The 249254-nt window shown below is 43.3% G+C and overlaps 2 protein-coding genes across 7 annotated transcripts; both read left to right on the top strand.

The window, feature by feature from the left end:
• The first annotated feature begins 5780 nt into the window (after positions 1 to 5780).
• MEGF9 (multiple EGF like domains 9) lies at positions 5781 to 61841 on the top strand. The gene is made up of 6 exons (XM_049832895.1): positions 5781 to 6295; positions 35129 to 35330; positions 47881 to 48020; positions 51530 to 51673; positions 52564 to 52836; positions 56774 to 61841. Exons 1-6 carry the CDS (start codon positions 5962 to 5964, stop codon positions 57226 to 57228), a joined length of 1548 nt encoding a protein of 515 aa, XP_049688852.1. The 5' UTR covers positions 5781 to 5961; the 3' UTR covers positions 57229 to 61841.
• Positions 61842 to 65594: 3753 nt separating this feature from the next.
• On the top strand, positions 65595 to 149802 carry CDK5RAP2 (CDK5 regulatory subunit associated protein 2). Of its 6 annotated transcripts, XM_049832105.1 has the most exons (39): positions 65595 to 65899; positions 66075 to 66136; positions 67541 to 67608; positions 72914 to 73024; positions 74449 to 74525; positions 75886 to 76009; positions 78486 to 78637; positions 80722 to 80884; positions 82325 to 82378; positions 82802 to 82921; positions 83523 to 83615; positions 85336 to 85554; positions 91148 to 91318; positions 92081 to 92254; positions 98689 to 98786; positions 101853 to 101983; positions 103592 to 103707; positions 105195 to 105323; positions 109968 to 110063; positions 110777 to 110824; positions 111462 to 111649; positions 113850 to 114315; positions 117545 to 117812; positions 119326 to 119442; positions 121603 to 122203; positions 124204 to 124436; positions 127923 to 127971; positions 128757 to 128941; positions 130087 to 130212; positions 135511 to 135627; positions 136760 to 136949; positions 137165 to 137286; positions 138695 to 138943; positions 140624 to 140707; positions 140833 to 141092; positions 143392 to 143538; positions 145514 to 145652; positions 148225 to 148271; positions 149168 to 149802. In XM_049832105.1, the coding sequence occupies exons 1-39, from the start codon at positions 65847 to 65849 to the stop codon at positions 149225 to 149227; spliced, it is 5907 nt and encodes a 1968-aa protein (XP_049688062.1). In that variant the 5' UTR covers positions 65595 to 65846; the 3' UTR covers positions 149228 to 149802. The 6 variants fall into 6 exon arrangements, 5 of the variants coding, with proteins under 5 accessions (XP_049688062.1, XP_049688065.1, XP_049688063.1 ...); XM_049832108.1 differs by lacking the exon at positions 82802 to 82921; XM_049832106.1 differs by lacking the exon at positions 119326 to 119442.
• The last annotated feature ends 99452 nt before the right edge of the window (positions 149803 to 249254 follow it).

Here is a 249254-nt window from a genome sequence, read left to right as displayed (position 1 = left end):
GCCCCACATTCAAAGAAATTGCCAGAAATAAAAAGGGGAGCAGAAAGGAACTCCGTGGAGCGATGTCCCTCAAAGTCACGAGTGCAGCATCCCCAGAACCGGGGGCTGGGGAGAGGGGTCCGGGGCGATGCTGGGGGCTGCGGGGGCTGCATTGGAGTGGAAATATCCAGAGGCTTGTTTCAGGCTGTGTTGGAGGCAGGGAAAAACATCTGGGTGTGAGAAAAGGTGTGCGTGGTGAAGAGAGAATTGTTCGGGGTGTGCGACAAGGACAGCGTGTGTGTGTGTGTGTCTGGTGTGGGAGAACGTGGCGAGGGGGGCTGCCTGTCCCGCTCTGGGATGGAGACTGGGTGTGTGAAAGTGGGGAGGTGGGATGGGGTGTCCACACGTGTGGGCACACGAGATGTGTGTGTAAGGGGACCGGGAAAGAAAATCTGCGTGTGGGAGCCTGGAGCAGCTGCACGCAGGTGTGATCGCAGCCACCCCCTGCTTCCCCGGGTCAGCCGAGAGGCACCGTGTCCGAGGGGTGCACAGACCAGCCCTGGGGGTCTTGCCCCCATTTGCAGCTCCGTGGGGAGCTCGGCTGCAGGCAAAGCTCTTTTGGAGCGGGAAGGCTAGAAAGGGTTTCAGTGGAAGCGATTTTTGTTGGTGAGTGCAGTTTTGCTGAAATCAAACCATTTTGTGGGAACGCATAGGAAATTATTGACAGGGAAAAAAACCTGAACCGTTCGTTTTGGCCTTCAGAGGATAATTTTTTCCCAAAGCATTTCATTTCAACAAATTGCTCGGTTTAGTTTTGACATTACCACTCAGATTGATTTCATTTCAATCTTCCACGTGTGTGAGCTGCTGGTTCCCGGGTTGCACCCCGGCAGGCTGCACGCAGCGCGGTGCTCCAGCTGCACCCGAAGCACCCTCCTCTGCTGCCGTGTTTCAATTAACACGGCAAACCCAATTCTTCCCCATCAATGCTTCTGAAAACCTTCCTCAGGAAATTTGGGATGCACAATAGGATTTGGAGATGAGAACACGTTGGAAAGTGCCACAATTGCCTGTGGAAGAGAAATTGTAGTTTCTGAGCGATCCGAGTCAGCAGCGCAGAGCCTGTCCCTCCCTGCTCAGCCCTTTTGATCCAACCTCTCAGGGAGCAGCGATAAACATATGCACTAGCCAATTTTTTTGGTCTCTTGCATTTGTAGGACATTTTTGATGTGAAAAGAAGCTTAGCTTTACATTTTTATGACCTTGACGTGCTTCAACTTAAGCCGCTCTTTAAGTGTGTGCAGAATTGGGACCTATTAGTGGTGCCCATACCACCACCGTGTCCCGCTCCCTGCTGCCGACATTCACCCCCTACAAGAGAAGGAGGTCTGGCTGCTAATTGCATTTATTTGAAACGACGACAGACCTGTGCTAACGCTGGGTTTCCTTATGCTCCCAGTAGGAGAGGCAGCTGCTGCAGCACACGGCGTTTTGCAGCCCCGTCGGCCGGGGACGTGACTTTTGCTGCTGTCTGGGAAGTTGCAAGAAGGACACCAGACATTTGCTATTTCATCATTGCAGATGCTTTATGCAAATAAAAAAGGTTCGTGAGGCCTGTGGAGGCTGCGGGGCGGCTCGTGGCCAGGGCAAATAGATGCCCCTTCCCCGCTGCACCCGGGAGGGGGTTTGCAAAGGGATGCTCAGCACCGCGGTGACGGGACTATCCGAGAGCAGTCAGCCAAAGGCACTTTTAAAGCAACATCATTATTTTGGAGACACGTACAAGGGTAAATGCCCCGTGAGCACATTGTATGAGGCAACTGGACCCCAAAGAAGGAGGAACTTGTTGCCTCGCAGAGGCTCGGTGATGCTGCACCGAGGTGGGGCTCCTGGTCTCTGCCCACCAAACCCCGCCACCAGCAGCCATGCGCCTGCAAAGACGACTCTCCAGGCTCCGTTTTTAATTCACTCGCTTTCATTTATATTCAAATCAGAGGATAAATGTAGGCAATGCGTGCACTTCAGCTAAGGAAGGCTGCCTTTTCACAACAACCGCATAGGAGGTGTTTTATTTTTAAAATACATGGAGAAAGAGATGAAGATGCAGAGCTCTGCACTCCATCGTCTTCTTGTTGCTGACGTTGGGCTGGTCATGAAAACAGAAAGATTTTTAAAAATTATTTGCTTCCCAACACACATGCTGTTTATTTGTCTCCAGCAGTGAACATAAAGCCATGACTTCTACTTGTGTTTTAAGTCAGTTCCTGGATCTTGCGCACGGGTTCGCAGAGATGCTCCTGGGGATTTTGACTCTCAATCGCTCTTTATTTGATGATTTAAACAAATGATAAATATGCATGTGGAATAATGAAAATATTCACGAGGAAGTGCAGCCTATAGAAAATACTGATCTCCCTTAAATCAGGGCAATGCTTGAGAGGGCTCTGCAAAGGGAGTGGAGGGCACCCTCCTCAGGGGCAAGTCCTGCAAAGACCCACTGGGTCGGGCTCTTAAATGAAGATGGAAAAGTTTCCAGCATCGTGTGCAGCTCAGAGTCACAGGCTGTGTGCCCTGATAAAGCACGTGGGGGTCTCGCTATTAATCCTTTGCATTTAGAGCATAATTTTTCCCTAAAAGTTGATCCTGATGTGCTTAAAACTGACAGCGCCCTTTTGCAGCGTGCTTTTTAAGCAGCTGTATGCTAACACCTACACATGCTCGCCAGGCTGTGACTTAGCCTTTGCTCCTCCGTCCCCACAGCAGATTTGTGCAGCCCCATCGTTTTTGGGCTCTGCCTACCCCCGAGCACACGGGACTGTCAGAAACCACTTAATACACGTTGACTTAATGGGAGTTGTGCAGCAAAATGCTGCTGGGTGCTTTGGAAACTAACTCTGCGGAGAGGATTCATTACTCCTGCATTGCAATTAATGATAATTAAAAAAAAAAAAAAAAGTTTTTGTATCCTGAGTTATGCTGGGTGTCAGAATTAACATCTCATTGAATTATCAAAGCTTTCAAGCAGTGGGTGGTGGAGAGAGTGGCTTGGGGCTTGCAAATAGGTCAGAGAAAGAGCTGGTTGCTAAATATCTGATGGAAACTTTCCACTGGGGAAGAAAATCTTGCTGATTTGATGGAATAGGAACAATTGTGGGGAGGATGTCGATACCCTTAAAACTTATGAAAAAAGCAGGCTGCTCGCAACCTCGGCTCTGTGTCAGCCCTCCTCATTCCCCGAGGATCCATCCTGCTCAGACGTGCATTTCTCACCTTCTCACTGCAAAATGAAAACCTAAAAAGAAGGGAAGCATGAAAATTTCGGTGGCACGGTGCCAGCGCAGGTCTGCTCTCTGCCCTTGGCATCCCCGGCTGAATGCCCTTGAAAGCAACCAGCGGCTTTTCGGGTGCTTGTTTTTTGGGGTCCAGCCCGGGGCTGGTTTGGGTCCGGTGCTCAGGGCTGTGGAGCACTTGCAGCTGTATTTGACATCAACACAGAGAGCGGCGAGTCCTGCTGAGGCTGGCCCTGGCCAGGGCCTGGGACATGTCACCCGCACCCTCCATCCCCTTCGCCCAGAATCTTCCATAGCCTTTCTCCAGCCTTTGCCCAGCCCCTGTCGTGCAGACTGGCAGCTTTGGGGGCTGGCGGTGATTTCTACCAACGTGGGAATTTACCCCTTGGGGTTTCTACTCCTGCTGCCACCGGGACGTGGCGTTACCACGAAGGCTCTGGGTTGTGTGTACCACCAAGGCGGCAGAGAGACTCCGTTTTATTTTTGCAGCTCTTTAGAATGATTCTCGTGATAAGGCAGCACTGAAATAAGCCAACTGGGCAGAAGGAGTCTCTGGTTTTGCGTGTGATCCCACCTCCGAGGGGTGGCCAGTCGTCTTACATGGGTCCTGCTGGGATAAGGGTGCCCCAAGGACGTCTGACCCAGGCAGCATCTTCCCATCTCCCCCCTGCGTCGGGGTGACAGCACGGGGCCGCCTGAGGATAAAGAGATGAAAGACTGTGACATGCTTAACTGCTCCTCCCAAGCAGAAAGGGAGAATATAATATTTTGGAAACCAGATGAGCAGAGCTGGCAGCCTGCACTGTGCGGGCTCTCGTGCCTCTGCGGGGAGCAGCCCCGAGCTGGCAGATGGGCGCAGGGTCTGTCCTTTGGCTGCTGCGACTGCGTAGCTTTTATTTAAAACTAAGGATTTTCTTTGTTCCAGACAACTCTTTTCCTTAACAATCGTTCCTCCGCTCGGCTTCTTCCGTCCCGCTCCCATAGACAATAACCGTGTGCGAATCGCTAGAGGAGAGACTTGATCAGCAAACCATCCTCCCTCTCTGCCAGCTGTATTCCCCCTGATCGGAGGGACTTTTTGGTCCCCATGCGGAATGACAGGCTGACGATGATTATAAAAAGCGAATCTCAGAAGGGTTTGTCTCTGTGGGGGAAATGGCGCAGCGTAGCTGCTGGGGAATAATAATTATACTATTATGCAGGAATAAAGCCCCATTTATTTCTAAGAAGGAGGTGGATATGGGGGAAGAGTAGCGAGTTATTGCAGAATAACTAGCCCACAGCAGCTACGCCAGGCACAGACCACCCCAAATACTGTGCCGGAGAAGGACTCGCAGCCTGGACCGCACGGTGGGCGCAGGTGGGGCTGCCTGATCCCGAAGAGACCCTTGTCAGCATCCTCTGGCTCCTGCAGGAAGGCGAGACGAGGCGAACGCTCGCCCGGCAGTGCTGCGTGCCTACGGCCAGGGACGGGCAGGCGAGGGCCACCGTGCCCCCAGTGCCCTGCACCGTCCCGCGGCGGGATGGATGGGGACGGCTGCCGCCCATACGGCTCCGTACGGCCCACCCGGCTGCTCCGGCGTGCAGCCACGTGCCTTTGTGTTGATCCGAGCGGCGTTTTTCCCCACCGCACAAGGCCGGCCGTGCGCGCCCGCGTCTCGCTTCAACGTGCGTCAACCAGCGATCACCCAGTTGGGTCCCGTAAATAATTGATATATGTCACCGTGCTTCCTCCGGGATGGAGGGATGTTGGCCAAGGTCGCTCCCGGTGTCCGGCCCCAGCAGGACCAGGGGTGGGGGGCAGCCTGGATCTCCGCCCCCCCCCCCCCCCCCCAGGTTTCATTGTCCTTACGGCTGGGTGGGAAACGGATGAGCAGCACAAAGGGGAACGGCACTAACGGCGGGCGTGGGGACGGGACGTGGCCGTGGGGGAGGTGGGCAGGGGGACACGGTGGCTGCCGGGGGGGGGGTGGTGGTGGTGTCGTGATACGGTGACCCCCCCCCCTCCCCCGACCCGCTGGGCCCCTCCAGACCCCCCGCGCACGGAGGGAGCGTCTCCCCGGGGGAGGCCGGACCCCGCTGACCGCCCGCTTTGTGTCCCGCTGCGCATCCCGGCGCTTTCCTCATTGTTTTGCAAAACCGGGGGGGGGGGGGGGCGGATTGAATTGAATAAAAAAAAATAATTAAACCCAATAAAAACGTAAAAAAGGAAAGAAACGTATATTGAAGGAGTACCGAATACGTATCGACACACAAGAAAAGGAAGGCGTCGCTCCCCGCTCCCCCCGAGCTGCCGGGGGGGTGTGCGCCCCCCCCCCGCCCTCACAATGCCGCACCGCCAAACCCCCGGCGGCGCGAGTCCGCCCCGCCCCTCCGCCCTCCCCCTCCGGCCGCCGATTGGCTCGCGCGGCGCCGACAGGAGTTACAAAGTTGCCGTCAGGTGGGGCGGGAGCGCTTCTGATTGGCGGCGGGTTGGCGAAGCTGCGGGGCGGGGCGGGGCGCGGTCGCTGTCACAGCCGGGCCGGGGCGCGGCGGGAGCCGCCTGAGGGGCGCTGGGAGCGGCAGCGGCGCGGCATGGCCGGCTGAGGCGGGCGGGAGCCGCCGCCGCCGCCGCCCGGCGCCGCTCCCCGGCCCCTCTCGGCGGGTGAAGGAACGCCTGGGTACATGACCGACCGACCGACTGACTGAATGAATGAATGGCGGAGCGCCGCGCCGCAGCATGAGGCGCCGGCCGAGGACCGCGCCCGGGCTCGCCCTGCTCTGCCTCGCCGCCCTCCTGGCCGCCGCCGCCGGGCTGCCCTCCAGCGCCGCGTCGCCTTCCGAGCCCGGGAGCGGTAGCGGCGGCCCCGCTGAGGGTAGTCCCGGTACCGTACCGCCGGACCGGCCCCGCGGTACCGCCGCGCCCGCCCGGAGCAGCGCTCCGCCGCCGCCGCCGCCCCCGGAGGAGGACGAGGAGGCGGCGGTGGCGGAGGAAGAAGAGGAGGAGGAGGAGGAGGAAGCGGCGGCCGCGGGCAGCGGCCCCGCAGGTGAGTGGCCCACGCGTGTCCGTGACGGGGGCGGGCGGGCGGGGGGGGGGGGGGCGGCGGCAGCGGGGCCGGCGGCTCTGGCGGGGAGCGGGACGGGGCTGCCCCATCCCTCCACCGACCGGGCGGACAAAGGCGCGGCCGGGGGTGGGCGACGGGGCGGCGGCTCCCCGGGCCCCCTCCGGCCGCAGCGACCCCCGTGCGGGGCAGGAGGAGGGACCCTCGCGGTGTGGGACCCCCGGGAGCATCTCGGCCCCCAGCCCCGTGTGCCCAGCGCAGGGCTGGGGCTTGGGGGGGTGGGGAGGGAGGGGAGGAGTGGGGCAGCGACCCCCACGCAAGGGCTCAGGTGTGGGCTGGGTGGGCAGTGCCGGGGTGGCGAGGCTGTGCTGACCCTGGGCTGGGGTCTGGCGGGGCAGGTGTGCTAAAGGTGTGCGGTGCCGGTGGTATTACAGGTGTTAGTGGTGTTTTTGGGGAGCGGCGGGGTGGGTGCTGGCTCTGGCTCCCCAAAGCATCCTTCAAGGCAGCCGTCCCCGGCATGCACCGTGCTCCCCACGGCGGAGCTGAAGACACATCCATCCTGTCACCGTTGCATCGGGGCAGCGTCCAACAGGGTGGACATTTAAGCATCAAGGCTTCCCCAGCGTCCCACCTCCATGTGCTGGCAGTGGAACGGGGTTAATGATAACTTGGTGTCATTGGAGCCCATGTTCCGACCTGTACCTGAAGGTGCGTTTGCAGCTCGGCGGGAGCTGGGAAGAGCCCACGCTAGCGTGGTACCCGATGGGCGTGTGAGGGGAGAAGAAAGCCGCGGGCTTTTTCTATTCTGGGAAACGTGCATCTCGGTGCAGCCTGCTTGAGGTTTGATCCTGCTCCTCTCGCAGTCGAGGGGCTCGTACAGAGCTGAGGCGAGTGTTATGGCAATGGGAATAAATGGAATTATCAATGAGGAGCGTGAGGAGAGAAGAGGTGATGCGTGGACTGGAGGGCTGTGCTTTCAGGTGAAGCTCTGGCTGGGTGTAGTGCTGAGGGATGGCGCTGGTTGCTAGCTGGGAGACGAAAACACTGATGGTCTTTGAAGCTGAGAATCCAGTTTACTTACAGATTAAGTAGACAAAACTCTTCTGGAGTCTGTGGATGGAGCTTTGTCCGCTTATTTTACTGGAGAACTTGGTTTCACTCTACTTTTCCAAAGCTTTATGTTCAGACATGTGCAAATGCTATAGCACTGATTCTCTCCTTTTTTTATTTTTTTTTATTTTTTTTATTTGTTCTCCTTGCCTGGAACATGCTGGGTTTAAGTATGTTGAGCTTCCTCTAATGTGAAAGGGCTAAATTCTGCTGTTCTGGTAGCTTTAGGAGTCTGAACAAGTGGATTAATCAACCTGTTTTATTTGGCTAGAAATATAATCAGCTGAAGATCTGGAGTCTCTTGTTTTCTGACTTCAATTCCTTTTTTTTTCCATTGAGGTTTCTATCTTTACTTTCTCAGGAAGAGTCAGAATGGCTTAAGATTAGGAATTGCTGATAAAGATAGGAGGGGTTGAGTTTTCTTAAAGCAAAAGCAATTTTCTCTATCGTACCGCGATCAGACCTCACGGCTCAGCGACTCACCTGGTATGTGCAGTGCGGTGTGACCCTCTGCATGCCAAGCGGGGATGCACGTACCTCCCTGAGTTGTGCGGAGCACATATTTCCCTATCTGACCTTGTGTGTTGTGTTTGTTTCTGTCGGTGTCAAAAGGCATCACCTCTCCCATCCTGGGCTCCGGTGATTTTTATCAGGAGCATCCCTCTCATATGGGCCAAGTGATAGGTGTCTTGAGGGTATTGCAAGGCAATGCAATACCTGGGTCTCTTGGATGTCCGTGTGTGATGCTCACGCAACATCCTTCCATGTCGGCTGCCACAGGAGGTGTCAGGGATGCAGGTCGTGAGGTTTTGTGTCTAATCCCCGTGCTGCCATGGATCCCCCTGTGGGCTGCCCTCACCTCTGTGTTTCAGATCTCTCTTGGGATATGGGAGCACCGATGATGACAACCCTTCCCCACCATCCCTGGGTGTGCTGAGTTTTTATTGTGGAGGCCAGCATCATCCTTTGAAGTTTTAAAGTGCTAATTATTAATGGCTAAAGCCACTTGATCTCCAAATTGCTCTCTGGTGCCTTTACTCTGCAGTGATGGCCAGGGTAGGAAACATGGGCAGATTATGTTTTCTCAAGCAGGCTAATTTGTTACTTGTTAGCGTGGCAGGTTGAGATTAACCCTGGCTGATGGGGGATTGCTGGTGTGCTCCTGAGTTGGGTGGGTTTTAGGGCACCTGAGGGGGGAGGAGGTGGCAGCAGGAGGAGATGCTGGACTCGGCAGCATCCCCCTGCATGATGTGGGAACTTGTGGAGGTGGCACGGGTGGGTGGTACAGCCATGGTCTGCGTGGGAGCTGGTCTCTGTGGGTTTTGTGGGGGGCTTTTCTGTGCTGCCCTGTCTGTGGAGTGTTGCTGGAGTCCTGCACAGAGGTTTGGTCTTAAAGGGCATTGAGCACTGAAGGCACAGTAAAGCTGGTGGGCACCATGGGTTTAGCTGAAACCTTCCTTTTGCTTTAATTCAAGCATGTTTTCAATATTGCTTTTTTGATTCAATAGGTAATTAATGCATTATATGCTTTATTGCATGAAACAAATGGGCCTTTTCTGATGCACATTATTAGAAAGGCTTCCTTTAATGCTGGTGGCGTTATTACCGATAAGAAATTGGTGTGAGAGTGCTCACATTCAGTGTTTGTTTAGTGCTACCAAGGTTTAAATTCTGACTTCAATGGATTTTTCTCATTCTGATTTAAGAAGCACTTCAGCTACCACCAAGCTGCCTGCTTGCTCCATTCTCATTTTCTTCCCTTTCTCAGTTTCATGATGTTTATTTTTCTTTCCAAGCCTGTGATCATGTTAAAATCCCGGATTTTGTTTTTAAGAGAAGTAAATTGCTAATCCTCATGTTTGTGGAGACAAGCTTAGAAGTATCCTCTGCCTTATCGCCAAAGCCTCTAACACCCGCCGTGGAGACTCTGCCTCTTCCTTTTATGCGCAATAGCCTCGTTTTAAAGCAAAAGCTGGAGCTTTGCTGGGGAAGCTGACTGGGGGATGGCTGCTATTCGGGTGGCTGCTTGGTGTTGGAGCAGAGATGCAACCGCTGTGGCCAGTGTAGTCCTGGTTGGGCTTTCCCTCCCTACAGAACAAAACTCCTCTATTCCACCCATTTCTGTAGGGCGGTGTTGAACAATATGGGTCTCTTTGAAGGACACTTTGTTCTGACTCTTTTCCAGCCCCACGCACAGCAGATGGGTGGGCTGAAAAGCCCAAACCTCCTTGCACAGACTCGCTGTCCCCATGCCGTGGCTGGCTCAGCAGAAGAGCTGCACCCAAACCCTGGCTATAGCCATCTTTAGACCATATGAAGCGTTTTGGATCTTGAAAGCTGTTGCCTTCTCTCCTCCCTGCGGTGTCTGTCATTGCCCGGACCCAGATGTGACCCCGAGTCTGGCTCCTCACCTCCGCACCTCACGGGAGGGGACAACGAGCAGTTTCTGCTGCAGCTGCAGGGCAGGAAGCGGAGGTGGCCCCGCAGCTCGGAGCAGTTAACCGCGGGAAGGTGTCCCGTGCTACCGCAGAAACGGGTGAAAGCTGCGTCAGGGTGCGCAGTGATGTTCGAGGGGTCTCCAGCCTCTGGCACGGGGCTGTCTCTTGCTGGGATGCTTGCAGTGCCCAGATGGAGGAGGTGCAGTCAGAGCTCTCCCAACGGGTGGTGGGTGGTGGCTGCGGCTCTGGGGGGGATTAGCTGATGGGTTTAGCTTGTAAAGAGGAGCCTGGCAAATCCCCGGGGGCAATGGGAGGGTGGTCTGGCTAATTGGGCTGAGTGCAGGGGAGATGGCAGGGTAAGGAGTCGACCCAGTCATGAGCACTGGCTTCATTTCTTCATCAGGCAGCTGGAGAGGTGGAGGGTTTTGCTTTTGAGCATGGTGCACAGAGAAAGGTCTGTGCACCCCATGCATGCAAGAGGCACCACATGGGGGCAGGTCTTGTGGGGGGTCCCTACAGCACGGGCAGTATTGTTGTAGGGGAAAGACTTTGGTCCAAGCCATGGAGCCGTCAACAGCCAGACCCTGCCACACTGGGGCTGTGCTCCTGGAGGGGTTGGGAGCTCTCAAATCCTGGTGGGACAGGAACAGTCAAGTTCCTGAAGGCAGGTTTGGGATGCCTTGACACTGCTGGTCCCTTTTGCAGCTCTGTGTGGCTGCTCTTCTCCCCTCTTCCCATCCAGCTGTTACACACTTTGGTAGCAGTAGGTCTTCCCACCCAGGTTTGCCCTGTGATCAGCTTTTCCCCTGTGCTCAGCGTGACACAGGACTCTCTCAGGGATCCACATAAATGTTTAATGCCCGTGCAGGTGGTTGGGTTTCCAAGGCTGGGGCTGAGCAGTAGGTGAGACTAAATGTTTGCAATGGATATATTGCAGCCTGAAAAATCTCCATCTCTTTAGGTGCAAGCGCAGGTCCTGCCCTTCGGCACTGAGCTCATACAAAGGCACCTGCTTGAATGCCCCTGCTCTGCCTCTGACCTGACGAGGGGCAAGCGGGGGGAGCTGGGGAGGGTGAGCTGGGGCTGTCCTCCTGTGCATCGCTTGGGAAGGCAGCTTAAGCTTTCCTCGTTTGAGGGCTTGGGATTGTGTTCAATGTGGTTACCGAGATAGCTTGCTTTCAAGATGTCAGCAGGATTTAAATTTTCTTCAAGAAATGGAAATTAAGTTACAGATGTGAAGGCTGAGAATAAGCAAGATGGTCTTGTTACTTGGGATCAGTACGGGAGCAGCCAGGGCAGAGAGCGTCTTTTTTCAATCAAGTAATAAATTGTGGTGTTTGTGTCTTTGAGCTTAAAATAAAGGGATGTTGCCCACAGCAGAAAATGCCTTCCTCCCTGCCTCCACGCTCCCATCTGAGTCATTCTTGAATCAGATGTATCCAACTGTCCTGACTTAAGATTTTGAGATTCTTGGACTTAGTGATGCTCATGAAAATCAGGATATTTCTGGGAGGACCTAAGTACAGAGCATCCAAGGTCTTGTTTGTTAGCTTCCCTCTGCAGGGAACAGTGCTGGGATTTTGCCTTTTTTCTCTTGACTGATAGCCGAGATTCAGACATCATCACATCACGAGCTGCCACTTGGAAAATACCGTATGTAAAATAGGACCCTTACTGTGTGGTGTGTTGAAGTTATTTATCTGGCTGCTCTTGGTAATACCCAAACACCAGCCTGCAGGGAGGCAAAGGCAAAGTTGCTGAAACACTGAATAACGTGGTTTGCCTGAAGCTGTGCGGTGGGCAGGAGGTATCCCCGCCCCGTTTGCTGATGCCAGTGGTCTGCCGGGCTCTACAAGGGTGGTTGTGGTCCCCGGGGGCTGGGACAGTTGGGGCAGCACCCGGTGATCAGGGGGCTGGAGTGTGACTGGGGGTGACTCTTGCAACACAGACTGGGTTTGCATGGGCTGCAAAGGTTGAGCCTGTCCAAACAGCTGGGAAATGCATGGGCGAGCGTGGGATGGGCTTCCCGGCCAGTGGCTGGTTTTGCCCCTGGAGCATCCTCCCGGGGCTGCCTCTTCCCAGAGAGGTACCTTGGGCTTGATCGCTGCCCGCTGCTCGGTGGGGACCGGAGGAGAAAGTACCACCGCAGTTAAGGAGCGATGGCATTGGGCTGGCAGCAGAGCTCACCTTGTGGGCTATGTGGAACCTCAGGGGGAGAATAATCCCATCCCAGAGGGGACCGTGGTCCTGGTGCTGCTCCGCCGCAGCCTTGGAGGTGGCTGCAGCATCTTGGGCTCTGCCCAGATGGGTGGTGGTGATGGTGGGCATCGAGCCTGTATCCAAGTCTGTCCCCATCAACTGTGAGCAGTACGAGGACAGGGACATCCAGGACTTCCCACACCCTGTGGCTGTGGGCAGAGAAGCACAGAACAAACTGTCCCTGTGAAACAGAGGCCCCGGATGCGAGTCTGCTGAAGTCAGGGGAAAGATTTCAGAGGGTTTTTTTTTTTGACAAGAGCCCATGGCCTGTAAATACGCAGGGGTAAGTCATTGTGCTGCTGCGAACAATTGCAGAGCTAACGCCAGCTGACTGTCAGGAAGCGCTGCTGCAGATCTGAGGTGCTTGCTGGTGCTTCCAAGAAGCAGCTGAGGTCTTAGCAGTGGCGTAAGGCATCTGCTATGGTTAGAAATAAACTCGTGCCTATGCTGGGTGCTGAAGGCAGGGATTTCTCTTGCAGCCGTCTGGCTGGAAGGGAAGGCTCCTTCTGCTTTAGCTCTGATGAGCACTTAAAAAATTTTAAGGAGCTGGATTGCTGTGCGGCACTTAGACTGCCCCTGAGACTTCACCAGGTTCTTAAATGAGGTTGCAGCAAGGGCTCGGACTTGCTTCAGAGGTCCTGGAAACCCACAGGCTTCGCTGCCCGAGCCGTGCTGGGTGTCTGAGCTCACCAGGGCTGCCTTGTGCAGTGAGGCATTGCTTGGTGGGAGTAGGAGGCCGGGGGGGCCAGAATCTGGCACTTCATAATTGGTTGGGGATATTATTATATTTTATGAGCTAAAGGCTAGATTGCAGTCTAAACATCTGCCCTGCCTAGGGGGGTCGTGTGTCTCCTCTACCCCAGGAGAACAGAACCGGTTGCAATTCAGTCTCATTAAACTGGCCGAAAACCAGGATTTCTGGTTCACAGGAAATTATTTGCTTTTTTAAATTTGACTTTTGGGTTGGGTCAGACTGAAATGAACTGGTTGTTCTTGCTTTGCTTCTGCTTCCAGTATGCTTGAGGGTCCTGTGCCTTGAGGCTGCCCCATAAAATCATGTCCTTATTGCACTCATGGCTAAATCCATCCCCAGTGTGGAGTTGGGGGCTGCTAGGTCCCTGCTGGGGGGAAACGCTCCAAAAACCTTGGCAGGGCTTGTCTGGAAGGGTATTTTATTAGATTAAGCTTGTCAGTCTACAAGTATTTTGAACAAGGCATTCTGGACTTGGAATAATTGAACCTCGTTTGTTTGGACAGAACTCTTTTTTTTCCCCTAATGCAACAGAAAACTTCCTGACAGAGCTGGTCCTGGCTCTTCTGCAGCCGCCTCTCCTGGAGGAGTGATGGAGGATGTCATGTCTTCTGATGGGGTCACTTGCTCCCCCATGGCTCCTCTCCCTGCTTCTTCACAGCCAGGGATGCTGGAAAAGTGGTCCAGCTTCTCCATCCCAACCGGTTGGGGTCCTGTAGCTGAGTGGGTCTGGGGCAGCCTGGCTGTCTCCCCTTGTCACCAGCTATTTAATAAAGGCACTGAATACAGAGGGGGGATGCTGGTTCACGTGGCTTTTCTGGATTGCGCCTAGCTGCCTGCGAAGAATAGACCATCTAAACACGCTGCTGGAGCACTAATCGGCCGGGGACGGTTTGAGCTGCCCGAAGCGGCTCTTTTGTTGGAGGTTGAATTCCTCCTCTGGCTGATGCTCATCCGGATCTTCCCATGCAAAATTCCTATCGCCCTTCGTCACACAAAATGCAGTGGGGTTGTGATGCAGGACAGGCTGCCAGCCCTTGTATTTGGCAATAGCTCTGCTCAAACCCCTTCAGGACTTATATTCCCCCTCCTCTGGAAAAGAATTTGGGGTCTCTGCCCCTGCTTTATACACACACAGGTCCTATTTCAATAAATGAGGAGCTTCCTTGGAGCTGTGTGAACTAATACGAAGCCTTAGTTTGGTCTTGTGCTGTTTAATGTAGGTTTTTTGGTTTTGTTGTTTTTTTCTGTTTTTTTTTCTGAACACCTGCTGTATGAATTAAAATTTGCCTTGTAAATGTAACCAATTCAGAGTCTGAGCATGAGAGATGGGCGTTTGCTTTTTGCCTGGAAAAAGAAAAAAGCAAAACCTTGAAGGTTTTTTTCTCTTCAGGCAGCTCGGCCTTGAAACCAGAGAGAAGCCCAAGTCCCTCTTTTTACCAATTTTAATTCAGTTGCCCCCCTGTCCTTATAAATAAGCCACCAGAAACATGACGAGGCAAGCATCTCTGCTATTTATAGCTTGCGCTGCTCCACATGCCTGTTTTTAAAAATCAGCCAGCTAAATGGCTCTGCAGCCTTTCAGCAAAAGGCGTAATGACACAGGCGTTTTCTATGCATGGATAGATGTATGTATATATAAAGGCCATTGGTGGTGAGCCTTCACCCTGAGCAGGCACGATGGTTTCTGCAGCAGGGATATTTTTCCTGGGCAAAAGGGAGCCCCATCAGTGCTGCCCTGACTCTGGGAAGGGGCTCTGGTTTAGTCTGCACCCCCATGGCTCACCCCTGCTCCAGCCATCACCAGCCAGCCCTGACATGGGACTGGGGCCACTGGGGCTGCTCCTGGTGGGGTCAGTCCTCCCACCTCTCCCCTGCACCTTGGCTCTTCAGGGGGGTTATCACTAGACAAGATATACATTGATATTTCCCAAGTTTAAAAAAAAAAAAAAAAAAAAAAAAAAAAGGAAGCTGCATTAACCCTTTATTTTTTATTTTTTTTGCTTTGTGGTATCACCTCTGTATAATTAAGAGGCTGTGGTAACCTTTACCTGTATAACTGGTCATGCTACTTCTCAGATGAATCTGCTTTATTCCTGGCAAATTATACTCCTGCAGTTTTCAGGCAGCTTTACTCTATTTTGACTGACTGGCTGACTATATTAACTGATAGTGCTGCTTGGGCTGCTTTGATCCTGTATTATTTATGGAAATGATGGCATATAACTCTGTGTCGCTGATTAATGCTGCATGTATTTTTAATGTGCTAGTTCTACTGTTTGATCTGTGCTAAATGATTATTCCCTGATGTGTTCCTGGGTTCATTTTGGTTCCTTATGAAAAGGATATTGAAATGGACTGTTTGTTTTGTTGCTTTTTTTTTCCCAGTGGTCTCATCTTGTGCTGGTTTTTAAGCTTTCACAGATCATTTTCCCAAGCATGGCTCTGCCGCTATCACGTGGAGCATTTACACTTTATTGCTATTAATTTGAGTGTTTCATTGGTGGCATTACTCTAAATTCATTGCTGTGTGCGCAGTTGTTTGAAGTTTCAGGGAGATACAAGGTGGCAAACCAACCATTTAGGTGGTGCTCGATCCCTCCTCATGTGGAAGTGCTGAATCCCAGCTTGACTGTGATTCAGATCCAGCAGCACCTGAATGAGAAAGAAATCAGTCTAAATTGGAGGGGGTATAATTAATATTCTCTGTGGCCTGTCACAGGATGGATGGGACTGGTCGATATTAAGAAAATGACTTTAATTGCTGGGGAAGCGTGTGCTTGACCCGCAGCTTCCTCCTCCATGGCGTGAGATGTGGTCGTGGTTGGGGAGGGACTGGTGGGCGAAGGCGATGTTTCATCCCAGGAAATGCCCACTGCATCCCGTGACGTGTCCCATGGCGTGCACGGCATGTGCGGTGCTCCTGGTGCTGCCGTTGGGGAGGGCGTCTGGTGTCCTTCATCCCTCCTCCAAAATCCTTCCCCATCACTACATGTGGGCAACGGGGTGGAAACCAGGAGGTCGTTCCAGGAGGAGCATCTGTGATCTGGAGGATCAGTATTTCCACTCCCCAGGGGCAAAACAGAGCTGGGGGGGAAGTTTGTTTTTTTTAAATCTGTTTTTTTTTCTCCTGCCTTTTTTAATACCTGCTCATTTTTGTGGTACAGACAAGGGTTGTCTCCTAACCCCTGCCCGCACCCAGCACGTGGTCAGACACACCTTCTCCCTGGGCGCACGGTGCTCCAGCAACAACAGGTTTGTGAGGATGCTTTCATGAACAGCGCTGTAAAGATGCAAAGCAATGCTAGTTGAAAAACTTTAAAGGAAGGCTTTTTTCCCTCCTCTGAACAAGGCTTTTTGTCGAGATCAGCAAAATATGTATCTTTCTGCAAAAGATCCCTTTTCCTTTAAACTGTTTTCAATGGAAAAGTCCATTAAACTTGACATTTTGTTCCCTCCCTCCAAATTTTTCAAAGCTCCTGGGTCCGTGAAAAAGTCAATAATTCAGTTTTCCTCCTGCCTTCTATTTCAAAGAATATATATATAAAACTATACATACATATTATAATATATATTATATTTTTTATATTTTTTTCCTTCAGCTATAACTCTTGCCTTTTGTCACTGGGAACAAAGCAAATATTATAGACTGTTTTCTGATGTTCTTCCCCTGCCCCAAAATGGAGACGCGCTAACCTGGGCACGGCACCAAGCCAGTTATTTGGGGGGAAAATCAGGAGGGATGCACTGCATCGGGCTCTGAGGGAACAGGCAGGATTTTTGGATATGGCTCCTACAAACTGAATTGCTTCCCCGAAACACGTCTCGATTGCAGACGTGTGAGTAATGGGGCAGAGGCACCCACACCTTTGCTGTGCTGTCTGATGGGGAAAGAGGGCACGGTGCTTCGCACAACATCTGTAGCGGGGGGGTTGTTTCTGTGTACCCCTTCCTACCCCAAACTGCAGCCCGAGGGCTGTGGGGAGCTGGGCTGGGATGCAGTTAGGACCCCAGGATATCCAGAGAAGGTGGTGAATCTGCTCCAGGTTGTTTATCAAAGCAAAAAGGTTATTTGAATTAAAGTGGAGCGTGCGAAGCACGCCGACCTGTCAGCTCTTGCCTGGGCTGGGTGTCTGCTCGCTTTGTGCCAATAAAGGAGGTGTCTTTGCTGGAGCCTCCCCAGCTCATGCTCTGCCCTTCCCCTGCCATGGTCAGTTGGGTTTTTTCCCAGTCCCAGTGCTTGAGGAAGGATTTGGGGGGGATTTGCCTTGTTTTTAAGCTCCCCGGGTGACTTGGATGTGAGTGCAGCCATCTTATCTCCTGGCGCTCCCTTCCCCGCGACAGGCCGTGTTGCGTTAAGATCTGTCTTGTGGGGTTTTCCAGCAATGCCCCCCAATTCCAGGGCAGGGCTGGGCGTCCCCCTGGTTGGGGTTGGGGGCAGCTGGCAGGCTGCGTGGCATCCCTGCGTCTTGCCCAGCATCCCCTCCGCCACTGGGCCAGCTGGCACGGGGAGCAGATGGGGAGGTGGAGCCGGGCTGCTCGGCCGGGTTTCAGGCTACGATAAAGCAAAGTGACGTAGAAAACTAAATACCTGTTATCGGAGAAAAGCAAACAGAGCCTCCACCTGCCTCCAGCTTTTCTCCCTTCAAGGGCAGGCTGCACAACTGGCATGTAGCTCCCTGTAAAAGATGTTTTATTATTAACGTGCTTGCTTTGGTTTGGCTGTGTTAGGAAATCCAAGCTCGACTCCAGATAACGAATGACAAACATTAGTCTGGACTTGACTATTTTATTCTGAGCATATTTTTTTTTCCTCCTGGAAGTTTACAGTAAGTTGTCGACAGCCTGCCCTTCGACGTGGATTAGCACTGACGCCTCGCCGTTGGGTCTTCCCATCCTTTTCACATCTTGCTTGTTTCTTTTCAAGGGAGGTTTTTGTGCATGTCTAATCCGTTTAAAATGAAAAATAAACAAGAAATGGACTGATCTCTGAAAGGGTAGTCGCGTATGAGGGCGGTACTGGCTTCCCTGCAGAAGGCGGCGAGCTTTGGGGTGGGATGGCGGGAATGACGATCCTGCTCCAGGAAGAAAAATGAAAGTGAAGGCCCCAGGAGAGGACCTTTCCCCACCAGCACCCCAGTTTGGTGTCGAGGGGAGCCTGGAGCAATGGCTGTCACCAATTTTTGGTTTACAGACCCCTCAAAAGCTTTCGAGTAGGCGGGTAGATGGTGAGTTCAAGCTCGTGGGCTGGGGATCGAGGCTTTCCTCTCTCTGCTCCACCATCCATCACTTTGGGGTCACTCCTAGGGACCTCCCTTGGGTCCACTGTCACATACATACGTGAGCTAGGTGGCCCTTGCCTTAGAGCTGATACCTCTCCCACCTATATATATATATCTGTATGTATGTAATAGCAGGTAATATATTTAACAGCGTGTGCAATATTGGCCATATCGAAGCAGAGCCTCTCTGCATTGCCAGGGTTGCGTTGGGTACCTGCAGCTCCCCTGGATTTGGTAGGATTTTGGATGCCTCTTTGCAGATGAGACTCGGATGCTTGTTTTGTAGGGTTTCTCTTCAGCAGCAGAGCTGATGGAAGAGGAGGCACCGCTCCTCCTTCTGCAATGCTAAAACGGTCATTATAAAGCCCTCAAAAATTGGGAAATGGTTAGGATAGAAATGTCAACAAACCTCTTCGGGCTGACCCACTGACTACAGAGGAAGCTCCGTGGGTTTGAGTGTCTCTTTGACTTGGGATCAGGCTTGTTTTTGCCAACCCAACACTGAGTGCGCTGCCTTTGCTGAGGGTAATTCCCCCTTGGTGATGCCGTCCTGGCTGCAAGTTGCGAGTGGTGCGGTGCTGCTGTGGTTCTCGGCTCTGACCCTGTAAATCAGTAGTTTGGGTTTAGCATCTTGGCTCAGACTTGGTCTTCACTTAGTCCTTAAGCTGTAGGCAAGACACAAAGTGCTGCACAGGGTGCCTGAAACCCTTGTGCCTGTCTGCCTCTGTCCTTCCCAATACACTTTTAAGGGACAGGGCTGTTACCTTTTGTACTCCACTGGATGGCCTGGTATTTATTGTGGAGGTTTCAGAGAATTGGCTTAGACTTTAAGTCATTGTTTATTTGTGGTTGCTGAACTTGTGCTGTTTAATGGAAACATTTTCCTTTTGAAGGTGAGCTATTGCTAGAAATAAATATAGATAATACCTCGTGGCTGAGGTAGGAGCCAGGACTGGATGGAGCTTCAGTGTCAGCAGCTGCACGATGACCAAGGAGAGAGAAATTAAAAGCCGATGTGCAGCCCTGATTAAAGTCATTAACGTGCTGCAGGGCTCAGGGGTTTAAAGCAAAGGTGAGTGGGAGGCTGGGGCTGGCAGCTGCCCTTGGAAACTTGGACTCTGCCCCTGTTCTGTGTGCATGGGTAGAATTTATGCGCTCTAAATTTATGCCATTGCTGCAGTTGATGGAGAAAGGTTTGGAGTACACTTTAGATGCACTGAGATGTCCCCTGCCGCTGTCTGCTCCTGCTCAGCAGGTCCTCAGCAGATGATAGCTGATCTGCTGCAGTTCCCCATTTCCAGTGATAAGTGACAGCTTTCTCCGTCCAGGTGTCTTTTTCCATGACGTGCCCTGGCCCGTATCAGTTCCCTCTTTGAAAGCTCAACTTCTCTTCCATGGATTTGCCAGCGACTTTTGTCTCGTTGCAGTATCTACAACCCAGTTCGGCTGGTGCTGGATGAAAGCAAAGGTGAAACAAGTTCTCAGAGGGGGAATTAAAGTCACCCAATGTGAGCTGGAGGTAAATGCATCACCGTGCCCCATGCAAAGTGTAGCAGGACAAGCACAAGACTGCATTATAAAATAAGGGAATAAAACCTATGGAGCAGGAAACCTCTCTTCCCAGCTTGGAAGGCATTTTCCTTGCTCTATCCCAGCAGCTCTCCCTGCTTGCAGCACATTATAACTTACAACTCCTTGTCTGGCAAGAGTTATGGTAACTCCAAATTAGCCTGTAGCGCTATGTCATCATAACCTTGAAACAGGACCCAAATGGCAAAACCTGCCCGAAACCAGTTCTGATTACTCATGCTTCGTGCTATCCCTCTCCCCCGCTGGAGTTTCTGCTATGGTAATTCCACTTATTAAGCAAGGAGACAAAACAGCTTTATTAAACTTGGAACCAAGCTTGGGAGCAATGAGAGAACTGGGACTTGCTGGCTGCAGACTGTCAAAAGTTTTTCGTCTCTTCCAGTCCCCTTTCCCTTCCTCTGCACAGCCTTTAAAGTGAATGAGAGAGGAAGAAAGATACTTTGTTGTTTGTGATGAATAAAAGTCTGCATTTAAATATGTTTGTTTAGAGTAGGAAAAAACTTAGGAAAGTGTACTGGGAATGAATCCTGTGATGTTGGGGCTTCACTTGATCTCCAAGCCTGAAAATGCAATGAGCTGAGATGGACGGGGGTCTGAGCTCAGGCTCTGTAAAGCTTCTTTTGATTAATACTTTCAGTAAGTGTTTAGTAACACCGTGGATAAAAGAAGCCTTTGTTAACGGGTCTGTCCCTTTGCTCCTCCGGTGGAGGAGCTGAATCTTAAAAGGAACTGTCCTGGGCACCTGCTGGAGTTACTGATGAAAGTTTTCATTCTGGATTTTTTCCACAGGCTTAAACATAAAATAGCCTAAAACCCTCCAAAGCAGGTCTACCCTCTCCTTCCTTAAAAAGCAAAAAAAGTCGTAAAAACACCTCTTGCTGCCTGCATGCAGAGCTGTGCACGGTGGTTCCCTGCCCTGTGTCTGCGGAGAGCATTGCTTCATGCTAAAACAGCGGAGAAGACGTGCATGAGCCCCTTCAGCAATTTTGTCTGGAAGGGATTTAAAGAGAGTTGCTCCCATCGTTGTGGCCTTTTGTTCATCGTAACTGCCACGGGAGGGAGGTCTGCTCTGGAGAAGCTGGGTGCCAGGCGGAGAGGGGGTGTTCTGGTCCAGCATGGAAGCGCCGGTGCAGAAGGGGGATTATCGGGTAACATGGGGGGACACACATCTGCCTCGTCCTGCAGTCCATGTGGTGTGTTGGAGGAGCGGGTGCTGCCCCAAGGTGGGGCTCGGGGTCTGACCTTGCTTCTTGTCTTGCAGCAGTGTGAACCCCCTTGGTCCATCTTCCATTTCTTGTGGATGTCTGAAGTCTCCCTTTGAATGCCACCTCTCATCTTGGGGAATTAATAGACCAGTTTAAAAAGCACTCCTGCTTGCTCATAGAGAAACCTGGGCATGATACTTGTGGTGCTCCAAAAGGTGAAGACCTTCTCCAGAGGTTGTGCATGTCCCAAAGCCGGCCGGGTGGCCATGGCAGCCGTCCGAGGGAGCATCTGCTGCTTCCAGAAGATGCAGAGCGCTCCTCTGCCTCTTGCCAACACCTTGCTGGGGGAGGACGCTATTCCCAGCATTTTCATATTGAATTATGGATTGATAGCACACCTGTGCTGTTGCTGTTAGCATCTCCACGCTTTTGTTCTGCCTCCCTTCCCAGTGTATGAGTGACTGCTTTAAGTGAGAGAAAGAAAGGATGGCTTCTTAGCACATCCATTCTACGTTGGACCAAGCTTTGGTAACTCTGCCCAGTGTCAGTGGTGAGGGAAAGCTGCAGCTCCCTCTGCACCTCTACGGAGACCCTGTTACACCATGGCTACACCTGGTGTAAAGAAATTGGGTTGTCTTTGCTACCAAAAAAGATGTATTTTGCAGTGAGATCAGCCATGTGTGTTTGCCACCTCACCAGGAAGCTTCCAAGTTCTGCAGCTTGTACTGTGATGTACCTACGTGGAGGAATGTAGGCTGTCACGGTCCCCAGCAGCTCACCTCCCTTGGGCACAGGTTTCAGCTGCAGCAGCTGATGGTGCTGAAGCAGATGTGTTATCACCTGTTCTATGATTTCTGTACTAAGCAAAAAATGGCTTTACAGCAGCCTGAACTTGCCTGTTCCCTTTTCTTCTTAAAGGCAGCATGAGCACACCCACATACCCGGGGCAGCGATGGCTCGGGACAGCAAACCCCGCTCATCTGCCCCCATGTAGCTCTCGGGTGGGTAGTTCAGCGGATGCTTGGCACTGAGCTGGGTCCAGGGTGGTCTGGAAGGAGAAGCTTGGAGGTTGCATCTGTTCCTGCTGAAGCTGAATTTGACACTGAGAGCATGAGGAGTTAATTGCGGTGACTCAGGACAAGAGGAGTTATTGCATCTGCAGGGACTGTCAGCAGGCAGGTCCAGAGGGGAAAAGGCTCTGGAAGGCTGCATGCCTTGCAGCAATGTATTTTGGTTTTAAGTAACTTAATTGTGTCAAATGTGCAGGCAGGAGGCAGCTCCTGAGGCTGGACAGGTTAGTTCCTTGCAAGCTGGACAAAGTCCCTGCTTTGCAGCCTGTGCAGTGTCCCGGGAGTGGAGCCCTGGCAGCGCAGGCAGCCCAGGGTGGGATGAACAAGCAACAACTACTTCGTTTGTGCAAAAAACCTCTTGGATAAAGAGGGGGAGGCAAGCCCCAGCTTTGTTAGTGGAGCAAAGGAGTCATGCTCTATGCTTCACCTGGGGTTTTGGGGTTGAAGAAGGTTTGCCCTTCTTTACTTGCAGTTTGTAACCGTCTTAGTAATGGAGGCACAGAGAGTGCAGGTCTCTGCTGATTCCTTCCTTAATTGCTATGTATTTAAGTTATCTAGTGGCTGTAATCTGCATCTTAGTGGAATTCCTTGCAAGGAAGTTTTTATTTGTCAATTCAAGCAAGGAGAAATCACTTATATTGTTTAACTTCCCAGCACGCAGCTCTCCTGCCAGTGGGATGCTGCCTTCATGTGTCTTTATATGCACCGGGTGAAGGTCAGAGCTGGTAACATGAAGGGAAAGAAGGTGCTAAAGTCAGGCCAGGAGTTGTGTGCCAGCCTCACAGGAGTGGGGTGCTTGTGTTGGTGTGGTGGGTGTGCAGGGAAAAGGACTGACTGTGAGCGTGGCTCAACTAGCTGCAATGCTGCTGTTGCATGGAGCTACCTTTTTTGCAGTGGTAGCTGCTTTAAAAAAAATAAATAAATCAAAATAACCAAATGCTGCATCTTCTATGAATTTGTCAGGTGCGCACCCCAGGTCCAACTGGGCAAGGGCAGCCTTGTTTTGCAGTCATCAGTGAGGTTTCGGTGGGTGGTGGCAGCCATGGCGTGGTGAGCTGCTGCTGTGCTGGGAGAGCTGGGAGAAGCCACTGGTGATGAGCTGGTCTGTTGAGATGTTGGTCATTATCTCGGAGCAGTTGGGGCGGAGGAGCGAGCTGGCAGCCTGTGGTGTGAGCCTGTGGACAGGGCTCTTCACCCCTGCGCTGGCATCATCTCTGGACCATGGCTGTCCGGGGAGCCTTGATGTGACATAAAGGAGCTATGACAGAGAACGCAGCCTTCAAATTTTCTATGTTGTTGCTCAGATGGTCAAAACTCAGGTATTCTGGGTCCTGTGTGGCTCTTGCATGAAGGTTTACATTCATTGCTGCCTGTTGGTGGTAAGAAAGTTCTCTCCTCTACTGGAGTCATCTAGAGCAAGACCAGCTGTGATGGTTTAAGAAGTTCCCGCTGCCCCTTCTCCATCTCTGCTGGAGGTCCCTGCTTCTTGGCAGGAGACTCATTAGGTGCTGTGGGTTGAGACCAGTGGCTGCACACACCATGCTGGGTGGGCAGCTGATGGATGGGAACTTAAGATGCTTTTAATAAAGCAGAGCCCTCAGGAGCCTCAGCCGAAGCCACCTGAGTGTTTTGTACCAGTTTGTACCAGCATCAACAGCGTCTGAATTGGTCACAACAAATTGTCAGAAGAAGGTGGCTGGAGGACGAAGCTCTCCCATACAGACCCGACAGCATCATGGGTCTTTCAGCAGGGTCGGAGGGTTCCTGCTGTTTCAGCAGTTAGTGTCGCTGGGTGCGAGGGCTAACGTGGCGTGCCAAACGCTGAGCTGAGCTTTCTGGCATATTTGGCTGGGCAGCGATCAGATGGTTTCATGCAGAGTTGTCTTTGTACTGGTGGAAGATGGGTGTTGCAGAACTGGTTTCCCTCCCCCCCCCCCCCCCCCCCCCCCCCCCCCCCCCCCCCCAGCCTGCTGGCTTTTGCATTTTATATCCCGCTCTCTGCTTTTGTATTTCTTTTCAGTTAGCTTTGCCTTGTTCAGCTGCTTTATCCTACACTGCTCGCCTTCCAGCAGCACCAGCTGCAATGCTGGAGGAGCCACCCAGTTGCCCCAGTGTAGCACCTTGTTGTTGTTATCCCTTTTTAGGGGTGTGTGAGCCTGACCAGCACCCATGGGTTGGGTCAGCAAATCCCTAGGAAAGGGGGCAGAGGGGAGGTCTTCATCTCCACCACCTGGCTGTTACTGCTGCCTGACCTTGGGAGCCTGCAGAAGGTGTCAGGGGGAGAGCTGATGCTCTTGGGGTGTGAATTGCTCAGGAGAGACATCTGCAACAGCTTATCTGGGGAGGAGGAGGAGGGTGACCATGCAAGCAAGGCTGTCCTGGAGCATCTGCTCTCGGCCAGGCAATTGCGAAGGAAGATCTGCGTCTGTTTGACAGGCGCTGCCTCCGACCGCAGCTGCGCAAGTGGATGATGTCAAGTGCATCAGGAACAGAAAGTTTTGCTTATCTCTACTGCAACAAGTCTGAGCAGCAAACCTGACTGTTATTTAAACAAAAGGCTTTACCATGCCCTCCCTGAGATGTCACCCAGCTTGTTGTTGAGCGAGAAGGATGCACTAATCCTTTTCTTTGCTTAACTTACGGTGATGCGGCATTTCTCCCCTGGGACGACATGACACATCAGCACATCTCGGGGCTGTATGGAGGCAGCTCTTGAAAGGTTTAGACATTCACTGCAGAGAAGCATCTAAAAATTTCTGGCTTTTGAAAACTGAGGAAGGAATCGGGTACTTCCCCGGGACTGGGGTGAACCTCCTTCTGCATGGCCCTATGCCTGGACTGGTGTCACCTGCCCGTTTTATCTCAGCATGAGCAATATGTGGGGCTTTAAACAATTTATACCAGTGTTGAGGGAAAGAAAAGAGATTAATTCTTTTAATATGGAAAGTTACAGGCTTAAAAAAGCCTTACTGGCCTTCTGTTTTAAGATCTAATGTCACGGTAGTGTCTGCTCTGCTTGAAATGCAGACATGCCTGGGGGAAACCCCTTCTCTTGCTCCAGCTATGCCTGGGCCAAAAATTAAGGAGCAAGGGACTTCTTGACAGGGTGATTGATCCTGGGGGTCCCCTGCAGAGCAGGGTCAGTGATCAGGAGGACCTGGCTCCCCCATTTCTCTCGGCTGTACAAGAGGGAGCAAATCCCCTGAAATGAGGGGTGATCATTGCTGTCGTCTCCAGATGGGTGGGTTTGGTGGCTTGGGCGATGCTCACCTGGATGATGCTGCAGACCTGTGGCTTCCCCGACTGCTGAGTGTCAAGGGTAGAGTTTCCCCATCATATCTTATTAATGCAGGGTCCATTCTTGGGGGGGGGGGGGGTGGTGGTGGTGGTGTGCCTGCATTGCAGTCATGTTCCTTAAATAGGAAAGCAGCCGCAGTGAAGGCAAAGTAACTTGAGTCTTCACGTATGTGCAAGCCCGTGCAGGAGCCTGGAGCTGGACCGGAGAAGCCAGCCCGGGCTAAAACCTGACCCCTTCCCTCGCCCAGGCAAGTACCAGCCCTGGCTGCGTGCTGGGAGCCTCGCTGGGAAGGGTGGGGGAATGATAAAAGGGGGGGGGTCATCTGAGCTCATCCTCCAACGCATCTCCTAACCCCTGTTTTCTTGCTGGTTATTCATGCAATACAACTTTATAGCCCAAATGCAAACGGTTGAAAGGACGATTCTTGCTCAGGGTTTTTTCTCCATAGCGCCTTTAAAGCTCCTGTATAAATTAACGCGTTCGTTCATTAGCTGCAATTCCCCAAAGCACTGAGCAAAGTTTGTGATTTTAATTACTTTTTGCAGGGATTTGAGCACATGGAGACTTCAACAGATGATTATAGTTCATATTATTCATGCAGCCTTTTTTAAATCCCTTTCTCTGCTAGGACATGGTCGATAGATACTAAAATTGAAGTCTGCTAATAAATTCCCAGTCCCGTCCCGTGTGAGGTGCCTTGATCTTCAAACTAAAGCATTTTGCTGACAAAACAATTAAACTTCCTGAGAGGTGCTGCAGAAAGTTTGTATGTAAGGAGGGTATGAGCTGCCAGGGCTGTTGCGTGCTGTCGCAGAGGTATTTGCCAAAGTTACATTTCATCCTGTTTATCTCTAAGACTCAAGTTGGGCTGGCTGTGTTACGCGCTGGGTGGTAAAAAATACAGAGATTTTCAAACAGAAACACGGACTATTTATATGGTTGCAGACATCTGTGGAAATAATAGTGGGAAAATCTAACCAACTAAAGTAAAATGCCAACAAAACTATTTTCAAATTAATTAAAAGGCTTGGATCCTTTTTTTAACTGTTGAGATTTTAATCCTCAAGCATTTATTTGGTCTATTTGGAGCTACTGTAGCTTCTCGTATCCTAAACATTTTAGGGCCACATTCTTCTTTATATGCAGTCTGCTTAGTAAGAGACCCAGAGGGTTTGTCTGCATATGGGAATAAATCTTTAGCTACAGCAGTGTAATCCCTCCTGCGCAGCCTTCTGCATTATAACCATGTTCTTAATAACTACTGGACCACTCTTGCTTCTTCTGACATCTTGTCTTGTTGGTGGGAGCTCCTCGGGCATTTTACCCTGCTGTCAGCCCCGGTGGTACCACGTGCTGGGGATCTCCCAGTGCAGGAGGAGTATGAGGTTAATGAGAATCCATATTTTACTTTTTTTTTTTTTAGCTTATGTTTACAGGGTTTGATCCTTTAGTCTCCCAAGACAGCTTCACACCTGTGAGTCTGACTTCTTTGATGCACGTTTACTGGAGAATGAGCTGGTTCAAAGCTTGCTGCGCAGGTTGCTAACTTGTTTAGCATCAAAAAGGAAGGGAAAGCAACAAAATTGCTTGGTGCTTGCATTGCACAAAGGAGCTTTCAAGAACTCAGAAACAAAATGCCTGTATGCTCGATTGCAGGTGCAGGGAAGGAATAAAAATAACTAATCCCAGGAGTAATCAGCCTTTACATTTGTTTAAGGTCTAGGAGTCCTGGCTATGGGTTAGCTGAAGGAGAGGAGCGATGGCTTTGCTCACGGCTGGTGGGGCAGGAGGGCTGTGAACCGAAGTGGGGAGCGATGCTGCGTCCCTTTGAAAATGCAAAGAAAAGGCAGAGGGGTGACATGGTCTGGGCTGAGCTAGAGTTTGGCTGAAACCCTAAGTCTGCCTGCTTCATGCTGATGAAAAATGTGTGGCTGCTGGTGACCCCCAGAGTTGGGACCTTGGCTTTGTGCTTCTTTCCAAGTGATAAGAGAGATTTACTCTGATTGAATTTTCCTCAACAAGTAAGTTTAATCTTTTAACGATATTACAAGTGATGTATAAGCATTGAGAAATCCTTGTCTTTTCCCCCCTGTTGACCCATACAATCCTTTTATGGAACAACACAAGTGACTCGTGTAAATCTCTTTAACAGCATTAATGTGAACGATGCTGTTCTTTTCACCAGCAGCACGCCCAACTCTGCAGCGCTGAGAGCTCGATGGAGTCCGTAAGTGCCCTGAATCTGATGCACTCAGTAACAAAATGAGTGCAAAATAATAGAAGACACTTCTATGTGTATATACAATTTTTTTGGGGTAGGCAGAGATCCTCTTCCTACCACTTTGGCTTTGCATTGTAGCCTGAAGTGAGAGTGAATTACAGGTCTGAGTACTTTAATGCACCTTCATAATGCTAGAGTTGACTATTATTTTGTGCTGAGTGCTGTCTAGATGAGAATGAACCCTAGGACTTGGCAGCACATCTCTCTTTAAGAAGTTACAGTGCATCAGCTCATCTCTGATCCTGTTCTTGCAGGAGCTCTTAGCCCATGGCAGATGTTCCTCAGCTCCCTGCAGGAGAGCTTAACCAGCCTGTACCCCTTCAGATCTGCTGCAAGCCATGGGGTGAAGGCACGCTGCCTGCAATGGTTGGAAGCAAAAGCATCCTTACACTGTGGTAACAGCTTTTGTGTTCACGGCATCAGCTTCATTGCACCCAGGTACCCAAGTGAGGAGCAATGGAGTTGAATGCAAACGCCAGTCCAGGGCAAGGCTTGACCACACTGAGATGGTGGCATCAGAGATGTGGAAGGGATAGGCTGGAACTCAGTAAATTGTTTTACAAGGGCTGGGTAAAATAGGACCTTCTCTTTTAACAGACGGCAGCTTGTGGTGAGGCTCACAGATGCTCTCATTATCCTGTATCCCGTGCTGGGACGGCACCATCCTGACCTTCGTCCAGCTGCTGGGAGAGGTTTAGCACACTTGTGGATCGTACCTAAGGGATGAAATACCTTCTCGGGGGTAAGGGAAAGAGCAGTGGTGCAGCACAGCTGTGCCTTTGGCTGTGATAAGAAAAAAAGTTCCCAGTAGAAATAGCTGTGTCTAAGTGTTTAAGGGGGATTTGTGTGTTTGGGGGGAGGACTGGAGCTGCAACTGTCCCCAAGCAGTGGAAACGGGGAGAAAATCAGAACGGCAAAGCTGGGTCAGAGCAAAGCTTCACCCATCCAAGAAGGGCCAGGAGAAGATGCCAAGAGGACAGGACATAATCCTGACTTTTTGCAGCCAGCGTTTCAGAGACTTTCCCATCAGGATGCTTCCTCCAGATCCCTGTGTTTAACAGCTACCAGCGGACCTGTCCTCTGTGAGCTTATCCAGTCCTCCTTTGAAGCCGTAGGTATTTCTGGCTCTCAGAACATCCCCTGACAATAAGTTCCACAATTTAATTACAAGGGGAAAGGAAATGGCCTTGGATAGATTTTTAAACCTGCTGCCTGATCCCTTTATTCCTGTGTTGTCAGAAATGGTGCCTGGAGAGGGATTGAGAAGGGGAAATGAGGGAGAAGGGAGAGAAGGTAGGGCTTGAATTTGGGAATAAAGTATGGAGAGAGGGAGGAAACTGCTAAATTAATACCAAAACGGAGCCTTTCTAGGGACGGGATGCTGTCGTGTACACTAAATACACTAGCTTCATCCTCTCTGTGCAAATGAGTGGGATACTGGGTCAGTGCTGGTTTAATATTTGGGAGGTCGGACTGGTGTGAAGTGAGATTACATTGGTGTAAACCCAGTGTGACTACAAGCATTTGGTAATCAAGAAATGAGTGCCTCCAGCCTTGGACTGGCTGGGCTTTTGGGCTGCTCACCTTGAGCCTTGTGTGCAGGGCAAGGAATTGGGGTGCAGATGATGGAGGGAGGAGGTGAGGATGTCTGGCTTTGCCTCTACTTGGGGCAGGAGATGCCCCAAGTCTGGCATTGTTACTGCTATTTTAAGTTCAGCAGGATACCTGATGGGGCATTTGGGAGGTGAGGCTCTCACTGAGCTGTGTGTTTGCACGGCTCACGCGAGGCTGTTGGCTTCAGCTCTGCAGCACCGCACCACAGAAACCACGCTGGGGCTGCACCTCTGGCTCCTGGCAGTACTAGCACCCAAAAACCTGACAGCACATCCAGGTTATATATATATATATATATATATTTATTTATTTTTATTTTTTTTTCCCCCTTCATTTAGTCCAGAAAATAGAAAATGGCTGTCTTCCTGGGGATATTTTTGAAGCAGGACGATAAATAGCATCCCTGGGACTTCACAGCTTGCTCTTTCAGCTGTGTGTTCTTCTAACAAAAAATGTGCATCTTGGATTTTCCATACTGGCTCCCAGGAAGTAGGTGACTTCATTCAGGATTTGTACCGTTTCAGGATGTCCCCAGCAAATACGGTTTCACATACACATCTTCGTGTGTTTCATAGTGTTTTCTTCCTTTGCCGTTTGTAAACATTTCACTTGTTTTTAAATTATTCATTCATTAAGTGGCTTGGATGGGAGAAAGAATCGTGCTTAAAATACCTGCGCAGACTTAAAATCTGCACGTTCAAGAAATTATTTTTACACCAGAATGAGCCCTACTTCAGTACTAGGAGGGGATGGGAGATGAAAGGATGCAGTGTCACGCCAGAGCTGGCTCAGGCTGGGACGTCGCTGGGGTTTGCAGGGTAGGGCTTTTCACTGGGGTGGGATTTGGAGGATGAGATCCCTGCCGGGAGATGTGGGCTGGAGGGGCTGGAGCTGAGCACCAGGGAGCTGGCGGCTGTACCGAGGGGTCACAGGGCACCACGCTCCCCAGGTCCTGCAAACCTGGCACGTTCTTGGTGCTGCTTACTGCCATGGCGTGTATCCAATACAATAAAAATCAGAAATAACTATTCTCCAGTTTATTAGTGACATATGACTTTTGCATAAGCATCAATCAGTTCAGGGTGGCAGCTAACTGAAATAAAATCTTGTATATTAAATCTGTGTGCAGTGACATAGCAGCATGTCCCTTGCTGTAGCAAACTGTAAACCTTTTATTCTGCCTGCTTGTAAGCAATGCAAAGTAAAGGTTAAAATGCTGCTCATGAAGGGAGTGGTGTTTGGGTTTTTTTGCTTGAAGGAGTAACATGTGGCAGTGATACACAATTTTATAGTGCCTCTATTCTGGGATCTCAAAAAGTCATCGGGCTGTTAATTAATTAAAGCCTGTCAACAACACCTTCATGAGCAAAGGCGGTGGGTTTTATTGCTGATAGGCAAGTGCTTTGAGCTGTTGCATGGTGCTTTATGGGGAAGGAAAGGAAACCTTGATGTTTTAGAAATGGCAAACAGAGGCAGAGATGAGCAGGGCTCGGAGAACCTCGGCGTCGGGTGAACACCCTGTGGATGGGGAAACTGAGGCAGAGCAAGGGTGAGTGTCTATAGCAAGTTGGGGAGAGCCGGGAGTCAGAGCTTGGATCAGTGCCCCATCCCTGAGAGCTCTTTGCCCTTGGCTCTTGTTGCCAATGGTGTTATCCCAACCTCAATGCAATACCTCCAACTGTGGGGCAGTTCTGGGATTCATCCACCCGTGTTCACTCCTTTGTGTTTGCAAAAGCTCTTGGTAAGGTGTTTTTGAAGGTTACCTTCAAAAAGCAAAACATTTGCTTGAGAAAACTGAATAAAGGCTCAAAAAACCCAGGCTCTGGCCGGGAGCCAGGATTATGTTCTGTAATCATCTTCTGCAGTGTTCATCATCTTTGCTGTGTTCCTAGAGTCGAAGGTAGATGTTTGCCATTGCTTTCCTATTCTAGCTGTGGACCTTCTTGCATTCTTGAACCCGGCTGCCATCGGGACAACAAAGTGTCTTTTAAATTAAGCCTCGGGTTTTCATAGTCTGGTACATCATCATGTCAAACCTTGACGCCACGCTAGGCAATGGATTTTAATGCTGCTGTCTGGTTCTCCTCCGCTGCCCAACCAAAGGGGCTTTAGGGCATTTTTGGGTTTTGTATCAGCCAGGCGGATGAGCGAGCCGAGCTGGGTGCAATAAGGGTGGGTAGGAGGGGACCACATGTGATGCTGCTCCCCTGAAGTGGGCCACCGTCTGCCCCCCCAAAAAAAATCCCTGGGGTGGTTTGGGGGAGGCAGAGCCCATAAGGAAATGACCCTTTTGGGAGATGTCTTCTGTGTCTGCCCTGTTGTGCCTTATCATGCACTCGGGGGTGATTTTGCAGGATCCGCAGCAGACGGGCTCAGCTCCGCACCCCCACCGGCAGCAGAACCAGCCTCCCCCGTCGCTGCCGAGGCAGCTGGAGCCGGCGCTCCACCAGCCTGTGAACAAAAAGCTGCTTTTTGCCTGTGTTATTTTGGATTATTGCAGCATTTTTCACTCTCCCGGGGAACTGGCGTTTGCAGAGCCAGTGTGTCTGCGTTGCCATTGAGTTCGGCTGCTGAGGCTGAGCTGCCTCCAGGTTTTGACCCGACTTTGTGCAATTTTGATGGGCAAAGACCTGTGTGTGTGTGGGGAAAACGGCATCAGCAAGTGTCTGTGTGTGTTTTTGGAAAGCATACGTCTTTCCAAAAGCATCTCAGCACACAAACAGCCCTGCCGTTGGAAAGAAAACCCAGTTTGGTAGCTGGTGCCATTGCCAAGATCAACCCAAAGTCAGCTGCTTTTTCCAGCAAGGCTGTTTGTGTTTGCATCCTTCAGATAAGGCAGCGGGCCCTGGCTGGATCCTGCCTTTGCCTCCCGCTGCCTCCCGGCATGTGTGGGGCTCCTGTAAGTAGCAATGACATTCCCAGTGAGTTGTAACATGGTTTGGCGGTGGCTGGACCCTTTTGATGGATGATTGAGGTCTTTTGATAAAGGGCAAAAGAAAGGCGAGGCTCTTGCCAATATATGCAGCCTCTCTTCTCTGACTTCTGATTTTTCCTTTTTTGCTGTGGCTGATTTTTTTGGAAGGTGATATGCTGTCATTGTCAGTTCTCCCCGCTCCTGTCAGTATAATATATTTGGGGACAGCCATCCTTTTTCCCCTAGCGCAAGCATGGCCACAAAACCAAATTCATAAAGCTGCTACAGCACAGCCCTGTCTCACCAAGGGCTTTTCAGCCTCTCACAGTGGATGAGGCTATTTAATTTTCACAGCAACGTGCCCAGGTATTGGCACTGTGCCTGTGTGTCCTTTTAGGCTCTGATGGCTCCTGGCGAGCCATGTCCATCAGGGGTGGTTTGCTGGATGGAGAGGGCAGGATCGGGGCAGTGCTTATGCATGGTCTGCAGCAGCATGGAGGAACTCTTTCCCATCACACACGTGCCAGCAGGATGGCAGCATTTCAAATGGGAATTTGACTTGTAGCACCCATCGCTTTCCAGCTGAGAAGTTCAGCTCTCAGCTGGTGCTGCTGGAGCATCGGGATGGACTTGGCGTGCAGCCGGTGGTGGCTTTGGCTGCGATGCTCCTGCAGCACGAGGGTGGTCTCCACGTGGAGCAGCTCATTGCTGCTGTGCTGGACCTGCCCTCTCCGCGCCTCACGTAGCCATTAGAACTGATATACTGCTTGTTTTCTTTTCTTAATCAAGTCTAGCAGATCTAAAGGCACTGCGTGTAATGAACTTTAAAAAGTAAATTTGTTTTGATGCATGTTTGACAAACTCCAAAGTGCTTTTGCTCAACAAGTTTTTGTGGCTCCCATTAGCTGGGAGAAGCCCAAGTGCCCAAATCGATAAGATTCTGCTTGGATAATTGAGATGGGAATTTGGTTCATTATGTGAAGTGGCTGCTGAAGTGGATAATTGCAGATCTTGAGGTGTTTGTCCTATTTGCTAATTTAGACTGAAGAAAATTTAGGTGCAATTTCACAAGTGTGTAGGTACAAAATTACTTCGATGGGGATACTGTGCATGTATTGATAAAGTAACAAAGCTAAATAACTCATATTTCTTCGTGTGTTGGAAGAAAACAGATGAAAAGTAAAAGCACCGGGGGCCATTTAACAGCCAGGTGCTGCAGCCTGGCTGTCTGTTGGTTAGAGATGTCCTGTGGCTTCTGCATGGTCCCTTTTTGGGGAGAGGGGGATCTTTCATCCCACTTGGGTTCTAGTGTTCCTAGAAAAGTCAACCTGTAGTTGTGTTTTTATGTTCCTTTAACGTGTTCAGCACACTGCTCTATAGCCTGCCTTCCCGTTCTGCTGCAGCCCACTGGCGAACGTGCGCAGGGCGAGGGCTACTCCCCAGGAAAGACGGACATTGGGGAGCTTCTACAGTGCTGCTGTGATGCGGGAGAACTTATGGCTTGTGTTTCCAAAGATACTCTGAGGTCTTCAGTGTGGTCCGATTTCAGCGCATTGCTTATGTATTCATAAATGAATCTTTATACAGTCACTGGGTTGTAAGTGTCGTTTGATCCAGGCACCTGCTGACATCCTTTCCATTGGGTTGGGACACAAGTGTGCAATATAAATGTTAAATAATCTGAAATACTTGTGCTGACAGAGCATTAGTGTTGGGTCTTGTTGACATGATTTGAGCTTTGTTTAAGTCGAGTTTTCTTGGGATGGAGACCTGGCCTCTCCTCTCTCTGTGAAGTGCCTTCAATACTGGCTTTTCTCAGGGAATAACAAATACCAGCAGTTGCGTAAAGCCCCTGATGCTTTGTGCACTATTTCTGCAGATAATCCTTGTTTATAATTCACTCTTGGCAGAAAAAGACTTTAAATTATTAAGGCACTAAATATTTTGCAATGAAGGAATGGAGATAAAGCTCTTGGCAGAAACAAATTGCCGGGGAGAGGTTGTTCTCTTCAGTGCGTTTGGTGCTTTAAAGTATTATGAGAAATAATGTGCGGGGCGACTGGGAATTCATCACTTGATCAAAAGATTTGCTTCCCTCTAAAAAAAGCATCTGCTCGGTGTATGCTTTCCATTACCCCTGTAAATAAGGAGTGTCCCCAAAGAACACGTGTGGGCCCCCAGAGCCATCCCTGCTAACTACAGGGCTGAAGGTGGCCTGTCATGGGTTAGATGGTGAAGGGCAGCAGCCAGAAGGTCTCTGTCCTGCCCCAGCTCCACCACCCCAATTTTTAAAGCTGTTTTCATGGGCCCAGTGCTTTCTTGAGGGCAGATTTTCAGGGGAGCTTGGGCTGCTGCAGTGGGGACCTGTGCCATCGGCTCAAATACCTGGAGCTCCTCTGTTCCCCCAGCTCCCGGTCGGGGGATTCTGTATCCCTTCTCCAGGAGTGGGAGATGCTGGTTCCAGTTCATTGTGTAGGTGTGGTGTGTATGTCCTGTGTCGTAAGGACCAGCCCGTTGGTAAATCAGGGGTGTTCCAGTGGTGTGAAATGGAGGATCTTATAATTAGTGATTTTGCCACCTGTTGCTGACTTTATCCTACTATTACAACAGCTAGCACTTGTCGGCTCTTGGAGTAACGTAACCAGACAACCATGAGTCTGCATGTGTGTGTGTGTGTATATATGCGTGCAGACATTATATACAGCTACATATATATGTATTTAAGTAGTTATACCCATAGTCTTCTAGCTCTCTTTTGGAGAGATTTAAAACATGAACTATGTGGGTTCAAACCCCAAGGTGCTCCCAACATTATTTTTTTTTAATTTTTTTTTTTAACCTTCTCAACATTTTAAAGCAAATACCATCCTTACAGCGACGATGTTTCCAACTTGGGGTAAGCACAGGGAGGGCAGCTGTGCTGACAGCAATTCCGACCCTGTTGGGGGTCTTGCTGGGCACCGTTGCCCCCAGCACACGGGTTTCATCTTCTCTTTCTCCTTGCAGGAGACCTGTGCAACTGCAGCGCCGTGGGGAGTGCCAGTGCAACCGAATGCAACAGGACGACGGGGCAGTGCCCCTGCCTCGACGGCTACGCGGGGCTGCGGTGCGAGACCTGTGCCCAGGGCTTCTACCCGGAGCAGAGGAGTCAGCGGTGCCGTCCCTGCGGCTGCAGCCCCGCCGGCTCCAGCAGTGCCCAGTGTGACGAGTGAGTAAGGCGGTGTTTCGTTGAGCCTCCCAGGGTGGGGGGGTTGTGTGTGCGGCATTGGGATTTGGGGATATTTGGGGATTTGGGATGCAGATCAGGCAAGAATGGATCTTGTCATCTGGTGCTAGTATTTAAAAAAAAAAAAAAAGGAAAGAAGCAAAGAAAAAGCAGGAAGGAAGCTGGCCTTATAAAAATTCATGAAGCATATTTTTCCTCTCTTTCAAGATCTGGATTATAAAAATATCCGTAGCTGTGGCAAAAGCCCTGTCAGCCCACAAGGGAGTGAACTTGTATTTCTGAGTTGTACGGAAGCAGAACCTCTCCTAATGCCTTGTGCATCCATTAGTCCCTATCGGTCAGGACCGCCTTCACGCTTGAGCTCAGGAGAGGAGCGGAGGAGCTTTGGAGAGGTTTGTTTTCCAAAGGGATATTCGTTACACCAGAGGCAAGCAAAGCTTTGTGCTCTGCCCTTGCAGAGCACTGACAGCAGTGTCGGGTCCTGCCTCGCCTGGCGTTTAACCCTGCCACCTCCTCTCCTTTGCTGTGTTAAGAAAGTTGCCGTAGCTGATGCTTTGAGCTCTTGTATAATGAATGTGTTCCTTTTCATTTCACCTTATCCAACCTCACTTGCCTTTTAAAAGCTAGCACGCAATGATTTTTTTTTCTCCAACCAGTGATCCGTCAGTCATTAGAGATTTGCTGCTGAGTTGCAGGCGTCTCTGTATTCCTGCAAAGAACGGTGTGAACGGCAGCCTGACCCTTTGCGTCCCTTCCTTGTCCTCACAGGGTAGCGAGTTGCACGGTATCTTCTTGGAGGAGAACCCCCCAACAAACCACCCTGTAGCCACTTCCAGCCTTCCCAGTCTCCCTTCTCCTGCTGCCACCAGAAAGTCGGCAGCAAAGGCGTTCCCGGAGCCCCCAGCCCTTCTCCAGGGCCCTGCAAGGGAAGCGATACCTGCATGTGGATGCAGTGGGCTTCTGCTGCACTGGTTGCCTTGTGCTGGCATCAGCCTTGTTGTCTTTTAGGGTTTGGTCTAGGCTCAGCGTGTGTTGTACACCTGCACTTTCCTGCCAAGGCTGGGGCTGAGTCAGAATCGACATGTTCTGCAGGGACATGCTGTTTGTAATTATTTTATACTTTTTTTTTTTTTCCAAACACCCAAACCCTCTGTTGATGTCCTTCCTTGTTGTTTCAATGCTGCATTTTTCTGCTTGCATAAGCTCTGAAAAATCAGAACTTTAGTCAAGTGGAGCATTCCTTTTGAGTGACCTTCTTAGTAAAAAAGCTGATTTTTGGGGGTGGAGAGTGTAGAGTTTTTCACTTGTTTTTTTTTTAGTGGTTGTTTTGTGTATGGGAAGATGTGCTGGAAGCATCAGGGTTTGCCACAGACTAGAAAATCTGAGTTTGGTCGTATCTACTGGAAAGGCAAATTGGGCAGAAAGGCAGATGGGACAAATCTTATCTCTGAGGGCTGGGAGAGGAGGGAGGTGCTGCTGGAGCAACTGGGTTAACTGGGAGGGAACGTTCTCGCCCTGACTCTTGAGTCACCAGGCAGCAGGCAAAGCATGGATGTGGGTGACGTCTCCCCACGTCTTGCTGCGTGGAGCAAGCCAAGAAACACCCTTGGGAACTTCAGGTGAGATGCTCCGAGTCGTGAAGGAGAATGGGGTGGAGTTCGTGCATATAGTGAGCCATCACACCCAACCCCAACGTGTATGGACCCAGAAACAGCAGAAGACCTCCCTAGCTTCTCCTTTTCAGCGCAATTTTACAGCCTTGAGGGACGTGTGAGATGCAGATCCTCAGGCGTTTAGAAGAGGGGCGTAGGGCAAAATTTGGAGGAAAACTCAGGGAGGAGGACTTATGTTAACAGAGACTGCTCTGTGTTTCTTTTCCCTGCTCAGTGGGGTTTGCTGCAGACGGAGATGACCTCTGGGTGTTTAAAAAGAGGAAAATTAGGTCAGTTGTCTGTGTTGTAGGGCTGGGGGCATCAGTATGTCTGCGAAACGGGCAGCCTCGTGCATAGCGATGTGGGAAAACGAAGTGGGATGCAAAATCTGGCAGGGCAGGAGCACGGGGTATGTCCCTGCGTTGGGGTCTGTCCCAGCAGGTGTGAGAGCCTCTTCTGCATTGCAAGGAGATGTGTGTGTGAATTCAAGAATGAGATTTTTGGCTCTGGTTCTGGAAAAGGGTCTGGAGCTTTGGGTTTGATGTCTACCTGCCGCCAAGTCCCTGGATGAGCGGTGCGTGTCCCTCCGGGCAATCCCTGCTTGGGATGAGGCACACAAACGTTGCCTAACACCAGCAACCAGCTTCTGTTCTGTTGACATTAAAAATACTGTAAGCTGTATTTTTTATTTATTTTTTTTTAAAGCATCAGCCCAACTCTAACTTGCACAAGTTAATTCCTGCATGCTGGCTTAAGAAAAAAGTGATCACTGTTCAGATGAGTCTCTGAGGAAAACAGCAGCGTAATTTTGGACTCTGACCCTTTTTGACAGTGGCTGATTTGAGTCAGACTGCCTGAAGGCTGAGCTCTTGGGGGCACACAAAACATGCCTGATAGTTTTCAATCAGTTTGCACAGGCTTTTGTAAAACGGCCTTTTAAAGCACCGCCATATGATGATTATTAGTATTATTTCTAGGCGTGCTCTATGGCTGGCCAGATGGCACACCCAAGTACACTGTTTATTAACTAGACCTCAAATGCAGACCATCAAATAAAAATAAAAAAAATCCCTTTCCCGAGGCAGACAGTTGATTTTGGGAGTGAACATTGACCTGACATGTTGTCGCTATGAATGGACTCCACAGCCGCTAATCAAAGGTCTGTTTTGGTGGTGTTTTAAATTTGATTATCTGGGGAGATCCACACAGATCCCCCTCTGGGATGGCAGAGGACTTCTGTGCTCTGGTTTTGGTGATATTTTTTTGTTGTTGTTGTTTTTTGTTTTTTTGTTAGATGAAAAGCTGTGTGTAGTTGGAGCTGGAGCTTGCTGTGGGGCTGGATGCAATCCTGGCTGTGAGGAGAGGGCTGACACATCTCGGAGAGGGAGAGCATGTTGTCCCTGTTGCGGCAACACCTAGAAACCTCAGATAAACCCCCATTTCACTGGGTTGGATGCTGTGTAGATGCTTGCTGAAGATAGCTGTGGCCTGGAAGTGTTCATAGTCCATAGAGGAAGGGTGGAGAAAGAAGCTGAAGTTTCGAGGGCCATGGTCAAGGTCACGGAGTAGTGGAGAACGAGGACGGTGACTCACGTGGATGCGCGGGCTGAGCTGGAAGGGCCGTGTTCCTGCTGCAAAGCCCCAGACGGGAGCTGCCCCCCACCAGCTGCATCTCTCACCATCTTTTGGGCACCTCGAGTAGAAAGCTGTATTTTTCCATCCGTCTGTCCTCCTCCAAGGGAGCAAGAACATCCCTGCCTGGTGTAGGAGGTGAAGGAGATGCTGCTGGAGAAGGTCACCATACCCAGGCTGGCCAGCCCACACCTCCCAGGCTTGCACCCCTGTCCGTTTATTTGTCTTTTTTTTTTAATGTGAGCAAAGTCCTCTGCCTGAACTCTCATCTCCGACTCCCTACGGCCAGGCAAGGAGCCAACCCAGAGGCAGCAAAGGCAGTCTGGGGGGGGACGGTGGTCTCCAGCCCCACCAGCCAGGGCAGGGGTGGGAGCACTGGGTCTCCTCGCAGTGTTTCTGCAGTGCCTGGGACACCCCTGTCCTCCGTGTCCTGCGGTGCGGCTTCTCCCAAAATGCCACTCGTGTCCTCGACTGACTCGTGGCATGACAAGCCGGCACAGCGGCTGGTCCCCACGGCAGCCCCGGGACGTGGTGGGGCTCTGCCTGGGACACGCAGGGTGAGAAGAAGGGGGTTTGGATCAGGGAAAGCCTTTCCCTGCTGCAAAGCAGCAATCGTGCACCGACACGAGGAGCTGTACAGGCGCAGCTATTTAAATGCATGCGGAAATAATTTTCCTGTGTAAACCTGTCCTCTGGCTGATTTATTTAAAGGAGCAGGACTGCACACAGGCAGAGCCCAGCCTGAAAGAGGCAGTGTGCAGTATACTGCTGGTGAGCAGGAGATTTCAAATGACGCTGCATTTTATTTATTTATTTATTTATACCTTGCTAGCAGCACTGGCCAACCCACACTGGGCTGCAGACATGGGTAAAAACTGGGCAAGGGTAGCCCAGTGCAACCCAGCAGTCTGGGGCCCCGACGGCTTGTCCGCTGCATGCTGGTGCAAGGCTTTCCTGCAGGCAGGGAAAGGTGGTATTACCCTGATGTACCTCTTGCAAGGCAATCATTCCAGGTTTTTCCTAGCCCAGGGTGTAGGGCTTTGAGGCTTTTTTCCAAAGCGTGGCCCTGCAGCCACAGGGACAGCGTGTTTAGCCCACCGGCAACTGTCTTCGCATGGGTGCTCTTGCACCTCACAGTTTGGGATGTGAATGGAGGAGGTGGGCTGTGAAGTGGAGAAGGTGCTGTGAGATGCTGCTGCCCGGCAGACGGGTCCAGCCCTTGATTCCCTATTTCCCTGGGAGGTTTTGTGTTTTAAACTAACTTACCCTGGTTCTAGGGAAGACAAGGTGATGCACCCTTCAACTTCTTTTGCACCATTACCTGTGCTAGCGAGCAAGAGGAGAGCTGTGGGTGTTTAAGAATTCCCATGTGGTTTAGCTAAACTTGGGTTAACTATCTAATCTGGGTTAGGTTTTTCCAGTTCCCTTAAAAAGCTGTAAACTAAACACATATAATATGCTGTCATTGTCCCTAATGACAACAGATGCGTGTTAAATTGGGGTCTGCCTGTGCCTCAGTTTCCCCACAAGCAGAAGGGCAGCAGGAAGCAGAGGCTCCGACACGCTGCTTGGAGGTGACGTTAGCTTTGGTTCATGTCTGGCGCTGAAACATGCTGCCCAAGTGTGCAGCAATCTGCTCCTTCGCTAACTGAGCAGCCTTACCTTACTGCTGGCTGGGGAGACAGCTCTGCAGCGTGTGATCCTGGTTTATGCACAGTTTGTGCCACGGGCTCAGCATAAGTCATGTTAGAGAGAGGTCCCGTCACTCATTTCCGTTTAAAAAAAAAAAAAGAAAAAAAGACAAAGCATGCATATAAATGCCGAAGTGTTAATTCAGAGATGTTTTGTCCCCTCGAGGGGATCTCATGCTTTGTGTTCATATTAGAAAGAATTAAGGCAGAGCGTCCCTTAGAGCATGTATAGCTGTCTGTCCCCTGGAGCGGGGATGCTGCGAGGCTGAAAGGGGAGTGCTGTTAGCTGGGCAGTCGCCATCCCTGTATGCCTTCTTTGTAGTGGGCTTCTCTTTGGAGAGACTGATCTTGTGACCCTTACTCATATGGATTTGGAAGAGCACTGCTGGTGAGAGTAAGGTCAGCAGCACTGGACAATGTTCTTTGTTAAGGTCTTTGAATAAGGGCTGGGGTTTCTGAAGGAGCTTGGGGAGCTGGGCAGGGAGAGCCACACGCTGGGTTTGCAGGGGTGGTGGGATGTGAAAAGGTGCAAAGAGATGATGGAGGGGGGGAAGCGATAAGGAACATCGGTCCTGATAGTGTTGGGAAGCACCCAGGTGGGTCACAGACTAGATGCGCCTTGAGCATCATGTGGTATGAAGCCACGAGGGGCAGAACTTGGGGCGTTTTTTTTGTTAGTCAGAACATGCAGATCCATTGAAACTCAAGGTTTTTGTGGAGCTTCACCAGCCTGGGCAGGCAGGGTGCTCGTGGCAATGGTTTGAGATGAGAGAGACCTCATGTTCCCAGGGCTTCTGCCCATCCCTACCACAGGAGGTTATTTGGGGGAAGGTGGTGGAGTTCTCATTTTGCACAGAGAAAATCTTCATTTTCTGTCTTTAGAGTGTCATCACACTTCTGAAATGTCTCTTCTTTGCGTGGGAACTCTTATTTCCATTCTACCGTATTTTAGCAGTCCAGTAAACCACATTGGGCACTGCTGTCCTTTGGAGATAACACCTTGGGAGCCTAACTCCTCAAGGACTTCTTTAAAACAAACAAACAAACAAAAGCCCCCTTTTTCCCTGCTTTAAAAAGACTGCTCTCCCTTTTATAGATTGGCTGAACACAAGTGGTGGCTCATTATCTCCCAGTAATGCCTTGTCAGCATCACTCTGCAGAGAACAGATTTTTTTTTTTTTTGTGGCGGAAATTGTTACATGTGGACGTCATAAAAGCAGAAGAATACCCTGTTAGAGCATATTTTTCTGCATGCTTTAATTATCTAAATCTCTCTCCTATTACCGACTCTTATATCGTTTACATCTGATTAGCTCTTCTTCTCTCTTCCCCCGCAAGGAGGTAAATGTTGTACCTGCACCCATTTTTATTTGGTTGCGGGCAGGGATGGGAAATGAGTGAGTGACTGGACACAGCAGCAGGGAAAGGTAGATTGTTATCATCTCCCCGATAGTAATTGTGGCTTCTCAGAAATCCTGTTATTTTGTTGATTTTTCCAGCAGGTTTTGCCATTGCTGTGTTGTCTGTTGCAGACTTTCTGCTCTGGTAAACATCGACTGTCCTCAAAAAAAAAATATTGGCTCAACTTTTTCAGCTCTTTTGGCCGAGTTCTGGTTTGGGGGAGGTGGTGCCCAGCCTGACTTCAGGCAGTGCTTGTTGCTCGTGCCTTTTTCTGCTGCCTCAGAGGAGGCACCAGTAGAGATCTGGGGGATGGAGGGACTACGCTGGGCAAAACTGGTGTGTCCAGCAGGAACCAGCCCCATCCCCCCGCCTTCCTCACTGATGTGTCCTCCTCTGTGTTGAGGTTGCCTGTCCTATCCCCATATTGTCATGATCTCCAGGGGATGCTCTGGGAAGCCAGGACACACCGTTTGGGGTTGAGACTTTGCTGTTAGTTAGCTTTTGCTGCTGTTCCTCATGCCAAACCACAGAGGACCCCATCCAACTTCCCTCTCCAGGGCCATCATGGTCTTCCCATCGATTCCTCTCTCTCCAGCCACTCAGGTCCCAGCGGGGGGTGCCGGGAGGGCACCCACAGGAGACACCACAGCCCCGGGCTGGAGTTCCCTGGCTTTCCCAGCAGCGCGGGGCATCCTCGGCGGGGGAGATGGGGCCGTGGAGGCGGCGGTGGCCAGACAAGGTGGCCCTTTGACATTTACAGAATGGCCTTTCAGAGCTGTGAAGTGTCCCCAGTCCGTCGAGGGCTGCCATATAAACAGATGCCGTCCCCCGGCACAAAGCGAGGAATGCGGCGCACAATGGCCCAATGTTCGCCGCAATAAAGCCCTGCTTCTTCTGCCCTCCACAAAGGCAGCTCTGAGTGGGGTGGCGGGCGCAGGGCTCAGCTGTGGTTGCACTAACCCACTAAAGCGTTTCAGCTACCAGTGGCTTTGGTTTGAGCCAAGGGAGCAGGGAGGTGCAACCCAGCGTGGGGCTTTTTCGGGCTCTCCGCTTCCCTGTGTGCTGATATTCAAATTAATTGACCTAAAGGAAAATCAACATGTGGGTTACGAGGGTTCTCGGTTTGCTCGGGTTGAGTGTTAGCAGCGTTGGTTTTCCACGGAAGTGTCTTGGAACATTTAGCTTTCAAATGTTAACTTTTCTATGTTGCCCAGAAAATGTGAGAGAGATTTATCCCCTGGCTGCTGTCAGACATCACAGAAAATCAGCACAAAAGGAGCTGGGCTCACTAGAGAAACGCACCATTTTTAGCAACATCTCTTCCGAATCCTCATAATCTTGTGCAGCATCCTTTTGTCTTATTTCATCAAAGTGTGACAAAGCCTTTTCATGAGGGTTGTTTTACAGATGCTCGTAGTTGTGTTTTTCCTCATTCATACAGAGCGCTGTCGTTGCCGTTAATTGTATATGTTACAGGAACACCTCCGGGCCCTGCTGGGATGAATGATGGGCATATCTGTAATCAGAGGATTACAAGGCAGTGGCTGGGAGGCGATGGGGCGGCAGGCGAAGCTAGAGATGCCGCCAGGTCAGGGAAGGGCTGGCTGTAGCCCTCGCTTTCCTTTTTCTCAGGGCAACGTGGCCCCTCACTGGCTCTTCTGGGGCTGGTCCTGGCAAGTGATGTGGTCCTGGGAGACGATGTGAGGGGTGTGTGCGTATGCTTCGTGCTTCCAGATGAAGATGGTAAATGTATTTGGCAAAGCTCTCCTTCAAAGCCGTGGGGGGTTTCATGTGGCTCATCTGCATGGTATGCCCTGGTTTGAGACCCATAAGGAGCTCCCTCCTTCTCTGACTCTGCCCTAGCATCTTACCAGTCTCAAACGTTTTAAAAATAAAGGCACAAGAGCTTGGTGCTGTACCGTTTTGGCTGGCTCCGACTTGGTCAGGCAGCCCCTGGGCTCTTGGTGGCAGCTGGGCATCCAAGTTTTTCTGGCAGCTGGGAAAACATTCAAAACGAATTTCTCCTTTCCTTCCTCCTTGAAAAAAGAAAATAAATGATTAGAGCTTGCTAAGGGTTTTCTGTTACACCATTAAACCATGCACAGCATGCCTCCAAACAGCCCTTAAGGCTGTGGTCCTCCGTCTTCCCATCCATCTTGTGTCTGTCATGTCCCTGCTAACTTAACTGTGTTCCTGTGGAGGAGGAGTGGAGACCCATTGCAGATGCAACTGCACATTGCAATCAGTCTCAGATCACAGATATTTTAATGCTTTTGGTTTCTTTTTTGAGTTCCCGTGCTCTCCTGTGCTGAGCAGTGCAGGGTTAGGGCATTGCCTGAGCTCCCAGGCAGAGCCTGTCCTGTCAGTGTGTCCCTCCCCGGCCATCAGGCCTGGCAGAAATTGATCTGCAGGATGCTCTGCGGCTTCAGGCAGGCACGAGAGGGGATTTTGGAGGTGTTATTTGTTCTTTGTGCTCTGCTCCTAGGACACTTCCAAGTGGGGTCAAAACTCTCTGCAGTCCCCCTCTTTAACGGTAGCTGGAGTAATGCACAGAGCGGGGGGTCTCTGTTGTACCCCCTTAACTTCTGTAGCTGTAAACCTGCAGTCTTGTGTAAAATCCGACCACGGGGAACATTTTGTTTCCACTAGTGGCATGAACCACTTGGTGGGCGATGGGAGTTCCCGCATCCTGTGGCTGTTTCCCCTTGGGTGGAGTAGAAGGGGGCTGTGGGGGGTGGAAGTGAAATCAGACCGGCTTTTGCAGACTTTTTTTGGGGTGCAGGCTGTTCCCCCTTGCCCAATATTTTGCTTTTATTTACAACCCTTTTCCCCAGTGTCCGCCAGTGGGCTGCTGCCCTGGGTGGCCACATCCTGCCGGCGGGTGCTGTCCAGCCCCCGGCTATCGCCCTGCAGGCATCGAGACAGCAGCTCTGAAGGCATAACGTGAAGCCCAAGGGCTGAGGGCGATCAGAGGTACAAGCTCCTGCCTTGGGGGGTCCCAAACGTGGCGTGTAGCCCTCCGTCCCGGAGGGTCAGATCACTCAGTGTTGGATCTGAGCCTTGCACATGGCCTGCCCCTATCCCCGCCGGCCCGCTAATCACTGCCTGCTCCTTCTGCCAGGATCTTTTGTGCTGGTGATGTTTTTAATCATTAGGAAACATATATAAAGTTGATGGATGATGCGATGGTGATATACACTACCTACACGGTCTTTAAAGTAAGTACATTTGTAAAAATCTAGTAGAAACCAAGGCTGGCAGGAGACTTTTACTGGAATTCTGTTTTTGTCCCAACACATCCTTCCATCAGTTCTTTTGTGAGAGTTAAAAATTGGCTGGCTTCAGTGGAGTTAATAATCATCTGAAATGGAGTTGAGCAATTGATGTTGCTGCATCAAAATGTTTCCCTCTTCCCTTCCCCCTCCTTCCCCCTCACTTCCCCCAAAAAAGAAATTCCTGGCTGATAGTCAAAATCCAGTTCAGTTCTCACTGTGCAAGTATTAAACTGTGGGTCTTTTTTCTTTCAAGTTTCTGGATTTTTATGGGCACAATCAGTCTGTTAACAGGACTTTTTTTTTTTTTTTTTTTGGTGTGTGTGGTTTCAATGCATTTATATCATTGACCTTTGCTTTAAAAAGTGTCTGACAGTCTTTACTGGACTGGAGCTATGAAAAGGAGTGTTGTAAGGGGGCTTTATTCTATGGAAGCAATGACCACAGGCAAAGCTTTATATTTGCTGAGTGATTTAATTCTTGCACATGCAGAACTTGGCTCTGTGCCATGTGTAACATGTTGAGAAAAGGTCTGCTTTAGAGGCATTAAAACCAAACTTTCCAAAACTGTCTTTTTTTTAAAAATAGCTTGCTTTCCTGTTATTTTTAAGCTAACAAGTAAAATCAAGGGACACGGCCCCAAAATGCTGCATTGAGCTCTAGCAGAGTCATTGGGGAAATAAACCTCTTTTAAAGAAATGAAGTGGGAGTCTGGATGGAAGGGTGCCAGCTGGGAGGAAGAGGAGGGTGTCATTAAATTAAAGGCTTGATCGAGGGACAGGAGAGAGTAAAACACAGCACCCTGAATTCCAGGAGGAAGCCTGGGAGGGTGAAGATAATAAAGCTCTAGTGCTTGGTCCTGTAAAGTCCTACTCATAGGGCACATCCCCAGAAGATGTGGTTTTAGGATAAATATCAGATCCCCTACAAATTAGTTGCTTTTCCCTGCTTGACTCTGCCTGTGCCCTGCCCGCTTACAGGAATATCTGTCCGGTAGCTGTCAGAAGCAAATAAAAATAAACTGCTTTTTGTTTGCTCTTATTTTAAACACTGTGACAACATTTGGATTAATGTTAGGTCTTGTGAAAAGCTCTTTAAAAGTCAAACATACTGAGCTGCTTAACAGCATCCCTTTGAATTCTGCATCTGCCTGCTGCAATTCCAGATAATGGTCTGGAGAGCAAGGAAACATATTTCTTTTTCCTTCTTGTAATCAGTCCATTAAATATGCCCGAAGTTTCAGATTCTGGAACTGTTTAATTGTGTAGCCACTTGGGCTGAGTTCTGTGTTTTGATGTGCCTTTGTGTGTTTCCTCTTCCTTTGGCAAGTAAACGAACAACAGAAATACTAAATTATGTTAATTTCTAACAGAAGCAATGTCTTCCCAAAAGCATTGCAATCTACTGCATTTTAAATAAAAACAAATCAACAGTGCATCAAGCCTCTGTTAGTTTTAATCGGCAGATTTTTCTAGGGGCTTTTAGAAGAAAATTGTGCATTGCTCGCTTTTCCCCAGGAGGAGCAAGGGAGAGCAATAGATAATCTTTGTGCAGGCACACTGAACCCTGAAATACTGAATTAATAGGAGGAGGGTGCATCCAGCAGTGTGCTTTGTGGATGATACCTGCCTTGTCTGCTGCAGCTGCAAATAAATCCATCTCCTGGAGGAGATGAAATCATGTTTATTTGAGTTGCTCTCCTGCCTTCCCTGTGCAGCACACAGGGGTTGAGGTTTCCTGCAGGTCACCCCAGGGCTATCAGAGATGGGAAAGGCACTTCTGCGCTCTCTTGTCACCGGTTCCCACGTGTGTGGGTGGGATGAGCCGCAGCCGGTAGTTGCCATGCCGGGGGCTTGATGGGAAAGAGCATTTTATCTATTCCTGTGACTTCTCTGAGAGTTGAGCCTAGATGCTGCTAGTATATAAAGTCGCTTATGAAGGCAATAAGTTTGAAGCCTCTACATGGAAAGACTGGCGTGGAAAGCCAAAGGAATGAGGGTAACCTTTGCTTTTTATAGCCTTCTGGTATTTGCTGATGCCAACTAACCCCAATATCCTCTATTTTAACTGTGCAGAGCTCTACCCTCAGTGCAGTCAGACTCGGTGCCCAAGTAAACAGGCTCTTGTCTGGCGTTAGCTGTAGTGGAAACCGCTGGGGAAGGGAAAACCCTCACTTGTCCTTCCCTGGCTCCTCCTGGGTGGGAGAAGTTGACTGGAGAGAGGAGCTTTGCCTGGGTGGCCGTGGGGTTGTTGCGTGGAAGGGATAAATAGGATCGTGGAGGAGAAGCGGAGGGAGTGCAGGTGGCTGATGCCTGCCTGGGCTGAAACCCGAGCGAGACACCTGAGCTGCGGAGCCGGCTCTCGGGGGAGCCGGGAAAGCAGGTGGTGAGCAGGGAATTGTCCGCTTGCCCAAAAATCTGGGAGGTACCGATCGGCACCGATGTGGAGGGGAGGTGATTATCCACATGGGTGCTCTTTTATCGTTCAGGCGTAGTGATCTGGGGTGTCCCAGTGTCCTGCAGGACCCAGGGCCCATGCAGGTGCTTGATGGAGAGGAGAGGGAGGACTGGAGAGGGGCTGTTGGAGCATCTGCTGGGGGCTGAGGCATGGGGATGGCTTTGGGCCAAGGCTTTCCAGAACAAGTGATGATTTCTGGTGCCCAGCTGGAAATTGCTGTCAGGGCAACTGGTTTTGCAGACACTGAGCCTTTCTTGAACCCCCCCTCACTTTTTGGAAATTGTTGCCCATGGGTTTCATGCCCTGCTTCTGGCAGGCGTTTCTGCAGAGTTCCCTGCTCTGGAAAGAGAGTCCAAAACACTGACCGCAGCTTTGTACTTCGGATGCCTCCCAGCACATCCAGATTTCACTGTTCTTCTCTGTGCAGCTCTGGGAAATGCCAGTGTAAAGTTGGTGTCACGGGCCTGAAGTGTGACCGGTGCAGTGATGGATACTACAGGTTTAATGAAACCACCTGCGAGCCGTGCCAGTGCAACAACCACTCCAAAACCTGTGACATCTTAACAGGTAACAGCCTTTTCTCGTGTGTCCATGGTAGGTGCAGACTTTACCTGTCTCTTCTGTCTCTGGTTTTTGCCCGCTTTCATTCAGCAGACCTCCACTCTCATCCTCTTCATCTGCATCTTTATGCCTTGAGTACCCAGAATCTTCACCTTAAAACTGAAATTAAAATGTGGGGCAAGGTTGGAGCTAGTCCTCTTCTCAAGGAAGTCAATACAGGCTGTGTTATTCACCCCAGGCTGCAGTGCAGAGCCTTTATTCTGCAGTCGCTACTGGAAATCAGTGCTCTATTGTTCTCTGCGCTTACACAAATACACAACGTGGGCTCTTAAGGAGCTTTTGTTTAACTTCTGTTTACCTGGAAACATATACTGTACTGGCACTGACGTAAGGTGACTGTTATTACCACAGATAACATGATTAGTGCTGGAAAAAACTGGCACCACCTAATTAATATTGCCCACTTTTTATAAATTTGCCTTGTTCATTTTCCTTGATTATTTCTTTGTCTGTCTCTCACTCACACAGATGTTGATGGAGTGCAAATGTTGAGGCACCTGTGCTTGAATAGCTTATGGGAGGGCAGGGGGGAACCTAATTGCTTTCCTGTCTCCACTGAAAGGAGAGGTCCCGGAGGAGCAATATTATGTGACTGCCTGCGCGACCCCTACTTTAGCAGCAAAACTCACACTTCAAAATCCAAATTCTCATCAAAACTTCCAGGCTGAAATGCAGTTCTGTAATATTTATCCAGGAGCCTAGAAAGGAGTAATAACTTAAATAACATTGCAGGGTTTTTGCATAGCAGGCAGAGAGGCAGAGCTCATCAAATATGGTATTTCTGGGCCATTTTTGCACTGGTGTCTGTTCCCTCGTGGCCTGTGTGTTTGCAGCACAGAAATGGGCAGCTGCAGTGCTGATTGTGCCCAGCCAATGCCCTGATCCTGCTCAGCATCAGGGGTAGAGGCAGGCACCAGATCTGCACTCCTTGAGGATGAATTACTGCATTCATTCCTATTCTGAACTTTTTGTGCTTATGTCCTACTAATATTGAAGGATATAAGATTGTACCTAAAGCCATGCGCACATCAGCTGTGTTACTGATTTGGAGCTGGGTGTGTGGGTTTTGTGAAGGAGTAAGATAATCTGCTCTTCCTTTTTCTCCTTCAATATTTCCCCCATCTCTTCGTTTTGGGAAAAAACCCAGCACAGACCTTGCCTCTGGGATTGAGCTGTTCAGGCAGTGCTTCTGCTGGGGCTGTCCAGCGCTGACCGCAACATTGCAAAGAAAAACCCTCTTTTTGGTTAATGACCTATTGTTGATCTGACAAAAATCCCTTTTTAAAATTTTCCTCCATCTGCTTTATTTGCTGCCGGGGTTGGGGGAACCCAACAAAACCAGCACAGAGAACAGTTGATTAAAAATTAGATCCGACGTCTAATAAGTAACGTCGTGCACTCAGCCTGCTCTAGAAACTGCACTTTGTGTGACCTCCTCAGCTTTACATCAACTGTGTAGTCTTTGTCAAATTTTCAAGGTTTCTTTCGCATTAATGCTGTACTTTGGGCTCCCTCTGCCGGTTCTGCAACCATCTCCACATGGTATCGCTCTTCCCAGGAGGAATATTTAAAATTATTGGGCTGGAAATTGGGCAGCTAGAGCTCCCCAGGCGACAGCGCTTCCTTCGACACGACCCTTGTGCCCCATGTTGTGTCTGTGCAATGAGTTTGGTTGCTTCTTCCCAGTTGGGGTACTGTGAGGTCTGATCCTTCCTGAGGGCATTATCAGGGTGGGAAGTGCTATTAATTATTAAGGCTTTCCACAGTGATACCTGATTGCAAGCCTATGCGTGCTTTGCATGGCTGAGCAACTTGCTGACTCATTGGAAACGCAGCCATTTTGCAGCGTTGGTATAGATAAATGTGAGTAATTTCTGCCGACGGGAAAGACATTGGTCCTGAAATGACCAAGACTGCATGGAAAACACAGGTGTGATTCCAGATTTATGCCACCATTAATGCCTGCAGAGCACGGTTCAAGGCACCCTTGCTGCCGATCGGGCAAATTAACCTTCCACGAGCCGGTCTGTCCCAGACATCCCGCTGAAGCAGCTGATCGAGGTTTGCAACTGGAGAAATTGAGCCCAGCCGATAATTTTCCCCTCTAACCCTGACACCTCTCCCCACAAAAACTGCCGGCTCATGTCTGACAAGCTGTTGGGTGAAGAGCAAACAGTGTGTGGGAGCTGACGCCGAGCAAGTGTCCTTAGTCATTCACCGCGCGGGTGAATCAGCCGCTTTCCAAAAGCGGCAGCTGCCAGGGTTTGCTTCCTGCCCTTGGCACGAGGGTTGGCCACAAGGACGCGCTGGGCTTGCTTGGGGATGCTCAGCTGCGGAGTCATTGCTGTGGAAAGAGAAGAGTAGGGCTTGCAAGGGAACCAAAGTGGTTCAATATTAATAAGAAAATTTGCTGTGGTTTTTTTAACAGTCAGCATTAACCTAATTCAGGATTTTTTCTGTGGTTAATGTTGATATGAGACTTTTCCATACCCCCGCAGCACTGCTAGATTATCTCAGTGAATCTCCTGCCTGTGCTTATATATGCAGTGAATAAACTGCTCTATGCCGCCCTGATTTGTTAGAAGGTGGCTCTTGCCTTTTCAGAGTCTTGTATGCAGGATTTAATCATATAAGCTTCCCTCAGGTCACTGCCACCTCATCGACGAGACTGCTGAATTATAGGATGTTCTTGTTGATGGATGGGCTTTTGATAGAGGCTACGTTTTTATAACTAGGGAGATTTTTCTTTCTCTGGTCACAATAGTATCAAAATGCAATTTAGAGGCCCGTTAGGACATAGCCTCTGCTAAGACAAAGCATGTGAATTTTCTGATTCAGGGGTTTCCCCGGGCAGGGGAGGTGGCTCACGTGAACCCCGAGTTCTCCTCTGTTTCTTTGGGAAGGTCAGTCATTGCTGCTGCTGCGTGCCTGTGATGGGGATGGAGGAGCTGGAGCCCCGCTGGTGGGATGGAGCCATCTGCCCCCAGGGCAGGACGGTGGCACTTCTTTACCCCTGACCACCAGCTTTGTGGTGTAGGAAGAGGCTGCACACAAAAAGGGGCAAAGGCATAAACTGGAGGGGCACCTCGTGTGAGAGGGGGATTTGAAGCAGCAAGATCCTGGCTCACCGGTGCAGATACAAACTGAAACCCCTTTCCTTGAGGACTGTTTAATATTGATAGCGTGTGTTTACCTGCACTGACCTTTTAAAGTGATGAGCTGTGGGCCTCTCTGTTGGGGCTACCTACTTTTTCACATTGTGTGTGTGTGCGTGTGGAAGGGGGGGATGACCATCAGAAGGTCATAAGAGGCCAGGATCATGTTTTGGCCGGAGGGTATCCAAAATCACCTGTGAGCTCTGATAATTGAGAGCACTCCACGTGGATTCTTGCTCCAAATGTTCTGCTCCAGTTCCTGCTGCTGAACGGTTGCTTGTGCTCTCGTCCCTTCCCCAGGCGCCTGCCTGCACTGCCAGGAAAACACTGAGGGAAACCACTGCGAGCTCTGCAAGGTGGGCTTCTACAGAAGCGCCCATCCTGCCCACGCCTGCCATCGCTGCCCGTGCTCCACTGTGGCATCGACCGGCACCTGCCGAATACGTAAGGCTTTCGTTTTGGTCTCGTTCCTCAGATAACGAATGTAGCTCTTTTCAATTAAATTGCCACTCAGAGTACATCAGCCTAGCAAGGTGGTTTATAGTCCGTGAATGTCCTGTTTGTGAGAACCAGGGCGCCTTGCTGGAACCAGTGCCTGCCACAATGCATCTCTGGTGCTTGTGTTGCCTCTTGTGAGAGCAGTTGCACAGTGGAGGGCATCAGAAATGCTTCGCTACAGGCTGCAGCCTGCTCTGAAGAACCTGCAGAGTTTTGCAGAGAGAAACTGCTGAGCCTGCGGCAGCCAGGAGAGGTACAGGAGATGCCCAGCAGTGCCGTGTAGCTGTTCATACCTCTGTGAGCGCTCTTCTGAATATCTCCATGGGACTCCAAGCAGAGATTCCCCAATCTTCCTGCTCTATTTTCATGTAACTGAGAGAAGTCATAGCTGTAATAAACATATGCAAGACTTCTTTTGATAGTTCCTTAATCGGTTTATTGCAATCAAGCCACTTCTGGCTTTGCATAGGCCAAAAAGTTCCTGCAGTATGCTAGCATCCCTGATATAGACCCAGCTGTTTTCTGAAATTGGCTGTTTGGGATGGAAATGTTCAGGAGTAATAATCTGTTTGCTTAGCAATGTTTCGAGAGTGTTCTGTGATGCTGGTACGAGGCATCAGAAACCCCCAGAGTTTTTTTTTCCTCTAGGAGCTGAGAAACTGCTGCAGTTCAAAAGTTGTATTTTCAGCTTAAAATTTGAGATTGGTTAATACTCAGTGGGTGCTGATTTTTGTCATAGTGACTTGTGGTCGGTTCCCACAGAACAAATCCCCCAGTGGGTGTTTCTCTGCAAGGGGCTGTGGCACATATCTGGTTTGCTTTCTTGTATTCCTTAGAGCCTGGTGAAACTGCCCCAAGGTGCGACGAATGCAAAACTGGGTACACTGGCCCAAACTGCAACCAGTGTGACAATGGCTACTACAACTCCGACAGCATCTGCGTAAGATGTAAATGCAACGGGAACGTGGACCCAGCGCGGTCACCCAGCGTGTGCAAGCCGGATAGCGGGGAGTGCATCGGCTGCCTGTACCACACTGCTGGGTTTCATTGCGAGCAGTGTGAGGATGGCTACGTCCGAGATGCCGAGGGGACCAACTGCACCAGGAGAGGTAAAATGTGCTCCTCAAATCAGTGTTGAAGCTTGCTGTGCAGCTCAGGTGGGCACCAGCTGCCTGAAGGCTGGGGATGGAATACTGTTAATTGTTCAGATTGGTTTAGATTCATCTGGCCTGTGGTACAGGGAAGAAAACTAGACCTTTATAACATCTTGGTGCCTACTGGCCTTGAAATCTGTGGTTTAGAGTTAGCTCTGTAACCACCCTGGTTCCCACACTGTGGCAGGCACCGCAGTGTATTTAAATGTAGGTTTTCAGATTTCCATTGCTTGATATACTTGATCTCTTAGTGCCCAGTGAATTGTCCTCATTTACTAGACCATTCAATAGCACTGTCTAGCTCCCTAGAAAGGGTGTTTATAATAAATTTTGTCACTCCTCATACTCTGCAAATAGTAACTATTTGGACCAAGTTTAGACATTCTTTTTTTATGCTTTCTAAATGGGGAAGCCAAAGCTCAGAGGTGAGGTCCAAACTTGCACAGCGAGTCAATGCCAGAATTTACCAGTACCCGCTCTGGAGGGCTCTCTCATCAGTCGTCAGTACACATCTGAGACACTGCATGTAGCACCTCGGACACAAACTAGCTCTGGTACTTGGAGAGGCTACTGCGCAGCAGGAGGACTCGTAGTAAAATGAGAGAAAATGATTCTTAATTTGCTTCTTCAGTGGTTATCAGGAGGTTGGTCCACAAGGTGGATCTCCAGCTCCATGCACGGAAACATTACTGGCGTCATGTATTAGATAAGACAACCCAGAGTTGAGGAAAGTATCTGGGCCCAAATTTGTCCTTGTCACCAAGAGAGATTTAATTCAGAACTTCCATTAGAAGCAAATGTGGTTTTCACTCCCATGTTGCTCTCTGGAGGTGTAATCACAGAGTCCTTCTCTGCGTGGGGAGATGATCAATACAAAAAAGTTGGATGCTCATTAGCCGTAACTGTACCATTACAGGGCTGAAAACGGCACTTCTGCATCAGGTCATCCATTATGCCCTGCACAGCTCTGTCTTTGTGCTAAGAGCTACATGACCTTGCTCCATAAAATCCATATGTATGGCTTTGCTTGTATACTGGCAGTTTTCACCATTCAGTTTTATTTTAATGGCATTGTTATAGCCGATTCCTGATGTGTGGAAAGACTGTCCCCTTTCAAAGGGACCGGAACATGGTCTTCTAGCTTTCCTGTTTCCTTGACACCTCTTTTCTCCTGTTCTTATTAAGCAATTAAAAAGGCTTACAGTTTCTTTCCAGTTTCTTACATGCAATTTGTCTAAAAGTTGACATGCTGAGGTACTGTGCATTAACTAGTTTTAGGTTAAGATTTTCGTAAACCACTAGTGCATTTCAGTGGCCTAATTTTGAGTGGCTTCTGGAGTGAAACCATCACCCAGACTCTGTTTAAGTGGTCGCAGTTGAAGTAAGACAGCATGTTTTGTACAGCCTGGGCAAAGCTAAACCCAGCCTTGAGTATCCACAGGGGCTGTTCAGAGTCTTAAACCTGACCAAGATTTTGATGCTTTCAAGGCAGATGGAGAGAATATTCAAAGGACGTGTGGGATGACCAAAGTCAGTGTTTTCGACCCCTGGGTGGATGATGTTCCTGCTGCGATGGTGAGGCATAGCAGCAGGGACTCAGTGATGCAGTGTGGCACTGTGCCACCCAGCCGAGCATCGCAGCCTTCCCTGAGAGCCAGCGTGTGGGCTGCTGGCATGGCCCCCGCTCCTGCCGGTGCTCATTCGTTGCAGGAGGTAGCAGAAGCTTCGCAGAGACTGCATTTCAATCAAGCAGCTGGATATGACGCTTACGTCAAAGCTGCCAAAGCGTCCCATTGACTGAACAGCTGCCGCTCTCAAGGAGCTGCTTTAGGACATCTGGAGGGCTGGCACGGCCCTGGTGAGCGGAAACAGGCATCGCTGTATCACAGCCCAAAAGTGACAGTCCGCGGTCAGAGCATGGCACTGTTTCACCATGATGTTACCGTCACTTCCAGGAAATGTTTTCACCCCTGTCCCCCTTGCCAGCACTTAGCTGATGCTGACTCACAAGTAAAGCCCAGAGAAGTCCTGTTTCCTTGCTGGTGAATCAGCCATTGTCTCTGTTCTGTTTTTTTCTAATTATAGCTACTGGCAGGGTTTGCCAAGACTTGGGTGTTGATGAAGGAATTTGGAAAGGATGACTGAATTCCTCATGCCCTTCTCCCAAAGCTGTATCCAGGAACCTCTTGCTCCTGTCATGTTGCTTCCTACTGTGAAATTCTGGCTGTTATCCCACAGAGAATGCCTTCTGGCATGAGTATCCTTATCAACCTAAGGCAGGACCTGCAGAGAATAGAGAAGCTGCTGCAGGGAGGGACGCTGAGCAAGTGCCTAAATTAGGTGTGTGATGCTGTCTCCAGAGGAGTTTCTTTCTCCATTGCATGAACTGGGAACGTGACAGCCCAAAGTTAACTTGTGGGAGCTCCCCCGAGGGTGCGTCCTGAATATTTCCAGCTCCTGTTGCCATTGGAGATGCAACTTAGTGCAAAATTAGTCCTTCAGAAACGACTCTCCTCCTCAGTCATAATTAGTAGACATTTTCTTCAGGAGAGCTGGATCAATACAGCACGGCACCATCAGCTGTAATTGCTGCAGCTGTGAGTGGGTTTAAAATGAAGTTGCATTTCTGATAGCAGAAAGAGAAATGGAAGAGGGTGGGAAAGAGGATGCAGGGAGTCCTGTGGAGCAATGGGTGTGGAGAACATTTTGATTGATTGAGGCTTCAGCTTCTGGAGGGTTCCTTCTGCCTGGACTTGAGAATCTAAAATAGATAAGGTTATTCCTGTGAAGAAAATGATTTATTAGTTACATTTGGGATCTTAATACTCAGGCTCTTAAGGTACTTTCTGAGGCCTATAGCTCAACTGGTTTGAAGAAGGCGTAATGAATTTGCATCCCACTTATGAGATCTCCAGTGTTCACTTGCCACTGACTCCTAGATCTGAGAAGGGAGTTATGTCACGTTTGCTGGAAGCAAGGCAGCTTCTTGGCTATTTTGTGCCTGGGAACAGGCTGCAGAGGAAGATGAAGCTTGTGGCACAGTCTGTTAGTTCCCATGTTCTCATCCTTCATGTGCGGACATATGACAGCAGCCAAAACCAAAACAGGATCCTAACTGGCTTCTGCTGTGTTCGAAAGCTTCATAAGAACATCCACAGTCTTTTTTTGTTGTGATTTGGTTACCTTCTGCTTCTGGTTATGCAGACTGGGGGTTTCCCTGAGATTTGTGTATGACTTCTTCATTCAAAAGCAGAACTGAGATTGTTTTGCCCTTTTACATAAAGCAGTGTAAATATTGAAACCTGTTGCTAAACTCTGTGACAGCAGAATACTCATGGTTCATTTTTTTCATTTTTGATCTTCTTGTACAGGTAAGACAGAAATAATAACATTGTGAAAATAATCCTACCTCTAGTGTACTAACTGTGAGAGGTTTAAGCTCCTGGAGTCGCTGTGTCCTCCCAGCCTGATTGTGCAGCCCATGCAGACAAGAAGTGAAACTCTGCCTTCATTAGGTTCAAAGTCCAAACTCCTGCTGAGCTTGGTAGAACCCCGTTTTCATGGACTGAATATGAGCTGGACTGGGTGGCTTGCTTTCATCGTGAGCTCACGTATCTAATGCAGAATCTTGGCTACTGCACCTATCCATCCATCACCAGATTTTTTTATAGGAATGCTGCAGTCAATGAGCACTTAGCACACAGAATTATTGAAAAAAAAACCCAACCCAACCCTGGCTAACCATTTTTGTAAACTATTTGGAAAAAATACCAGCTTTAACAGTGTAACCTTAATTGCCATAATAACTCTGATATAAATGTCAAATCTCTTATGTTTGTGTTTGATTCCATCGTAGCATATTTTTATTGATCATTTTTTATTTGTTTTGTAGAAGCTACTCTTGGCCCAGAAACAAGGGAGTTTACAACTTCTGCTCCAAATGCCAGCAAGGCAGCATCATTTTCAACGGCAGTGATAAACAGTACGTTGTCGCCAACAACTATACAGACTATATTTCCTATGAGTTCCTCTGACAATAGTACCTCTGCTTTTGCAGATGTTTCATGGACTCAGTTTAACATAATTATTTTGACAGTTATCATCATTGTTGTGGTCCTACTAATGGGCTTTGTGGGTGCTGTCTACATGTACCGTGAGTATCAAAACAGAAAACTTAATGCTCCTTTTTGGACCATTGAACTCAAAGAGGACAACATCAGTTTTAGCAGCTACCATGATAGCATACCCAACGCTGATGTTTCAGGGCTGTTGGAAGATGATGGGAATGAAGTCGCACCGAATGGACAACTAACGCTGACGACTCCCATGCATAATTATAAAGCTTAGAAGAAGTGCTCCAGCTATTCCAAAGTTGGCTTAAAAATGTTATAGGGCTTGTTGAAGGGGTATCAGGATCCGTGCCAGGGCTCCATGCAGAGGAATTTGCTCTTCAGATACTCTTATGCTGGGCATGCTGTAGCTTGCAGGTGAACAGAAAAAAGTGTAGTACATCCGAACTTCAGGTAATATGGTGAAATGCATTCAGTATCCTGTTCTCCATAAAGATCCATAGAATTCACTGATCTGAAAATACATTTTTTTTTATGAAGAGGTGGTGGGGTGGAGAAAGCAGTACCCCATGATTAATCAGAAGCTACTTGATTTCCAGCCAACCTAATACTTAGGTCTGCATCCTTTAGTTTGAAAAGTAGCTCATGAATTAACAGTGGATTTTCAAGAAATAGACCTTTGTAAAGGCTTTATATTAGTTCCTGATATGAATTTGTTTGAAAAGGAGGACAAAAAAAGGGAAATAATTGTTCATTGTACTACCAAAAGGCAAGTAGAGGAGTGAGTTGCACACTTGAAAAAAGTCACCATTATCAGTTTCCACTAAGCAGGGAAACAGAAAATAAAAAAAAAAAAAAAAAAAGAAAATACTGGAGTTGGGGAAGAGACTAAGCTTTTCCCTTTCTGAGTATATATACAGGGTGATGATGCTATTAAAACGTAGCAATCCTTTTTTTTTTCTAGAAGGAGTTAATGAACTTGTATAGTTTCTGTGCAAGGGAAGACGACAAGAGATCTCAGGGTTGCCGTGTAAAAATAAAAGCTAGGCTTAATACCCTACCCTGATAGAAATGGTGTGTTCTGTATATAAAATGTAATATATCTTCTTGGAATTGTATCTGTAATTATTTGTAAAAAAGACAACCAACCAACCAAAAAAACCCAACAACAAAACCATGAACCCCTCCCCAACCTCCCTTATTCCCCAAGTCATATTTTATCATCTAGATTTTAATTGTACAGCGGTTAGTGGCGTTGTTTAAAAAGAAAAAAAAATGAGGATTGTTTAAAATACTGTAAATTAGATGGCAATATTGTTGGAGCTGGGACTCTGGCAAACACCGACTGCTTAAAGCTTTTCTTCTAGTGTCATTGAATAACTTTGTTTTTTAGAGAAAACGTGAGTGCTCCCTACTTGCATCTGTCAGATTTTCCCATTCTTTTAAATATAGAGTGAATACCAGTGTTGCCATGACTAGGGCCTAGTAGGTGTCCAAAAATCGGATGTACCATTCTGTTACTTGCTTTTAAATCTTTATACAAAATGCAGATACACTGTCACGAATGCATTGAGAGCCTGATCTTGATGGCCAAGCTTTTCTGAAGTGGCTGCTCATCATGTGAGTGGATCTCATTGCCATCTCTCCCGTGCTGACCTGGTGACGGGGGAGACTTGCTGGAGGCTGAGCGCAGCCTCTGGGCCTCTTGAAGGGCAAAAGCAAAAATCTCCTGGATTTGGGTGAAAACGGCTTTCAGCCGAAGAGCTCGCAGGAGCTGATCTGCGCTCCTAGGCTTAAAAGCTGAAAGTGCATGGATGCTTTCAGGAAACTTATGTAGCACAAGGTGGTGGTGGGGAATCAGCTGTCAAAAAAAACCTACAGGGTCTTTAGGTTTTACGGATTCCCCTGATTTTTGTGGGAGGCTGGCGGACTGTTAGCAGAGGGAGAACAACTAATGGGGAGCACAGAGAGGTTGCACCACGGAGCTCCTCACTTGGTACCCGCAGCGTGCATGCACCCCTCAAGGCAGGCACCGTGCCCTCCCTGTGCTGGGAAGCCGCCGGGTCCGACCTGTGAAAATCAATACCGTTACATTTAAGCAGGGCGTGAAACAAATATTTCGCCTAACTCATGACCAACCTCAGAACTAAAGCTGTGTTGCTGTGCGCGTTGGTGCTTTGCAAACGATTGATGCTGAGGATAAATGAAGTACCTGCTAAAGGTCAGCAGGAGCTGACTGATGCATCCTCAGAGCCAGGCAAAAGTAAATATTTCTCAAGATGAGAAATGGTAGGAAGAATGTGGTGATTATTTATTTGCTTTCTGGTGCTGCATGGAGACTTTTCTTATCATTGGAGACTTTGGGGGGGGGCAGGGCAGGGAATAGGTGCTTTAAACACATGCACAAAGATGCCATTTCTGCCTCAAAAACTTGCTGCTTGATTTAAAGATGATGCACGGCAAGTAAAAAGGAAAGTAGTTGAGGATGACTAAGGGAAATGGTGAGGGCAGAATGTGATATTGCATATAGGCCTGAGCCAATGGAAAAGCTCCCGTTGCCTGCTGTGGGTCTGGGTGAGGTCCCATAGTTTAGGTAATAAATTTGGCTGATGTCATTCAGAGCAACGTTACTTATAAAATGGGGGAGGACTGGAGGAGAAAATCTGGGTATTGCTAATCCTCAAGTTACTCATCAGACTTTTAAAAAGCAGAGTGGTGACAAAACAGAAAATTTCTTAAAAAAATGTAATTATTTAGCAGTGCTGATTTAGCGATACACTTGCACTTGGTCACTTCATAGGGTGGGGAAAGGTAATGTAGGAAGTGTTAGCTTCTGGGACTAATGCTAGCAGGCAAAGTGAAGGAGAGATTGTTCGCTTCAATGTTTCCAAAATACTTTAGTAGATCTTTTCACCTTTGCCACAAAACACCTCTTCCTCAAATTTTGGTATGACTGTAGGCTACTCTTTAACAGGAATAGGCTTTGATTTTTCTCTCACTGTAGAAATAATGACCATCTCCAAAATCAGAGCGTGAGTTCAGATGCTGAGCCGTCCTAGTCCATGCCTACCACAGCACAGGAGGTGTTTGCATCTGGGCTGCTTCTGACCTCTAAAGGCTTTGTGTTTGAGCCTCAGGTTTGGAAAGAGGAGGAGCTCAGGATGCCTTAGAGTCAGTCTGCCAGGGAGGGCGGTACGGCCATGCTGTTGTCTGTGGGTCGCATATCTGGATGGGGGGATCTAGATGGCCCTGACAGATGTGATGGGAAGCTTGGTTGGGCAGGGCGGACCTGGCTGCCCGGGTCTGGACAGCAGAGGAAAGCACAGGATGTTCTTTAGCAGGAACTGGAGCACAGCAAGCATGTGGCACTGGAACAATGCTTGTCAGATGGCAAAATGACTCGGCAGGAAAATACCAGCCATCTCCAGCCAACCAGGCCTTTGGCATAGAGGAGCAACATTTAAAAAAAGATGGATGCCTCAGCAAAGAAAGGATAAACAGCTTCGTGCTTGACTTTGGTGATGTGAGATTGGATCCTCCTTGCTCTCTCCATCAACCATGCAGCTGTCCCCTGGGCACTACAGGAGGTGAGGAAGAAGCTGAGCTAGTTCTGTCTCCAATCAGCTTAGGTTGGTGTTATATGTTGAGGGAGTGCAGAGCTAAAACACCTGTGCCAGGGTACTAAAAGCCACCAGGACTGCCAACCTGCTATGTGTTATAACTTGTCATGAAACTTCCCAGGTGTCAAGGTTTGCCTGACGCCACACTGGGCTATGGGCAAGTAAACCAGAAATGGACTTATGGGCTGCATCGAGGCCCGACTCGGAAGCTAGCAAGACAAGGGGAAGGCATCTAGGTGACTTCCAGGGCTGATGCGGCAATACAGATACATGCAGCGTTCCTGAAGGGCCACCGTGCATCACCTTCTAACTGGGCATGCTGCTGTCTGGCTGCAGTGGTGTGGCTGTCGTGGAGAAAGGCAGGCGATGGCACGGCACGGTAGCTGTAGAGCATAGAGAAGGTACGACAAGGCAGGTGAGGGCTGGGTGAAGGTGGGAAACCAGCTCTCAAGGCACGATCCTCGGGGTCGTGAAGGCCCTCTGGACCCAGCTGGTTTGGATGGGGTGAGCTCAGCTCCACAGTCAAGTAACTGAAGGCAAGAGGATATAATGGAGCAGATAAAGGGCAAAAAGCAATGATGTGTCAAAGGTGTGGGGCAGCCTGGATGGCTCACAACTTAGGAGAGCATTTGGTAAGCACAGAGTGCAACAGACGTGCAAAAAAGTGATTGCATGAATGTGAATAGATGATCTTGAATCTTATGAACCACTGTAGCTAGAAATAACTGCATGGAGTGCTAGCCCTGGGGAGCTGTCAGGAGATGTCATCCATTGGAATGATAATTCCCTTGGACCAGGCTGAGCAAACTTAGCACACTGGAAGCCATTTAGGAAAGAGGAGGGGATGTATTCAGCATCCTTCGGGTATCCTGGCCCAGTTAACCACTGCTACACAGCATCTTTATCTCAAATGTTACATGCAATATAAATGTGGCAGTAAGTTTGCACAGTCTCCTTCAAATAAAGGATATAAGATTGAATCCTAAAAATATGTTTCTCTTTAAAGTGAAGCTTTAAAATGAGCTCCCACAGGACTCTGCTCTTCATGTGTCAGAGAGATGGATTAAAATAAGAAAAATGTGGGCCTTAAAAGTTGTACTTGCTCCCAACTGAAACCCATCAGTCTTATTACACATCCAAATAAGGCGTCTCTTAAGCATATGCTATGCTTACAAATGCATTTCTAAAAAAAAAAAAAGTGTATGATTTGAATATATGTCAGAATTTATACAGAAGAATGTTATTTAAAATGAATAAAAATAAATGTATATAATTTGTATCTATGCCACTTGGATTTTTGCATTTGTTTTTTGTTCATTGAAGTTCAGCAGGACTCTTTCCAATGGTAGCAACCAGAGCTGGATTGAAACCTAAAGGATTGAATCTGATCTCATCCCAGTAATGACATTTGTTCCAAGACAATTATTCCTTCATCAATACCCCTGTATGTGAGATGAGAACCACAGCACAAAAATGTTTTTTAACATCAGATATTCATAAGTACAGTTGACATTCTGTGTCAGATAATCCATTTAAAAAATGAGCCCTATGATCTCCTGTGTCTGCTTATTAACCATTCCAGCTTTCAGATACTTTCATTAACATGTTTGATAGCTAGACAGTCAATGCATATTTCCCCATTATTGTCTGTAATATTCACATAGACATATTTTGTCAGAGATGTATGCAGTCATTAAAAAATGAAACCCACAGAGCAAGCTAGAAATTGGAAGAGGATATTGTATCAGATTTTTCTTCATGACCACAATGGGTCTTTCAAAGGAAATTCATGTTATCAGATACTCTGAAATCCACATCTGTGGTGTCAATAGTTTTAGACAGTTCTGGTAGTGTCTGCAAAAGAACCTATGGAAAACTTGCATTTCTTTCTCACTAGTCAGTGTTGGGAAATTGATTTTCTTGGCGCAGAAGCAAATACAAATGCTAAAGGCTAGTTTTTTCTGCTGAATGTTATGTCTAACTCATTGGCCCTTATTAAGCAAAGAACTTGAAGACAGGTAAGTCAGCATCAATTAAGTGAGCACTTAAAACTAAGTGTTCATTCAAATGTTTTACTGAGCCAGAGCTATATGAGTAAGGGCCACACTGGCGAAATTCCAGGGAGTTTATTGAGACCTGATTTGCATTTGATTGTGTATGACTTAGCTTTGGAGGAATTTTGCTCTAAACTGTAACAGGAGGAGGCGTAACTGGATGCTGAACCAGGTCCCCAGAATAGGGACTTGAGAACAGGACGGCAAGGAGGACCCATGCTCAGCTGATGATGACATCCGTCCTCCTTGTGCCACCATCGTTCTTCAGCCAGAGCACGCTGAGCAGCTGGCTTTCATCTTGCTGCTTGGGAGTTTGTGGTCAACTCATCCATACCATTACACTCAGCGTAAGTGTTTCTTTCCTAGACTCCCTTTAGCACTTTTTTTCTGAGGTGGTAAGGATCTTGAGCTGCCTTGTAAAGTAGGAAAGCGTTGTTCCAATACAGCTTCCTGGTATGAGGATTTAGCATAATCTCCCCCAATGTACTGCTAATTAAGATAAGGTTAAACAACATTAAGCAGATTATCAGAAGGCAAGTTGTTAACTGCTTCTAAGTAATACATTTCCCATCCCTTTCTGCCCCTCGCAGCTTCTTGGTGCTGCTGCAGATTTTAAAATGTTGGGAAGTGCAGTAACCCAGGGAAATTTTCCATCACGTCTGTGTGTATATACATGTATATATCTATAAGCCTTTACCCATCAGACAACCATTTCATGAAGTGATAAACTTAACAGGGAGGGCCCTGCTCATGTCCTTTTAAAAGATAGTATGCTGGGGCATGAACTGTGGCTCTGCAGACACGCAGGTGCAGTGCCAGCCCACAGCACGCAAGCAGGGAATGATTTGCACTGTACTTGTGGCTGATGGACGCTGATTTAATGGCATGCATCAAATATGTAACACCTCACTGTAACCTTAAACAAGAGCAAATTGGTATCATCCTTTCAGTAAGTAGACTCATTCATTTTGTGAAGATCTGCTCTGTAAACAAGCCACATTTCGGATTGGCTGATCAGATCCGGCTGCCATATGGCAGACCTGATTTTGCAAACTTAACTTCAGCTTGGCAGAAGGTGAGGCTACTGTAAAGGGGACCCAGTCACCTAAGGTGACAAATGTCTCTCAAGGGCCATAGGGGAATTGAAGGGACCGAACATCTCTTGGGGTGATCAGACCCCAAATGCAAAGCATGAGGCATGTCCAGGTGGATTAGGAGATGAGATTAAGAGCTTAGTTGTCCTAAGTAGTACCTGGCATTTCCTGGCAGTTTGGGGGACTAACAGCTGCTCCATCATGCACTTATAAAATTGAAAGGCAGAAGTAGGGATGGGAAGCTCACCGTGACCATACACATCCAGTGGTTGCAATGGCCGCTACCACCAGTCTAGCGCATTTTACAGGCTTACAACTTTAATCTATTCTGAATAGCATGTAGAGCTGGTGCAGATACATGGAGAAAATGGAACTAACAGGGCACTATCACAATTTGGAATAATAAACCCACAAAATTACCATGGCCCATGGTCAGCCCTTATATCCATGGCCTATTTCCTGGCCAGGTAAGAATCCCCTTGAGATAGCCCAGACAATAGCGAGGAAGTGAAACCTGACACACTCGGTATCAAAGAGGAAACCAAATCTAATGCTTAAGCACATGGTTACTCCTGTGAGTGAGAGCCAGCAGAGTGTCTCACTGGAACCGAGCTCCCTCATGTTACAGGTGATACTGTGAAAAGCTGAAATCAGGACTTAATAGTCAAAAGACTATTAAGCAGGTATCCTTTATTGCAGTGCTGGGCACACAGGGGATTTCTCCTCCTGTTGTGTGTGCCTGATCAGGTTAATTGCATAGTTTATATACAGGTTCTATATACATATTCATTAGATTTCTGGGAAAAGTTTTACATATTCATTATCATATGCAAACGTCCCTTGTGCAGGCATATTTGAGGTCTTTGGTGGTCTTCAGGAGTCCTCTGGTGGTCTTCTGTAGTCTTCCTCACTTGTGCACTGTTTGACCCTTCTCGGATGATTCTCCACAGTGTGATCTTCTACATGTTTTGATACATCTTATCCTAAAGAATGCTCATTAGTGCCTCTATTAACTATTTCTATATTAATGGCGCAGTCCTCCAGACACTGCAGTTTTTCTCTTTGGTATCTTATACATTGTACAGCGTACAGAACTCTTTTATCTACTACAAATAATTGTAGATAAAGCAAATAATTGGGTAAAGAAACAGCAAGGTAATGCTGAGAGTAAGTCCTAGCACAATTCCCCAGTTGAGGGTGTAAATGTTGCAGGAAAGTATTTCAATCCTACACACAGGTTTCCAATAATTAATTAAAAAAGATGCTGAAGAGCATGAGAAGTAAGGCCAGGTTTGGAGCTCCACCAGCTCCCAGCGCAGTCACCCCAGGCCAGGCTCTCCTCTGTGCTCAGGGAGAGCAAGCACCTAGGAGGAGAAACGATGGCGGTATTTAAGTCAGTTTAGCATTCCAACTGTCCATGTTCTGAAATGTTCAACGCGGTTGTGTTTTCTCCTGGAAAGAGCGGGAGAGCTGCAGCGCTTAGATCTTTGCTTTACAAAAAAACCCCGATTGTTTCAAAATCAGCCTGCTTCAATGCAGGACGGATTACGATAGCAGCTGGCTTCCCAGATTTCCACCCCTGCCAGTTACGAAGAATAGTGACTCGAATTTGAAACTAAAGCGTCATTACTTCTTCTGGCGCCTCTCCACAGACTCGAAAGGCGCGCCCCGCTTGCCCTTAGCAAAGATGGCAGCTGTGCCCGGGAACGCCCCGCTCTGCTCTCGGTAAAGATGACAGCTCACCATCGTCGCCTGTCCTACTTCGAAAAAGATGGCGGCCGGCGGACGTCCCTGTTGCTTCCCGCACTCAAGATGGCGCCCGCCGGCTTTCTCTCCCTTTGCCCAGCTGGCAGTCGCCGCCATCCCCCGCCCCGCTCTGCCCTCAGCCAACATGGCGCCTGCCCGCACAACTTCAGCCGTCGCCCGCAGCAAACATGGCGGCTCCCCTTCAGTTTCCATTCTGCCCGCCTTTAACGCTCCTCCGCGGCGGCTTCGGCGGCTTCACCTCCGTCGACGCAAAGATGGCGGAAGCGATTGCGGCCGTTTGAATTCCAGCGAAGCCGCCAAAGCCGCGCACAAAGGAGCCGGGCCCGTGGCCGCCGGCGGGACCCGCGGGCCGGCGCCGCTATGGACTCGCTGCCGGGGGAAGACCTGACGCTGCCGGTGGCGTTCGAGGGCAGGTAGGCGGGGGCTGGCCCCACCGCGGGTGCTGGGCTGAGGCGCCGGGCCCGCCGCGCCCCCGTCCCCGCTGCTGCGTGTGGCGGGGCTGGGCCCGCCGGCCCCGCGGGGCTGTCGGGGGGACGGCACCCCCCGGGCCGTCGGCTCCTCAGCGGTGTTCTCCTCCTTCTTCCTCAGCGTCTGCCAGCTGCCAGACGTCTCCCGCGGGGTCCTCCAGCCCGGCCCGCCCGGCGGCGAAGGTAAGGCCGGAGCGGGAGGTGCAGGGGGACGGCGGCCAGGCCCCCGCGGCAGCGGCAGCCCGGCTCGGCGCCTCCCCGGCTGGCTCGGGGCGGGGGGCCGAGCCCCTCACCGCGCCGTCCCTGCGGGCGGAGGAGTCCCGCCCGCCTCCGCCGGGGGCTCGGCGCTTCGGGCGGGTGTCGAAAGCTGAGGAAAAAACCTCATGCCTGAGGGGAAAAAAAAGGCAGGAAACGTCTTTAAGGGACGCGGCTTTTTTGTAAGCGATGGCTTTTTAAGACTAGACGCTGCCAGCAGCTGCCACGGTTACTGCTGGCTGCTGCGTTGCCTGCGGTCATGGCTTTGAGTCTTAGGTAAGATGATCAGCGGTTTTGTGGAGCCTGTACTTAGAATTCTTTCAGCAAGGCAATGCTGCTGTTTCTTGTTCTGCTGAGTTTTGGGGAAGTTGCATGCTGCGTGTCATCAGGTTTTCCAGTTCAGCTCTTCAGAGTTACTTCCTGCCTGAACATCAGATCTAGACTCAGTATCTTAGCTTTTATCTATTCATGCCTTAAGAAGCCTTCCTTTCTAGTTCCTGTTGAACAGAAGCTGTAATTCAGTACGTTTTTTTCCATATGATGACCGTGTAACTATGTTCATCTTCAGGGTGGGAGACTTGCTTGAAACACTTACTTTAAATGGCTGAATAGTACTGTTTTTAAACCTTCTGTGTTGTTAAACTGTTCCGTGCTCTGTTATGTAAATTTGAGGTGTATGTTTTTGATTTCTCTTTATGCGTGCATGTATCCAGCAACATAACTTGGCTGACTTCATGGTATAGATGGTGTAGGTAATTGAAACTAAGGAAGATCTCTTTGCTCATGCAAGGAAGCAAATATAAGAAACATACCTATGCTGCAAAATAATGTTACTGTATTCTCTGCATGTGCTCTAGGAAAGCTGCCTTGTGAAATTAATTAGAATGTCAAGATCTGAAAACCACTGGCTGCTATTCTTCAGGTTATTTTCAGGACTCCTCTCCATAGTTGCATAACATTTTTGGAAGTACTTTAAATTAAATACTTTCTTTTAGTTAGTATGAGAGTCAGTTTGAGTCCTCAGCTACCTCTTCTTTATATTTAAGATGATGCGAGTGCTACGTGTTTTATACATCTTGGTTTAAATGGGTGATGTTGGAATTTGGGAGCTTAAGTGAGAGACAATTTACTGTGATTAGAAAGAAATCTAGATACCAGCTACTTAGTAGCACTAACACGTAATGTAAACAAGGCCCAAAAAATGCCTCCCTTGCTTCCCCAAAGGTGTTGTACTTTTATTGTGTTTAGATTAAGGTAGGCCTGTGCTGTTTCTAAATTGTAGCCTAGTTTAGAGATTCTGCTGTCTGAACTACTGTCTTCTTAAATGTCTAGCGTTACCAGATGTGGCAGAAGATACAGTCTCACCAACTAGAGCTCGGACCATGAAGGACTATGAAAATGTAAGCAGATTTTTAATATAAGACTTGGTGACAGCTTTATGGCCAAGATATTTCTAACATGCTGGCTAAAGGTTTTGCTCTCTGGGTCAGGTTCTTAGTTTGTGTCAGTCAGTGCAGTTGATTGAATCTGTTGGAGGTGTGACCAGCTGGCTACCTGTGCTTTGAACCTCCATTTCTTAAGTATTGCTTTCAAAAACAGGCAAAACTTTGTTGTTGAGACTAGCCAACTGCTGGTCTTGAGTTGCAAAACAAAAATTGGCATGCTCTGCTCCAAAGTTCATGCAATCACCGGAAGCATAAGACACTGATTTGCAAGTCTGCAATTGATTTATTTCAGGAAAGCATCAAGTTTATTTTCATTTAGACTATTACAGGATTTGGCTTTTTAATTCACTGACTGCTGTATAATACTCTTACTTTTATAATTATGTACAAGTGTGCTTGGAATACTTTTGTTGTAAAGGTCTAGTATCATTGTGACAGTCCTGTAGATAAAACTGGTTTTGGCACTTGCTAGAATATAAAGGAAAACTTTAGATTTTTTTTTTAAAAAAGACATTAATTGTTGTTTAAATTGAAGAAGCCAATTGTTTATAACTTCTGAATGATGATTTGGTTGGGGTATAGCTGTGTTGCATGACAACTCCCCTGTAAAGTTTTAAATTGTTTAACTCAAGTTCTTATGATTGTGTGCTCTGAGATGACTGCTGCAGATAAAGGCTGTGACTTGCTATCTTTAGGATCTGTTCAAGTGTCTGCAGTTTTTAGTGTGCTTCTCTAACGTTGTTATGTTTGAAATGAGTGTTTCTTCTAAAGTCTTTCCGTTTCTTGTGGGCTTATATCCCTCTGAGGAGAAAGCTGTGCTCTTTGCTCAGAATTTAAAGCTTGTTTTGGAAAGCCTTGGTGAAGGATGTTTTTTACAGTCTGTATCTACTTCACTTTTTTGTTTTTGTATAGTGGCTGGGGTAGAAAGACACTACCTTGGCATTAGTGTATGCTTAAAATCTTTTACTGTGATATGTGCCAAAGACCTCAGCCTAGAATATAGATTCGGCAAGTGGTTTATTATCTGCAGTGTTCATTTGCACAGGGGAAAAAGTTGTAGAAGGGAGGAAAAAATCTGTTGTTTGTTCCATGTGATGTAGAGGAGAAAGGGTCTCCCCACACATCTTTGGCTTCCCGATACGTACAGGCCCTTTGTGTTAAACTGGGCTGTAAAACTTCTCATAGGCTTTTATGTGTGCCAACAGTAGAATGAAGCTCAAAAATCCATACAAGTAAAGGAAGAAGAATCCATTAAACACAATTAAGCACAGAGGTATTTCTGTAACTTTTGTTTTTGAGTCTTTAAGATTGCTGGTAGCTGGAAGGCTAAACTTGAGAAAGGGAGCATTTACTTTCTTTGTCCTTTTACTATTTACCAAGCATCCAGTAGTAGCTGCGTTTAGATGTGCTTTTGGACTGACATTGTAAGGCTGTTCTTACCCCACTTTAAAACAAATCTGAATTATCAGGTAAAGTTTCTGATAGATAAAGTTTGCTGACAACACCAAGCTGTGTGGTATGGGCAACATGCTGGAGGGAAGGGATGCCATCCAGAGGGACTTTGACAAGCTTGAGAGTTGGGCCCGTGTGAACCTCATGAAGTTCAACAAGGCCAAGTGCAAGGTCCTGCACATGGGTCAGGGCAATCCCAAGCACAAATACAGGCTGTGTGATGAGCGGATTGAGAGCAGCCCTGAGGAGAAGGACCTGGGAGGGTATTAGTTGACAAGAAGCTCAACATGACCCAGCAACGTGTGCTTGCAGCTCCCGTATCCTCGGCCACATCAAAAGAAGCATGACCAGCAGGTTGAGGGAGGCGATTCTCCCCCTCTACTGTGCTCTCGTGAGACCCCACCTGCAGTACTGCATCCAGATTTGGGGTCCCCAACATAAGAAGGACATGGACCACCTGTTGGTGCGGGTCCAGAGGAGGGCCACGAAGATGATGAAAGGGCTGGAGCACCTCTCCTATGAAGACAGGCTGAGAGAGTTGGGGTTGTTCCGCCTGGAGAAGAGAAGGCTCCAGGGAGACCTTCTAGCAGCCTTCCAGTACCTAAAGGGGGCCTGCAGGAAAGCTGGGGAGAGACTTACAAGGGCAGGTGCTGATAGGACAGGGGGTAACGGCTTTAAATGGAAAGAGGGTAGATTTAGATTCGGTATAAGGAAGAAGTTCTTTAAGGTGAGGGTGGTGAGGCCCTGGGAGAGGTTGCCCAGAGAGGTTGTGGCTGCCCCATCCCTGGCAGTGTTCAAGGCCAGTTTGGATGGGGCTTTGAGCAACCTGGTCTGGTGGAAGGTGTCCCTGCCATGGCAGGGGGGTTGGAACTAGATGGTTTTTAAGGTCCCTTCCAACCCAAACCGTTCTGATTCTATGAGGTCTCTTGCTCAGAGGTGGTTTGTGTGCTTATATATATATATTGCTGCATGAATTTGCCGATATTTGAGGCTATGTTATTTATACAGGATATGAGAAGGAAGATAGGAAAAGAGTAGGCTCCTTGCCTTGCAGATCAGAGAGAACAGGGTGGGTGTAACGACCCTTGAATGGGCTAAAGGGTGAATCCATGCAGAAGAGGTCCTTTAAAGTTTAGACCTGGAGAAAATGCTGAGCTAGATAATATTAGAGGTGTAGACTTTTTTTAGTATTTATGGTGTGTCCCACTTTCTTGCAATATGGGGGGGGACCACCTTGTGATAGAAAATGTGATTACATCAGCAAAGTGAAAGGCATCTCTAATTGAGGACCTTGTTATGGTGTATTAGACGTTCATGAATAGAAAGGGTGATTGGTATCAAGTTAGGAAACTAAGCAATAATATTAGTGTTTTTTTTCTTGTCTCCCCAAACCCACTTAGAGTCTTGCTGTCTTGTCAAATGGCCTCTGTGGGCAAAAACCGTGTTGCACCGTGAAATGCATTTTGCATAAAAGTGGCTCTATGCAGACTTGGAAAGGAGCTAAACCGAGCTGGCCAAGTGGTGTTTGCTACCATGCTGTCTGTGGTGTGGGATATTCTGTGTAGAGTGTATTGCATTGTCCTGGTTTTTCAAGAAGTGTCTGCTATTTCTCTTCTTTCATTCCTTTTTTAAATACAGAAATCAAAATGCATAAAGGAATTAAGACCAAGTCTTTAAATGCGTAAGTCGACAGGATTGCCATTAAAATCCCTTTGCAGTGTGAACTTGTTCATATTTTACAAGTTGTCTTTTATTAAAGCTATAACTTTTTAATTTTAGTCTGCCTGAATTAACTTTTCCTTTGAGAAACTGAATGTCAGAGACAACCTTTGTTTCACTTCTTGGTTTATGATTGTGTAGTCTGTTTTGTTTGCCTTTTGAAAATAGTACCCTTAAGCTCTTTGGTTTAATTCTGTTGCCACTGAAACACAGGTGAGTAGAATTAAGGTATGCTGAGTTCTTTTGAAATTGTTTGTTCCTTTTGACTCAAATGTATTGAATGTGCGAAGACTGACAGCTTAAAAAAACCAAACCACTAACCAAATGCTGTAAGGTCTGCTCTGACTAGTTGAACATAGTACTGAACTTGCCAGCAAAACATGCAGGATCTAGCACAGTTCTGCAGTCTTGTTTTCTTTAAGAAATCTTTAATTTCTTTGCTTACTCGGAATAAGGATTTCAGCTTTGAGCAATATTCTGCACTGGGCTCTGACTTGAATTGAAATACAAAGTTGCATTGTTTTCATGCTTACATCTATTTGAATATTCCAAAATAGTCATTCCAGTTACTCAACATACCCCATGGTACTCATTGAGGTATCATACTTTAAGCAGTTACAACTTGCATAGCTCAAGTTTTTATCCACTACTGTTTGTGATCATCCAGTTGGAATTGCAGGGAAACAAAGATAAATATATGTATTGCTACTGTTTATAAAGACAGGCTTCTTTAGGATGTGTGAATGGGCCACAAAGTTTATGTAGTCAAGCATATTTTTAGTTGCTTGGGTGATACTTGTGTGAATAACGACAAGGCATCTTGCTGGGCAAAGATTATTAAACTGAAGAATTGTTTGCAGATGCAGGTTCTGAGTACAGTTACAGAAAATAATCTTAGGTTTCACAAGCCAAATATTTTTAAGAATTGTATTGCTAATAATTTTTACAAGTGGTACTATACTGTTCTGGAAATGCCTACATAAATATTTTATTACTAGCTCTGTAACATATTAGATTTCCTTTTGCTGAAAGCATCTGGCAGGGATCAGAAGTCTTATTTGAATGAATGTTTTATGCTTAGTATCTTTAAAAAAAATGTAGAGGGAGACTCCTTTCTTTAATGAAACCATCAATTGTGTTATTGCTTCTACTAGGAGGGTGAAAAATCATAAGCAATTTTTTCCCAAAGAATTGCACTATGAAATATGGGATGGGATAAAGGTTTTATTGGTGTTTGATTCGGCTCACGTGCCTTGTGTGCTTGTGGCTTTTCTTCCCATGAATAAGGCTACCATCCCAAGCTTTTGCTAAGCAAGTACTTCTGTTTCAACATGACATCTTATATTTTGTTCCAAGCTGTATTTTATAGACGAAAGAACTACTTATTATTTCTAGATTTTAAAAAACTCTCTTGGATTCTTTTTGTGTTAAGTCAGACAATGTTTTAGTACTTAAGGAATAGTCTAGAGCACTGTTTGCACAAAAGCATGTATTATATTTTTAACAATACTATTTTATAATTGTTATTTGCTTAAGTGCTAGCATCTCAGAGTTTTGCAGGGCTAAAAATAAACACAAGCGAAATGATAACATCTTACACAAATGCACAAAGTTTCTGTGTGTGCCAATGTGCCTATATATCTTAAAACCAAAACAAAACTGAAAAACAAACCCCAAAACATTCAGAAGGGGTAGGCTGGAGTGCAATTTCTTGTTCAGGTTAGGAATGGAGATGGGGAAAAGAAATGTTATGGCTGGGATGGGATGTTCTGTGATAGGTGCTGAAGCTATAGAAGACAGAAACCTGTTGAAGGACTTGGAGTATTTGCAGCTCCCTGTGTGACACTTATCTTGGAGGGAAGGATGTTCATTTTGACTTGGATGTCATATGCTGTTATTAACACCTTCACAATTTGAACGTGTGTGTGTATATCACCAACACATATGTACACATTTAACTATGTCCAGTGGGTTGAATTCTAATCTCGCACTGTGGAGAGCAAAACCAAATGATAGTAGTTTTCACTCTTTATTTTACTTGGTTTGAAACACATGATGTAATTTGCTCATTTTCTTTCTTATTTCACAGCAAATCACTGATCTGAAAAAAGAGAACTTCAACCTGAAGCTTCGTATATACTTTCTGGAGGAGCGAATGCAGCAGAAGTTTGATGGTCCCACTGAAGAAATATACAAAATCGTATGCATTTAGAATAATTTAATAGAACTATATCTCTTTTTGAAGAGTTTGTTTTGTGGGGAGGTTACCTGTTTTACTGACCTTTTGAGTCTTTTTCTGTTGTTGGAAATTTTGGCATGATAACTTTATTTTATTCTGGCCTAATCCTTTTCAGTAATAACTGAGTTAAAATTACCATTGTAAGGTGTGGAAAAATTAGTTTCAAATGCATGAGTGTCCTTACTTACGGGACAGACTAAGAGATGTTTTGTTTCCAATAAGTGGTTATGAATCTTCAGTAGTTGTGCTACTGAAATCATATACTGAATGGGTAATAGAAGAAGCAGCATGCTTCTCCTGAATTTGGCATGTAGTTATTCTGCTTTCTACTATCAGGCAGTTCAGTTCACCCTTCTATTCTTTCCTGGGTTTATCATGTCAGTACAGCTACTTGGAGGTTGTTTGGGCACTCCAGCTCGAAGTTGCTTGCTTTGAAGCATGTAGATAAAGTTATATTAGGATTGCGTATGGTTTCTAGTTTTATTGCTCTAAATTGAAAGAATGCATATTTGTACAGGATTCAGGAAATCTGTTTGATTCCTATGTCATTTTGTAGAAGAAACTGATATTTTGTTAAGTTGGAAGAAGGATTTAAGTCAAGTGGTATGTCTTGCATCCTCGTTATTTTAGGTTTACAGATGATAGGAAGCATTTCTTATGCCCTTTGGTGGTGCCTGTGTTCTAGAAGGGCATTTTGGTAATGCAGTAGCATGTTATTTATAACAGATGTTTGCATCAGGTCCCTTTCCTGTAATAGGATGGAAACTTAAGTCTGTCTTGATGCTTGTCACAGTATTTAAGTGCATAAATTGATGTTTAGCTAGGTCATGGTTTCAACTGAATATTGCTGATTGGGCTTCTGTCCTGGTCTTCTACGCTGGTGTCTGTCTTGTAGTTGCTAATGTATTGAAATAGTATGTCAACTTGCAGGCAAAGTAGTTCTTTGTACAATGTGTGCTTATGTCATGTAGTTTTCTCAGGCTGCAATGAAATAATTCAAAGATTATTAAAAACATCAATAGTTGATACAATCAGGTTTTTAAAAGAAAACAAAAAGAAAATACTTCATAGCTCAAAGAAAAACCATGCATGGAAGCCCTAGAAACTCCCAAGTTGATCTGCAGTACTCCCTGTTATAGTAGTTAAGTGTGTGTAGGGGATTTGTATTGCTTGAATACAATGGTCCTAAATGCTTTTTGAGATTTTGGAAAGTCTTGAACCTTGCAAAATATGTCCTGTAAAAGCTAAATGTCTCTAGGCTATTCTTAGCCCAATGACACTTTATATTTGCTGGTCCAAGCAAAAAGTAATCTATGCATTGCCAATAACTTTTGGGTAGTGTGACCTCTGAATTCTTTCCAGACACTTTCATTCTTTTGTCCTAGAACATTGAGCTGAAAGTTGAGATAGAAAGTCTGAAGCGTGATCTGCAGCAGAGGGAGAAACTACTCATCAAAGCCTCGTAAGTACTAGTATATTTCTTGATGTCTGCTACTTAGGATTTCCAAGATCTTGCTTCTATTTGGGTTTCCTAATGTTTCAGGAATATGAGGATCCCAAAGTAGAATTTTAAGGGCACTTACATAGAAATTGCTTCATTCGTTACAGAAATTACATGTGTGAATTCTTAAATGCATAATGGTGTTAATGTAGTTACACTGGATGGTGCTACTTTGATATTATCCTTCATTCTACTGTATTTTTCAGATAAATAAATGACTCCCTGTTTGGGAATGGCTTAGCATTCCTATTGTAGAAGTTAAGCTAAGAGCTTAATTATCTCAACAGGTGAAGAGGTGGACTTTTTTTTTAACAGCACTGGATTGAGAAGATATTACACAAAACACTTCTCAGTAAGGCTGAGAAAACAAAACTAATCTAGAATGAGTCTTCTGGTTTTTAATGATACAAAAATGAATACACTTAAAATTCTTGCTTTTCTGTTAGAACCTGTTTTATGAATAAATATTACTTATTTAAAAATTACATAGTGCTACATTGTCTTATGGCGTGGGCAAGGGGGAATATGCTTTGGGGAAGGAATGGCTGACTGTAGGGCTGACAATAGTCTGTTAAACTTCTTCCTTCTAGATGTCTGGTTCAAAATTAATCCAGGCTGGCAATGACTGACAGCTACTGACTGCTACATGAGCCTCAGTTTCAATGGAATTTTCTTTGTGTGGCCTACCTCACATGGCATTGAATTGTTACCAATTAGCCTTTTTTCAGTAGTTCAAAGAGGCCCAGTTTCAAGTAGATCCTGAGGACCAGATTAATTTTTTGTTTGTTCTCTCCAGGTAGCTGTCAAGGGGTATTGCTGGGCTTTGAATGGAACCTTACACAAACTCATAGTAGGAAGGAGAATTTAGGCAGAAATCATAAACAAGTGGTCATCCTTTGTTTAGTAAGGAAACACTGGCTGTTCTTTTCTTACAAGGTATTAACAATTAGTGAAAAAGCAATTGGAGAGATCTCAGCAGCTGTGTATCTTCAGTTTATTCCAATGCTGCTTTCTGTAGAAAATACGACTCTATCAAAGGCTTGATACTGTATTTGGAAGCTTTAAAAATGTGAAGGAAATATTACACATTTTCATCACACATATAAAGTCCTTGCTTATCCACTGTGACAAGGCTTGTGTGTGGAACTCTCATACCACCAAAATTGCTATATAGTGTGTAGAAGTTTGTATTTAAAAGTGACAAGCAGGTACAGATAAAGTGGAAAATACTTGCTTGTGCGTAGTCTATCAGCCACTCGCACTTTAAATGTTTTCCACTTTGATATGCAATGGGATTTCTATCTATGTTATGGTGTTTCAGTAAAGCAGTTGAAAGCTTGGCCCAGGGCGGTGATGCTGAAATACAGCGTGTGAAAGAAGAGGCACAAAAGAAGATGCAAGAAATGGAAGAAAACCTGACTAGCAGAATAAAGTTTCTGGAAGAGGTGAGTGGCTGAAACTGAAGGAATAGTTAGAAATCAGTACTGTTTTTGTACTATTATCTGAGATTTGATACTGTGCTCTACCTATATTTTCAAAATAATTTCAGCTTTCCTGGAAAAATAGCCTGTTCAAAACCAGAAAAAAAAAAGCGCGAAATATTCACCCTCCCCCCCCAACCCAACAAACCCCAAACAAAAAAAACCAAGCAAACCCAAATCCCAAAACCCCAACCAATGAAAGGGAAGGTGATTTTAGCTGCTCTTGAAATGTCAAATATGAGGATAGCAGTTCTTCAGGAAATTCATACCTATTGGTGGTATTAGGTACTTTCAGCACAAAGCTTTGATTCCTGAATTCCAGTGTGAGGAGGCTATGTTTTCAGAACCTGCAGTCTCTGTTCAGAGGAAGAGGGGCTGGATTTTGAAAACTTATACTAATAAGGTCTAGGCTTCATAAATAGCTGAAACCACTCTGCAAGCACTCCTGTTATTTCCCATCTTTATGTGGGCCCTCAGTATTGCAGAGATTCTGTGGCTTTCTGTGTCTCCACTCTTGTGTGTTCATCATAGGCTGAGAGAGGCCACCTACTTATGGCAGCTTCTGGGTAGGTGAAGCAGTGGTTGCTTCCCCATGTTCTGCCTGCGTGCCTTACGCTCTGTTGTTAGATTGACCTTTATCTGCCAAATATTGTTGGCTTCTGCTGTCACTGTATCACCTTTCTGCATAACATTCTCCTGTTCCACAGCGCTATTCTTAACAGTGTCTTTTTTAATTCCTTGCTGTCTGTGGTTGAGACAGTTTATTCCTGTATTTATTGCTGAGCCATTGTTTATATCTTTACAGGGGAATTGCTTCATGTTTTCATCATTTTGTAGTGTAAAGGCAAAAAAAAAAAATTTTCTTTGTATGAATAACATGCTTCCTCAGAAGAAAGGAGAAGTTCAGCTTCTTGTAAAGAACAAATTTGATATTGAATGGTCTGTGCTGGAAATGTTTGTGTCAAGTTCTAGAAATATATAAGCTCATGATTGTTTTGCATCATTGACTGTATACACTTATCTGGAGGTTTGGGATTTTGCAGCTGTGTTTGTGAGGGGGATAGATGTCTGATGCTTTTTCTGTAAGTAAATAGAAGTAGCACAAGTGGATATATTCCAGTATTTGCTTTCCCATCCCTAAAGACTGAATTGGTCATGAAAGGTATTGGTATCAGTCTCCTGGTGGTATTTTCTATCAGGATGATTTAGCAGCATTCATAAAGCAGTGAGCTCCTTCGAAGAGGAGGAGGGGGGAATCTCCATGACCTTTTTTTCAGTTTAGTTGAATTGGGATTTCTCAAAGCATTCTTTTTACTATTGGATAGGTAGAGAAGTTCCCAAATTATTTATTCTGTACCAAAAGAGCCAGTCAGACTGGTGTTTCCCAGATCTGACAGGTAGAAGGGCAAATATTTTAATCGCATGGTGATATAGTATTTTCTGTAGCTTGAAGATAGCGTTGGCCTCTGACATTAATTTTATTATGCTTACGAATGTAAACACTGCTGAGTAGTATTAGTCACTTGTTTACATAGCACCATATAATTATGTAGATCCAGGTAATGCTAACAAAGATTAATTTCCTTCAGAGTTTTTGATTGAAAGATGAATGTTGGCAGAATAGCTTTTAAGGTGAGGGGTTGAGTGGTGAAGTCTAGTGGTGAAGGACCTTTTCCTCACCCTCCCCCAAAGAGATACGCTTTTTAGTATAGACTTTAAAGAGAGAGGGGAATTACTTGTTAGGCTACAAGGAGGCTTTTATTTCATAGAAAGCAAAATTCAGTGAGCACCGGAGGGCAGCTTACAATATAAAAATGAAGATCTGAAACAAATTTCGTGTCGTGTATGACAGCGTGTTGTTTTGGTATTCCCCGTCTCCATGAGTTGGGTCAACTAGAGGAAGTTGACTGGAATCTCTGGGTGTTATCTCTGTTTCCATTACTGCTCAAGAGAAAAATGTCTGGTTCGTACTTTATCAATTCTTGCAAAATATTATAAATGATGTTGGGAAGAGTTCCAATTAGCTACAGCGAGCCTGTGAATATTAATTTAATCTCTGATTGAATAAAAACCCCCTTCTTTAACCTCTTTAATTTAAGTGTAGCTATTCATTATGATAGTGGGAGGACAGAGGGACAAAGCCAAATTATAATAGCTAAATCTAAAGCCATAGCAGAGGGGCACTTTTTTTTCAAGTTCTGCTATCAGTTTTAGGGTATTTGTTTTATTTCTTTGAGACAAACTTCCCTGCTTTATGTACCACAGAAAGTGGAAATGCAGACACAGAGTTCAGAAGTGTTTGCGAAGTGCTTGAAGTACTTGGTAAAAGTTGCTAAATTAAACATACCAACATATGTTTGGTAGAAGGAACTTCAATATGTAAGAAGTTTTGTGAGCATTTTGTTCTTACAGGCATCGGGATTGTGTGTCTTAATTACAGAATCTTAAAGCTGCCCAAGAAGATGTGGAAAAAGCCATTGCGATCACGGAGAAGGAGAAAGCTCTGAGAATAGCTGCTGAGCAGAAACTTTCTTCAATTATGAATGCCCCTGCAAAGGATGTGGATATGATTACAGGAGCTGAGAAGGACAGGTCAGAACTCTTGCTGTTGATGTTTTTAACTACTGGAATTCTTTATTGTTAAAGTGTGAAGAGTTGACATGGATGTAGGTTTTAATAGTTTGATCCTACCCTCAGATACATGCGTGAGTGTTACTGGCCATCTTATCTATTCAGCTATTAAATGAATAGCAACACAGCAACTAGTTTACATGCTGCGTGATAGCAAAATCATATTTAAAAATTGTCTGAAAGTGTAAGAGAACCAGTATGCATGTGACATGAGCGTGTCCTACTTTAAAGCGTCTTTGTAACTGCTGATTTACCTTCTGCTTGCTGCTTTCTTGAACCATTGCTGAATAGAACTTGACTCTACCATTTGTGTTCTCTTGCTGCTTTCATGGTGTTTAAGTACTCTTCAGTCTCAGTGATGTATCTGTTGAGGTTGGTAAATATAATGGAAAGAGAAACATAGTGTGTTTCAGCTTTGTGGTTTTGATTGATTGTGCTTTGCAAAGCACTGGCTTTGCTTTGTTTGGCAGGTAGTTGGAAGAGTGTGTGAGTTGTTCAATAACTTCAGGTGGGGAAAATGTATAAACTCAAATCTCAATAGTTTGCAGGATTTTTTTTTTTTTTAGGTATGTAGGGTAAAACACATGCCTGGCAAGCCTTCCAGTAAAGCTTAGTTAGTTTGAGGATGTGAGCCCAGAGTGAAGATCAAAAGACTGTTATGATTCCTTATACTTTGGAGTATCCTTTCCTGTCAGTTTGTGACTGAACCCTGCAGGTAACTGCTCTGTGAGTAACTGTGTAATTGGTCTACCCTGGTAACAGAAAGTTATGTTGGCCTGAGGCTTTCATTTCATAGGTTTTATATTACAGTAGGACCAAAGCAAGGTTTGCAGTGTTTTCCAGACAGTTTTTGTGAAAGCATACAGATTGAAAACTGCAAATCTGAAATCTACAGTGGCATAAAAATTATACAATGGTAATTATAAGTTATTTATAATTACCTGGCTCTCAAGTTATCTCCTTCCTTTACCCTTTCTCTTTCCTGTCTTCCTCTTTCTGGTAGTCATCTGTGTGAACACAGATGCTCTCCTGAGTGACTTGAGCTGGGAAGGAGTTATAAAACCAGTCCCTTTCAGAGGTGCTTTAGTTGCCAGCTCTATAACTTGTGTGAAAACTGTGCTGAAAGCGTGGAAACAAATTGTCAGGATTGGATCACTACAGTGGAGTGAAGGCTGTGTGGAGTATGACAAAGAATGTCTGGTGTGTGTCCCCCTCCCCCAGCCCTGTGTTCTAGTGTTAGCAGGATCTTCTACAATTACATGCTGGCAGATCGGTGTAAGTAGTCGCAGAACCACAAAAACATAGCGCTAATGGAAGAAGAGAATATTTGACTTCTTGAAGTGAATCAAATATTAATGTGCAATGCTTTAAACTTGTGTGGGAGTAGCAAGCACATCTGGAATTCATATTTTGTTAAAAAGATACTTTCACCATCTAGGCTACAAAATACTAACAGCATCACAACTGGCATCTTAAAAAAAAACCCAAACTTTCTGGCATATAACCCTTATGTCTGTCAGAAAACTCAAACTTTGTTGTTTTTATCAGTTGGAATACTGAAGTGTCAGGATGTGTATTGACCAAAGAAGGTAGCGCTGACCTAACTTTTTGTTGTGCTTATGTGAAATGAGAACCAGCTTAGGTACAAGTATAAATGAAACCAGATGTGTGAGGGACACTTAGTGATGGTATGTATGGATACGGTGTTCTATGTGCTAAGAAGTGAAATAGATTGATAAGCTTTTTGTGTGTGCTATAAAGGACAATGTGACTAAAATATCGAAGCTTAAGTGTTGACACTTGAAATGGTACTGGAGCAAAGTAAGAATGAGCGCTTTGCAGATAGCTCAACTGTTGCTTGCTTGAAAGGTATGGCATTTTTCTGGTTTCTCTGGTGGGAGAAGGGGTTGCGAAACTACTGCCCTAAGTTTTGCACGTATTGTCTGGAATCTTCACCTAGGAAAGTTGTCTACAAGATTTATTGCAATGGCTGGAGAATTGGTGGTAGATGATGCAAGATTAATATTAAAATCTTATAATTTTAGACTTATAGAGCAACTGAATCTGTCATTGAAAAGTAAAGAAGCTATAATTCAACACCTTGAAGAGGAAAAGTCTCAAAGTGGATCTTATGATGGGGACTTATCAGCAGAAAAAATCAGAGAACTTACCATTGCTTTGAGGCATGAAAAAGATAGTGAGATAGAGGTGAGGAAACTGACTGAACAGTTATATATTATAAATCTCATGTGGTATAGGATTTTAAAGGATTTGTGCATGATGTTATGTGAGTGACTTCAGCCAATTTTTTAAAATATTATTCTTCACAGTTATTCCCTCCCTTCCTTCTCCATTTCCTTAACGTTCATTGGTTATTGTGGTTTGGTGGTCAATATTCATCCTTGTTATCCATGCTTACCATTCACTCAATGAGTGGTCATGTTTCCCATTGATTTTATGCCTGTGTTATAGGTACTGTGCAATTGCTTTACAGAAGTTTATATAAAAAAATGTTAGATGTTAATAGATCCCTCAAAAGCTGACATAACTTCTATAGAAGTTAAGAATGTGACTTGAGAGTTTATTTTTGGGAGCTATCTCTACTGTTATAGTCTGGAGAAAAAGCTGTGTTAAGGGAGGCAGGCATAAAAAAAATCTCTTGAAATAAAGTGGAAGTCTAGCCTTTAGCTTACAAAAGGTGCTAGGAGTCAGTCTTTTATTTCACCTGGCTCTTAAACAGAAAGATAGATACACTGAAACCTGCAATGTGGAAACAGGTCTTAAGGCATGTTGTCTTCCCACCCCACCCCTTAAATTAAAGCTGGCAGAATTAAGAAAAGTAATCATGGAGGCTGTCATGCTTCATTGAAATTTTCTTCCCTTTTGTTTTGGAACTTAATATTGATCAGTACCTATACACTTTTTTTGTTTATGTCAAGAACAGACAAGAGAACCTTCTACAATTGGACTGATTAGTGAAATTAGAAGTTTTCAATTCTGGGTCTTCTTGCAATTAAATCAATATGTGTCAGGAAGAACTACCCTGGTTTCACAAGGGTATTTGTGTGTCAAGGTGAAAACAGGGTCATCTTTAATCATTTCATAGGAGGTGGATAGACTGTATGATCATTTTGGGATGCAGATATGGAGAAAAAAATCTGATGAATACCTTTGCACAACTCTGTTTTTATATCTGGTTACTTTTTTAAAAAAATAAAATTCTTTATCCTCCCTAAGGAAAAGTGCTAATTAAAATCTCCCTTGATAAAAGCATCTTTCTGACATAGATAAATGTCACATAAAAATGCATTTTTATTAACTCAGCAAGTACAGTTGTCCTGTCTCATGGAAGAATACGTTGTGTGTGGGTTTTTTTGGTATGTTTTTTTGTTTTGTTTTTTTTCTTAATTGGGACAGGCTCATACTGTGCCCAGGTAGATTTGTAGACTTCAAGGAAGCAACTGATTCAATGTATTCTTACCAAAAGGTGTATACTAAGTTGTTTTTCATTTTGGGTTACCCCCCCCCCCCCCCTTCCCACACCCAAGGTTTTTAAGCTCATTTTGCTTCATTTTAATGCTTAATGAGTTACATTTGTATTTAGAATGAATTATTTAGTTGACTGTAACAACTATTCTGTTCTTATAGGCTATTAGAATGGAGCTTAAAAATGAAAGAAATTCCTTTGAAAAAAAAATTCAGGTAAGTTCTGGTTTTGTTTCTGTTTCTTCAACCACTTACAGTGCATGTTGGCATCTCTTCTGTTATGCAGTCATAGATGCAGAGGCCTTGACTCGAAAGGAAGCAAAGCAAGTCCTCTGGTAAATTCTCTTTTATGTTAGATGACAGGAAGGCTCACCTTGTTTTTGAAGCAATTTTCAGTAAAGCTGATAGGCACACTCATCAAATATTGAAGCTGATACTCATGGCCAGCCCATGAGATTAGGCTTCTTATACTATATTCCAGGCACATCTTTAAGATGATGACTTGCATTTTGGAACTATATTTTATGTTAGTAATCTGAGTAATAAGATATAAGAACTCTGAGAGAATGTACTTATTAATGTGCAGTTATAGTATCTCTTAGTGGGAAGTTAATGCAACTTTCACATAATCTAATTTAGTCACTTCAAGAAGAGCTACAAGAGAGAGAAAATGAGCTTGCTGTAGAAAAGAAGAATGGTTTGAAAAGGGATAAAACCATTCAAGGGCTAACTGTTGCATTAAAAGCAAAGGAAAAAGAGGTATGATGATTATGATCTTACTGGTTTGTTGAACTATCATTGGGAGGAAAATGTGTGCATTGTGTATGTGGCAAGGGTTGACTGATCTCACAGTAACCATTAGGAGGCTTCTAGTGGGTCCTTAATCACTGCTGTCATATCTGTAAGCAGTTCTGTTTATCTAGAGTTTTGGGTCTTGGACTGGAGGAGAGAGGAAAAAGGGACTTAACTGATATGTTCTCCCTTAAGAACTGTTTTCAGTTACGCAGTGATTTTTATCAGCTCTGAGCACCACTTAAAAGGTATGAGAAGCATTTTATGTTGTTAAGTGGAGCTGTCATAAAGACAGCTAAAATAGGAGAGGTCAACGTCAGCTGAAATTCAGATTTTGTGGATGAATGGGAAATATTGAACTTGAGTGATAGGCAATCTAGTGAGTGTTGTATAAGAACAAGAATTTCTTTATGCAAGATTTATTATTATGTATTTGGTATTTTTATTCTTTAAAGTATTTGTTTTGTGTAGTTGGATGAATGGATAATGAGATGGGATAGCTATTACTGAATCACCATCCCTTGGAAATAACTCTTTCTACATAGTATTCATTTTACTTTACTTAAAGAATGAGGAGCTTGGTTCTGAAATTGAAGACCTAAATGCTTCATTGGCTAAGGCAAGAGAGGCAACTCACAAAGCACACATCCAAAAATTCAAGGTAAGAAGCAAGCAGTTAATGTGGCTTCCCCATCCCTGCTCCTTCCTTCTCCATAATTCCACACAGTGAGTAGTGCTTTGTGTCTTTGAAAGCAGAGGAATGCAAATTAATTTAAAATGTTGTTTAAAGTGTTTAATTTTTCTTACTTTGAGAAAAGTTTCCCAAATGAAATTATTTAAATGATAGTGTTAAAATGTCAGATTACTTACCTTGTTTCTTGAGGTTTTTTTCTTCTATAACAACTGAGAATTATTAAGGGAGACGTGTAAAAGCAAAATGAGTTAAAAATAAAGACACAACTAGTTGTGGAGCTGAGATGACATTGAGCTTTCTTTGTTGACCCAAGAATGTTTTGGTTTTTCTTCCAAAAGTATGGTAACAGCACATTCTTCATGTTAGCAGAGTTGAACTGGGTATGAGACACTAGTTTGGATTTATTTACAATAAATGTGAAACCACTGTTTATAACATAATGGAGTGTTGTTTGTGAAAATGTGATTTAGTAATGCTTTCATGTGTGTGGAGGAGAAGAGACTTTATGATGATAATTTATGCATTATATAGGTCTTAAAATATAAATGGGAGAAAGTAAGAATTTGATATTAAAATAGACAACATAATGTCTCTTGTAATGTTTTCAAAATAATCTAAAAATAGGTCTGATAAAACTAACTAATACTGATCAGAAGCAGTGATGAATCTTCCATTCATCCGCTTGGTCTCTTAGCTCAGCAGGAATGAAAGAGGTTGATGCGCTTGCCTCCGAAGTACACACGCTTAAAGCTTTTGTGACTGACTGTACTGTTTTTTGATTTCAGAGTCTAATGGAGTAGTAATGTTTAGTTCTTGCAGAGTACCTCCATTTCTTGAAAAGCCATTTATTTTACTGAAGCCCAAATTTTAAGTGTGCTCTGTTGAGAAAAGTATATCCTCTTTATTCTTCAGGTCATTTTGGCCTGGGTGTGAATCTATAGCTTATGGTTGCTTTTACATACCATGGGAGTCCTGCTCTGAAATATTACTCTGATTTTAACCCTTCATTTTTATGAGAGCTTGATTATTTTTGAAAAGTTCTAGGTTTAAAAAGTGTACAACTAATCCCTCCTGTCCACAGAGTCCATATTGCATGGTGGGTGACAGAGCAAGCCTTTCTCCTCATTATTCTGCTACTTAGCTACAAACTTGAGTTGAAGGCAGTTCTCTGTGAGTAGATCATGATGCATAGCCCACTACTCGGGTCATCTGTGTTGTGAACTTTGAGGCCAGTTGTAACGGTATGTGATAGGGAAGAACACAAATCAGACTTGCTATTTCATATAAAAAAATATGCTTGTGACTTGGTAACTACTTGACCTAGTCTGGATTCAAACTGACCCAAAAGTAGAAAGCTTTATGTAATAAGAGCTTTGGGAACCAATAATAATATGATTTAATTTGCACTATGGAGTCCTTTGCAGGTCAACCATTATCTAGTTCTTAGATAACTAAGACTTTGTTATCCTGCGCTGGATGCAATTGAAAGCTGTTAAATTAGTTGAACATTTTCCGGCTAACGGTTTCCCTGTTGCGTGAGTAACTGTCACTTCACTGTATATTTTGCATCACAATTTTGAAGTACTGGAAAGAGGTGCAGGGGAGTGGGTTTGGACGGAACAGGGGTAAAGACTTCAAGTCCCTACGAAATACCCTTATAGACCTTGAATATTGCTTTATGTTTCAGGGTGCTGAGGATTATCAAGCTCTCTTGATGGAAAAAGAGACCCTCTTAGCAGAGCTGCGTTCGGAAAACCTTACAAAGGATGCTGAGAATCGTAAACTACAAAGGAGGATTAAAAGGACCGATCAAGAGCTAAATGATTTGAATTTAGAAAGAGAGAAAATGGAGAAGGAGCTGGATGAAGCACAGCTACAGAAGAGCAGAAGTGACAAAACCATTAATGTTATTATCACTTTTTTCCTTTATTTCATACAGTTTAAAAATAATTTAGCACTTCTAGCATGTCCTTTTCTAACAAATTTAGTTCTTTAATTTGAATAATTTTTGGAAAGGTAAATGCATTTGCCTAAAGCCAGTGTTCAAAAGAATGTGGCCAAGAAGATTGAGGAAAATTCTGGCACATAGTCTGCACAGAAAAATGTTTTAAAATAAATATAATTTTGATAGTCTTGGGTCCTAGAAAAAATCATTAGCCTTCGTAAGTGGTAAATGGTTACTCTTGGTTTCAGTTTTTCTCATGGGAGGACCTGAACGTGCATGACTGTACTTTTTATATTTCTGCTGTATTTGTCTTGTTACATGTCTGTACATTATCTTAAATTACACTACTTTAAAATTTAACTTTCTTTTAAATTCTAATGCAGAACAGGACTAAGTAGCCAGTTGTTGCAACTTCAAGCCAAACTTCAGCTTGCTTTTTGCTATCATAGCAGGGTCACTGTAAAGGCTGTATACTTAATAATTTCTGCTTGTAAAATTCCCAAAGCACAGGATTAGTTGATCACAATTTAACATAAAAATGATGTGCTGTATCTGTTCATTAATTTTGTTGCTTCATATTCTGTTTAGGGTTTTTTACCTTGCTGTAGGCGTTTAGATAAGCACTTCTGCTTCCAGCATGCACAGCTCATGCAACAAAGTGAATGATCCGGTTTCTTCTTTTCTTGCTTTGAAAAAAGGATGCACCTTCTGCTGAATGTTTGACATAAAATGTACTTTTCACCTGTATGACTCGTCAGAGGAAGTTTTCTAAAGTCTTCTCACCATTGCTTCCATTAGGGGAGCATTTACATAAAGAGTAGAGTTCTGCCTGCATGCAAAGTCTGTTCCTCTTCAGTTAGGGATTAATCTCCTGCTATATTAAATTACATAAAAGATTAAATGAGCTTGTCTGTATTCAGTGGATGTTTTGGTTCAATTATTAAATAAGGATCTTAATAAAGCAGGTATATGTGGAAATTGCTGTTCCTGCAATATCACTTAAAACCAGTAGAGGGTTCTCTTTACCTACAAACAAATAAGTTGTTCTCCCCCATCTCCTGCCCCCAATTTAACTTGCATTTTTGGTTGATTGTCAACTGTGGTTAGGCTGCTGTCACAAAGTCTCTATCTTTGGTGTGCTTTGAAATTTCTTCAGGGTGCTGAGGTTAAGGAGAGAAAGAACAGATTGCTTCTGTCAGTAAAACAGCCACAAAGAACATATTTTATTGATTTAAAGTATTTTATATTTAACTGTCTTCTCTATTCAGAACTTTTTTCATCTTTCAGGGGAGCTACAATATAACTCTGTATAGGAAAGACAGGAAAAACAGGACTGAGTAGGGAGTTGCCAGGCGATTCAAAGTTACTTGTATTACAGAAGCCTATTTGACACCATTATGCTCGAGTTTTTCATGTAAATGACTAGCTCCTTGGGGAAAGCATTCCTGCCAAAAGATGAGCAGTCTTATAAAAATTATATCCCTAACCTATTTCCTGCTCCTTGCAGAACAGCTGCTTCAATTTCAAAGTTGCTAGTACATTTGGATATAGCAACATTGCCTGTGAAATGTTGCCCATTAAGTAGTAGATATGTGGGAGTAAAAAAATATGCTGTGATATTTTGCTCTTTGACAAATAGAAAACCACTTCAGTGATCTGATGCAAACTTTTTATGAGACAGCCTTAAAAATTCTGTTCTATTTATGCCCCAAGATACCTATTTATCAGTGTTTCTATTTTGTTAGAATAAAACTAGCAACAATGTGCGTAAACTGTAGAAAACGCCCTCAACATCTGTAATGAACTGCTGTCTTAGCTCTTACTCACAGGGAAATTTTCAATGACTTTTCATATACTGTAATTGGGATTATCCAAATTTTTGCATATATCTGTTTTTTTAAAAAAAACAACAAAAAGCTTAGAGATCCAGAAAAAGTACTTCTGCCCTGTTGTAAACCCAGTTTGTCTGGAGATGAGTTGGGCACTACTGTCCTGGGATGGAAGAAGGTTAAACTAAATTAAGACTGCTACAGGTGAGCTGATCATCCAAATCACAGTGCCCCATATGAGGAGTCTTCTGGAGCAATGGGTGTAGATGTTCTTGAATGATGTCCCTGCCTCAGGGTGGGCAGGTGCCCTGGCTTTTTCCTAGGTCAACTTTAAAAGCAAAACCTCTCAGTTCTGTACTTTCCAGAAGCTGCTGTTAAGCAGTAGTTCAGCATCACTTTTTAAGCTCTTTGAAACAAGAAACTTTGGGTGTATATTCTTACGTACAATTGATGAGGAAACGACATCAACTCATCCTTAATGTTTCTTGTGTCCACCATGTTACTATGTCTATAAGAGATTCAGTGCTTTTTCATCGAAGAGTTTGTTCAAATTTACATGATTAAACACTTTGGGCCTGGAGAGAGAATGGATACTTAAATGTAGACAATTAGAGTGTATTTACTAGGTATTCATATTTGATCAGTTGGTTGGGGAAATGCAGAATAACTCATTAGGCAGAATTTATTATTTAGTCTTCCTACCTCTAGTTTAGCCTGACAGGGAGGTTTTGGAGATTCACAACTTAATTATTCACCAACCTGTTTTCCATCTGACGAGGAGGGGGAGGCATCTGCTTCAGTCTTCTACATTATAGTGTTTCACATTCATTTTTCTTAGTTCAACTGTCATTAATCATAGGACAGTCCCTTGGGAAAAAGGTTGGCAGAGGGAATTGCAAAGTTTATGCTTCGAGAGCTGTAGGTACTATATTATCCTTGCAACTCAATGTATAGAAACCAATAGATTTTCTCCCAGACAATTTGAGTGGTCAATGAGTTCAAGCAACCTGCTATAGTGATGGATAGTTTTGTGCGTTACAGAATTTTAGCTCGTGCAAAGAAGATAATTTTCAGTCTCAACTCTAGCTTGTTTTGGAAAGGGTTTAGGGAACTCTGGGGGCAGAAATAGTAGAGGCAAAGTATCTGCAAATTGCAATCTCTCGCAGGCTTTTTTACTTGTTCCACAATTGTTTGCCTTGGCAGTCCACCTCTTTCCATAAACCTAGCAGTAATATTTAAGCTGCTTTAGAGGCGGAAGAATAGTTTCAGTACCTGACAAGTTTTGTACACAAAGATGGCTGAGATTAGATAATAGGGGATGTGGTAGTGTTATTGCAGCAGCATCTTTTCTATCTGTGCGTGCCTATCATCTTTTCTTCTTAAAGCTGTTTATGGTGTTCATACAAAGAAGTTGCAGAGTATTGGTCACTTGAAGTTATAGGACAGGTCAAAAGTGTTCCTTTGATGCTTAGTTACCTAATGGGTAATGTATTCACTTAAAGCCTCTCAGTGATGTAATAGTTTAAAAACAATGTAAAAATAGAAAGCCAAGGGTGAACTTTGCAATGCAGTGAAAATCATAACACTGCACTTGATCCTTTGCTTCCAGTTCATGTGTTATATCTGAACAAGCTTAATGTGACCCACTTGAAGCCAAAAGACTTTGCAGTTATCAGACCGTTACACTACTTCCAAAAGACCTGCACTACACTGCAGTTTCTAGTTAGTAGTTAGGAAGAAATAGAAATACATTTGAGAGACAAAACTTGGACCTGATTCTGCAGTTCTTCAGTTTTCTTAGTCAAGGAAGTAGTTCTTTTGATCCTGAAAAAATTACCTTTATTAGTTTGCAGAACTGAAGCCCAAGCTTAATCATTCTTTGAAACTGAGTAACATTTGAGGTGTTTTTTGGGAGCTATTAGGGATTTCTTAGCTGCATCCTGGTAATGAAGCTAAAATTAAGCAAGTAAACCAAAAGGCATTGTAAATGACAATTTGTATTTAATGTGCAAAATAAACAGAAGTAAAACTGAAGTAGTAAAATGATGTTAAGGGTTTGATGTGAACCTGCATGAAGCAAGGTAATTAAGTCAAGAAAAGGACATAAAACAGTTTGTAAAGAGATTGCAATTAAAGTGTCACTAGTACTGTTTCTTTGTACTTAGAATAAGAAACAACTATTGAATTTTAAATCCCAGTGGAGGTAAATGTAAAGTTTATAGGTGACTACCATATGTACAAACTATTTAAAGGGCTTATGATACTTCAGAAATGGGCCCTTTTTGGGAATAAATGGAAAACATTTATTTTAAGATGTAGGCTGTGTTACCTGGTTCTTTGGGTCTGAAGAGAAGTTTAGATAGTATAAAGTCTATTGTAAGCTTTAATTGTTTAATTTTAGACAACAGCTCCTTTGTTACAAGTTTCTACTTCTCTTTTTCCACGTGTTCAATGCAGTCAGTGCTCTAGATCTTCTTGCAGAGTAAAAGCTTATAAAATGAGGCTAGTGTATATGCAAGCTATGGCTCCTTCAACTGATGGTGTTGAAACTTCCAGCAAATTGGCAAAAAGTTTGAAGTAACACAAACAATGGTGGTAGGAGAGAAGTTGGAAGGATAGAGAAGACATGTTACAGATTTTTCTATTTCCTCTACTCTTGCATATTTTCCACTCTGTAACTGGGAACTGACTGTTAATTACATGTTAATAATTTCATATATCTTTCCATCAATTTAGCGACTGTCCCAGTTCATAGCAAAATGTAAGGAATAGGAATTGTTTGATGTTAATTGCTTGGAACCCGAGGCTTTATTGACTTTGAAACCCCAAAGACAGCTACATTTTCAGATGGTGGATTTTCAAGTGAAATGGAATGAGATCTGTAGGAATGCAGAGGAGAAAGCTGTAATTGTGCTGTGTGTCAAGTGTGTGACCTGCGAACTAGGAGATACTACTTTTTACATTGCAATGGTCCGTGTTGATCCTAACAGATCTCAAAGTCCCTTGGCCTTCCTATTGCATAAGGCTATTGCAAGAGATTGTTCCTGTGTTTTAAAAGCAAAATGGACAAGAAGTATATGTTTTTCTGATGGGGAGCTAAGATGCGGAGATGATGCAACTAATCGTGGAGCTGCAGAAAGTAATTAACAGAGCCAGAGTCAAGATCAAGTTCTGTTCACAACTTCTAATCACGAGACTGACCTGATCGGTTGTTTGAAGTTTGTGCTCTTGACAAAAGAATATGTTTTAACATTTCTGACCTTTTGTTTGATGCAAAAGTAACTTGCAATGTTAGTGCAAGAATTTCCATGGTGTGATGAGAAAATGAGCAAGTGACAAACTGAATCACCCGTGACCGATTTCCGCTTATTTCTAGCAAGGGAGTAAATTGACTCAGAAGTGAGTGTTCATTCTGACAGTGACAACATCTAGGTGCATGATATTCCCCACCCCCTTGTAGTCTAGTCATTCTGTATGAGAAGGGTTTAAACAACAACCACCTAGATTTTTAGAAGACAATACTGACACCTCATCTAAAAGTTTTCTTTCTTTAATTGTATTCACTGATGCCAAGAGAAAGACACTGGCTTTAATGCATTCTCCAGACAATTTGGTGATATGAGTAATTTAAAGCAATGGAAAGTCAAGCTAATGATGTGGGTTGTTAGTCTTAAACTTTTTTTAAAGTTGATTTGCTAAATACTCAGTTTCATTTTTTTTTGTAGGACCTTAGAAATCAACTAGAAAAATTACATGGTGAAATGACTGAGAAAGAAAAAGCAGTTGAACATCATTACAATATTCTTTTAAGTGAAAGCAATCAGAAGTTGCAGAGCCAAGAACTAGTTATCAAACAGCTAACAGACAATGTCAATCAAAAGGATCTACTGCTTCAGGTAGGTAGACTTAAGTTGAAATGAAAAATGGAAAGTTATTTGATTTTGTATGAGGAATTACTACAAGATCACATTTGTGTTTGGATTTGCTGTTGATTTTGATGATAATCCTTCACTTTTTGTAATACTGTATTTGCAGAACAGACGTATAATTATAGTGTGTGTGGTATTCCACAAGATTTCTTGTTAGGGCTTTATGAAGCGTGTGGACAGAGGAGGAAGAAAGCTTTACCTAATACATATGTAGAATTTTCACTGTTGTGGTAAGATACTTCAAAAGCTCTGAAGTGCCTATGATTTTCAGTTTATTGTGCAGAAACTAGAAGTTGAGGAATAGGTATAGATACTGAAACATTTTATCTTCTTTTTTTTGGAGCCCATTCAAAGTGACGTATGTGAGAAGGGAGCTGCCTGAATGTTAATGGACCCCTGCTCAGTTTTTTTTATAGCTGGAGGTATAAGCCTGAAAACTACTGATGGTATTCAGCCAGCAATGCAAAGAGCAGTATCTGAGGTTGCTCTATACCTGCAGGCCAAGGTGCATGCCTTGACTTATTTTTTAATACTTTAAAGATTGGATAGGTGGGGAAAGCTTCTGTTCGATCTTTTTTTGCTTCTATTATGTTAAATCGGTAAAATATGGCACATAAAGAACATGTGCCCTATCATCCTTGGATATTCTGAATTTTGTTTGTTTGTCTATTGTGCAATATAAAACTAGAGTAAATTTTGTAAAACTGTCTCATTGTTTTCTTTTGTTAGAAACTTGATGGAACAGTTAAAGAAAAGGATGCAGAATTGCAGGAGCTCCTGAATAAGTATAAAAACCTTCTAAGAGCCAATGAAGAACTTGAACTGAAAAATGAGGGCTTAGTAAAGGAAAAATGTGCTGCACAGTCTCAACAGTCAATCATCAAGATAGTCAGAGAGTTAGAGGTGAGTTTTTCATAACTGATCATTTGCAGATAAATACCTTGACTTCAAATTGAAGAGAATTTTGACTTTGGCTTAAAAGGTTTGGACTCATATATGTTGTAATTCACCCATGTAGCAAGGACTGTTTTTCCTTCATATCAGTACCATATCAAAATGTTCTGTATTATTAAAAAAGATAACAATGGTGTTAGTAATAATTGTGTTGTATAATTTGTATGATTGTGGTGGTATTGATCTTGCATCATAAGAGTACATAAGTATTGCACTCTGATGAGTTTATATGGCATCACTAAACTCTTTACTCTTAGAAAGCATGTGAAATGTTTTGCCTGCCATAAAAAGATAGAGTTTTGTGCTCATTAGGCCAGACATATTTCCCTGAGTGGGAGGGTATCTGCATTTCTGAAGAGAGGTGCAGAGGGGTGTTTGTGTACTTCTAACAGATAAGGGGAAAGATTGCACAGAGCTAGTGACTGCAGGAGATAAATGGGGTGTGAGGATAAAAAATATAGACAGGAGTGGAGATGTGTCTAGGACAAGAAGAAAACTACTTTACAGCAAAGAATAAAGGAAATAGTACCAAAATATATATATGCATGGACAATACATGCCCATTATTTTATTTGATGCCATAAATTGAAAAGACTTGTTAGTACCTGAAATCAGAGGTCAAAATTCAAAGTCTTAAAATGTAGAGTTTCTTCCTTCCCCCTTCACCTCCCACTTCTGTACCAGCAAGAAGAAGTCCGGTACTGTTAAGAAGTGTTTGAATCACTTGCTGACTCCATCAGTGCATTTTTTTGTTATTGTGTACAGATTATTGAACAAGTAAGCTGCTTTTGAAGGCACATTTCTCATCTTTTTTTTGTGTTGTTTGCAGCCTAGTATGCTAAGGTCTCCAAAAGCATCAGGCAAAGTAGAAAGAATTAGACCAGTACATACTAATGATGGAGAAAGCTATTTCATTTCTTTAATAATATATTAGTCATTAATGAGATTTTCTCAAGGAAGTTTAAAATAAAGTGACCCAATGGCAAAGAAAACAGGAGTGCTGTGTCTTGTGTCATGTTCTGAACACACTAGTGATGAGGTGCTTAATATGTTATGGGCACTATTATTAAAAAGGGTAGATGCAGGCACACATTGAGTCATGGGTTACTTGACAAGCTCGGAGTAAAGGAGCTGCATCACTGTTTGCTAGGGTGCCAGTGCAGAGTATATCAAAGTATATATGAATATACATGCAGAGAAAATACAGTCTGTAAAAGGTTGAGTCGAAATTCTACCTCTCTAAAACAAACTGCAGTGCATGCACATAACTTCTGTCACAAAGGGACCCAAGAGTGATGGAAAATCATACAGAATTAATGAAAATCAAACACTTAACTTTCCTTTATATACCCCACTTCCAATACGGGTGTATAACCAGGAGAGAGAACAGTGGCAAGCAAAGCCATGCATGGTAATGACCCAGTATCCACCTTCTAATCACAATCTATTCTCTATTGCGGGTTCACTTAGTGATTGTGAACAATACCTAATCACAACCCATTGTCCTCTCAGCTCAACTTCTGTGTAAGGTATCTCCTGTAAGAACCCACTTCGGCATATTAATCATAAGTTTTTGGACACAGATTATCCAAAGCTCTGCTCTTATTGCCTGCCTTGGACTCTTTGATGACTTTACAGTGCTGCACCAACTCTCAACAAACGCACAGCTGGATCCTCCCCACCAGAGAGAACAGAAACCAAGCTCTTCTAGCCTCATTGATCTTTAAAGTTGGAGATACTGAATTGAGAGATGCAGAACTTTCTCTCTTTCATCATACCTTTTTAGTTTATTTTAATGTAATGATAAATTTTAAAGCAACCAACATCCAAAGCCCTGCTGGGTGCCGTGGCCAGGCCAGGGAAGATAAATGACAGTTTCTAATTAGAGTTTGCATTCTTGAGCCACTGTCGTGGGCTGGAGAGAGACTGTGTGAGGGCACTGATAATTAGGTTAGTCATGCAACTGCTGACGTTGGTATCTGTGAAGTCTTGGAATGAAATGTATTTTACAGCCAAGGAATTTAGAAGTGCAATGGACTCCATATAATTTTGGAAACTTTAGTTGTTTTGGGCTTACTGCACTTCTCTCACAATCAATACTTCTACGCTTAAAAGCTCTTTTTGTTGGGAGCATTTGTTAAGTAAATATATTTCTAACACAGATTTTTAGAACTCTGTGGTTCATTTTATTACTGAGAAAAGTGGCTCTTGCTCAGTCCTTGACCTGTGTTTCTGGGTTCTGTTGTGTTGCACATGTAATCTTGCACATGGCGTATGCTGCAGTAAGGGGCCACAGCGATAGAAGTTTTAATTCTAAATTGATTTCTCTAAGTGTACAAATAATTATTGGATGTGCTGTTATGTAGCCTCTTGTGATGTCCATTTTTGGGAGGGGGAGCTTATATAACACTTGAGACTGGAGTAGGAAATGTAGTTAGCTGATGCACTGCAAGGCAAATCTGATGTTTCTGCAGACACAAGTCAATTCAGAATTCCTGTATGATCAGCAGCTTATTTGACTTTGGTTATAATTACTCCTGTATTCAAGGACCTAATACTGTGCAATCAGGGAACTGAAGAATGCTGTGGGCATACAGTTGTGATGTAATCTGCTGCAGCTGGAGAAATGATAGTCAATGCATGGAAGTTATTCATGTAGCTAGCTAAAGTATTGCTGTTGATCGGTGTCATAAGAATTGGAACTGGTGCATTTGTTGTACTGCAGACATGTCTTAGCTGTTGAAATTGATGCAGTGTGCGCATTGTTGCTGAGTCGTGATTATGGGAAGTGGTGTTGACTTTATTTTTTATACAAGCATCCTGTCTATTAAATAGTGATCAGTGCATTGTAGTTGTTGCTTTCAGTCTCTTGAAATTGATGTTGTGAGCATATAAACAGGGTGATAGTTCAGTTTCTGATTTGATGAGATTAGTTTATAGCTGAAAACAGCAATCTTTTTGTCAATATCTATATCTTAACACACTTTAAACATGATGCTTTTTACCTGTGACACTGATCATGGCCTTGTGATGGGAATGGATGTGGTTGGTGTGTCTCATGATTTCCATATTAGCAGAAATTTAAATCTTAATGGAGTTAGCCTGATGAAGTGGTACTTGGACGTCTGTGTATAGTCCGCTAGTCTTGCCTCACACATCACCAAGAAGGGCCACAAGTTCCCTGGAGTCAACAGCTTTGTGACATTTTCTGTGGTTGACATGACATCTTCTAAAAGTCATCAACAAAGTCTTTTGCTGTAGTATTTTCATTTTTAGATACATGACTCAGTGGCCTGTAACAATTTTAACCTTATTAGCAATTGTTTCATTTATGGTAGACCACACATAAAGTGTACTGCAATGTTAGAAGAAATTACCAAATTTTGGTACTGGTGGATGGATGTATGAATCAGTGATGAGGTGTAGGTCATGGCCTTCTCTCAATCATTCATCCTCTAACCTTCAGAGATTTTGAAGTGATCCTGCTAGTTGTTGGAAGCAAGAGAGTTTTCAGTGAGGCAACCGGATATTCTTGTGACTTTGCCAATAAGTTATTTATTGTGGAGGTATAAACCTTTTACTTTCATTGCTTACGATTCAAGAAACCTTTAATGAAAGTAAGTTATGTTTTCCACCACTGCTGCTTAGCAATAGTATTTCAGACTTAAATATAGACTTTAATGTATTAGATTGCCTCCTTTCATGGGAATATAAATCTTTCACTGCAATATGGTCCTGGATGTCTTGCAGCTATCTCCTCTAACACATTTTCCCTCACACCATGTGTCAAGAGGTTTAATGTTTCATTAACTCCCACAGCATTATGGTCTATTTAAGTTACAGAGCTGCCTTATGTTTTGTGTACCGTTGGGGAGTTGATTGGAATAATTCACTCCTACGCTTTATTTAGAAATGACAGTGATAATGTAAAAAAAAAAAAAAAAAAAAAAAGTAGTTCATGCTGTATCTGCTTATCCCTATTCATGAAAGATTCTGAAAAATCAAGAACACTTCTTCATGATTTTGCTAACCTCTACCTAGCTAGTTGAATTTAGAATTTAATAATTTGTGTATAGTCTGTGACATTTGGAATTAAGAAACAGCTCGTGTCTCCTGTTATGCAGAAAAAAAAAAGAGTTAGGAGGATTTCGTGAGCTTACTGAGATTTTGGTACAAATGTAGAACTAAATTAACATATGAATTCTAAAAGAAACATAGGAAACCACAGCATGGTTCTGTGTGTAACACTGCTTTGTTAATATAGCAGTCATAGACCCTGAACAATTGGTGACAACTGTTATCTAATTTGTGTACCGTAAACTCTTCAGAGTGACATTACTTTGCCAGTGCTTCAGAAAGAGCTTTTAATTAGGATATAGTTCTGTAGTGTCTTCAGTAATAATTGCAAGGCTTGTATCAGACATATGGAAGAGTTCACTAGAAATTTTAACAGACTGTTAACTGACTAAATTAAGTCAAAAGATTTATTTCTTCCTGTTGCTTTCTACGTCATTGATCAGTGTCATTGTGATCAAACTTTTTCCAAGTTAAATTGCAATCTGTGTATGTTTAGTGACTGTTCTTGAAAGGCTGAGATTCCAACACATTGATAAGACTCCTTAATTCAGGCTGTAAGATGTACTTTTTTACATGTTTTTTTTGGTGAGATTTTTTTATTAATGGACTCTGGATCACCCACCTCCATCTGTTTGCCTTTGTGTTTCTCAGTACTCAGTCAGCAGAAACCCTTGCTGCATGCTCCTCCTCTGCTTATCTAGATAGTAAGCTTGAGATGAAGCTCAGTATTTTGCGCTTCATATACAGCATAGTATTTAATGTATAAATTGCACTAGAACCTGGAAACACTTGTTAGAATACAGCTACCGTTAGGAATGATGGTAGCTGAACATGATACATGTATACAAAGGCAAGGACACTTCTTCAAAGAATCTTTGTTGTTAAATGGTAGGAGCTACTCTTTCTGTGCCAAGATCTGTCATGCAGATTACCTTAACGGGAGTAACTTCATCAAAACTTGATTACACTTGCAAAATATTATTTAACATATTTGCTAGCATACTGTGAAGTATGAGTGTAAATAATTAAAAGTAAACAACAGTTGTCCTTGCTTTTGTACTGTTTACTTTGCAGAATACTGAATTTTTCAAATTAACAGAGGTTTTGCATCATTAGTGTGAATTAGTGAGATTCTACTGTAGCAGATTTTTTGTTGCAGTTCCTTCCTTAGGAATTGCAATTGGAGTAATAACAGCTGCTTAAAACTCCTGGGTGAAGATTTCTTCCTTGTTATTGATCTGTTCGCTAATGATTTAGTATCTCTTGAGAGTTTTCTTCACCGAGATTCCCCCTTAGCTGTGCCACATTTTTTGTTCTTCCTTTCAGTTTTCAGTCAAAAAAGAAAACTGAGGGGAGCAACAAGGCCTGCTATTCTCAAACGGAGGCAGAATATGTGTGTCTGACATTAATACATCTAAATTTGCTATAGATATCCCAGTTATTTTCTCTCCTGAGGCGGCTGATACCTTAGATATTTTTATGTAATAAGTGCAAGCAAATACTCCTTTAAATAGCTGCGGTTTTTTGCCTCCTGCTGAAAAAGTGGCTGTATGGTTGTTTTGGAGTGAAAAAAAAGTCTTGGGAAATTAGTGGATCCTTACTGAGAATGTCGCATAAGAGTCTGGATTTATTTTAATAATAATAATAATATACTTTCTGTGAGCAAGACTGCAGGTAAACAGTTTTCTTTTATTTGCACAAGTAAAGAAGCAGGTTGTAGTGACCCAGCTGTGCAGAAAGCTGACTCAACGAGCCTGTATCTGACATGTTCATCCTTTATTTGTCGGCTCGATACAGTCCTTTTTGTTCAGAAACGGAACAGAATTTGCAGAAACCCCTACCCCAAAGAAAGCCAATTTTTTCTAGAACACAGAGAGGACCGTTAAGACAGTGTTCTAAAATGTGGGCTTGGAGCTTGGGCTTGTCTATTCTCCCTTCCCCTCCTCTGAAGTAGCTACCTGCCATGTTGTTCCTGGGTTGTTGAGTTGTAAGCTTTGGAAATGAGGATGCTAGAGTTGGGGGGGAAACCTTTTTAGACTGATCAAAATGATGAAGCACTGTTTAGATATGTGACTCATGGTAGCTAAATAGTGAAACAGTATTTGCCTCCTTTAACAATAGCTGTTTTTAAGTATCATGAATAGTTTCCAGATTCATGTTAGGCTTTGGAGGTGGGCAGTCCTCTTCAGCAAATTTGGATTTCTCCTTCTTTCACATTTTCTGCAGGACACAGGTATACACGTAGTTGTAGACATGCGAACTAAAAAATTACATTGTAAGCTTGGTATGTTCTTGTTTTAATTTAGGAAAATAAAGAAGCTGAATATGAAAAGCTGATCCTTGCTTTAAGACAAGAACAAAATATTTATTCTACACTAGTGAAGACCTTCAAAGAATCGGATAGGTAAGTACTTTTTCTATTTTGGTGGATAATCTAAACTCAAAGGGCAAAAGTCAGAAGTTGTGAAAAAAAGGTGCAGCTTAACTGGAGTGGTGATTAATTAATACTGGTTCATAAGGCATAAACTACCTGAAGTAGTCTCCTTAAAAGAGAAATATTTTTGTAACTGAGGTTATGTTATCTAAATTACTTAAATGTTTCTGAAAATATTTCTGTTTGGATTGGAATCTTGGATGAGCTGGTACCATTTAGGTACCAAAGTAAGCAGCTAGGTTTTCAGGAGTTATGTGTCCTTGTGTTGGAATATAAAGGAAAAATCAAATCGCAGTGAAATTTTGGGTGCTGGATGTTTTGCCATGGTACACTTCTAAAATACAGATAATGCTTATCTTAAAAGTGACACTGAGAATTTTTATGAGAATATAAGCCGGTAAGATTTTGGAGAAGGTTAAACAAAAGAGAATAATTGAGGTTTGCATAGTATGCTTTCAGTGTAAAGCATTCAGAAGTATGGCAGAAGCAAGTGTTTTTAACCTTTTAAAATCAAAGTACACAACATTTTAGAAAGAAATCTGTCACCTACTTTGTATCCTATTATTGCTTGGCAGTTGAAGAGGAGACATGATAAAATAAAGAAAATTCTCAGCCTTTAGGTAAAATAAATTTAAATGTTTTATGAAAAATTTACTTTTACTGTTATAATTACAAATATCTTAATTATTAGGTATTGACAGCATTTGAGAGCTAGCTCCTGACTCTTCCTGCCTGAAGGCAATGGTTATACCTGCCAACTTTGTGGGAACGTGTGTTTGTATTTTGCAGTTGGTTTACAGACCACTAGAGTTTGGAAACCATAAAGTGAATAGCACTAGAGTAGATGAGATCTGGTATTTGAATTAAGCACATTAACAGTAATGTCATCTTGTGCTTGGCCACAGCTCAGAAGCTGGTTTTATACTAGAATCTTTTTCATTAGAAATAGTGATACAAGTCAGATTATGGTGATTATTTCTTACCTCTGGGAAGAGAGCAATGTCTTTTGTAACTTTTCTGTTGAACAATCACCAAATGAAGGAAGAACCCAGTTTATTTTAATATTTCATATGGATGGTGTGACCAGACATTGAAACACATTCTGTGGGTAAGGCGATTGTCAACGCTGTCTAGTAATGACAACAAAGTAACATAGCCGTGATCCTAGTTTTTCTTAGAATATCTTTCAAATGAGGAAAATTATAACTGTAGTTATAATTGTTAAGGTAATAGGAGATTTGCAATTAACTTCTGTAGGATCAGGATCTTTAGTTCTGTTTATTTCATACAGACTTACAGGATACACAGAGCACTGCATGCTACGCAGTGATTTGCAGTGGATGCTCAATGATTCAACAATAGAGCTGGAAGTTGGAGGCAGGTCTTCTTATTTCTCCTCCTCGTAGTTTTGTGGGCTGAGATGTGCTGTAAATCTCATCATGGAAGACTTGAACCCCTAAAGTTCAGGGGAGCCGATAAACAAGCCCTGCAGATAAATTCAGTTTCCTAATTTGTGTTAATTGCCGTCAGCAGTGACATGGATTTTAGGGAAACATCCGTTTTCTTGCTGACATATCTTCTTTTAGGCATTATTTATTTTAGGCAACATGTTTTGTTTTTGTTTTTGTTTTTTTTCAAAATAAACTACCGGATATCAGGACCAAGACATTTCTTGTCTCTCCAAGTGGGGGATCAATGCTTTTTCTTATAAAACCTTTAATGCATGAAAAGGAGAAAATGTGCTTACTTAGCTTCCAATAATGTGTTGGTTTGTTTTTATTCTTAATTTTTTGCTGAGCATTTAAGAGAGCTTGCTCTTCAAAGATACTCTTGAACGAGGGAGAATTGTTTAAAGCTGTAGTTTCTTGTGCAGGAAACTGACAACAGCACGCTTGTCAGAAGGCAGACTGAGAGTCTTTTCGTACATGTTGCCTTTTAATTAATGTGTTTCTGCAATATGCTCTTATTCTCATGCAAGTATGATGTGCTCTATGTTCCTGTATAGCCTCCTGTAAGATGGATTTAAATTTTTTTTTAAAGATTCCTAAATTCTCTGGCATTTAGTGCAATGGACTGGAAATTCTACAGCAGCCTAATTTATCTTAAAACACTGAGGTTCTGAGTGAAGTAAATGTGAAAATAAATAATACTGTGAGTTCAGTAACACCTTGTTATTTATTTGTTATTAAATCCAATTTATTTCATTTTCTTACAATTTCAGTTTTTAGTGTACTTAAGTCCTTTTACGGACTGATCAGAACTGTTTTGTCGATGTTGTTGAAGGATATGGGGAAGATCTAGCAAGGGACAGCTAGAGGTGCTGAGACAGTGAGGCCTGAGGGGCAGTGACTGATGCTAAAGAAAGAGCTTCAGTGGGCACCTTGGAAGAAAGCTGCTTAAAGAATTAATTCACCTTGACAAATTATCATTTGTAAGTTTTGGCATTTACACCCAATTGAGATAATTGAGACAATTTAGACCTTAAAAGGTCTTTTTACAGACTGTCGGATAAATGAAGAAAGAAAACAGTTAGTTGTGTCTGGGTCATATTTTCAATGAAACACGATTTTTAATTTTTTTCTTAAGTGGAGCATTAGATTATATAGTATGGTTCTGTAACAAGGGAACAAAGTTTCCATGGTCACCGTATAGTGGAATACACAGTGCCATCAGTATTATGTGATAATGATACTTTTCTGGCATACTTTTCAGAAGTTGGTAATTTTGATTTTCCTTAAAAAGAATTAGACAGAAGTTGGCTGGTAGAATACATCCGTCATGTTTAAGCTGACTTACAAGCAGCACAGCTCAAAACAGCAATAAAAGGCTGTATATGTAAACGTTTAGTCTCATCTCTCTATGTAGGGATTTGATTGTGCTTATGAATCCAAATGATTGTAACTGTGTGATGAAAAACAGTGATGGCTAATGTGAAATAGGTTCTTTGTGGAAGCCTGGATGTATAAAAGATGCTGAGGTACACAACAAAATGTTTTGAATTTAATCTTGATGATATTTTCTTTCTTCCTTTTTTAGTATAAATAGCTTGCAGACAGAACTAAACAACATTTTCATGCTGCGAAAACAACTAGAAGACGACATTTTAGCTAATCGGAATCTACAGAAGGTCTTAGAAGATCAGATTAAGGACATTAAAAACCGACAAGGTCTGTATACATGTACAGCACATCCCTTTTCTTGATCTTCTTGCACAAAAGAAAACTGGTTTTATTACAGTCGGTTTACTGTGATGGAGAAGAAAGGTTTGAGAGTAGTAAAAGCTGTGAAAAGACTTCTTTTTGGCTTTCTACACTGAAAATTATTTGGGGGATTTGTTTTGTTTTTGAGCAATCAGGGCAAAGAAGGATAGCTTTTCTCTTTCCATGCATCAAATGTTAGTAATTCTATGGCAATTCTACTACAGTGACCATTTCAAGCTGCCTATGATTTTGTACCCATCAAATTTACTGTTTTCTGCAGAAGTCAGAGATTCCTGGCTTTGAATAAATCTGTGGGCATGGGATCACTTTCTGACCATGGAATGTAATTATTTCACAATACTTTGGTAAAGAGCTTGTGTCTCAGGAAATGGCTAAACTCCTCCTAACAGAAGAATTATTTCCAGAGAAAATAAAAGCAGCTAGCGGTTTTGTTATTTTGTATTTCAGAAACAGTAGAGCTTTTAAATATAACGTAATATTGTAGCTTTTTTATTGTACTTCTTTGGAGGTGTTTTTAGTATATACTTAGATACAGAAAAGAATAGCGTAAGTGGACATTGTTAACTGTAGTTTACTGCATACATACAGATGTATCTGTTTTATTCCATAGGGGATCTATAAATAACAATAAAGCCTGTTCACTTACCCCTTTCAACTTAGATTTTCAATTTTAGCATCACTCCCTTGACAGCTATGATAAGTGACAAAAGGTAAGCTTCTGCTGTTTCAGAGTTTCCAGCCTCAAAAGCACAGAGATGATGAGCAGCCAGGGTAGGCTAAAGGGTCTTGTGGATACTCCTGGGTTCTCAAGAGCAGTGGTGTTAAGGGTGAGGCTGCTAGGAATGAAGGCTCTAAAAATTAGTAATAATTTGTGAAGCTTTGCGTCCTTGCAGCAGCCATAGGATCAGTGTCAGAGCTGGCAGTAGGATTTGGATGTCTCGTCTTTATCCTAAATTAGATATGCTTTGTCCCTATGTAATGAGATATATTTATAGAATTAACTGCCATCTATATTGTAAATGAACAGGTGTTTATTGAAACATAACAAATCATTCCTGCAGTTATAGAGGAAAGGAATAAGTAGTTATTTTCAATTCAATTAATGAAATCTTTTGACCCAAAAGCAAAATAAATTCAATAACTTTGTCTAACCCAGCTTTGTGCCTCGAGACCTTGAGTTTGTGTTCATAAAAATATAGTTAAAACAGAATAACTATTCATGCCTTACTTATCCTTCCTAAAAATTACTTCTAATTGTAATGCTAAATATGCAAATTGTAATTCAGAATTACATTCACAACTCATGCTGATAACCACAGAAAATACAGGCACAGAAAATAGAGCATGTCTACGTGTCAGAAGCACAAAGAAATATGAGGACAAAATTTGTTCAATTAAACAGAAAGCTTATTTTGGGGGATGAAACATTTTAACTGGCCTCCCACAGACTTACTATTAGGTTCTTATTTGAAAAGTCCTGTCTTTGCATTTTATGCTGTGTTTTCCTGCAAATAGAGTTTCTGAATTAGTTCCTGTCCTTGGTTATTTTGACAGATGAAACACTGTCTTTCTGTGGAGATCAGACATCTTATATGAGTATCTGTTTAGGAGAGCAAGATCGTTTAAGCCTACAGATAGACCATCTGTCTCTTGAAGAACTTAAGAAAAAGGTATTGATCTTTTTTTATTATTTACTGTTTCTAATGGCTTAATTCTGCTTTGTTTATAGTTTGCCTGCCTCTCACAGAAAAGTTTATTTAGGTACAGTTGGGTAGTTCTGAAAGGATTCGAAGTTCTTATCTCTGTGGTTTGTGATCCACCTTTTATAACTATTTCTTCTTTGTTACACAACATGAGCTTCAGAATCAGCTGAAAGATAGGTGGCTTGCTGAAAAGGTTTTATGATAGTTAGGCACCTGGATTCAAGTTTCATATTTTAGTCATCATGAAGTATACCAACTCCAAAGAAAAGTTTTTGCATTAAGTATCATACAGTGTGTATTTTATGCACTTTTATTAATCATGAAAATAGAAGTGGTATCTATAATTTTTCTTCTATGTAGCACACTCCATCCCAGGTTTTGAAAATCTTTTGGTAAATATGGCATGTTATAAAATAAACCTGAGGTAAGTTAATGTTGTCTCCATTCTGCATAAAGAGAACTGAAATTCACAGAGATTAAATGTGCAGACCATTGTCATACAATAGATCAGTATCCAAGTTCAGAAACTTGTTCTTCTGGCTCCTTATTGTGTGCAGTGACTTCTGATCCATGCACCAATTTATGATAAGGAATTATTTTGAATATGGTCATTTGGGAGTGAACATTAGTGAAGTTTTATATTTCTTGTGGCCAGCTGAATTGTAGGCAGCTTTTCAAAATCTGGAGGTGGGTAATCTGAAGGGAAGAAGTTTGCCTTACGCTGAACAGGTGTCAATAAAATAAGCCCCAGACTGTGTCCCAGTCCCATTCTGGGGTTATACCACTTTTCTCTCTGAACATATTCCCTTCAGTGGGTTCAGGGACACTAATTAGCAGCAGACATTTGTAAACCAATTCTTACTTGAAAAAGGGTTCGTATGCCTGAAAGTTGATCTATTTTTTCCAAATATATTAATTGATCTAAAAAGATTTCACTTTCTTCTGCAAACATTGCCTTCTTGATAATACTACACAGGTCTCTGATAGTAATGTCTGTCCAAGAGTTTTGAACATGATCGTCCATTCAGATTTTGTGTCTGTCAAACTACTCAGAATGATAGTGGCTTATAAAGGGTGTTTGAGATAGAACAGGTTGAATGCTACTATTTCCCTGGAATGCTGGTTTCGCTTGCACTAAAATGTTTCTTTTCAAATCAGCCTGCTGGTGTGAGGTGCTCTCAGGTTTCTTCTTGCTACTGAGTTGTGAAACTTGATACCTCAGCTTAATAACATGGCTAGAAACTACAGTCTTGGAAATTAAGATTTCTTGAACACTAACTCACAAATACATAATGATATTTTCATACATAGGGAGATTGCCTCATAAGCACATACAGAAACCCAGGCTTTCCACCTCTGCAGTTTAGATTTAGCTGGAGATTTATATATCATCATTTGTTTTCATACTAGTATGGATGTTACCAGTTTTGTTTGTTTTTCCTTTGATTATTTAGGTTACTGACCTTCTCTTGATGGTTAAGGATCTGCAGTCAATTAATCAAGAACTTAAGAAAAAACAACTTGGACTTTGTACAACAGATTCTCAAGGGAAGGAAGCACTAAACATATTAAACCAAAGTGAGGTAGGTTTTCTGTGTTAAAGAAGTGAATCTGACTCTAATCCACCTTGTGGAGTCATTTACATCACTGCAAAATGAGTGTAAAACTCTGGGTGCTTAGGTTGCTAATTCCTTATAATAACTTTTTAAATTAATGATGTAAACAACTTTTAGATGTTAGCACAACGGAGAATCAGCTCAATGCAAGTGTGCAGTGATGTGTCAAGTTGATTTTAAGGGAACAACATACACGTTAAAATTTTAACTGGGTCTGTGATCTATTTGTGTTTTGTCAATTGAAAGGGGAGGAAATAGTTAATTTTACAAAGAAAGCAATATCTTGTATAACATTTTAGGTATTACTGGAAGTCTGCTTGTCCACTGTTTGAGAGTCATTCTCATGCTGTCTCTAATTCTGTAACAGCTTAGTTCATCTCTCCTCTGTGTCTACCAAATAGCTAGGGTTCACCGTAGCCAAATAGTACTTCAAGTCACTTAAATACATTGCTGTTCCTTCCTATAGAATATAGAAGTATATGAAGCCGTGGCCAGCACTGTGGTAAATTGCTCAGAGGTGCAAGGAAGTAATCATTGCTGGGTGTTTCATTCTTTTGCCCAAAGCTAACACTGTTTTTAGCTGTGGGGAAGAAGACGTCTTGGCAAAATACTGCCACTGAGAAGCATTTTGGGTGCTGGGTGCTCATGTGTCATCTTATGTGTGAATGGTGATGGTGTTCAGGAGGCTCTGACAGATTCTAGTGAACCTTCTTGGCTTGTTATAAAGTATGACTTGAAATGTGGCTGGTAGTACTTTTCGTTATATTCTGTTGTGGTTTTTGCTTTCAGTTACATTGTTGTTGTGCACAACGTGTGGAACAGGAAGGAAAAAATATAAAAGGAATAATGATGGTGCTAGTATTTTGTGTCTTGAATTTCTGAATTAAAAGAAAAGAAAATTGGGAATAGTTTGAATCAGTTATGTGTAGGGATTGCCTAAGTCAAGAACTGGGACTGGTATTGATGATTTTTCTGCAGGACAGTTTATTCTGCAGGACTCTGGAAAAGGGTCATGTCTTTTACCATATGTGCTGCAGATGGCACTGGGAGTAATCATCAAAAATATTCCTGCTTTTTCAGTTTTAAGACATACTTATGCTACCTTTAATTGAAATATGTTTTAAATTATAGATCGACCTTTAGGGGTGCCATGGCTTTTATTAAAATAATGAATTTACATGTCACTGTATTAGGTTTGTATGAAAACTTGTGGGCAATCTGTTTCAGAGTGCATGATAATTAGTATTTTTAGCAATTTGCCTCGTCATCCTGCAGAGGGTGCTGCACCCCCACTGATGCTGCAGTTAATACCAAAGGAGCTCGTGTCCTGGGCTAAGATGATGGTGGCAAGATACTGTGTGCTTCTGCATTTGCCTGGGCATGAAAAGTACACATAGGGCTACTTACTTAGGAAGCTGTCTACATGAAATTAGATGTAGAATGACAGAGAGTGAAGCTTGTAAAATAGAAATAAACCTAAAAATTCTGGTAAAGGAAATAGGAAAGTAAAATATGGTATTTTAACCTGTGCCAGAAAGATAATAGTACTATGGAGCTCAAAGTGAAAGGATCTATAATTAGAAGTTTTTAGTTTAAAAGATACCATTTTATCAGTCTTGACAATAAATGGCAACCTGGATTTCAGGTTAGGGATTGTGACAACAGTGTGTTTTGCATATTAATAACCATTGTCAAAACCGCATAAGTTCTATTTTTTGTGTGTGTTTTAGGCTAGAATTTGTTGGCAGGTAGTGCTGAGATGACACTAACATATGTGCTATAAGAGGAATTTGGACAGGCACAGGAAGATGTATCCTTCTCAGGTTCTTAAAATGAACGCATCTTTCTTTTCCTTCACAAAGCCGGAGCACGAGTCAGATGAATCTGCATGTTGGTGCCTCTGCAGGGCATCTCCCAAAGGTCTGACAGCCCCTAGTACTCTATTTCTTGGCTTCATGTTTGGAAGGGAGGGAGGAGGAGGCGAGAAAAAGGTTGTTTTTGTACTGTCCTCTGAACATCTGCTTTCTCTGAGAGAAGCAGCCTCAGTGATTTCAGCCTTCAGGGCTCCAGGGATCTTTGCAAACCAAGCATAGCAGAGGTTCATTTAGGAAAAACATTCTCAAGGTTTTCAGTCTCCAAGGAAATACATTAAACAAGCAGCTTATTCTTGGTAGACTTTTTTTTCTGGCCTTAAGACACGTATTTTCTTTTAATATTTTGTTGAACATTAGGTTGTATTCCTTGGAGCGCAGAAAGTTTCTGCTCAGCCTTTCAGATGCAGGACCATAGGACCAGGCTGAAACTGCAGTGATTCGTTGTAATAGTGTGCTATAACCTGTTGGTCTTATGTAATAGTTTCATTCTAAGGATCATCACTTACTGAATCACATACTGGCCTGAGAAAAGCATATACTAAAAAATGTTGAGTCATAAACGGTAGTTGCATTGTGTGAATAAGTTATATGTGCAAATAAGTTTATTTTCAATACACAAATGCAGAGTTTGTCCTGAATCTACACATGGAATATTAAACCTTAACAGGTTTTTTTATAATAGCTAACATTATTGGACTTCTGGCATCCCATGATTACAATAAAAATATCAATATAGCATGCCCTTGCTGTATACCACAATCCTATCCATGCCTTCTTCCAGTTTTCAGCTTGTCTTTACTTTGTGTTGTCCTAGAAAACCAAGTCTGAGTGAAAATACAAAAATAATTCAAACATGACTTGAAAGTTAGTTTCTAGTATAGATTTCTAATAGTAAAAGACAAATATATAATATGCTGCACCATCTGATTTCTGCCTTTTAAAATTCATACTTAAAACCATTAGAGTTGCTTATACTGCTAGGAATTGGAAGATAAAAAGGCTTTTCTCATTTATTTAATATATATGCATACATTCTATGCGTACTCAATTAAAAAAAATAAAAATTTTCAATTCCCAGTGTTCTTAGGAGGCAAAAATAACACTCCTTGCAGAATCCTGTTTGTCTGCAATTGGACTGACATGCTGTGAGCAAGACTTTCCAGCATGTGATACTGGGGAAGCGGCTTTTTCTTTTCATGCCATAAGTTTCAGCACTGTGCTGTATATCCATCAAAGCTATAAATATCGCATCCACAACCCCTAGACACCAGTTTCTTTCCTTCCAGTCAGTCATCTGAGTCTCTGTACCTATAATCTCAATTTTCTGTAACTATGCTCAAGATTCTGCTTTTCTTGTCTTAAGGTAATTTTTCTTTAGCCCAAGTCACACCAAAATATGACTGTTATACACAGCAGTGCTAGATTATTGCCACAAGGGCTTTAAGACTAAAATTTTTATCCAATGCAGGTTTGAATCCTCTGTGCTAGTGCTGTATCCTACCTATGGTTTAGGCATATTAGGCGTAGCATCGTTGATATTTACCATCGCTTTTGCGCATTTCTACCATTTAATGAGGTTTTAGCAGCAAAGATCTTAAATAACTATATTTTTCTACTAGATTGGGAAATGTTGCTATAAAACAAGATGAAAACAAGATGATACAAATGTCCAGTCTGGTTTTATCACGGGGGAGTGGTGGAACGTGGTAACTGCAGGTTCCTTGTGGTAGATCCCAAAGTGGGAACGAAAGACTATTCTTCTACTCAGGTTGTTGTCTGACAAGCTGTGCCAGAATGTGGGTACTGAGTACAATAATTCTTTGCAAGTAAGAGAGGTTCTTATGATCAGTATTAAACTGCCATAGGCAAGGCTAAATTCTGTTCTCGCCTCCAGAGCAAACTGAGTAAAGGAGGTGGGTTGTAAGCAAAGTGAAAATATTCTTTGTGAACTGTGTATAAATGAAGCTCGCTCAGTAGTGGTCTTCGCTGCTGTTGAGAGGAGCAACGGGTGCGTCTCATCCCTTGCTTGCAGATCTGTTGCTGGGATGTAACACCCAGCAAACCAAAGGGATTCTGGTCTTACTGTCAGTAATGCTGATGTCAGAAACTGGGGTTCTGCTGCTAAAAAAGCCGAGTCTTCATGCTCAGGAAATATGAGTGATGGGAGATGGATTGGGTTCTGTGGGAAATAGGGAGAAAAAGATGATTTGGCGGCTTTTGCTGCAAATCGGCAACTTTAGGCAAGACACAGCAGATTGTAACCTTCCGTGTTACAGTAAACGTGTTTAGTGTATAGCAAGGTATGTGTGCTTTGTTTTAAAAGCATCTATTTCTTGGATGCTGGAGAAGAGCCTAAATTGTGTAGCAAATGAAAATAAATTCTGGAAATTGGAAAATAAAGTAGGCACAATAAGAACGTGACTGAAGATATAGAGCTCCTTTGCCAGAAGAGTTTAAGTGATTTTTATATTTTTTATAAATTCTGAGGAGAAAGAGTTAAATAAAAATGAAGGAATGTATAAGATAAAGTTTCACTGTATTTAATATGAGTAATTCCTGGGCTTTATATTCATTTTCTTTGATGTTGTTGAAGAAATCTAATTCAGTGTTTGTTACTTTGTATTACAGGCTTTTTTTATTTTTCTTTTAAGACATGTCACTGACTTATTTATGCACGTTTCATATCACAGTATTTTTTTTTGTGCTACATTTTCACATCATTCCATACTTTGTGTAGTGTCTTGAAATAACAGAGGAGCCTGTGATGCAGACTGAAGATGGTGACAATGACAGGAAGATGCAGAACAGTCAATTTTCTGAGGGGGTCAGTCAGGTAGGACTCCACTCTGGGTACATTATAGTACGGTACTCTTCTCTCTGCATGCCTTTAAAAATCCTTATTTTCTTAGAACATGAAGTCTTTTGCAAGGAAGGCATACTTTTTTTGGTATCTGATTTTGCTTTCAACTAATTGTTATCCTAAAGAGTTTCTGAAAGCTTTTTCCTATATTTTTGTGCTACTAGGGTTTTGCAGTCAAGGTAGCTTTCGTTCTGGTCCTTGTTTTCTCTTGTTTGAGTATTCATAATCTTCCTTAAGGGGGATGACAAAGTCCCTTGAAATTTTGTTTCTTTATACACACACACACACTGATCTTCAGCCTCCATTGCAGTCAGGCTTATAGTACAAATTCTGTAAGATTCACTTGCTGCTCTGATTGCAGAAAAAGTACTATAGATCCTTCTTCAGGGTTGAAATACTTGATGTCTTGGTAACTTGCTGACTACATTTTCATACATACAGGAATCTGATGTCCTCTTAGTCTATTGTTCAAAAGCAATGTAATATAAAGCATCGTGGAATCATAAAACAATTCAGATTGCAAGGGATCTTAGAGGATCGTAGAGTGCAATTAGAGTTGAACCTTTCTGATTTAAAAATTATAACATGCTAAAATATGACACAAAACAGGGCATTTTGGTTGGTGGTGTTGAAGAATAATGACGTTCTGTTCTTTGAAATTTGTAATTTCTGTGTTTGTTTACTAGGTATGCCTTCAAGTGTCTTTGGATTTTCCTTGTGAGGTGGAGAAACAGGTAAGTGATGTATTGTAATGGTTGTCGTGACTCTTATTAAACATCTTAATCTCTCACTGCTGATGTCTACTGCTGGAAATTGTATCCAAATGGGCCCAGTATGAATTCTCAAGTAATTGATGCAGAAGACTTTCACTGATTTAAATGAGGGTTGAATTACTGGAGAGATCCCATGTAGAAGTTTTCTAGGACATGTCTATGGTGTTGCATACAAAAAGTTGGCGGTTTGTAAATACTTCAAGTTGCATCCTGTCCTGGCCATCAGGGCTTACATCTGGAGATCCCGGGACAGAATTTTGTACTGTAAAGACAGATGATTCAAAGGTGAACTAATAAAAAGTTAGTTGCAATCTGCAGGGAACATCCCAGAAGTTTCATACCTCTTCATAGATAAAGACCTTCAGGGAAATCTACTTACTACTTACTAAACAACTGATCACTATGAATTAATCATAGGAAATAGATGTTAATTAGTTTTTCTATTAATAAATAGTAAGTGAAATGTCTGTGGATGCTTCTTAAAGTAGATAAAGAGCATCAGGAATTACAAAACCCGATTACAAAAAGATTACAGGCCTGAATTTAATAGAACATTACATACCTGGGTAATAAGAAAATGTTTGCAATTTTTTAACAGATAACTCCATCAGGCTATTCAGAGAGTTTCTGCAAAGATAGACATTATAGGAGTCCAAATAAGCCTCTGTTTGAACGTGATACAACTGGCAAACACTTTGGCAGAATAGGAATGAGTGAACATGAAACAGAAGAGAACTTGCTCACATCTCTTTTAAGAGAAAATAGAACATCTGTACTGGAATCTACGTAAGTATGGGGGATATGCGCTGCTTTTGACAGTATTTCTATTTGAGAAGAGAATAAAGTAATTTTGCTAAAGTGAATTTAGATAATGGCACTGTCTAATTTACCTGAGAGATTGGCAAGGCGCCTTTAGAGCCATTTTAGTCTATCATGCAATTAAGTAATTAGGAAACATACTATCAGTAGAAATCCTTATGAAAAACCCATTACAAGAAAAAAACTCTCCAAAGTTACTGATACATGGAGCTTTACTGTAGGGACTGATTGTTTTCAGGATGGGGTCTAGCAGTGTTAAAGGGCTCAGATGATAATAGGTGGTACTTTTTTTTTTTTTTTTTTAAATGAAATATCTGAGAGCACAGGCCAGTGAAAGGTGGTGTGGTGGAGGGGATGACACTGTACTGCTGTAAAAATTATACGTATAAAGGAGCTGAGGATGGAGGAATTTGAGTTAAAATTACTTTTTACAGAGTTAATTTTGAATGGATGTTACTGTACGCTTTTGTAGCCTTTGCCATTTCGTCTGAATTGCTTGGACAGAGGTTTGCTCCCTGTCAGAAGTTTAGAGAGTCTGGGCTCCATGTCCTGCAGTTGACTAATTGGTTATTCCAGTGTAACCACTTGTAGGACTGCGCTGAGACGAACCATGTTGTACTTCGGCCACTTTTCATGCAGGAGAAAATACTTGTGTAACTAAATCTGTATAAGCCCTAGCATAACCAGTGTTTTTCAGGTGTGTGTGTTGCACTATGGTTTGATCAATTCCCAGCTGAAATGCTCATTTCCATAGGAACTGGACAATACCAAGCAAGAAAAGGGTGTACAGGAAAACCACACCCTGACTAGTTTTGTTTTCCCCAAGTTCATGCTTACACCACTTAATCTCCTGGTTGAAAACTGAATTAGAGCTGTGGTGGAGATCATTCTCATTTTCCTTTCCTAGTTCTCTCCACACTGTAATGACTACGTACAGTATTATGTGACCTTTTTCAGTGCCTGTCAGTGCTGTTCCTTCAGCTAGCCATAGTGGTTTCTGGAGAGTAATAGGAATGACCTTCCATATACGTTTTGCTTAGCAATGCTGGTAGCAGAATATCCTGTGGAGTTACACAAGTCAAATCTTGTTTTCTGTGTTCAGCATTCACTGACTTTACTCAAGCAATTCTATATTTTTACATTACTATTTAAAACTCTCCAACAGGCATAAATGGTCTTAGTTGTCAAAGCATTGGTTAGTGGTAAATGAGGAGATAGTACTCTTAGAAGACGAATAGATAACATTGTTTTATTTGTTAACTTTACTTAAAAGTCTGCTAATGAGTGATTCCAGCACCATCATCTTTACAGCTCTAGTGTGTAATCTTTTCTATGTTCAAGTATAAATGATCAGATTGACTGGAGATGAACCTGTGCTTTGCATAACTGAATTCTTACTAATGATTAGGTGCCAGAGAAAGACATCAAAAGCCTAGTTAGCGTCTACCATTTCAAATGCTAGCCATACAATTGCAGTTGTTTTAAAAGCTGGTTTATATGTTTAGTGGCACAAACAGCTCTCTGTTGGATGCATGAAATCATCTATAGAGTTTGAGGGCTTGCTTATGCTTTAAACGTCTCTTGTTTGGCTTCAGTTTCACTTAAAATGTTGCTTTCCAGACTGTTGTCCATGGACCACTAGTTATCTGTGGGACAGTTTGGTGGTCCATAGTGAGCTGTTTTTGCAGGCTTTTGCCTGCTTTCTCAGTTTCCATCTTCCCTGTTACATTAGAAATGCATGAAGGGGTAGATTTTCAGAAAAATTCAACATCTTAGAGGCTCCTGTGTTTTTGGTAGAATTTTATTTTTAAGGTAGTTAAATCAGAGAGTAGACTCTTGAAAATCCATTCCCATTTCTTACATTGCTATATTATGTAGGCAATTGATTTAGTTACCAGAGGTTTAGTATCTGTTCATGAATGGGGGAAGGGGCAGTAGAGCATAAATGGTCATGAATAGGATAAAAACATTGATGAAAGAATTTGTGATGTAACTCACGTGAAAAGGTTTCAAAAACTCTGTTAGTAACTCATTAGTGAGTAAAGCAGAATCTCCTGGGAATTGCAAATACATCATGACATTGCAAAAGTCTTTCTTAGAAGGTATTATTGTTTGCTTAAATAAAAATCAAAATTTATGCCTTTTCTTTCCTCCTTCCTGAGCATAGCAGACAAGAACAAATGAAAATTGTAAATGAACTGTTAGATCACCTGAACACAACTGAGGAAGAATGTTCAAGTGAAGATATAGAGAAGAAGGATGAAAAAGATCTTAGGCAAATGATTATTCAACTAAGAGCTGAACTCAAACATTTCAAGCAGGTCAATAAATTCTTAAAGCAGCAAGTAGAATTGAAATCAACTTTTGATGGAAAAGAGAAGCTTTATCCAGATGCAATGCCACAGATTAATAAGGATATTGAGTTGTTGAAAGTGGAATTGAAAGATGCAGCTACACAAACAATGACTTTAGAGAGTAATGTCATGAGATTCAAACATGAAGGCAAAAAAGGAGCCTCAGAAGAAAAGCCAAAATACTCAAGATTAAATGCAGAAAGAGAACATCAGCAAGAAAATGTGTATAAGAAGGGTGAACAGCATGAAAGACTTTTTTTTACAAGGAGAACAAATGAAGTAAGTTTATTTAAGATTCTCTTTTTGGTACTTAGGGAATAGATGTATAAAAGAGAAAAATATGTTTCATTTCTAATATTAAATCTTGCTTTTGTGTAATTTTTAAAATTAGAAAAAGATATGTAAGCTAAATATATTTTAGATAATTGTTCTTAATGTTCAGAGCTTTTCATCGCATACTTCAGTGTGCTTTAGAACATTAATTAATTGAATTTCAATCCTCACCGGGACCAGATACTAGTAAATATTATAGCTTTTGGAAAAAAGAGATAGTTTATAGCATAATGGCCTGATTCTGTACTACCTTATATCTCTGCATAGATGTTCATAAAGTGCAGAACCAGAGCATTCTGAACGGATAGCTTCTTAAGTCTAAATGGCAAATGAGGTCTACAGAATTGAAGATTTGCATGGTGTCTGAGAGCATGCTGGTGAAGTTAATGGTAGATTTCAACAAACTCGAATCTTAATTCTGTGCTTTTATTAACATGTTATTGTGTCTTGCTTTTAGAGAAGTATGACCAGTAGTACTCTATAAATCTGGGGGGGGGGGGGGGCAATTCTTCATATTTGTTTGGAACCTAAGTGCACAGAACCTCTTTTGTGAGTACAGACGTAATTTGCTTGTGCCAGATAAGTTTTCAAGCCTTTTGTAAGCAGGCAGTCTGTGATTCCGAACAAAGAGTTGGGAAAACAGTGTCTACTAAAGAGTTCACGTGTATTGTTTCAGCAGCAGTTACAGAAGCGAAGTTGAAAACTCTTTGAAGATCTTAGCTCTTGCAGAGCAGACAAAGGAGAGTATTGCTTTTGATTTTGTGTGCTGCTAATAGAGAATGTTGTAGCATCTTCTGCAAAGAATGGTTTCCATGACTTTAGTGATCAAGAGATTTCTGTGAGCTAGCAATTGGGAACAATTCATTTTTATTCTGGCTTGTTCTTGTCAGATTCATTTTTCTGAAGGAAGTGGCTTGTAAACAAAGAGATGTTGATAAAACTTTATTCTGTACAGGTATAAGCATCTCAGTATAGTTTGGGATTTTAAGGAAGAGCTTTTGGTGTGCACGGTTGGTCCCTGGCAAATTCATGCCACTCTTAGCAGTAGGTTATGATACCCCTAAAAAATCAAAACCTAAGCAACTCACAAAAACTATGTCTTGTTTCACCAAACAATTTACATGTAATCAAAATCTATCAGGGTATCTTCAGGTACATTCTTAGTCTTTTAAGCTTTCCTTATTGGCAGTGAATTTTCTACCTTTAAAAAAAAAAAAATGTTTGGGGAGGAAAGAGGATAAGAATGGAAATGTTCTTGGGCTGTTGTTAATGTTCTTAGTCTATTAGGCATTTGGTCCGTTGTGTTTGGCAGGTTGATTGCTGTGATAGCTGTTCCTGCATCTTTGGGTTGCCTTGGCTAGTCTGAGACAGAAAGGAGTGGATGTGCTTTCTCATCAGTTTGTGTTGGTGCTATCTAGGGCAGCTGACTCCAGGAACACAGGAAGAGACGAGGTCAGGCGGAATTCAGGAAGAGTAAGGATGGGTAGTGGATGGGGAAGGGATTTGAGGACATAGCTGGTCTATTAATGAAGGTCTGCTTGTGACGGCTTGCTTAAGAATGCTAATGATGTCTTTGAGTTGCTGGTCTTCTCAGGAATGAAGGACAATCTCTCTGAAGGCAAGTAAAGGCCTGTCTGCCCTTCACAGGGAATACCTAGCGTTCTTTCTGCAATTCTCTTTTTTTCAAGTTCCTGTCTTCATTGAGTTTCAGTATACTGTTTTGATTCCTCATTTTCCAGATTCCTCTCTAGTTTAATCAGTCGCAACCTCAATGCAATCCCTGAGTCAATTGCTTTAAAAGCTTTCTTGTTTGGACTAATGCAGTGTATCTTTTACTTCTGAATGGCTTTTATAAATAATTTCATGTAGCCAGCTGAACTGGACTTTGGGTAATCTGGATGACGTATATGTCTGCACAACAGCCCTGAGACAGCTGGAAATTGTTCAATGTTATTAGTGCAGTTTAGTAAAACTAGTAGGAATTTCATCCCGCCTGGATTTATTTTTCAGCCTCCAAATGATATTGTATTCATGTATGTACAAAAGGAATTGAGTATGTCATTAGGAAAATGGAACTTGGCTTTTTATTATTTTAAATTGTGTAAGGACTATAATTGCTAAGAAATGAATGTGGAAAGGTACTTCAGAATACATAGGGTGGTAAAAGAAATTATGGGACTTATGACACTAGTGGAGCAAATGAACAGCAAAAAAATAAATTAAATCTATCTGAACATGCCATTATTGATTTTTATTATTATTACACACAATTCCATAACTCTCATCAACATATAGCATATTTTTATCTTTTTGGAGATAGCACTATTTTATGCTCTGTGGTTTAAACAAGGACACATTTATTTTATGCAGTCTTCAAAATGTGAGAGGCTAAAATGTAGTGACTTAAGAAATTTAACTTCTCCCACCAACTCCAATGATGGAATGTCTGTTACAGTAGGAAATGGGAATCCTGCGGAAGCAATTTATAGACTGTATGGGTGAAGAAGCTATTCTTGTTCATAAAGAATTTCTCTATGGCAGAATAAATTGCCTCTGTGGCTGATGCAAAGCTATGTTGATTTTCTCAAAGGTATGAAAGTGGGCTGGTACGAAGTAGGGCCTATTGGGTGGAGACAAAAGGAAGAAAGAAAAATACGTTCAGGAACTTCTGAAAAATAAGGAGAATCCTCAATTTAAAAAAAAAAAAAAAAAGATTTCAGGGAAATGGTTACTGGGCTGTCAGACATTTATGATATAAATGAGGAGAGTGGGAAGTAGCAGTTAGAGAGGTCAGTTTGGGTGAGAAACTATTTTCCTAGGGCTTACACAAATTAGGAGTTAACTAAGATGCCTACTGACTAAAAGCCTTTGCTACTCAATGGTGAATTTGCTGTCTTGCTTCATGAACTGGAAGCCATTCACTGTGTGGCTGTGTCTGGCATAAGCAGCAGTTACTTACAGAAAATTGAACTAGTGGGATATGTGGGTTTTTTCCCTCTGTATGTTTGTTTTTCATGTTGTAAGGATATTGTGATCTTATTTTCAAAACTAATGTGACAGCTGACTGATCTTACAGGAACATTTTTATTTTTCCTGGAATGTTTGTTTATACTTCCTTTACTCGACTGTTACATGTGAGCTACCAACTCCCCATTTTATTCCATGCCTTTTTCAGACTGATTCTGCTTACCTGCCCAAGAAGTCCCGCCTGCCTGTTCTCTTAAAATCATCCAGACCATTAGAAAAGGTGCCTTTGAACTCTGGTATGCAGAAGTCAGATTCAAAACTACAGCATCGTACCAGGGCACCTTATGAAGGTCTGAAAGCATGTGAGGTACAAAACAAACAATTTCAGCCACAAACAAACAGAGAGTTATTATTGAATGAGTCTGTAACCGAAAACCTTCAAGAAGAGCCGGCACAGGAAAGCACATCAGTGAGAGGTAAATAAAGGGCAGACATAATGACTTGTAATACTGCTTGAAACAGTGGCTTCTTTTCTTGTAGTAGAAAGTCAGAACAGATCATTTTTACATATGTACAATGCTGCTTAATCTTACGATTTTCTTGGGTAGGCAACTATGTATAGATCTTGAAAAACACCTTTTTTCTTTTTCTTTTATCTTTGCTGCTAGAATGTAAAACAACTTTATATGGAATAGAAAGTGCTGTGTATACATGGCATAAAGTATATAATAAATGACAGTTTCACAGGGTGCCCACATATATGCACATATATATATCAATGTTTAAATAAATGAAAAACTTCCTTTATAGGATGCCAAGTGTAATGAAAACTGTCTGTAATGGAGACAGGAGATTATCAAAATACTGTATTTGTTTATGCTGCATAAGTAAGTTTTTCCAATATTCCACTGATGGTCAAGTCATCTGTGTCTGTTTCCAGTGTGGCTGGGTTAATTTAAACTCAGTTGTTGACAAAATATCTTGGCAAAGTATGACAAATTGTAAGGCAGAGAACAATGGTATTATATAAAGATTTGGAGTGGTAAAAAAATCCAAAAATGCACTTAGCAGATTAAAAACTGAGTAGAGATATAAAGGATAGGTGAGGGAGAGAGGAGGTATAAATATATGAAATAAGATTCAATGAAGTAGCAAGTGTGCCACTGTCAAATGCAGAGATTGCAGAGACTTCATTGTTAATGATAATGTTGTTGTGGTAAGGGACAGATATGGCACAACTTTATTGTAAATACTTAAGCTGATAGGACTGTAGCAATTAATTTTGGTAGGCGCAAAATCCATGGACAATTCTGAGAAGGGCAGTACTTTCAAACTGGATCCTGAAATGAATCAGAACCTGTTAGGACTGCAGTCCTGTGGTTTCCTTTCCACACTGATTTCTTTACCCTGCATAACAGTTGTACTGCACACTTAGTAATTTTGAGACTTGATGCAGTGGGAGATTGCAGATTAGTTTATGATCAATGCTCATATTGGAGAAACATTTTAGCCTTTTCTCTAAGCTTAACATAAAACATATAAAAATGCACTAAAAATTGATTAACTGTTGCATTGCAAAGGAGACTTGCAAATGTTTATCTTCATTTGTTGGTAGGAAGCCTTCGCAATTCACATTCTTAGTAGTTATCCTTCTAATTAGTTCAAGTATTTTAAAAATATGTGCAAACACGGTTTCGTATGACCAGTAATGTTTGTATTACATTATCAGTAGTTGTTCTTCCTTAGATGATTTGCCTGTTCCAAATTGTCAGAGAACCAGGTTTGGATTTGTGCGGTGGGGTTTTTTGTGGTGGTTTTTCTTTTGTTTGTTTTTGGTTTTTTGTTGGCTTTGGGTTTTTTTGTTTTTGTTTGGTTAGTTGGTTTTGGTTTTTGGGTTTTTTTGTTTGTTTGTTTGTTTTAACCATCCCCTCTGAATTTTTTTTCAGTCACTTACTGACTTCTGTTTTACCTTCCCCCACTATTCTCCAGTTGACTCATTGCTCAAACTGGATAATAGTGAGGTCCAGGTGGAGTTGCAAGGTGTTGATCTGGGTACAGGGGGCAAGAATGAATATGCAATGGACAAAAATCAGCAAAACTATCAAGGTAGAGCATTTATATGGTATAGTATTAAAAAAAATAATTAAAACTAGTTTCTTCTGAACTGTGCAAAATTGTAAATTACTGCAGGTAATTGTCTCCCTTGCCATTATTTGTGGGTTTTAAATCTCGTTTTTTTAGCTAGTATAGATTAATTGCTCTAAGAATCCAAGCTGGTCTTTTAAGGGTTATGCTTTCAGAAGGGCCACAGCGATTTATGAGTCTGGTTTCCAGTAAAAATAATGAGTTGTATGCCTAACTCTGATCTCTATTGCTAATGTCCTCACTTGTGAACTCTTCTCTGAATTAAATGTTTGTTACTTATTGCTTCTGCATCTAGTTATGAACTATTGGAATGAAGCAATTGAATGATAGAATTTTGCTTATCTGAATTATTTGAAGGCATTCAACTAGGTTGAAACCTAATGGAATCTTTTAATGAAAATGTAAATAGGCTTAATACTGTGCATTAAGTGTTTCTGCATCATCCATTAGTCTTTTTTGGGAGGGCTTGAATAACCTGGTTAACATGTTGTGTATAGAGTACAGAGGATATGGTCAAGTTTGTAATCCTTTATCACATCATTAATTTTATTTGTATAAGTAGTTCCATTGAAGACAATCAGTTGGTTTGCAGGATCATGCTCTATGTGTGCCCTTTGTGTGCGTGGACACATATATGCACAGAGAGCTTATTAGTTCTCCTTTAATTAAGGGCAGTGTTTCATTAAAAAGTGTAACCACTATTCTAATCGGAAATATTTCTTCCCTAATATCTGTATTTATTTATTTTGTTATCTGGAACGTTTGTGTGGAATCAGGACTGCAGAGTTTAAAAGTTCATCTAGTATCTGGTTTTTTTCCCATCTCAGTCTGCAACCTTCTTTGACATTTGTGTTACTGCAGCAACCAACTGGTAGAGAAGGAGGAGAAGCTAATGAACTTAAGTGTTGCATTCCCTTATTCAATGTGTCGTCTTGAATTCATACACGGGCATTTTCTTGGAAGCATTTCTATCCTGTGATTCTGTCACCTTTGAAATGACACGCATAATGGTGTGCAGCAATCTGTGTACTGCAGAGAACATCATCTAGCCTTAATTTCAAATATGTTGATATCCCAGTATTGCAGCTTCATTTTTTCTGGCTTTTAGGTTATATTTGTTTTTAATTTCTTGTGCTTGGGCTTGACTTGGGCCTTCATATACAGCTGCCCCCCCCTGAGATTTTGTACTGATTTAGAGCTTGAACCTGGGCATTCAAATTCTCCATGGAAACCAATTTGAAAGTATTAAGACCTCTGCAAGATCAATGAATGACTCCCAAAAGAGAGGTTCTAATTTGTAGTGATCTTTTGCAGAACTAATAGAAGAAGAAAATTTAATTTACTGGTAACCAGAAAATAACCCTTTTCCTAGATACTTACACGTACAGCCCTTAACACACACAGAACTATAAACATAGAATATATGTAGGAATATATAGCTTTTATTGGTCTGAATCTGGGGTGATTGCATTACTTATGAATGGCAAAGTCAACTAAGGGATGTGATGTGCATGCCAAATGAGTGCCAGTAAAACCTTTAACACCAAATATTTTTATGGATTTTGTTTAGAACACATTTTTAAAAGTTATTAAAGCCCCTTTTTAAAAATTTTACTATTTTGTTGGTAATTTTTTAAAAACTCCACTGACTTCATGCTCCAATTGGTTTTCTATAGAATTTTTGAACTGAGGAGAAAAAAAATATTTAATTAGAAGTTTTAGGAAGAACCATTTAAAGTCATGGAGTCTACTTTTAAATCTCAGTGCGTTATGTTTGAGGTTATCATCTTTGTGGTTGGAGAGGTCTGGGTTTCATCAGTGTCTGATTCAGGATTGCATATAGCAAAAGTAATTTTCAATCATTTGGGAAAAGAAAGTGGGTGTATTTTGAGTATTGTTTATTTAAAAGGTGATAAGGGGTTTGAAATATTTAATGTGCAAGGTGAATTAATGGGCAAATCATAGAGGTCAAAAGTCCATAACTAATATTGTATAGTTTGTAATTATTCTGCAGTTTTATTCTGTTACTATAGAAGTAAATGAATTAATTCTGGTGCTGTTAAGAACAGAATGTCAGATAAAGAAGTATTAATATTCACACGCAAGCCTCCTGTTTTTCAGAAATGCAAAATCATCATAACATTAGCAACGTGAATATCCATCGTTCATTAAAAGAGATAAATGAAGAGTTTTGTTCCATGGAACATGAGGACGTTGACTCAGCCACTGCATATTCAGGTTCCAAGTGCCTGCGTGCTCTCAAATTGAGTGTAACAAGTACAGATGCAGTTGATGACTGTGAAGTCATAGACGATATAGAAGAATTGAAACAAAGAATTAAGAACATGAAGTCTGAGCTCGAAAAGTACAAAATGTTCATGTTTCATTTACAGACCTCTGACCAGGTTTTATCGAGTGGTATTTCCAATATAGTTTTGAGTGACACAGCCTTGCCCATGGAAGGACATGTTACACAAGCGCAAGATACAGCTATGCAAGAAATCAAAACATTTTGTGGTGTCCATCAGCTGATGGATTACAAGATCCACACCGAAAATAGGAATTTGGAGTCTTCAAAAGCACCTGATACATGGACAGCACAAAACCTTAAGGAACCACTATCAGCAAATGAGGCAGAACTTGAAAAAGAGCAAATTGCAAACATGCCTCTTGATGAAGTGTATCATCTTCAGAACAAACTGAGAGAAACATCGCCATCCAAGTGAGTAAAGCTATTACTGTTTCAGGTTCCTTTTTGTAAACAGCAATACCAAATAACATAGGAAAATAATACAAATATAATTTTATTCACATAGGAGCGTGTTGTTATAGTAAAGGCTAAATTTCACTAACATTAACGTAAAGCAACTGAAACGTTTAGTTAAGAGATGCCTTGAAGTACAAAACAGTATTTCTCTTGCAATAGAACTGCTCCTGATAAGCTCATATCATTCTCTGTAATGATTCTGTGCCACACACCTGTGTCTCTCCCCACACCTCAGATCCACAACTCTCTTTGCTGCAAGACATCCTCTCTTGAGCAAAGTCAGATCTCCTCGGGTTACTCTGTGAGATGGGTTGACCTCTGTAATCAAAATATTACAGTTTTGCATCACTCAGGTTTTTTTCAGGTGACAAGTGTAAGAAAATGGAACACCCCATTTAAGGTAGAAATGTTTTTCTGGGCAGTTGGTTGGCAGATTCATGCTAGCCCTTCTATTTTTGTGACCAGACTTCATGTGTAAAATAAGACGTTTACGCTCTAGTTATAATTTATTTTGCAGCTGAGTGCCATAATACCTTCCTTTGAAGGATGTGAAAGTAGATACATATAGAAATTAATGAATGAAATTTTATAGCATAAGCTCATAAGCTGGAAGATCATTTATGGGAGGCTGGAAAGTATCAGTCTTGTTTTTTGTATGATAAGACTGGGGGCAACATTTTGGCTTGCATATATACAAATCACAGACATAGAATGGGGTCCTGTAAGACCAAACCTTTTTCAACTTCCTGTCCACTTTTTTCCCCCTCTAATATTGTTATTGTCCTGAGGGCCTACAGGACGGCAGGAAGTATAATAAAGAAAGGTATTCAGCCTTTGGCTTTCTTTGGAATGCTTGAGTAGAAATATTTGGAGACACTGAGCAACCACCAACATGGACTATTGTATATCTCTTAGTATTACTATCATAAAATACAATTGTGCTACATAGTACATAGAAATTTACATACCTTGAAAATATACCTCATCCATTTTACAAAGGAAGATCTAACTGTAAATTAAGGAAGAGACAGTATGGATTGCTGTAAAGTTTTTATGGCCACTGTCTAGGACAACTGCATGAGTCACAAGTGACAGACCCAAAAATGAGTTATGCATCTCTTCCTATACAAATGACAATAAAAATTCTATAACAGCCCACACCATCATAGATTTTGTTTATGCCCCATATTTTGTTTGATTCCCTGCATCTTTTCGGATCCTCTCCCTTTTTCTCTCTGCTATGATTCTCTATGATTCTGTAGAAAGACGTCTATCTGTGAACAGGCAGTGGCAGTGTAAAGGGGTTGTCTATATTTGCAAGTGTAGAATAAATCCAGTTGATCTGAGTTGAAATTTATATCCTAGCTTGTGGAGTACAAGAGTTTGGACACTACAGTGGTTGTCATGGTCATGTCTGTGGTAATAAACATGCAGAGATGTGCAGAATTTTCAGATGGGTGAAACCATCAGCTCAGAAAGTCCAGTATTGTGCTCCTGGCAGGAAATACATAAAATTTCAGAAGAAGGGATAGCTCTATCTGTTCTTCCATAGTGAATTAAAAAGAAAAAAAAAACAACAAAAAAACAACCAGTCAGGAAAAATATCTGTACTGTTAAAAATTCTTTTCATGTATTCACTCTTACTTATTTTAATTTGGCAGCTTTGCATGCCATCCGTGTTATTTCCAAGCAGACAAACAAGTCATCACCGTAGTTGCTGCCCATCTTATAAATGAAGCACTTAAGTGAAAGATAATAACCCACAAGTTATACCTATAAATACAAAACTCAACAGTTAGAGACAATACATTTCTCATTGTGGCTGTAAAAGCATTTTTAAAGAAATAGTCGCATAATATTAGATTTTAACAATATAAGTTTAATTCACTTTTTATTTACACTTAAATGTTATTTATGGTCAGAAAACTACTTTAAAGATAAATTCATTTTCTCAGATATGATTCATTAGTTCACTCACAAGCTCAAGAACTCTCCTTTCAATGCCAACAAATTAAAGAGATCCGCACTGGTTGCGTCGCTTACCATCAACATCTGACGAGCCTTATTAAAGCTTTTGAGGAACTGCTTCAAGCCAGTGATGTAGACTATTATGTTGCTGAAGGCTTCCGTGAGCAATTGAATCAAAGTGTACTATTGTTTGAGAAGCTAGAAAGGAAATTCCTGTATGGTAAGTAGCAGTATTTTGTGCTTATTGTCTGAGATACATTAACGTTCTTGAAATTTGAACTGTGGGGGTTTTTTTATCTTCTTAGTGAAAAGGAAGCCTTACTTCCTCTTGGTTGCTTTTAAATGGTTTATAGGGAGGAGTGTCTTGGAAGGTAAAATTTTAGTGCTTCATCAAGACTGGATTTTACTTTTGTAGTTGTCCTCTGTATTGACACCTTCTGTTTTGCATTGTTTATCTTAGCACATGCATATTTTAACTGTTCAAAATATAGTGGTTACAGTTTAGTAAAAGTTTAGTTACAAGTAGGCTTCAGAATTTTCTATTTCAGGAAACAGCCCAGCTGACTTTGTTGAGCCTATGTACTGGGTATCTCCATTGAAGGGTTCTCATGGGCATGGTTCACAGTTGGTTTTTAACACAGTCTATGCTTAACTAAAAAGAGAAAATTACAAGTCTTGAAGTTCTTCCCCTAAAGTGCAGTTGCTTGCAAGAAGGGTAAGTGCAGTACAGAGATGTGGGCTATGCTTTTAGAGTGAAAGAAGAAATTATCATATAGCAGTCCATCTAGGCAATTTTCTATGGCCAATGCCTTTAAAGAAACTGCAAGGAATCCTGCATTCCACAGTTGGAAGATAATACCATGCTGATTTGCACATTATTGATATTCCTGTAGAAATAACACAAGTTAAATTGTATGCAGGTGTAAAATCACATGTTACTGGATGAACCAAGAAAAAGAGCCACGGACTTTATGGAGAAACCCACCCAAATGGTGAAGATAGAAAATTAAAATAAGGGAGGAGAAAGGGAAAATCTATTTGGTTAGAAGGCAGAGAAGAATAATTCCTTTCAGAATTTTGAGTAGCTCATGAATTTAAGAGACTGTGGAATTGCAGATCAGTGTGTATAGGAGGGTTTCTGTAGGGCATAATAGTAGAACAAGAGCCTTTTGAGCAGGGGTCCTGGGAGAAGACAAGAGAAGTGCAAGGTCCTGCACATGGGTCAGGGCAATCCCAAGCACAAATACAGGCTGTGTGATGAGCGGATTGAGAGCAGCCCTGAGGAGAAGGACCTGGGAGGGTATTAGTTGACAAGAAGCTCAACATGACCCAGCAACGTGTGCTTGCAGCTCCCGTATCCTCGGCCACATCAAAAGAAGCATGACCAGCAGGTTGAGGGAGGCGATTCTCCCCCTCTACTGTGCTCTCGTGAGACCCCACCTGCAGTACTGCATCCAGATTTGGGGTCCCCAACATAAGAAGGACATGGACCACCTGTTGGTGCGGGTCCAGAGGAGGGCCACGAAGATGATGAAAGGGCTGGAGCACCTCTCCTATGAAGACAGGCTGAGAGAGTTGGGGTTGTTCCGCCTGGAGAAGAGAAGGCTCCAGGGAGACCTTCTAGCAGCCTTCCAGTACCTAAAGGGGGCCTGCAGGAAAGCTGGGGAGAGACTTTTTACAAGGGCAGGTGCTGATAGGACAGGGGGTAACGGCTTTAAATGGAGAGAGGGTAGATTTAGATTCGGTATAAGGAAGAAGTTCTTTAAGGTGAGGGTGGTGAGGCCCTGGGAGAGGTTGCCCAGAGAGGTTGTGGCTGCCCCATCCCTGGCAGTGTTCAAGGCCAGTTTGGATGGGGCTTTGAGCAACCTGGTCTGGTGGAAGGTTGGAACCCATGGCAGGGGGGTTGGAACTAGATGGTCTTTAAGGACCCTTCCAACCCAAACCATCTATGATTCAATGGTGTTAGAGAAAGCTTAGTGCTGAATGGAGTTTATACCCAGGAAAGGACATTGTAAAGTGTACTAGTAAGCAAAGTCCTTTCAATTATCAGTGACAACTGGCATATTGTCTGAAAAATGGGAGCTTACACATCTGAAAATGCTCTTGTCCTTTGACTGTTTATCCCAGCTTTCCCAAACAATAGGTGGGGAAACATTAAGCTGGAAAGGCAAAGCCTTAAATGTCTAAAAAGTGGGACCTTATTAGGAGTTGTATTACTCCTAACATTTCTAATTATTTTCCTAAGAGACCTGCATCTTGCTGCCAAATAGTCTAGCTGGTTAAGAAAAGCATGCTATCTTTCATAATAGAGAGCTAAAATGCAACCATGTTTTGTAAAATGAGCATCAAAATCAACATTTTTCACCTGAGGGAAGAGTATATCACGCATATTGCCTTCAGTCTGTAGTTTGAAGAAAGTTAGCAGCAAAGCAATGGAAAAGGGATGCTATCATGAGTGAAATTCAGCAAGAAAGACCTTTTCCTATCATTGCCAAGTGTTGTTCTTTCTGACCCAGCTAGCAGTACTTCCACAGATGTCAGTTGCCAATCTTGACATCTTCAGCGAAACACTTGAGGTGGCCTGAAATAGGGACCCTGACGCCCAGGTCTTCCTGAATTGGTTCTAGAAGATTCACTTTGTTCAGAAACTTTCAGGGCCCAGCCATACAGTGATCTGTATTCTGCCTTTCATTACAGATAGTGGCAGCATGTTGCAGTTTTGATTGCTGATATAAAGGAGTTGTATATGAGAAAAAGGTACTACGCCTAGTGTGTCATAGCAGTGTAACAAAAGATTGAGTGTATTCAACGATTTCAGTGGCTACAGAGATTTCTTGCATTACAAATGAGAAGACTGTGTAGTGAATAAACATTAAATGCCTTTAAACCAACAGATGGTATCCTATATACTATGAAAAGTCACTGACGACTGAGACAGTTCAATATATCTAACACAATGGTGTTGCATTGAATCACACATTAAAATAAAATGACGTTTGTAGGGTTATAAAGAACATCCAGCGTACTAAGAATTGACTGTAAAGAAGCAGCATAAACAACCGTCTGTCTCTGCATTTCCATCCTGACCTTCAGTTCATTTCCCCTAAAATTTCAGCTGTGCGACTCTTGCCTGCCACTTTTGCTTAATTGCACAAAAATTTTAGAATATGGGGAGCCAAGGTGACACCATGAAACTCTTACTTCCTTACTCAAATTAGGGTCTGAGTCCAGGTCTCTTGCGCTGAATTGTGCTTGTGTTCACACACTCTACCACTGAGAATACTGCAGGCAAAATCCTGTGTATGCCCCTTTATTAAGGATAACTGGTTAGCCTGACTCTGGCTGGACAAAATCCAAGTGTGATGGAATTGTTTTCATATCATTTTTGTTGAAGAAGTAATGGCATGTACCCCTAATTATTTTGCCATAATCTGTATGCTAACTAAAACAGCAAGGCTGTAAAATCTGGCACCTGTGGTACCTAATAATTTTTTCTGAACTATGGAGAAAGCTATTGCTTTGTTGCTGGGCTATTAAAAGTTTTGTTCATGTACAGCATTTGACACTGATACACAGCGTGTTGGGTATCTGTTGACTTCTCTAATTTCTCATTAATTTACCATTCTATGTTTAAATAGTTTAAGATGGAGGGGGAAAAAGTATAATTCTCAATATCTGTTTTTAATCAGGTATTTCTGCTTTGCAGGAGAATCAATAGGTGCAGAAGTTACTATACTTTACGAATTAGCTCCAAGGTAAGAGTGCAATTCAAACACATGGTTGTTTGATAAATTAATAAGGATGCTCCATGTTTTGTAGCACAGCTTCCACTGTTTTGCCTTTTTGGGATGGCTTTGCTTATGTTGCCTGTTTCATTAATATCCATTTTATTAATAAAAAATCCATAGAAAACAAACTAAGGCTTTTTTCCACTCTTCTTATCAAACAGCTGAGATACTGAGAGGAAGTGTCATGGAGCATACCGGGATTGTTCCTTTCATGAACAAACAAAACATGTGCCATAATACACTGCTCTGTATGTTCAGATATCCTAATTGCAGCTGCTAGGAGGGATAGTCAGCTATCTTTCTGTTTCTGTGACTTTGGGGGCTGGCTTAGGATCTCTGAAGTACAGTGCTGTGGAAGTTCATTCTCAAAACACCCTTATGCTGAAGGTGAAGAGAGCAGGTGTTGTTATGCTGCATATGTTGGTTTTATGCCAGCCTGGGATTCTTATGTGCTACAGAAGTCCTCAGCTGCCTGTTCGAGGCAGTTTGAGATCCCCTAACACGAAGGTGACTACCTAGTGCTGGAACGTGAACACTAGGCTGGAGGTCCATTGATTATTCCTGCTGACTTTAGTGAGGTCTGAATTTCAGTCTTGATGTGTACCTCTGATGTGTGGTGGTTTGTCATGTTCTGTTGCAGAAATTCACTTGCTTTACTTGTGACCTGTAAATTTGATACCATGCTCTCTGTTCATGCTTTCAAAGTAATAAAATAATTTTTGTATTTTAAAACGTTTTGTTTGGCACAAAAGGGATAATGACAAGAACACCACAAGGTACCAGCAACTGAAGGATGAATCACCTGTACCATCTGCTCTTCATAGCTTGTCTGACTTTGATTTGTCAGAAAAGTCGTCTCTTGGATCAGCTGAGCACAGACATGACCTAGAAGGACAGCATGGCACACTGGCACTTCTGCCAGGCAAGTTTTCCCCAGGTAATTTTTTTCCCCACTGATGATTCACTAGATATTGGGAAAATGTGATAAATAAGACACAAGGGAACTAATTAAGAAATAATGAAGAATGTTTGTCTGCTTCAGCTTTCCAGTATCTTGCATAATCATTGCAATTTCAGTAATAAGGCATACAGAGATGACAACGATTTGAACTACCTCCTGTTTGAAACAAAATTAACTATGATATTTTGTGTCTTTGTTGTTTTAGACTATCATCTTTTACAGTACTCCAGACAGTCTTTAAATAGACAAGTTATAAGGGGAAAATAGACAATTGTCAAGAGATTATTACATTGAAAAAGAGAGATTTTCTAATTTTATAAAAGCCAGTGTTGTGTTTCCTTGAGAATTGTAAGTGCTGCATAATTAATAAGTGGTGTCATGTTTGACCTGGATAGTTTCACTAAGCACAAGTGATGCTTGCAGTAGTTTGTTATAGGCAGTGATGAAAATTTAATAGCTGAGATAGCACGTACTGTTCAGGAGAAAAATATTGCAGAGTAAACCAGGAGTGTATGACATGGATAAACTGACAAATAAGGTAGTGACAGTTAGAACAGATAAGTTCCTGAGTAAAGCTGAAACTTACAACCAATGCAAGAAAAATTGTAGAATGGCAAAGCAAGAAGGAAAAGGTATGGTAATGAAACTTGATAGAACAGATTTATTTATTATGGTATGCATTGTGTAAGTCAAAGTCAAATTTATATCTGAGTTGCTCTGGTAAGCTTCCTATTGTTATAAGGAAAAATGTATACTATTGGTGCATCGAGCCTGAATGTGAAGCTGCATTGCAGACCTTTGGATTCATTTCCCAGTACAGGGAATGTTTTAACCAGATAAAATTGTTGTCTACTACAGTTTTCTAGGATGAAGAAATTTAAAGAGCCTCAAAAGTGGACCATTGTTTAAGTTAAAATGTAGAGTAGGAGTTTTCACTAAATGCACAATTTGGGCATTATATGTAAAAAGGCTGTTGTGGAGTCAGATATTTAATGTCTGCCACTTTGAACAGCTCTGTATCATTTCTTAATATTAACACATATTAGATTTGACAGGAGTACATAGTGTAAAGGAATACAGTCATTTACTCTAAATAAGAAGTGGTCTCTTGGTTTATTTAGAGTTATTAATGGAGCATCTGCAAGAAATTAGAATCCTGAGACAACGTTTAGAATACTCCATAAAAACTAATGAGAGACTGAGGAAGCAGCTTGAGAGACAAATAACAGACAAGGAACTTGATCAAGGTAAGAATTTATTTTATGACAGATTAAATCCGCCTTTCTTGCTTAAAGCCTGAGGGATCAAATGCTGCTGAAAATGTTTTGTGTGCTTTTCTGAATTAACCCCACCCCTTTACAGTTGGAATATGATGTGCCTTTCTCTGAGTACTGCTACATCTTGAGCTCCATCAGCAGACACAGCTTTTCCACGCTGCCTGTAGAGTGGCATAAATACAGATCTGATGTGCCTTTTCCTTGAGTCCATTGCTTGAAGTGTATCTAGTACTGATGCACAAATCTTTTATGGGATACAGGTACACCACACAGCCTCAAACCTAGAGTTGCACATATTGCTAAGAGAACAGGACTACCAGGTAGTGTTATTGACATTTGATGATTCTGTGGTTGAATATCATACAGAGAATTGAAAGACCCTTCTAGTTCTGTTATCAGCAAACAGCCTGCTTTTTCATTATTTTTTTTTATTTTTGTGCATTTGGGATATCATTATTGTTGTAATGGTCTTGGATTTTAGGATGTCATCCTCTTTTAATTCTCTGCCATGTCTGGCCAGGGACAGTTGCAGGAAAGAAAGCCCATTTTATCAACATAATTTCAGTGGGGCCTGGGCCCAGTATGAGTACAGGAGGATACGCTTTGCTCTAAATTACATTGCTGCTATTGATCCACAGTAGGAATCTTGTGGAATTAGCTTTCCTACACCTACTCTGTGTATACCTGGTGTGGTCAGTACAGCACCACTGCTAACAGGACTGTTGGAGATGCCTTCTCTGGGATTTTCTGACTGCTTTAAAGCCAGCTTGTGTTTACATACAGGGACAAAATATCTGTAAGACAGAGCCTAGGCCACGGTGTTCAGCTTGTCATTTGAATTGATTGGTGTGATAAATATGTTCTACACAAAATGACATAGTGAATTTTTAATGAGAAATACCTGACAGAAACTGATGGAAATTTTAACATGGAGTTGGTTTTCATTCCAAACTCTAATATAAAGCAGTGGAGGAAAAATACTAAAAATAGGTATGCAAATTCAGAGTCACTGCTCTCTGTTGCTAGTGTTCAGCATCTTTGAAAGCCAAGCTCTGTGGTGCGTTTAAAACTTTTCACAAGAAGGTAGCCAGGCTTTCACTAAGGATGCTTTTGTAGCACCTTTTCAAGCACACCACGACACCATTCCAGGCATACTTTCCTACACTTTACTGTGTTCTTGCTCTCCTTCCCACATTTCCCCCCATAGGACAGTTGATTAATATGCAATATTACTCAGACTGGAAGCAGGCAATAAATACATACATGCTTTCCTTTTACTCAGTTTCACTAATATTGACATTAGGTTCATTATGTTTTACATCATCCCCATGATCCATTTCTGTTGTTGTTTAAATGGAGACTACCTGCAAATGGCAGTTTGCTTTCAGGAAAAATTTACAGTGATGGAAAGGTGTATAAAAAGCATCCATTTCATTCATGAAGTATTTACACTGCTGGAAAGGCGTACTGTTCTCGTGAAATAACCACACTGAAACACTTCCAACTCTTTTACAGCTTCATAAAGATTCTGGCAAGGGCATCCATTAATGCAGGGAAAGTATATTTTCTTTATAAACTGTCTTATGCCTTCCATCTGTCTTCTTGTTGCCTTAGTGCATCTACCAATGCATGGAGGAGAAATTTGGAAAAGAAAGGAAAAAAGCAACTACCTGTTAGAACAGCTCCTTTTTGTTACTATGTTCTTTCAGTGCTTCCTGTTTCTCTCTGTTTTGAAATCTCTTTCATGTTATCAGATATGTGTATTCTCTCTTCTAGTAATGATGATACTTTTTTTCCAAATAGATGGACTTTTTTTGACTTTCAGTGAAAAAAAAAAAGTTCCTAAGTGAAGTTGAAGCAGATTTTAGCTTTGGGACATAATAATTCAAAACAATTTTTTTACTTTTAACTTAATACTCTGTATTGGGTTTGCGTGGCAAGGTTTTGGTAGCAGGAGGCTACAGGGGTGGCTTCTGGGAGAAGCTGCTAGAAGCTTCCCCTATGTCCGACAGAGCCAATGCCAGCCAGCTCCAAGACAGACCCAAGATTGGCCAAGCCAATCAGCAACAGTGGTAGCACCTCTGGGATAACATATTTAAGAAGGGGAAAAAATTGCCGCGCAACAGCAATTGCCATAGGAGAGAGGAATGAGAACATGTGGGAGAGACAACCCTGCTGACCCCCAGGTCAGTGCAGAAGGAGGGGAGGAGATGCTCCAGGCGCCGGAGCAGAGATTCCCCTGCAGCCCGTGGGGAAGACGATGGTGAGGCAGGCTGTCCCCCTGCAGTCCATGGAGGTCCACGGTGGAGCAGATCTCCACCTGCAGCTGGTGAAGGACCCCACGCCAGAGCAGGGGGATGCATGAAGGAGGCTGTGACCCCGTGGGAAGCCCACGCTGGAGCAGGCTCCTGGCAGCACCTGTGGCCCCGTAGAGAGAGGAGCCCACACTGGAGCAGGTTTGCTGGCAGGACTTGCGACCCCATGGGGGACCCACGCTGGAGCAGTCTGTGCCTGAGGGACTGCAGTCCATGGAGGGGACCCACGCTGGAGCAGTCTGTGCCTGAGGGACTGCAGTCCATGGAAGGGACCCCCGCTGGAGCAGTTCGTGAAGAACTGCAGCCTGTGGGAAGGACCCACGTTGGAGAAGTTTGTGGAGGACTGACTCCTGTGGGAGGGATCCCATGCTGGAGCAGGGGAAGAGTGTTGTATTTTCTCTCGCCTGTCCAGCTTAGTAGGGAGAGTGACAGAGTGGCTTTGGTGGGCACCTGGCATTCAGCCAGGGTCAACCCACCACATATCCTTAGTTTGTTTTCCTTTAGAAAACAAAACCAAGTTGTAACATACTTAATTGTTGCTGAGAACCTGTTAATTTCATTTGATATTGAGTTGTTTGTTCAACCAAAGTTAATGCATAGAATTATTCTTGTCTGATAAATATCATATGGATGTATATATACACATCTGCCCACTATTTTTGCCATGCTATTTTTAATATTTAGATTCTCTAAGTATTTAAATGCCTCTAGGCTTCTAGTATTCTATAAATGACTCAAGTGCTGGTAATGACTACATCGTTACTGTAGAGCTGAGGTTTGCAGTGCAAGTAGAACTAAAATAATTGCTTCAATCATTTCAAATGTTAGGCTTCAAAATAAAATCAAAGGTTTAATTTTGAGTTTCCTAGGTTTCAAATGTTATTAATGGCAGTTAACTTTAAATGGGGGTTTTGTTTGCTTTTTTTAACCCGTAAGTAACTAATGTATCTACTCAGACTTACCTTCAGCTTTAGTATGCCTTTATTTTGCTTTACCTGGGAATGAATATTTCCTTCCTCTTTGCTGTGATTTTCAGTAGTGCCTGTCTTTCAGTCAGTGTTTCCTTTGAAACCTTCAAGGTACACTTCCTTAGCACTCATTTTTTAGCACAAAACATAATGAAAACTCAAGTGTATTGCAATTGTAGGCCCTGATGCTCCACTTCTCTGGTTAGGTGGACCTTTGCATCTGTGGAGAGCGTAATTGATGTCAGCAGGGCTCTGCACAGAAGTAGTAGTCTCAGTAGTGGGTCAAATTGCAGGATTGTGGCCTTATTACCACTGGCTCTACATTATCCCTTATTATGTAAGATAGCTAATAGTTATATTCTAAAGCCTTTCAGTAGAACTGTGATAGTGTAACTTTTCAAATAGGATAAAGCTGGGTGATGGGCAATAAATTAAATTAGAATCAAGATGAGACCATCAAGCCTTGCCACTTCAAGTTGAATTGCTTTGTTAAAATCTGAAAGGAAAAAGCCTTTTGAGTTCACATAGCTACCTCAACTCTTTAACATATAGATAGTAAAATGCCATTAGTGGCAGCCTTCTAGAGCCTTTGAGTCTTTCAGTAACGACAAGAGGTGCATATCATGGCACACTACATCCCAGTTAGGTAGTGGGTAAAAGCTTCAATTGGGATTACAATAAAATGAGATTACTCAGAGGAAGTGCAGCACATCAAATTGAATTGAACTGCCAGAGCTGAAAGGCATCCTCTTCATACATTCAGCTAATTTTTTGCCAGCTGGTTATTTCTCTATTAACCAAATAGTTGACACTCATGTAGTTATCTCAAGCTTTAAAGCGTAGGAGATACTGGGATAACCAATCAAGTGAAAAATACTTTTAATAGTAATGTTAATTCCGGTGGGTCCTGAGGTGTTTTACTCACTATAAGCAGGTTATAAGGGGCAATAACAATTACTTGACTTGCATTTCAGAGGCAGCCACCTTGAGAGTGGAATGTGGCAGTTTTCAGACTGTACTGTAACATTAGACATTGCTGTGGGATGAGTAGCATAAGTACAGTACATTATGAGGATTACCTAGGCTGGAGTTTCACTGACTAGATACACGATTTAACACTTACATTCATACAACTAGCACAGTAGGATCCTCAGAGTAGGATTGATCACCCTGAAGTTTCTAAAAGTTAGACATCTAAATCTGTGCCAGGTACCCAGAGCTTCTCATGGAGGCACTGGAGAGAAGTACATCTCTTCAGAGGACAGGGCATCTTATCTGCAGAAACGTGTGCAGAGGATACATTGGATGAGTCACTCTCTGGAGATGCCTGTTTTGCCCCATAACTATTGATGGTTGATCAACACTGGTTCAGTTGTCTAAATTTGAGATACACAAATTTAAGAGGGATGCATCTTCATCCTTGTGATCATAAATGGGTTCTTGGTTTGTAATCAGAGGCAAAGACAGTGATTCCAGCCTTACACTCTAGACTGGCATGGTAACAAATCTATTATCAGACTATTTATGTTTCCTGCATTAACCATTGTGGATTAGTTGGTAGAATCTAGTGGTCCTCCGCAATAGTGTCATTAACTACAACAGATTATGAACAGAGCAAGACTGAAATATATGGTAAACCTTCCTACAGTTTGCATTATTTTCAAAGAATAGCAATGTCACAAAATACTCCTGCATTTTGTCCTGTTGGAATATTAGCGGATAGGTAAAGACTGCCAGGGATAATTTGCAATTTTTGGTAATGGTTGCCCAGCAATGAGAGGTACTTGTGATGCAGGGCTTTGGATTACTTGGCATTAACCTGAACTGCCTTTTAGTCTGTAGGGATAACCTTCAAAATATATAGGGGAGAAATATCTTTCATAACATGTTTTTCTGCAATTTTTTGAATTGTTCTTGTCTGGAAAGTTTAATCTTTAATGACCTAGGGATGACTCATAAATCATCTTTTATGTATATATTTATAGGTTCTGCAAACATTTTTATCCATGGCTCAGAGCAGCATAATTCCCTGACTTCTGAAATACATTTCCTGAGGAAGCAAAATCAAGTTCTGAATGCAATGCTAGCAAAAGGATCCAGAGGTAAAAATGTAAAACTGTGCTTTACAGGAGTAGACTGCAACTCACTCCAGATCAGAACACCATAAAATATTAACAGTTCATTCATTAAACTGACTTAACCATTCTTCCCACCCCTGAAATTCTATGCTCAACCATAAGCATTCAAACTGGGGTTAATAATAATAATAAAGGAGTAGCCATAATGCTCCTTCTTTCTGTATATTTGTAGCATTTTCCATTTGATATTTACTTTCATTTCTCCATTTTTTTTGCATTCCTTTCTTTTTATACATTCTTTTTCCTCTTCCCCCTGTGCCTTTTGTTACCATTTTCTTGCTCCTTTTCCCCCATGCTTCCATACTGAAGCCCTCATAAGAAAAAAAAGAAAAAAAAGCCCTAGAATAGTGTTATTGCTGAAAACAAAACCATGCAGTACAGAAGAGTTTCAAAGGGGAGCAAACTAATTATACTTAGGTTCTGAAATCTGCTACAGAGGCTTGACTGAACAGGCCAAGTCATCTTCTTTTTTGAAACACTTCAGAAGAGAACAGAACTGAGGGAATCCATTGGAAGTATTTGTAATCTCTTGAGATTAATTTTAAACTTTTGTCATTCTCACAGCTGTGAAGAGAGAATGTTAAAGTCTTTCTTCTTCTTTTCTCCCAAGAAAACCAACAACTCGCCAACTAGGTCTTAAAAGCAGGTTAAGCCACAATTAGGTTATAAGTCTCCATATTTTCAGACTGTGTAAAAGCACTGGTGCTTCTTCCAGAGTCATGTATTCTCTGATCTGTTCTGGTGCATCTTTGGCCTATCAGTTTGTTCAAGTTCTACTTTTTTAATTAATATATTCACACTTTTGTTTGTTGAATACTATCCTTCTGACCAAATTCCAAGAGATGTTGGGGGCATTTGGCATATAAGGCTGTACATAGGTTTTTACTGGGACTTTGTAAGTCCTGGGGGTTAAATGTTCCACGTTACAGAAAATGCACCTAGCAAAAGTCATTAGAAAATTGAAATACTGAAATCCTAAAACTCACAAGAGCAGCTGTTATTTTCTGACCGTCTCTGAAAAAGCTGGTTTTGTTAAAAAGCGTAGCTTTAGTGGGTTGTGGGGATTGCAAATATCTTGTGTTTCTTCTTCTTTCAGATAAACAGAAGGAAAATGAAAAGTTAAGAGAATCTCTTTCTAAAAAGAATGCAATCATTGAGCATCTTCATGAGGATTATGAATGCATTAAGAAAGAAAATGAAAGGTTGCAAAAACAAATTGGCCAAAAGGAAGATGAAACCAGATATCTGACATGTCAAATTTACAGCAGTCGTAATGAATTAAACAGGTATTGATTCTGTCCACATTGAGACATTCATTTGGAGAAGAAAACTGTCAATGTGACAAGCATGTGTTTAGCCATAGCCATTAACATTAATGAGGTACCTAGATATATTCAAAAGGCAAGGGAAAAATTACAGAGGAAAAGGGAATGGATTTTAGATTTTGAAACAAAATATAAGAATTTAACTTTTAACTTAGCTGTTTATTGGGACTTAACAGGTTGCAAACAGAAATTAATGTAAAGCAACGTCAGGTCTCCGAGAATGAGAAGTTACTTCAGTCACTTAGAACGGAGATCAAGGTTTATGAAAAGTTGGAAGAAGCAAGAAGGAAGAGGACAGGTATAAATGCACAGTTGTTTCTACACCCGTAGCCCTTGCAACCCTTCCCTCTCTGAATATGGTCTTGTCAAAGGACAGTAAGGCTATGTCACTATTTCTTTGTTTCTACTTGTCTGCTATGCAAAGTAGAACTGACAACTTGATGATAAAATGCTACTTTTTACTTAGTGAGGAGTGTAACTGCGAGGTTGAGATGTGTCATATGTTCTGACTAGGCACACACGAGTTTCCTTTATCTTTTTAGCTAAGCTAAAACCAAATATTGAAGATTCAGTGGCTCAGGCTGGATAAGCTTCATGGGAGCTTAGATATTTACTCGTCATCTAAATACATGCTGCTGCATTCTCACAGGTAGTGCTTACTCAGGTAGCCTGTGCTTTCTGTTGTCTGAATATGAGGGTAGTGTCTTCTCCCTAGGGCTGGGGAGAAGTGCTGGCACTGCTTTCTGAATGAGACATTTAATAATTTCCTGTCCACTTGTCTGTCACTAAAGGTGAGGGGTAGGAATGAGACTTAATGAGTTCTTCCTACCCCTTTTAAGGAATCTATACCACCACATAGTTGTTGGTATGGCTAGGTAAAAAAGTGGAATGCTGTTCATTGCTGCATACCCGTTTCGGGATCCAGCAAATTTCCCATTGGAAGTTCTTGTAAAAGTTGATTCCCCCCACCTGCCCCTTCCTGCTCCTTTGAGTAATTTGCCCTGCCGTCACTGTATTTCATGCCTAGCTGCAGCAGAAGAGCCCTGTTGGCATAAGGCTTTAAGCCAAAGGTGGCTCAGGGATGGAAGTAAGTCTCCCTGCAGAACTGGTAATGTAGTTAGAGAGTAGCAGGACCCTCCTCATGCAGTTGAGCCCCTTTCCACTGTCTGGAGAACGGTTTGATTTCAGCATGAAAGAATACATGGAATTGTTTGTGTACTGACCTCCTTCTATGAAGAGACGAACACAGCCCTTGCTTTTTCCAGGTTCAGATTTGTTCCTCTGGTTGCCAGGTGATCACTATTTTCTTTTTTCTTCTGTGTATAAAATTAAACTCCCAATTCTACTCCATCCCTCCTCTGCGCTCCAAGATTACCCATTCCTTTTTCTTTCCCTAGACTGTGCATTAATGCACTTCAAATTTTGTAAATCCTCTTCATTCTCTTTTTATATTTTTTTGCTTTTGGCATAAGACTTATTGGCTTTTATGGACAAAGTGAAAAATAATTTTCAGCTCTTTAAATCTTTCGAGGGTAGAAGCAATTAAGACATGCTTTTTTGTCAAACCATTATCTTAATGCTGTTTGTAGTTAATTCTTAATATTGAGGATAACGCTGGCTGTAATTTACTTGCTCAGCATTCTGATAATGGCTAATGTTATTTTAATTGTTAAAGATGTTAAGTGTTTCTTTTGAAATTGTCTCAGATCCCAGATGTGATGCATCAGAAGAATTCCGAAAAGATCAGAATAATCCACTTGACTTACATGAACTATTGACTGAAATACAGAGTTTGCGAGTGCAGCTTGAAAGAACCATAGAGACAAACAAGTCTTTGCATGAAAAATTAGAGGAACAGCTTTCCAAAGAAAAGAGAGAGGAAGTGGGATCAGTGTCAGCTGTAAATATCAACTATCTTTTCAAACAAGAATCTCAGCATTACGCAGGAGTGAATGGTACTGTGCCATACATGCTTTTGTTATACTGTAGAACCTGTGCCTTGTTCTTTAAAGGTGCTCTTAAAGCCTTATACAGCATCAGCTGCACATTTGGGAGCTGCCTATCAGCCTTTCAGCTCCCTTTCCTGTTAGAGCTATTAGTGCACGGGGAGGTGAAATGCATACTGCACTGTCTTACAGCCTCTAACTGTCACTTCCTTTTCATTCAAGAAAAGCATTTGCAGACAGTCTCTGGGATGAAAAGATGCCTACATTAAATTGCCATAAATTTTGCTTACCCAGGGGTTCTTTTTTTTAATGCAGAGCTCTGTAGTGTTTGCTAAGGGTGAGTATGTATTACTCAAGATTTATCAATAAGTGTACTAAATGGTCTTTGTATAAATCAGTTGTCCCCTTTTTGCCCTTGAAGAATATCTTACCTTTATTTCAGTCACTGTTAAGTGACACTGTTCTAGCAAATCAGGGAAAATATAGTGTTTACACTCAGGGTTAGATTAGTGTCCCAATATGGAGGTACATGGGATACAGAGGGCACAAGAATGTTCTTCCTTGCTGCTAAAGTACTCTGCGTCGTAACAGCTTTCTATACTTCCAGCATAAAGCCACCTCTCCTACTGCCTGTACAGGTATACATCGTGTTATGGGAACCAATAATAATGGGGCTTTTTGGGTCCATACGCTTCACCCAAACGTGCCTACCTAAACCTTACGCACCACACGGAGCAAGCAGCCCCAGCCAGAGGATTAGTATGAGAGCTCGTGAGACACAACAGGGTTTTTTACCACCTTACTTCTTTTGTGAGTCCATCATGTCCAATCAGAATTGTACTTCAGAGGAAATACATAATGAGCATAACTCTGCGCAACCCTGCACAAGTAAGAAAGATGCTGAATGTAGCAAATAATGTTTATGGGTTGCTACCATTCTCTGTGCACTTTATACTTGAACACTAAATTACAGTCATGTGCTCCACATGGGGATGGTTCCTTAGGGCCAGTCACGATCAGGTAGGTGTGGAACAGCTTTGTGGGGAACCTATATCACCAGTGTCCCCAGGTTGCATTAGTTCCCAGTTAGTTTCTAGATAGAATCCTAGATGTTGCTTTTGATCTGCATCAGGTAGAGTAGATGGGAGCTGGAAAAGCTTGTTATTTCTTTAAGAAAATGGTAAATAGTGTTATAATAGCTTTGATATGGACCAGAAAGATTCCTTGGAATGTCAACAGCTGAATTTGTTAGCTTTTTAGATGGACTGTGATTGGTCTTTACTTGTAGGTACGTAGGGAATTTGGAAGGTCTGGAAAGGGGGGATATACAATCTATACAATCTTTAGTATGGTATAGCCTTGGAGAGCGTCATACTTTTTGTGGAGTTAATGGAAAGCTTGCATTTGTTGATTAAAATGTCTTTATCAGGATATATTTTAGATTTTCTGACCGTGACTTGATTTTGGGAGTTATCTAAAACTTTGGCTAGATGGTAAAAAGATAAACGTAGGTAAATACCAGTAGATACATGGCGTGGTACTAGGAAATTAGCTGTGTTTCCCTGCTTTCTGAATCCAAGTTTAACATCAGCAAAAAAGAAAAAGGAACAGAAGTAGGGCTAGGAAGTTTTTTTTAATGCATGTTAACTTCTACTGATATACTCTTCCTTGTCCCATTTTTATGTATAGAAAATCTTTGCAAATGCCCTGCTGCCAGCAGAAACACTTGTGAGCTGCAGAAGCATGGACATTGCATTTCGCTAGCGAAAACAGGTACATCCAAAAGTATTTTAAATGTGCATGTTATCTGTATCCCAGACTTGCTGTTTAAGAGAAGTCTAGTGTCAATTAGTTCTGCATGTAAGAATAAAAAAAAATAAATTGTTTTTCTGTCCCAGGTATGCCCTCTGCCTCTAAAGACAGTTTAGACAGTAATTCACACTGCAGTAGCACTTCATCTTCCAGTATGGCATGTACCCCTCGTCTTGTGCCTGGACATCGTATGTGGGCAGACAAAAACGGTCGCCACGTTCTTGGCTTGATTGAGGATTATAACGCTCTACGGAAACAGATTTCAGAAGGGCAACAGGTCTTAGCAGAAATGGAGATTTCTTTAAGAGAGGTCACTGGTACGAAACTGCAGGAGCCTGGAATAAAGGTAAACAGTGAAAGCTGTTAAAGGAAGGTGAATTTTACCTAGAGGTGCAAAATGTATAGGTTACAAAAGCAAAGAACTAGGTTAATGGTGCAGCAGGCACCATTAACTGAATAACTCTGTCAGGACACCTCAACCTTGACAGTGCAAGTCTCATCTAGATGCAGGCACCTGTCTGTGATTCTGGGTTAATGAGGCTACAGATAAATTAGTTAATTCTGGTCCTTTAACAAGCAGTCTCACTTTTACTTGCAATGGGGTGAAACTACTTCCTTTTACTATGGAAATAGGTGATTGTTACACTGGAAACAATAAATAGCCAAACAAAACCAACAACAAAACCCAGATAAAACTCTAAAATACTTTAGAAAGGGCTTAAACTAGGGGTATGTATCAGTAACTTAGGGATAAAAGTAATTTGGGAGATTTTCTTGTAATGAAGGCTTGGTATAAACGCTGGAAATATGAGACAGTTAAAAGAAATCTGATATACAGCTGTTAAAGTTCCCCACTTACTTGTATTCAGCCCTTTAGTAATACCAAGTGATAATTGTACATTAATGATTGATATATGCTAATGAGGGTTGTTTCATATTAGGGAAGCTTTTTAATATTTTTCCACTTTCTGGTATCAGTTGAACACTTTAGCAATACCAGTAGCTAGTCTAGAAACTGGAATATCTCATTATTGATCAAATACTGTCTTCTCAGACATAGTGTATCATCCTTTCTGCATCAAGTGTGACACAGTGATATCAAGTCACGGTGCTCTTGCTGTAGTCTTAAACGTAATAATTCCTGAACAAATAAAATGTTTGCTTTGTATTGAATAATGTCAATCCTTTTCCTCTAGAATCAGGAGAACTACTAGTGTTTACTTACGCTAAAGTTTTCTTATTTAATATTGTTAATGTCTGGATACACTTAATGATAGCATATTTGGGGTAGCTTGAATAAGACAAATCTACCTACAAGCTTCAACCAAAGGGAAGGAATGTCCGTGGCAGCTAATAAGGAACTGAGAAACTTAAACTGCAACAGGAAAGGCTTGGATCAGGCATTTCTAGAACATGCCAGTGGTAAAAATAATGAAACACTGGAATGGAGGGTGCTCAGACACACTGTTACTGGAGGCCCTTTTAAGAACCAATTACGTGAATGTTTGAAAAATTACATGTAATGCTTTCCTGCCTTGGAGTGGGAAAGCAAAGTAGGCGAGTAAGGAAGGTCCTTTTCACCCCTCTGATTTTATGATAATGTAAATGTTGTAAAAAACAGGCTTACTGCTCTTCAAAAAACAGAAGGTCTTAACTGCTTGGATAAATTAACGCTACTTATTTTTCTAGTTACAATTAGTAAAGCTATTGAAGATGCAGTCTTCAGCAATTCCAAAATTCTTTTTGTGGTATCATATGTGTGCTCACACAGTAAAATGATGTCTGAATGACACTTAAGACTCTCTGAAGTATCATATATTTTCAAATGACCTAGTTAAGATACTGATTAAGACTGAAAAAGTAATCTCTCTAAGTTTTTAACTTGTTTTGTTGGTGTAAAGATAAAAGCAGTAAGTTTCACAGTTTGCAGTTTTCTATCAAGCTTTACATCACTGAAGTTTCAGACTACTTAGCAAATGGGATATTTTATGTGACAGAAGGATTCTGGTTAGATAACAATGCTAAATAAGTATTCAAATTATATGCTGCATGGGGCAGGAACTGTGAATGCTTTTCTTTCATTACCCTTCCCCCTTCTTTATCACCATTGCTTTGGTAATTCATTTGCTCCCCTTGCATTCTTTCCCTCCTTTATTTCACATTTATGCAATTTCTTCAATTTGGTTTTCTCATCTGTCAGCAGAGGAAAACATTTTATGTGTGTCCTGATAGTTATTTTAGCATTAAATGGAACAGTTTAAAGGGTCTGCTAAGGAAGAAACGTCTATATTGCTTAAATTGATGTCTGTAATCATTTGACTTTCAAATAACATGACATGAAATACAAATGGAGAAAGAAGAGAGTTGCCAACTATTACAACGTGGCATAGCAAATCTAGTAAATATAATCTATTATTAATCATGGTTATTGATTAGGATAAATCCCCTCCCTCCCTGAAATTCTCAGATAATGCATAATTCAGCAGTCTTTGTAAACTAACAGATTAGCTTTTGTGGCACACAATAGCTGTGTACATAATCATAAATATGAAATCATACCAACTGGATTTAAACCATTAATTAAGATTACATTTTCATAATGTTTTAAGCATAAAATGTAACATGTCTCTAATCCTATGATACAGGTACCAGACCAGGCATCACTGCATAGCTTTTCCACAAATATTCACACAGTACAGCAGATTTTAGAAGAGGCTGCACGTTTACTGAAACTTCTCTGGAGAGTTTCCCTTCCACTGAAAGCTGTGCATGGTACTACTCATGGGACTCAGGTACTGTTATGTTTCATTTTGTGTTTTTGGGTTGGGGTTTTTGGTGGGTTTTTTTCAGCTATTGTAACATGTCGGGGAAAATGCATCAGTTAGTTAGGAACATGTCATTTGGGAAAATCTTTTGAAAATCATGAACCCAGCATGCCCAGTCTCTGGACACATGGATTTAGTCAGCTCTCATCACTGAAGGCTAAGGCTGAATGTGTGCTGGCTGTCTAGCTTGATCATATTGTATACTGAGGTGGTTTTTTATAAATACTTTATATTAAAGATGTAATCTCTACCCCTGTTACATGATATTCAGGAAACCTAGGCAGGTGGTGAATGTTCCATTTCAACAAGAAAAGGTTTGGACTCCCTGTTACAGAACCAAATTCAATTGGATTATGTATATACTAGTAACAACAGAAACTTCAGCAACTTTGATGTAATCTGAACTGTATTTTCCTTTTACGTTCTTGATGCCTAAGCTGTAAAATAGGATGCTTTTTTAAAAATGTGACAAAACCCCGAGACAAATTTTATAACGTTTTAACTAAAAAGGATTGCACTATGCAAATGAATGAAAGTAAACTGAATGAGGAATGAGTTATCTATACTGTCATAATACCACCACTCAGTAATGAAACTGTTTCAAACTCTGGCTTTAAAATAAATCTAAAGTATTTTCACTGAGGTTTTTGTATGTGTTTCTTAAGGGAAGCAGGATATTGCTGAAAAAAACCTCCCAAACTTTAGGAGAGTAAACATTTTATATATAATTTTAATAACATTTTTGATGTTATTTTCTAGCATCCTTAAATGTGTAAAATCACAAAAGCAGTAAGAATGAACTATGCTGTCTAATATATTCACTGATGTTTCAGCTCCATATTTGGGATGTCTTGACAAGTGTGTATACTTCCACTTTTATCCTTATGTGTATAATCAATATAGAGAGCTGTATGTTGGCCTGGATTGCAGTATCTGAACATATCTTACACGCGCGACTTTCAGTATGTCAGTGATGCATCTAATGCTTTACTGTCAGACTGATCTGGATCAATCACTTCTGAAAATCTGGCCTTAATGTGTGTGGGATCTGACTTCCCAGGACTGCACCCAATTAGAGCCTAATAGAATCTTTTCTAGAGTTCCTTATCCAACATCCTGAGATTTTAAGGATATTAGATTGTTTCTGACGTCTTAAATGCAGTATATGAAAGAATGTCTCTTGAAGCTTGATTCTAAAAGATACTGAACATTCACTGCCTTCTCTTCAGCCCCACAGGAGTTGTGAGTAATCAGTTCTTCTGAAGAGCTAAATGCTAGGGGTGAATTCCAGAAGATGATACTATTATTTAACAAGTGGCACAACAAGAAAAAAAACGTACAAGCTTAAGTTTGCATGAGGATCCAGATTAGTGATACTGGCAGATTATGTCAGGGCTACTCATGGTGCTGTTTTACAAGATACTAACCATAACTTGGTTGGAACTGGTGGTGAAAACTGAACCTTAAATAATGATACCATCAAATAATTTTGCAATAAAACTGTTCTGGTCATTTGTACAATGCCTTTTAGCCCTTTGATAAAGGCAGCATCAGCTATTAACAGAACACTGGAGAAGGAAGCTGGAAGTTCAGAACCTGGCAGACAGGATCCTTGCTGATCCCATAGCACTGGCCTTCCTTGTATTTTCTAGTGGGGCAGGGGAGGGGTTGGAAGAAGAGAGGAATGGAAGTTTAAAACCCAAAATAGGCACTTTTCTCAGACTAGCGGAAAAATTAATTGCACTAAAAGCCAGCAAAGAATTGTAGTTGTCTGTTGGCAGATGTCATAGAATCATATGTCACTGGGGATGTGAATGTGGAAGGACAGGCTCAGTGATGTTTTATTCCTTTAAGTTGTTCATAGTCTAAGGAAGCTTGAGGGCTCTTGTACGAAGTACTTGTATATAATAACTTAATATAATATTTTCTTCTTTTAATTTAGGATGAAGGAATGAAAGCAGAAATACTTAGATTACATAAGAAACTGTCCGAGCAAGAGAAGAAGTTACATAGCACAGTGAAACGCTTGCACTCCACAAACCAGCTGAAGGAAAATATGGAGAAAGTCATCATTGACCAGCGTAGGTGTATGCTTTATTACTGGTTCTTATTTTATTTTTGTAGTCTGTGGCTACCTCTAAAATTGGAGAAACAACAAAATGAATATAGGCATGTATATTTTTTTCTTAACAAAAAAAAAAATCTATCCTTACCTTCTCTTAAGAGACAGGACTAAATGACTCGTTCGTGTATGCTGGAATGGCACTTGTGTTATCAGTAATTCATCTAGACTGTAAAATGTTACATATCACACAATGTTATGAAAATGGCCATAATACTGTAAGTTACTCAAGTCATTTAAATGCAATGTAGAGGAATAAATGCTATTTTGCTCCATAGCCTGTAATTTTTATATCTAAGGTACATGTATCTTCTGCCTGCAGATGATTTTTTTTTTTAAGCATTTATAGGATGGTTTTTGGTCACTTCTTTCAGAATTGTTGTATTAAACGATGTACAAGTTATTTATATTAAATCCAAAATTATGTTTTCTTTAGGATTTAAAATTAAATAGCTCAGTTTAGGGTTGTCATATAAAAATCAAAGCTATTCTGTCTGTCCTAATAATATCCCTGAGGTAGAGTTACTGGTTTAGTTTGGTCAGTTCCTAGTTCCAGTGGCATCTCAGACATACTGGATAAATTCAGTAGGGCTGAGCAGAGTATAAATCAACAGAGATTTTACCCTTGGGGCCAAAATGTTATGCACACAGCCATTCCACCCACCCATACTTTCAAAAACTAAAAACCAGTACATCTACCCCTTATTTTGCTCACTCCTTTTCAGGGCATTCAACCTCATCTGAACTAGGTCCTGATAAAATGAAGGCTGCGTTTTCTGAAATCTCCTTCATGCAAAGTACTGCCTGGCTAGCAGCAGCTTTGCTGTTTGTGTCACGTCCTCTAAATTCTCTTCATGTACTGAATTGAATATTTTTGATTTAGAAAAATCTAGTTTGCCAGGTGAAATGAATTTACTAGCAGAGTTCTTTATGAGCAGAGAGCACTCTGCTACACAGAAAGACCTAGATATGATTTTCTGTAAGTTTCATTGATTATGGGAATTATGGATGTCAAGTTACCTTTGCCTTAAAGAGCAATTTCAGAAATGTTTCTAAATTGCATCCGTACACAAATTCCTGACCAAGCATGCAACAAAACTGGTGGATCATATGAAGCTGCTGGATTTTGTTAGGATGCTTACACTTGTTTTTGATATTTCTTCATTTCTCCTTTTGCTAGAAGAAAGCAAAGGCATCGCAGTCAGTGACCTTGCCTGCCTTCATTCTCCAAACATCCTGTTAGCTGGCCACTCCACTGAGGATATTCAGGTTCCCTCTGTTATTTAGTTGAGCATTCCTAAATATATTTAGAGGCAGAGACTGGAACATTCTTGTGGCTCAGAGTCTTCTATGTGCTTTCTCTGGCAAGCGAACTCATTGCTTATAAACCTCATCTGAACCTCTGAACATGTAACAATGCAGTGCCAAATTGCAGTAATCTGCCAAGGGTATAATTATCTCATGACAGCTATACCCTTGGAGTTGTTGGGTTCTTATTATTGTAATGAAAAATCTTTATTATGGCTAAATTGTTTATTTTTGAGGCTGGAATATTAAATTGGTACTCGTGAATGGTATTTTTCGCAGTTATGGAGCTGACAGAGATTAGAGAATCACATATTTAACCTGACATTTCTAAGTACCAGTTTTGTTTAGAAGCATCCCCTCCTCCGTTCACAGGTCTCATGCTGTCCCCACAGAGGCAAACTAGCTGGATGAATAGAGAAAACTTGGAACCCTTCAGAGCAAGTCACTGACATGATTTCCCCTAAGCATATATAGGTTGCTTTGTCCTTGAACTGCTGGAGGAGCTGGCTGACTTCTTTTGCCATCTGTCCTTTTCCCAGCCCATCGTCCCCCCCAACCTCTCCACCGCACAATTTTTCTCCCCCTCTTCCCCCCGGCCCAAGTAGGCTACCTAGTAGATCAAATTGTAGTTAGTGCATGCACCATCTCCCCTTAAAATTAACAGAAAGTCTTCCTTTAATGACTTAAGTCAAGGCAACCAGGTCATCGGTATCGCAGGGGGCTGTTCATACCTGTCATGTTAAATGTAGTGATGAGCTATGTGTGTTTTCACATGTATCATTCTTGTTACGACAGAAAAACTTTAAAAACACTTCCCTGATGGTTTGATCTGAAAAGCAGATTATGTGCTACACAGAACATAGGGCCAGGGGTGGGAAGTGGCATTCTAGTGCTGGTGCTGCTGTGGTCCTGAGCGAACACTTCTGCTCATCCCTAGCTCTCTCTGCCAGTACAGCGTTGCCCCTTAATCTTGGGTTGTTGCAGGTGGAGGTTTGTGTATCAGCCTGAGCTGCTGAACAGGGCTCAGATGGGGGAGTAACAGTTCTGGATTTTGGTAAGAAAGAAAGTTGAAGTGGTGGTGGTGGGGTCTGTATGATTGCCTGGTCGCTGCCTGTCTTGTAGATGTGAGTTTATACATTATTTAGTATGTGGTCATAAGACTTGAATACAGGGAATAGAGAAAGACTGTGCAGTATTCTTTTTAATCTCCTCTCTCTTTTCAGTGGTTTTAACTCATGATGTCTTGAAGAAGGCTAGAGGAAACCTGGAAGTAAGTAAAATTTTTGCTTGCATTTAATTCCTTGGTCTATATTCATTAGAAATATGCACTGCTGTGTCAGTAGTATTTTGCAGAATTAGTCCGATTTGCTTTAGGTTTGCTACCTAACAAAGTCTGGGTGACAGGGGTTTAGTATGATAAATATTCTGTAATGTTTGATGTTTGAATCAGAGTTTTATGACTGACCATGTAAACAGATAAACCCTTTCCTTTCTGATGCTTTCCCTAGATTAATATTCATGCATCATCATCTTCCAATAGTTTATTTTTAGCAGATCACAGTCCAATAACCTGTCTACTGAGTAGGTTCACAAAAGGCACCCTTATTTAAAGCTTGTGTATGTCTTAATAACTGGTGGTGCTTTTTGTTTAAATATAGACCCAACAGGCAAAGCTTTTGCAAACAGCTATTTGCTAATGCAGTATATTAAATTAGTTTGAGTGTTTAAGTAATCACTGTTCAGATTTGATTTCTCCCAGAAGGTTCAGACTTTACTCGCAGAAGGATGTCATACACTTCTTGACTCCTAAATCCCATCCTTCTCCTCACATCACTCCATGCTGAAAGATTATACATCTCCCAGCCCCTCCTTAAATTTTCCTCTAACCTTTTCTGTGAATCTCTTCTCCCTTACTCTCATCAGCAGTGCCTTCTTGAACGCTTCCCCCTGCATCTGCTGTACTGTTGTCTCAGCCTTCTACCTGAGTTAGAAAGTGATGATGTAAAAAAGTCTTTTTGCTTACAGAAGTCTTAGCACTTCAATTTGAAGAGATGCTGAATACAGAAGCTCCTATTTGCAGATCGTTTTGTACCATTATGGGGTAAGGGCAAATTGTGTGCCTCTGAAGTACTGTAAAATAATAATAATTATTGCTTTTCTAACCAGGTCCCACCAGCTGAGAATCAAAAATCACCTTCCTACACCAGCAAAAAAAGGATTCTCTGAAGGAGAAATTTCTACTAATAAAGACTGATCTTGTGATTGTCGTTTGCTTCTTTATGCCTTACTATTTATTGATGTAAAAATGTTTGTTCAGTTCTTTTAATGGAATCAGCCTTTGACCAAAAAAAAAAAGGAGAAAAAAAATCTTTTGGTAAATAACTTATTTAACATTTTCTGTAATGTAAAAGATGGTTTTTAATATTTATTATAGAAGCAAGGTACTAGAGGTATTGAAGAAAAATCCAGATTTTTTTAAAGTTGGCTCATTTGAAATTTTATATTTGTACTTGTCATGTTATAAATCTATTTGTTGTTATAGTTAAACAAGTCCTGAAAAAATCAAGAATGTGATCCACCTTCCAAACTGTATCTCTACAGCTAAGAGAATGTAGGTTAAAAAAAAATAATCTGCCGGTTGGCATTGTTTTGTAACAATGTGTGTTCAATATTTTAAAGCATTTTAAACATATCTGGAAGATTCTTCTGGAAGCTGCCTGATGCTGAGCTTTCTTATTGCCCTATTAGAAACTTAGATTGATGCTTGGTCTGAAAATGTTACTTAAAATCAGACAATTAAAATGAAAAATAATCTACAAATGTGTTTGGGTTATTTTGTTTAAAACATCAGACTTCGAGCACTCACTGAACAAAGAAGCCATGTTAGAGCATTCGTTTCTTGAGTTCAGCTAAAATGAAATGAATCCAGTCCTTACTGGCAGTGGGTGTAAGGTATCCCAGAAGTGCTTGTCATGGCTAAGTGGGGGTGTTGGAAACTTGCTTTCAGGAAGCCATAATTGAAAGGCATCTTGCTGTTGGCAAAATGTTAGTGTCATCCCCTGCCTGCCCCTTCCTTCCTGAGATCTGTACAGAGAAGACAGAAGGCCATGTGAGGGACACAGCTAAACAGTTTTGAAATCCATTTTTCTGCTAAAAACTCTGAAAAGCATTTCTTAAATTTAAATAAATCTTTTACTATGGGATTATGTTGCACACTGATACATATAATAGTGGTATTTTGGCAAGGCCAGAGAACACTGGCATAAAACATGCCTAGTTGTGCTCCCCTCATCCTACCTGGTGCCTTTTCACTTCTGCCTTCGGTTTTTGCTGCCTGAGCACTCAGTTTCACAGCAGAGCCGACTACCAGCAACCTGCTCTCCATGGCACAAAGTAAACTGGGAAAAATAGTTTAGTTTAACCCTAACAAGACTATAATCTAAAGTGATTTTTGGTTACAAAAGTAGACTTTATGGTGCAATCATGGCTATAGCGAGCTAAATGAATTCTGCACAAAGTGTGATTTCCCCCACCCCCCCCCCCCACCCCAAGTTGATCGTGTCCCCATTATACAAGATAACTTGCCCTTGTCATCCAAGAAGGTTACCACCAGGTCTGGGAAATCTCAGCACAGACTTATGGTTATACCGGGTGCTTGGATATTGCACTCTAGAGACTAACCAATGTGTAATAGACTTTCACAAAAAATGAATTCGTGCTCCTTGAAACATGGCTGTGGAGACAGCTAGCTCTTACGCCCGTTGGGTTGGCCAAGAGCCAGGGGCCATTCTGGCTGGTCTGGTAGTACCTGCACAACACGTCGAGGCTTAAGACAAGTCAGAATACCTCCCCTCCTTCCACTAAAGCTTTGGTTCATTCAGATTAGTTTCCCAACACTTTGGTGACATTCAGCTAACTCTGAATACCACAAAGATGCTCTAAATCACTTGGCCTCTAAATTGCAGCTTGTTGTTAAATGGGCGGAGCTGCACTCCGAAGTTCTGGGTGGTTGCCAGTACAATAGCTAGGTATCACACAGGTCACAGATAATCTGGTCCTCAGCCCCAGTTAGTGGGATGGACTGTCATATTGCATACTCCCACACAACCATTGTGCATGTGAGGTTTTTCTTCAATAAAAAACCCCCAAAGCCATGGATTTTCAGGGTGCCCATTTCTGTGGTCCCTGGTATGACCCGCTTTTTGCAAGTTCACAGCAGTGGGCCTTCCCTGAAATATGAAAATGAATTTAAGGGGAGGTCCTGCAGCCTTCCTGGAGGTGTCATGTGTTGTAAAATGTTATGTGCCTTGGAGATCCCAACCTACAGCCCTTACCTGAGTTGGCCTGAACCTCCATGTCAAGTTATGGCTGCTGAGTGCTTGCACCTCTACTCCATCAAGGGAAATGAAAGCTCAGTAACAAAACGTCGTTGTCATTGCCTGACAGCAGGGGGAGGCAAACTCATTTGTCTGGATTAGAGGAAAGCTGCCAGAAAAATTAGAAAAAGTTAAAAATAAACTTTGCAAATTGAAAAAGGGGGAGGTAAGGGAAGAGCATGCAGTCAAACTTGTTCTTCAGTCTCTTCACACATTATTGTCCTCACAGCTCACTACAAACGTCAAGTTAATTTTACTAAGTAGCTAAATTATAGACACTCAGATGTAATCAGAATCTGCTATACATTTCAACTTTCAAAATTAATCATCCTACGTTTTTGAGTTATAACACCTGAAGGAAACAGCTGTACATCTATATATAGTACACCCATGTCTCTTGGTCGTCTTGCAGCCTTCCCCCCCCCCCTTCCACACCATCTGTACTTAAAAATAAATAAATAAATTAAATGTTTCCCTTTCCTGAGATGATTTGCCACTTACTTCTTAATGGTCCCTGCTGTGCCCTCTCAGAGCTCTTCTCCTGACCCCTTTTTCCTTCCGATCAGCTCTGATTGCTGCATCCAGTTCACAGCAGCTCACGCGCTTGTGCGTGTGCTGGGCAGGTCAAGGGGACATTTGCTACTGAGATTTGGTTAACTGGGGAAAAAAAAGTACTATATCATTACCTCTTTAAAAACAGATGATCCTATGAGATCAAAGTATTTCATCTTAATGAGAAGTGCCTCTTAAACACACACAATTTACTGGGCAGGTTTAAAAATAATTAAAAAAGGAAAAAAAGCTTACCAGATGGAAGGCTGCAGAAGACAAAGCTTATGGAGTGTTAAACTTTGTTCCCATTAAACAAAATTAAATTTTCCTTTAAAAATAATTATGCAGGAGAAAAATAAGCAGCGTAAGCAAATGGAATTAAAGGAGGGGCTCATTTGCTTAGTGAGTTCCTGATCGTACTTTCATTATACATGCAAGGTGATTTGAAACATTACCAAGAGAGTAGTTCAGGAACGAGAATTTGAGTGGGTAAGGGGAGACCTGCAGGTCTGTTGTTTTTACCTGTGACCTTGAACCTCTCTGCTCTTTTCCCAGGTTTGCAGGCAGTAAACAGGCTGTGGTCTTTCTCATATAGGATGCTGAAGGCCAGCTGAGATTAAGGGGGGGTGGGAGAAGGGAAAAAAAAAGAAAAAAAAAAAGAGTTTTTCCTTCTCTTTATGCCCCCTACAACATGTGCAGCTACACAGGAGCACTGAATAAAGGAAATATTTAGTGCCATTAGGGCAGAGCAGTGCATTACGGATATACACAAGTACCTGGTGCTGCCAGCCAGCCCTGAGCCATCCCTACAGGGCAGTGTGGCCAGGAGGCTGCAGTCGCAGCTTAAGAACAACGTTGTAATTACTTCTGCCAAAGAGAACAAATAGAAATAATATTCAAAAATCACAGGTGGTTGGTTGTATTAAAAATAAATCAATGCTAATGCATTCAAGCGTTTAAAAACAAAAGCGCAGCAGCTCTGTGTGGTATTTTAATCTCGACAAAAGCTGCCAGTTCCGTTTTTGCGAGGGAGTCGGTGAGGCTTTGCAGGATGCTGTCTGCCGGGGCGGAGAGGGATGGGTCCTCCCGGGGCTCCTGGGACGGGGACAGAGTTATTGTGGGGATGGGGCAGAGCGCTCGCCACCAGCTCTGTCCCAAAAAGCCGAGCAGAGGGGAACGTGCCCTCTTCACATTTTGGGTTTATTTTCAACACTCCCGAAGTAGACGGAAAGCAAATCCTGTCATCACTTCCAAATTCAACAGAAATGACAATATGGAAAGAAAAGTATAAAAAGAAAGCGGCAACGCTTCAAAATTCTACTGACGCCAAAATCCTGATATACAAGCAGCCAAAGCCCGACCCCAGTCACCCACGGACACAAGTTGCACGAAGCCGTGGGTGCCCAGAGCTTTTCCACCCCGCGCAGGTGTGGGCTGTGGGTTAAAGCCCGACCCTGGAAGCTGACGCGTGGCTTTGCTGTCAGCAAGATCGCCCGCGACATCAAACCGCTCCAGCGCCGTCGAGCCTGTACCGCTACCCCTATTCAAGCTCTTCGATGTGCCCCGGCCACCTCTTCCAGGTGGCTGTGCAGTGATTTGCACCTCTCCACATGGCTCCTGCTGCTGGCGGAGCGCGTTCGGGCTCTGGACGTTGCAAACGCACGCAGCCGAGCACAGCCGCGTCGCAGGCGGTGTCACACCGGGGCCTCGCAGGTGATAAACTCCAGCACTAACCTTCACGTATCGGCACTGCATTCTGCAAAGCCTGGCACGCTGGTCTCATTTTCACGTCTGTAACAACCTGGAAAAAAGCTGCTTAAATAGCACAGATACCGACCCCCCCCATATTTCATCTCCCCGCTTTCCCTTCCTGACCTCGTCCATCTCCCCGTTGGCTCCTTGGTCCATTTTTGAGCCTTTTTGGGACAGCCACTAGATGGCAAAAGCAAGTTGCGCTGCCGGAGAAAAGGGCTGCAGCTTTGGGAGACGGTGTCGGAAGAACCTGTGCAGAGGGAGCCCAGCACATCCCTGCGGCCGCCAACCCTCCAGCACAAAGCTGCTGCTCTGCCTTCGTGCCCCTGCCCGTCTTGCACATCTCCTGCTCGCAGGAAGCTGAAATAAACCCAAACGCAACTTGTGGGATCGGGCCTGGGCTCAGTAGTGTGAATGACATTAAAAAAGATGAGATTTGGAGCCAGGGCTTACTGGCATTTTGTTATTCAAATAAAAAACAAACCAACAAAAAAACCCCCCAAAACCCGATCCAAAACAGTCTTAAAATGTGCCCTACATTGAATCATAATGATCCAGAAGCCACTGGCGTTATGCTCAAGGTGCAATTACCAGCACATTTAGTGCTTGCAGAAGTTTTGGTGCTGCACTTTGCCTGCAGTATCACTCCTCTCAAGGCAATCCCCCCCGCCCAGGACCCCTTTTAACAGACTTTGGTTTCCAGAGGAGAAAGCACCCAAAGGTGCCCCATCCTCAGCAGGGTGCTGCAGGCAGCCCAGCACCAAACCACTCACCCCTGCTCACAACAGCAACCCCGCTGAATTGAGGGGCCAACCCCCTCACCCTCCAGAGGGAAGCAAAAGCAAACCAAACCCCACCTGCTCCTAAAATCCCATTTTTCTCCGTCACAAAGTTTGACACTTGAACCCACAGCTCAGCATCTGGGTTTCACACGACGCACCGACTGCGGAGGGTAGTGGTCTCGGAGAAGGGCGGTGGGCTGCTGCCTCTTCTGCCATCCTGCAGTGAATAATTCAGATTTAGCAGGGGGCAAAGCATGCGTGCACGGGGAAGGAGCTTGGTCACTTCTTTTATGCCTTGTGAGGAGGAGAGGCTGCACCCTCCGGCTCCTCCAGGCTGCAAAGCAGCAACTGGCAACAGTAGGGGAAGCCATGGCTGCTCCCGGGCTGGTGACACCAAGGAAACAAGAAAGATTTCAAGTCACTTTAGTGGCTCATTCCCACCTTTATGGCCCCCTTCTTACCATCCTCCCACACAAAAATCTGTATTTTGCACAGCTCGCTCCTGCCTCCAGAGAAGCAGCACAAAATCCAGCTTCAAGCATCAGCGCAGAGTTGCAACGTGTCTTTGCAAACCTGCAAATCGAAAGCGATAAATCAGCCAACAAGGAAGCCCTTTTCCTACCTATCTGCCCAGGAAGTCACTCCTCTAATAAGTTCCCAACAACACAAAATCAAGCCCTCGGACTCGTCCACAGGCACCTCTGGGCTCTCCCCGTCCATCCAGGGGCTACGGGACCCGCTGCTGCCCCTGCCCCATCCTGCCTTCAGACCTGCTGCTCCACACTTGGCAACCACATAATCTTTATCTTTAATTTTTGAATTGACCCCTCTTGAGAAAAGCTCTGCATGCCTATTTTTTTTATGTGTTTATCTTGTCATTTGTTTAGGAAGATACTTGTTACAATATTTTTTTCCCCTCCTTCCCCCAGCCCCGTCGGAGGAATCTACTTGGGTAATTTGTTGAAGCGGGTTGCTGAGGCATGCATTATGCATGAGATGCAATCTTTATTTTTGCACTCCACTGTGTGCATTCTGAAACAGGAATGGCATCGCGTGCCCGCACGCAAAATGAACATTAGCAGCTCACAAAAAAAAAGAAAAAAGAAAATGCCCATTTATTTAAAGGAAAGCGAAAAAACGCCCCTCCATTCTTTCAAGCTGTTCTAGCTGGGATTGCTTAGAGCAGCTAAACAGCAAGAGCAGTCAAGTTGTTCCCACTTATACTCTGCTGTTGAATAAACTGGCTCAGAGCTGCTGTGTTCAGTGCGACACACAGAGACGGTGTTGATGGCGAGCCCAAAGGAGGTCACTGAGCAACATCACCAAAAGCACCCGCAGCGATGGGGCTCAGGTAGCACGTACCCTCTCCTATGAGGATGCTCACTCTCTCCATCCCTCCTGGTATCTATACATATATAGACACAGATATATGCACGTATACTTGCATTTCTGAGCCCATTCTTTCTTTCTGCTAGAGATAAACAAAGCCTGTATTAGCTACTCCTCTTCGCATGTTTTGTGCTGCAACAGCTTTCAGAGCACATCACAGGGCCAAACCTTTTGAGTAAAACCCCGAAGGTCACATCCAACGAGGCTTTGAGCCTTTTTTGCCAGATCTCCCTTATTAATCCACCTCTCCCCGCAACACACACCCCTTTACCTTCTCCTGCCCGACACCTTGGCCAGCTACACTGGGAGCAGATGGTTTGCTATGCAGAGGGGTTATGGTAGGAGCTGGTGACACTGGAAGGTCAAATGACAAAGGAAACATGCTGCTAAGTGTTGTGTCAAAAGCCTTTGGGTTAAATACATAAAGCAGAACCGCACAACAAAGATGTAGAAAATTCAAAGGCCACCAAAACTACCCTAGCCCCCCACCCTGCTGTATTTCATGCTTGGAGGTCATCTACTGTTATTTTAGAGCAATAAGATGTGTAGCTCATTTTAAAATCAATTTAAAATCCAGCAGCGACACTGATGTCCTCCTCAACCTCCGCTGCAGTGCAGCCCTGAGCACCTCCAGCACCTCCCGTGCAGAGGACCACCATGGGCAGGGGGTTTCTCCTCCAGCCCCCCGAGATGGGCCATGGCCAGTGCGGCGTCCCCCTGCTCCGGGAGGAGGGCAAAACCTCCTGCTCTGCCGGCCGCGGCACCGCTCGCAGGCATAGCGGCTTGAAACGGCTGGAGGAGAAAACAAAGGACAAGAAACCAGGTCTGTTAATCCCAAGAAGAACACGAGGAGTGGAAAAGAATCAGAAAGTGGCCCCTGAGAAGAAATAAAGGGGAAAAAACCCCATCAAAGAATGAATAAGAGGGAGAGAAAGAGGACACATGGAAAGGAAAAAGGAACAGGATAAAATGGGAACCAAGACAGAAGGCCAATTATTTTTGATTCTTTGGCTTAAGGGCTAATTTATTACAGCGGTAAATCACGCTTAGGATAGGAAATACGGCAGCCAGAGCCTGGACATTATTTAGACAGCATAATCATGATATTAATGCTCAGAAAAGTGGAAAATTTTAACTGCCTACAGACCATGTCTCACTCTTTACGGTCTCCCCTTCTGCTCAGCACGAAGAAATATGGCACTTTCCCAGAGCCATGGGGCTTCACGTGGGGGCAGAAAGGTTTTGTGGATAAGGCACAGGGTCCGGTTTCCTTACCTTAACATCCCACCCCTGAGCCAGGCTCAGGCTGCAAAGCCACATTTTCCTCTCCCCCTGCCCCTAACCACTGGTGCTGGGGATGTGCCCAGCCCCTCAGGCACCCACTGGGGCACATATAGAGATATAAAAAAAAACCCCAACAACAAAAAAACAACCCCAAACCCCTGGTATCTGTTGTGCCCCCCTCCCAGGTGACAGGGAAGTTGGGGATACGAGAGCTTCAGCCATGATTTCTGGGGTGGAGATCAGCTGTATGAACTAAGTAGGTGAGGCTGAGCCTTTCATCACACCTCCACAGCACATCTTGGTTGACAGGGAAAAATCTTTATGCTATATAAAGATGGTGTATATATAGAAAGAAACTTTCGAGGGGCTAGAAGAGGCAAGGTGGTTCGTTACAGATACTGAGAAGTGCAGGAGCCGCCCCCTCCCCGCAGCCCTCCTCCATCCATTTGTGGTTCAGCAGGGAGAAGCGCACAGAAGCAGCAGTTCGTTGAGGCTCCGTTATCTGTGCTGCACAGGGCTGGCATGACGCAGAGAAATCACACCCTGACACTTCGCCTGGCTCTGCACCAGTCTTAGGGGTGCCACGTCCATCCCCTGCCCCTCTCCTCCTACCCCGGCTGCAGTTTGACCCGGGGCGAGCATCCCACGGCTCCCGCGAGATCCAGCCGGGGCATGGGCAGGTACGGGAGTGCTCAGCTCTGAACCATGCTAGCCCTCAAGGCAGCAAGTGATGTTGGCAGCCTTGAAAAATGATGTCAAAGATGTGAAAAACCAACCTGCTTTGCCTCAAGTCATCAGAGCAAATTATGCATTCTCCAGCAGTCATGTAATATGAAATTAAATAACTCCATTGTGTGCCGATCTTGCTGCGAATGGGAGAGGCAAGTTCTCTGCTTCCCCTGAGCATAATTTGAGCCCATTTGCTCATGATTTCCCTCCAGTGTCACTCGCTGTGAAATCCACATTGTGATCCTCAGGTACTATTTGCCAAACAGATACAACAGCATCCCCTTGCAGCTCAGTGTTAAACTCACAGGTCCCGCAGCCCTCCCCATATTCTCCTGCCCTCAAGGCATGAAAAAAGGAAAAAAAAGAGAGAGAGATTGTGCCATCCTGTCAACCCATACCAGTCTTGCCTGTGGTACGCACTGGTGCTCTGACAGTCTCCACCAGTATTCTGCTTGCCTAAAGCTACAGCAGGATTTTTTTTGTAGATGGGAATATATTTAAGAAATGTGTTTACTTATATCCCATAAAAGCACAATAAACTTATCTCCAGACATTGCATTAAAGAAATACTGTGATTTTAAAAGTTACTTTGTTCTAAAACTCCTCCAGGCAGAAAAGATAATAAAAAATAGCAAGCCACTGGTGGTTAAGGAAAAAAAAAGAACCATGCGGTTATAATTTCACTCAATGGTCTATCCCTAACAGAGCAACACACAAAATGCACATGTGGGATAATAAGTTAAAATTTCTTGGCAAAAGCTATTAATTTGCAACAATGGTAAATAAGGGTTGATGGGGACAGCGGAGGTGTTTTGAAGTGCAGTTCATGTTACTGAGTCCACCAGATGTCATATTGGCACTTAAAAGCCTAAGGTGGTTTGAAATGCAGTACAGATTGTCTCGCATTTGATCTTCTAAACCTGTCTCCATCCATCATCGTCAGCAACTGTCAAGATAACAGGGGACAAGTTTTGATTGGAGCCTGATTGTTTTTTGTTGGTGTAAAGGCAGAGATGCATATGGTGCTGAAACCTGACATTTCTACCTTTTCTGCTGGAAAAATGTGACTTTAAGCAGAAACAGGGCTAACTTCCACACCAAAGCCCATTTGTTTGATGGAATTCAGCCTGCAGAACAGGAAGGATATTTGTATTTATGTCCGCTTGAATGCAGGCTTGCATGTACCTGCTCCTTGATTGTTTTTAGTTACATCTGATGATAATGCAGAGAGAAAGATCAATATGAAGTGAGTTGGCCTGGTAACCTCCACAAACAGTGCAGAATTTACACTGAGACTTGACACAGAGAAACCGAGAAACATCATGAAAATTTTATGCAGCCAGAGAAGCTTTGTAATGATCCGCCCTCCGTGGATCCTTGAGGTCTCTTGCATCGTCCTGGTTTTCCCTCCAGGCTCCACTTTTCCAGAGCAATTCTGTGGCTCCTGCCGGAGTCTGTCAGCGATGCTCTACCTGCTGACGTGTCCCCGGGGAGATCTCCCAGCAGCAACCTCAGCGAGACCAAGAGTGGAGTCTCACCAGCCACCTCCACGCTCTCCTGCATGGAGAGGTGGACCCTGGAGCTTCTCTAGTCTCAAGACACCCTCTGCCCTTCGGAGGCCTGGGCCACCCCACGCCGCAGCCAGTGGCCACCCTAGGCATTGCATGGCCATCGCCCTTGCCACAGCTCCTGCACCAGAGAGGGCAGCCTCCAAGCCCACTGAACTTGATATTTCTACAGAAACCATGCACTTTGCCTCAATGCAAAGAGCAAAGAGCCACCATCTTGTAAAGGAGAGCAAGAGCATATTCCAGCCCGGGGAAAAAACAAAGCTTTTTAGCTGCACCAGTTATGGGATGGGGGACCTGCTCAGCCCCCTGTGCCCATTAGCTTGCACAGTGCTAGTGTGTGGCTGTGGAGGCTTCTTGGGACCTTGGCTTGGCTCCCTCCCCAGCAAGCCTGACCAGCTCCCCAGGGATCAGTCCCATGAGTGATGGCAACAGGATTTGGCTCAAGACACCATAGTAATACGGTATCGATTAAAGGTTTTATTAGCATGAGCTTGTGTGGCGATTGCATCGCTCACAGGTGCCAGTAAAATACTTATACCACACTATTAACCAGCCTATATATGCCACATCACTCTTCTGTAAAATACTTCATAAAGTGTTTTAAATTTTTCTGTCGTCTTTTTTCCTTGTACCTCTTGGCTATAAAACCAGGCTGGGTTTAACAACTGAGAGCTTGGCTGAACAGAGCTCCCTGGGAGGGGGAAGCCACCTTCGCTTTTTCACTTATTCCATGGTCTTAAAAAAATTCTTAGCTGCAAAAGCACGAAATGGAGTAAAATTATGCAATGTGATCTCCTGTATAAAAACATGCAATCCAAAGTGATCCTGTAATTCCTCAGGAGCCCGACGGTAAAAGTCTAGATTCGCTCTTTATGGCTGCTGCTTTGGTAAGCTTTCAACTTCACCGGTTTCACAGAGCAAGGCAGAGGATGCCTCTGGCAAACTTGGATTTTAAGTCTATTTTTACTGAAGACTCCAAAGGACCGATTCGAACACATGTGCATGTAGAAACAGGAGGACTCATCTCCAGCAGGGATGGGAACTATTTACAAAATGTCAGGGAGACAAACCAAAACTCCTGCCTCCCCCCACCCCCCCCAATAAGCAGCCCAGTGCTGAAATGCACACAGTCCAGCTGACCTCTTCACAGCAGTCATCAGACGAACACTTAATTTTTGGAAAATCTAGGAATGAAAAACCCCAAACCCAACTTAAGGCTAGTCAAAACAATCTGGCTTGTTCCTGAGGGCCAATGAAGGAATTAACATTAGGACAAAATACGTTCACTTTAGCATGAACCTCAGCCAGGATGTTTTTCTCTTGACATGGGAAAAGATTAGCACGTGGTCACTCCAAAGTCTCTCAAAAAGGGAAACTTTACAGGGCTGGCAATCAGTATAATGCAGCTGTGCATTAGCCAGCCCCTATTATTCCCAGGTAAACCCCACAACCACCTCTGCAGTGGTGGCGACATTCAAACCTGCCCTGACCTCCTCCCCTTCTTTGCCCGTAGGCTTTTGATGCGGCAGAGGGCCAAGGAGAGCCGTGGTCCTCCCCAGAAAGCTCTTGAGTACACAGGTCAGGGACCAGAGTCAAACAGGCTCAGCCCTTGACTGCGTCTTCTGGTGAGGATGGACGGACGCACGGACACCTATCACGCCCTGCAGCGCATGTGCAGCACGACGTCGCCTGTGGGTGGGAGCGATGCAGGCGTCCTGCACCGAGCTTCCCCCTTCAGACCTTCACACCCTGCCTGGCCCGTCTTGTCTGAAGTTGAGACTTATCTTTTCCAAAGAACTAATTTCAAAACACTTCCTTTTTCTAACCTCGGACTACTGCTTCTAGCATGTTGCTTTAACTACCTTTGCGCCTTTTTTTTGTGTCCCTTCAGGAACTGACACAGTTGAGAGAGCAAAGAAATTAAACTGTGCAGGATTGCCTCCTGCATTGATAGACACAGATTCTTATTCACACAGAGATTTTAAAAAAAAAAAGTTAAAAAATCATTGGGATCTCTCTTTGCTCAGAAATCTGTATTCCATTAAGTCTGGCATAAGGCACAATGCAAAGCAAAAGAAAGAGAAACTCACACCAGTGGGTAGCTAGAAAACAGAGGCAGAGTAAATTAGCATACTCAGTGTGCAAAGTGAACAGAGGACTTAGACTCATGCAAAATGATCCTGATGAGAGGAACAGTCAATCCCTCCTTGGAGCTGCAATAAAAGCCTATGGCCAAGAGGGTCTGTGTGAATTTGGTAGCAGAGATAAGACGGAGCCAAACCCCAGTGAGCATCACTTTCTTGCAATTGATTAGCTGCTCTACTTGAAGCTGGAAAACATGTGCACCACACTTGGAAAAATAAGAGTCGAGAGCACCCTGACAGACAACCACCACACACAGACATCTGAAGGAAGGCTGGTAAACAAGAAAGTGACAATAATCCCATTATACGGTGACAAAAAGTTTGGTTCTGTCCCTCCAAGGGAAGGCAGAGAGAGCAGGGTCCATCCAGACTTGGTGAGACGTCGGGTCCCAGGCGGCTCCGGTTATGGGGGCTGGAAAGCTCAGCACCAGGAGGGGCTGCAGGAGCAGCCCCAAGACACGAGCGTAACGAACCCCGCTCAGCAGTAATTACCAGCCTCGCTGGCACTGGCCCCCGAGAGCTGCTGGGCATCGCGCCCAGCAGTGGGCAGGCAGCACCGCCGGGACGGGGGAGTTAAACTGCAGCTCTCCAGCTCCTCCGGACATGGCACGAGCAGCGGGCAAAATCCTTCACGCAGCGAGCGGAGCGTGGCGCTTCCCAGGGAGGCCTTTTGGCAAAGCGAAATCGATGCCCCCTCCTCGTTTCAGCCAGGAACGAGAGCTTACCGCCCTCGGGATGCTGAAACTCCGCAACTGGATGAGCGCGATCAGAAAATAATGGGTAGGCAGGTGGCAAACCAGGACAATTGCTAATGATTTGGCCGCGTACAGGTACCAGTTGTGCTCGCCGCCAGCCTGCCCAAAAGCCTGCCGGTAGCGAAGGGCCCCCCTCCACCCCCTGCATTCCTCCACCTGTTAGTTCGTGTTGGTACGAGCATCAGTGCAGAGGAGGACGACGCTTATCTTAGCATGGGTCCGCGCGGTGCTTGGCACAGCAGGAGCTCAGCATCGCCGAGGTCTCTGGGCATGGCCAATGGATAATTACAAGTCCCCCTGCTGTGGCAGCAGACGGGAGTTAAAGCTGGGACCCCAGGCAGGTCTTGGTCCCCCCACACCAGACCAGCAACCTGTGGGGACCAACCGGACCACCTGACATTTGCCATACAAAATACTCCGTATTTTCTCAACGTGATGCCCTAGGTTGGAAGCATTGCCCCACCAGCACTGACCCTAATGAAGGACCGTCTCCCATGGATTTGTGTCTTAAGGCAAACTGCAAGATCTGACTGAAGCTTTTCCCACAGCTGGGACATTCATAAATGCGTTTCCCACAGGGACATGTTGGGATCTAATGAACGGTGGAGCTTGTGGGGCTGCTCTTTGTTCAGCTGAGGCACGAATACTACAGCTTTCTGCAGCATGGCTGTTTCCACAAGCATTGATGGGATATAACAATACATGGTGTTTATGGGCACACAGCAAGGTGCAGAGAGAAGGAGGGAGGTTGCAGTGGTAGGGAGAGGGGAGAGGAGGGAGGTATAAACATGGTGGGAGAGCAGCACAGGGGACCCTCAATGCCTGTGCTGGATTCTAGTCTTCAGTAATTTTAAAGCTAAGGTAAGGTGCCAGTTTGCAGAAGTGCACCATGATTCGTTCATATGCATTAATGAAAATGTACTTGCGACATCTCTGTCAAATTGGGTTGGAATCCAGAAAAGCAGTTAAGATGTGTATACATACATGTAGAGACTATTTCCTAATGACATCTGGCTGTGAAAGATATTTTAAACCAAAAATATTCCCCCAGGGTATTGCAGGGTACACCTCCCCTGTTAACAAGTTCCCTTCAAGCGCAGCACATAAGGCTTACAGCACTTCGATAAAGTTCTGCGCAGGGGTGAATTTCACCAGAACGGAGCAAAGAAATACTGCAAATCCCAGAAAGACTCTTGCAGACCCAGCAGCCCTTGTGGGAGCCGTGTCAGAGACTAGCCAGAAAGACCAGCACGCGAGCCAAATGGCACAGTTTCTAGTGGTCCACACAAGCAGAGGTGATTATGTGATGCATACATGGATCTTTCCAGCTGGAGGTATTTTAAACACATAGAAAATAATGTCGGAATCATAGGACTGCAATCTTTAAATTATATTCAAAAAAGATGCTCAAAGCATATATCATTGAATTATGAACAGCTTTGGCAGCTTTATTGATGATGTTGAATCTGGTTGACAGATGCATTTACACTGCATAAGCATTTGAGATGCTAGAGTAATTGCTTATTAGTCTTGTTGTGAGGCAAAACACCAGATTGAAATAAATAGGAGCTCATGAACACAGAATTTTGCTGCCTCTCTGATTATTTTTTCAAGCTAACCATCTGCTAAGCATCTGGGATTCTTAGAATCCAAGATCCATACCACACACAGGTGGGAATTAAAAAATACAAATAGAAGGAGCTTAAGAACCCAAACAAACTATAATGTAAAATTGTCCAAAATGACTAAGGAGTTTCTTTCCTAGCTTGCATACAAATATAGGGAGTTAGGTTTTTACAGGATGCCTTACACACCGAGCAGATGCACAGCCAAGCAACTGCATCGGCTTCATGCGCTAGAGCTTCTCAACACACGCCAGGGCCAAAAAACGGTCTGTAGCGTACCCCAAGGTGGGGCACGGAGGGACTGCAGAGCAGCAGCCGAGCAGGGTAGTTGGCAGCAGCAGTCTCCTCCACAAATGAGACCTACTCGGAGAATCCAAATTCCCCCGAGATCACCAGGAAGACTTCCAGGACTCTCTAGGGCTTTGCTCACAAGAATTTTGGTAGACATTGTAAGACTTCAGGTTACGTCTCTGCACCCTGCTAATATATTTTTAAACCTTCTACCAAATTTTAAGTATGTTTGACAGGAAAAAAAAAAAAAGAAAAAAGAAAAAACCCCATTCATAACGAGGGAGATGCTGCAGCGTCTCCTCAACCCTTTCCTCAGGTCGGTCCTTCCCTCTGCTGAGGAGAGGGCTGTGTGCCTACACACCATCCGTCACAATGGAGACCCAGCCTTTTATACAAGCTGCCCTTCCCTGATCTCCAAGTCTCACAAATACACCCGTCCTTGTCCTCGCCGCAGCCCCGTGTCGGCACTGCCACCCCACAGAGGATGAAAAACACTGGCAGGCTGAGCACTCACCCTTCACAGCCCTTTTTATTTGGCCTGAAGACCCAGGGGAGGAAGCACTCGGTACTTCAGGAGCTGCAGCATCAGCCGAGGTGTTGCAATCCCCACAATAAACAAGAATAATGATCTGGAGTCCAAAACTCAAGCAGGACAAATTCAGTAGTCAGAATGAAGCTTGCTACAAAGTTTATTGCAGCCTGTGGGATGGCAGCTTTGATAAGAAGATAAAATTGATATTTGAATTTTCCCCAGCTGCCATTGCACTTGATGCTGAGAACACGAGTTAATAAAAACAGCCAGTTAAATAACTGTCAAACTCTAGCAAATACCCATAAAGCAAATGTTCTTTTAAAAAAGCAAATTAGACATGCATTTTCCTCCATGAAAAAGTGCAATTAGAAAAGCTTTATAACTAATATTTGTTTTTGGTTCTAAAATATTAAGGATCTTTCCTAAACATAGCACAGTGAATGGTTTCAATTAATCTCCTTTGAACACACACATTCAGGTGTTTAAAAAGGAAAAAGAAGAAAGAATGATTTGCGCATCATGATCCATCATCTCCAAAAAGCTGTAAACAGTATCTTAGAGAGCAGAGTTTGTGTGACAAATTCGAGATTAGGCGGATTCCGATCTAAAAATTAAATTGCTTATCAGAGAAATAATATTAGAGTAAAATAAATTAGAATCTCTACTGAAGACTCTAAAAGTAATTTTTAAAATTAATTAGAATCAAAAAGATGGATCTCAAAGGATAGGACAACTCTAATTTAGACAGACGGTAATTAATTCCTTATTTCAGAAATTCATTAACAGGCTGTAAGAGCAAATCATTCCTTTGCTGGCGTTAAGCTCCAGAGAGAAAGTTTCATCTGGAAAGGGGATACGAGAACTCCCCTGCCATCCGTGGGCATGAGGGCAGGGAGAGCCCCGCCAGCAGCCTCTCGCCGTGGGGCGCGTGGTGGGGGCAGCAGCTGGCTAAGGGGGGTTGCGGTGATTTATTTTGGGTGGGCAGCGCGTGCCTGGGTCCCCCGGGTGAGCAGGGTCTGGATCCGCAGCTGGTCACGCTCCTGGTGGGGTGGTGAAGGGGCTGCAAGCACGGAGGCTCGGCTGAACCGCGGCCCTCGCAAGCGTTTGTGGGTGGGGAAAATAAATAATACGCAAGACAATAGAAAAAAGCAATAGAACGTGCTTCCCCTCTCCCACTCTTGGCTGGGGCAGCAGGTCTCCCCATCTTGTTGCACCTTCGCTGAGCTCCCGACAGACCAGCACAGATCCCACCGTGGGTCCTCAGGCCCTAGCGCAGAGACCAAAACCCTCGAGATTTGGGGGAGTTTCACCGTGAATGTTTGTCACGCAGCAACCGGGAACCGAGCGCAGAGCGGACAAGTTTCCATCCTCTTTGCTCCTACCTAAAGCCAACGGACACACTTTGCTGCTCTAAAAGTAAACAACTCCACCCAACGCACAGAGCAACATCCACAAAAAGAAATTCGCTCGAGCACCTCAGCAGACACAGCGTGCGAGTTTCCACTGCCGATAAATAAACGCGCACGCTCTGGCAGCCCGGTCCGCTGCCAGCCCCCCCCGGAGCCGTTTCACGACTGCCGCTCCACTCGGCAATCCTTTGGAGAGGCCAAAGCCCAACGCTGGTCCTCGCCAGAAAGCACACTCAGCTAGCTGGCATCTGGATCCCTTTGATAACTAGTTAGGCTTGGAGCTTATCCTCAGAGCTGGAGGGTTTGTCAAGGGGAGGATAAGCAAGGCATGAATCTGTTGCCTGTACCCAACTGGAGACGAGCCCAAACCTAAATCCTTATCTGAAAAGACCTGAGCTCTGGATCTGGATCCGAGGAACATCCTGCTGGCCTTCCCATCTGCGAGGGAGGCAGCGCAAATCCCAGATCTGCGGCATGGTGGGAGGGAGAGCCATGAATATGGATTTAACCCTCCAGTCTGAGCCTTCGGGCTGAGGACTGCCACACACCGCGCCGCAGCGGCGGTCCTGCGCCGTGCTGGCTTCCTGGCCCTACTGCAACAGAGAGGATTAAGTGGACATTTCTCCAGGGAAGAAACCTAGTGACCCGTGCGGTGCACGGCCAGACGGCTCCCAAACTCATCTCCAGACACTGGAGAAAGGAGGTAGAAATACAGTAGGATTAGCTAGAGCTGGCTGCAAAATAATCTCCCCTTGTACCTTAACTCACGGTCCCCAGGTCCTAACGGGAGCAGCAGCTTCCAGACAGGAGGATGGGTCCCCTGGCAGTGGGAGTTCACCATCTGGGACCAAAAAGGAGCCACACTGAATGACACACATAGCAAAATAGGCTTAGTACGAGATCCCACATTTTGCTCACGCTTCTCTGCCATGAGCTTAAGGGCGAGTTCGCCTCTCCTCACCGTGGTTCATTTAAGGCCAGTTTTGGTTTGCAGGAACTGAGGGGGCTAGCCAAAAGCTGAGATGGGCTCCCATGCTGCACTTGTGTCTGCAGTTTCTTTTTCCTAAGTCACAAGTCAGCCTAAACCTACTTTTGTTGGAAAACACAGGTTGTTCCGTGTTACAGAACGCTCAGCTCTGAGCATTGCACCCCAGGGTCTCCAGAAAATAAAGACAATTAGTGGCTACCTCTGAAAAATTAATTTAAGTGGCAGACTGTGAAGCTGCCAAAAACTAACAAGCATGTGAAAACTGACTTTAAAAAAAAAAATATAGCGGTCTTTCTTTTTTTCTTTTTTCCTTTCACAGGGAGCCATTGCTACCTTGAAAGTCCTTGCTCATACTAAACAAAATAAAATAAAATAAGAGTTACTAGGTTAAACAGCTGATAAAAAGGAAAGTAAAGAAGGGATCTCTTTTCTCTCACTGTTTTTCTCTGAAGTTTCCTAGGATGTTTTAGGGGGAAGCAGTCACATTGGCACAGACTGGTAAGGGCGTAAGATTGATACAAAGCACTAAAACAAGGAAGTTTTGGGGACAGGTGGTACAGTCTCATCTGCATAGCACTACACGTTTGAAGAAAGGTTTGTATGGTGGATAGCGTCTTTTCCATTCCTTCAGTGCCATTAGAAGGTTAAAAAAGTCATATTAACTTCCTCATAAGTCTTGTCTTATTTCTGCCTTTAGAGAACCACAGCTACAGGAATTGTACTGCTATAATGATACACGTGCTTATGGATAAAATCACTCTGAAAGGAAGAAAGGAGCTGGCCTGACCATCAGATCTTGTGCCTGGGGATCTCACGAGCCCAGACGGCTGCTGCTGGGACCTGGGTCCTCTCATGGCTCCCAGGAGAAGAGAAGAACCACAGAAGATGCTTTGGTTGACAGAGGTGGATGCAACAGTGGCTGTGACTCCTTGGCGGAGATTTACAAAAGAGCTCCGAGAGGAATTAGATATCTGCTATCATTAAGTGTCCCTAGGACTGTGTAGCTAATATCCTCAGTTTCTGGGGTGGGGGTTGTGTGTGTGTGGTTGTGGAATCTAAATTATTGCTTCTAGCCAGTGCCAGCAGTTCCTATTTCACTGCCACATGCAAGATAAGAGGGGAGAGCAGTTTGCCACCCTGAGCCTGCGAAAGGAGGTTTGATGGGGTTTTGCTCCAGCTGTGCCTTGACACAGAAGCGTAAGCCACAGCTGAGCAGAGGAGATCCTGCTGACGCCACATCTGGCCCAGCCTGAGCAGCACACCCCGAAGTGTGGGAAGTAAAACCAAAGGCTTCCTGACGACCCCAGCGCGGCAGGCAGGCTTGCCCCATCGCTCTTTCAGGACTATTTGCAAACCAGGCGCATGCCAAAACTTATGTGGGAAAGAGCGGCTGCAGCAGAACGGGTGCCAGAAACATTCAAAACATCTCCTGCCACCGACACAGCGCAGGTGCTGGCTTAGAGGTCACCCCTCCGCCACTCCAGCTGCAGCAGAAAGCCATTTATATCTAAAATATGCCACCAGCCTCCGGCTGTAGAAGGAGGCTATTCTAAACAAGCCTTGTGCCACAAATTTAACATTTAGATACGTTTGACTTTCAACCACCTCTGACGCCCACCCAGCCCCTGATGGGTGATGTCTCAGCACCTGATGCACCGAGCAGCGTTGGGGCCCACCATGACACTCTCCTCCTCCCGCCAGCTGCTTCGCTCAATTTTCTTCGCAACAAGCACTTGAATGTGGTGTTGCAGGCAGCTGCCTCTACAGCTCAGTGAATCAAATGTTCTGCCCGCTGCTGCATTGTCTCGTTCATTTACTGTGTGACAAATGTCTGGAAATTGTTTGGTCTTCTGTCATTATAACCCAAAGATATTAAATTTACATCAACCCGACGATGAGAGCATGGCTAGGGAAATCAAACGTTACCTCCAAAGCGAGGAAGGGACAGGCATCCCTTCGAACACGTGGCGCGGGTCTGGATTTCTGCTTTTCCTCCTGCCTCATCACCATCTCCCAGGCTGAGCAGAAACAGCTCCTTTTCCTCGGAGAAGAGACCTTGTGGTCTGGGCAGAGCAGGATGTGGCAGAAGGGATGATGCTGGAGACGCCTCTATGTCAAATATCTTTCAAGCCCTGTACGCCCTGAGATAGAAGGCACCATCTCCCGGCCAGCACCATGCCACAACCGCGGTGACCAAAGGCACGGCTGGCATCTGCCACCTCATTTGCTTTCCTACAGCCGCGACTCACTGGCTGGTCCCCCCTCCCCAGCCCGGGGGGAACGTCTGGCCAAGCAGAGGAGCTGCAGGTGGCCGGTCACTCTCCGCTGTGGCCGCGCACACTCCAGAGCCGTTGCCACATGAAGAGTCCCCCTGTTCCCTTCACAAATCCCCAGGTAGCTGCTTAGCTGCCTCCTAATCATCAGGCAGCCTCTGGATCTCTGCACTGATACCAAACAGCATTTCCACTTCAGCGTAAGCTCCTTATCTCACCAAAGAGTGGGCTCAATGTCTCTCATCCCATTACCAAATATGAAGAACTCCCATTCTTCCACCTATCAGAAAGATTTTTTGTGTGTGTTTTAACAGCTTTTTTTTTTTTTACCCCAATATCTCCCTCCCACCCACCTTTCCCTGATTGTCGATAAACATGGAAACCCATTCCCCACTAGCAAGGGGAAGAGCGGATCTTTTATCCTCCCCCCGATAAACGGTAATAAGCTTCTTATCCTCTTACCAATAACGGAGAGCATTGCAAATCCTCTATCAGACACACTAGGGTTAGGGTTGTTTGCATTACATGAAGAGATTTTGTAAAGTGGCAAATAAAAAGCGTATCATTTTGTTCTTTTATCTGAAACTTCCTTCTAGGAGGGAAGGCAGGGTTGTTTAGAAGTACCTTTAATTGGGTGTTATTCAGTATCAGGTTGAGGCAAGTTCTCCTGGCTCACAAAAAACTTCTGCACTAATTTGTTCCTACTCGTGGATGAAAGGTCAGTGTGCTGACTAGGAAGTTAAGTAAACAAAATTAGCATCTGATTTAAGAGACTTCTTATTCCCTCTGGTGTAAATTAGTGTAAAAATTAGCAAGACTTTCAGTTGCTTCTGTTTTCTGCATTTGAAATGCACCAGTTCCCTGAATTTAATGGTGTGGAGGCTTATTATTTCTTTATTTATGCAATTGCATACATATGGGTGGTGAGATGGAAGGCATCGAGTATATCAGCTTCAGAAGTGAAAGTCGTTCAAGGTTAGCAAAAACAGGATGGAAGAGCTCACAGCAGCACTGACACCCGGACACTGAAAGAATAACAACTCCATACTCACAGATGGGAAAACATTTTACAAATGCAACGTGGACTTAGCTGTGAAATTCAGTGCCACACAATAACCCAGGGCAAAGTAAACCCACCTTTACTACAAAGACTTACAGGGTGCTTCATTCAAAGGTGTTTTTTTTGTTTTGTTGTTTTTTTTTGTTTTTTTTTTAAATTGAAATATAAAATATTCTCTCAGGTGTTCATATCATATTCAAATCATTCTGAGTACTTTCCAGACATTAGAAAAAAAAGCCCACTGCTTGGGATTAAAGTAGAAAATTCCAACAAATATGCTCCAGAAGCAGGTTGCTGATAAATTGCTCATTAAAAACCTTTAAACTTCTTCCAAATCATCTATTATTGATTATTGCTGCCCATTCTAATAAATAACCTGACGTTACTGCAGCTTTCCCTGATGAGCTTAACTTTGTACTGCATTCTTGAAAAGAACTCCATACAGGGACACAAGGCTGAAAAATGTAAACACATTAGAAAATAACCTCAGAGAAGAAAGGCAATAGAGGTATATTTTTCTATCCTGCTGGGTAGAACAGCCTTCCAAAGAGGCAGTCGTTCCTGGGGAGGGGGGGAGGAATTGACCTGGCAGTAAAGGAGCACCTGAACCTTTGTATCTTCCAACACAAGTGTGGGAGAGATTTTTCTAATCACCACTTCATTGGTTTAAAGACTATTCCCCGCATGTCACACGTATTTCAGCAGTGGATAGGAGGCACAAAGACACCTATTAAACTGGAAGGCTAGAAAGAAAGCCCAGAAGCGTTTGTTTGGGGAATGCCTCTGGCAGAAGCCTTCAACTACCCCAGAACAAAGTGAGTAGCTGGATCTCTGGTCCTCATGTCTGTTGGACATCTCTCCCAAGACATTCTTGCTTGGAAAAAATTATCAAGCAACCCCCCAAATCAGGATTGGCTGCAGTGTTGCCAAGAGGTGCTGGAGGTTTGCTATTTCTGTCTGCCTGCACCTGACCCTCTGCAGAGACCCACTGTGGTCCCATTGCAGTGATCCCATGGAAGAGTTTCTCCTCTAGAGTCGTGTTGGCTGCAGCACTGTCCAGAACGATGTTCTGGCCCCATCAGAGCCGTGAGCTTCCCTGAGGACAAACGTTATGCAGAGGGGAAAAAACCCAACTCCCCCAGACAGCCTCGTTGAGGTGGGGGTTACACTGGTCTCCAGTGAGGTCCTCCTACTGTAGTATTTTTAATCTTACACGCTACTAATTTGGATGTTGATTTTCCACTGTGCAGTTCAAACATATTTCCACTTTAATTGGTAAAACTCAGTCCCCAGACCCCAAAGAGAGGTGCAGCATTTTCAACCAAGCTCATCATTTTGAGTCTGCAATTGCTTGTTAAACCAAAAAGATGTGGAACCGAGAGCAATATGTTAAACTTAATAACATGAATATTAATTCCCCGAAGAGTTACAGAATGTATCTATTCTACCAGCTAAGTAAAGGTAACACTCTTCCAGCCCCGTAAGAGAAAGGCAGGCACTGAAGTAATAGTTTGCATTTCTTACTGACTCAGTTTAAAACGTGAGCAGAAACACTGGTTTTCTAGTTAAGAAGAGAGCAGCTACTGCAATTACCATGAAAGGCTTGCTACAGATTTGGCACCTCCCAGGTTTGGCTGGGCAGGCCAGGGGAGGACCACTGATCCCTAACTTAAGAGCAGAGTTGAGAGACAGCCCACGTGCTGAAATTAGGGTATTCCCAACATCAGAATTGTCAGAAATCAGACAGCTATGGAAAACCCTTAGGCCTGAGTGGCCAGGTCTGGTCTGTGCGCCACCAGGTTCTTTGCTCTCTTTGCAGAACAGATCCTGGACTCTTTCATTGCACTAGGATGCCAATTCTCCCAGGAGAGCCACACCATGAACTTTTTCCTCTGACTACAGAGACAGCATTTTGTGGGAATACCAATTTTTCCCAGTCTCATCATGCACGCAATAAAAATGCCAGCCTCCTCAGAGACTTAAATAAAGGCTAGATTTCTGGATACAATTAGGTGTAGAGACAGAGTAAGCACAGAAGTATTTCTCTACTGAAAGAGATCTCCGGAAACACCAGAGCCCCAAGCCAAGGGGCTCAGGCACCCCTAGGCATAGGTGGCAGCTGAGCAGAGGTTTCAGGCAACCACCTTGGGGAAATGGGATCTGAAGTCCTCCCAAATCATCCTTGAAGGACATGTCTTGCTATTTGGGGTCCTACATCCAGAGTCATCATACAAATCATTTCAGGTGCTAGAAGACAGAGTTTAAAACCAAACCCAAATTTGTCTTCTCCCATGGGGAGAGGAGTAACCTCTCAGCTGGCTCTGGAGTAGTGGGAATATTTTCTCCGGTTGCTCAGGTCGTGCTTGGATCTAGCAGCCCTCCCTAATGGGTCTGGGTCTTGATCCCACCTTGACCAGCCCTGAGCCAGGACTTCTTGTTGTAGCCATTTTCCTCACTATTGTATTCTTCCTTGCCGTTCATCAGCCAAAAGCAGTGCTAGAGATGAGGACAAAAGTTCAAAGCCTGTCACAAAAGGGATGTCTTACAAAAAGGTCAGTAGACCTTGCAGGGAAGAGACAGTTTGTGACTGCTGTGGCCACAGTGTCTTACAAAAACAGAGATTAAAACCACAGCTAAAAAAAAATGAGCAGAAAAGCCATTAAACATATGTTGGGTACAAGCTAATAAACACATAAACAACAACAATTGCTAGTTAACCACAGGCGAGAACTTTCTGTGAGCCGCAGGTACTAGGCACAAATTGACAATAATCAGGTTTAATGGGTTTGGTTTACAGTCTCACTGGTTTGAGCGTTTTATTCTTTTCTGCAATATTAGCCAGTAAAATAAAGTCTCTCTGTACTTGCAAATCTGTTGGGGTGGGAGAGTCCCAGATGTTGGAAGTCATAGTCAATAGAGATCCCCAGGGACTAGGAATTTTTGTTCTGTTACAATGCTGAGGCCTCAGGCAGAGTGCGACAAGTGCAATAACAAGGATGAAATTTGGATCCAAACCAGAAGTGATAACTAACAGAAGTGCTTAAGTCCAAGGGAGTAAACTCAAACTTTTATTTCCATTCAGATGGAAAGCCCTCTGCACTGAAAAAAATGCAAGGGGTTCCATACAGAGGGATGTTTAAAACATAGTGACTATTTTCAGCATCAAACTTGAAGCTCTGCTTTGATTTGACTAGAAACAGAAGCAAATGAAGCTCCTTTAGAGAAAAAAACCACAGCAACCATCTAGCTCAGGCCCAGACCAAGACAAGCTCTAGCGGACATGTCTGGAGCAGCTGCGTGCGTTTGCAGCTTTCCTCCAGGATCACGCTGAAACCAGACAGTGCTAGTCTACCCACTCCCCCAAGGAGGACCGAAATCCTCATTCCACTTTCTGTGCGTGTAGCAGAGCTGCTTTCCAGAGGAAGTTACGGGTATCCCCGCAGAGATACGCGTGCACGCACAGCTCTTAGCCACCGCTATGCATCAGAGATACCACGCTGCCTCTAGCACAGGGAGCTTGGCAGTCGTGATCAAAGCTTAGAGAATGCACCGTAAAAATAGGAGTCAATGCCACAGACAATTATTACAAGCCATTTCTATAGCACCATGACTTTAGTTTACATTTCACAAACAAGAGCGGAGACTGTCTGACCCAGAGACTCTAGTCAATATAGGGCAGAGCGCCCAAGTAAAACAAAACACAGGTGTAAAACCAGTAGAGAGAGGGACTCAGAAGAAAAGAGAAGAGGGGGAACCAGGCATTCAGGAGAACTTGGCTTTATAGGAGCTTTCAAATTATTTACTTGTTTTATCAGTATCTGTTGCACAGTTTTACCAGCGGAGTGCATATGAATACCTTTAACGAAGAAGCAGAAAGCAATGACATGACTTACCTATTCTAATGAACCGAGGCCAGGTTTCAGACAGGTCCTTGCTCCAGGCCAACCACAATACCCATAAAATGGGGGAGAGCACCCAGAACAACCCCTAAGCAGCCCCTCTCCCACAGCAGAATAACCTTTCCCCACATCCCCCTCCACCTGATTTACCCTTTTCTTCCCGATTGGCCCCAAGAACCTCACACAGCAGTGTGTGGGGAATTAATTACACCCTCCTTAAAGACTCCTGATTAACATTTCCATCACATGCTAACGAGACACTTCCTGGCTTCAATCTGCTTTCCTTCATTATAGCTTTCTGGAGACAAACTTTATACGTTTATGAGAAACATTAAATGCACAATCGTCTAACTACGATTTATAGCCGTCCTGGCTCTGTGGAGTTTGCGTAAAGACTCAGTGTATTATAGTATGAAATCTGGAATGGGCTCCTTAGAGCTAGATCTCCATCCACAGCTGTTTCTTAGGTCACTTTGGAGGTTGCCGTCACCATAAAAACCAGCAACCAAGCCCAGAAGCGTGGATTGATGCAGCCTACCTGAGCCCGCAGAAAATGGAGGGGAAAGTCTACCTCAGAAAATAGCAGCAAAGCAATACCTCCAGGACCTCCAGCAAAAGCACAGGGTGACCTAACTACTAATCGTGCTTCCAACAGAGAGAGATTACTGGGAAAAAAAGTTAAGGTTGACATTTTAGGCAACAGGCTAAAAATGAGAGAGAGAAATAATAAACGAAGATGACTGAGCAATATGCATAAAGATGGGAATGAAGGTGGCCACCTGGAATATTTCTTGCATTGAAGGCAAGAGAATGGTTTCAGGGTTTGAATAAAATTACTTGACTCCTATCAAGGGTTTTGCAGTTATACTCACTGTAATGCTTATGAGCCCTTGCATTTAGCGCATACATTCAGCATCCAGAGTCTCACTCCAATACATAATACAATAAATACACAAGAAGCTTATTGTAATAAATACAACACCACTGCAAATGAAATAGTAATTAGAAGCATAATTCAGCCAGATTTTAGTTAATACCTATTTACTAGGAGGTGCTAATCTCCCAAATAAATGTCCTAAAGATACAAAATGTGCCTCCACGCTCCCAACTTCCCTCTGTCAAAAACTGTTCACCCGCTAATTGGAATTTAAAAAATTGCCCCATTTTTTGGAGTATGTTGGCAATAGCTATACCAGCTTTTGGAAATTAAATGCTGCCGAGTCGAACAGTTTAGCACCTCAGTTGCAAAAGCTGGTGTGAGCAAAGCAATCCATCCACCTTTCCCTCCTCCAGCCAGGTTGGGATCCATTGCACCAATACTCCCACTAATGGGAATCGATATGGCTAAAAAATGCTGGCAATCCTGTTTCACCCCACCTTGGCTGATGCCCAGTGTGCACCCTCTCCCAGCCAGTACATTAGTTCCCTGCAAGGCCAGGGAACTGGGGAGGGTGCAGGGGGACCTGCAGGCTGGAGGGGACCAGGGACAGTGTGACACTAGCCCGGCAGGTCTCTGCCTGTTTGCTGGACGGGCAACAGGAGGAACAGGGGCTCCTCTGCTCATTCCCTGTATTAAGACCCTTGCCAGCGTGCTGCACTTCTGCTGGGTCTCTGGGGTTGCTCAGCCTTCATGCCTGAGCTTTGCAGTGAGTCTAGGAATTATTTACAAATTTGGAGTAACAGGCAGTAGAGGGGAAAATTGTTTATTCATACTAGAGTGGAGCCCAGAGGTCCCCGTGAAGATCTGGGCTCACCTGCTCCTGTCGCTGAATAAATGTAGAGTACAAGGCAGTGCCTGCTCAGCCCCACACCAACAGGCCAGGCAAAGGCAAGAAACAAGGATTTTCATTTGCCTCCATTTGCAGAAGGGGAAGGGAGTCAAGCCTGTGAGACTTGCCTAGATGCGCTATGGCAGGGAGGGAAGCAGCTCTTCCAAGTCCCAGCACAGTATTCACACCTCCAAATTATTCAAGTCCTCAGTGAAGCAGTGCTGAGCCAACAAAAATGAGTTGCAGCCTTTGCCCAGGACTTGACCCTTGTTCTCCAGAGAAAAGATTAAAAAGAGTAACAAAGATTAACTTTTACTTCTCCCTTCCATATGGCCGCAGTGGCTCTGAAGCCTTGCCCTAGCTGGGGATGAGCGCGGTCACGCCAGTGCCACAGATGTGACCAGAGGCAGGCTGTGCTTGCGGAGGTGCATCCTTCCCAGCGGAGAGAGAAAAGGAGACCCTCACCAAAGCTCCTGGGCAATGCAGACCCCCACCCCTCTGATCAGGGAAAGTCAATCTGTCCTACCTCCCACTGTCGATACCTGGAAATCCCCCAAGATGCTCAGGTTAGAGCTTGAGCAGGCTGTGCCACCGAGAAAGTCTTCAGACTCATGGACGCTCGTGTATCAGCAATTGCCACCACCGCTCAAGCTGCACCCAGCGCCTGTCAGCCCTTCATGAAGTAAAAGCACAAATTGCCGTTAGCTGTGACAGTCCAGGGATTGATCAGGCCCTAAGGAGACAGCAAAGGGGAAAAGTGGAGAGCGCTGGCCTACACGGACCATAATTCTACAGCCCCGGGCTGTGCATTCGTTGCTGTCTTTTCTCCCTCCATCACTGGGGTCATGTGCAATAAGGAATTTTATCCTGCGGGGCTGCCAGCCTTTTAATCCAAGCAGTTCATTTTCTCCTTGGAATTCATCTTCTGGACCAGGACACACTAACTGTGAGCCTGCATTTGTGATAAAGACCATGAGACATAAATATTTTACGCTGGTAATGAGATATTTAGCATTGATATACAGCTCAAAGCCCAGTGCAATTCCAGCTTTGTTAATTATAATGAACTATTGTAGGACTCGACTTCATCTGCTCCTTGTAAATCTTGCAATGCTGGTGTGATGTGCTGGTGGCTTCTTTCCAGGGTGAGGCTGGAGCTCAGTCTGGTGAATGTTTAATCAGATATTCAGGCCCACTAGAAGAGCAGTTTAATGGTGTGAACGGTGCGTGGGTTGTGTTATGCTGCTGCCTGGCTCCCTTCTGGAGATGAAGATACGGTCCTGTGCATAGGGCCTGAGTACAACTCTATTGTAAATCCACCGTTTTTCTCGTTATAGGTCTCAAGCAGGGCCTGAAGCTGCTAACCATGGGGACTGTCTTCTACCGCCTGAGCTGCCACGACTGGTAGGAGAATAAGCCAGCTTTGCTCATATAATTTGACCTCTGGAAGAGGATGTGGAGCTCAGCCAACATTTTTTGAAGTCCTTGGGACACCTCCTGTCAGCTGCGTGTTCTTCATGTGGCAATGAAGCGTTAGAGTCTTGTCACTCCTCCCAAAGCCTGTGATGGGCAGCAACTCTGTCCCCATCCCCTAGCCCTGAATCTAACACATCCCGTCCCAATTTTGGCAAGCTTAAAGCTGACATTCATTGATAGTGTGTAAATATATAGTGCAGACACACCATGTGCTGGGGTAAAAAATCTACATTCAAAGCAAAGCTCACCTAAGCCCCCCCCTGGATTTAGACTGGTACCAGACTGAGCCTAGGAGGCAAAATCATCCTCCCTCGCTGAGAAGGGACCATCCTCCCACATTTTCCTTTCGTTGCCGGCTGAGGAGGAAGGGTCTGGTAAGACACAATGCTTCTTACAGTGGATAACATCCCTGGAGGGGAGGTAGCTGATATATGCCCCTCTCCTTCCTTCCCTAAATGCCTGGGAACACCCACCAGTCCCTTTGCTTCTCCATGTGTCTTTTGGGGGAAACGTCTCTCTCGGTCCAGTCTGATATGATTGCTGTGGGCCATCACCTTGCAGGAACTGCTCTATTCCCCCAGCCAAAATGCTGCAGAGCTTTTGATCCTTAGAAAAACTGAGCCTTTAGAGTTATATTTGTGTGCCCAGAATCACCCAGGATCAGGCCCTTGGCCCTGAAACTTTTGTAGGACATGGGAGGAACAGAGAAGAGCATACTTTTGCGTTGATTTGATACCGAAAAGTCACATACCTCTGTCCAAACAGGCTAGCCAGCATGGATCAGGCTCTGAATAAATCCTACCTCTGCCGAAGCACCTGGAAATGGAAGATACCAATGGCAGGAACAGCATCAAGTTAAAAATGTGATGTAGTGTGAAGCTGGTGTTGGGAACTGCCATGCAGGAATGGCACGGTTCCGCCTTTATTTAGAATTAGTGGATACTTGAAAAAGTAGCTTAACATTTTGTCAGATGCTAAGCATAAATCTGGATAATAATTCACGCTACACTAGACTCTTTATAACAGTAGTTTGCTAAAACAAATTGAATTCAAACCTATATTCATTTACTAACTTAATGCATGGCATATCTGTGAATAATTTTTCATAGTCTAAAAAAATTCTAGGCACAGGCTTAGCTGGAAAAGGGCCAGCAAATCTAAAATTAATGTACATTAAAGCATAACTGGTACTCTAAGTGCATTTGTTATATGTAACAATAACTGCTTTAAGCCCTTTTTTAAAGAAAGAGATTATTGTGTAATAGCCAAAAGAAGTTTAGATCTGAAAATCCTGGGGTAGAATGACAAATCAGAGCTTCTTATATTTCAAATTGAGGTTGTACAAATTTGGGAGGAGGAAAAGACCCAAGCAATTTGGCACTCAGAAGATGCAGTGTTATTAATGGAACAACTTAAAGAAAATGTTTGCCTTTTTCTTTTTTAAATGGGTACTGGGAGTAGACAGAATGAAACTTCTTTGCTTTTGAAGATGTGTTGGAACATCTCCACTCTCTCCCCATCTCTACCTTACTTGAAAGCATGTGTCTTCAAAAAAAAAAAAAAAAAAAAAAAAAAATTATTCCACTGTTATGCATTGCATTCCAAAACTGAAGTAATTAATTTTTAAATTTTTTTTTTTGGCGGATTAATAGGGAAAAAAGTACTAAGTTCTGTAAAAGTGAGGGCCCTCTTCTACACCCCTTCTGCACAAAAACAATCACTGCAGTCCTGCAAAAATAAACCCAGATAAGGTTTGACAGTCGTGCATTTGCTTAGCAAGTGAAAGCCTGACCCGCAATGTGACCTGCTACGCAGACAGGACTATTTGGACAAGAGTGCTGTAATTTATCAGGGCCACCCAGAGCATGAAGGATGGAAGATACCCAGCAGTATCTTGTGTTTTATGTTACTACCTCTTACGAAGATTCATATTTCAGAAAGCTAGAACACTCATTGCCCAACGTCCAAAGGCTGCCTTACATTTCACCTCTGTGGCATCCCCTCCAATGCACATTAATATTAATTTCTTCTTCCTCCTCCATCCCAACAATTATTTACTTTGCAAAGGATTTACTGTGACACTTCAGCTGAAGGCAATGTGTATAAGCCCCACTCCTGCTGTACAAGAATTAATTTTTAGAATTTTTAATTTATTACCAATTAATTTCTTCTAAATTATAGGAGAGGCGACCTGCTGTAAATAACTGTTCCTTTCTAATGCCTTCCTAGAAAATCTTTCATTAATGAGCCCATTAATTTGATGGTGGCAGGGGCAAATCATCCAGAGAGAACCCTTCAGTTGCAATCTGTAAGTCCCGCCTCATATTCTTGAGAACATGTTAAGAAGAAAGCTGGGTTTGTTTGCAATAAATGCTGGTATAAAATATGCCCGTATATGTATGTATGCAAATAGCCTGATCTAGCATCATTAAACCTCTTAAGGAAATATGAAGTTTTGAAGCCATTTCCCACTTTAGAGCTCAAGCAATGACTGGAGCATCTGCATTAAATGTTTAATGTTCAGCGGAAGTGCAAATCACCATTTAATTAACTTCTTCCATAAAATATGATAGTTTAGTGAAGTGAACACAGATGAATTATCATTATTCAGGAGGATGCTGAATGTGTTGGTGAATACCAGACTTTGCAAAGCTGACAACAGTGGATCAGGGTGTTTGTGGTATCTAAAACAGAGTGGATTTTTTTTAAGGGACCGTTTATTATTCATGAAACTGCCTTTTTCCACAGCAGCCACTGTTATCAGACCCAGGCATGTGAAAGCACAATTAAAGGCAAAATAACTACTGCCAACAGCTGGCAAAAAATAACTTCCTTGAACAACCATTCATTAACTTCTGAGCTGGAGCCTCTGCAAAGCCACTGTTTGATGCTAAAAACGAGTGTCACTGTAATTGTCTCACGTGGGGGAGTCACTGTTCATGAGGATCATCTCATACATGTCACTGAGGTACAAGGTGGGACAAGCCGTCCTCGACTTCCATCTGAAAGGGCACTGTTCCCGTCCCTCCAAGAAGGACCAGATGGAGCAGGAGCCCTAGAAGTCACTATGCAGAAAGCTGAGGCGAATTCCCTCTTGATGCCTGCAAAAAATTAGGGTGCTGCATGAGGCAGACCATAGGCTGCAAACTTCGATCGTCTGTGTGGAGTCCATGGGATGAACTCTTGGGGCAGTGGTGAGCCTGGATATACAAATGGAAACCAGGACCTTTGCTGTGGTGCTGCTTGCTTTAGCAGTCTCCTGTGAGACCTGAGCTGTCCCAGTCTGTGCTTGGGCTTCCCAGAAAGTCAGAGAAGCATCCTGCCCTCTGAGGGATTGCAAAGACCGCATCACATTGCTTTGCTAGAAGTGCCCGGTTCCTCCATGATCTGTAAAGCTAAAGGGTGTTTAGCAGTCTCACTGATTTCTTGCTCAAACTGCAATTTTGTGGACTTCTGTTCATCCCTAAGCCATCTGGAAAGGATTAGCCACTTTGAACGGATTCGTTTTATCTGATTATTGCCATCTACCACTATGCCACTCATGTATGCTCCTCTATAGTCTGTGGAGATGAGGACAGGTCTGCTGAGCACTCTTATCTTAGACATATCTCATGGTGAGTCACCCCCTTGAAATACCTTTCCCTCTCTCTGTTGATTATAGATGGAGCCTAACTGCTCATTTTATGTGGGACAGTTGATTTTTTTTTTTTTTAAATACTGCTGCTGTGCTATACGCTGCCAAAGAACCAGGCCAGACAGGGCTACGTCTCGTCTCTAGGGAAAGGAGAGCCTTTCCCACAGTATGTTGGTTTACAAGGCAGCACAAACGTGAGCTAGCGCAGAGAGTGCCCCTGTGGAATAATGTTCAAAACAGGGGAAAGAAAACCTGTGTGAAGATGACCTGAGGCACTTCTGATTGTTTGAGAAGTGAAGAGTAATGAAGCCAAATCTTTCAAAGTTGGAGTTCTCCTATTTTATTTTCACTCTTCCACTAACAATGATCCTGCACTTCATCTCTCGGGTTCTGATCTAACAGTGCTTCTGCTTGCTGAAATCTTGTTTTCCCTTTTGATAGATGTTTCCTTGAAACAACCCTTCTCAATATAAAAACACATTCAATTTGAGAAGTCACTAAAACTGTCTTAATGTCTCTACTCTTCACTTGAGGAAAAACCCCAGTCCCAGCAAGGTGATTCTCTGCTTACAGAGGTAAATACATCTGTGTCAAAACCAGCTTATTTTAATGTCACTTCAGCAATCATTTGACTCTGGTTGGCTGTCAGAAACCATCTCCTTTGCCTTGAATACTTGCCATTAACTTCCCATTGATAACTCCCCAATCTGTAACAATCCTGCGCTTTCCCCCCCCGCTCCTTTCATCAGCCCTCCCTGGTCCCTTCTCCTGCTCTTGGTGATGCCCAGTGTAGTGGGGTCACAGCTGACAGGGGCTACGGATTGACAAGTGGCACTGATCTTTCAAGATAATTTTTTTATTATGTGTGCTGCTGACATGCTCACATGTGCGCATATCTATAACCACTGCTTCTTGCTGGAGGGTATGTCACTGAGTTGCCCTTTGCCATCTTTAGCTGGGTTGTTTGAGTCTGAAGTTAGCGATGGTTCCTATTGCAAAAAGACAGGCAACTGGCATACATGGGGGTACAAAATGTTAGTGTTCTCAGTTTGGAAACAGGGACAGATGGAAATGGTGTTCTACGTCCAGAAAGTAAAGTGTTACAACAAATGTGGTTTGCAGTGCTTAGATATGAGTGTCCAAGAGAATCCTGGATGAAGTTTCTAGAGGCACACAAGGCACAAGGACTGCTTGCAGAAGGGATTTACAAGAACCAGCATGCTAAACCAGCTTCCTACTGCCCGGCATGGCCAGGTGAAAATACCAAAAATCAACCAAGTGCAAGTCAGGGACATCGTGACACAGCAAGTCCACCCTGATCATGACCATGAGAATGAACTATGTGAATTTTCTACAAATACAGAGCAGAACAGAATGTTTTTCAGCAGTCACCAGCTTCAGAGAAGCTCTGAAGATGCCACGAATGCAAGCGCCTGAGAAGAGCATGCGAGTGTTTATGCAGGTGGCAGTTTATCAATCGATCATCACTTTCATCAACAGCTTTTCATTCCTTGTTCCCATCAATAGGGACATCTCTGAAGGTTCGTTCCGATCAAGACAGACTAATTGGTACTAGAAAGTTCAGTGTTTGAAGATTGTATGATTAGGGAAATGTACAAATTCAATTTCTTTCAACCAGATTCAATTCTAATCTAATCAGAGAGATAGAAAACTCCACTGTAATAATGACAAAGAAAATGACTTTGTTTCAGGCCATTTAAATGTCCCTTACTGCAAACACTCCAACAGAAGAGGCTGTGTTTAGAGTCAGAGACAGGGTATTTGCTTTGAATTCAACAGCAAATGGGCCATTTTCTGTGTCTAAATTAACATTCTCTCTTTTTGAGAGAGAGAGAGAGACACCATCTAAGTCAAATGAGCATTTGTGACATTTAATAAAGCAATTATATCTAAAGGCTAGGGGCTTGAGATAGAATAGACTGGCTAATGTTGTCTCGGAAAAGTCTCTTGATAAAGGAATGATGCTTCTCTGCAGGCTTCTGATGACCTTGAACAGATTAAAATTGGTAGTGGAGAGCATCTTCCATCAGCACTATTTAAGTCAAAACCAGATCTGAACAAAAGCAGGTTATTATGTATTCCTAAGTAGATATTTCAAAGGACCCTATAGGACTGAGAAGCCTTGTTGGCTCCCAGGCTCTGAAGTGCTTGACAGCATGGTCAACCAGCAGCCCCAAAGCGACTGCACCACCTCTTGGCTTGCTGTTGGCTAGCCTGCTTGGTACTGACTCTGTCACAGGTCGTTTTTATACCTTGAATTGAGACCCAAGCTGTGCTGCTAGACTGCTGCAGACACCTGAGCTAGCTAGTTTCAAATGAGCTTAGGTCTATCTACGTAAGCCTCACTTGCTCCTTTGACTTCCTTGATAACTCAATCCTAACGCTGAGCAGTTCAAGAAGTTTGAAGATGGATATTCAGAGCATACTGAGCTTTTTGGAAATGTTACTGTTGGTATTACAGTAATGCCTGCAGTTTCTGAGCAGGGATCAGGGCTCTTGGAGCAACACAAGCATAAGGAAGATATATATGGAGGTAAAATTTCACAAAAGCAACCTGTTTGGTCTAGCTGCTCTCCTGGAAAGAAATTCCCACCAAGCGCCATGTCAGCAGAGCAGCATCTGTTGAGAACTGTTGGAGTGTCTCACTGGGTACTTGTGCTTGACTCAACAACAATAAAAATCAAGGAGGGGGCAAATTACAAGATCATGTTTGAGAAACTCAACATTTAAGTGACTCAGAGTTGGCTGATGAATCAGTGGCACAGCTGGAAATACATTCTAGGAGTCTCGGCTGTACAACCGCTCTTTCCTTGATGTGACACCGCTTACTCTTAGAGCTGTAAAATTCCTTTTGCTGGCCTCAGAAACAGCAGCTCATTTACTCACTGCACATTCAGCCCAAATGGGCCAGCATTGCTTCAGAGCGCTCTCATCACAATACACCTCGGTGTCAACTGGGAATACTTCCACGCTCATAACAATATGCATTGTCTTGAGCTGCTGTGCAGCCAGGGTCAGCAGAGCATTTCTTTTTCTTTATACATTTTTAAAGTGAATTTTCTGCTTGTGAGAGGTTCTTGATTGACAGGTCTGGAGACTGAAGTCCTTAATTTAGCAGGAAAACAGGGGCAGAATGGTTACAATATGAGCTTTAGTTCTGTTCTAGCATTTTGTTGGGCCTCAAATTTGGGCTGAATGGAGCAACGCTAAGTATGAGAAAAAATTTCCTTTACTTCCTGGCCTATCCACATGCCAAAAGGTTGGCTAATAGGAATCTTGTTGTTTTTATAGGTGACACTGACGTTTGATTTCAACCTAGTTGTTGTATCAGCTGAGGCTCTAGTGACAAGGATCTATTCTTGTACTTTCTTCTTCCAGCTAATAAAAAACCTGGCCAGCAATAATCACCCAGCTGTGAGAAGCTGAGTGCTTTTTCTCTGCTGCAAAACAAAGCCTACTTACTGTTTCTCTTGGTCTAGCCTTGCTCTCGGCAGCTTGCTCACCAAGCACCAAGGCTGGGGAACCTCAGCAGAGAAGACCGTCCTGCTGAGACAACTGCAAGGACAAAAGGATGAAGCCATCATGCCTGTGTGATGACGGTCAAGTTGAAGTGTTTAGATGGCTTATGTGATGAGAACTTGGTCCTTGCACGAAAATGCTCCTTTTGGCAAATAGCAGCTAGACTCTAAAACTGACAAAAGTGGACAAGAATTTTGACTAATGTCAGAGATTTCAGAGAAACTGCCCCAGATTTATCCTATTGCACTACAGACTCCATGCAGGCATGCATGATTATAAGCAACAATCATCGATAGACCAACACCTGGCAGCCAGTCCCCTGCGCAAGGTGACATGTAAACACATGCAAATGTTGTCCTGGTCATTAGCAACCTCCGTTTTAACTCAAAACCTTGGCAACAAAGGCTTTGCCTGGGTGATCTCGTTACTTGCTTGATGACCTGCGGTTTAATCCCGCAGATCCTCACCAGCCCGTCTTATTCTGCAAATCCCACCAGCCCGTGGGTACCACACTCACCATCAGAGACCCTTTGGCGCCTTGGAAGAGCCTGAATCCTTCCTAAACTCACCCAGCAATGAGTCTCCACCTATATGAGGTTTTAGTTTAGCTTTTGTTTGTGATAGAGGAGTGGATGCTGTTTCCATTGAATTGAATGGAAATTTTCTTTAAAAATATCCTGATTCAGTACCATGAAAAAGCACCTTCCAATCAGAGAGCAATTTAAATCAATAAATATTACCATCATTTAAGAACACTAAAAAATCGTTTCAGAAGAGAAGGTGAACCAAAACTAGCAGTCTTTTAAATTTAATGACCTACGAAGGAAACCAGATAATCTGTGCATTTGACATAATCATCTATGCTTTACTGAATTCAATTATTTGTTAATAAACACAGGCCCCACTATTGTAATTTAATACTCCCAAATTATAGATGAAGGTAGGGGCTACCTGTCTTTGAAGTCATTAAATTATTGGGTTTTGGTTATAGAGGATTTTATTCTCCCAATAATACAATTTTCAGGAGAGGTTTTCATAAGATTCATTTGCATGTTGATTTTTTATAGTAATTATCAGTAAAAGGTCAAATATTTGCTTTATCTATATAATTCAATTTTAGAAATGCCTTTGGGATTCAAATTAACTCCCTTGTAATATCTTCATTGAAAAAGAAGATTAATTATGCTTACAAGAAACCTAATTTGGCTTATCAGACCTTTAATGTTACAGGGATCGTTAATGCATTTAAATTTAGGATTAGTAGAGTGATCTGGTTCCATTATTTTGGCGACTTTAATATTTGTCATTATTTTTATGCATACAGTTTCTTTTCCCTAAAGTGAAATTATAACGTGTATTATAAAGGAAATAAACATTATATATTGACCTTAGTAATTATGCTTCTGGATTTTAAGAGTGTATAAAAAGACGTATTTGTGACTCACATATAAACTCAGGCATTCATATGTTAAGTGGACTCTGGGTGGTAACACTGCGAAATTCCTAATCGGAGGAGGGCTTAGGAGCGCCAGCAGGGCCGGGGAGCGGGATTCACGGCAGTATCGCCGTAGGGACCCCCAGAAGGAAGAACTGAGCTTCAGCCCCACTGCACCCATCCTTCCCCTCCGCCCGCATCCCGCGCGCGGGCCGCCGGCTGCCGCACGCTCAGCGCTTCGGGGAGCGGCGCCGGCTGATGCTCGTGGGCTGCTGGGAATATCTGGAGGATGCTCGGCTCTGGTGGGGTTGCTCTCGCGGGAGTTTTTCAGTCGCACTGACTTTGTTGGGAGCAGAATTAGGGAACTAGTGAGTGCTTTTGAGAACGCTGTCTGCAGGCCTGGGTTCATCCCACCTGCTTAAAAATACCCCAAACCCACCTCATTTCCTCCACTGGTTTTTGTCCCCTCCAGAAATACTGCGTGCACAGCCCACAAATCTGGTTTTGTGGGTGGCTGCAGGGGTTAACTTTGCTGGCTGCATGGGGAAGAACTGGGAGCGCTCCAAAGGTGATACTGCTGTATAAATCTCTAACTGTAATAATAAACACATATCAGTGCTCTTCTACCTGTCTTCTTTCTGCCTTCGTTATGCTGTGGTTGTTGGTATGGAATAAGATTATTCATGCCATGCTGATTGCCGGGATTTGGGGTTATTTATGCCAGGCTAATTGCTGTGGTATCGCAGTGTTCATGCTAAGCTAATCACCATGGTATTGGATTATTTATACTGAGCTCACTGCTGTGGTATTGGGTTATTTATGTTGAGCTCATTGCTAGGGTATTGTGTTATGCTGTGCTCGTAGCTGAGGTATCGGGTTATTTATCTTGTGCTTATCCCTGTGATATCTGATTATACTGATTAAACCAGTCACTCCTTTTGGTAGGCTATTCCACTGTCTGATCTAGTATCAGAGAGGAAAATCATCCCTTCTCTGCTCTTTAGATCAGGTTCACATTAATGTTTTCTTTTGGCTGACTCTCTACGAAACCTCCTGGCAGCGTAACTCCACCAGAGAACTTGGATGTAGAGTATCTAAGTGGTTGCACAAGCGGCGAAGGCGTGTTAGTGCTGCCAATGTTCCCCTCTCTTGTACCAGCTCTACCTCTGAATTGGCATTTCTATAGCAGCACGATGGAGGTTACTAGCTTGGTCTCACAGATATCTGGGCAAAGAGCTTAGATCGTTTTCTTGAGTCCAGCATCAGATTTGCCTTTGTTCTGCTGTTCTTCGGCATCCTGACTCCTGCAAGCCATTCTCTTCTTAGAAATTTCTGAATAGGCTGTGTAAGGTCATCTATTTTTGCAACTCATTTGCTGCCAGCTTCTAATCCATCCCTATTGATCTGAAGAGCATTGCTGTCTTCTGCAGTTGGTTTACTCATTTGGTAGAGTCCAATGAGTAAACCAACCACTCCTGGACCTTGCTGGTTAGCCTTTTGGTGACTGGTACGGTGCATAGAACAGAACTGGACTTGTTGTCCTTGTAGGAGTTGAATCCAATGTTTGCTTAGAATTGGGGTAATTTCAATGTAGAAAGCAGCAGGACATCCACATGCAACTGAGGTATGCGATGCATTAACCCCTTCAGTACTTGAAAAGAAAATATGGCCAGGACTTTTCACCCCTTCATTTACCAGATGTCTTGCATCCTATAGTGCCTACTTATATTGCATACTAGAGATGAGATATTTAAACCTGAGTGAGTCTAGCTGTAACATGTACATTGCCACATGAATTTGCAGTGCCTGAGTGTCCAATGCAGCTGGGAGACAGATGCTCATACCCTTTTAGGGCCAGATCTACCATATTCTCAGCCTTCAGACACTCTACTCCTTGAGTAATGACTGTGTTACAGGCCCACTTTGTAAGGGATATTCCTTTGGAGGCCTCTCTGAGAGTCACCAAATCGTTACAGGCTGGTGTAAATAGGGGCTTTTGACATGGTCATTTTTCTCCTCCAGCTCTGCAAACGCAGCAGTAAGAGGGAACACGCTGTCGTTTGCAGTTCCAGGAACAGGGGATTCTCTCTTGGCAAAAGGACATTTATTTGCTTGTGGGACTGCAACTGCGGTAGGGCTTGTGCCGAGCAGCAGTTATTTGGGCCGGACCGATGCCTTTAGATACCTACACGGATAACACTGGCCCAAATCGCTTCATCTAACCTCAGCCACCGAAACTCCCCTGGAAGGCACTGCTTGCTCTCTGTGGTCCTGTCCTCTCCTTAGCTTTGAGAAGCCTCTCTGGTTAGCCTCAGCTGGATGCCTAACTTCAGGAAGAGATGAATTTCATCCCTAATCAATATGTCCAAGGTCAGACAGAAGGATTCAAACCCTGCTACGCTCAGTCTCCCCCCCAGTCCCCTACATTCCTGTCCATTGCTCCAGCTTGAGCTGCGACTGCTGCTCGTCTCTGCTGGTTACAGGCAAATAAAAATGATCAGCTTAGCGTTGCTTGCTTTTTTTAAATTGTTTCCAGGATTTTTCTGTGCATCAATGACTCAGTACTATCTATGTTTCAATAGTGCAGACTTTAAAGGTGCTTAATACATCACAAAAAATAAATCATTGCAAGAAATAAGCACTGATGTTAGCTTAGGAGAAAATCTTTTAAAGTGTTTTTGTTTTGCTAACAGAATGCTGCTATGTATTATTCATTACAGCTTCTGAGATTTAATTATTATTAGTGCTACTGATGATTGCTAGAAAAATAAACTGTAGCAGAAGGTGTCCGTCATTGTGTGAAGGGCATATATATGTTGTATAACTTAGTATACCCATTTGCATTAATCTCATTAGTTGCTCACAACGCAACTCCTGAACTGCTTCTTGCTGGGGAACGGGGAGAGTGCAGAAGCGAAGGGACACATCTGCCGCAGCTGCTCTGCCCTCTGTGCCTGGTCCCCACACACCTTCCTGGGCTTTGCGTTTCATAGCGCAGAGCTGAGGATGAGTTAATTAAGTTCATCTCTGGCTCTTTGCCTACACTTGGTCTGTACCTGGGGTTCCTCTTGTGGGACTGCTCGACCATTTTCAGACCCGCTGGGCTGCCCTTCCCAGCCCACGCAGTCTCATCCGCAGTATCGAGGCACTTGCAACAGGGAGGATGAAGTTGTTCTGTCGGGAACAAGCCCTGATATCTGCCTGGTGGCTTGAGGCAAGCACAGGAAACCTGCTGGAGTGAGTTTAAGAGGAAATCTTGATTCAGCAACAAGCAATGCCTTTTAGCATGCTCTAAACAAGACACACAACCTTGCAGGCAGAGCATTCAAAGGCTCTGCCATTCCACGCTCTCTCCCAGCCTCAATCATTGAGATTCATAGATGATTGGTATTTTCCTCACTCTACTTCAGTGTAATACAATCCAATGTAACTCAGTTCAGCCCTGCACAGTACATCATTTGTTATCACACCAGCCACACAAACAGCATCTTGCAGCATTTCCTGGGATTAAGTAGCAGAGGGACTTGGATGCGTGTGCCGGGAGCCGTGGTGGTGAGGGAGGGGGTAGCACACCTTTCAACCCTCCCTGCCGGGTTGCAATTCTGCATCCACCCTTCTCATTCACCCCAAGCCCTCTATGAAGCTTGAAGCCTCTCTGCTAGCACCTAATTTACCCACTGGCTTGAAAGTCTCATTAATTGCCTGCTAGATCTTGCATGGCCTCTCTCAGAGGTGCCAGAACTACGTGTGATCTCTGTGCAAGGGTTTTGACAAAATACTGCAGATATGTTGCCTTTCCATTTAGTAACTCTGACATCCCTGGCTCCACATTTGTGGCTCTCATTAGAGTCCAGAGAGAGGAGGAGGAGAACGTGAGTTCTTGAGACTTAAATTCAATCTCTGCCCCTTCTGTCTTACGTGACCTTGTTAAATCACTTGATCTTTTGAAGATTCAATTTCTCCATCTGCTCCATTAGGAGAACGGGAGCCAGTTATGTCCGGCTGAGCATACTGGAGCTTATGAGCTACTCGGACGCAGGCAGGGTGGGGATCGAATAAGGACTGGGACAGTGTGACCACTCTGTCCTTTGAATGTCTGCAGGCACACAGGGCAGCACTGTGACAGATCAAGTCTCTGGGCTTGGTGTTTCCTACTACATGGCGCTTCTTGCTCAGTCCTCTTAAGCCTCCTATGTCTCAAAGGACTTGGTCTGTCAGGTGGTCCCATGCCTGTGCAAGATCTGTTGCCTTCTCTTTAATCCCGAATTTCATCTCCCTTCTTAAAAGCATCCCCTCTAAATGAACAAAACGAAGGCTGGAAAAACAGCCAGGAGTCTATTATGAATCAGGAGGTAGGCTGTGAAACACGTCCCCCACGATGGGCGTGTAGATGTTAACGGGTCCAAGCACGTGCAGTGTCTAACCACAGAGGCTGAACAACGTTCGGTGAAATCTAGAGGCCTACAAGGCTCCAAAGAAGGGAAGAGTATTCTAGTAACTGGCTCTTCCACTCCAGCTCCTATTGTGAGATGAATGCATTAACTGCATGGAAGCACATCAAAAGAGAAAAAGCAGGAGCTGAATCTTTCAGAAAAGACAACAACAAAAGAGATCACAGGACAGCATGACTGAATTGAACCAGGTATCCATCAGGGAGGTGAGGTATGGAAGAGGTTTGATGTCCTTGATTTGCAAGAGAGAACTTGAACACAAAGACACGTATTGAAATCTTAGCCAGTTCAGTGTATCTCATACAAAGCAGACACAAAGTTTGATACTATTTATTTTGTGTGATTATGGAGATGAGATCTCTATATATCCTGTCTCCTATTGTGCAGGTATGGAAGACATTGATTGTCCTTCTCCTGCGTTGGCCCAAATATTTGGATCCAGTTTTCCCCTCTCTATGTTTTCTGTAGGTTTCTGCCCTGGCTGCTGTCTTTAGCCTCCCCAGTAGCAGCATAAAATCTTCACTTGATTTTACATTACCCTTATACATGCAAAACAACTGCTATCTTCAGCAAAGACTGAATGAAGATCTCAGGATTTAGCCCAGCAGTTTTCTAATCTGCTTCTGGGACCCTTTACAGTGAAAGGCAGTAGATAAATATGGGATGGTTGGCTGAGTGGAGCACAGGCGGCAGGCGAATGGGTTGCTACAGGTCATAACTCAGTACTTCTCTATTGCAGCAAGTAGCCCGCTCTGTCCTTGGAGCCACAACGCCAAACGTTTTTATTGAACTTGCATGTTTAAAGGCTGGAGCTAATCTCATAAAATGGACGTGTAAAGTGCTGGACATTTACACTTGGATTGTTGAAAGCATATGGTCATGGGGCCACGGAGGGTGTTTCTCTGATTCTAACGCCGAAATATACATTACGTCTAAATTGACACTGAAAACTGACCTGAGCCTGGTATTAGAGAAGATTAAATTAACCCCCAGCAATAGCTCCATATTACAAAAATGGTTAGATCTTAATAAATTGAAAATGATAACAGCGGCAAAAGCTGTACATTTTCCCTCATGTTCCTTTATTGCTGTAACACTTCTTTCCAGTTTGTTGCTTCCGTGGGTTTTATTAGCACATTTCAGTGGAGTAGATTTGCTCTGAAGTGATAAAAGCTGACTGTAATCAGAAAGCTTTATGTTATCTGCAGCAAACAATGGTAAATGCCACCTGAGAAGGGCTCCGTTCAATGCCTTCATTACTGTGATTAGTCTAAGACGCTAGAAGATAGCAACAAACTTCAAACTTGCTGATAACAGACTTTGTTAAGAACACAATAAACATTGAACACCCTGTACTTCAACCTAGTAAAGAGACAACTCCACTCCAAACCACGACACCATGACTAATCAATATGCCGCAGACCTGGCAGCGTTCGGTGTGTAACGAGGTCTCCTCACCTGTGGTCACGGTGAATCCACCTGGAGCAGCAAAAGTCTACATACCATGTGGGTGAGAATTGATGCTCCGATTCAGCAAAGCACTCGCTTCAATGCGACTTAAACATGTGTGTAAAAGACAGCACGCGCTCCCTTCCTTTGCTCACCCTGGGCACAAGGGAGGAATGGGATTTAGCTGCTGCTGGGACCTAATGCTGATCCTCTGCAAGAGGGGGAACACTGCTCCTGGTGATTAGGAGGTTTGGAATGAAGCAAGATATGCAACTATGCTGTACCAATAAATGCTGCTTCTCCTTTACCAAAACATTTTTTTTTTTTTTTTTTTTTTTTTGTACAGTGTCTGTGTCAATACAGAGAAGTTTTCTGGTAGTTTTTTTTTGTTTTGGCTGAAAGCCACAATCATTCCAGGTGAAAGCGGTGTAGTGCTGGTTTACAGCAAGTGTGGTTTGGCTCTAGAGGAAAAGAGCAATCACCAACAGAAAAACTTTCTAAATGGGTGACCAGCCCTACAGGGCACCCTGGTGCTCTGTGCCAGGGAGGGGAGGGCACCCGGGGTCCAGCACGCACCAGCGTAGAAACTGAGGCTTAGCTGGGGAGCCCTGCTACCAAAGGGAAAGGTAACACAAGCCAGCAGGGCTATCGCTCTTCTTGGCACGGCAACAACCTTTCAGAATAAAAATACTCTAACTGCCAGCAAGAAAAATTAATTTTGTGCCTAATTTCTAAATACAAAATTAGTATTTCCATCGAACAGATAAATCTCATTGAAATATCCCTTAGAATAACAGCAATCAAAGCTTTTTGGAGAAAAATCAGTTCCGATAGAAATATTCTGCCCAGGCTTAGCTACAAGCTGCTCAAAGTGGTTTCCCTTACCCCAGGAAACAACATTTGGTTTTCTAGCCAGTGCTGTCTGTGCGGTGGACTTTGCACGCTTAACTGCAGGTAGTCAGAGGGTCTGTGCCTACGTGTTATGAATGGCACATTACCTTATTGAAATACACTTGCTTCCTAGCTCTGTTGACAAATGCAAAAGGCAGAAATCTTAAATAGATCCGGGAAGAGCAATCCTGCTGCCAAAAGGTTAGTTTTGAAGCGTTTGACATTTTCTACCAGAGCTGAGCAAATCATTTATCTGATTAATTTACTTTCCTCTCTGTTCACAAGTTGTCCAGGAGCTGTTGCTGAGATTTGCTCAAATTCATTTGTTATCTGAAGTTCCTGCCTAGGTCTGCAGCTTGTTTATGGGCAGCTTGTTATAAGCAGTCACAAAATTCAGAGCCGTGTTGATTGCTCTTGATTGGGCATACGTGGCAGGATATTGTTTTAGCTCTCTGATGGGACGATCTAATCCTTTGAATTAGATTTCTGATGAGGATGCAAGTGAAATTTGTTTCCTGCAAATAGTCTTGGCTGTTTGCTTATAGGTCACTGCAGCTGTGAACACTTCTGCCAGTTCCCAGAACTGCTCTTAAGACTGCAAGGGGCTGTCTTGATAGTCCAGTCTGACCATGTAACGCAGACCATGGGAATACCATTCAGCTAGCTCTGCATCAACACTGAAACTTTAACAAGAGATTTCTTAAAAGTCCACCCTTGGATTTGAAGACTGTGAACTGGTGGAGAGCACAGTATATTCTGTTACCCAATCTGATAGCGATAACTAGGGCTCTGGAAATAAACATAGCTTGGATTTTGAAGTACTAAAGCAGATGGAGAAATATTTAAATAAAAAATTCGCATGCCTTTTGAGTAGGAGAAAGTTTTTCTCTAACTTAGACTTCTGCCACATTTTCACAACACACATGTCCTACTAATTGACAGGTTAAATTTCTACCCCCAAAATACTGTTTTTCATAACGAATTAAAAAGTAATGCCACGTGATAGGAGGAATTACAGCAATATACTTGTATGCAGTATGACATCAAAGTGGGAATAATGAATCCAGGGTTTGCATAATTGAGATGATATATACTTGGGCTGGAGGGCTCGTCTCATTGTTCAACACTCAGCAAATAATTTTATAAAATTACATCCATATTTTTCTGCTTTGTAAGAATAATTTGAGTAACTTTGTTTATCCTTTCAGTAGCTCTTGGCACGTCTTGCTGATCTATGCATTCCTACAGACTCAGCGCCTGAGCATTTGGGTGTAGGGAAGTGTAGGCTGAGGTACTTTGTAATAGAGACAGAAAGGAATGGGAATTTCTGGGCTGTGGAAAATTCTGACATTTTGAAATAAATAACTATTGCAAAGCATGATGAACAGTCACACTTGTGAAGTTTTCTGCCAACATTTTTGTCGGGAGTCTTGGTTCAGTGCCATCAAGACATGTTTTTTCAGTAATGTCCAATCGCTTTGGTAATACTAAACCAAAATGAACAAAGTCCAAGCGAAAGCTGCAGACCTTTTAATTAAGATATGATAGATTATATAAACCTGCTACACTTACTGCATTACAATAAGCGTGCAAGTAGAAGCTAAAAGAGTGGCAACAGATTAAAACCAGAAACGTTTTCCTTTCTGAAGAATGAGTAGAAGTTGAGGCAGCGATTTGAATCGAGCTCCCTCCCGAGACAAGCAGCCCCAGCGTGTCAGGGGCTGGACGTGCGGCAGGTGGGAGAAGCAGCGCCCGGAACAAAGTCCTACTACGGACCCACCGCACTTGGGTCTCCTAAAACCTATGCTGGTGCTCAAACCAGAAAGGCTGCCTCTACGTTACACCACAGCGCTGCGTGGAGGTAAATTTTACCCCAAATGACGCTGTTTATGCATTTCTAACTTCAGTTAGAAATTGGGGTTCCCTGGAGCTTCACAAAGAATCAGCATTAGAAGGTAAATTGGATCTTTTCCTTCTTTTTTTTTTTTTTTTTGTATCTTTTCTTTTTTAAAGATCCCATTTCTTTGCTTCACTAACTGACATTTTTCATGCATTCCCAAGGAAATAATACACCACAGGCATTAAAACTTGGCAGCTTCCAAAGACATTCACAAGTGCCTCCCTTTTACAGTATTCAATGGGACTTCACCCAGCGACAGGGCCTTTCTAGTGCAGCTGGTTTTATATCCAGAGTGAAAGAGAAGGTGTTTCAGGCTGCTCTAGCCATATGGAGAGAATTTCTGTGAAAAGTCACAGCTGGACTGACCCTATTGCAATAACAAAACCTGCCTGTTGAACAAAAAAATCCCAGTAAGCATGCAGTATATTACATACGCAGCGTCTCTCCACCTGCTGTGCATTACTCTTCTGCTCTGTGATATTACTAATATCAAGAAATCTCATATGAAATTTTTTATTGCTTGTGTAATACCAGTGTGTGTGGGGGGGAAATCCCTTGAAGACTCTGTTAGAGGTGAATCAGAGTCTTTGGCAAAACCAAATCACTATGTATTTAAATAGTTTGGCATGCATCTTAAATTGCATTCACAATAAATTATAGAGAGGAGTGGCATTTGTACTCATTGAAATTGCCTGACACCTCTCACTATAAAAACACTGTTGTCAGTTGACTATAATTTTGCCAAACTTCAGCAAAATTTGGGCTGAAATTTCCCTTGCTGTCAGTTTTCCTGAGACAGGTCTGTATCCGATTGCTTTGCTTTAAAATAGCAGAAAATACATGTCCAAAATCTAAACCAAGGAAATATACCTCCACTTCTGCCACTAGAGCAAGGAAATTCTGGGTTTTCCTTGTGTGTGTGGACCCGTGTGACCACGTGTACGTACACCCTGAGGATCTGGATGTTAATGGTAGGGCAGTAACCAAGAACCCAAGTCATGGAGCAGGATCCAACTGTAATAGGCAGCATATAAATACGTAACACAACAGCACTTGCTTCAGATGAATTATAGTCTAAGCAGGGCATGCAAAGTGAGTGGGATTTTTAAATGCTTGTGTCCTGGGAGCCCAAGTGCTAAGTTACATGTTTCTGAGTCAAAACAAGATCTTGCTGGCATGGTGGGGTGGGTGTTAAGTCGATGAATGATATGCTGCCTCTCTGCCTCTTGCATGCCTGCTTTTTACTTCTCATCACACATAGAATATGTGGACGAGTGCAGAGCAAATACCATGAAGGACATGGGAGGCTATTTAGGAAATCAAACTCTTCAACTTGTGCAACTGCAATTTTAATTTAAAACTTGGCCTAAGTTTAAAGGATGATTGGAATGAAGGCCTTCGAAAAAGGTTAAATAAGGTTAAACAACCCAAAGCCAAACCATTTTGTTTCACTTAATTTGAATATTTTGGTTGGAAGTATTTTTATCTTGCTTAAAAAAAAAAAGGTACAACAAAAAAAACCCCCAGAGCACTGCCTTCCATTCTCTTGTTCTCCTTCTCCTTTCAGGTCCCCTTGCCCATCTGACTCCCCCCTGCTTGTTTCTAGAGTGGCTTTATCAATCTCTGCCTCTTTTCTTTGAAGTCCTCATTGCCTCCTTGTTGAGCACACTTTGAACAATAGTTCTCTAATTGCTCTTCAGAGAAAACTCGTGAACAACCTGGAAGGGCCCTCTAGCTGTTTCAGGGGAAAAGGACTTTTTTTTTCAGAAAAGGTTGTCTTTTAAAACTGAAGCTGAACTTACTTACAATATTCAGACTGTGAGCTATTTGTGCCAGTGACAGCCTTTTTATTCTGCGTATGTACAGCTCCTAGCACAATAGATGCGGAGCCACTGCTACTAGAGATTGCCAGAAAAAAAGATGCCACATTTTCCTTCAGCTGACCTTGGGATTGTTAAATTAGGGCACTCTGGAGAATATCTTGGGCTTGCTATGTACTTCTTTTCCTTTGATCAGGACATCAAAGGACACAATGTCAAGTGGTGCTGCTCTAATGTCTGATGGGGGCAATAATCATGCACATAAAGATTGAGAAGTGCCACTTTGTTATTTGATCACCTTTGTCCGACCTTGAAAATCGCATACTAAGTGCTGAGAGGAAGTGTCACGTTGTGACTATCATTAGAGTTTCTTGGTTAGGTGACCAAACCAAAAAAAAGGAGGTTTTCTGATGGGAAAACTGAAATTAACCATCTTTGAAAATTCTCTGCAATGGAAAAGTGGTGGAAAATTGCACCTCCATCAATTAAAAACCTCTCAAGCTGATTGAGTTTTAAAAAGCTCTACTTAATACCTGCATATTTAGGTTTAAATTTGAGGAGGCTAGACTTACACTGGAAACTTTATTCCAAACAAATCCCCTTATAGATAGTATTTTAACATATTTATCCTAAGTATACAGTAATCTCCTATACATTCCCTGATTCCCATAAGAATTTGATGCCCCCATAAAGCTCCGAAACAAGGCAAATTTTGGCTCCAGAGGGCTGTGAAGAAGCTTCTGCCATTGGAGTATTTCTTCAAATTCCACTGGAGGTCAGTGCAGCATTACAGTTCTGCCTGGAACAAGATGTCCTTTTTAGTCTGATCTAGTGCTACAGCTAAACACAAACCCCTGTAGAGCTGTTTTTAAACTAGATTTGTATAGTAATAAATATGGGCTTAAGAACTGTGTTTTGTGGTTATATTTGGAACATCCTAGCAGGGATGTGAGAATCTAAACTCGTTTGGGTGTTATTTTTTTTTTTCTTTTCTTTTGTTGTTGTGGTGGTGGTGGTTGTTTTTCAAGAGCTTAGGGTGTTTTTTCCTTACGAAGTAAGATTACTTGGAATACAAAAGGAACAGATTTTGTGACATGTTTTCATAGCTCCAGAGAAAGCATATCTTCTAGTTCCTGGTCCACTAGAGGAGCAGAGATAAGTGTGGTCCAGTACATGCCACATGCATCTGCAGGCTCTGGACCACAGCATTTTTAATAGGGATTTAACTGTGAACTTGCTCAAGTCGATGCTTTCCTCTCTTTGCTCCCTTATCCTTCTCCCTTTTCTGGTTGTAGGGCATGCACACACTGCAACTCGCTTCTTTTGACTGCGGCTTGCATAGAAAGGGGCAGATATACCTGAGTGAGCTCCAAATTATCCCCTTTGGGTTATGGCTCTCAATACAGGTGGTGAAACAATCCAAAAAGCTGCCAACAAAACCCCAGCTAAGTGGTTTAAAGTTAGTTCAGACAAGCTATTGGGGCTGCAGGTGAGCCCTTAGGGCTTGCTGCATGTTTTGCTTTCCTGGGAACATGCAGCTCCCATGTGTGGTGTGAGCACAGGGTGCCAGGCACATTGTGGATCTCCTGCCTCCTCATGTGGCTGTAGCACAACAGATCCTCAAGCCTACAGCCCTGTTCTCCCACTGGCCATCAAAGACAGACCCTCTGAAGTACAAGAGCAGAGAAGAGTAAAGAAGGGAAATCTGGGTCGCGGACACTGCAACAAATGCTTGATCTAAGTGCTTGGTGCATGCGGGCTGCACTACAGGTGCAAGGGTAGCAACACCGAGTAGACATCATCACGGTAAAGAAAACTCTCAGCCAAAGACTATGGAGTCCCAACAACATAACCCATACCAACCAGTGCAGATGTGCCAGTCCTGCTTCAGAAAACCCCAGACACCACCGACCAGGTGATACAGGACCTACTCTACCCGAGCTTGGCATGACAGCAATAGGCTTGCTCAGGCGTGCCAGCGGTCTGCCCCGAGGCTGTCTGCCTGCTGGCCAGGCAAGGAGGAAGAGGAAGGCTGGAGGATTCAGTCCATGCTCCACTCCCAGCTGCTGCCTGGGAACGGCCTAGGCACAACCCGTGGGCTTGCTGCAAAAGCAGCATGCAATGAGCAGGAGGTTTCTGCCCTTGGGGTCTTCAGGCAGGTCCTCAGTCCAAAGTTTTACTGTTTCTGTTACAAGTACTTTGCTCCTGCTCGTTGGTTTCTTTTTTCAGCTATATTGGCCAGAGAGCTCATTAGGAAAAGGGGCTGGAAACATCAGGTTTCCCTCCACCCTCTGTTAAAAGGAATGCTTCAAACCTCTGTTTTTTTGCATCCTTCCTCCCCTCCCTAAAGGTGGTTGGAGGTGGAAGCTCGCTCTGGCTGAACTGGCTGTAAAGGACACTATGTCCTAAATTTTAGGTTTCTGTTTAATTCAGGGTACTGAGTTTAATTCAGCTGAGTCAAAGCCATGTTGGCAGTGCTAGATTAGACAGGCTTAACCTCCTTTATACACTCAAACACAGATATTTCAAAACACGCTGGTTAGACCATGGAGGATTTCTTGTGTTGGAGCAATCTCATAAAAGAAACGCTGACAGCTGTATCTACTGGTTAATTTAAAACCCAGCTGGAACAAGGCCTGGGCAAAATATTATTGTGAAGTGACTCTCATTCGCTGTCGTTCCATTACTGAAGCAACAAGTTTTACCACAGGCTGCCCCCCTTGTGTCCTTGTACCCTGTCTTAATTTCCCTCTTGGTTCCTGCAGTAATATACTTCTGCTCCGGAACATCATATCACTGTTTCCCCTCCTGCTCCGAGCCTGCTCTACTCGCCCCTTTTTGCATATACAGACCCTTGTAGTCCTTCAAGCCTTCCCTTCTGTAGGGCCGTGCAGTGCCTCGGAAAGGTTTCCTTTACTCCGCTTTTGCATGCGATTTTGCAGCTCCCCGTCACCCCCGTCCTCCCAGCGGGTTACAAACAAGCGCGCTGCCCCTTTGCCTGCGTTGTCCTGCCCAGCCGATGGGGCTTAGCTCGCTCTTCTGCCTTTGCAGCTGGGTTTAGGGCTCTTTGGGCAGCAATCGTGTAGTTACCCAACCAATTCTTTACCCCTTCGTTCACCATGTCCCTGGAACCATCCTATCTACCGGTGTCATATTTCCCCCAAATAAAGGAACTTGGCGAGTGAAATAGATCATCTCTCCTAGTCTTATAGATCCCTGCAACAGCTGATTAACGTAACAGTATTTTCTCTTCTAAATCCTATGATTCCCATGTCTTTCTCATGCTTTCATTCAGCAAAAAACTCCTTACAGGCCAGAATTAGGAAAGGTGGAAGCCTTGGCTTTGTTTTCAGAATTAACAAGTCTCTTTCTCCCAAGTAATTTTGCACAATATATGTTTTATACTTCTCTACCCCTTTCCATGACTTATTTTATGCTAATAGTTCCCTAAGTATTATTAATTAGATTTTTTTTAAGAAAGAGAAAGTTCTTGAAAGTTAATTAAAAGTTGCATGCAGTAATTGTGCAAATGTAGCTTTTCCATTCTGAAAATTAAACCTTTATAATTAAAATCCGATATTCATTTAAAGATTCAAATGGGGTGTTTATTACTCATTTATTATTATTTATTTTTTGCCACTTCAGAAGTGTAATTGCTCCAGCAGAGGGAAATCAATCCAGTCCCAATGCTGAGGTCCTCCTTCCCTCTTGTGCCCTCTCTGGGAAATGGGGCATTTCCATCATCCCGATTATGTCACCCTGCTTGGGGAAATGATTGAATCCTGAGTGGAGGACAGGGACACGTGCTTGCACGTATCTTGATCTCCTCCTCTAATAGCCTGTCACTTTTTTTCTCCCAAGATGTAAAAAATTTGTTGTCTTGTTATGTCAAGGAGGGAATATAGATTTCAGAAGCTATCAGCATCTCATGTTTGCCAGCAAGAGGCTACTTACTGTACATTCAAATAGCACCGAGGTTGCAAATCAAAACAGATACTGGCTCGGCAAAGCCAAAGTTAAAGAAACGTTAAGGGAAGGGTTCGGATGCTGGTGTAAATCCTAAGTGACTCTGTTCACCAAAGTGCATCTGTCAGTGGCACGTCTGGCTGGGTCTGGATTGTCCCCGTGCCCCCAGTGCTCTGGAAGGGTGGAGAAGAAGCTGTGCTGAAGACGGCTGAGGCTGTGCTCCCAGCTTGTTTCCAGCACTGAAGTGCTCAAAGGGACACGGGAGAAGAAGTGTCAAGATTTTCAGAGGCGACTCCTGTTTAGTTGTCAAACTTTAGACACCAAGGAAGGGACACAATTTTCCCTATTTTGCATTTCTTGGACATCAAGCCTGCTCGAGGAAGCTCAGTTGGCTGTGTATGCCTAGGCATATCTTTAGAGTCCCTCAAAAATCCAAGTGTAAAATCACGTTGCAAAACTGCAAGAGACCCAAGCCCAGCCAACCTCCACTAATTAATGGGGACCAATTATTTTCTCCCTCTTTTGGGTCTAGAAGTGGCCCAATCTCAGTGGCAAAGTCACCTCTTCATGTACCAAGCAGGGTGTGAATGAGCTTGCATAGGACTTAGTTGTGTGTTTCAGAGCTCAATGATAAGTAGATATACATCATTATCATAAAGTTATTCATCATTGTGCTGCGCTAATGTCACCCATTTCTCTTAGAATGGCTTTTGCCTCTGTAAAATGCATAGCACGCAAATAAAACAAGAGCGCGCTGTAATAACCAGCATATAATTAATAATTATCAATAACGAATGCATAATCAACACAGAACTTTTCGTGATATGTTTAGGAAATGGCCGGTCCCCTCATGCACATCCTTGGGACGCTATTTTTACTGAACAAGTATTTTGGGGGTACCGGAGACATAACAAGGAAGAAGCTTTGCTAAAAAGCTAAGAGGAGTCACTAGGAATTACCTAAACATTTTAAAAACATTTAGGTCAAATGCAAAAAGAAAGGTTTTAGCAGCAGAGACAGTGCTGTGAGCAAACAGAATGAACTCCAGTAATACAAGCATCACCAACAGAAATAATCAAGAATAAACAAAATCCTTGTTGAATTAGCACAGAGGGAGATCTCGTTTGTCCTTGGGCTGGATGATAGGAAGGAACTTTTCTAATGATATTATTATTACAATGCACTAGAGCAGCACACTGAGTCCCTCATCAAGATAAGGGCTGTTATTGTGGCAGCTTTCTAGGATGGGATGTGCGAGTATTACAAGAGAGACCCAACTTAAAGAGCTTACAGTCAAAACAGACAAGGCTTTAGAGGAGGGGCTGTCATCTCAGCGCGGGGAAGCTCAAGGTTACAGCGATACCTGGTACCTGATCCGGGAAAGCAGGGTGCATCGCCGTGAGCATCAAACGCACCATCCTCCTCCTCCCGGGGATGGGCACAGCCCCAGGGTGACCCTTGGCAACATCCCAACGCGGCACAGGAGTCACCGGTGTCTGCTGCAGGCTTGGTGAAGTGCTGGTTGTCATCTTTGCCGTAGGATACTGCCCTCCTCCTGTCTTGTCTCTGGAAGGTGGTGACTGGAAATGGGCTGAAACAGGGCAAAATAAGGTAACTGTGAAGGCCTGTTAGTGCAGGCCTGCGTTTTAGCCCAAATCAGGTCCTCTGGCTTAGTCACTGCAGCAGAAGCCCAAACGTAGACTGCGATTTATTATGCCCAACTTTAGCCCTTTTAGAGCTGCATTTAGTCTAAGAGTTGTCTCCAGAAATGCCTCCAGAGAGTGGCAATTCACCCCAGAAATGGTTTGCAGTGGTACCTGAGGGCTAGACACCAGGTGTTGAACATTGTATTTAGGTCTGTTGAATCCCAGCCTTAAAATCCCTCCCTGTGTGATTTTGGAGATGTCACTTAACAGCCCCAGACCTCAGTTTGTCTCACTGAGGCTGATATTTCTAACTTTTGAAAGAGAGAAGAATCATTCCTGAATATTAACCACCATGTAGCAAGGACTCTGATAAAGATGATTACAGAAATAAACCACTATTTGATAACCAAATGCAAAAAAAAAAAGGAAAAAAAAAAAGAAGAAATTATTATTCCCCCAGCATTATCTGTGTGCTCTGCACCAGTACATTTTAAGGCAATCTCAGCTGAAAAGATAAAGACATAGCCATCCTTATAAACAAGGATATTTCATTCAATAGATAGAAAGCTCTAAAGGGTTCCAGCTTTGCTGAAGCACTGAGACACTGAGAATTGAAAGAGGTGGGGAGAATTAATTAGACCTCTGATATTATCCTGGTAAATAAAAGTAATAAGCGAAGCTCTGAAAAGGAAGACCTGATTCATATTCAAACATTTACAGAATAAACAGCTGCTGATTCTCCTATCTAGCCCAGTCCTTATCCTTTAAGGCTGCAATAAGTGACCTCTTAATCCCAGGCAAAAGACTGCATGAGCATCTGGAATTGAAGAAGAAAGCATATTTCTTTCACTATTCCAATTTCCACTCAATTTCAGTATAAAGTTGTTTGTGTCTTCTTTTTTTTTTTTTTTCAGTTCCTACAGCAATGTGTGTTTGATGATGAGATTTTGTGCATCTGAACACTTTTTCAGCCTCTTTTTTTTTTTTTTTTTTTTTTTTTTCTCTAAATAAAGACATGCCTGACCTCCCTACATCAAGCAGGAGTACTACAGTCCTTCAGCTTGGTTATATCTCCATTGTACTGGCCATGCTCTTAAAGCACTTAGAGCAATAATTTCTTGGCATGATGGACAGACTCAGCAATAACCTGATCCTGCAATGCACTGAATAAACACTTTAGCATTTAGTACATGGACACTAATGTGCTGGGAAGTAATTGCTTAGAGGTTCCCAGCTTCAATATAATAATGCAGGGATTGCATTTATACAGCATAGGAAAAAAAATTGTTATTGGCCGAACTTCCTCTCTCCCATTTTGATTAGCGCAGTAGGAGAGAGATGAAGGTAAACACGTGCTGATCCTAGGTTACCAGATCCTTTGAGCACTGGGGGTTGTATTCGGACGTGACTATGCTTAAGAAGTGGAGTAATTCTACTGATTTTGGCCCATTTACTCTGATTTTACACCAGCATTCCTGAGAGAAGTGCCTGACCATTAATACCCTCCTTCACAATAGTAATGCTGAAACGAGTGAAAGATTAAAAAGCCTATGCTAGCTTGGCCAAAAAAAGTATCTTCTACAGTAAATACATAAACATGCAGGCAGCAATTCCCCGGGTGAGCTGAGCTTAAAAAAAGCTCAGCGGAGTTAGCAGAAGTAGAATGAACTGTGTAGAAGCACCAAAGTTTTGCATTTCCACTTATGCGAATAATTACTCTAGCCCTCATCAACATTTCACTGCTTAAATAGCATTTATAAATTAAAGACGCCTAAACTTTAAATGGAAACTAATTTAGGTATTTTGTTTGTTATTAAAAACTTTTTCCCTGGACACTTCAGGCTCATAAATGATTATGAAAAACTTTTGCTACTTTCTCTCTTTTTTTTTTTTCTCTTTTCTTCACCTTCCCCCCTTCCTAAGCGCTACAAATGACTCCTCAATGGCGTGCAGAGTGCGGTTACCTCTAGGATACAGAAATGCTGTTTGAAAACATTTTCTTTTTTAAATATTTGATTTTAGAAGTACAAAAAAAAAAAAAATTCAGAGGACCAAAATAAAATAAAAAGAACAGCTTTCCCAATGTATTATTAATACCAATAAATGGGAGCTGGCGGATTTAAAAGCCAAGATGTAATGCATTTTCCTGGAGCACTGAGCCTTTAAACAAGTTCCAGTTATTGAGATTGTGTAGTAAAAACTGGTAAAATGAAATATCTTTTCAGATAGGATAATAAAGACAGGCTATATTAACATACCCTTCCCAGGAAACACAAGCACAGGAGAAACATTAGCTGCTATTCTTTATAGACTTGATTGCGGGAAGGTTGGCAAGTGACCTGCAGAACTTCATTTTTAACTCCCTGTTGCAGTCTGGAAACATCTTGATGAAAACACGCGGGCAGGGAGAGCCATGGCTCTGCTCAGCTTGAAGTTGTCTCCGGGGAGGGATTTTCTCAGCTGTGCGCGGTGCCTCTGGGTGGAATATTTCCTCTCCGTCTGGAGACTCAGCACGAAGCTTTGCATCACGTTGATGCTTTGCATCACGTTGATGCTTTGCACTGACACCTTCGTGGGTCTTCAGCGTGTCGGAGTCGGTCACCTGCTGCACAGAAAGGGGTGAGGTGAGCGCCTTGTAGGAAAAGAAGGAACGAGATACCAAGGGTATACCTGAGCCACGGAACCTTGCTGCCTCATTCTTCACCGCGTGAGGTCCACGGCTCCTGTGCTCTGCCTCAAAGCAGAAGCCCGGCCTGGCACTGTGTCTTTTCAGGGAAACCGAGGCAAGAGGATGAGGGCACTGGGACATACCGAAGACTTTGAATTAAACTCTTGTTAAGCCTTCGCTCAACTGCAAAGCTGTCAGAAGGACTAATGCAACCAACGAGGGGAAGTTAGGCCAGCCTGTGCAGAGGCACGACTGAAGGATGAAGAAGGATGGTGGGGAGTCAGGGAAGAAGATGCCAGTGATCGGATGGGAAAGGGTTGGATGCCAGTGGTGGAGTGCAGCCCTTGACCGAGCCGTCAGTCAGAGCAGCATGGCTTGTTTTACACTTAATATCTCCGGCCTGTCACATTAAAAGCATGTTCTCTAATTGCCAGTGTCCCCTTAGCATCTTGGCAATTTGTTGCTCTCAAGTTTGTTAGTTCAAACATCACTTATGACATCTTTATCTCTAAGAACTTCTTTTATTTTACCTCTGCAAATACCCCCAGTATCTACACAATTTTGTCTCCAGTGAAGACTGATGCAGAAGTATTGGTGAGTTACTCTGTGTTTTCCATACTCTTAATTGCTCCCCTTCTTGCAGCTCATGGGAAGCTCAGAAAGAATGAACTGCTCTTAATGCACTAAATTAATCTCCTGTTATGTATGTGTGTGCCCAGCACATTTTCCTACACATTTCCAGGCAGCCTTTCCTGTTTTCATCACATCTTTCCTCTTGGCCTCACTAGGGAATCTAATGCAGATTTGCTGTTGCAGGAGAGGGCAACTAATCTCTTCTACCCAAGGTGTCCACCTGATAATGCCTCCCCCCCTTCTTCGCCTGTAAACAAACCTTAGCTCACCAGGTAGAGCTAGGTGCCAAATTTAAGCAGCTAAATTTTTGCAAGAAGTACCCCACCCAGTACCACTGTGGCAGTCAGATGCCTGCCTGGCTCTTCCTGAAATGTAACTGCTTTAAGCACTTGTGAAAAATCTCATCTGTGATTGCACAGGGAGCCTTCCTGCTGAGTCTGAGAAAATGAAATCCATACTTTTGACTTTAAAAACCTTTTTGGATAAGTTTCCTCATTTTTTAAATTTATTATTATTATTTTTAAGTTCCTTTAAAAAAAGTACTGTCCTGCTGCTAGTTTCTGTTCTAATTCTACCTCCGCTGCGGGGGGATGCAGTGCCCACCACCCTTGGTGGTGCTTAAGGTAGAGGGTCAGCTGCAGCCCGGGTGGGGAGCATGCTATGAGCAGCCTCCCTCTGCATCCCACGTCGTTCAGCTGCATGCTAAGAGCACAACGGCAATGATACATCTGTAACTGCTTGGGGAAAGAGCATTTTAAAGGTAAAGAAAGAGATTTAAGGAAGGAAAAAAAAAATGAGCAGAGATAAGGCTGAGACAGTGTCAAAGAGATGGAATACACATCTTGGAGAAAATCTAAAAGCAGATCATTACCCCCAAAATACTAGCTGTAAGCAACAGTTTGCAATGCAGAAGGAATATTTATCCACCAATGTTTTGATAGTCTATTTCTTTCTGTTTGCTTCTACTGAGGGGTAACATTATTCAGAGGTTAGAAATGGAGGTTCGGAGGTGGCCGTGGGATGCTGGTGTCTAATCCTAACGCTGCCCTTGCGATGCGATGCTAGCCAGCTCATTAACCCCACTGAGCATCAGGGACCGGGCACTGTTGTGCTTGGAGCTGCACACCCCCAAAACAGAGAGACTACTTGAGCCAAAGGGTTTGTGTACACATGGGAATTAATTTGGATAACCAAAGACCAACTGTTTGGGGTCAGACTCAAGGTCCCTTCGAGTATCTCCTCTCTAACAGTGGGTGCGTTGAACAGGGTATTTACAGAGCGCTCGCTGCCCTGCTGCAACCCTCCGGCTTCCATGGCTTCGCTGCTCAGGGGCCTCTTTGACCCAGAAAAGGTATTTTGTGTTTAAAAGCAAGAGACAGGCTGTGAATTTAAATTCTGTGGCATCTTTTCTTTTGCAGTTGGCATGCCTTATTCCTGTTTAGTTTAGCTCACTTTCAAGCAGATTAAACTAAACTGGTACACAGCACTCTTATTATAGAATAAGTGCTCACAGAGAGAGCTATTCAGGAATAATTATTCTGATTTAAACATTTCTGAATAATTCTATGCAAAGGCAAGTTCTGAACACAGAGACAGCGGGTTGATGTGGCACACAGATGGGGGAGCACAAGGAGCCGTAATACAGTGTACGAGTATTTGTGCTGGCGTCCCTATTCTAAATGTTAACACATCCAGCCAGGAACAGAAACACACCAGGTGATCAATATGTCCAATGAAAACTAACATGATCATGGTGAATTCTGACCATTAAATATGTCCAGCTAACTCCTCCTGAATGAGACACATAGCAGAGCTTACTCCCCCAAATCATTTAGCAAATAGGTTTGAATAATGAACGCAATCCAGAAAAATCACCATCTGCTTATGGACGATTTGCAAACAGAAAAAAGTAGCAGCATTCTTTTAATAAATGATCTGTTATGAATTATTCACATAGCTCTAATTAACATTAAGATTCCTAATTTCTCCAGGCAGCCTTAGTGCAACAATACTTTGATTCCTCTACATTTTCCATCCAAGACCCTCTAAGCACTTTCCAGACATTCAGAAGGTAAACCCCACAGCCCGCCTCTGAAGGAGACCATGTCTTCATTTGGCAGGGGATGAAATGGAGACATATCTAATAATGTGTATTTTCTGCAACTTTCACTCATTTATATCAATGTGCATGTCAGCTTCTGCCCTTTTCATTTGCAGTCGTTTTGGGTCTTGTTTTTACACTGATGCAAAAGAGCTCTGCAGGTGAGTGAAAGTGGCGATTTAGAGTATGCTTGAGTGTCACAGGGACACAAGATTTGTCCTTTGTATCTCATTTCGTAGTGGATTGCTTTAGCTTTAACTGCAAAACGATCACTGTAATGTCTAAGGTCCAAATTTTCAAAGGTATTTTAGTACTGGAGAACACAAAATAGGTGCCTAAATTGCCGTGGCAATGTAAGTCACCAATATAGCCAGAAATAAATTCAGAGGAAAATAGAATTTTTCCTATTTTTATGGATAGAAAACAAGTGTATCTACCTACATCGTTTTTACAACCACTTTACTACAAATGCAGAAGTCTCGATTTGTGACAAATTGTCTCTTTTCACAAATCTTTTACTAAAGCAATGGTACCTTTTTAGTGACAGTATTCCCAACAATGGAAGCTGCACATTTGCAGTCTGAAATTATGCAGTATAATGGGTTGTGAGTCAGCATTACCCACTTATTATGGTAGGGGTATGGCTCCTATATTGCTATTTGAGCAGAGTAGATTTACACCATAGCAAACCCCTAATGTGTAGAGAACATTGATGTTAAAGTCAGCCTTAATTCTAGCTTTATGGAAATTAAATGTTAGGGTTTTTCATTACAGACAAGTTGGGCTAAAAATGAATCCTCATTAACAGAATGCTGTGATATACGGTTACATCTTCCTTGTTGGCCAGAATGTACCATCTCTGAATTTAGCTTAACAATTTCATATGGCATTTTCCTGCTCACTCCTCCTCCTTCACAGTTCAAGAATAGGAATAGCTCTTATGGCTGAAGGACAGAAGTTGTTTTTCATTAAAGTATCATAGTTTAGAAAAAACCAACCCGATTCATCTACTCTCCCTACATGTCGTTAAACACACTCAGCGTGCAGCATCTCGGATGCCTCGCAGGCGATGTCCTCAGCCATCTTCAGAGTCAAGTTTGCTGCTTCCCTCATCTCTCAGACTCCTGGCTCCCCAGCAGTTCCACGTTGCCTTCTCATTTCCAAATCAAACACATCTTTATTAACCTCTGACTTTCCCGAGTAAATCCAGAGGTTTCCTCAGGGAAATAAAAATCAAAGCCTTGTCATATTTCAAGAAATATTTGCAGCTGGTAAAAAGGAAGGCACAATCTTGGTTTTGTAGCTCAAGGAGAGAAGGTCAGAAAACTTTATAACCTGGGTGTGGACCAAGCCACAGCGTATGTGAGGAAAGAGCCTGGTGTCTCGCGATGAGTGTTACAGCCTTATAATACAAGGCTGCCTGACAGGGAAGTCGAGATGATAAGTTCTGTAAGATAGCACAGAGCCTGAAGGTTATGATTTATAACTAGCAAAGACCTATCCAAGTAATACTTTATTTGGAAACAATATTTTTTACCTCTTGGCAAATCTGGGACTCTATCTGTGCTGGGGACCTTGAGCACAGTTCTGATGCGAGCTAAATGATCGGTAATAATTAAGTAACAAAAGCCTCCCCAGAAGAGGCAGTGTTTAAAAACCAAAACAGTTCAGGCATAGGCCTTTCCCCCCTGGGCTACCGAGGCAGACGTCACCAGGAGATTGCATTCCAGCCTTACCTGGAAATTGTAAGTATATAGAATAACATTCCTTCCCTCCAGACTTACAAAAAGTAAGAGGGCAGAATGTAGATGTCAAGGATGGTAACTACTTCGCATTGTCATCATCTTCATGGATATTTGGTACCATGTATGAAATGAGGGCAAGGGACTAGCTGTGCGGCTGCTGCTGCTTTTGCATCTTGCTGAGATTTTGAGCAGGTGAACACAGACAGCCTCCATTTCCTCATCCGTAAAACCGGAGTAATGCACACAGCGATCGTCACAAGGAAGGCAGAGAGTGAATTCAACATCTTAATTTCAGTACTCATCAGCATTTCTAGCTGGGCGAGCCTTTACAGCCTGGGCCGTAGGACTCGGCTCAACGCGCACACGCAGGTGCCTTTTTATAGCGCTGGAACCGCTCTCACTACCTTCCCATTTTGCTGGGATCCTCCAGTACCCCGATACTGGGAGAAGCTGCTGTCTCTGCTACCGTACTGCCTCACTCGGTACCTTGGCAGGGATGTTCGGGCTGGCAGAAGCTGGGGCTGTGAAGCGTTGTCTCCTGCCCCATCCTCAGGGCTGGCACCTGGAACGCTTGAGATGAGTGGTCTGGCCAAACCGGTGCCTGGCGAGGGAGGACTCCTCTGGGGCAGCGTTCCTCTAATTCCTGCACTCAAATCCAGACATGACCCAATGTCCCCCCTGCTCGGATCCTGCTCGGTGCGATGCAGTGGCATGGTCCCAGCGTTTCTGCATCCTTATGCCTGTCGCTGTGCTCTGACTTGCAAGTGAAGGAGAAGAACTCTCCCCTGGCTTCTCCTCCCCAGCTTCTCAGCTCTGCACCCAGCGAGCAGGTCCCGGTGGCATCCGAGTTGCCTGGCTGAGTCCTGTACAAGTCTCTCCTCCTTGCTGAACTGCCGTGGTAAATCAGCATTAAACTACAGTCTCTGCTGCACCATAAAACCTTTAGCTCTTTAACACCAGTTGAGAGGCAATACCACTCTCAGCCTCATCAGGAATGGTTTCCCTTTACAAATGTTCACTGACCGTAACTGTCCCTGTTGCCTCTCTTCCCTACCCTCACTTGCTGCATCCAGCCAGCACTGTACTCTGAGGACAAGTGATGCTAGAAGGAAGTACTTTTTTTTTTAAAAAAAAAAAAAAGAAAAAAAAGAAAATAGACAACTGTCCATAAATCTAGTTCTCCTGCCTGATCATTGCTTCCCTCCATCTCCCTCTGGCATTGTTGGAAAGTGGCTCTTGGAACAACCTCTTAAAAATGTATCGGCAAGAAGAAGGGAAATTGTTCTCAGTGACAACAATACTGTACACATATTTGTATATTTATTCTGAAGATCAAATTGATAACAACGGGTCCCTTCATGCCTGCTGATTTATCTGCTGAACAGGTATCTATGCCGTATGCACCGCATGGCTATAACTGTCATGGCTGATATAGGGATAAGATGAATAACCTCTACAGATTTCAGGTACAAGTAGGGAAATGTAATCATAACTCACTTTAGAACCAAGTGATACATATTTATACTTTGCCTATCACAGGCTAGCAAGCCTTTCCCTTTTATTTTGCATTCATGGACCTGTGATGCACATCAATCTTTTTTTCAGTTTGTTAATATTGTTGTCACTCAACTGAAATTTATCGTCACATGACTTATGATCAGGAGACAGTTTCATCTGAGGAACATTCTCGTAATTTACCGTATTCAAATTTCCTCTCCTGGCTTTACTCTGCAACGCAAAGACCAATACTTTGCTTGGTTCAAACCTATTCTGCTTTTTTCCTCCCAAACTAAAAGCAGTAAATGTCATAACTATTTATAAACTGAACAAGAACACAAGTCAAAGTAGCAAAATAAAATGGATATAACCTCTTAATCAGCCCCACAGGATTTAATGGATGGGCTCAAATGCCTGTGGCTGATTTCTCTTGGGAGACTTGGCCTTGAAGGACCCTCTTTGGATCGTGATTGTCTTCCCCATGGCAAAAAGAGTAGAAACAACTTAAAGTGCAGCAGCCCTGTGCAAAGGCAGTCAGAAAAGCAGCTTTGCCTATTTTGGGCAATTTTTTAGGGCTTTAGAGTCCTCCTGCACTTCTAGTCTCTCCAGGCTTCCTCTGGATTTTATGTCACAAGCAAAGCAGCAGCAGGGCTGCTTTCCCGGAGGGCTGCGCATGAGGATGCAGCTCCACCCCTGCGGCGGAGCTGGCTGTTTTGGGCTCTCTGCACCCACACGCATTTGGGGATGAGGGTTACCCCGGGCAGGGCCAGCTCTGTGGGCAGGATGAGGACATTTCTCCTGTGACAGCCCCAGCTTCTGCAGCTCACGTCAGAAGAAGAGTAGACCTGGCCATTGCAGAAAAATCTCCACCGTCAAACTTCACTGAGGGAAGAATTTAACTTTTCTTTCTTTCAATCTTTTTTTAGAGATCATAAATATTTATGAAGAGCCTGTCAGTCATTTTTAGGGTTTCTGACTGAGTGTGTCACAAGAGAAGGGCTTTTATGAGGATTTATAGTAAATTGCAGTAAATTGTATTCCTGTCAGGGAGCACGGAGGAGTTACACGATGTCAGGGGAAAGCAAGCAAGCTCCACAGTATGGCAACGATGCTATAGGGTGAATCTGTCCCTGCCCCGGGGGTCATCAATGAAGCCTGTGCACTTCTCAAGCGTCACTTCAGTCCTCCAACTTCAGCGAGGTGCACGGTCAGAAGAAACTCCCTCTTCCTGGGCAGAAATCACAGCAAACCATCCTAATCTGGCAGGTCAATTGCTTTACATGATTTCTCCATGGCAAGGTATTACCTCTACACATAACTGGAAGGCACACCAATGCCAGATATTCTATCCAACTCTAACACTCCTTTAACTGCCTCCCAACAGGAAAACAGTCCTGAATTCTCACACCAGCAGGATTTTGGGACTTTAAGGGATGTAAAAGCAGGCTTCAGACATTAATGCAACAGCAAGCATTAAAGAAACACTTTTCCTGCAATAAAGCAAATCAAGACAAAGCCAGAGGAAGTCACAGGAGTACATTATTGCAACTACCTGTGGTAAAGAGCGAGCAGGAGACAGAGGCTGCTATAACCCTACACTTCACCAAACCAAACCATGCTGAGACGTGCTTGTCACACAGAAATCCTTTGTCCTCAAAAAGTCAAGGTTTTAACAATTTCTCCAAAGCTACACCTAGTACTGTCCTTGCACCAAGTTTATTCTCCCATCGCGTTGTCACTTCCAGAAAACAAAGGCAGGATAGCAACAAAGTTTGCCCCGGTATCGTAACCAAAGACCCTATCCCCCAGGCTACATCCCAGTTGTACTAAAGTATAAACTACTCTTCCTCTGTATCTCTCAGTGCCTCAATCCTAGCAACTTTAAAACAAATGAAAAAGTACAACATTTTTTCAACCTGCCACCATTTAATCTGATTTTGCTGCTCATCATTAGGCCTACAAAAGATTAAGGGAAAAACTGATGGCACCCCAACACTGAAGCAAATCCTCCATGGATCACAGCACATTAACCTGAAAGCTCTTGATTGCATTATCCTACCAGCTCCAGAGCCATGCTATTTTTCTTTGGCTGATTCCATCTCTTTATATTTTGCTCATTAAAGTGGGGAAAGAATGTCAAGATCACATTTTGCCCAACAAGAAGGAAGTGTGAAGATGGGAAGTGCTTTTGCATTAATTGAATCAAGGATGACAGTGTGAACAGCTTTGAGCCCCATAAATCTAGACGGGCTCTTGTCAGATAAAGTATCAATGCACTTTATCAAACTTTGTCCATAGATTTATAGAGCGCTCAGACCACAGATCTCTAGTTCCTCAATGTAATCACTTCAGCATTTTCTAGCTATGCTACTAACCTCCATATGAAATAATGGAATTTATTGACAGAGAAGCAGGCACTGCAATTTTGCTGTTTTTTAGAAAAATTGCCCATCAATGAGGTGTCGGTGGAGAAAGACAAAAGATATTACAGTAAGATGACTATCTTCTGACTCCTGCTGAATTGGTAGATGAGCCATTAGCTTCCATGGAGGGAAAGGGGTGGCCACTCTTCCAGAGAACTGCTCTGTTTTTTAATCACAAATTGTAGTGCTCCAAGACAAAAAAAAAAAAACAAACCAAAACAAATAAAAGCAAACCCCAAAACCTAGACCTGTTCCAGTCTGCTGTATTACTTCAGTAACAGGTTGCAAGTCAGAAGTCTGGGTTTTGTCAGTGTTGTTTTGGTTAAGCTATCACAATATTTAACCTCCTAGTAATACAGGTCTGTCTTTGCACAATTCCTGTTCACATTTCACTGTTAAAATGTGTAAATACCACTGACTGCATTAGGTAAATGTGTATTATTCTTCCTCTCAACATTAGGGGATACAAAGAGTGTGAGTTTGGGAAAGACTGTTGAAATAAGGCTGAATATAATAGCTTTTTTTGCACTGCTCTAAGTCCCCTGACCTCTTGTTTGGTTTCAGGAAGGAAATGGGAATCTTGCCAGGAATTCAAAACAAAACATGGGTTTATGTTTACTGCAGGGAGTGGGAATGCATGTTCATGTGGGCATCAATTTATAATGCACTGTGTGTCTTGAAGCATCCTTTTCAGAGATGGCTGCATGAGCTGGCGCATGGTCTAACGCTTTGCGAGTGGGACTTCTGGGTCTTGCTGTGATAAAAGGAACTGCAATATGGGACTGCGAGTGTTTCTCCAATTGGCTTCAGATCACCTTGATTTCAACAATTAGTATGACCTCCCTCTGTATTGACTGTCCTCTAAGAATGCTCAAACGATCTTAAAATCTTTCCTTTAAAAATTTTCTATTTTCCACCTGCCAACGCCTGAAAATATTTTATGATTGAATGATGGTTAGAGCCTAAGCCAGATGATAAGCCCCCCCTGGAACACACCTATGCTTCTGTTGAGAAGTCCTAATCATATCATCAGCAGATAATGATGCAACTTGTCTCCCACTGGGTTCTATTAATCCTGCTTCCCCCAGCATACTTTGATGCCTATTACTGCTCCAACTGTTATTGCAAGGTGCTCAAACAGATCCATGGACTACAGGCTCTGCTGCTGTATGAACACCTTGGGACTCCAGACAAGAATCTTGCTCCTTTATTTCCAAAAATACAGAGCTGATGCACATGAACTGAAAGACATACCTGGTAAGTAGACACATCTTGTCCCTCATTCTCCCTTGACATTGACTGCAAGACAGTGTCACTTGCTCATTAAATGCAACTTCATTCTGGTACCAAAGCACTTTGTGGGAGAGAGAGGTGGGAATGAGTTCATTCTTCTGTGCTACGGTAGCTCAGGCCCCAAATGAAATCAGGGCTCTGTCGCTCTAGGCAAGATATACATGCTCAGAAATACTGCCTGGCCTCAAGCACACACTGTTCAAGCGAATGAAGGAAAGGTGGAAGGGGAAGCAGAAATCCTGAAGAACCAAGTGACTTGCCTCAGGCTGCAGAGAAGGTCAGTGGCAGAGGCAGAGCCCAAGGAGCTTTCTAAATGCTATTCCTGCTAGCAGGGACCTTGACCTAAGAGATAATCAAGAATGAAGTATAAGCAGTCTCAAGCCTGTGTCTCTGGGCTAGGATGAATTCCTTACTTTGATGTGACATTTTAAATTGCACAAAACTCCTGGCCTTCTCACCGTGCCTCGGTGACCCTTAGGGAACAAAGGGGGATAAGCAGTAAAGGGCAGTCCAAGCAACGGAGACAGGCTGAGAAATAAAATAGTAGAACAAAGCATCATGGTTTCCTAGCATCAGCAAAAAAACAAATTCCAGCCTAGGCACATGCAAGACGTTCAGTCATAGACAATAAATAGCAACGAGGACCATTGCATAGCGCTGTCATGTAGCAGGACAGGTGCATAACACAGAGGGGACTAATTTCAGGCAGAAAGCTCCTGTTGGAAGAGAATGACTGGCTTGTAACATACCCCTGCTACGTGAACATTTCCCAGTTGTGAGGCCATTTGGAAGCACGCCCTTCAAATCTTGTCCTGGCACTGTAGGATGTCGTGCTTAAAAAGACATCATGCAGCCAGGGATGGGAGTACTGCTCAACATCTCGCAAGGAAAGCCTGTTCTCACAAGAGTTCTAGTCAAACTGAATAAACCCTCGGTTCAGAGAACTTACACACAATCAAACTCCCTGTATGTAAGGACAAGGCACATCCTACATCCCGCCTGAAGCTGAATCAGAGGTAGCGTCCTCTTGTGACCCTGCTGTGCTGGGCTGCCATGTCCTAGTTCTGCCCTAAGAAGATGGACAGACCTTCACCAGCAGTTACAGTAATTAAAAACAGTTATGGACCTTCTCAGGTGAGGTGTTATATCTGACTGTACAAGCACTCCCTGTCTTCATGTCCCCACATGGCACTGGTGAAAAGTCCCATAGACAACCACTACCCTTCCAGTGAGGCAGTGGCAACATCTAGCTATGGAGGCAGTAACATCTTAAACGCACTCAGTCAATGCCTTGTGGTAGTCTGGCTGAACCATAATTTCCAGAGTGCTCCTTTAAAGCAACATTTTTTGTGTCTTCTTACTATTAGCCAACTTATTCTCTTGCCTCAGTACCACCTGTAAACCCGAACTCCTTCCTTGCCCAAGGAGGGAAGACACATCGCCGAGTCCCTGTGGGCTCTCAGCACAGCCCTGCAGGCAATACAATGGCCCAAGGCAGCTGTCATGACGAGACTCCTGAGTGACAGCGTGTTCAACAGCTCAGAAGCTATTTGCCGTTTGGAGAGAATACCGGTGCTTTCCCCACTCCGATTATTTGGGCTCCTTGTGCCTGACCCAGCAGCAAGGTAAGCCAAGTGTGCTGTGCTCAGGCTTGAAAAAAAATTGGCAGCAAATGACTGCAAGTGCAGTTGAGTTATATGTGACTCGCTATTCCTGCCTAACTGATGCGTGCTTGACTACTGGGGAAAGATACAGGCAAATCCCTGGTTGTTATTTCCTACAAGGAAATCTACACACCCATTCTGATTTTATTCTGGTCAAAATGCATTTGCTTCATCTCACCTCCACCTGGCCATAGTGAACCAAAGACCTATTTCTACTTCTACATCTCCTATGACCTTGCTGAGTGGCACTGTGTAACTTTAGTATAATTTTGCCTCTCCTTTCCCCATCAGTAAAGACGGTGTTGGTGATGCTGGCATATGTAATGCCACCCTGTGCGGTCTACAAATGAAATATAGTCATGATGATGTTTAGCAAATGAAACAAGGAGAGAAGATGCATGCTGGGGAGAAGCATAGAGAGAAACATCATAGAACAAATTAACAAAGGTCTGACATGGCAATGAGATGTGGAGAGTTCATTACCAGACAGGAGATTGCAATATGGTTCCAGACAGCGGTGAGTTAATGCTGCTCTCTCTTGGCTTCTGAGGTCTGTATTATCCTTGTCAAAAAACTGTAGTCATAGCTGCTTCCCCTGTGGATAGTTTCAATAAGGAAAAAAGTCCCAAGAAAAACTGGAGTGAATTCTTTCTGACACGTCGCTAGCCCAGGACAGCACAAAAACACAAACGTGGGCAAGTATCAAAGGAGAAACTGGGCTGCATATTTTTACTTGATTAAAGTTCCTTAAAATAAGAAATGGCCAACTTACGTCCTTTCATTAGGCCAAGATTCACTAAATAAATAAATTAATGGGAGGAGGTTGTGCAATAGGAGTTAATTTCTTGATTTAGCTACAGTGTGCTTCTCACACTTAATAGGTTTAAAATGCAGTATCCAAAATACATATTGCAAAGAGATATTACAGAATATGACCAGTGCTTCCAGGCACACACACAAATGCACTCAAACATGTGGGAGCTTCTTTCTGCTTCGTTATGACCCTGAATTAATTCTTATATTAACTGTGCATTTCTTTATAACTAGTCTAGGCTCTTAGAAGATTTGTACCTAGCTGACTGGGGCTTATTGTACGCTTCCTAACCCTTCTCCATGCCTGAAATTACCTTCCGGGTCTGTCCATCACAGATTTGCAAATATCCAGAATGCCTCCTGCCTGGCTCTGTTTCGGCACAAATTGGTGTTAAACATGATCCAGACAAAACAGGAACGGTGCAGAGGTCACTGGTTGTGATGGGACAGAGAGGTTTGCTTTGGAAGACAGTTGATGCTGGAACGCTATCCAAAAGCCAAGGTCCCTTTCAACTTAATTTGCAGGTTTGTAACAGTAGAGATGAGTTGTTAATTCACTCTTGACAGCTTTATTCAACAATCTGTGTACAGTCCTTGGAAATTAAATAATGAGGATCAGTGATGTCTCGTATTTATTTTTAAGGGTACGAAGGGACATTAGCTATCATTTAGTAGAGAAGCAGAGTGATTCTATAATCAGAGACATGAGTAGAAACAACTTGATCCCCTGATGGGGTAGAAACCCCCAAGAGCTCAACTGGGATAACATCTCTTGTCTAACAAAGAAAACTGGCAGTTCTGCAGGACAGCTGTGATAAGCTGAACTTTGCTGGAAAGAAGCTGCACAATACACTACAGTGACGATCAAAAATGTAGTATTAACACATTGGCCAGTGAAAAGCCCTGGGCCTCCTCTCATGGAGGTTCTGGATCAATATGGTACTGGCAGACTGGTATGTAAACTGGTGTCCATGAAAGGAAAATCAGGCAGACTGCTCTGAGCTCTCCATGTGATCTGATCTTTGGTGTGAAACAATCTTCTCTGAACTTAACACAGCTCCGCTAACCCCTGTGACTCTAAGTCAAATGAATACAAGAGCATCTTCTGATTCCCCTCTCCTATATTACGTGGTTCTGGGAGAAATTTTATCTTGTCACCAATTAACCATCCAAATCTGGAGAATAAAGATGAAGTGAAATTTCCTTTCTGTCTGTGAGGCTCTGTTCTGCCACTGCATGCTCTGATATTCTCAAGAGAAATAATGGGCTCATGTTATTTGTTTTGATGTCCATGACATGATGGCATTGTAGATGAAACATCCACATATGCCAGTGAGAAGGCTTAGGACAAAGAAAAGTTTGTGAGGTGGGAAAGGAAGGCTGATAATGTCGACTGAAGAGGGAGAACAGAGGTAAAACTCAGAAGGGCAAGTTGTAAATTAACTAATATTAAAAGAGGGAGGTTAATTAGTGAAAGTTAGACTGACCCTTTCATACTAAGTCACAAGATGTTCTTAGCGTCATACTAGCTTACACAGTGCACATCGAGTAGGCTTGATCTCCTGATCAATAGAGAGACATGGATTAAAGCTGAGCTATTTCCATTAAAAATTAAAAAAAAAAAAAAAAGAAAGAAAGAAAGAAAAAAGGACATGACTGTCAGGGGGATTGGACGGCTCAGGGGTCTGTTAATAGGATAGAGCATTGTTCACATTTCAAGGTCTCTGGTCTGATTACAGACCAGGTCAATAGGGAGAATGAAAGCCATTGCGTTTAATGGCTGGTTAGTGATGGATGTGAAATGAATTGATGGTCTCAATCCAGTTCAGAGGAGACTTCACGAAAATACCTTAACCTGTCTTGCATTTTTTTTTTATAGAAATGCAGAGATCTGAGGAGGGAAAAAACCTGAGATTAAAGTACCCAACTGGGGCATCTTTTGTCCATTCCCACCTCTGCTCTGCAATTTCTCCCAGCTCCGGTAAATCACCTGATTCCTCACAGTCTCAGTTCTCTTTATGTAAAAAAGAGATGACATTTGACTGCCTTTTATTAAGACTTAAAGCTAAACGCCTTAACGTCGAGGCCAGGATATGGCAGGTTTGGGTACCCCTTACATCCCAAGGGGATCCATGTCTCTTGTGCCCCTCTGCCTTCAGAGATCACCCCTTCTGCCTGGACGTCAGGCAACAGAACGATGTTCCTAGATGCTGCTTCAGAAAGCCTCAGTCCTCAAGGCCATCAATCAGTCACCTTTCTCAAGCACTAAATTCATTTAAGGGAGGGAAAAATAAAAAGTAGAGCAAAGAAAGAACTAGATTTCATAATATTGGAAGACTGTGAGTGGGAGTCTGTCTTTGAAGCACCTACAAGAGAATCTAATCAAGGCATTTACTATAAACAGAGAAAATCGATCACAGAACATTTTTAACATTTAAAACATGTCTCTGTTTGGACAGCTGAGACATCCCATTACTGTGAATGACACTGCCGGATCAAGGGTCTACACAATTTGAGAGAGCTGTAAATCATCCCAGACCTTCGGGCAAACAAACACTTACAGAATTGCTTTAAATTATTTGTAAATAATGGACCAAATTCATCCCTGGGCACAGAGTGGCTATCTGCCATTGGCTTCAGTGGGAACTGCATTGCCTAACTCCATGGCTGACGTGAGCAGGTTGGTACTTGGGGACAGGTACTGGTGTGGTGCAGGGGGAGTTTGAAGATGACACTTGCCTTAGACCCCGCACACCCACTCAGCAGAGCACAAACTGATGGGCCGTGGGAGTTGTACAAATATATGTCCAAAAGACATAGGTGTAAATGCAAGTAGAGGCAGTGAGCAGCTTTTGTGTATTTTTACACCCTTGTGAGACACTTATCTTGTCCAAAGCTTTGATGAGCCAAATGCAAAGATAACAGAGCAGGGAATAATTTACAGGCTGATAAATGAGCGTGAGCGTCAGGGCATATAAAAGTTGGATTACACTAACACGGGTGGCCTCTTCATTCACTGAATACCAACCTACACTCATGCTGGAAGCAGCTGGTGTCTCCCATGCTGCCTAGAAGCTGGTTGCCCGCTACTAGGTTGACATGGTTCAAAATGATCGCAATCATAAAAACCCCACTATGTCTCTCACAGCACTTTCTCCATGAGGTCAGTGTCACTAACTAAGTGGGGCATGGCAAGATGATGTGTCTTGAACAATATCATCCAGCAGGACACATAGGGAGCAAACCCAGGTCTCTTGAATACTCTGCTGATTGGGGCACCCTCTCTGGTGCTCTTCTGGGGGAAAAAAAAAGCATTAATTGGGGGCTAAATTAACTCTTTCTGCTGGTGCAAGGATCAGCGTCTCAGGAGTTACCTACTCAGGTGGTGCAGAATAAACAGAGTTAATAGCAGTGCGTTCTGCAGGCAGGGATGCACCAGCACCCAGGACCTGGGTATCAGATCTCCAGGGGGAGGAAAAGAGAGAAAAAAAAAAAAGGCTGCAGCTTGGTAAGAGCTGGGACCTGAGGCAAAGCCTGTACTTTCTGAAGACACAGACTGTGTGACATCTAAACACAATCAATGGGAGCCAATGGTGAGACTCCACAGCCTGGCCCTCGCATCCTTGAACATATCTTGATGTTTCAAATTAGAGCTTTTAATAATGGTATGTTGCAATGTGAGCCAAGGCAGGATCAATGGGGTTACCAGTATGTTAGAGCGGTATTAGGGAAGGAGCCCTACTGCTTGGCTCATTACTGCTAGTGAAAGTCGGTCTCTCCAGACTTGACAAGAGTCACATAAGCAGTAAGTTAATGGGCTGCTGTTACCGCTGCCTCTCATGTCCAGGTCTGTTAAACTCAACAAGAGCTGTGTTAAGGAAAGCCCTATTAAAGAGGATTTTAATAAAGGGCTGATTTGTAAACACATATGACCCCAGCCTCATTTGTAACGTAAGGAATACGCGCTCTCTCGCCTCTTGCCTGTCTGCTAAACTTTAAAAAAGGCCATTTGCTGTGATGCATTACCCTCAGAAATCTCAATGGATTTTCCTAGAACATTTCCTACAGACTTTCGGTTGAAACTAAATGGAACTATCCACGTTGGATTACTTTATAAAATCTCCCTAGAATTTCCTGCTGATGCTTTATAGACAATGCTTGCAAGCAGAAAGGAGAATAAAGAATTCCTGTTCCCCCTCTGCTTTCCTATGGTTGCTGCCAAAGATGGAGGCACTTTTCGCTCTGTGGGGAGCCCGTGGAGTTTCTCTGACTCAGAGACATCTCAGAACATCTGTAAAGAACATTTATTGATTTGTATTTGCACATTTGGAAAAGCAAACTCCAGAATGGATATTAAATAATGAAAAGGTTTTTTTCTTTTTTATTTTGTACAAATATTAAAGGGCCATATTCTAGCCTGAGTGACATCCCAAGCAATCCTATTGGATCTCCAGGAGATTGCATTGAGGAGGTATAAACCAGCAGAGAATCTGACCTGCTGTATTTACCTTCTGGTTGAAATCAATACAAAATATCAAATCTCTCTCTCTCTCTCTCTCCCCCCCCCCCTCAAGTGCAGAGACAAAACCCCATGTGATAAACTAAACACGTGGACTTGGCACTGAAAAATCCAGAACTTGAAAGGTTGATAGGTGGCCCCATTCCAGCATCCCAAATCCCTTTCCACACCAAAATATTAGCTTACCATAGTATCCTAAGTCGAAAAGCCCTGGATTACATAGACCACAGAAAAAAAGGCCTTTGAACCAGTCTCTCCTGTGACAGTAAGCAGAGGGATAACTTGCACTGGTACTGTATGGGCTGCTTCTGTCCATTGGGCAGATGAAGAATTCTTCATAGCAACGCTGACCATTTGTTATATAAGGACTAACTTACTTGGCAATAGGCTGTTTGAACACTAACACATGAAATGCACTCCACAGTATCTTTGGTCCAAAGAAATTCTGGTGGACGCTTCAAATTAGCATTATGGTAATCTGGGAATTTATAAATAAAGGGGAGAGGATGTGTCTCTTTCCATGGTTCCAAAAGAGAAAGGAGCATCATCACTGGATGGATAAAGCTTTGGGAGGCTGCAGCACTGTTGGTTTTTCTGCATCTACTACAGTCAGTTGAGGCTAAAAGCCTGAAAGCCAGGGACAGATGTTTCATATGTCCAGATGTTTCACTGGTGGGTGCTTAGCTGCATGTGGGAGACACTCCCAATGACACCCACATGGCTCATAGGGTGGATAAACCACTCTGCTGATGCAGCTTTGTAGTGCTTTCTCCCCAAACTCTTTCCTTCCCACCGCACCTGTGACTAGCACAGATATGGTGATGGAGGAGAAAGACAGCAACCTGTCAGGACAGCTCACCCTGCCTTGAATTCATTCCCTTCTTTTCTAGCAGGGAAACCATTCCCTACCAGGCTGCTAACGTGCACCCACCACCGACCAGACGAGGAGCCTTTGGGAGAGGTGGCAAGTAGTGCCGCTGCTGGAGCCATGCGCGGAGCGAGGCTTGTAGCTTGCCTCCCCAAGCTAGGCACAAAAAACTTCGAGTGATGGCAGCCTGCTTCCAGCCATGCCCCTTCGCGGGGATTCCCCTGAGCGAAGAGCTACATGCCTGCAAATTGCTGGATGTACATGCAAGAGCAGAGTTAATATGCTCTCCATGCTCAGTAAATCTAGAGCTCTCTGGGAGAGCTAGGCAGGCAGCATATATGTAGTTTTCAGGGAGAAATTGCCCTTTTCTGACTCTGTCCAGAAGCAAAGAGCTTGCCCTGTAATAAAGGCTGGGCTCCTCTGATTTATGGTAAAGACCCATCTTAGTTATAAAACTCCAGCTCAGAATTCTCCGAACAATCAGACAACGCTGCAATTATTTTTAATTTGTGCCTAGGGAAATGTGGGAGGTTTTTTTGGGGGGAGAAGATAAATATTTTTTAAAGAAATTCCACCATCTCAGTAATGGTGAAAACCAAACATGGCTCAGTTCTGTCCAGGAAAACTGTGTCATGTGTTTCTTGCCACAGGGGATCGGGCTGTTAACGCACAGCTTGATAAGTTTGTTAGCATTAGTGCTACACACATTAATGCTGATGGAAAATCTTCCTTGCCCTTGTGCAAGAATCTATGCTGCAGATGACCTTATTGAATTTCCAAACATGTGGGAAACAGCCATTCCTGCAGGCTGCTGGTTTCAGCTGGTGGAGGAACAGTCGCCAGAGCTAGATCAGCGTATGTAAACTAGCACAGCTCAGTTGAAGTCAAAAGAGGGATGCTACTGCAAACAAGCATCTGACTTCATTTACAAAGCCAGCAAGCTGGCCCTTTCTGTTCACGCAATCCGAACAGCATATCTTTCAAGAAATGATGAACTGTAGATTAGTCTAACTACTTCCCTCTAAGAACACCAGCACAGACCACGTTAGGCCTGTGCAATCCTCATGACAGACCCGTGGACGCATCATACAATCGGTGGAAGTGAAAGTTAGTGGGGGGTGATGCGGGAAAAGGAGGAGCCTCTAAACGGATGGGCGGCGATAGGGTATAAAGTGACTTGGAGTGTTCACAAAAGGAAGTGGGATCATATGGCGCAGCTGTAATCATTATTAATTATCTATTACCAGATTAGAGGTACATTAGTGACCTGCACCACTTATCCGGTGCGCTAAACCACACAAAGGTTCTCCTAACATAATAAGGTTAAAACAATAATGAAGTGGTACAAGCACATGACACACCATAGCACAGCACTGTGGCATTAGTTGAGCTCCTGGAAGAGCACTTTAGCTGAATAACATGAGTTCCCGTGGAAGTGAATCAGGTTACATTACAGAGATGGGAAGGGGAGTGGATGCCATACAAATAATTGCTCACAAACATACCTAGCATTTTCCTTCGGTGATACTCAGGGTTATGTGAATAAAACTGGAGCTAATCAAATTCCTCTGAATGCTGCCATTAATTTCTGTGGCTGAACTCAAGCTGCAGAACTTGCTAAAGCAGGAGGTCATTAAAACAGAGAACGAGCTAGGATAAAATGAGAGGGACTGGCCCTTGACCGAACCTTCATCACTACAGTGGCTTAAGAAGGTTTCTCTCTCTCTCTGTTCCTTGGTAAGGATTTGCTGAAAAGTGATGGAGAAAAGCAGCAGTCTAACTATTAACGCTAAGTTCCATAGCGCAGGTTTGCAGCTATAGGATGCCAGCCTGGTCATCAGCCCCACGGCTCAGCAAAGGCTGCCTCTGGGCTCGCCTTTTTCCTTGTTGGGAAGTGTCACCTTCCCCTTCCTCTGCCCCACCGGCAAGGAAGCTTCCAAGCAACTGCCTAAGCGTTTTGTCAGTAGCACTGGTGGGCTCCTGCCCAGAGATCCCCCCCCATCACCCAGGAACCTGTTTCATGGTGTGCTACAGACCAAAGAGCTCGGTTCTTCCTCTGAAGATCTTACAGTCAGTAGAGCATCTAGAACATCTCCACCGAGATCTCCTTGTGTTCCTGAATCACCTCCCTAGTGCTGTCCTTACCTTGGAGGGGGAGGAGGGTGGACTGGAAAGCCACAGATCTGTTTGAAAACAGCACAGACTGCAATCCCCAACACATTAATGAACGTCTCTAACGAGGTCTTCCAGTGACCGAAAGGAACAACCCCCTGCACACAACTGCTCTTCCTGACACACGCAGATGAGATGCGCACAGTCATAGGTGTCCAGGGGAGAAAGCATTTCCAAAAAGATCATTTATAACCCCAGACAGCTGGCACCAGCTGCATGTCAAAAGGTAGTTTAGTCTTAGCCAAAGATTATGATGCTATTGGAGGAAAAAGATACTTTTTTTAAAAGTCTTAACCTTGTCTCAAGCCAAAAAAAAAAAAAAATAAAAAAAATCAATAAATCTTAAATTGTATAAAGCTGGGACAGATGGCAAAGATATTAAATATTTTGGCATTTGGCCAAGTGCACATTTAATGCAAAAATTGATGCCAGTGAAATAACCTTTTCTCCTTTTAAAAACCCTCTCCAAGTTGATGATTATCCACCAAAAAAAAAAAAAAGGAAAAAAAAAAGGAAGAAAATAAAGGAAATCTAGCTCAGAGATGCATTAACAGATCACTCTGAGTAACAACCCAGCAGAGTTTATGGCACAAAACATGAACCTTATTTAGAAAGCATTTGGTTGGGGTTGATAATACACAGTATCACCAGAGACCAGTGCAGTCTGCTCTGCTGCCTGCGGCTGAACTGTCTTCCATCTAGTGCTGATTTAGTGTACAATTAAGACAATGTCTATGAGATCTAAAGCAAGTACCTACTTCCAGGGGGATACTCCTAGATCTAGTTATTATCATGCCAGCACATGAAGTATCTCCTTCCAAATAAGCACCCAAGCCCTGCTGATAGTCTCCTGACAAAAGGCACAATCCTGCCAACTGCTGAGGATGCTCAATTCCCATGGAATTCACTAGAGGATGAAGGTGCTTATTGCACTGCAGAAGGTATCCAAAGGCTAACACTCAGAGCTCAGCATCTTTCAGGATCTGGTCCAAAGCACATTTCCATTCAGAATTAAGAGCAAGTGATCCCCCCCCCCCCCCTTTTCTTACGAGTGAATCAAATAAATGGACTGAGAGTTATATCTCCCCTGAATATTTTCTGTGCTCTTGAAAGATTCTGCTGGCAGACTGATTGCCCTGGAATATTTATTTAATTTACTTACTTATTTTTTAAATTTATGCTGCATGTTCATTCACTATTCTCTAGGTAAACACACACGGAAAATATATACATATCTTTTTTGAAATATACCATGTCGCAGATGTAGACAAACAAGAATAACAGGAAGGTGGAAAGTATGCTGAAAGGAAAGGCTGAGACATAACCACAGCAATGCTGGGATCTTCTCATTGCTTGGCAAATGGGGTCAATATAAACAGGCCTGCAATTACATGTGGGGAAATAGAGGCACAGACTATGGCTGCAACCTACCCATCATCTCTGAGAATCTGTAGCAGCGTTAAAGACTACAGTCAAGTGGTCCCCAGTCCAAAGTGATGTCCTAGTATGAAGACCTTGGTTTTTTCCCCCCTCATTAGAGGCTGTGATTAGGCTCTCTGAAACTTCCCTATGGCCAGCCTTGGAATTGCCTACCTTTTCTGGGGCTCCATTTACAAACTACTCTAGAAAACCAAGCTAGCTTTTCATTTTGCATCTGTTATAAAAGGGAGGTACAAATCCAAATGGTTGCAAAAATATTGGCTCTGTAGCATAATGAAGTACATAGATGTTTAAAATCCATGCTTGTGACAATCATTGATTGCCAAAAAAGGAAGAAAGCAAGTGAGTTTGGATATCTAAACTTTCCTTCCTCAAACCAAAAAGAATCCTCAAAAAACAGCCTTCAAAACCAGCTGCATTTAATTCTCTAGTAAATTTTCTTTTTTTTCCAGATAAAATTAGCAACGCAGTTATTGATTTTTGTGTAGCTGGAAATGCATAGGTAGAGCTAAAAGAAGGGTAAATTAAACATGATGGACTCTCAGGGTTAGATAAAAGAAAGTGCTTATAAATGCAGAAGTCCATGAGCAGAACAGAAACCATGAAGGGTTCAGGCAAGAGGCCAGGAAGCCGATTGCATACTGTAAGCTATTATTTGTGTTGAAAATCTCCAGGAATTGATGGAGTATGAGCTTTCTTAAGCAAGACCTTTCACCAAGATCTATATGGTTATAATCATCCCGTATTATTTATATCACAGGAATTTCCATAAGTATTATCATCCTGCCTTGTCTCTGAAAACAGAGGAAGTGGTACACGTGGACAGTTTAAGCAAATTGGTTAACAGAGGTGACATGATGTAATGTTGTTAGTTTAAGCGATCTTTGATCAACAGCATTCATGACAACAGCCAAATTTGTTTGTCCTTAATGCCAGGAGGTATTTTATCACTTCAGTAGTTTTAAAACTAGGGGATAGAGTCCAGAAAATTGATACAAAAGTGAAACTCACAAAGGGTGGGATGTAAAATGGTCAACAGCTCGACAAGAGTTGGGACTCCTTAGATCCACTGCACGGTCACCTATTCCTTCTTCATGTGGTAGGGGACAGGTCACTTCTCTCTCCTCTTATCCTCAGTTTACCCACTTTCAAAGGTGATTTAAGAAAATCGATGACCAGCATGAGTGCAGTTGCATCAGGCTGATCATCATATCTAGGGTGAGATTCAATATCTGAAGTTGTTAGACCCAAAACATATAGGGATTTAAAGATCTGTATCACCAACATATGCCAAAAGCAACAACTATGATATGTAACAAGCAAGCCTTAAAACTACATAGATATCTAAGTATGTATATGTATGTATATTTAAAAATATAAAGTATCTTCATAAAAACTGACATAAGGAGAGAGCTGACTGTAGCAGATAGTTCTCATGGATCAATGTTGCCTTGACCTTTGTGTGTCATGTTTTTGATGCTTTTACATTTTTTCGCAGAATCAGACAAGCTCGTACTTCTGCAAAGGAATTTACTGTATCTCAGTGATACAGACTGCATAGCATTTAACCTTCCCAGCCTGAGTTTAAATGGGGTTGCACATGCACATGTGTTTCTGGGTTGCCAGGCTATGGATAATTTCTACTTTTTCAACTAGTCTCATAAGTACCGGGCAAATCTTGCATGGAAGGGACTGCAGAGTCAGTATACAAAGGACAACACAAGCCATAATGTATAGAAATTTGGTAGATGAACAATTGAAAACGTAACGTTGGAGTCACATAATGGAATAAACCCCACTATTCTTACATTAAACAAGAAGGCCAAGAGCTGGAACGTATGGTCTATTGGCTTGATTGCTGTTGCAGGATATAAGAACACAGGACCATATACCCAGATCTCAAGAGATAAAGCTAAGTGTGTCACTTCTCTGCTTTCCGTTGTCTACCTTTTCTACACCATCAGAAGCCTCCTGGGACACAGACTGTGCCCAGGCAGGACTACAAGAAGGACACATTGAGATGGGTCCAGTTTTGGGCCTCTAGTGGGCTACTGCCATGTAAATAATGAACACCATGAATAAAGCAACAAATTCAAGCAGCAAGCTGAAATGGGAAGTGGTCCAATCCTGCATTCATGCCCTCACTCTGCTGCAGATCCACTGGGCGATGCTGTGCACATCTCTTGTCCAGATGCCTCAGTTTCCACATCTGCAATGAGGAGATAACTATACCAACCAGCATGCCTTAAATACTTTGAGATGTATTAAGAGCTTTGAGATGTAAAATTTGTACGGTAGACTGCAGTATTATTCACCAACTAGACATAATCAGCAAGAAGGATGACTCAGATATGGCTCTCATTGCTCCAGAGCAATAAAAAATATCTTCCACAATAAATTTGAAAAATTAGTTGGTGTCGTTTCTGAGTTACTGGAAAAGTAACTTTGCTTGTTCTGTTCTTATAAATAAAATGCCATCAAATTATCACAAACAGCATGAAACATGATGTTCAGCAGAGACAATCCATAGTAAGGGGTCTTTTTGTGTTCACAGACTTGGCTGTGTGGCCCTACTGCAATTCACCTGTGAATTGAACCATCTGCAATTAACTTAGTCCTGCTAGTAACCAATAGCTATTAAATTCAACCATCAAAAGCATTTCGTTATGTAGAGCATCAAGTGTTTAATCTCAGACCTGAACAACAGCACCAGAAGGTTTTATTTATCAAATCAAGTCACACAGTAAGTGTCAAAAGAAAGATTTAAAAATAAGGTTTTAAGACTATCGGGAGAAATTGGAGCGTTCCAGGTACAAATAGAGAAACACAGTCTGTCTGTCACATGGCTAGCAGCAGAGAGAAATGTAATCTACAGTAACAGCACTGCTTTCTTTTTATTTTCACTTTGCTCAAAGGGCACTTTTCATCTGCAGTTCCCAGCCTGGTGGGTGGCAGCTGTAACATGGGCTCAGAAGTCAGACCCCAAATAATCCATGCCACCCCAATTTCACCCTGCAGGACCTACGCTCACTTAAGAGGTGGCAGGTGACTCCATCTGGCCCAAAGCAATTTACATCCCTGTAAGAAGGAATAATAATAAAAAAATTAAAACGCCCCTGTAACGAGATCTGTGTGTGCCAGGGTTGGGCTGCTACAGCCTGGGCAGTCCCACATGAGACCACCTGCGAGTTGTTGGGGGCTACACCAGAGGGATTGTCCCACGAATCCATGTGGCCTGTGGCATTGCCCCAAAGCTGGCATCCTGCCTACAGCATTGCAAAGGCTGATCAGTTCTTGTTCTGGGCATTTAAATATGTTCATTTATTCCTTCTGGTTTATTTATTTATTATTTCCTCTCTTCTTGTAGGAAAGAGGACAGAGTTATGTCCATGAAGGTCACCCTGAGGTGCTGGGACTAACTTACCATGTCAAATTTTAAATAAACCATCCTCCACCATGCTGTGCACCCCTAATAATCCTTAGACTAAAAAGTGGTGGAAGAGGCTATCGGTTGCCCTGTGGTCTTGAGTCTTGTACCAGCTCTCCCCATTGCTTGACAGTAGAGGTTGTTGCAGGTTCAGCTCCCTCCGAAGGCCAGAAGAGGTTACATTTTGTCCTGAAATTTGAGTGTGACTTTCAAGCTGAAGCTACTGTTTGGTTTGTAAGGACAGAAATAGGACTGTGGTTATTAACTGCTACCAAATAATTGTCTGATACAATAAAGCAGAACATCACCTGCTCCCTCTGCAAACTTTCCTTTTTTCTTGGTGCTGTTGAAAATAGTCTTTTCTCCTCTATTTCTGACAATGCAGCAGAAAAGATTTGCTGTCATAGGGTGGATACCAGGATCCATTTACACCTTCTGTGGGGAACAGGGTACTAGAGGCTGCAGATCAATTTGAATTAGCAGACCCTTTAATTCTGAATTTCCAATTTATTTGCTGTGCAATCAGGGCAAGAACATAAGGGGAATGAAATAAAAATCGAGGTCTCTACTCAACAGTATTTGGTAGTAGATTACCTATGGTAATGTGCATAATTTTCAATTCCTTATCTGTCTTCCCCAGACAGGTGACCCAGTGTTATTAGCACTGTTTATATCATTAAGCACTGGGCTGGGATTATAGTCCAAGTGACTGCACAACACTATGTGAAATTCAGATCTCCTGAGCACCTGCTAATCAAGTTCACTTGGGCTGATCTTCCATCTCCAGTTCTGGCTAATCTAGGATTTGATAAAAAAAAGCAAAAAAAAAAAAAAGCTGGTAGCCTCCTCCAACTCTTTCACAGCTTAATCCACACATGCAAAGACCATCAAAAGCAAGAACACACTGCTTGAGGGAAGGGGAAATATCACCCCGAGACAGACAGAGCCCAGGCAGGCAGTGAGACAGCACAAACTCATTTCACCACTGCCGTGTAAAATGTTTTTAGTGACATGGAACTAAACTAGGGGAGGAAAAACATGCAAATGCACCTGAGTGGAGGAAAAAATGCTCTCTTCAAGTGGAGTGGAGCAGCAAGAGATGTCAGCATGTGCCATTTTGTGCATCTGGTTTATCAGTTGGAGGTCAGGCAAAACAGGTAAATAGTGCTTATCAGCAGAGATTCATTAATGTCTTTTCACTGCTGCCACAGATGCTCTCCAGTGCTCAGGATTGTCCCCATGTCACACAGGAGGCAAATATTTGCAGTGCAGGATGAGAGTGGTTTGCTTTTTAGCAGAGCGTGCTGTGGCATTGGTACCGCTCAAAGACGTGTCCCTGACTCCCGTCTGGTCCCGCTCATCCCTGGGGACAGGGGAGAGGGGGAAGGAAAGAGCCAGTTTATCTGCTGCGTCCCACTGAGTGAGGGACGTGCCTAAATACCTGCAGAGGGTCTGAGGTCAAGAGAGTGAGGAACATACTGGAGGACTCCTGGATCCTAATTTAGGCAGCTAAATGTGGTCCTTTTTCCTCCTTTTACAATAAAGTACATCACTTTTGGACAATAGATAGCCTGAATTGCTTATAGGCCCCTTGAGCTATGGTGTGGTTGGTGGACAGCTCTGTTTTGGGGACCACAACAAACAATTTGAGCAGCTCCAGGTGCCGTGTCCCTCATCACTCAGCAGTGGACCAGGGCAGAGTCTGTACCACGCAACCTGCCTTACTGATAGCACTATCTTCCTTGCATAGGATAGCCAGCTCTGGTTTTGTTAAGAATAAGTCCCCGAGTTAGCATTCATCTTCCCTCTATTTCATACATAGATTAATTTAAAAAAGAATAAAATAATACTACTGTTACTATAGTAATACACCAACGTATAACAACATAACATAACAACAGGGCAATGATATGTTTGAGAAAAAACTATTCTGTATTTAATAATCAATGAAATGTCAACTAACTTATGTTTGCAGAAAGTCTGGGGTATTACAGTTCAGGCCTATTGCTGGTGACTGAACTCTGGTGTCCTTTACCCACATTGGGAGGTTTCCTTCTCTTCGAGAAATCTACCTGAACCTAATGAAGCTATTCAAGATATAAGGCACTTCTCAGGCAATGATACCAGAATATTAACACTGCTACTTGGAACCATTGATATCAGCAGGTGTACTTAAAAGGAAGTGTTTAATCAAAGATATAATGAAAAGAAACGAGGTGTGAGAGTCTGACCCCTTGGTAAGGAAAATAAGTTGATTTGAATGCTGATAGCTGGGCAACAAGAAGTGCTTTGTACCAGGAGCTGCCTCGGCAAGAAGATTCACTCCCTTCTCCCTCTTCCCATTGCCACTGGGAGCCAAAGCCACCTGTGCCACCTCCTACCCTGGGAAGGGAGGGACTAGGGAACAAAAGGTGGCCAAAACTAAAAGGGGAAGAGACCGCAGCAAATCTGACTGAGAGCAGAGCAGTCTCAAACCCAGCTGGGAAATGGAGCTGCAGAACACTGTGAGCCAGGACCACGTTTGGTCCCCTGAGGCGACGGGATGCTGCTCTGGGACACAGCTTGGTGTGCTCCAACAGTGGAATCCGTGGCTTGGGAGGCTATATCCCTCCTGCGCTTGGGCTAATTGCTAATGTGGGAGCTCCTGTCACCTCCTGCATGAGCCCCGTCCTTGGTAAGTGATACCATCAAGGAGAGGATCTGCATCCTGAGCAGGCTTTTGGCCACGGGATAATCGAGCTCCTTTCACAGCCCTTGAGAGGCTGCCATGGACTCATGCTGAGCCCAAGACACGGCTGAGGAAAGAAGCTGAGATTTTAGTTGTTTCTGCATAGATATCAGCTCATTGCAGATGTAACTGGTGAAGCACCCGCAACTCTCACAGATGGTTTCTTAGCAATATAAGGAGTCTTTGCCTCAATGGAGATAGCTGCAGTTATACTAAGGATGGTTGCACTCTAGGTGCTTTGGTCTTAACTAGTCAAAATGAGTCATCTACCGCACTGCATACACAAACTCTTTCATAACTGATATGGAAAAGAGAATAATAATAACAAAAATCTCCTGTGCTGTTTCCTCTGGAACAGCCACTGCCTGAGCAGCCCAACATCTCTTCCCTGGCCTGAGCTCTCATTTCCATGCAATACGCACAACACAGCAGAGCTGGATTGTGACTGCGACTGCCTTATAGCTCAGGTTTTTTCTTCAACAGCAGTTTGCAGAAAAAAAAAAAAAGCTTAGGAACCCCTAATTTAAGGTATTCCTGAAGCGCAGTCTGGGGCTTCCTCCCTTCCCCTGCGTGATTGCCCTCTCCATCACAAACAGAAATGCCAGTGCTGTCTGGGAAACAAACCCCGCCACCAGCGCTGGGAAGGGAGGCTCAACTCATGGAGAAGAACTTGCAAAGGCAGTGGAGGATGCCTTCGAAAGCAAGGGGTCAGGGATGGGGGCTGTGAGCACTGGGCTCTTTGTAGCAGAGCCGAGGGGCTGGGGGAGAAGGGCAGGGGTGTGATTGTCCGCTGGTCTCCTCCAAACCAAGCAGCTCTTCTCCCTGCATGGGGGAGACGTGAGCTGTGCTGCTCCCTCAGCAGTGCCTGATGCATTTTGGCAGAAGCTCCTTGTCCCCAGGTGCACAAGGCAGGAGGGCAGAGGGTCTTGCAGGGGCGGATGAGCCAGGCACAGATGTGCTGAGGGAATGGATGTTGGCTAAATAAACAGATGTGCAACGCTTAGCTGAAGATGGGCACGAGTGAGAGAGATTCCCCCCTCCCTTGTTTCTGAAGTTAAATAAATAAAACCTTGTTCTTGCCCTAGGCATGTTTCTGCTGGATGTTCAGCTGAAACCTTCTCAGCGATTCACTTAACAGCTGTGAGTATGATAATAGCAATAATAAAAAACTCCAAACAAACAACACACAAGAAAACCACAGGGTTTTGCAAGACCTCATAGCTGGCTGCTCCAAATATCTGAAATGCCATCACACTTTTTTGCTTGGTTTATAGGAACAGGTGAGTTGGAAAGAACTGGCTTATTTCATTCCTATTCTCTTACTTATTTGACACTGTTTTGATTAGAAAAGAGAAGCTATTGGCACTGGGTGTAATAGCTTTTATACCTCTCTTCAGTGTCAATATTAGATGCAGAATTCTGCTCGCCTACCAGCACAAATTACTCTAACTCACTGAAAAGAAAAAAAGCCATTTTGGTAGAAATATTGCTCACTTGGAAGTTATTTTTTATGGATATTGAAAAAGTCTTCATCTATGCTGCAATCCCCCAACCTACAAAGACTTCTAGTTTGAAACGGCTAGAAAACAGCTAGTCTACGGTCAATGTGGTATATCTAGTTTCTCCCTGAAGAATCTAGATGTTCACATTTTGTAAAAAAATAAATTATAGCTCTAAGCATTATGGTTCCAAAAGAAGTCACAAAAATCAGACGGGGAGCTGGCAGAGAGCCCTGGGACAGTGGCTACAGGCTGTGAGACCTGTTGCTTTCATTTTGGGGATGATGCAGGTTATAAAGGTGACTGCTGAGGTCCCTGCTCTCAGTCCCCTCTCCAGCCCTGCCAGACAGTGCTCTCATGGTTCTGCAACACGAGTGTTTGTTGAGCCATGTGTATCCCAGAAACTAGTAGGGAACCTGGGAAGATGAGGAATTGTTACACGGACTTGGCCAAGAGATAAATGTGAGGAACCGCATATTTAGCAGGGCACCAACTGAGAAAGTCCAGGATGTTGATCTGGATGCTACGTTCACCATTGCCATGAAGTAAAAGATGGCCTCAGGATGAACTCTGGCTAACTCAACAGGAATGTGGTCAACTGACCCTTGCTCTGAGCAGGAGCAAATTTGAGATCATAGCGGACAGAGTTTCAAAGCTTGCAGTACTGTGGTTGGTGCCAACACCACGTCTGTGGCGCAAAAAGCCCAGGACAACCTACACGTCAGATCTGATGTTTCAGAATTATCCTGAGAGACAGCTCTATGCGCATCCATGGCACACGCTTGCTATTTATCACATCGTGCTCAGCAAACGTGCTGCGTGTTGCCCCAAGTGTTCTGATCCTAATGGGCTGTGTGTTTCATCTACTCAGGTGCTCATTTTGAGCTTACCGGGGCTGACATTTTCATAGCTGCATTGGAAACACCAGATCTGGCAGGATACGTTTCATTCTTCATAAAGTGTAAATGCTGACACCTTCCCAGTTTAGTCTTTGAGTGATGCGGGTGCAGCTGTGAAGCAGATGAATGAAGTCTGCACGCTCACCAAGGTGTGCGCTCATTTTCCCAGAGCAGTCTCTCTCCCTGCGTGTCATTCTGAAAGCAACAAGCATCGCTGCCTCTTTTGGGCTGTCAGTTTAAAAATCTTACTCGGGTAGGTGCTCAAGCACAGGTGACAAAAGGAAGCCCCCTTCTGAGCTGACACAGCATGGCAGCACCTCACAGAGCTGCACTGGTGAGAGTGCAGATCAGAGGCAATCAAAGCCTTGCAGCACTTCAAAGCGTTAAGATTTACCAATGATGGCAACGGTGAAAAGTCCTAAAAATAATAGTGTGGAAAGGGCCATGTTACCTTGTTATACTGTATGGTGGGAACAGACTAGTTTTAAAAGCAATTTGCATAATTTAGCTTCTCCGCTCTTAGAATAGCAAATTAACAGTTCATTTTATGACTCTACCAATCAACACCTATAGCCCATTAAATTTAACAACAAACTTGCCTTACGAAGGAGGTTGCAGCTGAGTCTTTCAACAAGCCCTCCTTATCACTTATTCTTCCCCTTGAATTGTGCATTTCTTTGTTTTATAAACTAGTATTTCTATTTTCTCATTAGCAAGCATGATAGCAAATAAATTCCACGTGTGTTAATTTACACATTGGGTGCTTAATTCAAAACTCAGCTCTACTGGTGTCAATGGAGACTAACCTTCCTGTGCCTTCAGTTCTCCAGAGCAAATCCAGAGCAACTTTCTGCTGCTCTCAGTTACTGCAATGCAAGTCTCAGCTAAGTCTATCCTGCACTCTGCTGCTGCAGAAAGAAAAGAGTGGCTCTACTAACCCCATTCTGTACCCAGCTAGTGCAGTGTAATTTGAATGTGACTTCACAGAATGAAAAAAAAAAATATTTCTTGGCATGTATGTTGAATATAACCAGAGGCAAAAATTGGCACAAGAACGGAAAATACAGAAAACTTTTTTTAAAGGTTCATTTTCAGGACTAGATTTTGAATATGGGGTCATTTCAGTAAACAGATGAACATGGTGCTAATTGAAGAGAATACCATGCCACATGGCTTCATTTGCAAAGCCATTTGGAATGAATTATCAATATTTTATAAATACGTTAAGGTGGTAATAAAAGATGTATGATGTAGTGTGTAGGTAGGAAGCCCTTCTGAAAGGAAATGAAGAAATTATAGATAACCTTGACATGTCGAAGTTATGCAGTTGGAATTGTTAAGAAGGGTTTTTAAGATGTTTCAAGGTAGGAAAGTGATAAGAACTCTTTAAAAGAACAATGTCACTTTGTTTAGGCTTAAAATCTGGTTTGCCAGTAGTGAAATGGTTGTATCATCTCTTAGATGGATGCATTTCAGCCATGAACTTTTGATAGGCATGTTTTCACTGCGTTCCTTATTTCATTCAGTTGTAACTAATAACTCTTACGCGTCTTGCAAAACCTGTCCAAAAGTATTTGGACAAAATTCTGCTTATACCAAAGACTGGGCAGAGTGACAGTAATGGGGTAACACAGCACACACTTGTACTAACAGGTAGTAGTGAAAACTCCTGTTTCCAGTGTTCTTTTATTCCCAGAAAATGGGAAAGACTATAATTTCTGTGGAGCAGGGTAGATTTACACTCGGTCCTCATGAACTACAAGGAAATACGTGCAGTTTAGGCTCTGTGGCTTTCATATCTGAATTCTTGACCCAACCTGTTTCTGCTACGATGAGCAATGTAGTTACAAAGACTACACAAAGCTGTGTTTGCTATAAAGCCCTTTAGAGCCGTAACCTCCACCCTTAACCTCCAGAGACTGGAAAGAGAGACTGAATCACTTCCAAAAATTACAGGTCAAAAGGTCATACTGGAGCTTGAGTTAAGAGGAGCCGCAGAACAAAGACTGTGACTGCCCAGCCACCCTTGTGCAAAGGAGGGAGGGAGGGAGAGGTGGATTTTGGGAGGTGGCAGAGGTCCGGCTATCAGTTGGGAGCTAGTAAACATCTCCAGGTACTTGTGGGAGGTCTTTTGCAGCCATGTGTAGATCTGCAAGTGTATACAGAGATACAACAGCGTGTTTGGACTGTTATGGCTGTGTTTGCTGGGGTAACACACCTGGGATCAGCTTCCTCTTGTTCTCCAAGACAAGCAGAGGCAGACAGGTCCGATAAAGGAGAAAATAAATTTGCAGACTACTAAACACAAACAGAGAGAGATGCTTTAATGCAGATTTCTTGCAGGTGGGAGATTGGAGGAGAGAAGGTGCCCTGCCTGGCCCACGTCTCTGTGCCTGAGACTGACCACCCAGCAACGGGGCTCTTAGTTTGGCTGTTCTTATGCCCTTACGCTCCCCTGTATTACCTTTGAAGTTTAGGTCCTACACCGCATTTTTCAAAGGAAGAACCTCAATTAAGAAATGTGTCCTTCTATCAAAAGGATGCAAAGTGCGCTCTTTTTCCACCCACAGAGCGATCGTGGATTTGCTTGAATGCAAGCCTAGCTACACGCGCTCCAAGCTAGCAAATCCAGCGTGGATGGGGATTAGAACTTAGAAGCACGTTACAGTTTCCCTGAATTTTGAGTCTTACTGCCAAAGAATTCTGTAAACAGCTTCAGCTTTTATCCTTCTATCCTTTGAACATACACTGCAGCGTGCTTGACCTGTATGTTTTTAAAAGAGGTGGTGTGCTTGGTGAGAGCCTTTGCTGGCACAAGTGCATGCAGCCAAACCTGAGCCAAACTGTGCTGAATTTTATGACTTGAATAGCAGGATAGCCACATTATTTGTTGAATGTCCTATATATGTATATCATACAAAGCACACAGACATGCTTCCTCCTTAGTCTAATTAATGACACCTCCTGGCCCAGGGAAACACTAGAAGGCGATATCCTTGCCAGTTGGCCAGGCTTATTTAAAAGTAAGTCAGGGATCCATGTAACACCCTCCTTACTTAGAGAAGCTAAATCCTGAAGTGTAGTTCCTGGCCTATCCCTCTTAAATGTATTATCCTTAAAGGAGACTAAATCTGGTGCAGTATCATTTATAGCCACCCAAAACGCCATGAAGAGGCAGCACCCTAGATTAAAACAGCTATTCATAATGTCAGAACCACAGTGGAGAAAAAAATAGATGAAAACTGATACTATTTCTTTTGTGTAATAAGATTTGACAAGTCTCTATTTTGTTTCAAAAATTTCTGCATTTTTTTCAGGAAAAAGAAAACCCTATCAAAACATTTTCACTATTTAATTATAAAAAAGTTGAACAAATATGTTTCCTTCTTTTGAAAAAAAAGAAAAAAACAAACCCAGCATTTTTAACCTGCTCTAGCACAGACAGAAAATAATCTCCTCCTTATGCAAAAACATAGGCTCCTACTACATGAATAAAATGCTGTTAGCATTATAGAACAGATGATGCAAGCAAGCACAATTAAGTAACTTCGTATCAAGCAGCAGGGGGCCATGGTAAATACACACCAGACAATTTGTAACTGTGCTTGTGTTTAAACATTTTACGGGTCTCTGAGCCCCCCGTTTTAATTTAAACAAATGCACACTTCAGTGTATGTAGATAAATAAAATCAGAACTATAGTTCTCACTCTGACAGAGCCCAAATGTGAGATACAGTCTACACTAAATAGAAGAATTATTTATGTAGGTAAATAAAATATGGTTGGATTCCTTCTCTGTATGCAGATAACTATCCATCACTTTTTTTTTTTTTTTTTTTTTTTTTTTAGTTCTGAGGTAAACAATCCTGAAGGAAAAATATTGGGAGGGACATTGATTGTACATTGTAATTTTGGGACTAAAATGATTGACATCTCTAAAAATGAGGGATGTGTCTGAAGTGTGTTTCCCATAATTATTTTTCAGCATCCTTGAGGCAGTTATTTCTTTTTCGAAGCACAGGGAGAAAAGACTGAACCACTGTTGTGACTCCGCAGCGATTACTGGTAAATGGTGACTTTTTAAATGCTGCTGCTGTGTTGGGCACCATTCTAGCAAGGTGGCTGGAATTATACATTTCCCTCTTAGGATTTTTTATTTTATTTCATCTTAAGTCCCTAAACACATTGCTAGAAACACCCCTCTGTGCAATTAACTAACCTGAATCTGAGCTGCAAGAATGAAACGGCAGCGTAAGAGACCCTCCTCCATGAAGCTGGGATAATGCTGACCAGGTATTAAATTCATGCAAAACACACACCGACCAAAGAGATTAGAAATTGAGTCACTGAACCAGGAAAAGTGCTGAGGAGCAGTATAGGCAGATCAGAGCCAAAACCAAAACAAAACCCAGAACAAAAAAATACTAAACCCCCAAAACAGAGAGACACACCCCCCCAAACTAAAATCCTCTGAAATTGTGCATGACAGCTTTTGAATGTTTCAGAATTTGCCTGTCTATATATAAACCCATAATGAGATCGTTTGCATGTCTACACAAACACAGCAGTACATAAGCATTTCCTTCCTAGAGGCACACATCAGATGAGGTTCCCATCATGCTGGATATGGTATAAACATATATTTTACATGATCCTCCTCCCTAAAAGCTTATTTAAATCCAGGGCCAAGTTTTCCCTTTCTGCAGTGCTTTAAGCAAAGGATTGGGCTTACTTTGTAGCGTTTGACTAATTTTTCATACAATACCAGAATCCCTCACTTCCTACAGGTTTGGTACAAGACATGTTCTTCAGAGCAGGGTGACTGGGGCAGAACATGCATCTGAACTCACTTTACACTGGGAATTTCAAAAACTGAGATAAAATAGGTGAGACACTCTTGGGCCTGTTGGGCTTTTCTTTTTGAAAGAGAAGCTTCAGCAAATCTTTCCTTTTCTCTTTTCACACATCCCTAAAGTGCTGACTGAATACATTTGGAGGTATGCTAGAGGACTTGGGGATGGGGATTCAGATCAGAAACTGGGTTCTTCAGGCTGTACTCCATCCATAGCAAAAGCAGGGCCAAAAAGGTGAGTGCATTTCTTATCACACCATTGAAGAACTGTATTTTTCAGAAAAAAATACATAGATAGGACAACATTCAGCCCTTTTTTTGGCATACTACTTCTGCAGGGGGCTTTTCCTAGAGTCCAGATTCTGCTGCAGCTAAAATCCCCAATTATAGTAAGAGGTACTTGCAATACAGGTTATTTTGATGGACAGAATACCCAAACCTAAGCTTTCTACCATCTGTTCGTCCTTAAAATTTGAAAGCAAAGAGAACATATTTCACCACTACGTCAGTGAAAAGTAAGATAAATGCTATTTAAATGCATGTACAGCATATGTTCTTTCTTCTATGCCACGTTCATCTGTAATGCTTTACTCATTTCTCTGGAGACACAAATCAGTGGGAAAAAAGAAAAAACCACCCAACAAACCAACCAACCTTCCCCCACAACCAACCCCTCCACAGAACCAAGTTTTCTGAACACAGGTAGGTTTGCAGGAGATGAGAGTGCTATTCAAACTGCAAATGAGATTGGACTATACAAGTTACAATATTTATTTATTCCCCTCTCCAATTCTCTCCCCAAGTAGCCTCAATGACATGAGATAGGAGGATGTGGGGGGCTTGGGAATCATAAGAGGATTATCTATTCAAATGGACAGTGGGAAGTTTGTATTCCCAGCACATCCTTCAGCATGTCCACCAGTTTGTAGTTGCAAAGTAGAAGGGAAAGAAACATCACAGACGTCACTGCAGAGCTATCAAGTCTTTCACCACTGGTTATTTACTGACGTCCCACAGCACTGCCAGCTTAGGACACCAGGTACAGAGCAGGACCTTGTAGTGCTGACATCCGGTACACAAGACTGCCCTTGTCCCAGACAAAGCAGTAGCAGTTAAATACCTAAAAAAATATTTGAGGATGTTGGTTTTACACCTACCTGGTGCATCTTTACCTCTCTTTGCACCTAACGGTATCAGCATGCTGGTTCTGATGCAGGCTGCTACACAGGATGGGCGTGAACTCAGAGACATTTGCTCGTCCCTGTTTCCAAGGCTTTTGCACAGCTCCATTAGCAGAAAGGAACCTGTGTCCAGTACGCGCGAGAATTTGATGGGCACCTGGCTCATGTGATAGGCATGCACTTGCATAGCAAATCTCGCTATAGCAGAGGAACTATGGTACAAAGTCAAAGCTAGGATGCGACCCTTGAATGATAATACATTGACTACTAAACACTATTTTCCCAGTCCTTCCCTCCCTCTCCCATGTAGGCACCTAATGCAGCAGGTGGGCCCGATCTCAGATCTGCAACAAGCTCTAGAGCAGGCACAGCTGCTGTTAGGAGGGAACATGAGAGGGGAGCTCCTGTGCAATGTGTTTAATAGGTTTGTCATTGAGAATCTACTCTCCTTAGGCTATATAGCTGTGGGTTTGTTGAAGCATTAGCATCCCAAATCACTTGTCAGTTTGGAAAATGTAGGTTGATAAGATGAAGAAATTTGGTTATTGCCTCTGTCAGGGAGCAAGAGCCTTTGCATTCTGCCCATTATTTCCTAAAATCTGCAGGCTCACAATCTATGTGCAATGGCTTTGCCAGGAGTTCTAAAAGCAAGCCATCTCCTGGCTATATATACAAGCATACAGAGAGATTTTTGCATATTATTTGGAGATGCTTCAGCAAGTCTTCTTTGGTTCATTAAGGAATACTCTGCTTTCAGTTCTTGGTGCCTTCTCACTTCCCAGGATGCTGATTGTGTCAGAGACATGACCACATCTGAAGTCTGGTTACTACTGGGTCAGCCTCAACAGTTGCACTCTGGAAAGGACTGAGAGCTCCAGCTGACTGAACCGGGTGAAATGTTCCTGTTATCTCAGTGAAATCCCAGCATTCATTGAGTTGGGTCTTTCTTTCAGTTTTGGCTCAAATTGACAAAGATCTGCTTAAGTGCACCAGATCAGAATTCTGTTAGTTTTAAAAGAGTGGAAGGAAGAGAATACAGGGCAGCCAAGGCTTGCAAGGAAGAACTTTAAAAAAAAAAAAAAAAAAGATTTTTTCTTAAAAGAAATATAACGTGATTATATATTTCTAGCTCCACTTCCCATCTGTTCACCTTCCAGAGTGACATTTAAGGGAGCTGAGTTTACGATGCTAGAGGCATCAGCAGCACTGGATTGAGTGGATCAGTTTCCAGACTGACTCTAAAGCTACTCAAACCTTGCCTAAAGCTCAGCTCTTATTTATTTGTTTTCCTACAACAGAGGTGTCTTGATCTCTGGAAATGCTGGTGTCTGCCCTTTTCTTGTTTGCATCCTTTTCTGCTGAGAGCATTATCTGTCTTTTTACAGTGTATAACTTGGTAGAACTGCCCCAACCTCCCTTCACATGCCTGAAAGCACTTTGGCTGAGGTGGAAGGTACCTCTGACACAGCATCTTGAGCTTAGGACTCACAGATGAACATGGTGAACAAGTTCCAGGGTCTCTCTTCTCTCCAAGATGCACACAGGCATGGTCCAGCACCATACGCAGAGTTAATGACTAGAAAAAGGCTGACTTGGGGACATGCCTAGAGTCCTGCACCCCTCAAAATATTGGTGCCTGATGCAAAACAGGAAACAAGCACATTCACCTGCTCTGTAGTCCAAGCAGGGAAGGCTGAGCTGCAGTGATATGATGAAGGCATATCTTAAACCCTAAAAAGAACTGCAAGCATTGATGCTAACATGTCTTTTGCAATACAGAAAGCTTTAAACTAAGGGGTCACTAAGAACAAATGTCCGAGGAAGACAGAAAACTCACAGTCAACATAAAATGTGATAAACAGAAGGCATGCCTGGATAAACTGATGTTCAGCACAGGAGGAAGAGGAGAAATAGCCACATGAGGACGTAGGCAGAAAGGGGAAGAACATCTTTGCACTTAGCAAGCATAAGGACCGAGGAACAGAAAGTTCTGCTTCCACAGATAGCGACCTAACCTAACATCAAAGAGGAGGGTTTAGCCAATAGTTACTCCATTGGGAAACTGTGTCAATGCTACCATTGCCATCTCCGTTTCCTCTTCAGTAAAACAGGAGAATCATCCTGCACCTGCTCTGGAAAGCATTTGTGACTACAGGTACAGAGCTCTCTGCAGGAACCCGAGCTCCGAGTTTACCTCTGTGTGTGTGTGTGTGTGTGTATATCCTAATCCTACAATCGCCTCTACAAAGGTTTGGTTTTATTGACTAATGACACAATTAAGGAAAAAAGGAAGCAGCCACCCACACTGCTTCTGTCTCTCTGTTCTGTCTCCCACAGTGGCAGGTCTCTGGCAACATTTATAGGCCTGTAATTTCCTGGAAGTTTATATAGCATGAAAGTAGAAGAAGTGATAAAATATGCAGTTTAATTGCAAAAAAACCATGTACTAATCTCACTAATGTGCTAGATTAAAACTGTAAATGTGTGAGGCTTCAAGGTGGTTACACAGATTTAAAGCAAATTTTCCTTCTAAGTGTCTCTATCCAAACTCATATTTTATGGTATCCTGGACCTTACAATTGACTTTTGTTTTATTTTTATGAATGATATTCAAAGTGTAATATTGTCACAAGGGATTCTCTTACTGTGTGGATTCTTTTATCATGCGGGATTTCTATTAACTTCTCTCAGAATTTTTTTGTCACACTAGGCTGCTTTAGTGGCTGCAAGCTCTATTGTGTCACACTGGGTTGTGTTAATAGCTCAAGCTGGAGTTTACCCTTTGTGTGGAGGGCTAGTAGAAGGACTCAACATGTTGAAAGTCTCCTAAAATTCTGTTTTGAGACCTTGATACCAACTGGAAGAATTCTGCATTTCTCCTGTGAGATGCTGGTGACCCATGTCACCTCTACCCTCCCCCCCCGTAAAGTCTTTGGCACAGGACATGCTCCTTTGATGTTTGTACAATGCCTGCCACAGTGATCTTTAAGCCCTATTTCCTAGAGATGATTAATAAAATAACCTATAAGCAAGCAGTGTCTGATGGGGCTTTACTAACAGAAGGGGCCATAGAAGTTAACTCCAGTCCCAGAAGATACTCAGTCTGGTTCAATATTAGGAACTCTGAACTGGGGTTTTAGTGGACCAGTCATACCAAATTGCATTTTTTTTTTTAGAATAATGGTTAAACAGTTACTCTGCAATAAAAAGGACTTTCTTTGTGCGGTAAGTGTACTATAGATCTGCTGTTTGGTTTCCTTAGGAAGGAGCTGGTTGATCCTTCTCTGTTCACAGCAACTTAGTAACTCCAATGCTATTATTTCACAGAGTTCAGGATGGACAGCAGGCTTATTACTAACCTCCAGGATAATTTCAGAATAATTCTGTGATTAAGATAGCTAGGGTCCTCCAAATAGCCACTGGCTCCAGGGACTGGGGCAAAGGAGCAGGCTAAGTGTCCCCTTGCCACTCGCTTAGGCAAAGCCTTCATGCACCAGCACGTGGCATGGCTGAGCTCCCAGGGCAAAAATCTGTCCTCCTGTCCATGGCCAGAGGAAGCCTGTTAAGGAACACATGCAACAGCTCTGGACCCAGAGCTCATCACAGTGGCACAGCTGGGGACTGGAGGACACCACTTGGATGCCTTGTTCCAGGAATGAGGACCATTTATTCTCAGAAAGAGAAAAAAAAAAAAAAAGAAGAGTCAGATACATTTTTTTAAGTCCCTAAAAGTCCTCCAAATCTATAAACCCCCAAACTCTAGTAGAGCTATCAGACCCCACAGGCCCCTCAATTTGCAAGACATTTTGTGCCTCCGCAGCTAGGACACAGGGAACCGTTTTGAGAATTGACTTTGGGACCTGAAAGTCCTCCACAGATCGCTCACATTCACTATATACCAGCTATATTTTAATGCTAGGAAGGGAAAAGAATCTAAACATCATTTTGCAAATGTTAAGCTATTAAACTAGCAAATGATTTGAGACAAGAGTATGTATACAGGGTCAGCTTCTCTTTCAAACACTTCTAGGGTACATTATGTGTAGCATGCTTCATGCAAATACCATGGCCTTGAGGTTTTTCCTTGTGGCTTTGTTCATTCTCTCATTTCTGCAAGGAGGCAGGAGGAATAAATAGATGTTTTTATCACCACTTTTTTGCTTTCAGAAAGTTCACATATTGCATTTTTGACATTATGTAAATTAAAAATCACCATGGCATTACCTGAAATAAACTATTATATCACTCCTTTCACGCTGCTCTAGTTAAGATACTGTCAGCACTTCCATTACTAGCCCTTATTTCAAGGAGTTTCAGACTTAGTTGGTAGAAAGGTGGGGGATGGATTTATTTATTTATTTTTTAATGGAAACTTAGAACAAATTCCCAACCGGGGGAAGAATTTAATTTTCTTCAGATTTTAGCAAAACCTACATGTCCATTTTATTGTTCAAATGCAACAACCCTCCAAAACTTTGAACTTTAAACAGAAGCCTTATGAAAGATATTTCTCGAATGTTGAAAACTCAGCCAGGAAGTTCCATTGAAGTAGTTCATGGTAGAGGCTTAGGTCTCAGAACAGGGCACACACTGCAGTGGAAAAAGGAGATCCACTTTTAACTATTTACTTTCCATAAAATTAGACCAGCTGAAGTCTGACTGAAGCTCTGACCAGTGGGACAGATCATCTTGTGTGTTGGGAGTTCAGGTACCCCAGGAATTTGCTGTGTTTGGATCAATGTTTACCTGTGTCTATGTCCTTCTAAACCCCACGAGGATGGACAGGCTCATCACACCATCCTGTATTTGGTCTGCCAAAGCCAAGATTTGTCTAGGACTTCTTCTAGGTAGCAGAACCCTGAAGTTTCTGTTACTTGGCCTACATATATATACATACACAGATAATTATGTGATTATCAGTATAAGTCTTCAATAATATAATAAAGCATACCTCAGACTACAAATTCAATTTTGCATAGTGTACTCTGTGCATATGTACAGGTACATTCAATACAGAGGCGACGCACTGTCTCAGGATACTGTTAAATTTGGCATCTTTTCCTCAGAAATGGCATTTGGATCACTAGGGTAAGACAACAGCTCTGGAATCCTGCACAGGGCACATCCTTGTTCCCACGGATAACTGCTGAAGGTCCCAATGCAAAAAGTCCTAATGATCAGGCGTTCCCAAAGGCCAGCCTGTAAAATCCAAGTCACATTGCAGGCCGTATGGATATGTACTGTCTAACAGCTGAATTTTGTTTTGTAGCCACAGGTTGATATCCCACTTCTCTGGGCAATTCAATTCCCATTTCTGGTTTACACTGTGTCAGTCAGCCTCATCAAACAAGTGCAAAAAAAAAAATAAAAAAAAATCAGCCCAGCTCTGGTGCTGGGGTACAACTGCTGACTACCTTGAGGAACAAGGAGAGCCCTGATGTGCAAGTGTGTCACCAGTGTGCTTTGGAGCAAGTGTTTGTGTCCCTGCTCCTCCCTGCAGGCGGAACTCTGCATACATCTTTTGTAAGATATCTGTTTTCAGAAACAGTTGTGCAGAAGGGAGAATAAATTTGGTCTCCATGTCGGGTAGAACAAGGAGTAATGGACTCAAATTACAGCTAGGGAGATTCAGACTAGACATTAAGATAAACTTTCCAACAGCAAGGGTAGTTAAACACCAGAAAAGATGGCCCAGGGAGGGCGTGAAATCCCCACTCTGGGAGGTTTTGAGTACAGATTAGACAAATGCCTGACAGGAGTGACAATTTTGATGTTCCTTTGGGGCATGGGATTATATCTTGATTTCTCTTCCAGCCCCATTTCCTACAGTGCTCCGGAAATCCTTTAGAAACAAGAAAGAATACATATTTTGATGACTTATGTTCTATCCTGCGTTCGTCTGTAATCATTCTGTCTGGGACACTACACTCTGGCTGTCTCCTCGGGATCTGTGTGTAAATGCCATTAGCTCTTCAAATCCACCATCTCCCAGGCTGCTGTGCAAACCCTCCTTTGGCAAACAGCACATGGGGTTGGCTTTAAAGGGTTATTCTCAGTGGCATCTGTCAGGCAACAGGCTTCACCATGAGTGAGAGCCAGGAGTCAGAGAAAACTTTTTTAAAATTAATAAATCCTTTAGCAGGTGAAACTGAGCCCCTTTCTGCTGGCTGCATCTGAGATTTCTGCCGAGTTGCTGCTAATGCATCTGCCTTCCCCAGCAGCGAAGGGATGAGAGTCCAATTTGTGAGCCACAGGAAATTTCACAGGCAAAATGCAAACAGCCAATTTCAGGCTTTGTTTAGAAATATTTTCTGTGTTTCCTGCTGCTGCAAGAAACCAAGAAGGGGGAAAAACCCAAACAGGAATTCACTCAGCCTCTTCAGTGCCACTCATTTTTCCACCCCCAGTAAAGCAAAATTCAAGCTATAAAACTGGAGGTAGCCGTGAGGCATGGAGGAAAAGCTGATAGTCTTCATCGGCTGCTGCTTTTCTCTTCAGCCCTCTCCTCTTCCTCGCTCTGAAGCCTTCATGCCCTCTTTTCTTGCCTGTCTTCTCTTACCGCCTGAATTATTACAGCTCTGTCCTCCCCCAGCTGATTTTAAACTCTGCAGGACCAGAGATTGCCTCACTCCCTATGCAGTTTACACTCCTGGGTCTCCGACTGGGCTTCTTGCTGCCTCTTTAGTCTAACTAGACTTAAATTAGGCAATATATCCCTTTTTCCAGCCTAGGCTGGAATTACTAATCGAGTAACTGCTGAGACAGTCTTAGCTTGTTGTAAAAATTCCCAAGGTAGGTTCATGTGATCACATATCCCCTGGCTGAAAACACACAGGGAGATGGTCGCACAAGCAAGCATCATGGAGAACCATACATCTTAAGTCGGTTTCAGCTGGGGCAATTCTTTGGCTTGTGCATCTCCTTGCCTTTGGTTCTGTAGCTCAGCTTTCAAGCCCAGAGAAAAAGCAAACAGCGTTTTCTTCTCCCACTATCAAGCACCCATCTTCACATGCACAGACGTTACAAGAAGGGAACCCAACATTCAGAGCCTTGGCTACAATAGTCCTTACACCTCTGACCTGCTTACACACAGATTTAATGTTCAGAATATGGACTCAGTTTTTCGTAGTCATCTTTCCTATTTTTTTTTTCATCATGCAGAGCCATAATGCTGGCAAGTACGGGGACAGACAAAAGGGACTCAGACTTTTTTTTTAAAATGTATATATGTAGGCTCATATATATTTTTCATTTTTGGATGTTTCCCTTAATCATATCTTGAATTAATGCAGGGCTTGTTCATTCGGAGCTCTCATTACCCTCTTAATTAACTGTGCACAGATGGAAAAAGTCGGAATTGCTTCACTCGAGTTGTTCTGCTAGTTTTAAAATGAGATGGCAGATGGAGGACAAGGCAGAAAGGGCTCAGCTCAGAGGTAGGAGACAAGTTTTCAAGCTGTCACAGAAACGTCAACAAACGCTCCATCTGTTTATGAGGTGTACTAGGCAGAGACAGTTTTAAGTGCCATCCACAGACGTGAGTTCAAAGAACTCCAAACAATTAGCAGCAAAATGAAAGTTGCGGTTTCAGTTTGAGATTTACCAGGACATTGACAATTTGTATTGCTGACGTTGGATTCAAGAGCAGCCAGCACACCACTTGCTGCAATATTCTCAGCATGGCCGTGGTCAGAATGAGCTCAGGACCCTCAGGCCATGCGTTGGCTTGCTAAGACCACATCCCTAAAGGTCTGCATACAAGCCTCAGAGAAAGGAGAGATGTTCCCAAAGGCCCTGAAGCAAGTGGATCTCTTGAGACTGATAAATAACCCTCAGGGAAGCACCTCTGAGCTTGCTCCTTACCAGCATGAGCAGAAACAAAGGGTCCTCTGTTGAGGACCCCAAATTGAGACACAGTTTTTGTGGAAAGAGTTTCCTCTGGTTTCAACTTTCCAGAAGTTTTCTATAAATGAATGCAGGAGCCCTGGAACAAATCAGTGCTAGCCTTTGGGAATTACAGGCAGTCAAGTGTAACTCAAGCCACATACACAAGGTGATGCAAGTAAGAATAAACTTCTACCCTCTCCTTTCCTAGAACAGTCCTTCTTGAACTGTTCCACTGAGATGTCAAATTGTTATCCTTTTGGAAATAACATGTACATGCTGATCTTAATGTGGGAGGGCACAGCACTATTATTAGCATTTTAGAAAAGTAATAGCATAGTGTAAAATAACCATGTCGGGGCTATACGTAATACAGTGGCATATTTAAATAACCTGGGAAGGCTACAAGGAACACATCTGTTTCCTAATACAGAAGCCAACTTATGTGAGCGGTGTACATCTGTATCTAGGCTTTGTTGGTTTATATATTGTTAGCAGGCATGGTTATTTGAAACAAAATTGTACCCATGTGGTTTCTACATAGTCAGGGACACTAGAA

Source organism: Accipiter gentilis, chromosome 29 (genome assembly GCF_929443795.1).
Source record: "Accipiter gentilis chromosome 29, bAccGen1.1, whole genome shotgun sequence".
NCBI classification, from domain to species: domain Eukaryota; kingdom Metazoa; phylum Chordata; class Aves; order Accipitriformes; family Accipitridae; genus Astur; species Astur gentilis.
This window is presented reverse-complemented; position numbering and strand designations above follow the sequence as displayed.

Excerpts from the sequence above, each read along its gene's own strand:
- MEGF9 (XM_049832895.1), top strand. The coding sequence starts at position 5,962 with ATGAATGGCGGAGCGCCGCGCCGCAGCATGAGGCGCCGGCCGAGGACC. Across the intron at positions 6,296-35,128 it reads CGCGGGCAGCGGCCCCGCAG|GAGACCTGTGCAACTGCAGC; the intron begins GTGAGTGGCCCA and ends TTCTCCTTGCAG. Across the intron at positions 51,674-52,563 it reads GACCGGCACCTGCCGAATAC|AGCCTGGTGAAACTGCCCCA; the intron begins GTAAGGCTTTCG and ends TGTATTCCTTAG.
- CDK5RAP2 (XM_049832105.1), top strand. The coding sequence starts at position 65,847 with ATGGACTCGCTGCCGGGGGAAGACCTGACGCTGCCGGTGGCGTTCGAG. Across the intron at positions 124,437-127,922 it reads AGAAAGGAAATTCCTGTATG|GAGAATCAATAGGTGCAGAA; the intron begins GTAAGTAGCAGT and ends TCTGCTTTGCAG. Across the intron at positions 148,272-149,167 it reads AGGCTAGAGGAAACCTGGAA|GTCCCACCAGCTGAGAATCA; the intron begins GTAAGTAAAATT and ends TTTTCTAACCAG.